Here is a 235,508-nt window from a genome sequence, read left to right as displayed (position 1 = left end):
ATGTTTATAGTTTGTCAGGACTGGAAAAAATGACGATCTAACCGGCAAAAATCAAGATAGATTGATTGACGTATATGTTGCGCATTGTTTCACCCAGCTTGGGCAGTGCTGGTCTCCAAAGCAAAACATTTGTCAGATTTGCAAGAATTCGAGTGTGTTCGCGACATAAGCTATACTCAGATTCATTGATCTGCCTAAAATACAAGGCTTCTTCTCTAAACTGATCTGACCGATCCAATGATGATAAACCCTCATTTAGCCTCAAGATAAGAGCCTCATTAGGAGCACTTGCACACAGATATAGACAAAATGTTCAAATATTGTACTCACTAGATAAAATACTTGCTAAAGTCAGTCACAGTATAATTCTGAATTTAGTTTCTAATATCATACGTGCAATATACATCCCTGAATTAGCAGAAAATGCTTGTTGGTTCGTCAAGATTTCATAAGGTTGATCATATGCGATATTACACTCAACTTAAAAACCTCAAACCGGTGTTCCAGAAGCGATAATTTTCACACATTTTGTTTTTTTTGTGCCATCTCGCTCACGCACCTGCAACCAGCTGGAACAAATTGCTTAAAGGCAAAGACAAAAGAAGAAATTCGTTTCGTGCGAAAAATTTCGGATGAACCATTATCTGTTTTCGAATACAACAATAGTGAATAAACTTTACTGCTGCCGAAACAGAAAAACTTTCTGACATTATTATTTACCCTGCGTAACAGCTAATAGTTGTATAATTGCAATGAAACATAAATAAATACAATTGAAACGCTAAACCTTAAAATACAATGTTAATGATTAAAATCAATAAAAAACGTTTCTTATATAATAATATAGCAAATTATTTTTAAATAATCAACCGAAGCTATTGTTACAGATATATTATATATATTATATTATTTATATAAACATGCATGTTGAAAAATTCCGTGACCGTACTGATATATTACGTACTTATCTTATATTATACCTCATCTTATATGACGTACACCATTTGCGTATGAAACGTGAACTATTTCACGGTTTTGTCATGTTTCAAACATAATAGATTTTTGCGAAAATGGACAACTTCTAAATTTGAAGTTATATGCATGGTCAAAATCCGTAATGGCGTTTAAAACGTAAACGACCGCCTGAGATAATTCATGCTTTGTAGGCCTATACTTGAACGCAAATGTATAGACAGTATAAGAATATATATATATATATATATATATATATATATATATATATATATACAGTATAATTAAATATAATTAAATATAATTATCTGACTAAGTCATGTCGGTTCGATATATATGCTCTTAAAACCTTCTTTTACGATAAACGTAGCACAATTAAAGTGTCTCCTGCCGTAGTAAATTATACACAATTACTGATACCATTTAAAACTCATACGAAATTATATAGCTCGTCAATTGAATCGTCGCTTAATTAGTTTCTGTTCATTTTTTTAATGTAAATATGTTTGAAAAAAATCATCGGCGGCAATATTTCAAAATCAGTTCAAGAATTTGTACGCCTTCGTTTTACCTCATAACTTATTAAAAGAACTTCTAGATGTCTATCAGCGTCATTGCATGTGGGTAGATTAACGGAACGACGGATGGAAAACTAATGACAAAGAAAACTCTTAACTTGGGATTTGATTGCGGTTCAATTATTTGGCTACATATATGACCATCTGTTGAAGTCAGCATGATTTACTGGGCTATATAAACAGGTCAAGTGCATGATACGTTCATTGTCACTTGCTGTATCTATATTCGTTTTGAGAAGATAAAAAGGTGAGCGGCATTCTCAAATATTTTGCAGTTAATTAGTTTAGTTTTCTGTTTTTAAAAATCATGATACAATTTTTTAAAACATATTTTTCAAGATTTCTGGAACAATATAAGTCTTTATAGCTACTTAAAAATCTAGGCTGAATGCATAAAAGAACATGCAATCATTATGTCAAGTTTATTGCTTATAATTGTGCTCATATAAAGACGATGAAACGTTTGTCAGTATATGCATGGTGCATGCATATGTTCCTACCAATAATAGTTTCGATCTTTCCAGTAAGTCTAATTGTGGCTACTTAGTGGTTTATAAGCTGATTTATTCGTTCGTACACTATAGAGTATAGTGCTTTATATATATTGTCGTACAAATTCGGATTTCCCGCGAACGAAAATTCATTGATCTATATAACTTCAATTTTTCTAGTACAATATGAAGGGTGTTCTGTTTTTATTCGTTGTCATCATTGCGTCAATTTCTGTGCAAGCCGCCCCAAGAACTAATTTGCTGTATAAGTTTTGTCCATTAAAGCTTTGTGATGGTAAGGAACGTCTTTGTATGACACTGAATAGTGCATGTAACCCTGGAATCCCATGCGTTCCCTATGACAGTTGAATTTCAGAAAAAGCTCTGACAAATAATTATTGAAAAGCCAGGATACTAAATATGCATGATCATTATTTTGAAATATTGAAGCTATATATATATACACGCAATATATAGTACACCTGCCTGCATGATCGCAACTTTGCTGTATTGAGTATACTTGATTTCATGGCGCATCATGCGAAAGACAACTTATTTTTCTTCCTTTTGGCAGCCAACGCATGCGTGCATGACTCAAAATATTTCTCTCTCTTCAAGATACTCTCAGAGCTTTGCGGTTATGACCAATATTAGGGTGGAATTAAAGAAGTTCTCTTTTAATAATTTATTCATGCACAATTTCATGAATTCAGCCTTTTAGTTTCGCCCTGCACTTCGCAAAGAATTAAATTCTTCAAGCGCACGATAGTAAAGATGTGTTAATAAATCTTTTCATTTTAGTGAATAACAACTGTTTTCTAAGTTGTGAGGAATGCAATGCTGCTCCAAAACTTTGTCTTGATCGTTACGTTCCTTCCTGTCGAAAATGCGAAAGTCATAACTTCCCGTTGGTCAGATATTAATCCTGATAAGACGCCGAAGAAGGGATATAGTGGCATAATTTATTTAACATGAATAGCGTCGGTGAAAAATGTATCTCTTCCGTATATAGTAAAAACCAATGTTATATTAATTAAATACGTAAAATTTCTTTTGTAGCTGTTATCAATGTTACCAATGTTAAATTAAATGTGTTTGTTCAAAATACAGTATTGTGTATACCTGACTTACAAGGCTCATTTTGAATAAGGGGAACTATATAGTGGACATGCAGTTATGCATTACGCTCTCTGAAAAATATCCTGCGACTTCGGTCCCTAAAATATATTTTTTCAAGGGCGACGATGTCGTATAGACTATAGCAGTATATATTTCATTATCATGGCGACGGACATACAATGCCTATAGTATACAGCATGCCATGGAATTAACGTGGAGACCAAATTGATAAACACGAAAGGGACGACGTATATTAAAAAGTCACTATACTAGAAGTCTAAAAGCACTTGTCACTGTCTCAGACAGTCCACTTAAGTCTCTCAAACACATGTTAACAAAGAAAGTTAGAAAGTTCTCCTTTTGTCGTCCTATTTGTCCAGAAAACTTTGACGCTGCCAACACGTTTACGTATATGTCTGTCCACTTAGACATGCGTGCATGCATGGAATAAATAAATAAATGTAGTAACGCTTTCGATGTTTCATCGTTTCAAATTGTGCGCGAATTATGAAATGAAGTTTCTCAATCATATATTGCATACAGCCTAGTTGAAAATAGTAGTTCTTAGTCCTCCTCTCACTCTTAGCACCTTTACATATCAGCTGTGCATAGACATACATATGACTCTTAAAGATGAACTGCATGTGCGTGTAAAGATCCGTGCGACGTATCCACTTCATATACACAAGTAAATACTTCAAGTAATGACGTTGTGATTCACTCCTCCGATTTGAAGAGGTGGAACGAGGCGTGAAAAAAACTTTCAATTTATTTTTTTCTTAGTCAAAACAACCCAAGGGCTTGGTGGTCCTTGAACCAAGTGGCCTTCAACTTGAAATTGTTTCCCAATGATAAGACTCCAGCCTTTTGCCCCACCCATTGCGGCAGCATGGCTTTTTCGCTTGCATTTTAAAAATACAAAACGGAAAATATATATTAAATGATTTTGTAGCATACCTGCCATTCCTATATAGAATAATTTCTCACAATCAGGTAAATGTCCAATGTCCAATATCGTTTTGAATGCTCTTATTCGCGGCTGCAACTTTTTATTTTTTGCCGTATGCAAATCAGAGCAAATCAACATTCCTAACATTAAATTTTTTTTGTATTTTCTAGGGTCTGTATAGGGAAGAAGCATTTTCGACATTTGTTCCGAGCGAAATTTTTCATTCATATAAAGTCCTGTGAATCACGAATCCTATGGCCATGTTAAATTGAATCTATTTTCCACATGCGTGCATATAAAAGGTGATTTTCAATGTTATATATATCAAAACATATTCACATGAAATTATTTGTACGAAAGACATTACTAAATGCAAGGCCCGATAGCCTATATATTGCAACTTTACCGTCAGGCTGTCTACATCCATCACATTATATATAGATAAAAACGGTTAACTGATAACGGTTTATGGATTCAGTTAGTAATAGTGAGAAAAACCCATCGATATATTGGCAATCAATTAGGTAAACATCGCCAAGTATAACTATAATGAAATGAATAATTGAAGACACAACAACACTGCCAACAGCTGTCAAAAACAAACTTGACATGGTGTATATATATAAGTGTGTTGCAAGACACACATGTTAACCACAAGTCTTTGATCGCGGGGTGCAAGTTATTATTTCCAACGAAGTGAATATAGTAAACGTCGATAGGGTATGTTCATTTTTATGTCTTATCGTATCTTTTTATACCACCGTCTTGTAGGTTCGCATATTTTTTGCTGCATGGTAGTGTTTAATACTTTTTCTTGTGATTAGAAATGTTGTCATGTTGTGCATCATGCATGCAAACACTGATGTTTCCTTCTTACAAGCATGCAATCATAATATTACTATTATATTTGTGCATGTACCACCATGCAGTTGTGTTTTTTACCTCATTTATCAAACATGCACGAGTTTCTTTTTAAATCGATTTCTCTGTATTTATTATACCTTAGTTTTACGAATATCTGCATGTATGTTTCAAGATTCAGCTTCTTTTATAGGTCAAAATTAGCAATCAGCAATTAAGAACTCGATCAAAGCTGCATGGATTTGATTCATGCAAAAGTTAAATGATTGTGCGCTCCATTTCTTGACCTCATTTTGTTAATTAACGACTTCAAAAGCCGTGTAATCGGTTTGTAGCCGAATAAGACAAGGTGCTACAAATCTTGGTCCGGGTCGCGAAACTGTATAAAAATTTAAAAAACTGCAAATAAAAATTTATGTACGCATCACGCGGCATATCAATTTAGATTTTTTTTATCGGCACCACAAATTACTGACTTTGTAAATGCATTGGATTATTATTTATTTAGGTAAGATGAAGACTGCTTTGTTTGTTTTGCTGATAATTCAACTGATTACAGTGCCAACGATGTCTCGCAATCTGTTTTCAAATGATTATCTTGCGGCACGGCGTTGTCCAACCAAAGCTTGCGATGGTTAGTACGGGTTTTATAGCTGCAAGGGGGGAATCGAGAAAAAAATCAGTGTTAAAGCAAGAACGATAAGTTGTTTGTTGTGTTTATTGGTGTTTCAACTTATTGAGAAGACAAATTAGCCTGTATGGCAGTTTGAGGGAAGCTATTTCGGCAGTAAATTGAATTTAATTCGATAAACAGAAAATATTCTTTTGGCAATTTTGCAAAAACTAGTTAGTATTTCGCTAGCTCGAACGACCTTTATACGGTTCATGACAAAAATGTGGAAAATTTTAGCAAAATTTTGCCCTCAATGCCCGGAATGTCCTCAGAACATGTTTATATCTTATGTAGTTGAAAAAAAGAACTGTTTCCTGGTATGCCATGATTGTGAAGAATATCCTACCATGTATAAAGATTGTTACGGATGCCAAAGGTGTAAAAACGAAAAGCAGCTAGCGATCAGACTCTAGTGTATGCATTAAGTGACCAAGAAGCAAGTGTCCGGAACTATATATCTTACTTATAAAACGTATGATGATGGTTACTTATAACCATGTAAACAAAGTATAATCAAGATAAAAATAAATAATGGTATTAAATCTGATTTGCAAGTAGTTTATCTTGAAAAAATGATCAGCCCTCTACCCACACCTCACACCCTAACCTGCCCCCGCCCGCGCTGAAATATCATTTTATCATATATTCAGTTTATTTGCGAGCAAATTGAGAAGGTAAAATCCAATATTTTGCTTGTTGAATCCCTACTGACAACTATACTGATTTTCCACAAAAAATTACGAACAGAGGAAAAGCAATGACAAGAACAGGATTCAAATGTAATGCAAATGTAATTAATTAGAGGGAAAATGATAATCCTCAATTAAGCTCATTACCAGATAATCTTCATAGGCATAGCCATGTATTGTTGAACAATTGAAGATGTAACAATTGACCTGTCTGCTAAAAAATCAACAAACGAGGACCGCGAGATTCTTATTTACTTATGTTTTTATACATACGAGATTGTTTTAGGCTTTGAATCGTTGGAACAGCATTTCCTGCAGCGTACTGGGCTATCAATATTTATGTCCACAATGTCCTACGCCAGCCTCGTTGCCAGGCGCTATTAATAAAATAAATATAGGAACACTACAGGCTTTTAAATAGATCAAAGGATCGGAGACCTTACGAGGCGCCACCATCGTTGTCGGTCGCACAAACCACGCAAACACTCTTGCCGGCACTCCCATAGCAATTCTCTTTGTCAGAGATTACATGCCTGTTAATTTTCATTATTCTTTGAGACCGACGTTTTGGACGTTTTGGGAGGTAGAGGCTGTCATACACCCAACAAAATCTTCAGTCAATCCTCATGTCATGTCTCTCAGCCCAAATCCATGAATGACATCTCACGAAGGTATATATATTCCCTGGATGCAAAATAGTTTATTTTTTAATTCGTTCGAAGACAAACGAACCAAGTGTAAACTGCGAATAACGGTCTTCATAGTCAAGATGTTTGAATACAATATTTTCTTTATCTTGTCCCAACGAATAAGCCAGACATGTCAAGCCGCGAGGGTAGACAATTTGCAAGTGTTGATGATCTTTAAAGCTGAGATAAACAAAAGGCGGGTAGCCAGGGTCTTGTTTCAGCATCAAGCGTCCAGTGAATGATTCAATCGAGATAATAGCTTTCACTTTATCACTCCAGCTATTTTTTAACATATAAAGACCAATGTATCGTCGTGATTTAGGTGGTGGTTTGATCTGCAAAAACAAATGCTCTGTTGTACAAATATCGCTTATAAACAAAATATTCAGCATGAAATATCACAGCTGTCAAAGTAAGCCATGACCCAAAACATAGCAAGAAGAAAGTCTTGTGAAAAAAAAGATGTGATGTTTACAAGAATTGTAACGTTGTATCAAAACAACCATTTACAAAAAAGTATTCTTGACAGGCCATTGATTCAGATGATTTATAAGATCCAAAGTAAATCACATGAATAAATCCGAAGAAAATCACATGAATTACCTCTAGAGAATTTAAAACTACGTTCATTGAGAAAGTCTTGGAAAGTTTCTTTGAAATTTCCTGAGCTAATTTTGGAACAATCTCTTGACCAGTAGCAAGTATGACCAAACCTTCATTTCACAAAATAATAAGCATAAGAATATATCAACGATCAAATTTTTAACATCAGTGGTTACGACGTTTCAAACTACTTGAGGGTTACTGTTGGGGTTTCTATTGGATCCTATCGAAGAGGGTCCTGATAGAGCTTCATAAAAACACATCCATGACTGGATGGTACCATCAGAGCTGATGATGGTGATTGATACGAACCATCGGTTATACGATACCGAATTATCAAGGCATTAAGTTTTGGTTAACTTAAATCTTACTTTTCACCTAAAATGGTAGTAAATACATATAGCATTGAGCAATGTATTTGCTGCACAGGTGAAGTTGTTTCAGCTCCGGTATACACGATACAGGATTTGAAAGTCTAACTTCTTCCTTACCGAACTTTTGTTCTGGCAATAAGATCATAGCCGATGAAGATCCTGGGACTGCCCCTGCATTCGTTATTGTGCGAATAGAATGATGGTATCGAATTTGCCATCCGGGAGAGAATATTTGCAGATCTGGGAATACGAATTCTGAAATAGCAAGAAGTAGAATGTAGATAAAATGCAGAAATATAACACAATGGTAATATTAAATAGAAATAGAAATAATTAAATGAAATGCCCAGATATATATGAGTATTTATGAGTGCCAAACAAAATTTCAAATATCAATTTCAAAATCTCAAGAACCATCAGTACTGATTACTATATTTTACTGAATTTAGCAAAGGGTAATACTTTACCAGGTTTAAACATATCTCTGATCATCATTTCATCAATGAAAGACGTTCCAGGGTTCAAAATGCCCAACATAAGCTTGAAACAACGTAACAACTCAATTAGCTCACTAACGTTCATTACGCAACACATAAATACTCAATATTGAGACCTAAAAATTAGGAAAATACTTTAGCTTGATCATTGGTTGATGTCAACATTTGAAACGAGGGTGAAGACCAGCCCCAGTTGAGTTGTGGTGATAAAACTCCGTTTGATTTGTAATTCTTAGCCACGTTATCAAAAAATCTAAAAATGTTTAATTGAATGAAAAATTCAAGCTCCATATCATGGAGGAGGTATCATGTTCTAAAAGGCAAAACTGCTTATTATTATTACCTGTCATTTTTCAAAACAGTTCTTTTCATACGAAGAGGATACAAAACTTCACTAAACATCCACTCTTGCCAGCTTTCATACTTTCCACCAAATTTTTCAAACAACGCATGTGCCAATATTGCATAACCGAGATTGCTATATTGAAAAAGAAAATACCAATGACTCATCTGACTGATCGCACGGCAGGTTCGCTGAATTTTAGACTGTCGATTAGGTATATATTGTCTTTTGTTCTGCGCATGAAAGTATATTATTCCACCCAGTAGCTTACCTATTTAGCTATACCGTAAAGTGGTAAGCTTTCTTTTAAACCATGCATGCATGGGTAGGAATGACATAGAGGAAACATTCATACCTGTAACCCACACTTGTTCCAGGTGTGAATTTTAATTTGAAACTCTTCAGTTTTTCAATAACGTATGTAGTATTAACAGGACAAATGTTTTGATGGTTTGATGAGAAGGACGGTCCACAAGGAACTTCTCTCTGTAAACCTGACGTGTGGCTGAGAATTTGCCTTCAAAAATTGAATTAAGTTCAGCAGTTGTCGTAGTCTGATTTCTAGCAGGGCTTTCATCCAAATATATAAAAACCTATACCTACCTGATAGTTACAGAATCCTTAATGTTCACACTTTTTACAGAAAATTCCGGTAAGTATTTCTTTAAGGGGTCATCTAAACAATCAAGTCTCTTATCTTGCAACAATTTAAAAGTCAGCAATACCTGTGATAGATAAACATTTATATTACCACCATTATATTAACAAAAAAATTATATTAATTAACACTATCAAAATTAGTCTAAAGGTGCTCGAATAATCAATTGTAATATGTTAATTACTGCTTTTGCAATCAATTATATATAGCAAATTCTAGAGGGAAATATTTGAAATAATTACCTAAAATAATTATTTGTCCATTTGCCCAAAAATAACGATTCTATATTCTAGTATTTTATCTCCGAGTAAAATGAGTATATAGATATAGGCGTGAAACTGCAGATCATACAAGCTGCTTCGGAGAGTTTTAAATTTGCATCGTTAAAATTTTTTCGGAATTATTACAAGCATTTTAGCATACCGTTAACAACTTGACAAGACTGCCTGTCCTATATAAAGTTTCTTTATCAGGAGACCTTCTAGGCACCACTGACTTATCTAAGACTCCATATGCGGCATTCCATAATACTCTATTTCTGAACACTGCAGTAGATGAGACTGACACCTGGAAAATAACATAAGAAAGAAATAAGAACAAAAAGCAAGAGAAGTATAGGCGGGAAAATTGAGATGGGAGGGAAAATTGGAAAGAAAATGAAGAAAACCGTGCGAAAAAAAAAATATTTTCGTTTCGGCGGGCACAACACAGTGGTATAACTGTGGTACTTACTAGTGTCTGTTTCTCGACCTCTTTTTTTAGACGTTGCTTTATCTCGTCGAATGTCTGTTGAAATGCACGGGGAAGGATATAAGGCAAGGAATTCAGGTTGCCAACAGGAGGACAATCCTTAGAAAAATAACGCAATATGAAAAGCCATGCATACGATATAACCACTAGATTATAACATTGGAACCATATTTCACTACAAAAGACTCAGTGTATATGCCGGGTCCACTATATTACCTGTCTCTGAGAATTAAGACTCTCATCCTTTTCCTCTTCATTGGGTATCTGTGAAAAATTTAAAACACCCATAAAAACAAAGTAGCTAGATAACATAGTTTTAAAATTCAACGCTTTAAGGGGACTTTATGGTTAAGATAAATCTTTGGTTAATTGTAAGACGGTGTCTTGATATATTTTAGAATTTCAGCTTTTCTTTTCACCATCCGAGCACTTACTCTAGATATATTAGTACAACTCAATTCTCGTATGAGGCGTCATCGTGGATTGCCGTATGTATAGCCCTTAACAATCTACAAATATACTCTCGAATCAATGAACCTATATTATAAATATATTTCCCTGTCTAAGCAAAGGTGATATAGCCACAGAATAGACATTATACCAGAAGCCTCACTCTTTGGATTTTGCTAATGTTTTCGTGTCCGAAATTTTTAAGAGGCTCACGCGTCATTCTACGCCATCCTGGTGAGTGCAGGAACTTTGTACCCCCATGAAAAAATTCCTGCACACACCAGGATGGCGTGAGCAAGAGTGCAAGACCCACTGAGGCAAGACCCAAATTGAATACTAAGCACCATTATGCTTGCGTGTGCTCGGTACTTGGCTTGCGTTATGCATGTGACGTCACCAGTGGGCGTCACACTTGAAAAAAATGTCGGACGCCAAATGCAAAGAGTGAGGCTTCTAGTATGTCTATTCTGTGACATAGCCTCACTCAGGGGGTCTTAACTTTAGGCTCTTGTTATTCAACGATGCATATGCATGGTTCGTTTAACGTGGTTCGTATCGCTAACCTAGCTCATGCATCAAATTATGTACGGTTCTGTTTTCCGAATTCACTTGTCACCACATAATGTTTTGCTATTTAGAAATTTCCTGAATACTTCACATTAGGAATATATAGTATAAAATAAAGTGGTAATGTGAAGACATCACGTTATACAAGAGGTAGAGCGGTGGGTATGGTGTCATGAACACTCAGTAGTGCACGTACATTAACGTGTATTATTTATATTCCCACATATATGAATGTATTTAATGCACGATTAAACAAATAACGAACTCACACAGTGCAACTATATGTACTGAGGACGTTTCAGAGGCTTTCAAAATTTTGGGAGAATGCGACCTGTGACAAAATTAGTTTCCACATGCAGTGGTCATGCATGCAGTCTGTGGACAGGATTAGTAATTTAGTAGAGAAACATGTCGTATATTGAAGTTTGGCATAGGTGCACAATTGCCACAGTTACATTTAATGTATGATTATGGCTCTATCTTGCACATGCACTTGTAATAGTTACACTTTTTTAGGCAACTGTTGGTTTCTTGGTCAAAACGACACAGAACTTGACACAGCAAGTCAACCGACAGTTTTCTGTACCGTAAATATATCTTATTTAAAACATTTAAAACATTTAGACAACACAATACTGACAAACACAAAGCCAGGGAATAATCTACTGGATATTGTATTATACGCTTTTGTGATTGTATCAGTGAAGACTCGATCTTCCTCGATATCGATCACAACGCTTAGTAGATCATATAATTATATGGCATGCACAAACTTCACGCGTAAATATGCGTATATAAAACGGACAGTTGTCGTGATAGTTGATCATGGTCGTCATGCATGATTATTTCAAACTATATACAGGATGCTGCGTTGGAAGTAGGGTTTCGTAACGTTGTTTAAGGTTTCAACAAAAGATTCGCGCGACTATCATATAAACAACTTAAATTTATATACAAAATGACAACATACGGTGTTTCTGCTCGTACATCCAGACCATGCTCGATCACGTTTAAATAAACAGACTCAAGATTCAAGAGCCGATGATGGAATCAGCAATATTGCTATGCATGAATTTTATATGAAGTCAACGAAAAATAAAAACACAAGATCTCCGCAGCTGGCTGAGTGGATACAACATTTCAACTGACCTGTGTGACGTCTTTAATACAATCTGTTTCGTGGTCAACTAAAAGCTTCCAAACTAAAATTGCAGAAACAGTTGCCAGAGCCAAAGTCAATATGGCAATCGTCGCTTTTAAATAAAATAATTTTATATCTTTTGGGATATCCTTTGCAATCGATTCTTTGGAATCATCATCTCGAGTAACGTACCGGACAACAGTTGAAGGCATTTGTAGGATATTAAGTTTTAGTGATGAGAATAAAAACTTTTATTAAGGCAATTGTCCTCTTTTAATATTCATGTCTTGGTGTTTGGGGAAGGCGCTAGAAATAATATAGAAGAAAATTAATATATTGTTGCTATGTGAAACAAGAAATGCGATGCAGCATTGCAGCTATATATAATATAAGAACCTGCATGCATGCAATTAGGTTTTTTATCAGTAAAATCAACGATAAGAATATCGTGATGTTATATAAAATATCGCGTGACTTGTGTTTTGCTGCGATTATCACTTGCAGGCACAGCTGTTATATTTATACTAAAGGCCATACAGCATACGATGTCGATGTGGTCAGTCGCGGCTATTCTTGCATGTGTTTACTTTGCGTATAGAACGTCTTCTCACTATAACCTTAATTTGCTTTTAGGCAGAAAGGCAAAAATCATAACATTTAAACTGACATACGTTCAAGGAAACAATATATCCGAAATATTTATGTCGTCCTTAATTGACTCCTTGACGACTTATGATTTCTATATAATACACGCTTAATAATAATAAATTAGTTTGAAGTAAACTTACCGATGATCATGCATGGGGCTATACAACAACTGTACTGCTCGACTGCGGTCGGTATAAAAACAGTGGTTTTAGATTCTATGAACATATGAACATGCAGTGAACACTAAGTCACAATGGATGTCATATCAGCAAACATATCAAATTACCGCAGAGCGATGTTTCAGGGTCTAAACTCTTGGCCTTGAATTGCCATGTTGCAGCACCACGATGTCGTTGGGGCAATGGCTCTAAATTTAATCAAAAAACTGTTGCGAAATAAAAAGTCTTAAATTTTGTGTAAAGCCAAGGTCGGATCTTATTTTCCGAAGCTTTTTTCTTATATTGGCATTAACTAATTAAATTGCCGGGCACGAAAAAGGAATATCGATTTATCGCCGGACATTTTTCATGACACTATATTGCATTGCATGGGTGTGTTATTGCATGGGTATTTAAAGATATATACTTTTGGGACACAATCTGCGTGTTTTTTAAGACAAGTATATATTAATTAGGTCGGCACAATTCTTCACGAAAAACATATTGTTTAGGTGTGAAAAAAGTACGTATATATACGCGAATATTAATACGTAGTGTTGTAAATTTTGTAAATACAAAAGGTACGAAAACATCGTTGAAAATTCACTTCCAAAAATCTGAAAATATCGATACCCGAAGACACGCAGGTACACAGCTTTTTAATCCCTCTATCATGCATAGACGACCTGCTAACGTAACAAATATTAATCTCATACACAAACTCTTAGACTTAGTTGAAGAATAATTTTACATCTTCTATATACGCTCTCTCGTCCATCCTTTTTAAAAGTTTTACTTTTTTATACCCCGGCCCTCTGAACAACAAATAAAGATCTCTTAAATGGGACTAAATAAGAATTGTTTATGCTAATAAATTACTAATAAGTTTACGTGCGGACAATTTTGATGCATTAAAATCAGTACACAGGTGATTTGAGATTATTTTCACTTTAGTCCCTGTTTGTGCAGATTAAATTCTTCAGAAGATGTTCTATAGTATTAGTAGGCCATAAAGGACATCAATTTTCACTCGCGTCTCATTTCATCATGTCTCCTTGTGGACAGTATCAGAGTGTTTTAGTATTTCTGATATTTTTCCTAAACGTCGCTACTTCAGTGATACAAACCGAAACTTTCGTTAAGATTGCATCAGGTACGTTCACGAAATGGCAGATTTATTTTATTGCTGTATGATTATTTTAGTAAACAACTGCGTGATGCAAATGATACAGGACATGAATTCCCCAATTATTCATAGCTATATATCTATATTAGTTTCCCTTCATTTCAACCCTTTCCGAGTTTTTCCATTTTCAATGTAGCGTTCCTTGTGGCTTATGGCCTTATGCAGAGCTTTTTTCGTGTTTCCTGTCACTATTGTGTGTACTTTTAACTAATATATATAGCTACATAGATATGTACTTATGATAAAATTCAGTATAATGAGTAAAAATTATTACAGCAGAATCCTCCTCTCGTAATAACAACAGATGAACATCTCTCATGCCATGGACCTGCAATCTAAATCACTCCTAACGCAGAGACTGAGTTTGAGTTCAATTATACGAAAATTACTTTTTCAAAAAGGAAACTCTTGTAGAAAATACATATAAATGCAAACGTAAACAAATATCTCGACAGTTTTACAGCGCCGTTTAAACAAACAATGTTTTGGCAAAATAAAATTAGAAATTTCTTTAAGGTAGTTTTTGTACCTTATCATAATTTTTAGGCCTAATTTTTTCACTTTTTCACTTCTAGGTAAAGTGTGTTATTATTTTTTCCTGGGGCGTAACTAGAACGATAATTCGGGTGTGATTGAATAACTGACAAGTTATTCCTGCACGACGGAAAAAAAACCGTCGGGCACAGCAAAACGAACATATGAATAAGCACCACGACGATTATTATCTCGCAGTAAGGCTAGGTCGCTCGACCAATCAGAGACCAGAATTTTCAATAATCATTTTTTTTGTAATTGTACTAAAATCATATAATTTATTTATAAATATAGGATAAATTACTCCGAACGCAGCGTTTATTGCTACGTACAGTCAGTATTTAAATGCAACGTAATGAGATTGTGTCACGTCTCATTCAAATGACAAAGTTTGTTAAATTGTTACATAAGAATTGCATGATGCTTCATCAGAAGATTACCCTTTAGATCGACTCAGCAGGAATGTGTGCCTTTTCTCTGTCACAAACCGCCCAACGTCTGAGACGGGCGGAGGCTCATAGTTATAGAATTCTAGCGTCCTTAATTTACCTAATTTTCCTTTTCTTATAAAGGGAATCGCCTGGATGGTCATGTACTCAGTCAACACAGAACAGAAAGCGTCATGGAATGTGCACAGTTGTGTTTGAGAAAAAGGTTTTCATGTAAATCCATCAATTATAAATCGCTGAATAGAAAAAATCAGAATTCTTCAAAAAACTGCGAACTAAATGACGCAACGAAAACTGGCCAGCTTCAGAATTTGAAGGTGGACATGGAGTACAACTATTATGAATCATTTGCCAAGCCCAAGGTATAGAAATGATACATATCTCTTTACTGAAAGAGAAAATTCATCCTGTTTTTTGATTAGAAAAATCATTCATGTGAATAACATCCATATACTACCAAAATACCAACGAAATATTTACAAAACTTTATCTCATGATAAATAGACCCAAATGTCTAATGTAGAAAGCAAGGGAAGGTCATCATCTCATAGGCTTACAGAAATTATAAATATATTCTTACGAAAAATAACCTGTTTGTTATTGCAGGATAAAGATAAACAGACAAATCAGAAAAATGGTGCCGTAAACTATGGTAAATTAGATGTAACTTCACATTTACCGTGCACAACATATACTGAATTAATGTAATATTTTTACTGTAATTTCACAGCACGGCGCTAAGCCCTTTCCCCCCCCCCCCGTGATCCGTCCTATAAAATGGCGTCCCCTATGGCCTATGTAATTGAACACTGTGTATCGATCCGTATTATTCAATTGTCGTTCGACAACATTTGATGCATGTTTTATTTTCCTAGCTAAAAGTTGTGATTCCGTATACCACTCGGGAAAAAGAACCACAGGGGTTTATACAATCGACCCAGATGGCCTTGGACCTTTTCAAGTAAGATGCGATATGACTTCAACTCCAGGGAGGGGGTGGACGATATTCCAGAGACGTGTTGATGGCTCAGAAAACTTCTTCAGAGAGTGGAAGGACTACAAAAATGGATTTGGAAACTTGAGTGGCGAATTCTGGTTGGGTTTAGAAAAGATTCACCGTTTGACAGAAAGTGGACAGAACGTGTTACGAGTTGATCTTGAAAGTTTTGAAGGACAGAAAAGATTTGCCAGATTCGGTACATTTACTGTGGGAAATGAAAATGAAGATTATATTTTAAAGATTTCTCAATACACTGGTAAATAAATGATATATACAAATCGGTTTTATCTACAACTGACACTGACACTGAAGCAAATAGAATCGTCCCTATGCCGCAAGTTATCGTTTAATTAAGCGCGTGTGGTTTTTTATTTTACAGGGGACGCTGGAGATTCATTAAGCCTTCATAATGGGATGAAATTTTCTACTAAGGACGTCGATAATGATCTAAGAGGTGATGGTGAATGTGCTAATATCTTTAAAGGAGCATGGTGGTATCAACATTGCCATGCCTCAAACTTAAATGGTCAATATCTTGCTGGCGCTCACACTTCCTATGCTGATGGAGTTAATTGGCATGCCTTTAAGGGACACCATTATTCTTTGAAAACGACGGAAATGAAAGTACAATCAACATGAACAGAATAGCAATTGTATGCACGGACGTACAGTAGTTTCTTGGCAAAATATTTGTCATGGTAATCATCGTCTGTCACAATAGTTTATATAACAGGCAGTAAAATACTATATATATACCATGCACGGTAAATTTGTAGACCAGGGGCACAGTAGAGTTGTTCGTGAGAATTGGAAAACACGGAGTATAAATGTTTGAAAACAACGTAAATTATACATATATGATTCATAAATGAAGGATCGCTCATAAGTCTATACTAATTTTTGATACCACAGTAATAGTATAAAAAAAAGAATACACAATAACAAAAGATTATAGCTATAATGCCTCTTGCTCAAAGTCATAGAATTATTGTTGTAGCTAACTACATTACGTGTCTTTATATCACCTTTAATCACACCAAAACTGCCGCATCCAATTTCCTCTTTGTCTACAATATCCTCCCATTTAAATTGAGGAATATTATTTATGTTTAAGGATAAGTTTTTTGGTCGTTTATTTACCATTTGTGGAATAGAAAAAACGTTACGCGAATTTGACGCAATGTTGTTTAAATCACGCTATCAAATTTGCATAATTCACGTTGAGTCATTGACAGAAGACATGTCTTCTGGATTGTTTATGGTCAGACTCCGTAATTGACATATTCCATAATTTGTGACTCTGGAACTCCAACTCCGAAACTCCGGCTCCGGAACTCCGACTCTGTGTTATATCCATGTTACCCTAAAAACAAACATTGAATGAGTGAGGTATTAAAGAAGATGTAACGAAGTACGAACTTACTCTGTTCATTTACTTCATTACCAAAAAGATGAGACGGACGGAATCTCGCATTAAAGTATTAGAAAACAATAACTTCGAATACTGAAGTATTGATAAATAATGATCGCACATCTGAAAATTGTCAGAAAGCTTTGTCATATAGTTAATAAAAAATCCTCATTATGTCGATAATGGTAATCTATATTCTATATCTACACTACAATGGCCACGGGGCTCGAGGCAGGCAAGACTTGAAACAGGAAATCAGATTACCTTTCGACTAAATGAAAAGGCATTTTTCATCATTTATTACTTTTTGACAAACTGTGGCTAACTCAAATTTTTTTGCTAAATTCATATCCTTGCATTATTTTTTACTAAATTCATGTCCATTATCAAAGTTTTTTAATTCAAGACAATGTACTTAACATCTACTGATTGGGGATTTCCAACAGGTTTTTTCACAGTTTATTTACAAAATCAAACGACATCCGTTTTTAGACTTTATAATCTGTGGGGCAACAGACAACAGTGCAACCACCTTGTTACGAGCTTCGAGGATCCGGTGTTACCATACGTAGTAGTGAATTAAACCTCGCTCTTTGATGGAGATTGACTTAAGTGAATTTATTACATTATTATAACATGAATGCCAATGGAGGAAGGGAAGTGTCAATCAAGAAAGCATGAGGTTGTACATTTTGGAGAGGAGAGAGAGAATTTGAGATTTTGTGTTGTGAATTGAGATTTGCGAGTGTTGTAAATACTGATTTGGAGGGGAGTTAACGACACCCTTATACTATGACCACAAACACTTCTCATGTCTCGAACTTATCTACACTAATAAAACACTGCATGTTGTGTTGAAAGGTCTGTGTTATTGTACCATGATATCCTAAACTCTTCAGAATTGACTTGGGCGGCATGACAGATTTCGTCCAGGAAGACTAGCATGGCAGCAACAGAGATCGTGAACATAAGAAAATAAGATGCCATATACCAGTACAAATATCAGTTTAAATAATCACAATTACCGTCCAGTTTTCCTGCGGTCATAGCTGACAACATAAATAAAGACAAAATTTAATAAAGTTAAAATGTAATCTCAGTGCATCAGGCGCTGGTTCCAGAAGGAAGCCCCTTCACAGTAGGTTCAGGAGGTAAGGTAAGGATTTAACAAGCTCGCATCATTTTGTCGCTAAGGAATCTTCAGCATCACTTTACAGCCAATCGGATTGTCTCTTCGTTCTCATTCAACTATCTCGTCTTAATCTTGAGAATTAGCCAAATGATACGGATGAGGTGGTGATTAAGAGAACATCTTGAAGTCTTGAAGAACACATATTCCACGTTTAAAGTCACGTATCTGGCGAATGTGGTCGTTCTTTTATAAGCACCAGGATGAGGAAGTATTGCATTTCAATTTGGCTGTTTCACGTCTTTCAAAATCAGTGAAGTGCTCAACTCGTCAAGTGAAATTATAGTCTAAAGACGAAGCTTTGCATGCTTTAATTGAAGAACATGAAGTTCATCGCGACAAAGAACAATGTTCCGGGAATTGAACCCAGTAACCGTGTGTACAAGTCAGCTTCCATTAGACCATTATGTTTTCTATTCTGAGGGCGTTTTACGTCAGACATTAAAGTCAACTGGGTTGCGAAAATATTCTAAACTTTTTATCGAGTATAACGAGACACACCAGTTATGCGGATATAAATTGTCAACAGAAATGTTTAGCTTTCATGCAATTTTACTCGTGAAAAGTTCAATTTTCGTATGGAAAACCAACCGTAAACACGGTTCCGAACACACGGACACTGTTTTTTTACGAGGGAAACCAGAGTGCCTGGAGAAAAACCCTCACCGAAAGCCGGAATTAAACACAAAGTACACAAGTTTGAGATTTTATTAAAACAAAGTCATGTATTACAACAAAGTGTGTGTGTTAAAGATATTGAAATCAAGAGAGAGGAGACGGACAATTTTGGTCCTATTTTTATTAATACTTCACTAAACATGTATTACAAAGCGTGTGTGTTTTCTTTACATAGTACATCATTAATATACGAAGACATTAAACTATTATATCTAAAACCGGTTACAAAGTAGGTGCGTTAAGATCTTGACATTTAAATTTATAGAACAGTGCAGGTTAAATGTTTTTGGCATACTTTAGTATAAATTGTTCATGTCTTTTTACAGTGTGCTATTGTGTTTGAGTAATGTTTAAGACTGATCAGTAAAACATGCATTAATGTGAGTAAGTGTTTCTAAGTTATCGTGTATTTTTTGTTCTATTATAGACTTAACCCACTAACTCTGGTAGAGAGCTGAATAAAGCTTATGAGATCGACGAACTAATATAGTAATACATAAAAATGCCTGAGTTCAGAGCGCTTAGATTCAAGTTACGTTCGTCCAAAAACTAAAATTATTCTGCTGACAAATCATAGGCAGTGTTCCTAATAGTTTCGTTTTAAGCTGTCGAACTGTGCACACATATTTCAAGGATCGAGTTAACTTGAAGATATTTCATGAGCCCTTATAGAAACAGCATGAAGGCATACACAATTGTCCTTGAAAACTTCATTGCACATTTCAGAGCTGAGGCATATAGCCAGAGCATGCTGCCCTTGTAGAAACAAGGTTTGGAAAAAAATACCACAAGAAATTGACTTTATATTTTTGAGGCTGAGGCATATAGCCAAAGCAACAAACTGTCGAAACCAAGTGCAGCATCAAGTGTAAATATTTTTTTTCAAAAAATTCAGTCAACATTTTTTGAACCATGCATGCAAGGGATATTCCTAAAGCAAGCTGCCCTTATAGAAACAGCACCAAGAGTACAATTTTTTTCAGAGAAACTGACTAATACTTTTAAAGCCAAGGCATATAGCCAAAGAAAGCTGCTCTTATAGAAACAGCCACAGGAGTACATTTTTTTCTTTGAAAATCTGGTTTAAAAACTTTTAGAGCTAAGGCATATAGCCAAAGCAAGCTGCTCTTATAGAAACAGCAATGAAAATAACACTGCAACGTTATTAGATATCCCAAGATACCTGCTAACACTTCGAACCACATAGCAAAGTCAAACAGTACAGACAAAAAGTGGCGCCTTACTTTTCATAAGCACTGCTCGACGAAGCTAAATGATTGGAAATCTCACAGAGACCTTGGAAAAATAATAAAGTTACAATGCCACTGCCAATGTTTGTCTCGTAATTGGTTTCTAACTATAGTAGAAATAAGGCATATATATCGTTTTAAGATAACAGCATGCACCCCCTCCCCACCCATTCCTTATTTTCTTTAAGTAAATTCAAATTCATTAAATGAGAGCATGTGTGTGTTAACTTTGATTGCATAGTCATGTATTTAAGAATGAGCAAGACAGTATAAGACATGCCGTAAAATCAATGTTTCTGGCTTGAATATTAACTGTAGCCTTAAGTGAATGCAAGAGATAAGAGAGATATAAACTAGAAGCCATTATATAGGCCATGGTTTGCATCAATGTATTTACTCGTGTGCGTGTCTATTTTATGTGCAGCTACAAGATCATGAGGTATAGTGCATGATGTTTTTTATCTGTTCATATTTTGATATAAATCATGTTTTTTCATAAATACATACACAATATTATATGTTCAATTACAAAATATAGTAAGGCAAGATATAATCGTATATTTACAATGTTTGCTGAGAAATCAAAAACGTATTTACATACAAATAATTTTACAACCGGACCGAATAGTGACCCTATAGTTATCATTTTACAATGTTAATTCCGAAAGCCGCAATTGACCGGATTTCAAGAGCCGAAGATGATTTCAATCAGGACAAGATAGAGAAAGAGGAAAGAACCTACGGGATTATGTCTGCCATTATTGGCTATGGTTTGTGTTAGTGTGCATGGCTTTTTAGCCATTTCTTAAGTGAAATATGGGTATATTAACAGTTTTGATATGTTTTCAGTTTTAACAGACAAATTATCAACCTAAACCTTAGCGCAGCCCTAAGCGCAGGCGAGCAGTCCTAAGCGCAAAACCGATTAAAATATTTAACCGAATTTAAGAAACGTTTGCTCACATGCATCATGCATTAGCTATGTTCCTGGTGGCCAGAACTTAGTTAACTGAATTTAAAACTTTATTTAACTTAAGTTCGTTAACTAAATTAGTTAACTTTGTTAAGTTAATCATGCACAGACTAACCCTGCATGCACATTTTTTGACCACCAGGCTACTCTAACCTGTAGGATGCTCGGGCATCGCTGATGCGTTGCTTTTTGGCGTCGATTTGGCGTAGTTTTGGCGTATATTAGGCGTCGAGTTGGCCTACATTAGGCGTAGAGTGCCGTCGAGGTTGCCTACATTAGGCGTAGAGTGCCGTCGAGGTTGCCTACATTAGGCGTAGAGTGCCGTCGAGGTTGCCTACATTAGGCGTAGAGTGCCGTCGAAGTTGCCTACATTAGGCGTAGATTTGCCGTCGAAGTTGCCTACATTAGGCGTAGATTTGCCGTCGAGGTTGCCTACATTAGGCGTAGATTTGCCGTCGAGTTGCCCTACATTAGGCGTAGATTTGCCGTCGAGGTTGCCTACATTAGGCGTAGATTTGCCGTCGAAGTTGCCTACATTAGGCGTAGATTTGCCATCGAGTTGCCTACATTAGGCGTAGATTTGCCGTCGAAGTTGCCTACATTAGGCGTAGATTTGCCGTCAAGATTGCCTACATTAGGCGTAGATTGGCCGTCGAGATTGCCTACTTTAGACGTAGATTTTGCCGTCGATTTGTCTTGTCGGTAATAGCTCAACAGAGCCCATCAACCTGAAATAAGATTAAAGAAATAAGCAAACTACATTTTTTATTGAGAAGAAACACGCGTAAAATCGGGATTGAAAACAACATCTATAAAACCCTTCTGGGATTTCAAGTATTTCCTAAATTGCCATAATTCATATCAAATTATCATGCGGCCGTTGTCGTTTTTGACCTGAATCATGCATAAACTTCCCAGCATTGTTCGGTTTATCTAAAAATGTTTAATTGCTTAATACTCACGTTTTATTATGAACAGGTTTTGTCGTTGTTTCAAATCGCTTGACCCGCTAGATCGCTACCTGCAATAAAACCAAAAGAATGCTTGTTATAGACAGCGATTTCAAGGATTTACCTTCGATGAAGGGAGCTTAAATATCGGGAGAAAACTTGCGGTGATTATTCAGTTGAGAGAAGTCAACGCATGATGCCTGATCAAGCGTTTCAAGTTTTCCCATCCTATTTTGAATAAAATAGACATAAAATTACCTGTTAATTTCGGCAACAAGTGTTGAAGAGCAGCTTTGGACTCGCCGTCTCTTTAAATGCGAGTCATCTCGGGGAATTTCAGCTATGGGTTTTCTTTTCCAGCTCATTTCTATATTCGGTTTGGTTTTAGCTTTTAAACTCAACCTGGAAGAACAAAAGGCAATGTTAGTTTACTGGTTTGGTCTTTATAACTCAATTCAAAGGTGATTGCTTGCGATTGGAGCAAAGGTTAAAGCGGCTCACATACGATTTAGCGTATATTACCTTTCTCATATCATCAACAAGTCCCAAGAAAATGCGTAGACGTGCTTTCTCTTCAAGATAACGCATCTAGAGTCAAATGCGAGTCGTCTCGGGCAATTTCAGCTACGGTAACGGACTTTTTGCCCACTTCACTTCATTCAGTTTGGTTTTAAGCTCTCAAACTCCACCTGGAAGAATAAAAGGCACCATTAGTTCACTGCTTAGGTCTTTAGAACTCAATTCAAACGTAATTTGCGTGTGGTGAGAGGGAAGGTTAGCGGCTCAACAGTAAGATTTGACGTATATTACCTTTCTCATATCATCAATAACCCCCAGAAAAAGCCAAGACTTGCTTTCTCTTCAAAGGCGAGTTATCTTGAGCCAGTTCAACCACAATTCACCGGTCGTCAATCTCTTGTTCACAAATTCCATCGTTAACTTCGCTTTAATACGTCAAAATTCTGCATGAAAAGAATAAAAGCTACGTTAGTGCTATACAAGTTTGTATTTGAAGCTGAACACAACACGAGAGAGGCATTACAAGACGTGAACTAAAGACACGTGGAACCTCAGCTCAAAAGCTCACGATGAAACAACCCGATAAAACACGCAAAGGGAAAGGCATATTACCTGGTTTTACACCAACAACAGTCTGTCAGAGATAGCAAACTTCTATTAAACTTCTCTTCTGCTGAAGACGATAGCAATCTGATAGCAATTTCTGTTGAAATTTTCTTGGCATGGAGGAGACTCATCTTTCTTCTTCGAAGACCAGCGTTGAAGTGATGTCTCAAACTGGAACAAGCAAATATTATTCATTTCACCCGCTCCTCGTGTCTGCAAAATAAAGTCATCCTATTGGATGAACACTCCCGACCTGACAGTTCAACAACGCTTTTGATTGAACGTTCATAGTAATTTAAATAATATAATTAATTCTCTTCTCCTGAGCCTGAACATCAGAAATGAAAGGGAAAAATTAATCATATTATTCAAATTACTATGCTCGTCCAATCAGAAGCAATGTTGAGCTGTCAGGCCGGGAGTGTTCAGCTAATAGGATGACTTTATTTTTCAACACGAGGAGCGGGGAAAATAAATATCTAGCTTTGATTCATCGTTGCCACATCACAACTTGGATAACACGGAGTCGAAGTTCCGGAGCCGAAGTTTCGGAGCCGGAGTCCCGGAGTCAAAATTACGGAGTCTGACGTAGTAATATTGGAAAACATGTTATCAAATTTGCATAATTCACGCGGAGTCATTGACCACTGAGCTTGGCAGACTTCCAAACATTTATACTCCGTGTTTTCCATATTTTTAACAGACTCCGTGTTTTTCATAATTTGTGACTCCGTGTTTTCCAATATTACTACGTCAGACTCCGTAATTTTGACTCCGGGACTCCAACTCCGAAACTCCGGCACCGGAACTCTGACTCCGTGTTATCCATGTTACCTGCACTCTCTTGAGAACCTTTGACCGCATATCCTTAGACGTCACAGGAGAGTACTTTAATTTGCAGATAACAAACAAGATATTCATAAAATACGTTAAAACTGTCCTTTCGTACACCATCATGACGCATTACATGTGTCGTTACAGCCTACAGGTGCTAAGTTTATGCCAAGAGCTCTTTTGATTTCTGCTATCACGTTTTTCATACCATGTATGCACGTAAACATTTATAATTCACCCTGGTTTTCGAAACCAACAGCATCTATAAGTATAGACTATACATATTTCGTTGGCTCGAATGTTGAAAACATAGATTGAGAAGCGTGATTTCGAAAGCAAAATCACTCTTTGTCTTTGAGCAAGCAAACAAACACTTTGTATAATACCAATCGACATAAGAATGTAATTTCTTCTTACCGTGAGACCATAATACTCATAAATGAAGTTAATGAACGGATATTGGGAATTTTGTTCTCATGAAGGTCGACGATCCATTCAATACAAAAATCTTTGAAACTTCCAACTTTTCGTAGTCTTACACTCATCTTCAGGCACTAAATCTTAGCAAATCCCAGAAACGATACTTCAATAAACTTCATTCATACTTCTATCCTCGATTTTAGTGTTGTGCTTGTATATTTTCCTCAGCTTGATCTCACAATACAGGGTATATCCGAAAACTGCCGAACTCTTTTGAAAGATATTTATGAACGTTGCATAACTTAGCACTAATTGAACCAAAGGGTGCGTAAAACACAATTCATCATTTTCGGGAACGTGGAAGCTCGTACTGTTAGAATTTATGTGGTCATTCGATAAAACGTATTTTCAAATCCCAGAAGTACAATTAGTTTCCATTGAAAATTGAAATACTGCAAATGCAGTATCTGCTATGCAAATTATTAGTGTTGCCACAAAAAATGGAAATTCGCTTTAATCGCTTTCTAGTCGATCACAAAAGATATATAAATATTGTTGTCAGTGCGTATTAACAAGACTAGGCATCTCTCTTTTTTACCCTTTGCACATGAGAAAGAGAATGTTTAAAGATGATTAAAAATTTCAACCAGTAAATAAAGGATTGCATGCATGGCAATGGTTCCTAACACTCCTGAAAAAATTCTCAGACGCCAACTGCTCAGGAATAAGAGCCCTCTTCGAGTCAACTGACGCAAGTACTCATTTGATTGACTTTGTATTTAAGTACAGTTCACAGTCCACTGCATTGACGTACAGCTGCCCCCAGTGGTTTCCTTACGATGTTCTATTAAAAAACAGTTGTTTTCAATAATGCGTAATGTGATTGGGCAGTTGACAAAAAACGTGAAAAGTTTCCGACTGTAAGTAGGTCTATTCTGTATGTTTTTCACACTGTTCTGAGGAACGTCGAAGACTCAAGTATTTGGCCTGAAGTCAGCGCATGACAAACACCAACAACTTTCTAAAATAAAGGAATACATTTTATTTGCTTCTAAAAATAACTTAACAATAATTCCTTAAAACTACTACAGTCTACAGAATGTCAACAAGAATAATTTGTTACTCTGTCTCTGGTTACGTCATTGATGCCGCCAATGACTTTGTTTTCAAAAATGCAGAAACCTGCTCTGCATCATTCATGATAAGTATTTACCATCCAAGCACATATGTAGTTTTAATTCTTACATTCGTCAAGAATATACTAATATTTCTACTATGTACAAGTCACATATTTTCCCACCACTACAATATATAGGCTACACCCTTTCTCTCATAGCAAGTCTTAACCACTGACTAAGTGGCTTGTCATTCAGTCATAACACATCTCCCCAAATAAGTTATATATTTAATACATATCAAGCAAACTATAGTATATATGTTTCTTAATTTGTAATTAAAATTGAAAAAAGAGGAAATTGGGATCACGGGTATATTCAAAAGGTGATCTTGGTTCTGGAGAGTAAGGCCCTAATGTGTGAGGTGGTTGAGCCAGCAGTGGGACAGGCAGATGGCCTGATGGGAAGAAATTACGATGTTGTAATGGAAATTTCACTTCTGGTTGGTTCATCTGGTAAGGAAAATTATGTGGAGCATGAAAGACTGGATGATGTTGCTGAGCACCAGATGACTCTTGTATCCTCATTTGAAAATCTTCATATAGTTGTTCTCCACCACTTGGTACTCTATAGACAAATCCATTTCTTGGTAGCATGCAAAGACCTTTACCATTCACTCTGAATTTATCAAAGTCTATATTTTTGATGTTGTAGATTTTTGATGCCCATTTTAACCATTCCATTACATCTCGAATTTCCCATGTCCGTGGATCTAAAAAAAATAATAGATTACTAAAGACAATATTAACAAGTATTTTATCTTAACGGTAAATCAATCTATTAGAAAACTTGTTTTCATTGCACGGAGTTTAGGAAAGAAGTTGAATAGCAAACATGTATGGATGCCTTTCCAAGCTACCGACTAAATATGTATAATTCTTAGATTTCTGCCTAATATTTCTGCCTATGCTGAAATATTACGCACTTAGGATGCTATATCCCTATGTAGTATGTATACCCTACCCTTGTGTAAATCAAAACTTTGTACTCAAAGTTTTTACCAAACATTGTGCATTTGGTCATACTTTCTCAGGACGTGTTACTTGCAACTAATGTCTTGTGTTTTGGTTAAAAAATACCTGTTGGAATGTTTGGTCGGTCAAACTTAAAGACATCATCTTCATCATCATCAATATCAGGTACAACACAGTCTTCATGTTGAGATGATACACTTCCTTTTTTACGGGTTGGCGATGGGATTTCTAAAAAAATTATTTAATTTTTTTTTACATATAACAGACAACACTAAATTTTTTGTTGACCTATTATAAATGCAGAGTGCAATAGCATGCAGCATTTCTAACATATCCCCACTAGATTTGCACTACAATTACAAATAGGCTAAAACCCCCCATCAAATATTCAATCCCCTTTTCAAATATTCAATTTCAACCCATGTACTTTTTAAAAAACTGAAAAGTGAAACATAATACCATACATAAAGAATTCTCAAATCTCAATAAAAATTGGTTCAAAAGACTTCTTATAAAGTGGAAGGTCTTTTAAATAAATGCTAATTGTTTGTGCAGGAAATAAAAGCAGATAATGGCATGTGGCAAAAACTAAACTTGGTGGGCAATATGCAAGTTTATTTATAATGCAAGAAGATTGAAAGACTTCTGTACCACAGTAAACAAAATAATTATGTGCAAATTTCAGTGAAATTTGTGGGATGTTCTGAATTACTATAAAATCGTTTATGGCTACTGCTTAATCAGGATAACACCAAGATATAAAGTACTTTCAGGAATGTTTGTTGTCTTAGCAACTAAAATTATTGTGGGCATATAATCCGGGAATGATATTGCATTTAATTTGCGAGCTTTGTTCAAGGACTTCTTCACATTGTGGCCACACAAAAGACGAACAAAAACATATGAAAGTCGCCGTACGATCAAAGTTCATGGCCTCATTCAATAAATACTTGAAATAATTGAGCCTGGCCGGGAATAAACAATGTTTATTCAATCGCTGCAGAGTCCAAGGGCAAGAATGTTCTTTTCAAACATAAACCACTTCCGGTCAACACAGCATTTTCCGGTCAGAAGTTAAAAACCGACGGCAATTTCAAGCGAAGAATGTGTGCAATATAATAGCAACAACACTTACCATCGAAATTGACTCGTAAATCTAGAAATGATTCATCGATTACATTTTGTTGACTCAAAGTTAGTCTGTCTTTAAGCTGCAATATAAACCATTATTATAAAATGAGAATGACTTCCTTCATAACTTATAAAATACGTCATTAAGGTCAAAATCGTCCCCTCGATGCGCAATGCTTTGCTTTACACGAAGGGAAAGAAAAGTATAAATGTTATACAAACAAAAAACACACACACATATGACGACCTAGTGATAATCTTTTCTACAATGTGAGCGTACCGCGGCGGTATGCGGCCTCTGCGGCAAGGCAAATATTTTTTTTGAACGCTTCAAAATTTTGCATGTTTACCACTTCAAAACACTTTGTGGTTAAATCGTTTTAACAACTAATAATAAAAATTTGAATTTCCCCAAGGCTTCGCTTTGCTGTATCAAAACAAAGCCAAGATGAGACTAAAATATTTAAAGTAAAAACAATTTGGTTGTGTGACAAATATAGAGTATCATTGTCCCGAAGCGTATCGCGTGTTATGGCAAATTGCCATATGGCCAGCACACACCAACAAGGCCCAACAAACTTGAATATTAGACTAGGTTTTAATCACACCTCAATTTCATCTAGTAATATCGTTTGTTCTGTTATTCCCAATCCTTCTTGACTTTCTATAATTTCTTTTAAACGCAGTACCGTACAAGACAGCGGAACACGAAATGTTAAAGGAAATCGTGGCGTTCCATCATCAACATTCACACTACATAACAAAGCGATTTCATGATTAAACTAACATTCAATACAACTGTAAATGTCTATTTATCACATACTTACTGGATATTTACTGTTTCCATATTGATTGATTCTTTATTCCAATTGCAAATCAAAAATAGATCGATCAGGCTTGATTTACACAAAGCAGATCACGGTCCACGCCAAGTGAACTGCAGGAGTCGGAGCTTTTAAAATGTTCTCTTGTCAAACTATTTGATTAAAATTGCCAAAACACTTAAGCGGTTTCCATCTATGCCCACGAAAGGCAAGTAGATAATATCGGCCACTGAACTTTCGTGTTTTTCACAAAGAAAGCTCAACGTCCTTTCGAAAATTTCGCACGTATTATTAGATGACGTCTTTCAATGTTTGGCGGTTGCTACTGTTAATCTTCGTAATTATTCCAGTCGCATCGGAAGGGCGAGGTTCACCTTATTTGGCAATATTTAAACATCGGAATTTTCCGTATAAAACCTTCGGAATGTGTACGCCGAATGAGTGATTAGATTTTTATATAATATATTTAAGTGGTTGGGGTAACTTGGTCTTGTGGTGTAATGGTTAGCACCTAGGACTCTGAATCCTAAGATCCGAGTTCAAGTCTCGGCAAGACCTGATTTTTTGAAGACATCTCGACGCTTTCTTCCATATTCATAATTCTTCTTCTGAAACGTTTTCACCGATCCAATATCTTTTCAATAATCCACTCCAATTCTAAAATAATACAATAAAGTTAATAAAAATATTTGGAGTAAATATTTAGCCTGCGTACAGGTTGGGCTATCTTCTACCCAGTATATACGTTTGTACTTTATAGTGATACATAACGAATGATTTTACACACTTCTTGAAGTTCCTAAATTCAAAATCTATTTTGTTTTCGAAATACGATGAAAATACTGAATTTTTTATACCGTAAAAATACCGTCCAAATTCAGAACAGTGCACCCCACTGTATATCCAAGACTTTCTCATCTAGCTTTCCCTTCTTCGTCACATCTTTTTCTTTCTTATTCTATCTTCTTATCACTTGGGTATTTAGATGCCTTGTAGCCCTTATACACATTTCATTTCGAAAATTCGCTTATTCGATTTGAAATAGTGCAATTAAAAAATGTCAGAAATCGTTGTCATGGTCGTTGAGACCTCTGAGCCTCGTTGATGAATGCGACAAAAATGCCGCTAGTGCAAACCATACTTGACGACAGTGCTCACATCCGCGTTCCATGTATTCAAGTTCCACGTGATTGTTTCCACAAAGACGAAACGTGTCCTTGTGAAAAACGCAGTTTATATTAATTATATACACTATTCAGTTCAGGCGATCAGTCAAAGTCTGTACGATCGGCAAGTGCCTTGATTAAAACAAGTATATTAGTGCTTTTGCGGTGTTGCCTTTTAAAACCTGGCCAAGCACGTGAATGAACAAGCTTTTCATGCCATATTGCAGGCCAAGTTGCTTATTACTTCTTTACAAACCAACGACAACGTACGGCGAAAAACAGTGTATTTATAGCACAACAACAAGGCCAGCGCTGAACATGCAGATTTAGAACATGCCTTTTAGAAGTCGGGGGAATCGAGGTTGTAAAGGGATGTGCATGAGATCAACCAATATTTCATCTGCATTTGGTGTGATATGGAGTTATTTCTCGCGTTCCCATAATTCAATAAAGGAGGCTTAAGTGGACGCTGCTTCACTTCACGAATGCTCGACAACAAAATTTTGTGGATATACTTTAAGTTCTCTTCCAAAGAGACCTTGCATCATTTTCGGTTATTACGAAATTTGTAAGTTTTATTGGAACCAGCCGACCATGCAAGAGATATTGATCTATAGTGCAAAAACTTAATATGTCATAACAAAGCCAGCAAGTCCCACTTAAGAACCGAGATAAGGTCTTATCTAAGCCAGTTATGACTATTATTTTCATCTACCTTATTTTCAAGCATCTTTTTCAACACAAAGTCCTCTTGGTCCATACTTAATTGCTTAGTTGGCTAAGGAATCGTGATTGAATACTGGTATTCAAATAAACTATAAAATCCAGATTAACACCTATGCTGTATTCCTCCGCATGTATTTACTCAATAGTACAAAATATAGTATGTATATATGCTCCCAATTAATCAAAACATTCTTTCACTATGCAGGTATATTACCTGTTTATTGGATAAATATCTTTCCTATCATCATTGCAAATCTCAAACATACTGGAGACTTTAATTTTGATATATTATAGAAAGAAGATTTCATATTTCAGAAACTGTACTCGCATGGAGATATTGTTGTCAATTTTAAACGCTAGGTTATATAGCCGTTTTCTGTTGACGATGTTCCTCAGCCCAGACCTATAACTGCGTTCGCCTGAAATACCAACCCGCAAAATCCTCAGGACGGTGGTGAATCAATGGATTCACCACTTCCCTAGAACTTGCCATTGTTCCTTTCACTCAGTCCTAGGGGATTACCCATCACGCACCTAGCTTCATACTCGCAACACATGCAGGCCCAACACAACTGTTGCTCTTATGCATTTGAAGCGACTAGAAGACGCAAGACACCTTGCGATAAGGTCTTCACCAAACACCTTTGAAGATCGCTTTACCCAAACAATCGTAGGCGTTGCAATTAACCTTTAAAACTTTGTTTTCCTTTTTTTCTTGAGAAGAGAATCACGTAGTGCAATCTAAACCGGGGAAAAGTGGTAAGAAGTCTGCGAAGTCTGTGTTCAAATAGGACAAAGCATTGTTTCTGATTGGCCATTGCAGACAGTTGGTTCCTACACGATTGTTTGCAAACAACATCACAGCAGATTTTTTATATAAAAGTGCATATAGGAACGATACAATTAACGATTACCATGCATTCGTACCTGTTTATCCCGAAAAGAACGTTTATTTTTCCCCTTCACTTTGTGCTTCACCATCATATACGCTTTCGTTTTCCTCTTTTCCTACAGGAGAATTACAATGACATGTAGAATTACGCATAAAGCTGCATGTAAACACGCAAGAGAGACAGACATACAGGTGCTTTGCTCATTCCATTCCATAACCATCCTATTTAGTAACCACTTGTTTTATAACGCAACAAAGCGATGTTGATCGTTAGTTAGTACCTTGTTAGTAGTGCTAGTAAATTCGTTGCATCTGTTTTTCTGAAATGTACGTTTTATGTCACCTCGACCAGCCTAGAAAGAGAGATACGGTAATATTAGATAATATCTGACAGGCTCGCCTTATCATAGTTCGTATTTGTCGGCCTGTCGTTAAGGTCTGGGATACAGTTTGAATAAATGGTATATCCCACCCAAGATGGCGGTGTACAATTTCACAACAAAATTACGCAATGATGTAAGACACAGCCGCTGCAGGTAAATGATATAAATACATTCATACAGTTATATTGCAACACCACCTTTGCTGACGCCAAACGTTCTTCTTTACTGCTTCTTCGTTTCTTGCCATAAATTTGTTCAATATCATCTACTGACAATAAATCTTTCCTACAGAATAGAAGAGACGGGGTTGATTCATCTGGTCTATATGTGCAGGCTCTCTTGAGGTCTGTTTCTTCCAGTTTTACCTCATACCATCAACTCATTCCAAGAAAACACACGAAGACATATGCTTCACGTGTTATTTCGGCATCCAGGCCTGGAAATCGTGACCTATCATAACGAATTTCTAGACCATAAACCAGCTACGGTATAGCTAAGCTGTGTTGGAATGATTGGAATATTACCTTTCCGATGGTTCTTTGTTTTCTTCTTCGCGTTTTCGTTTCTTCCCGGCCTTGGGATTGACTTGCTGAACTATCTTTGTCAGTCGTATTTTCTTAAAATCTTCATTGGTGAAGATCTAAATTAAACAAGGTATGCATGCATATATCACCTTCCTATGCCAATGTGCATACGATCTCCAATATATATAGTATTACGTACATACGACCACTATACAACAACGTGAAATACAGTAGTGTGTTTCATATGTGATTATAAACCACTGACTGGTATATTTGGTACATTAGTTCGTCTAATTTATCCACATAAACTAATACACATGTAGGTTTACAAGTGTTTAACCAAATCAATACTAACTTTGGTTTGACTAATTCTGGAAGCCTTAATTTCCACGTCTTCTTCACTCGGGTCTGATCCAGCGATATCTTCAGGAACCTATAAAAGAAAAAATCATTATTCATATTTTTAATATTCTATCAATAGAAATTTCAGACAATATGGCGGAATCGTCTTACTATTAAGGTAAAGAGAACGTTGTTTTTTATTAAAAATATTGGCTATTAGAGTTACACTTCTCAATATCCGTGGATATTGGATATTAATTGTAAAACGACATCACGAGAGAAGCGGAAAACTGCATAGTCTAACCAACACACACCTTATTTTCTTCTGGTTGGTCAATGACGTCATCATCCTCACTGTCAGTCATGTCATCGCTCCACTGTTCATCACTCTCTTCATTCTCATTATTCATCACTAGAACAACGTAGGGTTTTTTAGATACAATACAGTACATCTGATGATATGTGGTATTCACAGTGCATTTGATAGTTTACCAATCAGTCAGGAAAACTATGAGAAATTGGCAAAACATTAATCTATCATTTAATGCTAAGCTCTTTACATATTCATCATGGTCAAGATTTAGAAAATAGAACCTCTTTTATAGTTATAACAGAGATACTCATTCTCATGCAATGTCTCTTATGATCACCTTTCCCATCAGTTGTTTCACCGTTTTCTTTTTCTGTATTGACGTCCAGGAACTACGAATGCAACAAACACGCAGAAAATAAATTAAGCAAAAAATAGTGAAGTGAAGCAGAGAAAGGCTGTAAGTAATAATAAGATAGAGCAACAGTGGACGATTAGATAAAATGGATTATTAAGACCCAGGATTATATCAGACCAGTGGAGAGGAAATAAGTTAAGATTTAATAATCATTGGAGGGATTAAGTCCTATAGGAAAATAAGATAAACTACCTGTGCGCCTGGAACATAATCTTTAGACAACATTTCACCATATTCACTGGGCCGAACATTTTTCTCCTCAGCAGTCATTTGACCCTAATCAAAACAATAAATAGAAGGGAATTATGACTTTTTATTAAAAATAATTCGTTTACCACACACAGATATACATACAAGTTTCAATAAATAATATATAAATTAAACGAACCCTATCTTTCTTGTGAAGAAGAGCAGGATTAAGAGTACGAAATTGCTGAATCAACGACCTGGATGCATTGAAAACACCTAAAAAACGAAGAACATAATTCTTGCAATTAAACAGAATAGCATACGCGGTTGGGAGTTTGAACATAAAACCAGTATCTCATATAACGTGAGCGATCGAACTTTGTTACAAAAATAGGAAGCTCATTTCTTCTAAGAATTAAAATGTTTTCTCTTTTTGCTACTCACTTTTATTCTTTGATTTTTTGTACGCAGCCAGATCTCTAAGAAGTTCTTCAGACATAACAAGTGGACAGCGGTTACATACCTCCTTAACAGCGTTGATACTATATATAAGAATGATCAAAGTACAAATTAATCTTATGGTACAGTAATATCATATCTCATACACTGACTATAGCTTAGAAATTTTACTGCATGTAACTTCTTTTTATTACGATGGAGAATAAACCAAGTGACTCGCTTCTCTGACTGAATTATATTACACTGTCTGGGCCCTGGTGGTGATTCTAATTTCTGTTGCTATTAGATAATTTTCGATTTACTATCTTTGTAGATCAACTTAACAATAAAATTAAATATTCTACATACCCCACAGCAATAACCTCACTGGAATTTCGTTCTGTTACAAAATTATTAACAATCGCTCTTAACCCTGGTTCAACTACCTACAAACAGAAAATCTTGATCACGTTGTCACATTGTTGATCATACCAAGAAACTGACGTGTGGTTTAAAATCTACACAACTTCAAGATCTGCTGCTAAATCTTCTAAAATTAGCGAAAGTTCATTATTCACCTCAGGCGGAACCAATTCATGACAGGCTTGAGCATAAAACGTTAACATTTTCGTCACTTCTGCGAAATATTAATGACGAACTAATTAGTTGAGGGCGATGAATGTACGTACTAGTACACACGGGGAAATCGTTCACCAACATATGTAAACGTAAATATGAACCACCAGACACATGTCAATCTTTATTTATCTACACACACGAGGGGGGTTATTTACATGAAGTATTTTCAACGTCGTACTGAAAACAAACCACTGACCTTTTTGATGAGGTTGAAGGTATTTTTGAAGAAATGGATAAAAGTTGAAAAGAAACAACTAAAAAATATAACGAAATTTTAATGTTAATGGTTGTTGTGGTCACAGCAGAAATAACTATAAAGGCTAAAATAATAAAAATGTTTATTTTATACACAATGCACAATTTCTAATACCTGATGAACACCAATTAAACGAGCTAACACATCCATCATCATCAGACGAACTTCAAATCTTTCATTTGAAGATTCTAATTTCTTAAATAACTTTTCACTAAACCCTAAAATAAAGAAATGGAGGTTATATGAGATCTTTGAATAGCGACTACAGCGGTGCGCAAGTAAAGCAAGATAAAGCAAAATCTTAGCAAATTTATTCATCATTGGTACATAAGAATTTTAACAACAACCAGCAAGCGACCTTCGATATGTATTTAGCTACCTTGGGAATCATTTATAAGATATAACGCGGAGAACGTGGTCGACTTCAAATCTTTCTTCTTTTTCTAAAATAACATCAAGAAATTCATTAAAATATATTACCCAGGAAATAACGAACAGAAACATGCTAATCAAGGATTGTGTATTTCAAGAAAGAATTTTCACTCGGACGTATTCCGTTGTGTCTTATGTGCAATAAACTATACCTTGGCTTTGGTCAAAGCTTTCTTTAATTTATTTTCTCCTTTCTTTGTTTTCTTCCGCACACGATTAGCAAGTAAAAGTTGCTTTACTGTTGGGCCATCATCCTGAGAAATTTACATTATACATTATCACAACGCTGGATATATTTTATTAGAATACTATGTAGATGCAGTACTGCTGTCGTTTCGTCCTGACAAATATGATAGCAAGTCATAACTCATAACTGCTACTGCTAATATAGTCACATAATCCATTTGTGAACCAGGTGTTCGGGTTTATAATTGTAAACAATTCTAAAATATTTTCCTTCACGAAAATCAATGTACCGGTACCTCGCTTTCGCTATCTGAATCCCCGTCATTTTCATCTTTATCGAGCAAAAATTTCAAAGCTGTTACAGAAATCTAAAAAGCAAATAATTTGATAATAGTGCTTTGATAGTAAGTGGTGGTAACGTATACGCCTGACAGTATTGTACCCTGCATGACAGTAATGTACCCTGCATTTGACAGTAATGTACCCTGCATGACAGTAATGTACCCTGCATTTGACAGTAATGTACCCTGCATGACAGTAATGTACCCTGCATTTGACAGTAATGTACCCTGCATGACAGTAATGTACCCTGCATTTGACAGTAATGTACCCTGCATGACAGTAATGTACCCTGCATTTGACAGTATTGTACCCTGCATGACAGTAATGTACCCTGCATTTGACAGTAATGTACCCTGCATGACAGTAATGTACCCTGCATTTGACAGTAATGTACCCTGCATGACAGTAATGTACCCTGACAGTAATGTACCCTGCATTTGACAGTAATGTACCCTGCATGACAGTAATGTACCCTGCATGACAGTAATGTACCCTGCATTTGACAGTAATGTACCCTGCATGACAGTAATGTACCCTGCATTTGACAGTAATGTACCCTGCATTTGACAGTAATGTACCCTGCATTTGACAGTAATGTACCCTGCATTTGACAGTAATGTACCCTGCATTTGACAGTAATGTACCCTGCATGACAGTAATGTACCCTGACAGTAATGTACCCTGACAGTAATGTACTTGTACCTTGCTTAGATCAGACAAACAAGCAGATGCAACAACATTAACAGTTTTTGCGTCTTTCCAGATGTTCTTCTTGTAGAGTTCAACCATAACATCAAGAGACTTCTTTGCTGCCACTAAATTGCTATCGTTTAACATTGTGTACATGAAATTTTGTAGTGTCTAAAATCATGAAACAAAAAGTCTTTACTGCCAGCTCTCCTACTATGTTATCGCTAAAGCTAAACAATTTCTCCAAGAAATTTGTTCAGCAACCTAATGCCTGCGAAACGAACTTCTGCTTCCTGCATGTCCATGTTCCTTTCTTCTAAAAATCTTAACATTTGTTGTGTTCTTATTTTTTGTATACTTACACTGTTAACTTTGTTGTTCTTATGTTTTGCATTAACATTCCGAATGTCCGTGACAATATGAGAGTATAGTGTCTAAATAAATATAAAAATCAACCACTTTCAGGTTAAGTCCAAAGCAATGCAGCCTGCAATGTCGTTCATAGGAGAAATAAATACTTACCTTTCTTAATAATTTATCTTTACAACGAAAAAGCAAGAAAAATAGCTCTAATAAACTATAGAAATAAATTAGTTATTACCACAGAAAATATTTAAACATTGATATTGATATTTTTGTTTTCAACTATTATAAAAAATGCACTAAAAAATTCAATGAATGATACGATGAAAAACTATCAGCTGTAGAAACTAACCTTGTAGGTGAAAGCAGTCCTTTATTTCGGAGTAAAATTAAACTTCGACACAGAACCTAAAAGTGGATTCAAATAACACAAGTATAGCAACGCAATTAATAGCGAGTTGCTTCATTTCAAAATTTTCATTCCATAGACTGGAGGTTACTCAAACACAGAAAAATATTTGTTGTATGATCAGTGAAAAAGTCACATTAAAACTAAAATTTGGACTTTGCATTGCATTCACTTCATTTAAAAAAGGCCAAAATCTGCTAATATTACAACAACGTTTATGAGCTTTCTACTGTATCCTGCACATGATTACTACATAATAAATACACACCATACGTAGTTCTGGATTCATGACCATGTAGTGCCGTTGCAAAATATTTTTCAATTCTTGTGGAAATTGTTCCAGATGATTGGGATAACAGTGGGCAACCTGCAGTTAAACAGATTGGAAAAGTAATTTGCTAATAAAGAACAGACCCAGGCTTTTCAAAGTAAAATTCAATTATTGAATGAGGTTGAACATGATATGAAGAATTATCAAGCCGAAGTTTGTGGTTATGAACCAAAGCCGAAGGTTGAGGTTGATAATGACAAACTAAGGTTCGATAATTCTTCATATTATGTGATTACCGAACTCGATAATTGTTTTATTATATATTTAAAAGAATGAACATTATAATTTTGAATTGTTCGCTCAAATTTGTGTCGATTTCACATTCCTCCTCTGAGATGTTGATGTCTTCGCCATTGGTATGACGTAAAATGTGGGATATGACTATTTATCACATGTTTAAAAGTTGTATCACAGGTTAATGAGGTTATGACGTCACACATTGGACATGACAATACTGATTAATTTTAACTTATTTCCGTTTTCATCTCATGACACAGTTAAAGTGATCGCTATACCCCATGATAAGGGTAAAGTGTGATACAGGGAGAATGTGAGCACCATGATACGGGAAGAGTGTGTAGCTGTAACCCATGATACGGGGAGAGTGTGTAGCTATGCACCATGATATGTGAGAGTGTGTACAGCTATGCACCATGAATCCATGATACAAGGAGAGTGTGTAGCTATAACCTATGATATGGGGAGAGTGTGTAGCTATAACCCATGATATGGGGAGAGTGTGTAGCTATAACCCATGATATGGGGAGAGTGTGTAGCTATAACCCATGATATTTAGCTACACCCCAAATACCGGGAGAGTGTGTGTTGCAGATGATTTCTTGTTTGACAAAGTCATCTTTGAATATAAAGCAGCACAGCTGAGATTTCCTTAAAAAAAGTGAGATTCCTTTGCAATTTTGTAGATTAAGATCATGAATGCTTGACAATTTTCATCAGGAGCACTTATGGCTCAAAAAGGCTCATGTAACCACAATCTCTGGATCTCTAACTGTATGTCTGCATTGTTAAATGTTTAATATGTCTGACCTCAATGTGAGTATTTAACTGATAAACTGTTACTTTTATAATTCACACATGTTGATGTCTCACAAGAAGTGGTTCAGGCCACTCTTTGTTAATGACGCCCCAAGGGCTATATTGACTTATTCACACAATAGTGGAGAAATTCACAGATTTTTCTATTCATAGCTTTCTTTATACCAACAAACATAATTTTTTTCTACTTTGCCTGTGGCACAAAAAACAGCAAATGTCTTTGTCCATCTTCAAAACAAATATCTGGTTGATTACCTGACTTAAGAACATGACAAGGTCTTGAAATACTTCATTAGATAGCGATGGATTGATTTGGAATATTTCTAGGTTCGACTGATAATGCCGGTACTGTTGGAGAAACTAAAAGAAATGAAATAAAAGTATTAATCTCAAAACTACCAATCTAAGGGACTAATGTTCGTGTTACTATATGGTATATCTCTCACGAAAACCCTTATAGTTGAAAAATGAAAATGAAAAATAATTAATAGCAGTGTCATTTTTGCAAACATTTGTACTAAAAATGTGCACTAATCTAGTCAATGACCAGCAGTGAAGGCCATGCATACATAGCATAAATTGAACCATGATTGCTGTGGTAATAAAGTTCCAATCCACTTTAAGACTTGAAAATAATGATAATAAATCAAAAGGCAGATTTTCAATTACTATCGATTACAACAGCATCAGATTCCCAGGGGGCATAATGCATTGAGTAAAGTGAGTGAGGACTGCGAAGTGAATGAAGAAGACTGCGAAGTGAGTGAACTTACTTCTTCATGGTAGGACTCTGGATCTCTTTTGATAACATTTTGAAGCTGAGGAAGATTATTCGGCAGTTGATTTCTGTTTCGATTGCTCATAGCTTAACTGAGTGAAACTCGCTTCAATAGAGTGTAACGCGACTGAATAGAATCACATTTATAGAATTTGTTTCGTAAAATTGAAAACTAAAAATTATCCGCCATATTGATTCACACGCGCCGGAAACTGGATTCCACACACTGAGCTATAACCAATACTGGAGCCAGGCCCTGAAGAAAAAAAATGCTGCTAAAAAATTGGCCGAGAAATTACCTATATCTGTGTAACAAGTCACTCTTGCTTCCTTTATATCGGTTCGTGTTGTAAATTGCAAACATTTACTTTGTTACAACAATTCTTAATAAAAGACAATATTAAAAGGGCGGTTATGCGCCGTTAACATTGGAAAACATTTGGTGCTAGGCCTCTCGCGCGTGTTTCATCCGGTGACGTCACGGATTTTTAATACACGCAACTAGGCTGCAAATATTCATTCACCCTCGGGGAATAAACGTCAATAAAAATCAAGAGGAAAGAAATTTGTGAGCTGGGGTCATAATGACAATTTTTCAGGCCCAGTTTAACATGGGTTGCACCTTGGCAATGCTGAGCGATGTTTTCGACGATGGGGATGCTGAAACGATTTTATAGAGCTTATCAAAAACGTAATTATTTCAGAGCTCTTTTGAAGTCATAATTTATTTACACTAATTCTTCGCCAACAATTATGTCTTATGAGTGCGGGTCAAGCAGTAATGACTGTGACTGAGGATGCGAGGCAGACAGTTATTAAAAAAGTGAATAGGATTCAGGATGACAATCAGGAAGAAAAAGAAAAATGCTTTACACCCAGTATTTTTGTTTTTGCTGTTTTTGTGTATATGATTCTAAAGAAATTCTAAAGAAAACAGCCACAGTCTAATGATTTAAATTGAAAACACCCTCTGTATTCAGTATTCTCCTAATTTAGACTCCGTTGTTAAAATAAGCCCAGAGCCAGAGGGCAATACTCATTTACATCGACTCAATCACTTAATTTAAAGTTTCAGTATTTTCAAATTAAAGTTCATTTTAGCTCATTTGAGCTCAAATTAAAGTTCATTTTTTCGAACTGTTGGATTTAGATTTTTTGAATATCATAAAAACATGCTGTTTGCTGTTTGCTGTTTGTTGATGTTATTAACGCTATTTTCATCACATTATAATTTTATCATTGTTGATTCGATGCTTAAGCGTATATTTGCAGAGAAATATCAGCCTACATTACGAATAACTAATCAGTACACCTCCCTCTCTCAATAAAGACCCCCCTCACAGGCCTCTCTTATACTGATTCTCCTCAAAATGGCCTATGAAGAAAAAGCCCAGACGGCCTAAATAGATCGAGAGAATCACGGCAATTATATGACGAGAATTTCTCACGGTATATGCTTCAAGACTGGTTTAAATCAATCATCTGCATTGTATGTGAATGCAACAAAACATTAGCTCGAAAAATTCAAGATTACTGATGGAACAAAATTTTTGCTCCAAAAAATTTTTCGTAGTTCCGATAGTTTTAAGATTCTTAATCTATAAATCGCCATTCGGGTGTTCGATCTGTTTATACTGTTTGCTGATTAAAAATAACATATGACTTGCAAGAATCAGCTCAAGAACTCATCTCAAATCACACATGTTTGCGAGGAGAAAGATGTGACGCAAATTGGCTCATTTTTGACATGTGTGAGAAATATAGAATCTGATAAGAATATCATGGTTTTCAATTAGACATTCATCACTTTAAACTATGTAAACGTGGTTGGCATGTCACAAATTGAGTTTTGAAACCACAAATTCGTAGAACATAAAATTTCCGCTCTATTTTCCCATATTATTGTATCTGATCCCGCAGTGTACCGTGCAAGCATAACAAGTTACAAAGTTTTTAACCGTCGAAACATCCCGCGGCAAACTACACTTGAATTTGCAGTAAAACGTGGTAAAGTTGAATTATTTAAAAAAGAATCAGATACAGGCTTTAGGCTTATTAATAAAACGGTTAAAACCAATAAAGTTATCAGTTCTTTTATAAAAAGCGTATAATTAATACTTTCTCATATTTTAGCCACGCGTTTTGCCGTAGGAGTTGCCGGGTCGATATAAATTATTCTGTTTAGGAAAGTTCAAAAACAGATGGGGCTAAAGTTCTTCTTATCTATGAACACCTGTTTCAAGCACTATTTCGGACACAATAAAATATTAAAAGCAACTTTTGCTACTGTATATGACAGGAATAGCGTAAAAAAGCCACTGAACTTAATTATTTTCATACAACTTCGTATTTGTATGATATTCCAAGTTATAGACAGAGGTATACTAAAAGGCAGCAATTAATTCATGTAACTGAAAATCCACTAAGAAAAATTTACAAATAAACTTATAATTAAGAGCTGAAAATGCGAAAAAGATCAAGATACGCCTACACTATGCAGTTAATATTTAACATGCCAACGGCAACGTATAGTCTTATACTTAAAGATTTTACACTAATGATCCGCCTTGATATGACTTGATATTTTCATTCCTGTAAAGAATAGCATCGTTGACTTTGTATCTTAAAATGCAACAGTTTATGTATTAAATGTTGATATCACCTAAAAAAAAGTCATTTCACGCGTCATATTTAGCAGCTAATTGTATGTTTTAAACGTCCTTCTTAAACTATAGGGCTAGATAACATTCAAGAATGCTTTATCATCCTTGCTTGCTTGAATAAAACCACAAAGTCTCAATTATTAACAGCTGGTTTCTGTAGCGGATTATGATTAGCGGCTTGGTAAATACAATTACTCATTATTGTGGCTATAAAAATAGAAGGGTTTTGTTTGAATTTTTAGGGTCAGTTAGCTTGTTTAGAAAGACAAGAAAAGAACTAGTAATTCAAGTGGGAGTCAACGAGCAAAAGCCAGCAAGACCAAGGACAAGAATGTGAGTGTAATACATATCACATGATTTTATATAGTGTAATGTATGATCTGAAAAGTGAACTGGAAATCACATATATGCTGACGTTTTCTTCTCCATGAGGATTTGCCACAGCCGCAAGTAATTACTTGTCAATTTTTTTTTTCGAAAAAAATGAAAATGTCAATGAACCTCGATCGACCATCGACAAGGCATATAATAGCTAATAACTGAAGCAGACTACCTAATCTAATATATTTGTTTCCGACAGGTTGAACTATTATATATAGGTGTCCACCAGGCTCCATCAGGCATTGCATAGTTATATATCAATTAAAATCCTATTCATGTGCCCAATTATCTTGATTCTAAATTTAAGAATAATAATTCAACTTTTTCATTTAGAATGGCGACTTCAAAAGCCTCTCAAGTTGTTTTACTCATACTCGTGGTCGTATGCATGAACGCATGCGCAGTGGAACTGACAAAGAGAATGAGCTGTTGGCACCAATGCTACGCTGACTACGCACCTTGTTTTAATACATGTTCGAGCACTTCTCTATCTTGCAATAATTGTGTAGATGGCCGAAACTCTTGTTTCAATAGTTGCCCGTCAGGAAAAAGAAGTAAAATTATTTTTCAAGATAATTCTTTTGATTTGTACTGAGACAATGTTCAATGATCATTCATAAAAATAATTATTTTTTATGTTAGTGAGACAAGAATGAGTGACTTATAAGAGTGCATATCTTACTCTTATTATGAGAGTGCGTTACTTGTAGCTAGTTTTCAAACTCTCAATACGTTAAATAACTGTGATTAAATAAAATCTTCAATCTGACATAATTGTGTTTTAAGGTCTTGAAAGTTTTGAGAGACAAATAAATCGCCCATTTATTTTAATTTGCCTGAAAAATCATATTCACGTCTGCGAAAATAGTTTATGTCCGATCGCAAAGGGGACATTAACCTTTTGTCGGAATTAGAATGCATTATTTCTATGCTATTGTTTCGTTTTTTAATTCTATATACCTCAGAATTTATATTGCATCATAGTAAGAATGTTGGGGATAAAAGAATTTCAACAAAAGTTTTGGTTCATTTCAGTGTCCACAACATAGTGTGGTTCATTTCAGTGTCCCTTGCTCGAATATTTGTACCAAGTGATGGTAGATTATTCGTCATTTGCCATATTTACATTATCAAGGTCAGAGCCTGGCCTACAGGCCTAGATTTTCTTACCTACAACATACTTTTGCATGGCCAGGGCCTAGTCAAAATCAATCTCACACGAAAAGCAACGTGATTGACTTCTTCCCAATGTTTTCCATGGTAACGCTCTTAGGAGTACCTTTGAAACATTGATTCAAATTTCTGATTGATTTTTCGTTGCTGTTTTGCCCTGTCAATTAGCGAACTGTCGTCACCTGGCACTGGGTGCCACTATGCCATTCAGACCTTGGGATTTTTAGTTGCTAATAATTGAATAAGAAAAGATTACTGCTAATTCATCCACCATTTCGTTTATGCGCAATGTGTTTGACTAAATAAATTTTTTAACAGGAAATGGGCAATGGCTAAGCGTTAGCACGACGACTATGAATATAACATCTAGGCTTTAAGTGCTTTTAGGCTCATAATAAATTGATCGTCTTACTCGTTTTTGTAAATTTTGTGAATAAAATGACTGTTTTCACAACAATAAAGAAGACAATGTCTTTCTTATCGTTTGCGTGTTCGCAGATATTTTTGCTGAATATAATAATATGTGCGGCATATTGTGACGCATTCAACCCTCATAACTGAATATATATATATATATACATATGTGGTCGAGAGAACTGAATAATCCGTAAAGCATAAATTAAAACACGATAAAATCACGAAGCAACGTTAACTTATAGATTTTCATCCAATTTATACAAGGAGCTTATTTTTGCAAACCGTACATAGAAACGATTTTAAAATGAACCGTTAATATACTTGAAGTATTGTTGATATGTGGTAATTAGAAAAACATTAAGTAAGGTAATTGCATAAATTTTTAAACTTCTCCTAAACTCTGCAAGATAACATTCAAGCCTGCTTATTATCTCATCTAACACTTTGCCATAATGTAGCTAAAGATGACTCCATTAGCATGAACAGCTGGGCTCTGTAGTAAACTCTAATTAGTGTGTAAACAAGAGGCTTAGTGCGGGTATAAATACGAGTGGCACATTCAGTATGTTGCAGGAAACATATTGAGTAAGTTACAAGGTTTGTCTTAACTGTGAAAGAATTGTGAAAAAACAACGAATATAGGTAAGAATAAGCATACAAGTCATTCCAGAATTATTTATTTATAATTACAAATGCCGTTTAACAGTATGAACCTAAGGAGAACATGAACAAGAGAAAGATGTGATTTTATCTGAAAATTTTTGTCGCCGTATATTTATTGTTCGTTTTACTTTTTCATTTAGAATGTCAAACTCAAAGACCAACCAGATCGCGTTTCTAATACTCGTGATCCTTTGTATGAACGCATGCGCAGTGCAACTGAAGAAGAGAACTGGCTGTTTACTTAACTGCGTAGCACAGTGGGCTCCTTGCTTTCAAACCTGCATGAGCAATTCTTTCCCGTGCACGACATGTGTTGACGGTAGAAGTGCATGTTTTGACAATTGCATTACGGCCAAAAAGCGGGGAATTCCATCTGAGTATCGGCGCTTTTTTGATTACAACGAAGACGATATTACTCAATAAACATTAAAATATAAACTAGATTTAATATTGTGTTAAAATTACTTAAACAACTGAAGAATTGTTCCGCAAGAAATAGCAAATGTAAAATATAGTAAATAAATTATGTAATTCTATTTTTGTGACTGCGTTTCGCCGTGGAGAGTAAATAACAATATATTACTTATTTAAAAAAATTTGAACCTTCGATTGGCTTAGTTTGATACGGATGGTTATGACGTGTAGCGTGGTGTATGATTGTGGTTGATATCCTGATATCCTCTGCAAAGGAAATTAAGGAGGACAAAACGAAAGAATTTGTAATAAGAAGAATAATCAAGGTTTGTGTTATCTGCCTGAGCAAAGCCGAAAATTTCGAGGAGAATGATGCAAACCTCAATCGCGATGACTCAAAATTTTTTTATTTCATATCCAGTGTTATCCAATGTTGTAAACGGTGTCCTTCAGCTGTGAACTTCCATTTTCATATGGCATGTGAATTGTTGGGTCCGGGGGCATAATTTACAAAGCTAGCAGTATTTTGTGATTTCATGCAGATCGACCATAATTCCTTGGCAAAATTGGTTTCGAAACGTTCAAGTAAGCCAACTAAAATGACTTACTCGTTCTTGTGTATATCTTTTATAAACAATTGTTTGCATGTATCCTAGCGGTTGTATAATAATTGAAGTGAGAGAAAATGAAGATCTGGAAAAAATATATCATTCTTTCATTTCAGTCACAGACAATTATTGCTATTGTTTCATATATTATCGTTTATACATATTATTGTCCAGCACCCTTCAGTTGTTGGTGTATTATTGAGAATCGCACTCAAACTGGCTTGTTTAACAGGAAAGCTAAACGCATTTGCTAATCATTTGTTCTTCTGACTTGGGTCGGTATTTTGCACATATAAACAACCTATATCTTTGTTATCTAAATGCAATATTAATTTAGAAAGACTGCTACAGTTCCATGCAAGAAAAGCATTAAAGCACTTTTCCTTCTGAGTTGATTCTCTTCAATTCTATAGTCAACATCTTAACTTTTGCTGCTGGAAATTTTTGTTCACACCAGGAATGTGACGTCATAGTTGACTCGAGTGTAGCGCAGTAAAGCATCAATTGTAAGATTAGTAACATTTTCCTACTAGTTATTAAGACGTGCATGTTTTACTCAGCAGTTGCCTTAGGGATGACGATGTTCAGTCAGCGCACTCATCCAAAAGCGTACTACCATTTAAATGATTTATGTGAATGCATTACGTCATTGATTTCGCTAGGCAATGAGATGTTTGTATTGATGAATAACAATACGTCACTTTGGTTACCACTGCGCGTAATTTTCACCGTATTTTAAACTCTATCTTGAGAATTGTCTACAGCATCATCGGATAGATCAACTAATATTACTGATGAAGGTGACGGTGCAATTGTTCCATAACCATGTGTTTGATTTTTTACTGACGATACTATTTGACTCAAAGGACGTTTACGCAACACTCCCATTGATTTGGGGTTTCTTTCTAGTAACTACAAAAGAAAAGATTTCTATAAATATTCAGGAATGTTTTTCCTTCTGTAATTAAAATATTTTTATTAAATGTAAATAAAATAACGTCATGTTCGACTGTGTACATGTTCCTTATGTCTATCAGCCATGCATGCAGCTTGTCTACATGCCCGGAAGTACGTCCACCTGCTTGTTCGCTAGTCCGGCTGCTTGACTACCAAGTACCAACCAGCCTGTCTGTCTGTCAGGACAGTGTGACTTTCGAAAGCCTGCCTATCCCCCTGCCAGCCTGCTCATGACATCCCAATAGCCACCTGTCAGCCTGCCTGTCTAGTTCATCTATATTCTTGTCCGACTACCTGTTCTTCTGTATGTTTTTCGTCTGCATGGCTTGTGTACTGTTCGTTCCTCGACTTTATTGCCTGTGCGCATGTCCTCTATGCTCCGTGAGTGTCGTATTGTACTGTATTCTGTATTCAGACTACTTCTATATGTCCTTCGTTTTGGGTGCCGAAGTTCGTCCGCAGCCTTTACTGTCTGTCGTGTCGTGTCGTGTCGTATAGTATTCTGACTACTTGTCCTTCTGAATGTCAATTTGTATTGTTTCTGTAATGCATGTCTACTCGCATGTCATTCTGTTTTCGTTTGTCAGCATTTTCCCGTATCTTTTCCAGACACTTTTACACTCTCCCCTCCCCTTGCCGTTTGTATGTCACACTCCCCCCTCTCCTTGCCAACCTATAAGATAATTCAGTTATACAAGATATAGGTATTACTTAATCTTAAAAACATTGATTCTTAGCTATAAAATGATACTAAAAAATACCAATCTGTTATACCAATGCAGTGCTTTATTATTTTTCTAAAAAATCATTTACAAATTGTTTAAATCAATTTCTTGCTCAATATTAAACTATTTAGAATTAAAATCTTTAGAAACGTTCTTAAAAAACTTAACCATATTTACAATTAAGGTTTAACTTTTTAAAAATCGATTATATTTTTAAAGTTTCTTCAATTACTCGCACTTCACTGTTATTTAATCTTGACTCTTAAAATTGTTCGGTTGTCGAAAGAACTTCACTCGGCTAGTAATCTGCTTTCACACTTTGAGAATAAAAGAGAGGTTTTACACTTTGTGCAATAAATGCGAACTTGCTGTTGTTTGTTTGAACACGCATTATTTGTTCGTTGAACACGCATTATTTGTTCGTTGAACACGCATTATTTGTTCGTTGAACACGCATTATTTGTTCGTTGAACACGCATTATTTGTCCATCATCGCGTCATTGGTAGGCTTCCGTTAAAGTCCGCACCACCTCTAATTATACTCTGATATAAATCTGTAAATCTTTGTGACTTAGGGTATTTTTATATTTTGATAACATTGCTGTATATCGTAAATCGTCATGCGTATTTATGAACTTTGCTTGAATGAAGTTACTAGGTTTTAATTGGGCTAGGACTAACAGTTGCTCCTCGTCGTTTTTGTGCTTCCACTTTCATATCATCATCAACACTGTTGTATTCCTCAACTTCAACATCACCGTCGGTGACAGTTGTACTTCCTTCACTACGAGCACTCATCCAACTTCGTTTACTTTTATGTAATACGAACTCAAGCCCTTCACCATTTGTTTTATATGACTCCTATACAACGTAATGTTTCAATATTTTTTTCACTTTATTTATGCATGGCTATAAGCCGAATATAGCCTCTTCTTGCTGTTAGTGATAACCACGTCAATATTTTATTATTCCTTTTAGATTATTCAATATAAATCAATTAGTCGTTATCTTGATTTTATCATCAATGATGTTATATTGTCTAGTCTCTAGTATTTCAAAATCTTTAATTGAAAACGCGTTTCTGAACATTCACTAAAACTTCAATTGGCTTTAGTCTAAACAATGTTTCCACCTAGCAATCATCACACTGTTAATTGACCTAACTCTACAAAGGAGACACTACAGAATTGATGATTTGTTCATTCTATTGTATGTTTTCACGACCATCAGAGAGAAAAGTAATTTTTGTTCAATTGAAGAACGGAAGAAATTAAAAATAAAGACAAAATATCTAAAGAAATATTTTATATACAAGAGCTTAAAAACATCGTTTTCAATCAACTTTAATGGATTGGCTGCAGCAAAAAATCACGCAAGTCCATGTCAAGTTAGTTTGGTAAATATAGTGGCTACAGATGTTAGTATGAGCAGAAGTGGATGTAAAAAATTCAAATAAATTATATAAGCATGCACAAATTATCGAAATAAATACCCGAAGCCAACAAATCATTAATTATACAGATAATAAAGTTTGGCAGTTTGCAAAATAGATTAGGATTCGTTGCAAAATGATTGACAAGAAATCATATCACATATATATCATGTAATCTATAGCTGCCTACGCAATTAACAACATGAGAATACTAAACTCGTATACTCAACATGAGAATATTATGCACACTAGCTCATACACAACTCGAGCTCGTGGTATATTTGTTAAATATATATGTATCTTTTAAAAAATGAATCAGCAGACTTGAAAAAATGGAAAAACGCCCTTCCAGATTAGAGAGAGTTTTTGATAAGGAATATATTATGAAAAAACATATCTTACCTGAGCCAGTTGAGTTTTCGTTCTGTAGAAGTATCTTGCTATTGTCATTATTGCCATGTCTGGCGTGACAGCGACGATTGAAAGAAGAATAAATCCAAACCAAACAGAAGGCTCTTCAAGTAATTGTTCAAATGTCCAATATAAGTCATAACTGGCTTGGCCAAATTGAAATGGCTCCCTAAATTGAAGTTGAAATTATTAATTGGGTTTTTTATGTCTTGCTTGTCTTAGACATTGAAAGGAATAAAGAATGGTTAGATTATCGTACCATAAACTGCACGATGCTATCACGGCAAAAAGAATGTATGAAATGATTGATCCCCAAATCACGATATGAGTAAGGATTGTCCAGTAGAAGGAAAACAAACCAAGCTGAAACATAAGGAGATTCTTTACGGTCGAAAAATGAGGAAGCAAAGCATAAACATTCGCTTTTAATATAACTACACTTAAATATTTGGCACGGCGGGGCGGGGCTAAGATCGCGACCAAATTAATCCGTGCTCGGCCTTTGTATATACTATGGTATATACGTATAGCCTTAACATTATGCTATAGTTTGTATGATATATAAATATATATATATAGCTGTGTAACAATCGTTACAATTTACATTGTAGTTAATTAGTCTGTAAGGTAACTGCATGTCAACAAAGTTCACAACTCGAGCATCAGCAGTCTGGACATTAAAGACATGCAGTTCTCTAGAATACATGCATGGCCGGGTGTTCCTGCAGGCTAATTTACTTATACTGTGTGATAAGTAGCACCATGCACAATGACAAGAATATTATAAAAGACAGTTGTTTACAGAAAATATAATTGCTTTACCTTCAAATTACAAACTATAACGACGATAGTGTATACAAACTGACCAAACGACCAATTTCCGAATGCCTTGAGAAAGTTGACAGAATTGTTAAAGAACAAATATTTCATTGCATGAGATCTCCGAAGTCCTAATGAACAAAAACCAACCTTATCACTAAGTATCCCTTCATCAAAAAATAAAAATGATCCAAAATATATTATCAGACCATGCCACAGTGCTGAAAAATGAAAAAGATATATAACTATATGTTTTTATCATACATATTTTCCCCTGCACGGGCAATAAAATCACAACCATACCTGACAACATCCAGAAACTAAAATCATGCCACGATAGTCGTTTGTTTCCAGAAATATCTCTATATGAAGAAAACAAATGGATAAAGAATTTAATGGCGTGTCGCCTCGAGAGGGACAGAAAACGTTTCAGACTCTATATAAGATATCATGTTGGCAGTTTTGTTAACTTTGCTTTGTTAACTTGTTACTTTATTATACCCCAGACGTTCCCCCCTATATATAGGATGTTATTGCGAAACGAAATACTACCAGCTGCAAGCTGGACTTCTTGCATAGAAAGAATGAAATCATTCTTGCAACATACTAATTCTGCCAAGCAAAGATAGAATTTAAAGTCGTACCTGTAAAGAACTGGTTGGAACGTGAGTGTGTCAGCACGCAAATGTTGTTCAAATATACCATAAAGTAGAATAGGTAACGATGTCCAACATATATTAAACGTGGTTAGAAACACACTTTGATATAATGTCTGAAACCAAAATAAGAGTCATCAGTACAATGCAACTGCATGTGGTGACCTTATACAGTACATATAGGTGAAGAGTTTTATTATGCAGGCATAATGTATAGTTATAGGTATAAACTATTAAGGTGGTCTTAATACATTTGTGAAAATAATTACAAAAATAATTTTACCTGTTGTGAATACGCGTTGTAGAATGCATAAAGATATTGTGGAATTGTGAAAACAACATTCTAAAAAAGTCACGAACGTGTTCAATATTGTAAACGAGTAACCAAAGATACAAGTTTGGGTCGAGTCTGAGGGCATGTGTACGCGGTAGTTCTGAATATTTGTATTAAAAATTAATTTACTGTATTTCCGACTGTGAATGGATTTGTCCCACTTAAGATACACCAGGAAAACTATTTTTTATTATATTCTTTTGAAATTAATAAAACGTATTAAAGTTAATTAAAATAATCATGGTATTGTAAGGAATATGAAACATTACCTTGTAAAAGAAATACTGTACAACTGTTGCCAGTCTGATATAATATAAATGACCATGAACAAGCAAGACACGACGAAGAAACTTAAATCTTGAGATGGCGTAATCACTAGTTCTCACAGCTTGTCTTCCTTCTTTTCCCATCACTCCAATACCAACATGGGCTTCCTGTATCATACTGCAGTCATTTGCTCCATCACCAATAGCGAGGGTTATTGGTTTCTCACTTGAGTGTTTCATCAGATGAACAACCTGCAGGAGTATATTAAATACATAATTTTGTGAGTGTCCGTGACACTTAAGGTCAACAACAACCTGTACATAAGGAAGAAGTGTTTGGAAACGCGTGTGCAAAATGTTAACATACCTGTGCTTTTTGTAATGGTGACATTCTGCAGCAGAGAACTGCGACACAATATTGACACACGGAGATAAATAATTCTAAAAATACAACACCAACACAGTTTCACAATTCAGATGCTATAAGATAATTGCTCTAGGTTTTCAAAACAAGTAATCATTAAGAGCCATTCATGCAGGCTGTCATTTTAGGCCTGAATATTTATGCTCCGACAATTTATGTGTTTTATCTGAAAAATGACTTGTCCACATTTTATATATCTCTAAAGAGAAGACTCACGCGTCTATAAAATCGCAACAAAGTCACGCAAGCCAAGATTTAGTATATAAATAACAATAAATATACAGACGTTATACTGACTTCTATATCAGTTGCTGGTCTACGTCATGTAATACTGAACTTATGGACACAATGTACAATAGTTTTCATACCCTTGTTACCATCAAAGGCATGGCGTAAACTTGAACCATCGATAACCAAAGCGAACTTTTTGTCTGGAGAAGAAGTAGCTTGGAGTAATCTGTAAAACGTAGTTTAGTACGTGATTAGAATAATAAGCTAGTTGACTAAATTTTCAATTTTGATGCATTTACATACTTTTCTCTGAAACTGTATAAAGATTGTTCAACATCGTACACGTTGTCTTTTCTTACGATTTCCAACACATCCATGTTAGCCTTATAATCAAAGAAATTACTTTTGTTTAATTTTGTTATTTCCTGCAGCCTGGGAGCGTGCAAATGTCAACCAGACGTAAACACACGTAATGACTATAATTATCTAACTACGAAACGGGGTAACATTTGAGCGAAAATTTATAAAAAATTCTTTGCATTCAATGAGGCAGGTACAATGAGGAAGATGTCACTAAAGGTCTTCTGGTAAAAATCGCCGACCTTGCGACTCGAGCATTAATCAGCTGAAGTCTGGTTGTTGAGCTTTAACCACAAAACCATGTATTAATAATGGAGTGATGTCAAAATAAGTTCTTTCATTGTTAATTACTATATAAAGGGGTTTTGGCATTTAGAAGAATATTTTTTCTTACTTGGACGTGTCCACATGAGTGACTGATATTCACAGCAGTTTCGTGTTTATCTCCCGTCAGTACCCAGACCTTCAAGAAGTAAAACAAAACATAATATATCACCTTGAATAGAGAAGTGAAGTCTGGGAATGAAAACGCCAATATTTAATTCACCGACGAAAGTGCTGGTTAGAAAGAAATACCAATTTAGGAATAAGACATGCGATGTAAATAAGAAAGCTTACCTTCATCCCAGCTTCTCGTAAAGCAACGATTGTCTCCTTCACTTTATCTTGAAGTCTACGATGATAACAGTTTGAAAATGATCATGAATAAAAATTCTCCAGTAATCTCTAAATCGAAGATCTTTTACCAACCTGTCTTCGATGCCAGTCGCTCCTAATAACGTCAGTCCGGATTCCACGTCTTCATAAACCTTAGCAAGCTAAAAGATGATAAAATACAGTATCATCACAGAGTAAGTCTGAACACAGAGACTGTGTGTCTGTATCCCTGCAACCACTACTCATTATAACAGTCTAGAAAGTATATAACTACGCTAAATTTATTAACATTGCACAACAGAGCTAAGATTTCTACCCGTGCCTAACTCTATTCGTGCTCAGGCTACCAATACATAGCCCGAGCACGGATGAAATTGATACGGGTTGCCATTGATACGGATACCAATAAATTTATCGTAGTTTAAACGGGGCTTATATATATTACGATCGTATATGTACCTGTTCATCTCTCTCATTTATAGCTTCACTTGCTTCTTTTAACTAAGAAAAAAACAAAAAAAAATTTTTGAAATAGGCAATAAACTAAATATTTCATGATATTTTGCCCAACCTTCGCATTCATTTCTTCATATTTCTCTTTTGGTATAACTTTCTTAGCTATTGCCAAAGTACGCAATCCTTTCTGCAAGAAACAAACATTTCCATAACCATTCACGACCTGCAACTTTTAGGGCTTGTAGTTCATATACGTCATCATTCGCTTGTTATTCTCTTTGAGATTAGTTTTTTAAATAGCCGATGGGAAATAGTCGAAAAAATATTTTCTATCTTCATGGCTAATAATCGCGTATCACGCATGATTCAAAAAATACAACACGAGAATTTTTGCTTAAGACGGATTCCTCGTAAAAAATGTTCTGCTGTGTGGCCCAGACGTATTAACATTGATACAAAACCAGATGAATCTATAGGCTTTAAACAATTATGTACACAGAAAAATGCGCGAAATTGAATGTGAAAAATACCTCAGCGTAACTATTAATATGGGCGAGTGTGACGTCAGTTGGTCCGTCAATTGTTTTTTCCAAAATTGCTGTTTCAGCACCTTTACAATACATAACTATTGTCCCTGTAAAAATATTACAATCTTAGGATGATTTACCGGTAAAAATTATATCAACTATTTGTTCAAACCCGCAACATGTTTTTGCAGGCTCTGAAGAGCTCAATGCATCATCAAAGGTGCTTTAAAATAAAATTATGGAATGTAATGAAAGAAATCTATCTCACCATCCATTTCACTGATGATAACACTCATTCTTTTCCGAGTGGAGTCAAATTCCAGGACATGAAGCAATTTATAACTAAACAGTTCATGCAAAATAAAATAAAATAGAAACAATCAAAATTACAATCGGAACCAAGCAAGCAACCAGGGACACAATTGCATGGAACCAGTCAACCAGGGGTTAACACCAGAACCAGTCAACCAGAGTTCAGTAACACTAGAACCAGTCAGTTAATCAAGGTTACAACCGGAAGCAGCCAACCAGAAATAAAACAAAAATCAATCAACCAGAGTCGCCGCCAGAACCAGCCAACTAGGATGACTACCATGCAGAACCAGTGAATCATGATTATCACCAAACCTGCCAACCAGGGTTACCACCAGAATCAGTCAACCAGGGTTACAACCGGACGAAATTAACCTGGATTCTGACGAGGACAAAATGATATGATACAATGTTTCTTACCTTTGTACTTCGTTACCAATTTTAACCTGCATGTGTTCACCTGATGTACCTTGAAACGTCAGACCATATCTAAAACATTAATAACAAAATAAGGGGCAAAAATGCAGATCAATCTCTAAAACATTGAAGGAAAAATTTAAAGACATATAGAGCAATTACCTGTGCGATGCTTCTACAAACGCTTTCTCGTCTGGCGAGGACGCCTACAAAATGTTAACAAATTAACTGCCACTACGTCTACCAATCGCTGATCTATCGTGCTCGTGATTGGTTAATTTGATATCCTTATCGCATTTGATTGGTTCATGTTCTCTCGATGGTAGCGGTCAAATTAAGTCAAATCTGAACCTCGCTCTTATCACGCATGCACCGTTTCGGTTCATCAATAATTATTGATCTTCCTCATCCTCGTTTATTAATACATAAATATTAGTGGTCAAAACATTGATGAACATGAATACACGGTTGAAACGTTAGACAAGCTTATTCACGCTATGACTGATGGTTAAATACCTGGTAAAAATATGGATACGGGGCGTCTTTATCTTCCTCTTCAGTCGCATGGACTGTATGACATAATGACAACGTCAGAAAGAACTCACGCATCTCAGGCTGGAAATATGAGAAACCATTATTATTAATTTTATTGTTTCAAAGCTACACGTACAGATATGTCAAAAAAAGAAGTTTAACTACAGCAAAATCTTCAGAGTTCTTCCAGATCCACTGTGTGAAAATCCATTAAACTAATTAAGAAAACTACTGTGTAGAACTACACTACAGAGGAAACAGAGATATTTTCATAACGTAAACATGCAAACTAAACTGTTGCAAAAGGAAACAAAATTACCGTGAAATTTGAAGATTCAAAATTACGAGAGCGTAATCCATCTGCACAAAGCAAGCCATCGAGTTCCTAGATATTCAAAATAACAGCAGATAAAGTTGTTTATTTTGGCAAAACTAGTGACCTTGATGAAAGAAGACATTGCGTGTTATTAGTTATACACATACTTCATATTTCCTGCCGTTTATGGAGCATGTTCTGAATTGCATGTCGTTTTCTGTTAATGTTCCTGTTTTGTCTGTGAAAACATACTGAATCTAGAGAGAAAAAACAACAAGAATGAATTGTTGGTAGAGCTGACAATACCAAAACAAGGTGAAAACACATAAGACTGCGTTGCACTTTACAAAGGTGACTTATTTTAAATGACCAATCTACAATTTCATTCTGAAAACAAGAAGGCTTGCGAGTATAATCCTCACCTGACCCAACTCTTCATTCAGATCAGATGTATTCGCCTTAGCTGGTTCGTCTGTTTCCTAGAGTTTAGTTTAAAAGTCAACATGTCAGGGGCCGGTTGTTCAAAAGCCGGTTAGCTTAACCCAGGCCTGGGTTAAAGCAAATTTTTACATTAATTTTTTTAATCGCTTGTTTACATAGTTGAATATCTTTTTTCATAAATATTTTCTGGACCGATAAAAGTCATGTTTTCTAACGTTTTAAAACGAGCAGTGGTTCAGAAGCACATGCACAAACTAAAGCATTGGATTAAAATTTAACCCAGGTTTAGCGCTAACCTAGCTTTGAACAACTGGCCCAGGGATTAAGAAGTATTTGACTAGTCACCAGTTTTGTATCCGAGCGAGGAAGCAAGGTTAATCAGTTCAATCGCGTGGGTCAATTACCATAACCATACTAGGCAAAAGTTATAAATACACCAACCTCATTATACATCTCCACATCCCAGTTAAAAAATAACGCGCCAGTGAACTTTTGAAGTTCTATACAACAACGATAAAACATAGAAGATAAGATTCCATATATATAAATAACCAAAGAAAAGCGGTTAAATATAATCACGTGACGTCGTAACATACACTCACCTATAGTCACATACAGTGAGATTGGTATAACATAGTTGTACAATATCAAAAATGATAGAAAATCTTCAAAACTTTGTACAGTCTAAGAAACGAAAGAATTATAAGTTTGAAAGACAAAAAAAGACAATTGACCCTTTTTAGTAAATATTAAAAGATAATGTTTTTGTCAACTAAAATTAAACACCCCCAAGTTCACATGCAGAATGGAATAAGTGATGTTATTACCCCAGTGTCTGCTTTCTCAACGTACGGAGGACCACCTCTGTCAGTCCCCTGATACCAACTTTTCAAAACGGTATGTATGATACACAAGACTAATAGCACCACAAGGAACAATATTAAGAATGTATTCATTTTCCTATATTGAAATAAAAGAGAAGGTTAAAATATGATAACGAAATAAATTAGTCTGAACATGATAGAAATATACCTTTCAACCGATGAATATTTATGAGGATTTTGCCTTTGATTTAACGCCATCTGTTCAATAAAAATTATTATCTTTAGCGCCTAAAACAACAGAAATCCCTACAAGAATAATCATGGTGTACAAACTACCAAAGATTATATGTATACGATGTAATTACCAACACTTATCAATGACTGACCTTCGTATCCATTCCCGTATAAACAGCAACACCTGAGAAAATATTATATTATAAATATATTAACAACCCCATGAAACAAAAGCTACGACTTCAAAAATACCACTCACTGTCAGAGCAGAGTGAACGAGATTTCAACCGTGTATTATTCTGTATCGTTAATTTACAGTACTCTCCAAAAAGAGAAACACATATTCATATATACAGATGTTTAATTCGTAACTCACCGAAAACGTGGCTCGTATTTTTCAATCTTGCTCCTCTCAGAAGAACTTGAGTCGGGCCCAATGATCTTGTGGAAAATAAATATTTTTCATTAGGTGAGAAATTATTTCATTATATGAAACAACTTTATTGTACATGTATCTCGATTTAAACAAGTATACATGCGGTATATATGCCCTTTATTAATCCTGTTTATCAAATTAGTGGATGTTTATAGGGTTCCTCAACGCGATTCCTCAACGGAATTGGCGGAGATGAGGAGAGAATTAAATTGCTTTCCTGCCCTCATTTCCCGCCTCCAGTCATAATTTATGAATGTTTTCTTAAAACTTACTTTGTCTCACCATCATCAAAGATCATACGACCTTGGAACCTGAAAAATGGTTTGTTCATTCAGCGTAATAATTATGTGGTTATATGGGGTTATATTATGGTGGTTATATGTTGAACATACTTGTATAAGTCAGGCATGGGATGTTCGCATTCAATACGAGCTGGAAGCTGATAAAGTTTTTCTGAAGTTTGATAATCAGTTGTATCAGGTAACGAACTGTGAAGCTAAACATGACATATATAGGTATTGAATTAATAAATGACATCAATTTCAAAAATCTAGACATGGTTATCACAGTTATAACGGTCTCTATTAATAGTACAATTAATATAGCTACGTCTTTTAATCATCCCAAAGGGATTCCTGAGTAGGAACAACACTGTCTGTCATTTAGCTTCATAAAAGATTTAGCTTCATGAAGGATCTTTCGGTCAATACCTTCAAATTAGTTTCCCCATCTAAATTAGCAGTTGTTACATGGCATTTGCCTTCCGAATCTTCAGATGACAGTAGAATTAAATCACATGGAAACTCTTCCTCAGCCTTCACCATAACAATATCACCAACCTAAAATTGAAAAATCCTTGTTGTCTAAATGTTGCTCAATTTACTAGAAAAAAATACGTTGGCGAGCGCGTAAATCCAGGTTATTGATTTAAATTTGTGTTGTATAATGTACCTTGATATCTTTTGATATAACGCTGATTAAAGCTCCATTAACAGGACTAACTAACTCATATTTCCTATTGTTCACTTCCTTGTCTGCTTGATGTCGTTTCCAGTCCTCGTATCCCTTAAAAAAGCGAAGTACAATCGCAAACCTTCCAATATAACGATAAAGTCTTCTCACAAAGTAAATGACGCTAGCGAAGCGAGTAGTAATATTATCAGTAAGGATAAGATATGGATCTGAACACGTGCCGGCGCACTACCAGAATATTAGGCGTCAGCGTCTAGAACTTGATTTGATGTAAGACTTACTTGTTTTAAGGCAGTCACAGCCACAACAAAACACAAAGGAAATATACTTGTTAATGGACTAACAGGACTGTCTATAAAAAGCTATGAAAAATCCAAAAATCAATTTTAGTTTTATATACGAACATTTCAACGCTGCACAGATCTCCTTCCCGTAATTTTACGCCAGAAACCACTGATACAAGAGAATCTTTGTGAGACTGGTTGGAATTAGGCGCAAAAAAACGATAATTCTCTCATGTCATGTGTTACTCTCTACGTATCTATGATCAGGGGCTATCTCAGGCTGGTAGAAGGTGACAAGAAAAGGTAAAACACCACATTTGTTACGTACTCACCTGGACAACGCTAATACACAAGAAATAAAAATTTGCAATACGCCGGAATTGTTCGAAGAGATTTTTTGGTAAGAAATTCCAGACTGTATACTAGAAAATGTGGAAAAAAGTCAAACTGAGCATTAAAAGTTATTCTGCGTGGTTTACTAAAGTAGGGGAGTGGAGCAGTGTCCAAATATGTTGAGTGAAGTAACTTTTCAATTTTAGCAGGAAGGAGTCAATGATTATTTCCATAATTGTTACAATATCATGTACTGTATTGTTTATTCAGTAATAATTTTATTAAAGGATATTTTTACTATTAAGTTAACAGAAAGCTTTGAGTAGATCCATATTTCTTTGTTTTTTCTCACATAAGAAAAAGTGGTTGATACCTTTGATGATACAACAGCATTATCAGGAAACCTGTGATATTGTCTGGCTAAGTCAACATCATTCTCTGGTAAACGTCCAAGAAAGTACACAGTTCTAAACTCTCCTTCATAATTTCCTGACCAACAACCCTAAATAAAGAACAATCATCATCTCGCTGAATACAGAAGGATCATCAGCAAATTCAGGCAAACTGCTATATAATTATAGAAATGATTACTATGTGAAAGAAAAATGTTGAGTGGAATTCATACATAATTCAACTGGAAGTGTAGTATGATATTGCTAATTACTTAGACGGTTCTAGGATTTTCCGATCCCAGTCTAACTATGTGTTAACGCCGCAAAATCTTCAAATTAAATTTAACAGCATATCGTTTAGAGCTAGGGATGTTCGTTTATAAAAATTTTCCAGGAATTGAAGTTTCTAAGTTTGGCCAACGACCCTAGCTATCCCTAGTTGGATACCCAAGTTAACCCAGGGGTGTAATGGCAAATGTAAATGAGAGGGCCCCCTAATATGTATATTATTAACAAGGTCAAAATTAAAAAAGTAGCTTTCTATCCGCTGTGTGTAGAAATAGATGAAGAAAGGAGATGTATAATTTTTTATGTAAATATCAAGGGAATAATTTAGAATGATTCCACCAAAACACGTACACTCTGCCCTATCCTCTTTTGATGAAATTAATCAAATTGAAAATTATCATTTGGAATGGAACGTCATTTTACATTGTAAACTGCACAATAAACTGCATGTATAATTTTCAAATGTGTTTTAATAAAAAATGAGGAATGTAAAATGATTACATAACAGTCCTCTTTAGTGCATAAAATCAATATAATACATCTTCCGTACAACAAAATTGAGATGTGCCACTGAATTATTTAATATCTTGAAGATTAGAGTTGAGTTTTCTTTCCAAATAACTTTTATTATTTTCAAAGTGAGGGACTTTGCATCAATATATAGGTGCAGACCGTGCAGTACAATACTGGTCCTAAACGGCAGGACTTAATCATGCAAGTTTTCATCAAATGTGGTTTAGCATCTGCCTAGTTATTACCTCCTTTAACTATGGACTTAAAAGTCAAGGAGTTTGAATTTCAGATACCTTTGTTATCAAGGGATCGAGACTTATTAGAGTACGTAACCTGATTAACACTTTAAACGAAACAGAAAGAAACAGAATACTCTTGAATGCTACAAAATACTTTCATTATGTTTCTCCTCTAAATTAAACACCACTTAATTTAAAAACAGTCTTGTATTAATAACTTTTTGTCTTACTAATAATATCAAAAAAGTAAAACTAATATTTATCTTCCATTCAAAATAATGAAAATTGAAATATAGTGAACAATGTAAGAATAAATATAATAAAGCTAAATAAAACTTAATAGCACTGTATCAATGCTAGTACTGTACACATAAATATGCCTAGGGAAGCCGAATGACCTTAATTTTTTTCTCATCCATGCATACTAATTCAAATCACCCATATTTAATTTGTGAGAAACTTAGTTGCTATGAGGGTAGCTGGATTTATCAGTTTCATTTCTTTAAAATCTCGACTCCAAATGAATCCCAATGCAAAAATATAAAATACTATCCAAGATATGCTTACATTACATGAAAATTATGGCAGAAATGGGATAATAGAAGACAAAAAATTCATAATTCTAATTACCAAACATTTGTTTTATCTATATCTTCCATTATGGAATAAGCGGTACTTGTATTTATAGTCTGTTATAAAGCAATCTTATACTAGCGATCTAAAGTAACCTACAGCATGCTATACAGATCCTTTTATGGTTTTATCACGGTAACTAAAACGTCAAGCTAGCATAATGATGTAACACATAAACACGTTGTTGTATTCATATAAATACTACAGTACAGAGGTGCGACATGCTATGACTTTGTTTTGAAAGAACTATTACTTACCAACCAGTCTTTGATGCTGTCGAAAGCCATTGGATTTGTTCAACTTTTATTTTAATGTTCCAGAAGTATCCATGAAATGTTATAAATAGTTATATATAAGTTAGCTTCGATAAAATGATCGAAAAATCTTTGCTTCCGCGTTCCCGGATAAGATGAGCGTAGTCAACGGGAGTAAATATGTAAAATAGGTAGTGACACTAATGAATATTCACACATTCAGCACCTGCTCCAAGATGCAATAACAAGTTCACTTTGGCCATGGTTACTAGCCACAAAAACACCTGTCACCAAGAGGACAAGCAAACACGAAAATAATAGAAATTTGAAAGAAACTAATCGCTCTGCAGTGAATGCGATCGTGGATGTGAAATTCGTGTCAAATCAAATATAAATCAATCACTAAAAAGCTTAGACTTCATGTAAGAAGACAGTCAAGAGACTAGCTGTGCGCACGGGCGCAGGTTTAATTTACTGGTTTACCATTTAGCAAACATCCATGATATGCAATCCATTTGCCCAAATCTATTTTATTTCCCTATGCAAAGCTCGTATACCTTCTATACCCAGGTACCTGAGAGTAAATCATGCTGCATGTTTATACCGTGAAAATTTACTTTGCACCAATTTGACAACACGTTTTTTCTGCTTGCACGTCTGTCTGTTTTGCAACATTTCACTGTTCTTATGACAAGCGTACATTATTTCGTTATCATTTTGCATAATGCCAACCTGGCAGGTGTTATTATGAAACTTAGGCATTATTGTATTGCATTGTAAAAACTAAAACTATAAATAGCATAATGGTATAGTTGTGTGATTTTACTGAGAGTGAAACAGTGCCTTTTTTAACTATATATCTGGGGGGCAATTGTCCCCCCCCCCAGTAACTACATTTCTGCCCACGTTGTGCGACACAGTATTGCACATGATTGCTCTGAGAATTGCTGTTGATTTACTTGATAAAAAGATTATGCCCTTCCATACGGCCTTCTGCAGCCATCTTGCATGTAATGCATAATGTTCTTCGACAAATATTTCACAGTAGCGATAGATTTCATAAAATCAATCGAATAAAATGCTGGCCTTCTAAACCTCGCCACAAATCAGAAAACTTTAGATGATAGAATGATTATAGCCTGGAACGGTGTCCGTGTCCCTACTGCTTTATATGACCCAAGGCTAGCCGTTGTATCCTTCCCCCTCTTTTCCCCCGACTCCCCTTTTAAAGATAGCCGTGTGGGGATAAACACATAATATGGTTAGAATGATTCATAATTCATTGAAAATTGAAAATTGAGATATAGCTACTATATATGTTTTATGTAATTCCATAGAAAAAAGGCTTTCTTGTTGCCTAGACATGCATAAAGTTAATCGCTCATTTGAAATCGGCCTTTACGAATTACGAATTACGATAATTACTTCATTTATTACTTCATTTACTGCAGGCCTTGATTTGAGAATACGTCAACTGAGATGTAAGGCAGGGCAGGGGAAATATCGTATCGTATGCATTTGTGTTCAATCATTACATTGAAGTCGAAACTGTCTAATTCTTTAGAGATCCGTGTTCAACTTATGACGAAGATCGTTGCATGTAACATGAGATCCGCCTTTCTTATTGCAAAACGTACGAATGCGAATTGATATACTAAGATGAAAGTGAAGGTGACGTGTAATTCGTTCACGCAGTATTTCACTCATTTTAAATATTAAACATTTTTACAAAATTCGCAAAATGCGTTGAGTACCATGCAGTTCATATCCGTCTTACTTCTAAAATAAGAACGCTTCGTCGCTCGCCATTTCCTCAGTCCCGGAACACGCCACGAATCCAGTTCTCGAAGTCCTTTGATGATTCTAACCATTCCATTGACCTTTATCAACATTTTGAGCCACAAATATGAGAAGTGTTGTCACAGTATATTTGTAGTGAATTGAACTTTATTGAAACTCGAACGTGTAACATCATGCAAACAGGTATACTGTAAATATACTTTAAATGGATAATATTAGGACCGGGGTGCAGCATTCATATTGACTTACTGAGCGACTTGAATTAAATTTAGAGTTATTATAGAGTTATAGCATGCATAGAAATGCAGCATACGTGCAATGTAACATTTTTAAACGTCAGTGGATGGATATATGTCCGACGGTTGGAAAATCATTGGTAAATACCACTGCGTCCAGCAACGTTTGCCCGGATTTTCTTTTCCTCAGGTATCCACTGCATGCGAGAAGATGAGGGACTTTCAGACATGTCATCTTCGGCTAAGTCAGCAACAGGAATTTTACTTGGTCTTGCGGCATTCCGTGTCATAATGTAGGCTGGTTCTTCAAAATCATCCCTCAATGCAGGGCTATAAATGGGATACAAGATTTCTTGAATCTATAACTTGGGTCCATAGATCTTTCTTGATAAACAAGCTGCATGTAGCCTATTCGACTATTTCGAGTGTTTTTAATTCTAAGAAACTGTTCACGTGCAATCAAAAAAATAATTAAACAGCTGATTGTTTAACAGCTAGATCATTCGATCCCATTGGCATTGGGTTTTTCTCACGTAGGCAAATACATGCAGTTTATGGTCGTTCACGCATTTATCTTAGTTTATTCGCTTTTATGGAGATTCCTACTAGCTACATTAATGTTATCAATAGTATTTACCATATGTCAGCTTAATAATGAAACGGATATCAGAAAAGAGCAAATAAATTGGATATCAGAAAAGAGCAAAAAAAACTGATATCAATAAGCAATTACAATTTTTGAAATGTAAGAACAGGTCTTCTGATACATGCACGTTAGCCAGTATACTTAATAATTGTATACGTCTACGGTGCTTTTCTATTAAAAAACTGACCAATATTAGCTTCACATTCTTTACCGTTTAACATGGTATTGGCGGGCACTTTCAAATCCTGCATTATCTCGGATTCCTCCTTTCACGCTGTCTGTCTTTCTGTAAGGTTGCCTGTAGACCATGACTTTGGTTCTGTGACGACGTTTTGCTTTGCAAAGCAACGCGACAGCAAGTAAAATAACAGAAATACCAAGAATGAAGGCAACAACAGCCGCTCCGATTGCCATTGGAATGATTTTGTCATCTAAAAAAAATTGTCTTTTCAAAGTTGTCCTGGGACAAAAAATATCATGACAGTACTAGTAGATGTTAGCTGCGTCATTATTAAGTATGAACTCTTTTATTTTTACACGATTAAAAATGAAAACCCCCATTTTACCGGTATAAAATTCTGTTTTGTGTGACTAAAAGGTCACATGTATAAAACTTGAAGTTTTAGAGTACTTTTTTTTTTATACTTACCCCAACATTTTCCAGCAAGCTCGTCGTCAGAACAAAAAGCTAAAATGAAACATAATGATGAATACTGCGAACATTTAAATGGTGTAACCAGCTAGGCTGCAGTTTATATTTAAGATATATTAAACTTTGCATAATACTTGGAAAATATACATTGCATGTGCAGTTTAATATCACGACAATATTTTAATTTTTTTTTAGACCAAACCAAAAAGTGTGAATGATTAGTAACTATAGCTGATGATATTCGTTTGATCACGCAGTAGAATAACACGTCACAGTTTTTGGTTTAATTCAGATTGCATTCAAAACTATGCATTTTGCTGCAACCTAATTCATTCAATTTTCAGAAAGAAATATAAAATTAAAAAAGCTAATAGTTTTCCAGCTTCTACCACTGCATATTAGTTTTATCACTATGAAAATTGTAAATGCAGCTAATTTTACCTGCGTGACAAAGGCCACAGTACATTAGAACCAACACAAGAATCTGAATATTCGCCATCTCGAGCTAAAATGAAATATATGTTTGTTATGGTTTGTTAGCAATTGAAAAATTACACGCATCAATTCCCAAAACAATCATACTAAATTGAACAAGTGTTTTAATTTTTTCCTAAGACTAGTTAATAAAGCGATTAAAAGAGATATTAATTTATCAAACGTACTTCATGCAACGCCAACGGTATTAGATCAGTTCAGACAGTTCTTGTATGTCTAGGCCAGGTATAGTTGACACGATTAATAAAATTTGCCTCATATCAATAAAACACGGGGCAAAAAATAATCCATTGAATGTTCAAAAACATTCTAAATTCTAAATATTCTAAGTAAATATGTTTGATTGTTTTATTTTGCCTATATATGTATATCTTGGCAACCCTCTCACCCCCGCAGAGGCGAAAACATGGTAACTATGCACTTTTCTTTACTGTGCTTTGCTTTCTGTGAACTATACCCGCTGAGCTCTTTAACGTGCTGTGGGGGGGGAGAGGGAATTGTCGTGACGACATCACCAAAATCTGTCTTTTTGAAGCGATTTGAAAATTCCTAGGCGGCACAGAACTGGACAAAAGCACCAACAACTATACATAGAGTATATATAGTTTCCTACATAGAGTAGGAAATTAGATATTAAAATAATTTCCAGCTTTTTTATGCCAAATTGGCTTCTTGAACAGAATTCAACGTGAGTCAGTGAGTTCATTATGTCTATATTCATTTTTTAAAGAGAACAAAATCGCTATATGCGATTGTGATATTAGCCATCGACAGGTGACGAAAATAATTATTCGTTTTTTAAGTTTTACAAACTATTTTATGCGCGGCATTATTATATTTATAGACAATATATTACACCAAGAGCCTTAAACGTTTGTCGTTGCTCTATTGTGCCGACCAATTGTTTTGTATATATATGTCAATATGAACGTTTTCATACTGACGACCGTATATGAAGTATGGAGGCGAATGCTACATTTCTTTTTAAATTTCTTGGAACTGAGTATTGGGTATTTGAATGTAGATGTTCGTATAACTTTCGTCTCTTAAAAATGTTATTGACTTCGAGGTATGCGTTTTGGCCGTATGACTTCATTGAAATGACCGACATATTTGAAGCGTAGGTTTCTCACAAACACACAGAACCTAAACTAATGACATTTTCATTCATGTTTCTTTACAACAACGTTGTTAACTTACCTTCCCAATGCGATCACCTTTATTTTCTTATTTAGGTCGTCGAGGAATCGAACTTTCAATGTTATATTTATCGACTAACTTGTGAATAAATTTTGAGTCAAACTGTGAGCATTATTTTTCAAACAATACAATTTTCATCCAAATATGAAAATGATGAGGAACATTTTCAATAGCGGGTCATTCAAGCTTGTCCTCCGCAGATTCAAAACATCTGTGCATAGGAAAGCTGTCTGTTTAATAACATCAACTTTAGCTCGTTTTCTCACTTTTCTGTCTTCATAAATTTTCAAACTACATCATTGCCATGCATAGGGCTTTTTGGGGGGTTACGACGCATGCCAATCGTATCTGGCGAGTTATAATAGAAATACAGCAGCCAGAAAATGACGAATATTTGCAATCGACTACGAAACAAAACAGGATCATGCAGTGTACGAAATTGTCACGGCATGCAATAACTAATAAAAGAAAATCTAATAAAATCACGAATACTCCAGCCCTAATTCTAAATTCAGAACACAGATCGAGAGTTGATACTGCAAAAGTCAAAAATCTTAATTGTGCCTTGCGGTCATAAAAAGAAAGCATGCATGACTTCAAAAGCCAGATAAGGAAACAATGAGAAAATAAAAAGATTTAGTGTATAAAAACCAAACGAATTTTGTCAGTCGGACATTTAATGTTGCGTCGTGTTCCCTCGCCTCGGCTTGATGTTCGCGACATTACAAGAAAATTATTATATATACTTTACATGCAGTTTACTTTAATTTAATACAGTTGTATGCTATTTATTTCAAAAACAGGAAGACGAATAACTTTTATAAGGTAATAATTCCTGGTTATCTCATTGCAAAATGTAGCTCATAATTTGTAAATGTAGCTCTGTATTTCGGATTTAAAATTAGTAGTGTCAGGTTTCGGATACGATTTGTCGCGTGGAATACCTATCGGACATTGGAATTTGATTTGGTACATGTCTACATACATACGAATTACTTTAATACAGTATGTAAATACAGCTTATTTGGTGTCTTAGTAAAAAGATAAACCCAGCCAAAGCTCCATTTTCCAAGGGATTGACCATTGTCCATTTGTTGAATTGCCGGAGTTTCTTTAATCACATGATTTTCATTGAGAAACTGTTTTATAAGGTGAACCATATATGTACATATATACTATGAAAAATTATCAAAAGATGTAGTATAATTATATAATGCTGTATTCAGCATAGAATTTCCTTTTTTCGTTATCTTCACTTTTATTTAACGATAGGAAGAACGACGTGAAGGGTTTTCCATATTTTTCTTATGATGCAATATTTGAGCAGAGCGAACATTTTGTTGCGATGATGTTGTTTCGGCATATTCAGAGCCTTTTTCTTTCTCAAATAAAGCAAGATCTCGACCAACGAAGGTATCTGGAGCAGGAGGGTGCCGAGTAGCGCCACCAAAGCTAGTTACAGGGGGGTGATCGCCATTATAATTTGAACCTGGTGTTCGACCAACAATGGCGCCAGTGCCACCACTAGTATCCCAAAAATATCCCGTTGGTGATCGATATTCCTCGTCTTCGATCTCATCCATCGCAGAGACGATATCACTCGCATTGGATGAAGGATACGCACTTGTGGCACCACGTTCAGAATATAGAGATCTGTCTGAGACGAAATGACGAGGCATGGCAGGTGGTGGTTTGTCGTCACCTAATCCTTGTTTTCTATAGCAAGAAAAGTAGAGCATTGTTAGTAATGCAACAATGAGATATCAATACGCATTGAATGCTTTGTTAACCATAAAACACCAGACAATGGTTACTGACACTATAATATCATGAATGGCAGAGAAATACCTCTACCTAGGTGAATAATATGCACTCAGCAGGGTAGTTACCCTGAAGACCAATGTGAATTAAGTTCTTCCATGCATGCATCCAAGAACATTTTCTTGACTCGTTCTATATTCCTTCCATCCCGAAAACTAATCAGAGATACTAACAATGCATGCATGTACAAAGCAGAGATAACCAGATTCGCCACTGACCTAGGTTCAAACTGGTGTCCGTTATTTTCAGTACCCAAGTCTTGAACTCTTCTTACCCAATCGATTGGTTCCTTTGAATGAACCCAATCAATTGCTCCACTTTTTACTTTTGTTTTGCAGAAGAGACACAGTGAAAGGACGAGAAGAAAAATACCAAATACAAAACCAACTGTGGTGGCTCCTATGGCGTATGGAACTATTCTTTCTCCTACAAGTAAAATTATATATCGTATAGTTTTAATCTATGTATATGTTCACGTCATCTATAGTGTTATTCTTGAAACAAGAGGCCGTGCGTGCTGGCCTATATTCAATATTTCAATTGATGCTCTAAAGCTAAAGAAGACTGACAACATTTCCCGACATCGCCATATAGTTTTATAATGTACGAATTGAGACCATTCTAACCGATTGTGCCACGCATGTCATAATAATTTATTTAAAAAAATATAAAAATTCTTACTGAAGCACTCCCCAGCAATGACATTATCAGGACAATATTCTGTTAAATATAAATTTAGAGTTAGAATGTCTATTACTACACCTTAAGCTCTTTTCACACCGCACGGAATGACGTAGCCATCATGTTAACCGTCTGTTTTTAGCAAACCAGACCATACAATAACTTCAGTGACTTATTAATCAATTTATAACCCCCAAATACGCTATATACAATCGTAATAAGTTACTAAATTCGGATTACATTTAATATTTCTATATATCTAAAAGTGATATCAGTTGAAACTACGATACCATTTTTCTACACCATAGGCATGGTTATACAGTATATGCACCCACCATTATCGCAGAGGAAATAAGTAAGAAACTGACAGAGTACCACTGTAGACTGGTAAGATTAGTCAGGATTTCAAAAATAAAACCCCTTCATGCGACGTTGGAATGCAAACCGGCCATGAGAATGTTTTTTCATCAATCGCTGCTGTGTCGGCACGGTGCTGGCAACTTATTTCAATATCGAGCACAGTAATAATCGTTGTCATTGGTTATATTTGTTTGTTTTTTTAATAAACTGGCCCACCCCCCGTTGTTTCAAACAAGAAATCGTAGTTATCCTTTCTTAATTAGCTTCTTTTCACACGCGTAGGCGTAGCTCGTATAAGGATTTGAACTTCGCTGTAAGACGAAACTAATTTTAAGAGTTCTGGCTTTTGCCTAATCTAGGTCAATAATATTTGGCCATAAAAACGGCTATTATCAGATTGAAACAAGATGAAATTTGAGGTGAAAATGAGCATTACAAACCTGCGTTGACAAGATCTTGCAAACAAAATACTGCCACGACACTCAGGAAACTTGTGAATGAGTTCTTTGTCATATTTATACGTGATTCTTGAAAGATCTAGGGATTTGATTTAGAATTACAAGTGTAAAACAATGTTATGACTTATGTAGACTACGATTCTAAATGAACAAATCGTTCATTTGTAAGTTGATAGAGCTGAATCCTTTCAATACACTAGTACTATATGAATATATTATATATAATATCTACTAGAATGACTCGGGATTATAAAACATGATTCTACTATGTATAGTATTGTGAAACACATCACATCTGTATATTAACTATTAAAACGAGTATATAACACCAATACCTTAGACGTCTTGCCTCTCTGTAATACAGAATTCCTAACTTGCAAAATGCCACCAACACGTTTCTCATCAGTTTTTGTTGTGAATTACACCACTGGATGCCATGTTTAATCAACCAGAACAAAACAAAATTTTATTATTAATTGCATTATACATGCATATTTAGTTTTCTTTTTTTCATTTATAGGTTCGTTGATTTTCTGATGCGGAATTTTTCAATTCTTCGAAATGTAGATAGTTGAACGATTAAAAGCTTCAGCAGCTGTATTTGCTCCAGCTTATTGCTTCATTTCTCAAGTCATGTAATATAAAGTGGTGTTGTAATTTGGTCTGTCAGATGCTGCTGTAGTCGAAACTCTTTGGTTTCCATAGAACATATTTCGTCTTTGGAAATTACATGCTAAAACCGCACGCATGGAGACGTTTCGTTATAAATTAAATTCGATCATTTATAATTGTCAGTCCGCGGATCAGTGAAACCCTGGGTACGAGGTTGTGAGTATCATTGAGTTCATATTGTGAGTTCATTGTTGACTACCTAGTTCTACAGGCTGTTGTTGCCTAGCGACAACACGTGTACGTTTCAATCTTCTCCAATGTCCAGTATCATAGTTCATTTCAAACAACATTTCAACAAGTTGTGTTTGTGGGGGGTTCACTGAAGTACTTATTTCTGTATGTTCACTCAATTTCACTGTTATCACTGGACCCTGATCTGGAAATGGGTTTTCTAAATAATAAAAAAGAAAATTATCACGTTCAATGCACGCCAAAGTGAAATATCTGTCGTTGTGCATGTGATAAATGTGTTGAACATACGGGGAAGCTAAAAACGAATAAGAGATTCGTTCTTGTTCACTTTGTACTTTATTTATAATAAAGCAGCATTCGTCCAATAGCGATTAAGAAAGACCATTCTTCTGTATCATCTATTGTGTACATGTACTCAATTTTACATATACACATATAAACACCACTTTGAGTTTTGGTGAAGCTGATATACGGTACGTACTACCGTAAAGTGTTGGATATGAACCTGGATTGTTTTACAGCATAAAAACACACAGATTGCCGTAATTATATATAGTGTATACCTCTGGCCCCAGCCATGAACCCTAGAATCAATGCCTTTTCTGGTTTAGTGACTTTATTAGCATCACGGAACATCTCTTGAGCTGCTAACATTTGATCACGCTGTGGTCAAAAAGGAAAGATTCGACATAAACACGAAGCACGAGTGAAATCCTAAATTTGCGTTTGACCGAATATACTGTCAATCATTTTCCACAGGCATAGGGATTTTATCAGTTTGAAACTCAATTTGTAGTTTCCGAAGATTACGCACAAACACAGGCGAGGTTGAAACACAGGCATGCATAATCTTGTAAAAATAAGGTATTTCTCACCGTTAGTTTGAGGTCTCGTTTTGGCGGGTCAGAGGCAACAGGTTGATTTGGTAACGTCGGACGTCGAGGAGGAGCACTTGGTTGTGATGGTGGTTGCAGCGAAACTGATTTAAACGAAGTTGAAGTTTGGGCGGTGGTGTTTTGTTGTCCTCCAGTTGCATTCAAATGACGAAGCTTCTGCAGGTTCTGACGTTCTCTTTCAATGTGCATCTATAGTTAGAAAACAAATATTTTTATTTATCTCCGGACAATCTCATTTTAGCAAAAAAATCAACGGCACGAAAAAGACGCATGCCTTCATCCACCCACCTGAAGCTCCTGGCTAAAGTTTGCAGAACTTGCTGTCAAGGTGGTATCTTGTGAGGGTGTATCAGGTTTGCTCGTCGGAAGATGAGTATTAAGTCCAGCCATTGAAGCATACGATGGTGTAGTAGTTGTTGCTTGTGTTGAGCTTGCAGTTGATTGAGGTGTCTAATGTCAGACAGGAGTAAGACCATCAATAAACAGGGACAATTACAAACAGAATCTTCCCAATAGAAGACTAATAGTCGAGTACAGAATAAAAATTAAGCCCTTGTGGAATTGATATGTTTCAGATTCGTGAACTCTTTCATGCACGGTTATACTCTCTTCAATTCCTTTTTTAAAAGCAAGGTTTTTTCAGAATGGCTCATCATTATATCTCACCTCTGATGGATTGGTTAGTCCAATAGCGTATTCTGGTGTAGCGGTTTCCTGTGCTTTAGATAATTCTTTCTTCTTTCTGTCCTCTTCCAATAACTGCTCCATTTCAGCTTAACGTTTTGTAAAAAAAACAATGATGACGATGTAAACTACAATATCATCACACGCAATGAAAGGGCCGCACGAAACGTGTTCTCGTGTTTTTATGCAAAAATGTGCAGACTGCAAACACATCAATGGTCTCGACCCAACTAATCTTTCTCATTTTACAATCACCGGAATTTATTTCACGATAAAACGATCAAAATGAAGGGATCAGCGGGTATATTCTGTCTTGATACACTGTGTTTGTTGCATGATGTCGCTTCAGACAAAATCTTCATCTCACCTGTTATCAACTTCTTTCTGCGTTTCGCTTCTCTCACCCCACCTCCAATGGGCTGCTCATTAATGTCTAACAACTGCATGGAACATAAAAAATATCTTTGGTTGTCTGACGGGCACAATAATTGAGTGAAGTGATCATAGTTTGGGCTCTCTGTCACCAAACGAACAATTAATACCCTACCACAGAGTAAGTAATATATCTATTAGTTACTCTGTCCCTAAATGACAAAACTACGGGTACGTCGCAAAAGCTTGCACGTGCTGCTGTGATCTGACAAGATGATGAATATTGTTGTATAAATTAAATTATAAAAAAATATAGTTGAGGGTAAATCAGCTATGATTTTTGGCACTTCACTTGATGAAGGTAAATTCTCATTAAGACCTCATTAAGACCTTTTGAACCTCTAGCATTTATAAAATAATATAACCCATTACCTTTGCTGTTCTATTTTGCTGTTTAAGTGAAGCAGCTGAAAGACTACGTAGCGCTGACGTTCCTGCACTTGGTGCTGTTTTACTGTGCACTCGAGCAAGTGGAATATTCTGTTTCACTGGAGATTTACCTGACAGACATTTTAATGCAACATAAATTATAAATACTGATATTGTTATGACCAATTTTGTTAACAGAAAGAAATATCATCGGGATAAATCCAGATTTTACACTTAGAAAATGATGAAATCATAATGAAATCAAATGAGAATGAAGTTGTAAAATGAAATGAAGTCAATTAATGTAAATGAACTGAACACTTACCAATACTGTCAGATCTTTTCAAATTACCGGTTGAACCAGCGATTAAAGAATGAGAACGTTTCAGACCAGATGACGATTCTGTTGCTGTATAAAAATAGAATACGATGCAGAAAATCACACGCCACAATTTCTTGAGACAAATTGCCATGCATATTTAAAAAAATTAGATGTTTGCATGAAATGTAGAGGGTAATCGAAGCATTTAGATTTCCTAAAAGGTTTATTTCTCCCTCCCTACTGATGTTCTCTAATTCCATGCTACATATCATTATAATTATTATCTAGCAAGTTTTTTTCCATTTCACACAAGATCTGAATTTAAAGTAAGTGTCAACATGGATTTGTGATAAAAACCAACCTTTCTGAAATAGTTCAGCCTTCAAAGCAGCAGATTTAGGTTTTCTTCTCAATGTAAAATGTTTAGATGGTGCTGGTTGAGCTCCAATTGTTGCAAGTAAAGCTCCTCTGTTCAAATATGGACATTCCATTGGTAGTAAATTTGATTGATTTTTGCTGTTACTCACTAAAACAAATGAATAATACCTCAAGTTAATTGACTCATCTAACTCATCCTTTCTCAAAATTCAAAATTGAAATTACCCAATACTGTTATTTACAAGGGTTTTGCAATTATTTTTTAGTTTACAAAAATTCAATTGGGAACGTTTGTGTGAAAAACACATGTTCATTTTCTCTTAAAACTTTTTCTCTTTTTGTAGAATTCCTTAATATCCATTGCAGTATGGATTTATATTATAGCCAGGTATCTGGCTGCATAATTTTCTTTAATATGGGATAACTATTGTTTATGCAATTATGCATTTGTTACAGTAACTTACTTTATTATACTCACTATACTTGTATGTACTTACTCGTTTGTCTGATGTCTTGAACAATCGAGGCAAACACAGGACTAACATTTTCTAGATCAACGTTAAGGTTTCCTGTTTCTGGATAATTTCTTAATATCTCCGAAAGAATTCTCACCCAATCATCTGAATCACTTGAGCCTATTTCTAAAATATCATTTAATTCTGAACTCATCTCCTGTGCACTTCTTCTCGGGATATAGAGAAACGACATGAGCAGTTTAATTTTAACATGAGAGTTTAATGTATGGAAACAATCTTGTATATTTCTTAGTACATGAGTTGTTAACATTGACCAGATATTAGTTCCCGACCACATATCGTCGCTAGACAACTTATTATGGAGCCACATTGCTGTATCAACCTCTCGCATTGTCGCCATCTTCAATTTTTGAGATTTTTGAGCAAAACACTGATCTAAACACAATCGTTCGAATCTGGATTAATTAAACCCCGGCGCTTTACGCAAACCAGTATTGGAGGTATCAGAGGTATGAGATCATTTGGGACGTACTTTGTTATAATACATGGCATTACGATCCTACCATTTTCACAAACCAGTATTGGAGGTATCAGAGGTATGAGATCATTTGGGACGTACTTTGTTATAATACATGGCATTACGATCCTACCATTTTCACAACCTCTTTTACCAGACAAGCCGGGGAAAAACACGAGGGGGGAGGTCGATAACATATACTATATTATGCCAACATTGCAAAACATTGTCAGCGAAGATTATAGCACCAGCCGGGGTAGCTGTTCTTTTACCGGAAGAGACAGGTGGGTAAAGGTGTCGTTTTATGTTGAACGGTTACATCCTAATCTAGTCGCCTATAAGTTCCCAGCGGAGCTCGTTTTCTAACGGGGTGGCTCAATGAAATATGGCCCGCGAGACCAAATGTTTGTGGGGTGATAATATTTTCTATGATATCGCCCTGTGGAAGCCGGTATAGTGAACACCTTATCTAAATATTGAACTTGTACTTGCTAGAACTTTGCCATTTTCATCATCTACATCAAAACATCAGTTTATCTCTGTAAATTTTACATTTTTTAAGGGCCAAGGCCATCAATCACTGCACACTAATTTTAGGCATGTTCCTAAAAACTATTTTCCCTGGAATGCAGATATTTTTTGCTTGCCTAACTATTTTTGTATTCCCTGATTCTACACACCACCGGCCCACCCTTCCCCGCACATACACACCACCCCGCCCTTCCCTGCACATACACAACAGCCCACCCTCCCCCGCACATACAAAATAAGCAACAGTGAGTGCAACACTCAACAAATTAACATTCTATTTTATTACAGAGTTAATAAACTGTGCTTTTTTAACAGAAATGACACGGAAATTTCTCACGAATACTTATAATTAGAATCTCAATAACTTGGGACCTTTTAAAGTACTATTTCAGCTATCAATACCTCTACTTATTTGAAAACAATCACAAATTCAAACGCTAATTTTCCTAAAAATATGTTTGTAAAATTCATCTAAACTAGAAAAAATCCGAAAACAAAGAAAATTTTCTCTACAATCCATATCAGCATCCAAAAAAGTTTGCCTAATCGCATCATCAAGACAATAATAATCTTCATGCATTTTTTGAAAGGTAACGTCTTTAAAAAAACAGTTCAATTTTTCCAAAACGCAGTGTCTAGAAGGACAGTTCCGCAGAGAATATGGCCATTTTAAGTGATCTATATTGTAGCGTTCGCAGAGGTCCGACCTATAGCTATAAAATAAACGCGCTGATTTTGAAAACTAGGTTATCCTTTTTCATTCCCGAAGACGAAGACAAGCTATTCAATCGAAGTCAAAGCATTATCTGAGATTCAAGATGTCTCAAGCTCAAGTCGTAGCTCCTGTTGCAGCAAAACCTAAAAGACAACGTAAGGCAGTTCCAGCTCATCCAAAGTTCATTGATATGGTTAAAGATGCCATTGGAACATTAAAAGATCGCAATGGTTCATCTCGTCAAGCAATTTGCAAGGTGATCCTTGGCAAATATCCAAGTGTAAACCCAAGCACGATGAACAGCCATGTTCGTAAAGCTTTGAAAAGTGGCCTAGAATCTGGTACTCTAACACGACCAGCGCGTTCTTCTGCCACTGGTGCAACCGGACGATTTAAGTTGGGGGCATCAAAGTCAACAGAGCCTGCGAAGAAAAAAGCAGCAAAGCCAAAGAAACCAGCGTCGACCAAAAAAAGACCTGCAAAGAAAGCCGGAGCAAAGAAAACTGCAAAGCCAAAAGCCAAATCACCTCGTAAGAAGACAGTCACGAAGAAGAAATCGACTGTAAGCAAGAAATCGACAAGCACCAAAACGAAGAAAGCCAGCCCGAAGAAGAAAACAAAACCTGCAACAAAGAAGGTCGCGAAGAAAGCTAAAGCAAAGAAGGCTCCGAAAAGCCCAGCTAAAAAATAAACCTGTCCTTGTGACAGAAAAACAACGGCTCTTATAAGAGCCACCACAAATACAAAAGAAATAAACGAAATATTCTCAATTTTCGAGCGAATATTTGAAAGCTTGTCAAAAAATTCCGCTCTTATTCGCGGTTTAGTTGTCTCGCGGAATTTGCGAATTTTTAAATATTTAAATTACCTTCTTGTTTGTGAGTTACGCGTTATCAATGATGCGAAAATATACACGCCTTTCCTGTTGCCATTTAGACTGAGAAACAAAGACTACGAAGAACTTGGAATCTCAGGTTCCCATTATTTGGCTATATAGGCTTGATACAGTGCTTTGCATTTAACCTTAGAGTGATCTGTTGGGTACGTATTACATGTATTTTGGTAACAACGAAACTTTGCTTTTGTTCCTGACTAGAAGAGTCTATTCACACTGTAACAGCCTAGTTTGGTAACAGCTAGCAATCCAGCACGTCAATCATCTCAACTCTCAGGTTTACATTATATTATTTATATATAATTATTTATAACAAATGAGCGATATTTGGATTTATCAGCGAAATTTATCCAATACACCGAGATCTTCTACGAAAATGTTTTGTAAAAGGGCTCTTCTGTATTGACGGGTAATACAAGACAGTGTATTGAGTAAAATGTTGGTGCTTGAATTTCCATCTATATCTCAACATAGGCAACTTAAAGCTCAGAAATGTATAGTGGTATTCTAAAATCGCGTTCTCTGGTGGTGTTCGTGCCGACGTCGTCACGTCGATGCGTGTAGACGTAGGCACGACTCACATTATTTATATTCTTATTTTATCTTATGATATCATACATAATACTGCGAAACAACCCTTCATGCATGCAATGATGCAGTTTTGCCAATACCATAAGTTTATAACCCTTTGATCTCCAACCATCCATGTAAATTAAATCAAAAGACGAAGGAAATGCACCCTGTAGTTAAGTCAATTTTCGGTGCGATATTCTTCTTTTGGTAGTTGTGAACGGAGTGACTAGTTACGAATGCTTTGATGACTATGAGCGCTTTCCATTAAGCGGCCAAAATGGTCAGACCGGTCGTATTTTGAATTGAAATAGAGTATTTCGTTAAAAATATACTGGTGAAACTGTATTTTATTGTAAATAACATTAAATCTGAATGCAGATTTCTTAAAACACTCCAAAATACCAGTAATCCGTCTATACTGAAATACAACAGGACCATTCTGACCTGACAGTTTTTACGGTATATAAAGGAATGCGCCCGAGGAGCTTTTATTTGAACGTCCGTAACTAATTCACTCGTTCACATCTGTCAAAAGAAGAAAATCGCACATGAAATCACATTTATCGCAGCAAAAATGTTGATTCGAAAGGTTCGTCTACCGACCTGGGCGACCTAGGTTATAGTGGTTACGTCATTGTATCAGTGTGTTATGTCATTGTATCACCGTATAATGAGTCAATTCCTATGGCCATATGGCATTAATAGCAAAAATGATTATGTCCCCGAGTTTACCAGTGTTTATACCAATGACAGAAAGCAGAAAATGGCTCATGAATACTTCCTTTTTCAGGACATAGAGAAAGAGGAACTCAAATATGGGGGAAACTTTAAAAGCACTAGGTGCGTTGCGTTGAACCATATGAACATAAATATCAGTATAAGTCTGTATTCGGCTATTAAATGACATTGGACTCTGACAAATGACGTACATTATTCTCTACACTCTTGAGAACATGCCAATTAAATTCGTTATTCGTCTACGGTCTAATGTTATTGAATTTCCAAACCCTTATAGCTATGTCAAATTTGACCACTCTGCATGCCCTGGTTAAATACTGAATAGTGATTACTAGCATCAAATGTGGTATAACAACAGCCTAAGATAGACGTCAATATACCACATTTGATGCTAAGTTGTTTGAAGACGCTGCCAGCTTGCTCCCTGCTTATATTGGATTACTAGACATTTATAATTTTTAGGTCTTTCATGCTGTGTATTTTTACTGATAGCTGCATGTTTTGTGTTACCAATCTCAATGATTGTAATTGGTAAGTTCAGTTTTTTGCTATATACATGGTGTCACAAAATAATTATGCTGCCAGGCTTCACAAAATAGTAAATCTTACAAAACTTAGTAAGCCAGGATGTGGAACCCGAGTTGGTCTTCATTGGAATGCTACAGAAACTGGGGTTATATATATTCACCTTTTATTCCAAAAAAATTGCAACAAAGTTTGATACAGGGCATAATTTTTCGGGACACCTAGTAATGGACATAAGATTTGAAATAATATAAACTGAACCATTAAAACTTAGTTAAAAAATATTTTTCACTCTTGGAAAGGTGCCAAATACAAAGATGATTGTCCAATTGAGCACAAGATTCCAATCTGGTTAATTGTATCTGGTGTTGTAGCCTTGTTCCAAGGAATATTTGCTCCAGCTTTCCGTAGGAATGGAAAATCAGAACGAAACTCCGGTCAAGGTGTTTTTCAGGCAGTTGGTCTTATCATCAATATTTTTCAAATTGTTTGGCTAATTATTGGAAGTGTCTGGATTTATGGTAACTACAAACCAGATTATAACAAATCTGATGACCAATTTTTTTGCCACGAAACAGTGTATTTGTTTAGTTTTTGGATTCTGAATGTCACCTACATTGGTTTGTCTATCACCTTGTTTATCTCCATTGGATTGTTCCTGTACAATAGAGGTCTCGCTGGAGACACTCGAACACAGTAACTTTGTAAGAACATATTTATATTTTTTTCTGTATATGTATTTCTTTAATTTCTTTATCTTACTGTAAAATATCCAACTCCTCAAGACTTAGATGAGGGAGAGGGACTATATGGTAGATTATTTTAACAATGGGTATCAAAGCAATATGTCTCGGACACAAGCCTCTCGCACTGTAATTGTCTTCACTACTGTTTGCAACTAACAGATTTAGGTCATTCCATATGGCCTAACAACCCGAAATAGCAAGGCAGGGTCAACCTCTGCGGTTGTGTCTGGAGGGGGCGGAATAGGTTTGTTCCAAACCTTCAATTTCATATTTCCAGCTCCATCACTGCTCAAGTACAAGTCATCTGTTCCTTGTTTTTTATTGGATTGAAGTACACAAAAAGCACTGTTTGGTTGGAACAATTGCTTAACTTCAAATGATGTTGCATCATTAGCCTTTACACAAAAAATAAAGAAAATTTATTTATCAAGTCTTTGGCAAGTAGAACATGTGCCTTGCCTGGGTTAGATACTACCAAGTTGATTAGAGTAACTAAAAGATTTAAGTCTGGCTAGATAAAAGCAAGGTGTAATGAACAAATTTTCACACTCTTCAATATTGCAGTATTATATTTAATAGTCAAGGTAACAAGACAATATGAATGCTTTATTACCACTCATCTAAATTGGTGGGAATTACCTGACAAATACCATCTCACCTACTTAAAATCAACCAAAAATATAGTTACAGTAAAGGACCCAAAGTTCAAATCATTTGTTGGACATTTTCATGGGTGTTGTTTTAGCTTCAACAGCCCCTAGCTATCACTGTCAATCTTCCTCCATATAAATTATCTGAAGTTGTATTTGAATGTTGAAGAGCCAGCTAGCAAAGCTACACAAGTCTTATTAAATTCATAAACAATTACGGAATAAAATTTGAAGGCACACAAGGCTTAAAAGATACCATTTCTGATGATCTTAAGACTTGACCAATGAATCATCCAAAAAAATTCACAGCAACTATGATAGTCAAAGTTGGATAGTAGCCTTTGCGTATAGATGGGTATTTTTTTAGAGCCACCTTAAATGAAACAGATTTCAAGTTTTACTCACAGGACCTATGTGCAAAGGTGTAAAACATCCTTCTTCAACACATGTGTCAAAAAGAAATTTTAAGTTTGAACAATAAATAATGTGAAAATAAGCCATAACACGAGAATGAGGCTCAGGCCTCGGGGCCAAAACCCGAGCCTCGTTTTCGTGATATGGCGTGGTATGTCAAAACACTATCTCAAAATGAAAAATTCTTTCTGACGCATGTGTTGAAGAAAGATGTTTTACACCTTTGCACATAGCTCGTGAGAGTAAAACTTGAAATCTGTTTCATTTAAGGTGGTTCTAAACTAAAGCTGGAGATGGTAAAGTTGTGACGTAATTACCGGAAGGCTGTATTACTCCAATACTCCATTGTCTAAAATGCATCGCAGTTCGCACTAACCGGAACATATGTGGTATGTTTGAATATATGTCGAAAACAAATAATATAAAACCAGATTGTATAGATCTAGATAACCACAACATTCTGACTTACCCCATCAACTGCGACCACATCACGTTCTGAAGCAGTGAGGTAGTAATCCTGGTTATTTTTATTGAACTGCAGTTGAAACAGTTGTGGATCCGGCCTTCGTTGTATTTCGAGGAACGTGATGTCAGTTAGAGCTAGCGAAGTGTAAAAATAATGATTTAATCAATGTGTGATTATGATGATGATGATCACCATAACGATGATGATGATCACCATAACGATGATGATGATCACCATAACGTTGGTGCTGATGATCAGGATGATGATGATTCTGATAATGAAAATATCGGAAAACTGGTAAACTACACTATTAAAAAGGATTGTCTAGACTCACCACATCTACGAACACACTGGATTAGAATGTCGAGAGAAGAAAACTATTGAGTATTCCCGACTACAAGGCCAACTGCTGGACGCATGTAGAGTTGTTATTTAATAGACTTATTTACAACAAGGGTTGTCTATTAATTGTTGTGTCGTTACGATGAAATCTCGTAACAGCTTTGACGAGACTCTAGCTAATGACGCAGTATTCCCAGTAGAATTTAAAATTAAACGAGCTCTCAGTTGAAGTTTGATTTGAATTGAATAGCCAAATGCAGCCATTAGATTTTTAGATGGTCTTAAAAATGAGTGCATATTTGAGATATTATCTAGTATTATAATGAGATAACTCTCTTACCTAAAGTTGTCCCTTCAGCGTCACCAGTGGCCTTGACGAAATACGACTTAGAATCTATGACATCAAAATATGTCGTTTGAGTCGCTTTTAAGGACTTGTTAGTTGTTATCCGACATTTGTATTCAAGTTTTATAAAAGCAGTAATTTTGTCGCTTGGGAGTGTGTTGTGTTTCTTAAGAAATTATTCGTCCAAACTGTCTTTTGCTTTGAGAATACGAACCCTTGCATTGCAATTATCATTCAACTATCCTTAATCTGAATAAACATATAGTGCAGGAATAACGCCCAGTTTATACGTCGCACTTTGGTCGCGTCGAATGCAGTTCAAACAAAAGATAATTAGATGATAATGAAGCTTAATGAGGTTTATAGTCTCATTATACAGGGTGTCCCCAAAAAAACGAAAACTATTGAAATCACCCATAACAATGCCATTGATAGAGTTGGAATGACTAAGCACTCTGTTGGGACCCACAGGTGTAAAAATGTTTACCATACTCATTTTTATGCATGCATTTGATGCAGTAAAATTTGCTTGTTCGCAAAAATCATATTTATAAACAATATTTACAATTTACAATTACGGATAACAATATTTAAATGTGCATCTCAAGGACCATGACCTTCGACATGTCCCCTTTCTCTAGCAACACAAAGCATTTAGCATTTTATAAGTTGCATTAAATCCCGACGGGCTGAAATTCGTGAACACGGCATTCAAATTTTGACAATGACTGATTTCAATAGTTTTCGGTTTTTTTGGGACACCCTGTATATTGTTCGAATGACGTCACTGGGCCGACCTTACATGCAACGAGGCAGGCATAACTACAGAAATCGCATGAAAGCAATCTTGTATTTCACCAGTGTGAAGTAATAAAATGGGAGGCAACAATAATCCCACCTAGCCTCCTCCGCAGGCAACTCTTATGTATTTATATTAGGCATTTATATTTGGCTTAGGTTACTAAATCCCACCAAGATGGGCTTGCATGACCGAATAGTTCCTAGCCTGATCCAAATCGCCATTTAACAATTAAGGAACAGGAACACGCCATGCTAGCGCTATGGCTATTTGGCCGTGGCAGACTATTTGGAATTAGCCTGCAGCAGGGCCTAGCTCCGTTGCTCTCCACATAGGAGATGAGGATGAGTCCTCTTATGTAAAGTTTTGTCCTCAGTCCCCTCACACTGTCTTTGCTGAATTATCTTTTGCCTTTTGAACTTCATTTTATGCCCGGAAAAACATACTGAATCACCGACAGAACCCAACCTTATGAATCTATTCCATCGTTGATTTCATAAGTAGCTATCATTTCAGAGCTATCATTTAAATGATTTTAAACTTTTACGTGCGTACGTGCAAAAATCAGTGGAAAGAAACACTTAGTCTGAACTCTGAAGATGAAAAACTAGTTTGATCACGGTGGGAAGAGTAAAGACCCTGGGTACGAGGTTGAAGCTTGCCCAGTTTGGTAACTCAGAATATTATTCACCACCATCGTAATATCAACTCATATAGCTACCTGAGTCATAGGGATTATCACTTTTCTTAGCATATTCATTTGGAAGATGACCGAACTTAAATATTGTTAGATATTCAGACAGGACATCGCATTTCGTAATAATTTCATGTTCAGTAAATCCTAAATACACAAATTTAGCCCTAAATTGAGGTTAATTTAGGATTCGATTTAGGATTAAGATTTACCATATGGATTTACTGAGCATTAATTACAACCTCGTACCCAGGGTTTTCCCTCTTGGAAAACTCTGGGTAGGAGGTTGCACAATTATCCTACCTCCTCCGCAGGCGCTAGGAGACATTTCGGGCGATTTCGGAAAATCATTACCCTCGTTTGTTTACATACCGACTTGATTTTTAATTTACTATCTATTAAGTATTTTTTTTTCGAAAACGAATGCAGACTGTGCAGTAATCCGACAGTTCTGGGTGAAGATATGTTTTTCGGGGGAAATTCTTATGGTAAGACTTTTATAAACTCACAGTCATAACATAAAACTTTACCAGGTCCGTTGTCTGTAATAAACACGTATTTTCCAGTCCCAGACCCACTATTATAAGACCACAATCGACGTATTTCCTGATTGTCAATATTGGAGGCTAGAAAATTATGTAATAAATAATAATTTAATACAAATTATACAATTGCATTCGACTTCGAGTCTGAATACCGAATACGTGACTCTATATATAGGCTATATACCAGACATTCTCTTACCTACTGTCAGTACATTTGACTTTTTATAACCAGTCGTGTTATATGAGTATACATGACCTATGATATGAAATAAATACATGTCTGTGCTTAGCCTTGGGTTTTAATAGTTTACCACGCGGTCATAACCAAATGAGTGCTGCCTGTGTTGGGGAAAACAATTAGTAATTGGCTAATCTAGGTTTGAATTTCAGTGTAAAGCTGCCTCTTGCCTTTACTGATGGTTATACGATCCTTCAAACTACAACTAAGCTTGTAAGAGCATGCGTCCCTAACTTCAAAAAGGGCTTTAATACAGCTGAAGTATAAATATTTCTCCTCCTGGTGAAACCTGTGTCTATACATTCAGTCTTGGCTTATTATAGTACATTCTGATGGTCAATACGCCCAATACTGCTGCCGACTAGAAAATTGTATAATAATTTAATACAATTGCATTTAAATTCGAGTCTGAATACCGAATACGTGACTCTATATTATACGAGACATTCTCTTACCTGGAGTTGGCTTTTTAAGAGTCCTGTTATATGAATATATATGACCTATGATATGAAATAAATACATGTCTGTGCTTAGCCTTGGGTTTTAATAGTTTACCACGCGGTCATAACCAAACGAATGCTGCCTGTGTTGGGAAAACTAATTAGTAATTGTCTAATCTAGGTTTGACTTTCAGTGTAAAGCTGCCTCTTGCCTTTACTGATGGTTATACGATCCTTCACACTACAACTATTCTAAGACTAAGGTTGTAAGAGCATGCGTCCTTAACTTCGAAGGGCTTTAATACAGCTGGGGCCGGTTGTATAAAAACGTAGTTAGCCTTAACTGCAGTTAAAAAGTAGTTAAAGTTAACTATCCTTAAGGGCATCGCAGCATCGTTAACTTTCCAAATCGTAGTTAAAATCAACACATACCAAGGTTGTCAACCGTTATACACTCAGAAAAGGCCCCGTCGAAGCTTGTAAACTTCCGTCTTCCAATATGCTTATATTTTTTTCATTTGGGCAGCAACGGAGTATATTTTTGCTTCGGGACTCGGGAGACGCGTCGATGCCAAATTGCGATCCTAGCAAAGATTAGGCCATCTCCATTTTCAACTGCAACCGGTATTTTGACTCAAAGGGACCTTTTTATATTAAGAGCCCCATTTTCGTTGAATTATTTGGAATTTTTTTCCTTGTTTAATTGCATTTTTTCCAATATTTTAGATCAAAATACTGTCAATTTTTGTAAACACGAGTCCACAGTCTTGTTCAAAATCAATAATAGCGGTCAATGAGGCTCCACGCAAGTTAACTACGTGATTAGTTAATCATCCGACTAACTACGTTTTGTGCAACGCAGTTAAGTCGTGTAGTTAACTAATCATAGTTAAGGATTTAACTACAGTGATTAGCGCTAATCACAGTTAAAGTTAACGACGTTTAAATACAACCGGCCCCTGAAGTATAAATATTTCTCCTCCTGGTGAAACCTGTGTCTATACATTCAGTCTTGACTTATTATAGTACATTCTAATGGTCAATAGGCCCATGCAATACTGCTGCCGACTAGAAAAATATATAATAATTTAATACAATTGCGCACATTCGACTTCGAGTCTGAATACGTGACTCTATGTACGAGACATTCTTTTACCTGGAGTTAGCACTCCACGAACAGTCCTGATATATGAATATACATGACCTATGATAAGAAATAAATACATGTCTGTGCTTAGCCTTGGGTTTTAATAGTTTACCACGCGGTCATAACCAAATGAATGCTGCCTGTGTTGGGGAAAACAATTAGTAATTGGCTTATCTAGGTTTGACTTTCAGTGTAAAGCTGCCTCTTGCCTTTACTGATGGTGGTTATACGATCCTTCTGTTCACACTACAACTATTCTAAGACTAAGCTTGTAAGAGCATGCATCCTTAACTTCAAAAAGGGCTTTAATACAGCTGAAGTATAAATATATCTCCTCCTGGTGAAACCTGCGTCTATACATTCAGTCTTGCCTTCAATAAACAAACAAACAAACCTGGTAATCGACTGTTGTTTGCTCCCATGGTCTTATAAAAAAAAATTTTAATCAATTTTCTTTTGAAGAGTGTAATACTATTTGTTGCATGCAATGACCTGCTCAGTGCTGTTGCTAGTTGCCACATTTCATCGTTTACTCGCTAAATCCTGGTTCTCAAATGTCACCGGGAAGTGGGAACTCCGGTAGTCGATGCTATATGGCTATTATATAATAACTGAACAGCGCACATTTTCTTCCGACTATGAAACAAAACAGGTTCAGTGTACGTAGCAAATACATTATTTTTTGCAGGGCACTAGCGGAACTAATGTAGTAATGAAGAAATAAAGCCTGGTTTTCATATGTCGTGATTCATCGCTGATGTTCCACGTGATCTATTTCTATATACAGGGTGAGTAAAAAAAACTGACACCTTTGAAATTCAAATTAGCTGCGAACTTATGGCTGGAATATGACAATAACAATTCCCATGTACAATCAACAAAAACGATTTGATAAAACTGTTCTTTTGTATTTACAGAGCTTAGAATGCATTTTAAATCCCAATGGGAACAAACTTTATGCTTTAGGTCAATTAATATGATATGCTTCGTATACCAATGAAATATTTTAAGCAACTTCTGCCACATTACAGCGGCTATGCGGCTAATTTGAATTTCAAAGGTGTCAGTTTTTTTTCACCCACCCTGTATATATCGATATATGGATTTTAGGCATCAACGCAATCCCAGGGGAAGCCAAAAGAGAAAGCCAGCGCAACCCCAAGGGAAGCCCAAAGAAAGCTAGAAAGGCCTGTGGAGGAGGTTAGACAAGGAGGAGCCTTGTGCACCCCCCCCCTAACTATCGTGCTTCCTACGCCACTGTTACAAATCTCACTACAGAGTTTTTTTGTATACAAATTCAGCCAGCGACACGTTCCGCGGACTTCCGCCGCGAGTTCTGTACTGTATATCCTTTTAAACACATGTGACCACTATATCATACGGTAAGGAGTCATAACTGACCAAGCATTGCATGAACAACTTTTTACTACTTTCATAAAAACACAACAACTGTGGTTCCGAAAAAAGACAAATTCATATATGAGTCTATTTACGTAAATTAAATTTAGCACAGCAAACATGCAGTTAGCAATCTAATAAATGTATGTCAACTATTCTAATATCCGTTTATCTACTGACCTTGACTATGGCAATTCACGTGGTCTATGCTTAGAATATTAACTGAAAAAATAAACTAAATCTATTAAATTCTAGCATTCAGTACTTACATCTTTAATATTGACTGGCGTCGTCTTGAGGCGGAAGGCACTAGATAGGATCGACTGAAACCTAGAGCCCGCAATAAGTCAATATTTCATAATTATATGCATTCAAATCGGAAGACAGAGGAGGTTGACAAGCAATTAGCAAGTTGTCACGTGAGCTCTCGACCAATGAGATCGCTCTATTTTCTCATCGCGTTTCAGAAAAATTTTGGCTAAAATTTTTGCATTCGTCGCGAAATAAATAGAGAAAATTATAAATATTTAAATTTTCGAGTAAATTTTCAAGTGCACTTACAGAAGCACTTATTAAATATATTCATACCCCAATTCAATCTAAACTTAATCGAACAGCATGAAAAGAACGGTTTATTTGTTCCTCTTGGAGGAATTGCCGTATCATGCGAGCGAAATCGAATCGCGCATCGGAAAACTAACCAGAGCTGTGCACCACAACTCTTGGGAGACAAGACTGAGTAATCATATCTTATAGACCACTCTGCATGCCCTGGTTAAATACTGAGTGATGATTACTAGCATCAAATGTGGTATATAAGTAATATAACAACTGCCTAAAATAGACGTCTATTTACCACATTTGATGCTAAGTTGTTCGAAGACGCTGCCACGCTTCCTGCTTATATTGGATTACTAGACATGTATAATTTTTAGGTCTTTCATGCTGTGTATTTTTACTGATAGCTGCATGATTTGTGTTACCAATCTCAATGGTTGTAATTGGTAAGTTCAGTTTTTTGCTATAGACATGGTGTCACAAAATAATTATGCTGCTGAGCTTCACAAAATAGTAAATCTTACAAAACTTAGATAAGCCAGGAGCCCAGGATGTGGAACCTGAGTTGGTCTTCATTGAAATGCTACAGAAACTGGGGTACTTGAGCACAAGATTCCAATCTGGTTGATTGTATCTGGTGTTGTAGCCTTGTCCAAGGAATATTTGCACCAGCTTTTCGTAGGAATGGAAAATCAGAACGAAATTCCGGTCAAGGTGTTTTTCAGGCAGTTGGTCTTATCATCAATATTTTTCAAATTGTTTGGCTAATTATTGGAAGTGTCTGGATTTATGGTAACTACAAACCAGATTTTAACAAATCTGATGACCAATTTTTTTGCCACGAAACAGTGTATTTGTTTAGTTTTTGGATTCTGAATGTCACCTACATTGGTTTGTCTATCACCTTGTTTATCTCCATTGGATTGTTCCTGTACAATAGAGGTCTCACTGGAGACACTCGAACACAGTAACTTTGTAAGAACATATTTATATTTTTTTCTGTATATGTATTTCTTTAATTTCTTTATCTTACTGTAAAATATCCAACTCCTCAAGACTTAGATGAGGGAGAGGGACTATATGGTAGATTATTTTAACAATGGGTATCAAAGCAATAGGTCTCGGACACAAGCTTTGCACTGTAATTATTGTCTTTACTACAGTTTGCAACTAAGTTGTAACAGATTTAGCTCTTTCCATATGGCCTAACAACCCGAAATAGCAAGGCAGGGTCAACCTCTGCGGTTGTGTCTGGAGGGGGCGGAATAGGTTTGTTCCAAACCTTCAATTTCATATTTCCAGCTCCATCACTGCTCAGGTACAACTTATCTGTTCCTTGTTTTTTATTGGATTGAAGTACACAAAAAGCACTGTTTGGTTTGAACAATTGCATAACTTCAAATGATGTTGCATCATTAGCCTTTACACAAAAAATAAAAAAAATTTATTCATCAAAGTAGAACATGTGCCTTGCTTGGTGCCTTGCCTGGGTTAGGTACGACCAAGTTGATTAGAGTAACTAAAAGATTTAAGTCTGGCTAGATAAAAGAAAGTGTAATGAACAAATTTTCACACTCTTCAATATTGCGCAGTATTATATTTAATAGTCAAGGTAACAAGACAATATGAATGCTTTATTACCATTCATCTAAATTGGTGGGAATTACCTGACAAATACCATCTCACCTACTTAAAATCATCCAAAAATATAGTTACAGTAAAGGACCCAAAGTTCAAATCACTTGTTGGACATTTCGTGGGTGTTTATTTAGCTTCAACAACCCCTATCACTGTCAATTTTCCTCCCCATATAAATAATCTGAAGTTGTATTTAAATGTTAAAGCCAGCAAAGCTACACAAGTCTTATTAAAATCTTAAACAATTACGGAATAAAATTTGAAGGCACACAAGACTTAAAAGATACCATTTCTGATGATCTTAAGACTTGACCAATGAATCATTCAAAAAAATTGACACCAACTATGATAGCCAAAGTTGGATAGTAGCCTTTGCGTATAGACTGACAAGTTCAGAGTATTTTTCGCCAACTTGCAGCAGTTGCAAAAAATGAACATTAACGACGTGTGGTAATCATATTGGTAATCATGGATTCATGGTGGTAATACAGCCTTCCGGTAATTACGTCACAACTTTCCCGTTTCCAGTTTTGAACCACTTTGAATGAAACAGATTTCAAGTTTTACTCTCACGAGCTATGTGCAAAGGTGTAAAACATCCTTCTTCCACACTTGCGTCAGAAAGAATTTTTCATTTTGAACAATAAAGAATGTGGAAATAAGCAATAACACGAGAATGAGGCTCAGGGGCCAAAACAGGGGTCAAAATGAAAAATTCTTTCTGACGCATGTGTTGAAGAAGGATGTTTTACATCTTTGCACATAGCTCGTGAGAGTAAAACTTGAAATCTGTTTCATTTAAGGTGGTTCTAAACTAAAGCTGGAGATGGTAAAGTTGTGACGTAATTACCGGAAGGCTGTATTACTCCAATACCCCATTGTCTAAAATGCAGTTCGCAGTTTGCGCTAACCGGAACATATGTGGTATGTTTGAATATATGTCGAAAACAAATAATATAAAACCAGATTGTATAGATCTAGATAACCACAACATTCTGACTTACCCCATCAACTGCGACCACATTACTTTCTGAAGCAGCGAGGTAGTATTTCTTATTATTTTTATTGAATTGCAGTTGAAACAGTTGCTGATCCGGTTTTCGTTGTACTTCGTGGAACGTGATGTCGGTTAAAGCTAGCGAAGTGTAAAAATAATGATTGAATCATTGTGTGATTATGATGATGATGATCACCATAACGACGATCAGGATGATGATTATGATGAAGATGATCACGATGATGATTATGATGATGATGATTCTGAGAGTAAGAATTCGTGGACGAGAATGAGTATAATGACAATCTCCCTTGGAATATGCATTATTGCACAAAATTTATCATCCACACAGAACACTGGGTCTCCAATTTCAGGCCACCTTGCCAATATAATAAATGTAAAGTTACGAATTTGCCATTACAAAAAGACTGAAGGAAATTCTGAACTAACGGCAAAAAATGTAAGGAAAAATATATGCCGAAAGTTATTAAATGGCAGAAACTCAAGCCGTACGCAAAAATATAGGAAAACTTGTAAAACTACACTGTTGAAAAGCCGGATTGTCTAGATTCACCACATCTACGAACACGCTGGATTAGAATGTCGAGAGAAGAAAACTATTCCCGACTACAAGGCCATCGTTTCGCAACTGCTGGACGCATGTAGAGTTGTTATTAAATAGACTTATTTACAACAAGGGTTGTCTATTGATTGTTGTGTAGTTACGATGAAATCTCGTAACACCTTTGACGAGACTCTAGCTAATGACGCAGTACTCCCAGTAGAATTTAAAATTAAACAAGACGCCTGTTCTGGCGTTAACTCCGGCGCACGTGCCAGTCTTTAATATAGAGCTTCTGAACATAAACAATACAGTTCATATTCGCATTTAGATACCTTGCGAACCTATAAATGTTCGATCGCGAAATTCAGAAGCACATCGTACTTTAAAAAGTGTAGAAGTTCAATTGTTCAAAAATGTAAATAAACCGCATGATACATTCGCTTTGTCTTACACTTTGCCATTGGAATTCGCGCTTATATAGTTATATTAAATCTTCAATCCTGTGCAAACTACGACGTGTCAACGCGCCCATACACGACCACATCATCTTGTTAAACGGCGAAATAGCAGTGATATTATTAAAATAGGACCAGAATCAACATGTATTAGTATATTCTGACCCCAATTCAATCTAAACTTAATCGAACAGCATGAAAACAACGGTTTATTCGTTCCTCTTCATGGAGGAATTGCCGTATCATGCGAGCGAAATCGAATCGCGCATCGGAAAATTAGCCAAAGCTGTACACCACAACTCTTGGGTGATAAGACTAGGACATAATTGTTGACGCCGGCAACACAATTTATTATAGTACACAAGCTAGCCTTTTAAAACTATATAGTTTTTAAAATATTTGTTGAATTTATTGCTTTTTATAAACATTGAACTGTTAGTTTCTGTGGATATTTATCAAAATCGAAACTTTGCCGGTTTTTTTGTATTCAATAATTCAAATATTTTTAATGACGAGTAGGTGTACGGTAAAGTGCAAAATTTCCTATTTTTAATATCTGTGCGTATGTTTTTAGCATGCTCTGATTAGAAATAATAATATATATTTACGTATTATGGTAATAAAGTATTTGTACATTACTTATTTGACATTAGACTTGGATGGCAAGCAAGACCCTCGCCACAGGAGACAGGATGGAGTTTCCTCAACGTATTTGCAAACCAGTTTCCTCAAAAATATTTGCATATTTTTTAAAGTAACTGATTCCTGAAGCCATTGTATATTATACTTTATAGGAATTTGATTATCAAACTGGAGCTAAACTGAGGTATTGGCCGGAAAGTCGTATCAAACAAAGTGAATTATAGGAAAGAGGTGCAGCTAGCTGTTGATTCTTGGGATGACGAAGTCAATTCAACAAGTGACTGAAATACTGGTATTATACAAGAATATTCATGCACCAGTTAATTTTTACCATATGAATGCAAAGAAACTTTTCTTACGAACTGATTATTAGGCTATATACTCAGAAAGGAAAATACATATGTTCTTGTACTGAGCCTTTAGTAATCTTGGTACTTCAAATGTGAAGTTTGTATTTAATTGCTAACCTTTGAATTTGTTTTTAAAATAATATGATTTTTACATCAAACTTTGTGTTGTTTGTTCTTTGTTTCACAATCTCCGGGAAAACACGCGTGTTTTCAAGCGAGATTTAATGCGCGGCCATGTTTGCAGCAAGCTTGTCGCGACAAGCTTGTAACGGCCTTGTTATAACAAGCTTGGAACAGCTCAAGTTCAACAAGCTTGTAGCAAGTTGTTGTCAGACTTGTAGCAAGCTTGTTGGCAACAACCTTGGTACAGCATTGTCACAGCAACCTTGCTACAAGTCTGACAACAACTTGCTACAAGTCCGTCACAACAAGCTTGGGACAAGCGGTGCGAACACAACCTGATATCGGCTTGTTGGAACAAGCTTGCTACAAGTCTGCTGCAGGCTTGTTACAACTTGTGCGTTTTTACGTGTGTAGATAAATACGGTCACATACACGTTTCAAATACTAGAATGTTTCCCGCCATTTCAGACTTGCGACGACGAAAAATAAAAAAAAAAAAAAAACAAAAAAAAAAAAAAAAAAAACAACAAAACAAAACCGAGGCGAATTTTCAACTCCGTCGCTGACGCCGAAGTAACGAGCTCTCAGTTGAAGTTTGATTTGAATTGAATAGCCAAATGTAGCCATTAGATTTTTAGATGGTCTTAAAAATGAGTGCATATTTGAGATATTATCTAGTATTATAATGAGATAACTCTCTTACCTAAAGTTGTCCCTTCAGCATCACCAGTGGCCTTGACGAAATACGACTTAGAATCTATGACATCAAAATATGTCGTTTGAGTCGCTTTTAAGGACTTGTTAGTTGTTATCCGGCATTTGTATTCAAGTTTTATAAAAGCAGTAATTTTGTCGCTTGGGAGTGTGTTGTGTTTCTTAAGAAATTATTCGTCCAAACTGTCTTTTGCTTTGAGAATACGAACCCTTGCATTGCAATTATCATTCAACTATCCTTAATCTGAATAAACATAAAGTGCAGGAATAACGCCCAGTTTATACGTCGCACTTTGGTCGCGTCGAATGCAATTCAAACAATAGATAATTAGATGATATTGAAGCTTAATGAGGTTTCTGATCTCATTATATATTGTTCGAATGACGTCACTGGGCCGACCTTACATGCAACGAGGCAGGCATAACTACAGAAATCGCATGAAAGCAATCTTGTATTTCACCAGTGTGAAGTAATAAAATGGGAGGCAACAATAATCCCACCTAGCCTCCTCCGCAGGCATCTCTTATGTATTTATATTCGGCATTTATATTTGGCTTAGGTTACTAAATCCCACCAAGATGGGCTTGCATGACCGAATAGTTCCTAGCCTGATCCAAATCGCCATTTAACAAGGAACAGGAGCACGCTGTGCTAGCGCTATGGCTATTTGGCCGTGGCAGACTATTGGATAGCCTGCAGCACACATATTTATATATGTATACCCATGCAATACATTTTAAATGCCAAGCATGTTAGTTGTTAGCAGGACACTCGGCTAACACAAAACTCAAGGCTCCTCTTAACGTTCAAGGCAACTCTATTTCTCTCAATTTTTTCTAATCCTTCATTCTAAAGGTCAATCATGTCGTGACGTCGTCACTGTCCCTAGTCCTCTTATGTAAAGTTTTGTCCTCAGTCTCCTCACACTGTCTTTGCTGAATTATCCTTTGCCTTTGGAACTTCATTTTATGCCCGGAAAAACATACTGAATCACCAACAGAACCCAACCTTATGAATCTATTCCATCGTTGATTTCATAAGTAGCTATCATTTCAGAGCTATCATTTAAATTATTTTAAACTTTTACGTACGTACGTGCAAAAATCAGTGGGAAGAAACACTTAGTCTGAAGATGAAAAATTAGCTTGATCACGGTGGGAAGCTTGCCCAGTTGGTAACTCAGAATATTATTCACCACTATCGTAATGTCAACTCATATAGCTACCTGAGTCATAGGGATTATCACTTTTCTTAGCATATTCATTTGCGAACTTAAATATTGTTAGATATTCAGACAGAACATCGCATTTTAAACAGTATAGAAATATAGAAATAACAATCCGTTTGTTTGTAATAATTTCATGTTCAGTAAATCCCTAAATTGAGGTTAGCTTAGGATTAGATTTAGGATTATGATTAGCCGTATAAAGGCGCTAATTATACAAATTCGTGTACTTAGGATTTACCATATGGATTTACTGAGCATTAATTACAACCTCGTACCCAGAATTTTCTCTCTTTTATTTTCTTTCTTTCTGCACAATTGTTATCCTACCTCCTCCGCAGGCGCTAGGAGGCATTTCGGGCGATTTCGGAACATCAATACCCTCGTTTGTTTACATACCGACTTGATTTTTAATTTACTATCTATTAAGTAATTTTTTTTCGAAAACTAATGCAGACTGTGCAGTAATCCGACAGTTCTGCGTGAAGATATGTTTTTCGGGGGAAATTCTTTTGGTAAGACTTTTATAAACTCATTGTCATTTGTCATAACATAAAACTTTACCAGGTCCGTTGTCTGTAATAAACACGTATTTTCCAGTCCCAGACCCACTATTATAAGACCAGAATCGACGTATATCCTGATCGTCAATATTGCAGACTAGAAATTATATAATAAATAATAATTTAATACAAATTATACAATTGACCGTGACGAAAAAGATGGCGGCATGTACATTTTACCAGAATGCATTGCGGGCATAAGGAATGATTGACTGAAAAAAGATGGCTAGAAAAACTCCTAATGACGTGAAATTTTAACACAGCGAAGAAAATAACTTCCTGTTTTGTGCCTGTCCTTTAAAAGACGTCAGTTCGCTTTTTTAAATTATTTATGACCGCAATGCATTCTGGTAAAATGTACATCCGCCATCTTTTTTGTTATGGTCAATTGCATTCGACTTCGAGTCTGAATACCGAATACGTGACTCTATATACAGTATAGGCTATATACGAGACATTCTCTTACCTACATTTGGCTTTTCATAACCAGTCGTGATATATGAAAATATAGAACCTATGATATGAAATGAAATAAATACATGACTGTGCTTGGGTTTTAATAGTTTATCACTCGCGGTCATAACCAAACGAGTGCTGCCTGTGTTGGGAAAACTAATTAGTAATTGTCTAATCTAGGTTTGACTTTCAGTGTAAAGCTGCCTCTTGCCTTTACTGATGGTTATACTAATACGATCCTTCACACTACAACTATTCTGAGGCTAAGCTTGTAAGAGCATGCGTCCTTAACTTCAAAGGGCTTTAATACAGCTGAAGTATAAATATTTCTCCTCCTGGTGAAACCTGCGTCTATACATTGAGCCTTGACTTCAATAACCAAACAGACAAACCTGGTAATCGACTGTTGTTTGCCCCCATGGTCTTATAAAACAAAAAATATTAATCAATTTTCTTGTGAAGAGTATTAACGCTATATAAAAATTAGTTGCATGCAATGACCTGCTCAGTGCTGTTGCCAGTTGCCACATTTCATTGTTTACTCGCTAAAATCTGGTTCTCAAATGTCACCGGGAACTCCGGCAGTCGATGATTGCAATATCGCTATTAAATAATAACTGAACAGCGCACATTTTCTTCCGACTATGAAACAAAGTGTACGTAGCGTATACATTCTTTGCTGCAGGGCACTCGCGGAACTAATGTAGTATAATGAAGAAATAAAGCCTGGTTTTCATATGTCGTGATTTATCGCTGATGTTCCACGTGATCTATTTCTATATATATCAATATATGGATTTTGTGCATCAAAGACAATAGTAAGCGCCAAAGAATTACGGCTCATATCTATGTATTCAAGTTCTGCCTTGTGCCCCCCCCTAACTATCGTGCTTCCTACGCCACTGTTACAAATCCCACTATATCATACAGTAAGGAGTCATAACTGACCATGAGCATTGCATGAACAACTTTTTACTACTTTCATAAAAACACAACAACTGTGAGTCCGAAAAAAGACAGCTTTTATATTTATAATTTCGACTTAATTCATATATGAGTCAATTTACATAAATTAAATTTAGCACAGCAAACATGCAGTTAGCAATGTAATAAATGTATGTCAACTATTCTAATATCTTTATCTACTGACCGTGACCATGGCAATTCACGTGGTCTATGCTTAGAATATTAACTGAAAAAAGAAACTAAATATTAACTTCTAGCATTCAGTACTTACATCTTTAATATTGACTGGCGTCGTCTTGAGAATATGATGCAGCGCGGTGTGGTTCAGGCTGCTCAGTTTAGGCGGTTCAAGTGTCTATTTGTTTATGCGATATAGCTACATTCCTTACATTCCTCTCATAATTTGGGACCAGTTTGGGACACACTGTAGTTAGTGTAGTATGTTGGAATACCGTAATTACGAACCGCAGGAATATTCCTGGATGCAAGGAGCAACAGTGAGCAAGGGGCCTGGTCGGGGTATTTTTCAGGCAGTTGGTCTTACATCAATATTTTTAAAATTGTTTTACTGATTATTGGAAGTGTCTGGATTTATGGTGATTATGAACCAGATTATAACAAACTGATGACCAATTTTTTTGCCATGAAACAGTGTATTTGTTGAGTTTCTGGATCCTGAATGTCGTAAACATGTCGTTAAGCCCCGTACAGACGGGCAGGTTTTCCTTTACAAGTTTTCGTGACCAGTTTACTCAGTGCCTGTGTGTATGACGAACAAGATTTCTTTGACAAGTTTTTCTTGCAAAGTTTTATTTGCTCGTGCATGTGTAGGCGAAAAATTTAACAAATTTTTCTCCACAAGTCTTACGATGAATCGATAATATGAGTATATTTTACGATAATATGAGCCATGATGAAATAAAATGAGTATACGACCGAATCTCAAAACAAACAGAAATGATAAAACTTCAAAAAGCCGCTCGATTGGCTCGAAGATTGTTGCGTTGTTCCCTACAGCGATTCCTTGTCAAGTTTTCCTTAACGGTCGTACACACGAGCATTCTTCTCTGTTGAAAAGCTGTCATGACTAGCTTTTGAACAAGGCTCCTATATATGTTAAATTTGCTGAAGAAAAAATGCGCATAGAAACATATTATCAGGAACAAAAAAAATATTCTTGCACATGCATGCTGTAGTACAACCAGTAAGTCGATGGCGTTCGCTCAACCAAATGAAAAAGTATATTTGACACATACTTTTTTATGCGCTTTTTGTGTTTAATTTCTTTATTGTAAATGGCATTACTTGAAACTGCAGAACTATGGTAAATGTTTTTAAAATAATGGGAATCAATTCAAGTCCCACACTGTAATTATTGTTTTCACTAGTTTATATAGTCTTTAGGTTACATGGCCTAACCACCCGAAATAGCAAGGCAGGGTCAACATGTGCACTTGTGTGTGGAGGGTATGGAGCAGGCTCGTTCCAAATCTTCAATTTCAGATTCCCAACTCTATCACTGCTCAGGTACAAGTAAACTTTTTTCTTTTTCTTTTTTTTCTTCTCATCCGTACCCTCAACTTCAACTTCAGTTTTTTTATTGGATTGAAGTACACAAAATGCTTCATTTGGACTGAACAATTCGATAACTCTAAATAATGTTGCATCTTTAGCCTTTACGGAAAAATAAAATTTGAATAAGAAAATTTATTTTAATAAAATTATTATGAGATAAGAAATAACATAAAATAAGTATAATATAATTTTTTTTATATTATAGATTGCGTGTGTACAGTGTACTGTCACAGAATACCTATCAGAAGAATAACTCTATACTATTTTTGTGTCTAAAATCAGCGCATTTTTAGTATTGGCAGGAGGGTGACTACCTCAAAAAAATGCACTTGCTAAGTGACGAATCATGACGAATCACACTTACGAAAAAAGTACAGCAGTTCTACTTCTGATAGGTATTCTGTGGTACTGTCGTTCCTCATTGGTCAGAAAGCAACGGTTAATTCTCAATATTCGCAATTCACTACGTAATTTCAGCTGCTGACGTGCTTGTGACGTGCATAATTATACTAGCGCAGATACAAAAACAATTATTGGACTCCCTCGTGCCTAGACCTTCGCGCGCCAGTAACTTGAAGTGAAAAGAGCGCGAAAATATAAAACAAACATGACGACATATCGCCACAGAGGAGATATGAACAGAGCTTGAGTTTCACTCTTCCGAGTTTAATAGGGAGCATTAGATTTGCCTACGGCTCCCGCTACCGCTACGAGATTCGTCACATTGACGTGATATTCGTGACACTTCGTACTGACGCCATAGACTCATAGCCGTCGCTTATCTGACTACGGCCGCATTTTAAGGAAACTTCGAAGTCCTCACTACGTGATTTAAAAAGCAATAAAAGTTGAAATTTTCCCGTTTTTTCCAGAAAATAATTTGAGAGAACTGTTTTTCATGACCGTGGCCTTTGATTATGTGTATTTTTCGAAATAGTAGGCGTAAAATTTCCGAAATATTTGAAAGAATAAACATGCATTTTTTATTGTGTTTGCCGTGGTCACAGAGGAGAGATGGATCAATCTCTCCTCTGTGATATCGCACACAACTGCTAATGAAGCATTGCAGCGAAACCTGTGGTAAAACGTTGGTGCGATCACTGTAGCAAAATGTGGGCAATGGTATAGATTTATGCAAACCTATATCACACGTTCAATTAATCGGGAGCATATCCAAGGTTAAAATTCATTTTAATTCAGTGGTTCAAATGATGCTGTAGTTTGTAACTTTGTAAAGTGGTTAATTCTAATGATTGTTGTGATGATGCAAATATTTGTACATAACCTTAATTGGTTATCAATAGTTATGTTAATTTTGTGTATGAACCTTATATAAGAGCAAATGTTTGTTGATAAATGTTATTGAAAATTGTTGAGTGACAATTTATTTACATTTGTGTTATTGACTGGCTGCAAATGTTCATGCATATCATTTTGTTGTAATTGATTGTCTTTTGCGGAAAGAGGAAAGAAAATGTCGTGTAATGTTTTTGCAAGTATGTTTACTTTGTTGACTCAACATTTGACACAAATGGTTGACCGACTATTGTAAATGAAGAGCAGAAGGTGTAATCACTCCATCACTTGTGCCCTCAGGTTTATTGTCTTCAAGACTATATTGAATCAGCTGTACAGGGTGTATAAAAAACAACACTTAAAATTCAAGACTATATTGTATTGTGCTTAAGTGTTGCCTTTTTTATACACTGTATATATTAGGACTTACCCCAACAAATGCGACCACATCTTTTTCTGAAGCAGCAAGGTAGTATTTCTGGTCTTTTTTTTCCAACTGCAGTTGAAACCAATATGGTGGATACATATGCTTTTTTCCATCAGCTTTGAGGAACGTAATTTTAGTTAGATCTAGCAAAGTGCAAAAATAATGTTCAATCATTGCGTATGTTCCGGCATATGGTATGTTCATTGGTCAAGGCCTGTTTACATGAAGCGAGTTAAAGCGAGTAAAAAGCGCATCAGATTGAAGGCTTAACCTGATTAGTCTTTCATTATATGCAGTTTTTACCTCGCCTAGCCGGGATAACTCGCTCCATGTACTGAAACAGTACTGAACAGTACTAAACAATGTGACAATAAGGAAAACAAGGTCTAAATTTACAGTTAAGGGAAATACATTACTAAGATAATATCTCAACTTGAGTAATGTATTTCTCTTTATAAAGGAGATCATTCTCTTACCTTCATTTTCCCCTTCATCATCACCAGTGGCCTCGACGATATACGACGTGCTATTATGATCTATATATAGCATCAAAATATATCGTTATAGTCGTAAGTCGTTTGTTGCTGGGGTTGTTACTGATTGATAATCAAACAGTGGTAGCTTTGTTGTTCGTTTTAATGTGTTGTGTTTTACAGCATGAAACTACTTGATTAATTTAAATTTTAGCCCCTCGTACCCAGGGCTTTCCCTCTTGGAAAATTGTAACCCTGCCTCCTCCGCAGGCGCTAGGGGGCATTTCGGGCGATGTCGGAAATATATTTTGAACGTGAAGATATGTTTTTTTGGGGGAAATTCTTATGGTAAGACATTTATAAACTCATAGTCATCAGTAGCGTAGCCAGCCTGTCGATATGTTCCGTTATGCTAATATTTTAGTGTCACTAACTGGGAAAACAATAAATTTCTAGAGACATGACTAATTATGATAACTCAAAATTTACATAGCGGGACAAAATCGTCAGGCTGGCTACGCCACTACAGGGTGTTTCAAAAAAAAAGCAACCACTTAAATATGCAGGAACATTAATACAGCTCTAAAGCGCAATAGATAAGCACCTCTGGGAATTGAAAATGGCTCTTAATCCTTCATTTAAAATGCTAATAGTAATTTTAGCTGAACTATGGTGCAAACCCGAACAATATTAATATTCTTGCATATTTAAGTGGTTGCGTTTTTTTTTAAACATGAAACTTTATTACATGAAACTTTACCAGGTGGACTTTTGTCTGTAATAATCACGTATTTTCCAATCGCAGAGCCACTATTGTATTTTTCAATCGCAGAGCCACTATTATAAGCCCACAATCGATGTTTATCCTGATCGTCAATAGCGCCGTCTAGAAAATTATATAATAATTTAATACAATTGCATTTGACTTCCGAGTCTGAATACCGAATACGTGACTCTATGTACGAGACATTCTCTTACCAAAATTTCGCGTTTCATAACTAGTCATGATATGTGAACATATAGAACCTATGATATGAAATAAATACATGACTGTGCTTAGTCTTGGGTTTTAATAGTTTATCACTCGCGGTCGTAACCAAACGAGTGCTGGCTGTGTTGGGAAAACTCAACGGGCTTTAATACAGCTGCATGGGGCCGGTTGTATGAAAGCCGGATAGCGCTATCCACCGGATAGTGATTTTCTCAACCGTTCTAAAAATGCTTGAAAAGCGATAAAATTTCAGCTTGGAAGCAACAATTATTAAAGAGAATCCTCGATTTAAGATTTAATCAAAGTTGTAGCAAATAACGAGCGATTTTGAAGCGATTGAAAAAACATTATCCGGTGGATAGCGCTATCCGGCTTTCATACAACCGGAGTCAACCGGAGAATTATAACAACTGCCTAAAATAGACAAAACATTTCTCGACGTTTCGACCTGAGGGCCTTCCTCGGGAGAGTTAGTATGAACTCTCATACTAACTCTTCTGACGAAGGCCCTCAGATCGAAACGTCGAGAAATGTTTTGTCTATTTTAGGCAGTTGTTATACCACATTTGAGGCTATGTTGTTTGAAGATGCTTCCACGCTGCTTCCTGGTAATAATTTAATACAATTGCATTTGACTTCGAGTCTGAATACCGAGTACATGACTCTCTATACGAGACATTCTCTTACCTGGAGTTGGCTTTTCAAGAGTCCTGTTGTATGAATCAATACTGCTGCCGACTAGAAATTATATAATAATTTAATACAATTGCATTTGACTTCGAGTCTGAATACCGAATAACGCGGTGACTCTATATACGAGATATTCTCTTACCTGGAGTTGGCTTTTCAAGAGTCCTGTTATATGAATATACATGACCTATGATAGTGAAATAAATACATGTCTGTGCTTAGCCTTGGGTTTTAATAGTTTACCACGCGGTCATAACCAAACGAGTGCTGCCTGTTTTGGGAAAACTAATTAGTAATTGGCTAATCTATAGGTTTGACTTTCAGTGTAAAGCTGCCTCTTGCCTTTACTGATGGTTATACTAATACGATCCTTCACACTACAACTATTCTAAGACTAAGGTTGTAAGAGCATGCGTCCCTAACTTCAAAAAGGGCTTTAATACAGCTGAAGTATAAATATTTTTCCTCCTGCTGAAACCTGTGTCTATACATTCAGTCTTGACTTATTATAGTTCATTCTGATGGTCAATAGGCCCAATACTGCTGCCGACTAGAAAATTATATAATAATTTAATACAATTGCATTCGATTTCGAGTCTGAATACCGAAAAACGTGACTCTATAGTTTATATTATACGAGACATTCTTTTACCTGGAGTTGGCTTTTCAAGAGTCTTGTTGTATGAATCAATACTGCTGCCGACTAGAAAATTACATAATAATTTAATACAATTGCATTTGACTTCGAGTCTGAATACCGAAAAACGTGACTCTATATTATACGAGACATTCTCTTACCTGGAGTTAGCTTTTCAAGAGTCCTGATATATGAATATACACGACCTATAATATGAAATAAATACATGTCTGTGCTTAGCCTTGAGTTTTAATAGTTTACCACGCAGTCATAACTAAATGAGTGCTGCCTGATTAGTAATTGTCTAATCTAGGTATGACTTTCAGCTGTGTAAAGCTGCCTCTTGCCTTTACTGATGGTTATACGATCCTTCACACTAGAACTATTCTAAGACTAAGCTAGTAAGAGTATGCGTCCTTAACTTCAAAAAGAAGTTTAATACAGCTGAAGTATAAATATTTTTCCTCCTGGTGAAACCTGCGTCTATACATTCAGTCTTGACTTCAATAAACAAACAGACAAACCTGGTAATCGACTGTTGTTTGCTCCCATGGTCTTATAAAACAAAAAATATTAATCAATTTTCTTGTGAAAAGTATTAACGCTATATAAAAATTAGTTGCATGCAATGACCTGCTCAGCGCTGTTGCCAGTTGCCACATTTCATCGTTTACTCGCTAAAACCTGGTTCTCAAATGTCACCGAGAACTCCGGCAGTTGATGATTGCTATATCGCTATTATATAATAACTGATTAGCGCACATTTTCTTCCGACTATGAAACAAAGTGATGCTCCACGTGATCTATTTCTATACAAGGTGTCGAGCAGGGTGTCTCAAAAAAGCGGACGCTATTGAATTCACCTATTGTTAGAATTTGAATGGCATAGCACAATAAGTGCTTCAGAATTTCCCTGAAAAAGGGATGCTGTTGCATGAAATCATTTATTATTTGAAATTTGAATAAGCTGAACAGTGAACTCTGGAGCACTTATACTTGTACAGGGTGTCCCAAAAAAAGTCCCCTCTATTGAAATCAAGCCTTTGTTAGAATCTGATTGCCTTAATATTATGATAAACCCAATTGAAAGCAAGACGCTTTATTTGAATGCCTTAACCTAATAACTATGCTATTTACACACTACTGCGTTGATCATGCATTCAAATCAACAAAGGCTTCATTTCAATAGGGGGGACTTTTTTTTGGGACACCCTGTACTGTAGTGCTATGCCATTCAAATTCTAACAGTAGGTGAATTCAATAGCGTCCGCTTCTTTTGAGACACCCTGCATATGGATTTTATGCACCAAAGACCAACGACAATACAATGACAATAGCAAGCGCCAAATGAACAGACCTTTTTAGCTTGCATGCAAATTAACCATTTCAGATGTTGTGACCATGAAATAGCCAATAAAACTTAACCATTTCAGACCATGTGACTTGAAATGGTTAATTTGCATTCAAACTTAAGTCTGAAAAGGTCTATTACGACTCATATATATGTATTCAAGTTCTGCCTAATCAATTGTGCTCCCTCTTTAACTAGCGAGTTTAAGATGCGCCAAAAATCTTGGAAACTGCTACTTGTGTTAGGAAACCAGTATTACTTTGTTTTACATACGGCTCTGACTTTGTTTATCAAAAGGAGCCGGTCTATAATTTCTCTCACTGGTGCAAATTAGAACAAATTAGAGCAGTATTACTTCACGTTCGCGTGACAGCACTACCATCGTGCTTCCTACGCCACTGTTACAAATCCCACTATATCATACGGTAAAGAGTCAATCGCATGAACAACTTTTTAGAACTTTCATAAAAACACAACAAGGAGTCTATTAGTTTTAAATTAAATTTAGCACAACAAACTGGCAGTTAGCAATCTAATGTATGTCAACTATTCTAATATCCGTTTATCTACTGACCGTGACCATGGCAATTCACGTGGTCTATGCTTAGAATATTAACTGAAAAATAAACTAAATATTAAATTCTAGCATTCAGTACTTACATCTTTAATATTGACTGGCGTCGTCTTGAAATGAAAATGAAAATGCGGTGTGCGGGTGTGGCTAGTGAAATGAAAATAACTGGGACGCTACCTTCTGATCGGAAATTGAAACTAAGTCACCCGCAGTCTTTACAATAAATTAATCAATTGGTTTTAGTCTATAATTAACTTTTTTGTTTAATTAAATAAACATAAACTTATAATATTAAACAATGTCTATCAAGTGTATTTTGCGATGGAATTTTAGCTTTTAGGATAGCCGTTTCGTACAAACACTGTTGTCAAAATTGCACATCGTAATTCGTAAAACAGTTCACCTGGTTGAATTTAAGATTACTTCCATTATAATTCCATAAAAAAACATTTAAAACCAACATTTCCAACATTTCAAATGTTTTTTTCGCTATTAGAATATACTTATTTTTCATCAGTAAAGGCAAAAAAATAACCGCTCACAACTGAGAAGCCTAATGTGTTAGGGTCTCGTTTCTGCTAAGGTTTAAAAAGTACTTTTTTGGAATGGACATTTTCGGTAATTAGATTTACGTCACACTCACAACATTATCGCTTTAAATTTCGAACCACCTTAAATGAGATGGATTTCAAGTTATACTCTCACAAACTATGAGCAAAGATGAAAAACATACTTCTTCAACAAATGCATGAAAAAGAATTTTTCATTTTGACAAATAACTATGGAAATAAGACATAACGCGAGAACGAGGCTCGCGGTCTTGGCCCCTCAACCTTGTTCTCGTGTTATGGTATATTTCTACATTTATTGGTGAAAATAAAAAATCTTTTTCATGCATGTATCAAAAGAAGGATGTTTTGCATCTTTGCACGTGGCTCGTGAGAGTATAACTTGAAATCCGTTTCATTTAAGGTGGTTCTAAATTTAAAACGTTGAGACGTTAAATCTTGTAACGTAATTACCGAAAAGGTCTATATATAGGACCGCACGGATAAGAATATTTCTGGATGCAAGTAGCAACAGTGAGCAAAGGGTCCAAAATGGACTCTTCTTACAAACTGCACATTAGATTAGGCAAACAATCTCCACACCACAGACACCCTGTCATGGACATAAGATTTGATTTAATGCTAAAACTGAGCTATTAAAGGTCAGTAATAAAGTATGTTTAATAAAGTATGCAATTCTGGTCAAGGTGTTTTTCCGCAGGCAGTTGGTCTTATCATCGATATTTTTCAAATTTTCAAAGTGTCTGGATTCATGGTGATTATGAACCAAATTATAACAAATCTGATGATCAATCTTTTTGCCATGAAACAGTGTATTTGTTTAGTTTTTGGATTCTGAATGTCACCTACATTGGTTTGTCTATCACCTTGTTCATCTCATGCAATGGATTGTTCCTGTACAATAGAAGCAAGTAGCGAACGGTTAAATCATGGGGTGTATATAAGTGCAAAATGCGCCGACAAGAATGTTAAATTTGCTGAAGAAAAAATGCGTATAGGCTTAGCGCATTTGTATACGACTCGAACCGAGTGCAGTATTCCTGATTTTTCTAGAGTACAAAATTAATCTTCTCAGGCTTAGAAATTTCATGAGATTTGTCGTCGAAATACCCAGTATACAGTTTTAAAATTTTACATAATTATATGAAGTGGAATAACCACAATAACGAAGAGTCGAAGATCCAATCCTAGCTGCATTTAATGCATATTATGTAAATATAAAAAAATAAAGAAACATATTATCAGGAACAAAAAAAATATTCTTGCATGTGCATGCTGTAGTACAACCAGTAAATCGATGGCGTTCGTTCAACCAAATTGAAAAAGTTTTAAATAATGGGAATCAATTCAAGTCCCACGCTGTAATTATTGTTTTCACTAGTTTATAGTTTGGAACTAAGTTGTAACAGATTTAGCTCTTTCCAAATGGCCTAACAGCCCGAAATAGCAAGGCAGGGTCAACCTCTGCGGTTGTGTCTGGAGGGCCTGGAATAGGTTTGTTCCAAACCTTCAATTTCATATTTCCAGCTCCATCACTGCTCAAGTACAAGTCATCTGTTCCTTGTTTTTTATTGGATTGAAGTACACAAAAAGCACTGTTTGGTTGGAACAATTGCGTAACTTCAAATGATGTTGCATCATCAGTCTTCACACAAAAAATAAAATTTGAATAAGAAAATTTATTTTAATAAAATTAGAATAAGATAAGAAATAACATAAAATAAGAAAATTTATTTTAATTATTTAATTATTTCTGTATAGCCGGGACACAAGGTTGTATAAAAATGTGTTAAAAATAAATCTTGAAATCTTTATTTTGATACTAAGTATAATTTAACCAGGCGAAACATGTAGGTTAAATCCTTCCTTCAAAAAAGTAATGGCTATACCAAAGCTTATTTTGATCTGAACGGCACGACTATACATGGTATAACCGTTATCATTGCAACGCGAAATTCCCAGGTTTAAAATATGTCTAAGATATAATCACTTGTGCCCTCAGGTTTATTGTCTTCAAGACTATATTGAATCAGCTGTACAGGCCAGGGTGTATAAAAAACAACACTTAAGGCTGTTTTCCACTTACGCGTTTTTCATACGCACGTTCACGCACGTCAAAAGTCTAAATCCTTATACATGTTACCTTTGAAAAAACTAAGTGAATAAATCAAAGGAACTTAGTTTTCTTCACACTTTAGTACGAATTAGTTGACCTAGATGTTAAATAATAAAAATTTAAAAGCATTTAAAATTTTTCGTACGTGTACGTGCGTATTTATAAGAAACGCGTAAGTGGAAAGTAGCCGCTTTAATATTCAAGACTATTGTATTGTGCTTAATATAACAATATGATTATATGAATATTGAGTGTTGCCTTTTTTTATACATTCTGTATATATATTAGGACTTACCCCATCAACTGCGACCACATTACTTTCTGAAGCAGCGAGGTAGTATTTCTTATTATTTTTATTGAATTGCAGTTGAAACAGTTGCGGATCCGGTTTTCGTTGTACTTCGTGGAACGTGATGTCGGTTCGAGCTATAGCGAAGTGTAAAAATAGTTAATGATTTTTGTGTGTCTCACTGTCGTGCCATTTCGTTCCTGCATGGGTCAGCTTTAATTATTGTACATGCATTGCAATGATTTATTCACTACCCTGAAGGATTACAGAAGTCATCAGGATAAATTAAGACAATAAGGAAAACGACGTCTAAATTTAAGTCTTATATAGAATAGTTAGGGGAAATACATTACCAGGATAATATCTCAACTTGAGATATTATACCTATACTAATGTATTTCTCTTTATAAAGGAGATCATTCTCTTACGTATAGTTTCCCCTTCAGCATCAGCAGTGGCCGCGACGACATACGAATCAGTAGAATCTATGGCATCAAAATATATCGTTTCAGTCGTTTGCACTAGGGTTGTTACTTGTTACTGACTAATGATCAAACAGTGGTAGCTTTGTTGTTCGTTAATGTGTTGTGTTTTACTGCATGAAACTACTTGATTAATTTAAATTTTAGTGTAAAAAATAAAGCTGATTTTTTCCTGTAGAATACCGCATGCATTGATGCAGGCCTATACCCACACATGCATGCACACACTGAACACGATTACCCAACACGACGCGAATTATCAGTTTTAGAATTCAAATAAATTCAATTCTGTAAGGAAATTTTGAGAACTATGCACACTGGACATGTCCAAATGTGCTACCCTCCAGTAATTGTCAAGAATATCATAACAAGATGAAACAGTTGATTTTGAAAACTGAAGAATTTGCAAATATCACGTCCCGTTGCCGGATCGCGTCCAGTGTGTGACGGGCTTAAAGGCGATTTTCAAATTTCCATTACCGTCCGCTTCACCCGCGCGAGCGAAGCTAAGCGGCTATGAAATCCACTTGGTATAATAAAAAGAATAAAATATTTTTAACATCGCGTATAGCGCAAGCAGAAAGCAATGTATAAAGCTGTGAATGCATGTTATCACATTTTTCATGCTTAATGCATTCAAGTGTGCAGTAATCTGACAGTAATGCCATGCAGTTTGCAGGATCCTTCTCAAACTGAAGTTATTCAAAATTCCTAAGGGCTTGAAATTTTTCAATACAGGCGATAAAAAGAGAGTGGTTTGAAACTCAGGTTGATATTCATGACATAGAAAACCTTACCACGACTAGGCGACGTGTTTGTAATAAACACGTATTTCCCTTTCCCAGATGTACTATTATAAGACCACAATCGACGCACTCCCTTATCATCAATGTTTATACTAGTGTCTGAAACAATATGGTACACAAATTTAATAAAAATGCATTCGAGTCAGAATATGACACTTTATATACACTGGCGGTCAAAAATAACTGCTCAAATGTTGCTATTATCGCATGTATACAGGAATCGTGACAATCTATCTTTTATTGTACACTAGCGGTGGTCGTCACGAAACGTCAGGTTCTTACCGAAACATGTATTTCTTGACTTGTATTCCAAATCCAAAGTAATACTTCCATCTATAATTTATGCAAATATTGTCTGGGGTGGATGTAACAATAAGGAAATTTTTAAGTTATTGCAATATTGGAACGATTGCATTGTATACAGGGGTTTATACATGCAACCGACCCCTGGTTTTCATATGTTGTAATACATCAGCGATGCTCTACGATCTTTTGTCGGCGACCAATAAAATATATTTTCATCGATAAATTAGACAAATAATTATATGCGTAGATGACCACCAATACTAGACATCGCCGATGAATTATACAATAATATGAAGATCTGATATATGTATAGTGATTATAGTTAGTTTGGTCATGACTTGATTATAAAAGTGCACAAACCTCGGCTTTTTTTTCGAGAGGACTTTGCGCCCATGATCTACAAAAAATAAAAATATAGTATTAATTTTCTCGGTAAAAACATATTAACACGATAAAATTAGTCGAGGTTCTCATAATTATGCCTACATTTAAGGCCATGTTACAAGGTGCAATTTTTCTTGCAACTTGCAATGCAATTCTACTTTTGAGAGATGTTTGGGAACAACGAAACTTTTGTGTTTATTAGGTCCAGTCTTCTGTTAGGTTATACGATTGTTTTGTTCGTCTTCGAAGAATGGATTGATAATAATATAAGTTAGTACGACAGATAATTTTGGTATACGCTTCATAAAAATGTCTTTAAAATAGCTGATTCAGTTACTAAATTAGTAAATAAAGGTAAAGAGTTGACAGTTTCTTGTCAAAACATGCCTCTTGTGCGAAATATCTGTAAAATAACAGTTAAATTTCGATTGTTTTATGATAAAATAATTTACCCGCATTTTCTACCATTATCCGCAAGAATTTACCCGCATCCGCGTTTTCTACCATACCTGAAAATTGTTGACCGCATATTATCATAACAAAGTGTTTTTGTTGTCATATGTCAAAACACTTAATATGTACACTCCCTCAGGAAATAGTGAGTTTTGTTGTCCCTCGAGTCTCAGTGTTTACCTCGATATCGTCTCGGGAAACATTCAGACTCTTGGGAAAACAAAACTCACTATTTCCCTCGCGAGCATACATAAAGTGTATAATATTCACGTTCCGCTTGAAAATGATTTTTGTTACGTTCTCCTAACATGAATATATAAAATTCAAAGCTCTTCCGGCATCGTTTTTTGTGGTGAACGCATTAGCATGCAACAATAACTAATCAAATAAGTAATAAAGTACTGAATTCGCTTGTGGGTACACCACGTAATATTTTATACTGCAAAGGCTTTCGGTCCGTTAACCCGGGCCTTCATCAGTGCAATAAGCAAGTGCTATACAAGCTAATTTACTCAGTTATTTGATGTCACAATGCAAACTTACAAGAATATTATTAACAGATGATCAGCCATCATAAAATAGAATTTTTTGAGACAGTGACTAACCAAACTATAGGTCTATAGCCCAACCATAGCTCGCAGTAAAATACACTATTTTCGAGCGAGTGCATACTCAGTGGAGTAACGGACGTAAAGTAGGGTTGGGACAAGAACTAAAGGCCCCCGACCGTTGGGGGCCCATTGATTGCCGTCTATCACAAGGATTCTTAAAGAAAAATGGCGTGTCAGTGTATCGCATAAAACAAATTGTTATGCCAAAGATAGGCCTAGGGTATGAGGTTGATTGCAAAGGAAAATGCAGCAATTATGGCTGAATTTTCTATTCTATTATCCATGTTCTATTACTTCTATAACTAATGAAGTAATATACTAATGTAAATTTACAAGCTTCAGCTCTTAAATTATTTTTCAAGTGAAAACATAACAAACAGCTAGGGCCCTATCTTCGTCCGTTACGCCACTGGGCATACTGACTATATATGCATGTATCTATTTTGTATCTATATATTGATATATTTCTTTACGTATCTATTGATCCGTAGACCAATAACTGCTGAAGAAAAGAAATGAAATGTTAATATTTACTTACATCTGATTTGATTGCGTCCCCCTGAAGGAATGAGATCAACTTGTGAGTAACAAACAGATCAGGTCCGAGTGTCATTTATTTACGCGTCACAGGACGTACATACTTACCATACTTCCATATATAATTATATGACAATAATTATGACTTTATAGCCATATCCCTATTTCTGCTAAGGTTTATGCTTCTAGTTCTAGGAAAAATTACAGTTCTGTTAGATTGTTCTAAGGAAAAAAAATTAGTTGACTTAGTTTTCACCGAAAACCAACGTCCTGCTGACCATTTCAGGAATTCAGGAGATATAAGAAACATAAAAATTCCGAAAAATAAAGCCATCTTTCAGTTTCACTCATATTCGCAATAAATTTCAAGATGGCTTTGTTCTTTCGAATTTCAAAATATTCATGAGAATATTCGATCTTTGTAATCGAATAGAAAGCGGATATCATGCATTAATATTTGCATGGCGGTTGCGAGTTTTTTCATGCATCCTGTATGCTTCAGTTTTGCACTGCAGTTGCATGTATTTCACTCTGGGTATAACGTAAACGATAGACATTCGTTGCTCACTGACTCGCTTTTTTGTGAAATGAGCCATATCTAACCGTAGCGAGATAAGATGATAAATACTTGATAGATAGCGCTCAGGCATGCACCGGATAGTGTATTTTCAATCGTTTCAAATTTGCCCTGTTGTTAGATGTAACTATGATTAAAGCTTGGTATTGCTAAATTGCAGACCCTTTTACAAGCCAACCAGCTCCTACTAGCTGTAATTTGTTTTTTCTTGAGGCATTTATAGATTTCACGGCTATATTATGATAGTACAAATCACAGAGTCACCTTATAAGTGAAAGCGGGAAGTGCCTATATCACTGTGCACGTGGAAGTTCAGCTTAAACTTCCGCTCTATGACTATGTAATGTGACCATCCCTTGTCTACAAAACAGGATGTATAAAAAAGTTAGACACTTCGCAAATGTGGTTTTTCATTACGTTTGAAGCAATTCACGGCCGCATGAGCAGATTTTCAAAGGCTGTTTAGCCTGTTTTGCCCGCGATAGTTAAGCGAATGTAATGGAAAACACGCCGGCTAACATGCTTCTTAGGCGCACGAGTCGTTCGGATAATCTTCTAATAAAGAAGTATAGTTTGAGCTCTTATAGGACACATCATGCACATCGACTTGACATTGATTAATTTTTGTGTTGTTAGTTTTATAAGAAAATAGTAAACTTTAAGTCGTCAAAAAATCACGGATTAAAAGTTTAAAACGCATGTACCGAATTCTCTTGAACTTTGCCTTTGGATCAAAACATATTTCAAATTTTAGGCTTTTAGGCGGAGGTTTATTTCGTAAACTAGGCTGGCGTTTCAAGTTGCATGAAAAGACTGGGAATGACGTCAAGGCAATAATATTCTGGGAATAATATTCATGACATTATGAGAATGATTTCATACAAAATATCAATTCCAGTTAAAATAATTATTTATATCCACGGTTGCCATCCGGGGAATAACCGGCATAAATTTTTCGGGTCTTTTGCTTCTCGTATTAAATGATTCACCTGTCCTTTAACACTTAGTAATGTTCCATCTTCTTCTCCTTCAAGTTTTTGTCTCAACCTAACAAGAACTCGTTCCGCCATTTTGTTTACAGCGGTTTCATCTAAGTTGTTTCGTTGCTCGTTCCCATTATCTAGGACTGTATCTGCACTTGAGACGTTAGATGTGTCCATATCAGGTTTTCGTTGTAATGACATAGCTTTCAAAGGACTCAATGTCCACGCGTACAGAGGATCAAAAAGCAGCACCTTGAATTATGATATTTTTTATTGCCTTGAAATATTTTACTAAAATAATATAACGAGGGGCAGCGTGGCAGCGTCCTCAAACAAATTGACATCAAATGTGGTATAACAACTGCCTAAAATGCACAAAAAAATTCTCAACGCTTCGACATTTAAGGACCTTCGTCAGGAGAGTTAGCTAACATATCTCTCCTGACGAAGGCCTTCAGGTCGAAACTTTTTTTTGTCCATTTTAGGCAGTTGTTATACTACTATATTTGATGCGAAGATGTATCAAAATCTACCAGCTTTAAATATTGATTGATACTTTTAGTTAATTGCTAAATGCTTCTCACTATTTGATCAAATTTCTAACCTGTACTATCGTCAATATTTTCTCTTGTGAACGTCTCATAACGTTTAAGGTTTCTTCAGAGCATCTGCGAAAGACGCCCTCGACTCCAGAGATTCCCATCCCGTCCACCAAGTCGCGAGTCAACCTAAAAGGGACTGTTTCCGGAGTTGGCAACATCTTTCCTTGCTCAAAAGCGACACCTGGGGAGAAAGTGGGAGATCATGTTAAAATTTGATCTGTAAGGATATAAATACAACAGAATATATCAACTATATATAAGGCTATCTTTTGCATATTCTATTTCTTAGTCGACAATATACCTTTGGTGGCACCTTAAGAGCATCGTTCTACGTACCCCCCACCCCCCTGAATATATTTTATCTTCCGGCGCCTTTGACTCCATCAAGCGAAAGAGCCGGTCTTCCGAACTCTTATCCAAGCCCAAAACAGTTAAAAACAGTTTTACTCTTCACAAACCTAAGTCAATATGAATAAGTTCTGCAGTATTGCAATCAATCAGTATGTTTTGGACATGACGATCGCCAAGACCCACAATATAACCAACTAATAAAAATTAAGTAAAAATATTGTTATCAAAAAATAAATAACATAGAACTGATAGACAATCTATACGCAAAGATTTCTAAACAAGATTGTCATAACTTTACACTAGAAACATGAGCTAAAACGAGGAAGGTTCTCGTGGGTGTTCAGCAAATAAAACTATGGCAAGAGTATCGAATTGTAATAAACTGCAGAAATAGTCCTTTAAAGGGATATGTTTATATAACAGAGTAGTTGCTAGTAAATCAAATTAGCTAAAATTATTAGCCCCCTAGCTTGGACATGGCCACGTGAAACAAATATAACAGAAGGTGAAACCAAAATAAAATTAGGCGACTCATCCAATATCGCATATGCATTTTGTCATGTTCAAATATTATTAATACAATCGCTTTCCTATAGAAACAGTCCTATAGAAATATATAAATATGCACCATTCAATCATGCGCCTAGCCCCAACTTCGTGAGCAAAAAGGTGTATAGCCCTACCAAACGTAGGTTAAGACAGAAGATCAAGGTCTATGAAAGTTTAAATCATCACTGCTTAATGCGTTATAAAATATACCTATCGATGCGGTTGCTACACTTCTTGTGTAAGCAAGACGTTTTTCAAACCATAAAGATGGTTCCAAAAATTTTTCAAAGAAAAAATGTCTGAAGACAGGACTGAATCTTGCCATAATTTCCTGAAAGTAGAAATTTTCATTGTTTAGGCATGAATCAGTGTAATATGTATACTACACACTACTAATAATGCAAAGTAAAAGGACATCCTTTCTCCCTCTTTTCTCTACTGATAGAAGGTAAGAAAAGCAGTTACCCCTTTTGCTCCCTGCTGCCCCTCAGTTCCGTTTTCAGGGGGGGGGGGGTTGATATAGAAGGTTTAGTGAAATGCTGAAAGCATGCATGTACCTCTAGCACTAGTGCATATGATGAGCAATTATATCTCAGTTGAATTATCAACTTACCTTATATATCTTATATCGTTTATCGACATCGGTACGATCAACGCTCTACAATCATACGAGTTGTGTTCGTTGTTAAACTGCACGTTCGATGAAATAAAAGTGTAACTGTGTTTTGTAATAACAATATTCATCCTAATATCTCAGCTTCATCAAAGTAGGAAAATAATTTTCGATGCATTTGAAAAATGCGTGTTTATGCAATAGCTTCGAACAGAACAGGGAAAAGAAACCTTGGCAAAGTTGTTTTATAGTTTACAAAATGTTGAAAAGACAACTCAAAGGGTATCGTCCCCTCCATTGCATACATATAATACATAGTACTGCGTTGTTGAAGACCCTAGGCGTGTCTGCTGTTAGTTTATCAAGCTGACATGTCTGCCATACCTGCATTTTCTTTCTACAATCCAACGAAGATAAATCTCGAGGATTGTATCTTTGATGCGCACCAACAGGACTTTTCCCCTGAACTCCGATAAGATAATTTCCCAATGGCATTGTTTGCTCGCACCATTCAACCAAACCGCTACGTTGAGACAAAGGAACAACCTAAATAATAAAATAATAATAATAATCAAATAATTGGAAAGAATTGGCGATATATAAAGTGGGAAGGCTTAATTTGACCTAAGTCGGCCAGAATTAAATATTTATTACGCATTTTAACCTTGTATGTTCGCATTTTCAAATTACGTTTTCTTGTTTCAACGTTCTTCTGAAGCAACGTGTTGACCATTCTAAACACTTGCTGCATTACGGCATCCTGTCTTAAGTCATCTTTACCCTAGAGAATACACACATTTCTTACAGATAACATAATATTTTTTTAGATTTCCTTTAATTATTTTCCCGCGTAGATAAAGTGGGTTAATTTTGGTGTTTTTGAATTTAGGATTTTACTTTTATTAACTGCCTTCGCTTTACACCATCAGAGCCAACACAGAGTAGAATTTTTGGCAAATTTATTCCCCCACATAAACTGAACTTTGGTTCAAATCTTGCAATGGAAATGATATTTTCATAAGAACAACTTGGGTCAATCTGTAAAACCAAAAATCGTAAAGTTAGACGCAGTGTACAGGGAGCATGAGGACCTACTTCCGTTCACCTTTCGTTCAAATTAAATCAAGTGCCACAGGACGCGGAAGGGTTATATTCCTTCACAACATAGGAACTGGTATTTAATGTAGAATGTTTTGCCAAAATAATGTACTTTTTTCCACGTATACACACTTCCCCTACACAAGCGGGTATTTAAAATGCCCATGGTGGATAGTTTCGTGTACGCAAAATGACTTTTTTCTCTCTGTCAGATATTATCAATGACAACTTAAAAATGACCACATCATTACTTACCTGAAGATCAACTGTAGGTAAAGCGACGTTGTTAAGGCAGGCAATGCGTTTTAAGGTCAAATCTGGCAGAGGTATTGGACCTGGAAAAGCATTTGTATGTGTTTGTATGTATTAACTGTATTTGTTTTCTCTGTCTTTATAAATGCGCAGCGATTTTATTTCTGAAACCAGTGACTTGCCTTCCCTAATTTCTTTTGTTAGAGTATTCTAGAGCTTCGTCGTATATAAAATGTGGTTTTCGTAGACAAAAATCACTTGAAAAGTTCCAAAGGTGATAATTGAACTCTTACAAATATTTCTATCAGACAGTTTCATAACAATTTAACTACAGGATTTTACCTGTTTGACTTTTGTATTTAGCCACGTCGTAATACGCCAATTCAATGTAGGCTTCGCTCAGTTTTTCCATCGAGGTGACTGTGGCTTGCTGTGACTTACGTACGTCTTCAATTATCGCAGTAGCTGCCTTTAAACGATCCTGTATAAGGAGAGTTAAAAAGAAGATTTAATGAGTACACCAGGTCACTTCACTGCATGGCAATATTAGACAAGTCAAAATATCCCGGAATGTATCGCTATTTTGTCTATCATTTTCTCCCGACAACCATTCGCCTATTCCCAACCAGGTTTAACATTTAGTAATAATATTTAAAAAATCTTACCTCATCAACGTAACTTTCAGAAGATTGCTGATTGGATCGTTTAGATAATCTCCCGGCTTTCTTTCCTCCACCAGTCAAATATTTACTATCTTTATCGGCGTTAATCAACGCTAATATTATCCAAATCACGTGATGGGGATGGTCCACGGCTGCTTCAATTATCAACTAAAAAGAAATGAAATCATTTTAATATATTGTCAGCACCAATCTGTAATCACGTAATGTTATCGATTATTTAGCATTCATTATGTTTACCTTTCTTAAGACATTTTGAAACAACTCATTTTCCCGCGTCTTAGCGCCAAGTCGCGCTGCTAACTGATACATCAGAGGAAGAAACTTCCTTGATGCTACTGACATTTTCCCAGTGTCTAAAAATACTCCTTCCTATAGAGAGGAAAATAAGTAAAAGTGTAGGTTGGATCAGTCTCGACCCAGCTACTCGTCATAGTAATTAATGAAAGGTTGTCGTAAATGTGGATTTAATGTATCTCCTGAAAACGTTGATATACTATCGGTTACTGTGATATGGTCAGTGATTGAAGTTTAAAATGAGAAGATCGCTGAAGAAGAAAATATTGTGATTTATAGCACGCAACTTATACCTTAACAATCCTGTTTATCGAATCGTCTTCACAATTCTCCATCCACAACGAACAAATTCTGAAAATTTGTAGATCGTGCTTTTCCTAAATGACAAAATGTCTGTAATTTTGTGCGCAATCTCCCCGCCCTAGTCTGGAAAAAATGAGAATCTCTACGAGATGAATAACCAACCAGACGAATGCATGTACTCACCCCAACTTGGAGACATCTAATGTAATTTTTTAAAGCTTTTTGTAAATATTTAAGACGATCTTCTCTCATTTGTGTCAACTCTTGTTCATCAGATTGACTTTGCAAACTTAACTCACGCAAGTAACGACAATTGTCTACTCCGTGTTCTTTAAGATTTGCCACCTCAGACTATTGGTAAAAAAAATGAGTTGTCATAGTTTGAATTTATTAGCTGCATTAACGTCTTAATGAAGATGGTGATTGTCAGATGTCAGTCCAATAGTCAAATAAGTCAACGAACACAATTTTAAACGGAAAATTTCATTAAGCTAAAATTGCAGGTACAGCATATCCAAAACTATGAATTGTACCTTTAATTTATTCATTACTGAACGCTTGTTTTCAAATGCCCAGGACTTCATATAATCCTCAATATTCCTGTACTGACTGTCAGCAAATCGAGCGAGACACAAAAACGCCTATAGAAGAAACAAATAAAAAAAATCGTTTATACACTACTATTCACTGCAGTATTTAGTACGCAATTCCTGTCTTGTGGCAAAATACCAACAAAAATTTAGGGTATTCATTACCAAAGTAAGAATATTTTTACCCTAGAGAAAGTTAGGCTTCACAGCTTCACAGTAACCTCGAATTAACTTGCCTCACTTGAAGACTCCTGTTTTCCACTACACGACATCACAAGGTCAACAGCCTGCACACAAAACGTAGACATAAATTAATTCAGCACGAATACAAAATTTTGATATATTTTCAGGAATATATACGAACCACGGCCATAGGAATATGCATGTACATCGTAAATTAAACGAAATAACTTCATTAAATTACGTTTACCTTTTCTAAATATTTCTCCATAATTGTGTTTGGATTTTCCGAACGTGTCTCGGCCAGCCAACTACCGTAAAGACCTAGTGTTTCAGGGTTATTCTTAAAGTATACAAGAAGACTTTTTAACTGAAATTCTAGTTCATTATCCAAAAACAAAACATGTTAGTACGAAATGTACAGAAATGTACGGAAATGTACGAAGATGTACGGAAATGTACGAAGATGTAGATATCAGGACACCGTCGACAAGCATTAAACTCTTACTTTCACAGCTTTGTTGATTTGTTTCAACTGAAACATGGCCGTTTCATGCTCTCCCTGACACCAAAATACTTTGGCCTCCTCGATCTTCCAAGAGTAACTTGTTGTTATAAAATCTTCGCATGATCTCAGCTCCTTCAATGCCGCTATTGCCCTTTCTGAAAACTGGAAAAGTTGAAATATATTATATTATGATAAACGTCTACTACAAGCATTTTTTCTAAACTAGATATAAAATTTTAATATTCTGCTTCAGTGCCAGCGTTCTCAAAATAATAATTGTTTTAGGTTTAAAATATATATGCATGGCTATTTAATTCCTATTAGAATTCCATGGAAGACTTGGCGCTGTTACAATATGCAATTTTCCTTGCAACTTGCAATGCAATTCTACTCCTGAGGCATCTAAAGTTTCTTATAGCATCAAAATTATAATTGCATTGCGTCATAGTGTCAGCGCCTTTTGATTGAATTTCAGGTAGAGACATTTTGATGTGTTGCATGGATGCGTTTTGCACTTCAGTCTTCAGGGAAAACTTTGTACGTCAAAAAGCACCTGATAAGAACCAGCATGTCTTGCAAGTTTTGATACCATCTCACAATGCTTAACCAATGAAGATAAGAAACATTGTGTCATCCCTACAGCTGTTGAATCATCTCGAGAAAGTAAAAGAAGTTGTTGTAATAGGACAGTCCTAAGCGATAATATTGGCTCCAATAAATAAAATTCATAGAAACTTTCTGGAATATCCATAATCCACTGATCAAGCGAAATACGATAATCATCGTTGCTAAAATAAGTTGGAAAATATTAAAAAATTTAATATATTGGTTAAACAATATCTCGTCCAAATATTGAAGCAATCTTAGATACGTTTTCTTATACTAACTCTCCTGACGAAGGCCCTCAGATCGAAACGTCGAGAAGTGTTTTGTCAATTTTAGGCAGTTGTTATACCACATTTGATGCAATCCTTGATACGAGCTTTCTACAATTTAGTATGTTTCAGGTACATTGTGATTGTGCCTTGATTGAGATTACGACCATATCCACTTCTAATGTTTGGGTATTATTAGACAAATCAAGAACAGGTACTTTTTAAATCATTTAAACAATCATTTATTACGACCACCATATAGGGGATTCATGTAGGTGACAAACGACTTTCTCAGAGCTGTTAAACTATACACTGTCGACTGTCGTCAGCAGTTAACCATTGCAACTTACATAAATTCATCTGCCTGAAAAATTGTTTTACCTGTAACGAATATTTCTCGCTTGCTCGAGCTCTTCCAAACATTGTAACCGTATTATCTGAGGATAAACTTCGCAAAGACTTTCGGTATTTGTCCTACATAATTCTTCGGCAATTTTAAGTCTAGAACGAAAGTAATTACCAAGATATCATTACAGTTGTACGTGTCTTATTTCAACATTTCTTGTTTTTCGTTTTATATGTCATCCAGTTGTCTGCTGGTAGAGGATTTTCATCAAGACAAGAAATATAATTGCACAATTGCTCATATATATATTTATATATATTCATCGCATTAGGGATAACTTGTCTCTTCACTTAACTACCCACCTAAAACCAATCCAGGGATACGTTAAGCGGCAGAAACAAAAGCTAAATAGTGATCATTAATTGTCAACTAATTACCTGCATTCATCAAGTGAAAAATTAAACAACTTTAAATCTTTGTTTCTCAGGGACTGGATGTTATGGTAAACGCACTGATTAAAACCTTCGTTGACAGCTGCAAATCGATCACTAAATATTCGAAAAAATGCAGTTAAGTAAAGACAATTAGCTATTAATATTAAGTACGCGTAAATTGAGACACCAATATTATTATTTATTTTCTTTAATTTGTTAAGATATGGACGTTGCAATTTAAGTATAACAAATATTTTCTTCACCTGACATTCTGATCAATGTCCCAGATTCCATTTCGCCAGGCTGCTTCGTATTGAAGTTCCGCAAACTAAAATATCAAAAAAAACTATTTAAAGAATTCAAACTTCGTGTACAATAATTCTAGCTTTAAGGCAAATCTTCTTATATTTGTATTATGCAACATTGAAACACGTTTCACCTCGGTTTGGTTTTCATATTCCAACCCTTTCAGATATTGGAACGTTATGTGATCAAGCCCAAACGTCTTTAAAGCCTAGTACAAAAGAGATAAAAATATACAGCTGTTGGTGGCAATGAGTATAATAATAGCCGTAATTTTACTACGTAAAAAGCATGGTTAGAAATCAACCCCAGTCCCGACGCGAAATTTTCTCATCAAACAAAATATTCGCGCGATTTTCTTGTTGATTTAATTGTGACGGTCAAAAGGATTCTCCTTGATCGACTTTTCACATAAAAAGAGCCATTTCAGTAAAAATTTTGCTCGAACGTTGAGGCTACGACTTAAACCTAAATTCCGACTTGAATCTATGACGTCACATGAAACGATAGAATACCGAATGTCCGTTACATTGATTTTTTGGGGGAAACGTTACATTGATTTTTGCAGCAGTCTAGAATGAAGACATTTGCAATAAAATCTTGAAAATACCACTGGTTGATAGCTTACCTGAACAGTTCCAACACAAGGCTTGTTATCGGACTGACGACAATACAAGTCGTATGTTCCTATAGCGGAATTAGAACTGAAGTAGTTAGACATAGACAATCAAGTTGTGTGGCAAAAATGTGATAAACACAGATTTATTGAATTTTCCTACTCAGAGCTTTTCCCCAATGTTTCTCCTGTTCGTAAGAATATATTCTGGCTTTGAGATCAGTTGAAACTCCAGATCCATAAAATGCATCAGGTTCACCAATGGAAGAATAAGCTTCAAATAAAATTCTTTGATAATCTGCCTCAGAACCTCCCTCCGTACTTTCACTGCATATCTCCATAGCAACATCCTGGGAGTCTAAACTTGATTCAAGTGAGCGGGAGGACACAGACCTGCAAGTTTCATCATCACTGAATAAATTATGATTAAAGTAATTATACATAATTATTATGCCAGTAATACAACACTAACACACATTTTTTTCATCAAATGAGGTAAACGCCTGAAATTTATAATTCCCCACAAAGTTGTATAATAAACCGTTCTTCCATGAAAGCCCAGTTTGAGTACAACATTTTCTGTTAGGAAAAAAAAAATCTTACTTTTGCATATCTTTCCATATTTCGACATACAATATTGCAGTATAGTAGGCAGAACTTTTCAAAGCAGCCTCTGCTAGCTCTAAATAATTTAAATCTAGCCAAAAATTGCTGTCCCAAGACGTGCCAAATGTCCCAGTCTTGGCAGGTCGCGGTTGTTCCCGCAGATAATTGATCACGTTCAAAATTGAATGAACAGAATCGTCACTTGCTAAAATAGGAACAATTAATTTAAAGTTAACCCAATGACAGGAATTTCAAAGCAGCGCAGATATGTAACTCTGTAACTCAAGATAAAAAAGCTTGATGATTTCATGCAAGTATTTCCGAAAGGTAACTGTGCTTATGAAATGTATTATTAAGAAGGATCATCTTTTTAAATAGTAAAAACTCAGAATGGTTGTGGTCTTGAATAACATCAGTGGGGCCGATAAATCTTCGACTAGCACTAACCCTATGTTGAATTCCATTCATGGATTCATCAATATAAGGGAAGAAAAGTCTTTAGCCAGAAAGGTATTTTTTAATTTTCATATACCTGCATCTAAAGCACCATTTTCATTTTTAGTAATGAGTGGAGTACTGGCTCTACTCTGATTTTTAGACGAGGTCACGTGAGATCGAAACAATCTTTGGATTTGTTCTGACATAAGCTCGCGATATGTTTCATTATGACCGGAGTTCAACAGTATGTCGTGACAAAGATATGGAAAAACCAAGTCAGCAAACGGAGTCTGAAAACAAAAATGAAACAACCAATAATTTGCTTGACTTGTGTCAATAATGTGTGAATTAAGAAGTTTATTTAGACAGGCCAACAAGCTGTGTGACGCGTTTAATGTTAAGATAACTGACAGGTTTAATAGATACCTGATATATATGCATGGAAAACTTGAAAAAATTTTAATATCCTCTTTATACTTCACATCTTTCTTGATACTTTCAAGAATTCTCTGTCCCACCCTACTTCAACGGACTGTAAGCCAGTCTTTATAAACACACTTACATGTACTTGACAGATTGGCGACAAACAGCGAAGTACTTCATCTTTAATGACACCACTATCTATGATTGTTGAAGTTAATGATGATATCCAATCAGAATGGTTGTTGAACGTCTTGGGATTCCAAAGATCACAATCTTTTACGATCGCCAAGAAACTTGGAACTTCTGATTTCCCTTCTTCTTTTTCGGTTTTCTTAAAAGAACAAAATTGACATCACATCAAATTTTGGTTGTTCTTAATTTGCAGTGAATTTTTGAATGAATCATTACCACACATCATATATTTCCCTAGCCTCCTCCGCAGGCATCTCTTATGTATTTATATTAGGCATTTATATTTGGCTTGGGTTGGCTGTGTCGGGGAAGGCAAGGAAAAAAGTGGCAGGCATCTCCAGCAATTTTTTTTTCACTCCCCGATACAGCTAACCCAAGCCAAATATAAATGCCTAATATAAATACATAAGAGATGCCTGCGGAGAAGGCTAATATTTCCCATTTTTTTTTATTTTTAAAACAAACAAGACGCCGTTCTGGCGTTAACTCCGGCGCACGTGCCAGTCTTCAATATAGAGCTTCTGGACATAAACAATACAGTTCGCGTATTGTTTCGCATACATATTCGCATTTAGATGCCTTACGAACCTAAATGTTCGATCGCGAAATTCAGAAGCACATCGCAGTATAGAAGTTCAATTGTTCAAAAATGTAAATAAACCGCATGATACATTCGCTTCGTCTTACAGTTTGCCTTTGGAATTCGCGCTTATATAGTTGTATTAAATCTTCGATCCTGTGCAAACTACGCGACGTGTCAACGCGCCCATACACGACCACATCATCTTGTTAAACGGCGAAATAGCAGCGATATTATTAAAATAGGACCGGGTCTACATGTATTAAATATATTCTTATCCCAATTCAATCTAAACTTAATCGAACAGCATGAAAAGAACGGTCTATTTGTTCCTCTTGGAGGAATTGCCGTATCATGCGAGCGAAATCGAATCGCGCATTGGAAAATTAGCCAAAGCTGTGCACCACAAGTCTTGGGAGATAAGACTGGGACGTAGATAAATACGGTCACATACATGTTTTAAATACTAGTATATTTCGCGCCATTACAGACTTGCGACGACGAAAAATAAAAAAAAAAAACAAAAAAAAAAACAAAACAAAACCGGGGCGAATTTTCAACTCCGTCGCTGACGCCGGAGTAATTAGGAATTTATCATCACAATTGTACGAGATTGAAAATGACACGATCCATAAGGAAACATCTTTCAGTACCTTTTTTCGTTTCGTGGGTTTGAAAGGATCGAGATATCCAAAAAGATGGTCAATTTTTTTTTCTTCGTAACATTTCATCAACATGACAATGCTGGGTTTACTGAGAACGTTTTTTAAACACGAAGCTGCCACAGCGACCTTTTTTATGCTAGAATTTAACAAAGTGTTTCTTATGCAAACAGAATAAATGTATCGCAAAGTACAATGAGATAATGTGGCAAGTTTTTTTAGCATTGAACAAAATAGTCAGCAGAAGGCCACACCGTGATAAGTATATTATATTCTGAATATAACAGTTCAATTTCTGAGCTGTGGCTTAGGTACGACATTCAACTTACTCTCTATCGATAAGGCAATCATTGAGTACGTGAAGAATTCGGCAGTTTCGACAACTATCTTCATCTCCTTTAAAAGCTTGGCATGCTTTGCTATAGCTGTAGTTCTCTATAGCTAAAGAAAATTAATCAATTCTGTACTCTGGATAAAAACAGAGTGTTCTAATTAAGAAATGTTGCCTTTTCAAAAACGTTTTTGTTCAAATTTGAATGCCTGCATCGGCTGCATGGTTATTATACAAAAGTCTCGTTTTTCACTTCTTTTGCAAATCAGCATCAAGCAATTTTTGCACGAATATCATTATCACATAATGTGACATTGAAATTCTAACAGAAGCTAATTTCAAAGTCACTTGAAACACCTTGTGTATCAGCAACTTATTACGTGTAAATTAATATTCTTTTAACATAAAAAAGATCTTTTTTAGAGAAATAACAACTTACAGATTTATACTCAGAGATAATTTACTGAATATACTTGAAATATGTAAATATAATGATCGTACGAACCTTGAGATGTGGAAGGACTTAAAGACGATACGTATACAGTGGGTGACCCAATTTCGGCGACGAGTTTTCCTGCTTCAATTTTCACCTCGTTTGATGAGTTTTTACACAAAAGTAATAAGCGCTTCAATAGTTTTATAGGTAAACCACCAAGTAGTGAATCTGTAAAGAATAGAAATATGTTTCTTTCTCAGATCAGTTTTCTCTTATGCTTTACGCATTCAGAGATGAAACAATAACATTGCATAGCAGTCATGACTCATGACTAAGGTATTGAACTTTATAACGATGTGAAAGCCAAGGTGTATGACGCGTGTATTTATTACCATTGAGACCAGTTTTCATTGCTTCTTGAAGTTCATTTTCATGTCTAAATCTTGAACGTAGAAAACGAAGACCTTCTACACTTGACATGGAGCGACATCGGCCACTCACCGAAAGAAAATGTTCAATTTCCTACAAAAAATGAAAGTTTTTAAAAAAGAGGGTTCTACTTTTCATATGACAAAAGCGATAGTCATGCATAGAACACCATGATCAGTAGTAAAAGTAATGTAGGCCGTAACAAAGAGCTGGTCACTGAATGAACTATAGTTATTAATATATACTGCTTACTGCTGACAAGGTGTCGTTCTTTTTTCGTACAGACCAGTAAGTTTCGTTAAGCATCGCAAACTGAGGTTGATCAGGGAATGGATCAAGACAAGAGATAAAAGATTCCAAACATGATTGGTTATCGACAATCAGGAATTTCAGTAAAGCGATCGCCTTAAAAGAAAAAGAATGAGGTTAGTGCATCTGAAAAACGTTCATAGATATATAGAGGTCCGCATTGATATATATTGTCTTGGATAATCGAACTTTTTAAAAAATGTTTTATTCAAGAGCAACAAGTGGTTGCTTACACGCGGTGGGATCATTACCTTCTTTGATCGGCCATCTTTTGTCAATACAAATGGGATGATTTCATTCACGATGTCAAGAAGATGATGCCCAATTTCCTTGAAAAACCCAAACGTTCTTGGAATTATACAAAGATTGGTCATATCGTATTCAAAGGTCAACATTACGAAAACAAGAACGAGGGCATAACATCTTAACCGATATTTTGTTAGAAAAGAGATAAATTACAACGTATAAACAATATCCATTATTATTATATGGCAAGCGCTTGTTTTGGTTAATTCTGCAATTTGATTGGCTGCTGACAGGTCCGGATTTCCCCGTATTGCCCACGGTCAATACGCAATTCTTATTGCCCTGTGAAAACAAGGCAAAACTCACGGCAAAAACTAACTAATCATTACAATGTCTGCATGAAATATGCCATATAATAAAAAACTTACTAACTTCGACTGTTCGGTCTGTACGGTAAAATATCAAACCTCGGTCTTGGTGTATTGACCTCGCTGTCGCTCGGTCAATACGGCAAGACCTCGATTTGATATTTTACCGTACAGACCTCATTCTCAGTCAGTAAGTTCTTATTATTATCCGCATTCCAATATTTTACAGTTTGTCGTTTTGTTTGTCTTTTCCAGGTTATTTTACAGTGATCCTGGATTATGAGTTTCTACTTATAATTTGAGCACAAAAGAAAACATGCATATACAACAATAGTCTGGTAAAATAATTATTTCAACAAACCTGTGGACAGCAAGATAATGCAACTTTACAAACTTGATAAAGCAAATCACAACTTGCAGTGAATATATCACTGTCGAGTTCAATCTGTATTTCTTCATCACGTATCAAGCCAATAATTCTCAAGACATTTCTTGAATTATGACGTGATATAGTCCTTATTAAGGTGTAAACAATATCTCTGACTACGAATGCCCAGGATCCGGCTAAACCTTGATTTAATTCTTCAAGTAAGAGCAGAACAAACAAACGATACATAGATAGAAATGATCGCCTCTTGTGAAATACGTGAGTCCCTTCCAAATATTCAGACAAACGAAGCAGAATCTTCTGGATATTTTCCTAAGTTGATGTAATGTGAAAACGATAATGGGTGTTATAAATTTTGTCAAATGCTTGTATCTTTGCAGGGTTGCAGCACCTAATTAGCATGTTTCTGAAGAATACAAACATGCAGGAATAGGGCGTCTTTAGTCTCACGATTTTCCGGGATGGTGAATCTTGGAAAAATAACCCTTGTTGGTTAGGTCATTTCAAAGGATGAATGATCTATCATATATACCTTCCTTTTACACAAGATAGACACCAGTGTGTTAGAGCCATCGTGACAATTCGTTAGGTAATCTAATGTTGCATTGATTGCATGGGATGTGAAATGAGGTCTTTCTGTAGGAGGATCGTAATCTCTGCAAAGGAAGAACCTTCTTGGTAAAAATATAGCGTCAATCTGGGGGATGAAATCATGGTCAACATCCACACCAGATGAACCTTAAGTCCCACCTGGAAAAGGTGCTTAGTAAAACAGAACTAACATAAATAAATTACAGAATAAACTATAATTTCATAAATATGTATTTTAAAATCTACCTGATGAATTGAGAAACATCGGATAATTCGCTTGGCGAGTCATGCATTTTTAACAAAAGTTCAACAATCAGTTCATCAAACTTTGCCACCATCAGTTTGTCTGTAACCTGAAATTGTACAAACAAATCAAGTAAGCATACAACCAAATGATTTTCTTTTGTTATTAAATTAAGCATAGGAATTTCACATACATTTTTTTGAAGAATATTTTCAACAAAACTATGAGAATCATAAGCTCTTCGTTTGTCTAATTCCAGTTCTTGACTTGCAGGTTTCTGGCGACTTTGTTCAGCGAATGATGGCACAATGATTGACATTATTTTGCAGAAATCCTGAACAAGAAATTCTGTCCAATCTTCGTCATTCCCAATCTCTTTACCAATTGTTTTCAGTGATTCTGTCTCTTTGAAGCGCCAAATTAAGTGTGGCATAACCAAAGCATGATGCGTCCTGTGGTCGATAAAATCGCTTCTTTGTAATTATAAAAATTGATTGGGTAAAGCAAAAGGTTATATTTTTGCGAACAAAAATTAGCAAAAGTTACTTATATGATCTCAGTATCTGTCTTGTTTAAAACTGACAAAGTTACTACGTGAAATATAACTCTAATTTATGGCAAATAATTCTAAAGTCGTCACGCAATGAAGAAAACCCGCAAAAACAGTTTGACAGTTTTCATACCTTAGGAAATCAGCAAGTGACTTGAATTCTAAAGCTTGAAATGGAAAATCAGCCAATTTGAAACCATGACTTAACCAACTGTCAATAATACGACCAACGTGAGTCTTGATGAAATCACTGAGTGAATCATAGCCAAGAGTTGAACTGATTTGACGAAGAACCTTGAGGAATAAACCATTGACTTTGATTCGATAATTAAAAAAAAAAATTAAACCCTAAAACCATCTAAAATGAGACATTGCTATAACTCATTGCATTACTTTGGTATAATCCCTAATTACTATAAAGTTTGAAAAATATGAAATATGTACCCTGTGAACATCTCTTTATTTATTTAGAAACGAACCTTGGCAACAATTTTATGATCCAACTTCTGTTCCATGGTTGCGTGAAATATCAAACACATAACTTTCGGTTCACACCAGCAACTAACCGTTGCGATTGTTTTAAAAGCTGTTAGAAGACTGGCTGCTCTGTTAACTCTTTCATCTTTAAGCTCATCTTCAGTTAGTTTGGCCTGAAAAAATGATGAAAAAGATCGATGGATATATCTATACTCTAATTCCACTTTGACATGGAGGTCGATACTTTGTGGAAAAAATTTAGTTTCTCTTCAGTTTTCATGACACAATTCGTTTCAAAATATGCCTTCGCAAAACAACGTTTGGTAAGGAGAAAAAAGATTAGATAATTACATAAAAAATTTTAATTTTGGGGGATAAACGTTCATTTTTTTACGTACAATTAATTTCAAAAACCCAAATGACTGTCATCATTACTGCATGAATCCTACCTCTACAAGGGAAGATTTGGCTAAGGAACGGGGGAGAGATGATATCAAATAATTCATCCTGAATTGCAGGTTTCATTGGGACACTCAAGTTTGCGGATTTAAATTTGAGAAATAAAATTCCAATTGCTTCAGCCATGTACATCCTCACTGTATGACTTGGATCAAACAAAAGCTCAGGGAAGAGAAGTGATATATGCACAGACGAATCTAAAATGCAACGCAATATATAAGTTACAGACAAACTATTTTTCGCATTAAATGTCGTTAAAAACTAACCGTTATTGTTGTCTTTAATCTCAAAGAATGCCCAGTTTCTGTCAGGATCAAACTGAAATGTAATATGCACTTGTAACTGTGGGTAACTATATAGAACAAACGCGTCAGTATTCTAGTAAAACGTTCTATATGATTAATGGAGGGAAATATTTTGCGGTTTATAGGTTCGGTTATTTGAGCATATTATAATATGCTACAGAAAACAAGGTAGGACTGCATGTAGCCTGATTAATATTAATATTATTGTAAATTCATAAACAAAGCCATGCAGAGTTCTTACACGAATGAACATATCCATACACTTGGCAATTTGAAGACGTACTAAAAAACAATAGTTAGTCTCTCTGAGGCTCCTACGAAAGAAAAAAGTCTCAAACAATTATATCCTCTATGATTAGTTCAAAAATACGACCTCATATAAAATAATAACGCACCAAAACGCCTTCAAGAGATGCAACGAACGCGCTTGTGCATCCTTCATATCTGCCTCGTCTCTAACTTCTGATCTTCCAAATTGTGTCGCCAACAGAGTCAGTAGACTAAGACCTTCCTTGCAATATTCCTGATCTTTTCTGTGCTTTGAAATAAATGTTCTAAAAAATTTTTATATATAGAATATTATATATAAACTCTATAATGACACAACGCACAGTGTACCATATACAGCATTATAAGGGCGCAGGGTAAATTGTGGTGTTCGATGTGAAGATTAGTTTGGTCAAAATAAGGTCATTCATTCTCCCCAAAGCAGAACACAGCAGGAGTAGGTACATGTATATTCGTGCTACCTATAATTGCATAAGAATTGCATCATTTATAGCGTATAATTCACATTGTTCCTTTTCTTGTACCTACCTCAGATGATGAAGAACAACCAAAACATGTTTGCCTTTAATAGGGGCAGAGCACAGAATGAAAGACGCAGCAAAGAACTGGAGAGAAAAGAACGATGGAATTAAAAAAAATCGAGTTCTATTTACACACTTATAATTTGTTCTGCATGCATGTATATTTTAGAGAGAAAACTCACTAGTTTTGAATGAAATGGCTTTAGAATATCAAAGTCCTAAAAAACAAGATAAAAAGAACAAGATAAGAGAGGTTTAGTTTTTCAATCTATCCCAAGAGCAGAAGTCCATTCTAATTTACAAGAATAAAGTGTTTCGTCGACCTGAAGCATGCAGACGTGTGTATTACGGTTATCTAAAAATCTCCTGCCGAGAAACGTTGAGAGACTAAATAGTTTCATAAAAGAAGTGCTTACTGTAGATTCAAAATATTCAAAAATACGATTCCGCACATTATCTTGGAGATCATGTGATTTATCAACACAGGTACACCAAGAGCATACTATTTTCATGTACGAAACTTTTGATTTTTCATTTTCTGACAAATTTTCTGAAACACATAAAAATACCCGAGGTTAAATGTGGCTGGATAAAGACTTTTCAGTTCAACGAAATAAACATACAAACCTGAGTTCATCTTCTGATCTGCCATTGGAGGCTGGAAGGCTGGCTTTGGAATGCTGTTGTTTACTTCAAAACCATCTGAAGCTTCCTCGTTATCAATAAATGTCCCATCAAATTCATCAAGTACCATGTGTGTCTTGTTCGGTTGCACAGGCTGTAATAAGAATTATACATCACATAAATAGGGACTGAACAAGGTGTTTAACAAGCACAACTTGTTTCCTCGTCAATGATAAGATTTTCCTCTAGAGTTTAATTACATAATAATTGGATAAATTATGATAATCTATTGTAAATAACGATGTAAATCACCTCTCTAGTAATAATTTGCATCATAGATTCAATCATTTCTGTGGGCGTCATAGATCTCACAACTTCCAAAATGTCACGATTGAATTGCTAAATGAAACGAAAACCTTTAATACTTACTTCGTCGAAAAAGGGAAAGATTGAATCAAGCAAGCTTCCGTTCGACATATTTTGACACGTGTGTAAATAGCTGCAATCAAATGTCTTACGTTTGTAGAAGGGCCACACAAAAATAAATCATTTAAGGTGGCAATGAAGGACGCTCCTAAAACTGCTTTTCCTTTCAAGTCGTCTTTTTGACCTAATGACTCTGCCATTCTACTTGAAACAGCATTTAAAACTTTCTGGAAGAAGAAATACAACTATTTAAAACAAAGCTGGAGTGAACGAACTTGTCAGTTATTATAATATCACAATTATACTCCACTATCCCACCACAAGATAACTGCATGGAAACTGAGCATACCAATGCTACCATTCGGAATTAGAAAATGAAGAATATACATCTTAACAATTTTACCTTGGTGGCACGATAAAGAGGACATTCTGTAAGTTCGTTGAAGTTAAAAGCATTTATGTACAGAAATAGTCCTAAAACTTTCGTAGACAAACAGCTGAATCTTGGAAGCAACTCATGTCGTTTTTCAGCAGCTTGCGTTGAGCCATGTGGCGAAGATAATACACTGGACTACACAATAAGATACACATTGTTATACAGAAGAAATGAATATATATCACGAACTACCTTCAAAACAGGAAAAACTACCCTTTAAAATAGATATAAGTTGGCATACTTACTTCACCATCTAAATTTTCTGTTAATTTCTCGGAAATTTCAACCATTCTCTGAACCAAAAAACTCAACAACTCTTTCACAGTATTGTTGTCTGTAGTACTACAAAACGAAAAAACGACGACGTATGAATCGTTGTGATTTAATTTCCTTGTAGTCGAGAAGCACAGTAAAGAAATAAATGGTCGACCACACCCGTGAACAAATAAAGAACAGTAAATGAATAAGGAAGTTAACAAAGTAAAGTGTGGTGCAAAAAAAAGTTGTTGCAAAGAGTATTTTCATCGTGTGGTTGAATTCCTAGAGGAAAACAAACGTCTTCAGGTATATTGAAATCAGTTTTTGATCACCAGCCACTGTACCTTTCTTCAACCAACGTTAAAGGATCCACCAAATTAGTTTCCGTTCTCTATATATAGACACACATAAATTCAAATATCGTATTAAATATTCGAATGCTGATTAAAATATTCACACCTTATTAAACGAAGAAAGAAGGTAAATATTTTCCACTTCTTTAAAACCTTCAGCAAATTTCCCAACACATTTCCTAAAGAAAATATAATAAAATATGAGGATAGAAAACAATAATTCAATTTAAAAATAAAGATTGTGATGAGTGTACTGTGTGTCGAAAACACGAGAGCTTTGATAATAAGCTTCGTATAATGATTATTCACATGCTTGATGTTGACATAACCATAATCAACTCTTGAACCGATCTACTTCTATCATTGGTTCACTTGACGTTGTTTGAACCGAACAACGATAAAACGTACACCTACCTTTCGAAATCCAAAATGTGAGCAAGTCCGCTGGTAGTATGACACACTCGTTGTGTTAGCATGACAAGAACACGAGAGAGCAAACCCAGCGGTAATCTATTAAATAATGAGGGTTGACATTACTGCCAGCAAACGACGACTGACTGAAAACACACGAGCTGGACTAGACCTTGTCTACATGCATGTATACAGTGCATGCAGTTCACGTGATGCATTATGTGCATAATCTTGGTACAGTTGGTGATGCCGAACCTGGACAAAATCCTGGAGTAATGACCTTCCACACTATATCCTTGTTGTTCAATTTTACTGACAGAAGGCAGCAACCATTCAAAGAGTTGATGACGTAATGGGTAGTGAGATAATTCAGAGGCTTGATTGGTGTAATGAAAACGTTCAGGTAACGGCAATGTTACTAAATATCGCCATAGGAAAAGCAAGGAACATCTAAATGAAGAGGAAAATGACAATGTTTATAGGGGTTGACTAGAGTCCACACCGATAATAAGAGCAAAGAACAAACCTATATGCAAGGTGGTGTAAATTGCATTCACAGTAAAAGAAGAAAAAAGCCCTAACCCTAACCCTAATCCTAACCCATACAGACACTGAATTTTTAAACTTTCTCGTCCTACTGGAGCATCTGTCGTGAATAGTCAACGAATGTTACATACTCTGAACTACTACAACCAACATCCGTCAACAGCTTCCAAGGTTCTGTATCAGCATCAACAAGTTTCGTCTTTAAAGAAACAAAAAGGCAATCAATTAAACAAATTGTGCGCAATTGTTTTTTCTCCACACGTATGCGCTTATTCAACATTATTTCTTGGAAAATCGACTTTGGATGTCACAGTATATGCCGGAACTAAATTGATACGTTTCGATACGTTTTGTTGGTTTTATGTACGATTATATTATTATGTGGGTCTTACAACTGTCCCAAATCTCGCAACTGAACTATTGACTGAAATATATACCGACAACATGAAACGCTACTGTCGTTACGTACATACCTGAATAATGCTTTCCAAAAGTTGAAAACTTGCATTTTGTAACCCAGGTGAACTACACGTCCTTAAAGCAGCCAGCCAAACGTTTCTCCACGTTGTTTTTACAGAAATCTCTTCTACACTTGGCCTGGGTTCCAACAACTTAACACAACAAGCCGAAAGATGTTGTAAGCACTCCATGACACCTGATATTATTTCCTGCCTATAAAAAATCCTGATGTTTAAACTTTTATTAAATTTTCTGCTTGTAATTTTCAAAGTTGTTAGTCCCAGGTAAGGTTACAGGTAAAGACTGACGATACAACACGATAAAACACGATACAACACGATACAACACGATACAACACGATACAACGGACGTATAAAAATTAACATCGCCCCTCAAGCTAAAACAGGTATGAATGTTTGGATCCAAAAATTCCACTTTTAGGTTAAGTTTACATCGACTATAAACGACGTTAAATGCCCTACTTCTGTTGAGTATCACATGCAATATTTTTTGGAAAATATTCAAAGACTTAGGGTTCATTACTTCTTGCGTTCAATCTGTAGTTGATGCAACGACGTTAGCAGTGAAAGATATTCTCCATCTGGAAGACAGTTGGGGTATTTTGACAGAAGTTTAGCCGTTATTTGCAACCTGTAGGGAAAATACAAAAGCCATTGAGCATATACTGTAGATCTAACACGAGCCGGAAGAGAAGAGAAGTAAAGTTATCCATGACATGAGGACTGCATGACTTACATTTGTAAAGCAGAGTATCAAATGCCAAACCAGTTCTTCATAGCATATAAATCTTATATATCACAATCATGAAGGTATATTTCTAGCCTTTATTTCTAGCCTTATAGCGCTAATGTTTAAATGCAACACTAACCATCCCAATAAAGCCGACGTCTCTGGACTGTTTGTTAAAGTATCTCTTAAAACATTCCACCCAACTTCTACTTTACGTCGTTTGAACGAGCCAGGACCTGAACAACATCAGACATAACGAAGATACAGATTATGATTCAAGAAAAACAGTATAAACACAAATTTACCTGAAACTACTGGCACTGGTGATTTCTTGGAATGAAACCAAAACAGCTTAAAGAGAAGATATCCAATAAAAAAATAATCCACAAAACGACAGTATTTAGTTATACATGAATATATATACTCATTGGAAAGTGTAATATGCATAGTCTTACTTTAATACATTAACATTAAACTGCAGCATTGTCATACATCATACAGCTCTTGTTATGTTATTGTACCTGGTGCAAGACGTTTGCACTGAGCTCTATCACCGCTTCTGTAAGGCCAGTCAGCGGGCTATAGGAATAAAACAATTCATATTATGTGGAAATTTTATCATTGTTGGAGGTTGATTTGAGGAGGAAGATTTTTATACCCGAAGGTATTTATATCACGGTATAAGCGTTTACCTTTGTTTTATTCTCAGGCTTTCTTGCTTAAGGTCAGCACATATCGTCAAATAAATTTTTTGGAGAAGTTGCTATAGTGAAAAACGTGTATTACAGTTATTATATATTTTGCTGTGTTGTTAACCATAATTGCGTATACGTCTTAAAAACATCATTTATATGGTTCCGCTGACGTCCTTAGTGTGCTTAATACATTTTTCAAATTACCTAATATAAAACCACATAAAACATAGAAGTTTTAAGGAGTCTTAATTTCGAATCGAATGAAGTGCCAAAAATCATAATTGATTTACCCTCACATAAAACATGTTTTTAGTAAAAAATATTCAAACATCATCATTTTTTCAGCCTGCTATCATGCATTCTTTTGTAATTCTCATGAACAAGTGATTTTCACCGATTTTCCAGATGCTAGTTTGTCTTTAAAACATCAACCACCTTGACATGTTCACGACATTTACAATTACTGCATGGAAACGACGCTTATCGTTCAATTATATCGCTGAAAATTTGAAAATGCTTGAAATAAAGTAAAAATTGTAACGCTCCTTTGAATACTCGAGATTTTCAATAAATATGTATTCTTCATAATCTTTTTTTTCTAACATTCATCATGCAAGAACTGGAAATATTTCCATAAAGGAAGTTTACCCTCCATGGTCCATAGTCAACACACAATGCTCCAGCTTTCAGCTCTTCAACACGGGGATGGACCAAAATCACGACATTTATTAATTTTACCAACAAAGGTTTCTAAAAACAAATAATATTCCCACTTTCAAATCCTTTTTAAGCTTTAACGAAACGCAACAAAATTAAACATTCTCATAAAATGCACACCTTGACAGATATATATGGTTTGCCCCAAATCTGCAGAAGCGGTGGTAGAAGATCCTCACCAAGTTGACACAACTGTCCGCGACAATCGACAATCACAGCTTTTGAGAATGTAAGTAACGAGCTGAGAAGATACTCCAAAACTTGAGTATTTGTTTCATTTCTAGATTGTTCAATAAAATATACTCAGCTGAAATATATGCAACGTATTTTTACACTAAATACGTACATAGTACATAAATCTACTTGGCAGATGGCCAAATCGTCCTCTGTTGTAGAGATTACGAACAAGCCTGCTTATCTGTGATGAACGAACGGTCAAACAAGAAAAATCTCTCAACAAAATACAAAAGCAGTCCAAAGCAATGGTCGAGTTCACAGTAACGCACTAACGCTACGCACAAAGTCAGACTATAAACCTGTAGCTATAGATCTATACAAAAATCCGTGATACTAGCTAGGCAATACCTGATATCAGTAAAGGCATTTGTAAAGAACTTAAAAAGTCTATTGGACGACATATCCAGTTGAGTAACAGCAGATGAGATGATCTGGGAAAAAGTCTTGGTTGACAATGAACGTTCACTCGTAGGAGAATTTATGATTCCAGAAACAAGGATGATAAGATCTAAAAAAGGTGATAAATATGGTAAATTTGATTGAAATATTGTTTGTAAAACAACGGAATAACTGAACTTAGGAAGATCTCAGTATAATCCTAATTTACTACAGTATCTTTATTTACAGTACGCTATGGCGCGGGTAAAAAAAACGCTAATATTTCATCTCCACATTTCCTTTTCCGTGGCAAAATATCCGAAAAAAGTAAATAAACAACTTTAATATTGGATAAAACACCTTTCCACATTTCTGATGTAAGTTCACAACAATATGTCCTTGAAGTAAGAATATGTTTTCCAAGAATCTGGAGGTAGTCACCAGTCACGGCTTTATCTTGAGTTTTCAGCATTGTGATGACGTAATGGACAAGTTCTTTGCCATTTAAACGATATTTGTCACCTGGTATAAAACAGTGAAGTAGGACAACTAATATAGTAACAGATGATAAAATCAGACAGAATATATTATATACTCACGTTCATCTGCTGTCTTTATGATGAGCTTTAATAGTAACATCACCTCCTATATACAATATTTATTGATATGTATATACTTAACATAATTATTTTCTACAAAGACACAGAAGAAAATGTGAAGATATGCCTATGTGATGTTACTAAAGCAAGGGAAATGTATGATTGTGGTGAAAATAAAACCAGACCTCAACCGAATCAATTAACAGGGAAAAAAGAACTTATGGTGATCTAGAGTTTTTAGAATTTGAAAACAATTCTTGCCCAACTTTGAAAGGCATTTAATTCAAGCCCTGTTGTTACAATCTTGGGAGTGGAAACTTAGTACATATATACCTGTCGTTTCTTTTCTCTATTATTTGCCACATTTGAAGATGTACTTTGAGAATTTCTTGGCTTCTGGACAAGTAAAACTTCAAGCTCTCTTCTTACATATGTTTGAGTTGCTTTTAAAATGAAGTCCCAGCTAATTACATTTCTTTTCCTTCCATCAGAATTAGCATCAAGCAACTTTAAAATTTCTGTATCCCGTAGCAACAGTTTCAAATTGTCAGCATTTTTCTAAAAAAAGTTTGTTCCAGTCTACTTGACAATTTGTTCTGACTTTTAGAGGATTAATTATAAATAACCTATCCTCAATACAAAAGCCAAACATCCTCAGAAGAACTGAGTTACATTTCCTAGAATCTGCAACATGGCCCAGCTGATCTCCATGGGCCTCGCATATCTGCCCGCAACATAAATATTTATTTCATTTCCATCTAAGAACTGAGCATGCAAGTTTAGAGGGAATCACATCCAAGCAGCATAGGGCACTTGATTTGTTAACCCACTGTGATGAGAAGAAGTTAAAAACAGCTAACTCAAAAATTTGTCGTCAATTTTGTTGCCAGAAAACTGGGGGTATTATTATAGCAAATGGCAACTTGTGCTGAGAATGAAAGGACTACATCCATGTACAAAACCATGCATACAAAGGGACCTGTGTTTATTCCATAGTTTTGTTCTTCTATCTGTTCATGTATTAAACCAGGGTGCATTCCATGTGCAATCTATGCTGAACTTCTGTCAGTGGAATCCTAATCAGCAACCACACTGTCACACTGAGCATTTTCTCCTGCACTTAATACTCTGTATACCAGAAGTGCTGGTAACTGGGGAAAATGTCTACCCCAATAGGCAAACAATTGCAAAGAAAGGATAGCAAACAAATGCCAAGGATTTTCAGCTTTACTAGCCTAATAATATATGCATACTTTGTATACTACATACTACTAACAGGTTGTATAACTGCAACTCACATTTTAAATTATGTCTGATTATGAAAATGCTGTAGTTTAGTCACAGAAATGGCCAATGTGAATTGTCTATTTCCGAGTTAACAACGATTTAAAATTAACCAAAAATTAGTGGATGACTTTGAGGCCAAAGCTCCACCCACGTGAGCAGAATAATTTTATACAATTGCAAACATGAAAACATAATTCAGAGGAATCCGATGAAATAAAAGTAAGGCTCATGTCCTAGGTCGTTTTGGAATAAAAATTAAGTTACATATTGTGATTACCTTTCTTTCTGTTGCTTTATCTGATTCCATGTTCCTACAAACCTGTGCGATTTCAGCTTGAATGGTAGCCATTTTCAACCTTTAATAACTGCTATTCCAGTATATTGTAAAGTTAACAGACATTTATTTACGATCCTTAAAATGTTTTAAATGTTCATGTTTCATCCTTCGAAATATGCGATGTAACCACATTGATGTTTATTGAAAATACAAAGTATTTAAAAGTGAATACAAGAAAGATGAATAATAAAATTCAATGAAAGCAAAATATTCTCATTTCGCGCCATGTCGCGCGAAAATCAAAATTAAATGTTTTAAAATTTGAACTGTAAATAACTGGAGCGCTACCTCCGAATTTCAGGAGTTCAATGGGCGGGCCCAATAGCAGAGATAGCTCCATGGATAGCTAGCTCTCGTGAACAGTGGCTGAAAAGGTGAATTGAAAAAATTTTCGAAATAGTGGAACAATGTAATAAAACTTTATCGCACACAAAAGCTGTCTTCTTGCGCCATTAGGAATGCCTGACTTTGCTAAGGACATATAGCTCTAGTGTGTGCAAAGCCTATGGCTTATATTCACAAGAACGTTCATATTTTCCATCTACTATGTGAATTTTTTTATATGTACTTCATTATTACATTTCCTTATCCAATGAAAAGCCAGTACCTGTCCTGTTTATCTGTTTGTGCGCTTACAGAGGTCTGGCAACAGCCTGGTCAAACCGTATATAGATAGATAAAGCCTTCGGTAGCCGAGGTAAACTAGGCATAGGTAGCTAGCCAGTGTATAGTGTATTATAGATTCGGTAACCTGTGATTGGTGGAGTGTTATAGAGTTGGGCAAGGTAGACTGTCGTACCATTCTGGTAAGATCTGGCACATAATGTACGTACCATCGCCATCAACTATGAATCTGTGATATCCATTGACATCAACTATGAATCTATTATATCAGATATGCACGATCTTGAATACTATAAAACCTCTTTCAATGTCGCAACAAAAAGGTTTTTTCAAGGTGTTGAATGATGATTAAGGCTGAGTAAAACGTAGATTTTATGTTCAAGGCGTTCAGAGCCGATTTTCTTGAACTGTTGATGTAGTCTGTGGTTCAATTTTTCCAATATACTGTGCATTATAGACGAATTATTTGCAATTGAATAGCTTTAGCTAATGCCTTGCATATTGATTATACTCAATGGAGTCAATGCATACAATGTGGTACATAAAGCTGTACGTGGCTTGTTTATATTAAATCATTCATCTTATCAGCACACTCAACCTCGTTGACATCAATAACCATTGAATTATGGTGTCCACTCAAGAAATGTCTAGTGTTTTTTTATTCAATTATTTAACCATGATGTTTACAGTTTACCCCTGGCCCTCGCTGTATACACCAGTATCCAGGGCCTCCAGACTACACACAAATAACTTTTTTGTCTTTCATTTATGATTTATTTACTGTGTCGGTTGTTATTTAAAAAACACACAAACTGTGTCGTTGTTCTCAATTCACATGTGGTATGCAACATTCTTTATCTTCTCCCCATATATGGAACAGAAAAGTCAGAGTTCAAGAATGTCTAGCCTCCTTTTTATCCTCAACTCCATGTGTGCCATATAGTGTAGTAGAAAAGTGGCATTTAAAGCTAGCAATAAAAGAAGTACTGGTGAATATATGAGGAAGTTCCCAACGAGGGTTGACTTAAATAGCGCAAGAAACGGTAAAATAGGGAACGAAAACGTCAGAAATAAGAATAACATAAGAACAGACATGAGTATTATTTACATTCCATTATCAATCCATCAATCAAATCTTTATAAACATGTTGCATGATTATTTCAGTACAACAGAATAGAATTAGACTGCGCGAAGATATCTTGAAAATATTAGTAAAAAATTATTCTCTGTTGACTATTGTCATTTTGTGATTTTTGCCGTGTTCAAATTACACGACTTAAATTGTTTTTTAACGTTGTAATATGTCTTGCGAAGATGATACCACAGGCGGAATACTACGAAGAAACAAAGTAAAACAAACGCAAAGTGATCTCGACCCACTGGCACTAGCTTTAAATAACTTTTATGAAAACCGGGTTCGTTTAGGACTTGAACGAAAAGAAATATGCGAAGACATAGCACAAGCGGTTTCAAATAAGGTATTAAAAAAAATTGAAACTGCGGACAACAGATTTCGAGAAAAAAGTGTTCTTAGCCAAGGAATACCTCACGATGGTTTACAAGCTGAAGAATCAATCCATTTTGATATGTTAGTCCAGTTATCGTTTGGTAAAAGCAGTGCAGTGTTCTTTAGAAAAGATGACGATGGAGGTCTACATGTGCAACCAGAATCAAGTACAATATGGAAGGATTGTTTGTCAAGAAATGGTTTTCTTTCCGCAGACAAAGTAAATAAAATATTGCGTTACTACGTTGGCAAAGCTGTCAAAGTACTCCATCGTTATATCAGAAAAGGTGCAAAAGAAAAACTTCCTAAAAGATTGCGCAGTATTTCTATGAAAGAAGGGACGGAGATCGTGTTAATTGTCAATAAGGATATCACAATCAATTTATTGCCTGCATTTGTTTTGCCCGATTCTCGTGTTGATCCTGCAAGACAAGATTGTCCGAGTTCATCCCACGTCGTATGTCGACCCTTTCTTGACGATTCTTCAATGAAAATGAGGATGATGTGGAAATGGTGTTTCTTCGTTGCTGAAAAGAACCGCATTCGGGCGCTCGGTGGCCCAAGTTGCCGCGTTCAGTTGTTACGAATTCTTACTGAGATGCGTGACACCCACGAAGGACTGCGAGAGCTTTCTTCGTATCACTTGAAACATGTTTTATTTCACGAAACACAACGTTTGAACGATGTGAATCAGTGGGCAAGCAAACACATTTCTGAGCGTTTTAGAGATTTATTAAAACGTTTAGTCGGATTTCTAGAAGAAGGAAATTTGCCCCATTATTTTATGCAACCACCCGACTTTGAAGCAGTCAATTTACTTGAGGGTATTGATAGCGGAACTTTGAAGGAAATGTCCGGGGCTGTTTTGAGGATACTGCAGGACCCTTTAGAAAGTTTAAGTTGTGAAGGAACTGAGCAAAGACAGTCTTTGTGGCCCTGGGAATTGGAACTTTTATCTCCATAGATTTTTTATAGGTTCATGGACCTTAAATTTAAACTGTTAATGACAACCTTTGTATATGCATGGTTTGATATTCCAATACTAACTGAAGTTCTTGTTAAATCACAAAACCACTGTAGCTATAAATAAATAACACATGTTTATCTGACATATTTAGTGTTCTCAATGTATTCGGTAGTATATGGTAAGGACAATTGCAATTATTATAGAACGCTCTGAAGTCTGACGCTCTCAGTTACGGGTTAATTGCAAGAATCGTATAGTTCATTGAATAATATGGCACGGACATACTGCTGTGCAATATTCATATTAAAATATTGGTCAATTCATAGTTATGGTCAAATTCGCCTGTATCAAGCCATAGTCCCCAGGCCTGTTATTGCGCGCCACATAACGTTCACATGACTATCACGCGGATAGTGATTTTTTCAACCGTTCTAAAAATGCTGGGAGTGAAATAAAATTACATCTTTGGAGCTACAATTATCAAAGAGAATCCCCAATTTAAGAATACTATCTAAGTTCAAGTAAAGTTATTCTTTAAAACGGACTGAAAAAACAACTATCCCGTGGATAGCTCTATCCAGTTTTCGTACAACTGCCCCCATGATTATTATTTATACTTTAACAGGTCTTTGGGGCATGCAGAGATTATAGTGAGCCTGTTGATTCCAGAACATATGGTTTTTCCATCCACACCAACCCTATCGTGAATCAAGAAATAATAAGATATAGCACATAGCAAAAATAAATAATTCATTAGGGAATTGCATGTCTTGTAATTGGTCTTGTAAACCTATGCAGTGAACTGAAACAGACTAAGACTACCTAACTTCCAGAAAAGCGTGTGAAAATTCTTGTGTAACTCCGACGATAGAGTTGTCTGTTCTTATCGGCGTAGAAAACTTACCATCCTACCATCAATTTTTTGACTGCAGGTAGCTTTCCATCTATTTTAGTTCAATGCCAGGTTTACAGAACTATGTACATGAAAAAGATACAGTACGTTGCAAGATAACTATTGGAACAGCGTGTGTCATGCAGTCATCAAATTTGGTTTAGCAACTGCCGGAAATACTCAAGAAAACTCTCGACGTTTGACCTATTTATTGGCAGCGAACTACTTACTGGTCTTCGTTACGAGAGGTATTTGTACTGACCTTATCTAAAATAATTTTCAAATCTTCACCTCCGGTATAATGTGGATCAAGTATTAGGAATCTGGAAGGGAAATTTAAGCTTCGTCTTTACACTGCATTTATCAAACAGAACAGTATCAAATTATATCAGATCAGATCTGACTCACTTTATTTCACCGCTTCTGTCATTAAAACTAACACCAAGTATTGTGTGTGCTAAAACACCACCACCTATTATTGAAGCGAAATAAAATGATGTTAACACATTACAACGTTGTAAACGTAATTCATAGGTGCTTCTGCTTGAAGATGAATATAATACTTACTTATTAATGTGAAAATTGTGATTATTTACTTAGTAATGTGAAAATAAGTACAATACATGAAGTACATTCATGTATACTGACGTCATATCATGCTCGTCCTTGCGTATTGCCAGCCTTGACAGACGGGGGGGGGGGGTGGATAATACTTGCCTATCATAACCGGCGTTCCTTGTGTTTGAAAATGATGTATTAATTCTCTTCCTTTATTTTGCAGCTCGGCTCCACTGTTGACCGCCAATATTTTTGAACTTACATCAAGAAAATAGTCTAAACAAAGATGGACTTCAAATGACCCGATCCACTTCTTCGAGCCGATAAATGATGGCTGTTTATCTCCAAGAGCGACTAAGGCTTCCTGTATTGACCGATGGCCTGGTACTGTTTTGTCTGTGTAACCTTGGTAACGAAACCACGAGAAAATTGTTTGTAATGAACGATAAGCACAGCCCCATTTCTAAAAAACAATGAATAAATATGATTATGCACTTCTACAGATTTTCCTAATTACTAGCAATGACGAATCAAAAGTCAAAAGATCAGCCTCCCTGTTAAAATTGTTTTCTCTGTGTATGGACGCAGATGTGGGAGTTTAGGACATATTCTAAACTCAGGAAGTCTGCTGCAACTAACAGCAATTAGGCGTTTTCATTTCAGATGAAACATTTTCTATGAATATTTACGTACATTATCATCAAAGCCATCTTGCATGTAATGATGATAAGAGTAATATCCATCCACCACAGCCACGTGACTCCCATTGCCTAAAAGATAAAATATTAGATAATAAAACCTCTTTCTTATAAACGATCTTTACTGATCATGAAGTTCGTCAGGAGTTGTCTACAGAATATATACCTGCAGGTTTTAATAGGCATTCATGAGGGTTCACAAGATATGACGAATCTACACAAGAAACAATTAAATACAGTAGTTTCTCATAGAGTTAAACGTATACAATTGGATATAGTAAATATTTTTTACCTTTGGCACGATCGTCTTGAAATATGTAGGCATTGTTTGGATGAAGAGTTGGTCTTCGAGCCGGAAGAAGCAACTTCTTCAGAAGGCGAGATCTTTCGTTTTCTAAAAAAAAACACACCAGAGTTGTGAAAACCATTGGTTTCGTATAGACGAATGCATTGGCACACAAATCATATTGCCTTGGCTTGCATTTCAGTTGGCAAAATGTGGTATCAAATGTTTGAATATCAAATAAACTCATAAGATAACAGTGTTTCCCTCCCTCTGCTACCCTGCTTTGGTACTGTTTTACAGTGTGGGTATATAAACGTTGTTTGTTGCAAATGAAAATTGAGAAATAATCGCACACTTTCTACAAAAAATTAGTCCCGAGTGACAACCCAGATAACCACGGTAATTTATGCTTGAAAATATCAACAGAGTTGATTTTTTAACCCGGTTTATGTAAAACCCATGCTCTAGCCTGGGCTATTGTATTACTCTTTTGTTCATTCTAGCCCGCAAAATATACGTAATTTATGCGATAAAGTTATTACAATAGAATGTAGAACTATATATAGCTAAGAATATAAAAAGCAATAAATACCAAAGTGATTTTCATCAAAAATTTGATCGTTACTTTGTTTCCAAGGATAAATACAGCTCGTTATATATGGAAAATTCGGTGTTTTAAAATGAAAAACTTTTGGAATGCAAAATGTCGAATCCTATATATAGAAATAAGAGACAAATTAAAAAAAAAATACCTGAAAAGTACAAAAGCAAATGAATAGAACAATAAATGCACCAATAAAATATGTTGAGGTAACATATGGCAAAGCATATCTACATATACGAGCATTTTAGCGGCGGTGGGTATGATAAATGTGTTAGGCAGAAGTGAATGCCTTTTGCGTACAAAACGAGGTATTTTAAATGCTGCAGGCCAGCAATACATTTACATAATAATACGTAAATAGATTAACAAGTGCGTTTACCTCAGAGAAAGAGTCAAAGCAGGACACGATTCCCTGAAGTTGATCTTTGATTCCACGAACAAATAAACTTTTTAGACTTGAAATACTGGAGTTAATGGCAAGCATGAGGAGAACATCGACCGCTATCGTAAACTTGATGTAATTACATTCTTCTAAACATCATTAAGCAAAAACAGAAAAGTGAGTGTGTTGTACAACCTTGTCCTAGCAGGCAGTTAGTGAAGTCTTTATTGATGCAGATAATGTCAAATGAGACTGAGGGTGTGAGGAGTATAAATAACTACATACAATATTACAAGTGCAAGCCAGTTAAAATGATACAATTTCAATTATGTTCTTTCCCACTAACCATTTCATACAGTGTATATGTCACAGCAATAACCTAAATATGTTTGTTAAACACAGAACTTACATAATATTCTATTCGCTTTTGCAAATATGTTTGCCTAATTTAATGCAAAATCAATATTGGGTGACTTGACAAGATAATAATGTTTGTTGTCTGTAACTTGGCTATAAAGGGGATATATTAGGACCATGATTAAAATATGATATAGGGACTTACGTTTCTGATATAACATAACTGGAGCATGATTATGACATTTTAGAGTATCATCTTTTGATAATGATTTTACTAGTCGGACGTTCAGAACATCCTAAATGTATAAAAAACATTACTGGTATCTCCTCTCTACCACATCATATATATACAGCACTGGACCTGTTAAAATTGCATATTACCTTTAGTTGTGTTTTTAGACGTTGATTATATTTGGCCTTAGAGGCTTCTTCATTCATGATGATGTCATCAAGAATGTCTTGACATTTCTTGCCTGAACTTTGTGTCATTTCTCCACCAATTAATAATCTGCACTCAGGAAGGTAGAATATAGCATCATGTAATTTATTAACAGAATTGAGTGATTTTCTTGCATAAACCAGAAGAAATATCTAAAAGGCAATAAAATTGTCAGCTTTTTATTTAATTAATGTATTCATAAATCACAAAAAATATTGTTTCACAATGTCTATGTTATTTTAATCTAAAATATTTTCTTAATTGACTTACCTACATCACTTGATTTTTCCACTAAAATATCAAACTTATGATGCAATCTTAGTGTCATGTGTTTGGAAATAAACTCATCATTTATATTATTAAAATACACTTTTGATTCTTCAACGGACTTGGATAGCAGATTGTAAACAAATACACTGTCATCTTCCTCCTCTTTTGAGACTGGATCCAAAACCCATAATATCTGTGTGTTGTCAATCAGATCAGACTATAAAAGCACATCATTATCATAATATTGTTATGAAAACTTGTATTGTGGTGCATAGATAGAATCACATAGTCAAAGTTTAATTAAACTCCATGCATTTGAGATAAAATACCTTCATATCTGCCCCTGAAAATATTTCACTAATTGAAGATGAATCAAGAATTGGTTTACTTTGGGACACAAAGCACACACCACAGATCTTTAAACCTGTTTATGAAATATGTAAAAAAAACCAATTATATTTTCCAATTAGTTCCTCTCTCAATTACACCCCAGGTGCACTGGAACCAGTATTTAAACTTTAAAGATCAGTCAGTCTGGAACTGGAACTAAGTCAACACATATTAATGGTTAAACAACTAACTCACTCCAATTAGTACAATAACGGTGTATCGAATTCGAGGTGACCCCATCAGAAATCATGAACTTCCACAAGATCATCAAAGATTATTATTACCTGTAGGTATCAATGTACAAATTTCAGCAACTTCATGAATCCAGTGAGGAAGTCTATTACTAAAACTTTTCTCAGTATTTTTATCATATGTACATCTAATGCAGCCTACAATATCACAAGATCCATCTGTATTATCACCAATCAGAATACCATAGAATTCTTCACTGCTTTGAGCAGTTTCTGCGTAAAGACGCTGAGAAAACAACAAAATATTAAACATATAAGACATAATTTAGTTATAGTTAAAAGTATCTATTTTAACGAGATACCGACCTTTCGTACATTATAATCGATTTTAAAACTTGTTTTACATTCAACGTCAGCGTTTAAATCCGCCATGATTATTCTTTCCAGGGGGGGGAGTCATGATTAGGATACCATTTCATTTCATTGTAAAAAAATTATTTCAACCAAAGTTCATTGCTATCAAGTTAGTTGTATCACGAGGCTCACGATCTGGCAGTATTTGTTCCACTGTGACCAGATATTTTGATAGATTTTGCAGATTTTACATTCACAAACTTGGGGGTTTCGGTATGAATGTAAAGAATGTATCAAACACAGAAAAAAACATCAACCTGATACAGAACCTTGGTCATTCTGAGGCTCATTCATGCAACCTTGGTGAGAATGAATTAGGGCAACACAATATAAATCAGAAAAAATGTACCACTGTTGATAATCAATGTACAGATTTTGGTTTGAACAGAGATGAAGTTGGTGAAAAAGTGAAAAATAAAGCAAAGAAATTTGTAATAAACAGAAGGGTATAAGAAGTCAGGAGCAAAGAAATAGTGACAATTCTCACCAGTGCTCATCGAAGGTTAATAAATCTGACAGCGATAGCTCTTTTGGTCTCAAAACTTTATTTTCACAAAAGAAGAATGATCATAAAAGACAAAGAAGAGGCAAAAAGATTGTGAAACAAATAAAAGAAGATGGCTCATATGGTTTAGAATGGTTGTTTAGTGAAAAACATGTTAATGACAAGAGCAGGAAGCAAACCAGGAGAAAAAGGAGGAAGATGGATTATGATAAAAATAGGCACACAGTGTGCATATGGCCGCTAACTGGAGGGGAAGAGTGGATCGGAGTGGCTAGCTTAGCAGTTAGTTTTGACAGTTTTGAGCTGGGGCGCTACCGGATCAATGCTATCACACGCTTGACTGCATTTAATTTAGTAAGTTTTCCGAGATCGCTCATATGAATTTTTGTGTCCGCCTGCGTCAGGCGACACTATGGAATCGCCTGAGTCTGATTGATACACAAGCACGCAGTGCTTGAGTCTAGTTAAGCAGTACGTGTTCCTACACGTATTTGTGTCCGACCACAAACGAGTCAGCCCAGGCACAATGAAATGCTCGAGAAAGCAATTGAAAGCTTTCTGTGAGTATAATGGTAGTCTGTAGAAGAACACAAATAGCGAAGTCTATGCACTTTTCTCTTCGCAGTTCTTCGCTAATGGCAGCCCCCAACATGTGGCCGGCGTGGTTAAATCGAAATCACACGAGATAAGCGCGCGCGACGCGTGGTACCTCATGACACGCGTGGTGTAACAAACTTCCTCAATAGATATATAATAGCCAGCCAAGAGGTGACAACATCATGGCGGCTTCCATAGGAAGCGGCCATAAAAATGAATCAGAAGATGAGGACTGGAATAAGGTAGTAAAGAATAAAAAGAGAAGACCAAATCATTTTGTTGCCATCCGTGTATTAGATTCTAAGATTCATCTTGCCGCTAAAGAATTTCAAGAAACAGTTTTAAAAGAAAATGAAAAGTTGAAACCAGCATTAATTCCTTTAATCTCACTACACATAACAATGGCTGTGATGCATTTAGATGATCCTTTGATAGAAATTGCAAAAGATTCTTTAGAAATGTGCAAGGAAAAAATAAATGAAGCTCTTGCAGATGTTAATTTTAGATTAACATTTTGTGGGGTTGGAAACTTCAATAATCAAGTAGTTTTTGCAAAGATTCAAGAGAAGGAACAAATTGAATGCTTGAAGACCATTAATAGTGTGATTACTGAAACATTTCAGAAAAATGGGATTTGTCTTAGTAATAAGAGGGAATATAACCCACATTTGACATTGATGAAATTATCAGGAATGAGTTCACTTGGAAAAAGTGGAATAAGGAAAGTGGAAGAAAAAGTTTATGCATCCTCAGTTGATTCATACTTTGGCAATGAAATTGTAAGAAATGTTTATTTGTGTTGCATGCATGGGGATAAGGAAGATGATGGTTTTTATAAATGTCTATCAACAATAACATTTTCTAAAGCCTGAAATGAGTGAATCTAAGAGTGACAAATAATAAAACAATTAAGATTTAAAAAATAAATGTGAGAAATTTGAAAAATCAATGTTGTTGTTAATATGTTGTGAAAGGTAGTCTACAGTTGCATAAAAGTTGTCTGTAGTTGAGTAATTGTGTGGGTTAAGTTTGGTTTTATATGTCAAGTCATTGGTTGTTCCTCTGTGCACAAAAGAAATGAACAGTTGGAATACAAACTTATGTGTGTACTTTGCTTGTTGCCAAAGAAGAAAACGAGGCTAAAAATCCATAGTATTACCAGTGGCTCTTGCAACTATTAAAATTCATTTGTATTACTTTAAAACTGCATTGTTAAATTTAAGCGATATAAATTATTTAATGTACTCCCTTTTAGCAACAAAATATATTTTACAAACACAGAAAAATCTACAGTTGCATTCACGCCTATTACTACAGCAATACAGGTGTATTTTTAACATCCCTATTTTATTCTAAAAGCATGAAATGTTGAAAATTAAATTTTCTAATCGATCGCATCTCTTTATCTCTTTACATCAAATGACTTCCCATACATCTTTGCGGTACGGACAGTTTAGTTGCAATTTTTTCGACCCGAACCACCGACATGGGTTTTACATCCTCACATAAGACTTCCATGTCATGATCCATATTGCCGTTCATTTGTGAATCCACCTGTATTGCGGGTTTATCCTTTGGTGTTGGGAACCCATTTATTAACAACCCTGTTTCATAATCAATGCCGTTGGGCTTCCGTGAAGAACCTGCAATGCGAGCACAATTTAGAAGATATAACATAACAAAAGAGAAACGATTTAACATAACAAAAGACCCCTTGTACACACATGAACTATTTAGGGCGTGATTTATACTCCCTCCAACTTAGCTAGTCCCTTGTCACTTTATAAATTGTATGTCCCAAACTTCGCGTGTTGATAGGAGGCGGCCTGGCGGGCCCGCTTTTTAAAACTTTAATATTTGTTTTTTATTTTCTGTATGAAACTTTTTATACAATGAAAACTATACCACTGCACAATCTTTTCACTTCTCTATTAAAATCGTCCTCGTCATGACTTCTTTTCAGATTTTGTCCACCTGAAGTAAAATATGATTTGAGTACTAACTAGAAATGCACTCTGGTGATGAAAAGGCAGCCTTGGCCTAACATTCGTTATATTTTATAATAAACAAGGCTGAGTTTTAGATAATTGTAGAATGGCAGTAATTAGAAATAAAAAATCAAGATAAACTGTAATGTTACCTGGATAAAAGTTTGTTGTTTGGAATTGAGAGAGATACTGTACGCTGTGTTCAAAACCACACAAGGAAGCAACATCTAGTGGCGTTTGTCCATCTTTATTCATCAAACTAGAAACAGCAAGAAAAAGTAAACTTCACAAGCATGGTAAGTTTCACAAGCATGCTTCTTCAAAGTAGAAGCAAATTACATCAGTGGTAGCAAAATTATACGAATTATAAAGAAGTAAAAAGCATTCTATATCCCAGCCGACAATTTCAAAAAATACAAGACAAAAGTCAAAATCCGAAGATTAACATCTTAAAACCCAAAGTAAAGGTTAACACAAGACAAGGATGAGTTCATGATATTTCGCTTTTACTACAAAATCATCATCAGACTAATAAAATCGAAATATTAGGAACTCATCTGTGTCTTGCGTTAATGCGTTAACCTAAATTTTGGGTTTCAACTTGTTAATCTTCGAATTATAGGAAAGTAAGAATTATCATATTTTAGAAAGTTCATTTCGGGGATGTCATCATTACTATTGGTCATAATATCACAAACAGCTCTCTGCCTAGAAGCCTCGTTTTCGTCATAACGAAAGACGTATTGTGAGGCTGATAGGCTATTAAGCAAACGTTACTTGTCACAATTATTATAGAAGTATAGAGTAACTTGTCATGCACACAAGACATGCTAAAGGTGAGAAAGCCTATAAATAACCGAAAAATCTAATTAGGAATGTCAAATGTCAAAACAGCAAACCTCGACCTGAGGAAGAAACTATTTTCCTCTCGGAGAATTTTTGTAAATAGTACTTTTCACATTAAGAAACACCCCCCCCGCAATGTCCTAAACATTTCCCTCTTTGTTGCTCCGTATTAAATGCGAGTCAACCAGCAAAAAGTTTGGGGTTTTTTGAGGTTCTGCGGGTTTGACTTTTAATTCAATTGACTTATTGGTCTTATTAATTCATCTTTGACCAAACAGCCTAGTTTCTATTCTTAAGCACGGAACCTTAACTGCAAACAATTGACTCTACCGATGTCTACCGATGACTTTTTTACCCAATAACTTTGTTTCGATTTTATAGACAGATAAAGCGAGCCAATTGTCGGTAATCAACGGTATGGTCTATTACACTATTTGTAGTCCTGTTGAGCGCGAAATACGGGTATATAACACAAACACAAGGCTATTAGGTCAAAAATGAATAAACGGAGTTACTGTTTCTACAAGTCCTGGGACACCCACGCCCAATCCTTAGTCCACTTCACTCCAAAGGTAAGAATCCCAGGGAGAAACCCAAGGGCAAGAATCCCAGGGTGTAACATCAAAGGCAAGAGTCCCAGGGTGGACACCGAAGGCAAGAATCCCAGGGAGGACCTACAAGGGCAAGAATCCCAGGGAGGACCTACAAGGGCAAGAATCCCAGGGAGGACACCAAAGGCAAGAATCCCAGGGACCCCCAAGGGCAAAAATCTCTATTCGCTTTTGCAAATATGTTTGCCTAATTTAATGCAAAATCAATATTGGGTGACTTGACAAGATAATAATGTTTGTTGTCTGTAACTTGGCTATAAAGGGGATATATTAGGACCATGATTAAAATATGATATAGGGACTTACGTTTCTGATATAACATAACTGGAGCATGATTATGACATTTTAGAGTATCATCTTTTGATAATGATTTTACTAGTCGGACGTTCAGAACATCCTAAATGTATAAAAAACATTACTGGTATCTCCTCTCTACCACATCATATATATACAGCACTGGACCTGTTAAAATTGCATATTACCTTTAGTTGTGTTTTTAGACGTTGATTATATTTGGCCTTAGAGGCTTCTTCATTCATGATGATGTCATCAAGAATGTCTTGACATTTCTTGCCTGAACTTTGTGTCATTTCTCCACCAATTAATAATCTGCACTCAGGAAGGTAGAATATAGCATCATGTAATTTATTACAGAATTGAGTGATTTTCTTGCATAAACCAGAAGAAATATCTAAAAGGCAATAAAATTGTCAGCTTTTTATTTAATTAATGTATTCATAAATCACAAAAAATATTGTTTCACAATGTCTATGTTATTTTAATCTAAATATTTTCTTAATTGACTTACCTACATCACTTGATTTTTCCACTAAAATATCAAACTTATGATGCAATCTTAGTGTCATGTGTTTGGAAATAAACTCATCATTTATATTATTAAAATACACTTTTGATTCTTCAACGGACTTGGATAGCAGATTGTAAACAAATACACTGTCATCTTCCTCCTCTTTTGAGACTGGATCCAAAACCCATAATATCTGTGTGTTGTCAATCAGATCAGACTATAAAAGCACATCATTATCATAATATTGTTATGAAAACTTGTATTGTGGTGCATAGATAGAATCACATAGTCAAAGTTTAATTAAACTCCATGCATTTGAGATAAAATACCTTCATATCTGCCCCTGAAAATATTTCACTAATTGAAGATGAATCAAGAATTGGTTTACTTTGGGACACAAAGCACACACCACAGATCTTTAAACCTGTTTATGAAATATGTAAAAAAAACCAATTATATTTTCCAATTAGTTCCTCTCTCAATTACACCCCAGGTGCACTGGAACCAGTATTTAAACTTTAAAGATCAGTCAGTCTGGAACTGGAACTAAGTCAACACATATTAATGGTTAAACAACTAACTCACTCCAATTAGTACAATAACGGTGTATCGAATTCGAGGTGACCCCATCAGAAATCATGAACTTCCACAAGATCATCAAAGATTATTATTACCTGTAGGTATCAATGTACAAATTTCAGCAACTTCATGAATCCAGTGAGGAAGTCTATTACTAAAACTTTTCTCAGTATTTTTATCATATGTACATCTAATGCAGCCTACAATATCACAAGATCCATCTGTATTATCACCAATCAGAATACCATAGAATTCTTCACTGCTTTGAGCAGTTTCTGCGTAAAGACGCTGAGAAAACAACAAAATATTAAACATATAAGACATAATTTAGTTATAGTTAAAAGTATCTATTTTAACGAGATACCGACCTTTCGTACATTATAATCGATTTTAAAACTTGTTTTACATTCAACGTCAGCGTTTAAATCCGCCATGATTATTCTTTCCAGGGGGGGGAGTCATGATTAGGATACCATTTCATTTCATTGTAAAAAAATTATTTCAACCAAAGTTCATTGCTATCAAGTTAGTTGTATCACGAGGCTCACGATCTGGCAGTATTTGTTCCACTGTGACCAGATATTTTGATAGATTTTGCAGATTTTACATTCACAAACTTGGGGGTTTCGGTATGAATGTAAAGAATGTATCAAACACAGAAAAAAACATCAACCTGATACAGAACCTTGGTCATTCTGAGGCTCATTCATGCAACCTTGGTGAGAATGAATTAGGGCAACACAATATAAATCAGAAAAAATGTACCACTGTTGATAATCAATGTACAGATTTTGGTTTGAACAGAGATGAAGTTGGTGAAAAAGTGAAAAATAAAGCAAAGAAATTTGTAATAAACAGAAGGGTATAAGAAGTCAGGAGCAAAGAAATAGTGACAATTCTCACCAGTGCTCATCGAAGGTTAATAAATCTGACAGCGATAGCTCTTTTGGTCTCAAAACTTTATTTTCACAAAAGAAGAATGATCATAAAAGACAAAGAAGAGGCAAAAAGATTGTGAAACAAATAAAAGAAGATGGCTCATATGGTTTAGAATGGTTGTTTAGTGAAAAACATGTTAATGACAAGAGCAGGAAGCAAACCAGGAGAAAAAGGAGGAAGATGGATTATGATAAAAATAGGCACACAGTGTGCATATGGCCGCTAACTGGAGGGGAAGAGTGGATCGGAGTGGCTAGCTTAGCAGTTAGTTTTGACAGTTTTGAGCTGGGGCGCTACCGGATCAATGCTATCACACGCTTGACTGCATTTAATTTAGTAAGTTTTCCGAGATCGCTCATATGAATTTTTGTGTCCGCCTGCGTCAGGCGACACTATGGAATCGCCTGAGTCTGATTGATACACAAGCACGCAGTGCTTGAGTCTAGTTAAGCAGTACGTGTTCCTACACGTATTTGTGTCCGACCACAAACGAGTCAGCCCAGGCACAATGAAATGCTCGAGAAAGCAATTGAAAGCTTTCTGTGAGTATAATGGTAGTCTGTAGAAGAACACAAATAGCGAAGTCTATGCACTTTTCTCTTCGCAGTTCTTCGCTAATGGCAGCCCCCAACATGTGGCCGGCGTGGTTAAATCGAAATCACACGAGATAAGCGCGCGCGACGCGTGGTACCTCATGACACGCGTGGTGTAACAAACTTCCTCAATAGATATATATATAGCCAGCCAAGAGGTGACAACATCATGGCGGCTTCCATAGGAAGCGGCCATAAAAATGAATCAGAAGATGAGGACTGGAATAAGGTAGTAAAGAATAAAAAGAGAAGACCAAATCATTTTGTTGCCATCCGTGTATTAGATTCTAAGATTCATCTTGCCGCTAAAGAATTTCAAGAAACAGTTTTAAAAGAAAATGAAAAGTTGAAACCAGCATTAATTCCTTTAATCTCACTACACATAACAATGGCTGTGATGCATTTAGATGATCCTTTGATAGAAATTGCAAAAGATTCTTTAGAAATGTGCAAGGAAAAAATAAATGAAGCTCTTGCAGATGTTAATTTTAGATTAACATTTTGTGGGGTTGGAAACTTCAATAATCAAGTAGTTTTTGCAAAGATTCAAGAGAAGGAACAAATTGAATGCTTGAAGACCATTAATAGTGTGATTACTGAAACATTTCAGAAAAATGGGATTTGTCTTAGTAATAAGAGGGAATATAACCCACATTTGACATTGATGAAATTATCAGGAATGAGTTCACTTGGAAAAAGTGGAATAAGGAAAGTGGAAGAAAAAGTTTATGCATCCTCAGTTGATTCATACTTTGGCAATGAAATTGTAAGAAATGTTTATTTGTGTTGCATGCATGGGGATAAGGAAGATGATGGTTTTTATAAATGTCTATCAACAATAACATTTTCTAACAGCCCTGAAATGAGTGAATCTAAGAGTGACAAATAATAAAACAATTAAGATTTAAAAAATAAATGTGAGAAATTTGAAAAATCAATGTTGTTGTTAATATGTTGTGAAAGGTAGTCTACATTGCATAAAAGTTGTCTGTAGTTGAGTAATTGTGTGGGTTAAGTTTGGTTTTATATGTCAAGTCATTGGTTGTTCCTCTGTGCACAAAAGAAATGAACAGTTGGAATACAAACTTATGTGTGTACTTTGCTTGTTGCCAAAGAAGAAAACGAGGCTAAAAATCCATAGTATTACCAGTGGCTCTTGCAACTATTAAAATTCATTTGTATTACTTTAAAACTGCATTGTTAAATTTAAGCGATATAAATTATTTAATGTACTCCCTTTTAGCAACAAAATATTTTTACAAACACAGAAAAATCTACAGTTGCATTCACGCCTATTACTACAGCAATACAGGTGTATTTTTAACATCCCTATTTTATTCTAAAAGCATGAAATGTTGAAAATTAAATTTTCTAATCGATCGCATCTCTTTATCTCTTTACATCAAATGACTTCCCATACATCTTTGCGGTACGGACAGTTTAGTTGCAATTTTTTCGACCCGAACCACCGACATGGGTTTTACATCCTCACATAAGACTTCCATGTCATGATCCATATTGCCGTTCATTTGTGAATCCACCTGTATTGCGGGTTTATCCTTTGGTGTTGGGAACCCATTTATTAACAACCCTGTTTCATAATCAATGCCGTTGGGCTTCCGTGAAGAACCTGCAATGCGAGCACAATTTAGAAGATATAACATAACAAAAGAGAAACGATTTAACATAACAAAAGACCCCTTGTACACACATGAACTATTTAGGGCGTGATTTATACTCCCTCCAACTTAGCTAGTCCCTTGTCACTTTATAAATTGTATGTCCCAAACTTCGCGTGTTGATAGGAGGCGGCCTGGCGGGCCCGCTTTTTAAAACTTTAATATTTGTTTTTTATTTTCTGTATGAAACTTTTTATACAATGAAAACTATACCACTGCACAATCTTTTCACTTCTCTATTAAAATCGTCCTCGTCATGACTTCTTTTCAGATTTTGTCCACCTGAAGTAAAATATGATTTGAGTACTAACTAGAAATGCACTCTGGTGATGAAAAGGCAGCCTTGGCCTAACATTCGTTATATTTTATAATAAACAAGCTGAGTTTTAGATAATTGTAGAATGGCAGTAATTAGAAATAAAAAATCAAGATAAACTGTAATGTTACCTGGATAAAAGTTTGTTGTTTGGAATTGAGAGAGATACTGTACGCTGTGTTCAAAACCACACAAGGAAGCAACATCTAGTGGCGTTTGTCCATCTTTATTCATCAAACTAGAAACAGCAAGAAAAAAGTAAACTTCACAAGCATGGTAAGTTTCACAAGCATGCTTCTTCAAAGTAGAAGCAAATTACATCAGTGGTAGCAAAATTATACGAATTATAAAAGAAGTAAAAAGCATTCTATATCCCAGCCGACAATTTCAAAAAATACAAGACAAAAGTCAAAATCCGAAGATTAACATCTTAAAACCCAAAGTAAAGGTTAACACAAGACAAGGATGAGTTCATGATATTTCGCTTTTACTACAAAATCATCATCAGACTAATAAAATCGAAATATTAGGAACTCATCTGTGTCTTGCGTTAATGCGTTAACCTAAATTTTGGGTTTCAACTTGTTAATCTTCGAATTATAGGAAAGTAAGAATTATCATATTTTAGAAAGTTCATTTCGGGGATGTCATCATTACTATTGGTCATAATATCACAAACAGCTCTCTGCCTAGAAGCCTCGTTTTCGTCATAACGAAAGACGTATTGTGAGGCTGATAGGCTATTAAGCAAACGTTACTTGTCACAATTATTATAGAAGTATAGAGTAACTTGTCATGCACACAAGACATGCTAAAGGTGAGAAAGCCTATAAATAACCGAAAAATCTAATTAGGAATGTCAAATGTCAAAACAGCAAACCTCGACCTGAGGAAGAAACTATTTTCCTCTCGGAGAATTTTTGTAAATAGTACTTTTCACATTAAGAAACCCCCCCCCGCAATGTCCTAAACATTTCCCTCTTTGTTGCTCCGTATTAAATGCGAGTCAACCAGCAAAAAGTTTGGGGTTTTTTGAGGTTCTGCGGGTTTGACTTTTAATTCAATTGACTTATTGGTCTTATTAATTCATCTTTGACCAAACAGCCTAGTTTCTATTCTTAAGCACGGAACCTTAACTGCAAACAATTGACTCTACCGATGTCTACCGATGACTTTTTTACCCAATAACTTTGTTTCGATTTTATAGACAGATAAAGCGAGCCAATTGTCGGTAATCAACGGTATGGTCTATTACACTATTTGTAGTCCTGTTGAGCGCGAAATACGGGTATATAACACAAACACAAGGCTATTAGGTCAAAAATGAATAAACGGAGTTACTGTTTCTACAAGTCCTGGGACACCCACGCCCAATCCTTAGTCCACTTCACTCCAAAGGTAAGAATCCCAGGGAGAAACCCAAGGGCAAGAATCCCAGGGTGTAACATCAAAGGCAAGAGTCCCAGGGTGGACACCGAAGGCAAGAATCCCAGGGAGGACCTACAAGGGCAAGAATCCCAGGGAGGACCTACAAGGGCAAGAATCCCAGGGAGGACACCAAAGGCAAGAATCCCAGGGACCCCCAAGGGCAAAAATCTCTATTCGCTTTTGCAAATATGTTTGCCTAATTTAATGCAAAATCAATATTGGGTGACTTGACAAGATAATAATGTTTGTTGTCTGTAACTTGGCTATAAAGGGGATATATTAGGACCATGATTAAAATATGATATAGGGACTTACGTTTCTGATATAACATAACTGGAGCATGATTATGACATTTTAGAGTATCATCTTTTGATAATGATTTTACTAGTCGGACGTTCAGAACATCCTAAATGTATAAAAAACATTACTGGTATCTCCTCTCTACCACATCATATATATACAGCACTGGACCTGTTAAAATTGCATATTACCTTTAGTTGTGTTTTTAGACGTTGATTATATTTGGCCTTAGAGGCTTCTTCATTCATGATGATGTCATCAAGAATGTCTTGACATTTCTTGCCTGAACTTTGTGTCATTTCTCCACCAATTAATAATCTGCACTCAGGAAGGTAGAATATAGCATCATGTAATTTATTACAGAATTGAGTGATTTTCTTGCATAAACCAGAAGAAATATCTAAAAGGCAATAAAATTGTCAGCTTTTTATTTAATTAATGTATTCATAAATCACAAAAAATATTGTTTCACAATGTCTATGTTATTTTAATCTAAAATATTTTCTTAATTGACTTACCTACATCACTTGATTTTTCCACTAAAATATCAAACTTATGATGCAATCTTAGTGTCATGTGTTTGGAAATAAACTCATCATTTATATTATTAAAATACACTTTTGATTCTTCAACGGACTTGGATAGCAGATTGTAAACAAATACACTGTCATCTTCCTCCTCTTTTGAGACTGGATCCAAAACCCATAATATCTGTGTGTTGTCAATCAGATCAGACTATAAAAGCACATCATTATCATAATATTGTTATGAAAACTTGTATTGTGGTGCATAGATAGAATCACATAGTCAAAGTTTAATTAAACTCCATGCATTTGAGATAAAATACCTTCATATCTGCCCCTGAAAATATTTCACTAATTGAAGATGAATCAAGAATTGGTTTACTTTGGGACACAAAGCACACACCACAGATCTTTAAACCTGTTTATGAAATATGTAAAAAAAACCAATTATATTTTCCAATTAGTTCCTCTCTCAATTACACCCCAGGTGCACTGGAACCAGTATTTAAACTTTAAAGATCAGTCAGTCTGGAACTGGAACTAAGTCAACACATATTAATGGTTAAACAACTAACTCACTCCAATTAGTACAATAACGGTGTATCGAATTCGAGGTGACCCCATCAGAAATCATGAACTTCCACAAGATCATCAAAGATTATTATTACCTGTAGGTATCAATGTACAAATTTCAGCAACTTCATGAATCCAGTGAGGAAGTCTATTACTAAAACTTTTCTCAGTATTTTTATCATATGTACATCTAATGCAGCCTACAATATCACAAGATCCATCTGTATTATCACCAATCAGAATACCATAGAATTCTTCACTGCTTTGAGCAGTTTCTGCGTAAAGACGCTGAGAAAACAACAAAATATTAAACATATAAGACATAATTTAGTTATAGTTAAAAGTATCTATTTTAACGAGATACCGACCTTTCGTACATTATAATCGATTTTAAAACTTGTTTTACATTCAACGTCAGCGTTTAAATCCGCCATGATTATTCTTTCCAGGGGGGGGAGTCATGATTAGGATACCATTTCATTTCATTGTAAAAAAATTATTTCAACCAAAGTTCATTGCTATCAAGTTAGTTGTATCACGAGGCTCACGATCTGGCAGTATTTGTTCCACTGTGACCAGATATTTTGATAGATTTTGCAGATTTTACATTCACAAACTTGGGGGTTTCGGTATGAATGTAAAGAATGTATCAAACACAGAAAAAAACATCAACCTGATACAGAACCTTGGTCATTCTGAGGCTCATTCATGCAACCTTGGTGAGAATGAATTAGGGCAACACAATATAAATCAGAAAAAATGTACCACTGTTGATAATCAATGTACAGATTTTGGTTTGAACAGAGATGAAGTTGGTGAAAAAGTGAAAAATAAAGCAAAGAAAATTTGTAATAAACAGAAGGGTATAAGAAGTCAGGAGCAAAGAAATAGTGACAATTCTCACCAGTGCTCATCGAAGGTTAATAAATCTGACAGCGATAGCTCTTTTGGTCTCAAAACTTTATTTTCACAAAAGAAGAATGATCATAAAAGACAAAGAAGAGGCAAAAAGATTGTGAAACAAATAAAAGAAGATGGCTCATATGGTTTAGAATGGTTGTTTAGTGAAAAACATGTTAATGACAAGAGCAGGAAGCAAACCAGGAGAAAAAGGAGGAAGATGGATTATGATAAAAATAGGCACACAGTGTGCATATGGCCGCTAACTGGAGGGGAAGAGTGGATCGGAGTGGCTAGCTTAGCAGTTAGTTTTGACAGTTTTGAGCTGGGGCGCTACCGGATCAATGCTATCACACGCTTGACTGCATTTAATTTAGTAAGTTTTCCGAGATCGCTCATATGAATTTTTGTGTCCGCCTGCGTCAGGCGACACTATGGAATCGCCTGAGTCTGATTGATACACAAGCACGCAGTGCTTGAGTCTAGTTAAGCAGTACGTGTTCCTACACGTATTTGTGTCCGACCACAAACGAGTCAGCCCAGGCACAATGAAATGCTCGAGAAAGCAATTGAAAGCTTTCTGTGAGTATAATGGTAGTCTGTAGAAGAACACAAATAGCGAAGTCTATGCACTTTTCTCTTCGCAGTTCTTCGCTAATGGCAGCCCCCAACATGTGGCCGGCGTGGTTAAATCGAAATCACACGAGATAAGCGCGCGCGACGCGTGGTACCTCATGACACGCGTGGTGTAACAAACTTCCTCAATAGATATATATATAGCCAGCCAAGAGGTGACAACATCATGGCGGCTTCCATAGGAAGCGGCCATAAAAATGAATCAGAAGATGAGGACTGGAATAAGGTAGTAAAGAATAAAAAGAGAAGACCAAATCATTTTGTTGCCATCCGTGTATTAGATTCTAAGATTCATCTTGCCGCTAAAGAATTTCAAGAAACAGTTTTAAAAGAAAATGAAAAGTTGAAACCAGCATTAATTCCTTTAATCTCACTACACATAACAATGGCTGTGATGCATTTAGATGATCCTTTGATAGAAATTGCAAAAGATTCTTTAGAAATGTGCAAGGAAAAAATAAATGAAGCTCTTGCAGATGTTAATTTTAGATTAACATTTTGTGGGGTTGGAAACTTCAATAATCAAGTAGTTTTTGCAAAGATTCAAGAGAAGGAACAAATTGAATGCTTGAAGACCATTAATAGTGTGATTACTGAAACATTTCAGAAAAATGGGATTTGTCTTAGTAATAAGAGGGAATATAACCCACATTTGACATTGATGAAATTATCAGGAATGAGTTCACTTGGAAAAAGTGGAATAAGGAAAGTGGAAGAAAAAGTTTATGCATCCTCAGTTGATTCATACTTTGGCAATGAAATTGTAAGAAATGTTTATTTGTGTTGCATGCATGGGGATAAGGAAGATGATGGTTTTTATAAATGTCTATCAACAATAACATTTTCTAACAGCCCTGAAATGAGTGAATCTAAGAGTGACAAATAATAAAACAATTAAGATTTAAAAAATAAATGTGAGAAATTTGAAAAATCAATGTTGTTGTTAATATGTTGTGAAAGGTAGTCTACAGTTGCATAAAAGTTGTCTGTAGTTGAGTAATTGTGTGGGTTAAGTTTGGTTTTATATGTCAAGTCATTGGTTGTTCCTCTGTGCACAAAAGAAATGAACAGTTGGAATACAAACTTATGTGTGTACTTTGCTTGTTGCCAAAGAAGAAAACGAGGCTAAAAATCCATAGTATTACCAGTGGCTCTTGCAACTATTAAAATTCATTTGTATTACTTTAAAACTGCATTGTTAAATTTAAGCGATATAAATTATTTAATGTACTCCCTTTTAGCAACAAAATATATTTTACAAACACAGAAAAATCTACAGTTGCATTCACGCCTATTACTACAGCAATACAGGTGTATTTTTAACATCCCTATTTTATTCTAAAAGCATGAAATGTTGAAAATTAAATTTTCTAATCGATCGCATCTCTTTATCTCTTTACATCAAATGACTTCCCATACATCTTTGCGTACGGACAGTTTAGTTGCAATTTTTTCGACCCGAACCACCGACATGGGTTTTACATCCTCACATAAGACTTCCATGTCATGATCCATATTGCCGTTCATTTGTGAATCCACCTGTATTGCGGGTTTATCCTTTGGTGTTGGGAACCCATTTATTAACAACCCTGTTTCATAATCAATGCCGTTGGGCTTCCGTGAAGAACCTGCAATGCGAGCACAATTTAGAAGATATAACATAACAAAAGAGAAACGATTTAACATAACAAAAGACCCCTTGTACACACATGAACTATTTAGGGCGTGATTTATACTCCCTCCAACTTAGCTAGTCCCTTGTCACTTTATAAATTGTATGTCCCAAACTTCGCGTGTTGATAGGAGGCGGCCTGGCGGGCCCGCTTTTTAAAACTTTAATATTTGTTTTTTATTTTCTGTATGAAACTTTTTATACAATGAAAACTATACCACTGCACAATCTTTTCACTTCTCTATTAAAATCGTCCTCGTCATGACTTCTTTTCAGATTTTGTCCACCTGAAGTAAAATATGATTTGAGTACTAACTAGAAATGCACTCTGGTGATGAAAAGGCAGCCTTGGCCTAACATTCGTTATATTTTATAATAAACAAGCTGAGTTTTAGATAATTGTAGAATGGCAGTAATTAGAAATAAAAAATCAAGATAAACTGTAATGTTACCTGGATAAAAGTTTGTTGTTTGGAATTGAGAGAGATACTGTACGCTGTGTTCAAAACCAACCAAAGGAAGCAACATCTAGTGGCGTTTGTCCATCTTTATTCATCAAACTAGAAACAGCAAGAAAAAAGTAAACTTCACAAGCATGGTAAGTTTCACAAGCATGCTTCTTCAAAGTAGAAGCAAATTACATCAGTGGTAGCAAAATTATACGAATTATAAAAGAAGTAAAAAGCATTCTATATCCCAGCCGACAATTTCAAAAAATACAAGACAAAAGTCAAAATCCGAAGATTAACATCTTAAAACCCAAAGTAAAGGTTAACACAAGACAAGGATGAGTTCATGATATTTCGCTTTTACTACAAAATCATCATCAGACTAATAAAATCGAAATATTAGGAACTCATCTGTGTCTTGCGTTAATGCGTTAACCTAAATTTTGGGTTTCAACTTGTTAATCTTCGAATTATAGGAAAGTAAGAATTATCATATTTTAGAAAGTTCATTTCGGGGATGTCATCATTACTATTGGTCATAATATCACAAACAGCTCTCTGCCTAGAAGCCTCGTTTTCGTCATAACGAAAGACGTATTGTGAGGCTGATAGGCTATTAAGCAAACGTTACTTGTCACAATTATTATAGAAGTATAGAGTAACTTGTCATGCACACAAGACATGCTAAAGGTGAGAAAGCCTATAAATAACCGAAAAATCTAATTAGGAATGTCAAATGTCAAAACAGCAAACCTCGACCTGAGGAAGAAACTATTTTCCTCTCGGAGAATTTTTGTAAATAGTACTTTTCACATTAAGAAACACCCCCCCCCGCAATGTCCTAAACATTTCCCTCTTTGTTGCTCCGTATTAAATGCGAGTCAACCAGCAAAAAGTTTGGGGTTTTTTGAGGTTCTGCGGGTTTGACTTTTAATTCAATTGACTTATTGGTCTTATTAATTCATCTTTGACCAAACAGCCTAGTTTCTATTCTTAAGCACGGAACCTTAACTGCAAACAATGACTCTACCGATGTCTACCGATGACTTTTTTACCCAATAACTTTGTTTCGATTTTATAGACAGATAAAGCGAGCCAATTGTCGGTAATCAACGGTATGGTCTATTACACTATTTGTAGTCCTGTTGAGCGCGAAATACGGGTATATAACACAAACACAAGGCTATTAGGTCAAAAATGAATAAACGGAGTTACTGTTTCTACAAGTCCTGGGACACCCACGCCCAATCCTTAGTCCACTTCACTCCAAAGGTAAGAATCCCAGGGAGAAACCCAAGGGCAAGAATCCCAGGGTGTAACATCAAAGGCAAGAGTCCCAGGGTGGACACCGAAGGCAAGAATCCCAGGGAGGACCTACAAGGGCAAGAATCCCAGGGAGGACCTACAAGGGCAAGAATCCCAGGGAGGACACCAAAGGCAAGAATCCCAGGGACCCCCAAGGGCAAAAATCTCTATTCGCTTTTGCAAATATGTTTGCCTAATTTAATGCAAAATCAATATTGGGTGACTTGACAAGATAATAATGTTTGTTGTCTGTAACTTGGCTATAAAGGGGATATATTAGGACCATGATTAAAATATGATATAGGGACTTACGTTTCTGATATAACATAACTGGAGCATGATTATGACATTTTAGAGTATCATCTTTTGATAATGATTTTACTAGTCGGACGTTCAGAACATCCTAAATGTATAAAAAACATTACTGGTATCTCCTCTCTACCACATCATATATATACAGCACTGGACCTGTTAAAATTGCATATTACCTTTAGTTGTGTTTTTAGACGTTGATTATATTTGGCCTTAGAGGCTTCTTCATTCATGATGATGTCATCAAGAATGTCTTGACATTTCTTGCCTGAACTTTGTGTCATTTCTCCACCAATTAATAATCTGCACTCAGGAAGGTAGAATATAGCATCATGTAATTTATTACAGAATTGAGTGATTTTCTTGCATAAACCAGAAGAAATATCTAAAAGGCAATAAAATTGTCAGCTTTTTATTTAATTAATGTATTCATAAATCACAAAAAATATTGTTTCACAATGTCTATGTTATTTTAATCTAAAATATTTTCTTAATTGACTTACCTACATCACTTGATTTTTCCACTAAAATATCAAACTTATGATGCAATCTTAGTGTCATGTGTTTGGAAATAAACTCATCATTTATATTATTAAAATACACTTTTGATTCTTCAACGGACTTGGATAGCAGATTGTAAACAAATACACTGTCATCTTCCTCCTCTTTTGAGACTGGATCCAAAACCCATAATATCTGTGTGTTGTCAATCAGATCAGACTATAAAAGCACATCATTATCATAATATTGTTATGAAAACTTGTATTGTGGTGCATAGATAGAATCACATAGTCAAAGTTTAATTAAACTCCATGCATTTGAGATAAAATACCTTCATATCTGCCCCTGAAAATATTTCACTAATTGAAGATGAATCAAGAATTGGTTTACTTTGGGACACAAAGCACACACCACAGATCTTTAAACCTGTTTATGAAATATGTAAAAAAAACCAATTATATTTTCCAATTAGTTCCTCTCTCAATTACACCCCAGGTGCACTGGAACCAGTATTTAAACTTTAAAGATCAGTCAGTCTGGAACTGGAACTAAGTCAACACATATTAATGGTTAAACAACTAACTCACTCCAATTAGTACAATAACGGTGTATCGAATTCGAGGTGACCCCATCAGAAATCATGAACTTCCACAAGATCATCAAAGATTATTATTACCTGTAGGTATCAATGTACAAATTTCAGCAACTTCATGAATCCAGTGAGGAAGTCTATTACTAAAACTTTTCTCAGTATTTTTATCATATGTACATCTAATGCAGCCTACAATATCACAAGATCCATCTGTATTATCACCAATCAGAATACCATAGAATTCTTCACTGCTTTGAGCAGTTTCTGCGTAAAGACGCTGAGAAAACAACAAAATATTAAACATATAAGACATAATTTAGTTATAGTTAAAAGTATCTATTTTAACGAGATACCGACCTTTCGTACATTATAATCGATTTTAAAACTTGTTTTACATTCAACGTCAGCGTTTAAATCCGCCATGATTATTCTTTCCAGGGGGGGGAGTCATGATTAGGATACCATTTCATTTCATTGTAAAAAAATTATTTCAACCAAAGTTCATTGCTATCAAGTTAGTTGTATCACGAGGCTCACGATCTGGCAGTATTTGTTCCACTGTGACCAGATATTTTGATAGATTTTGCAGATTTTACATTCACAAACTTGGGGGTTTCGGTATGAATGTAAAGAATGTATCAAACACAGAAAAAAACATCAACCTGATACAGAACCTTGGTCATTCTGAGGCTCATTCATGCAACCTTGGTGAGAATGAATTAGGGCAACACAATATAAATCAGAAAAAATGTACCACTGTTGATAATCAATGTACAGATTTTGGTTTGAACAGAGATGAAGTTGGTGAAAAAGTGAAAAATAAAGCAAAGAAAATTTGTAATAAACAGAAGGGTATAAGAAGTCAGGAGCAAAGAAATAGTGACAATTCTCACCAGTGCTCATCGAAGGTTAATAAATCTGACAGCGATAGCTCTTTTGGTCTCAAAACTTTATTTTCACAAAAGAAGAATGATCATAAAAGACAAAGAAGAGGCAAAAAGATTGTGAAACAAATAAAAGAAGATGGCTCATATGGTTTAGAATGGTTGTTTAGTGAAAAACATGTTAATGACAAGAGCAGGAAGCAAACCAGGAGAAAAAGGAGGAAGATGGATTATGATAAAAATAGGCACACAGTGTGCATATGGCCGCTAACTGGAGGGGAAGAGTGGATCGGAGTGGCTAGCTTAGCAGTTAGTTTTGACAGTTTTGAGCTGGGGCGCTACCGGATCAATGCTATCACACGCTTGACTGCATTTAATTTAGTAAGTTTTCCGAGATCGCTCATATGAATTTTTGTGTCCGCCTGCGTCAGGCGACACTATGGAATCGCCTGAGTCTGATTGATACACAAGCACGCAGTGCTTGAGTCTAGTTAAGCAGTACGTGTTCCTACACGTATTTGTGTCCGACCACAAACGAGTCAGCCCAGGCACAATGAAATGCTCGAGAAAGCAATTGAAAGCTTTCTGTGAGTATAATGGTAGTCTGTAGAAGAACACAAATAGCGAAGTCTATGCACTTTTCTCTTCGCAGTTCTTCGCTAATGGCAGCCCCCAACATGTGGCCGGCGTGGTTAAATCGAAATCACACGAGATAAGCGCGCGCGACGCGTGGTACCTCATGACACGCGTGGTGTAACAAACTTCCTCAATAGATATATATATAGCCAGCCAAGAGGTGACAACATCATGGCGGCTTCCATAGGAAGCGGCCATAAAAATGAATCAGAAGATGAGGACTGGAATAAGGTAGTAAAGAATAAAAAGAGAAGACCAAATCATTTTGTTGCCATCCGTGTATTAGATTCTAAGATTCATCTTGCCGCTAAAGAATTTCAAGAAACAGTTTTAAAAGAAAATGAAAAGTTGAAACCAGCATTAATTCCTTTAATCTCACTACACATAACAATGGCTGTGATGCATTTAGATGATCCTTTGATAGAAATTGCAAAAGATTCTTTAGAAATGTGCAAGGAAAAAATAAATGAAGCTCTTGCAGATGTTAATTTTAGATTAACATTTTGTGGGGTTGGAAACTTCAATAATCAAGTAGTTTTTGCAAAGATTCAAGAGAAGGAACAAATTGAATGCTTGAAGACCATTAATAGTGTGATTACTGAAACATTTCAGAAAAATGGGATTTGTCTTAGTAATAAGAGGGAATATAACCCACATTTGACATTGATGAAATTATCAGGAATGAGTTCACTTGGAAAAAGTGGAATAAGGAAAGTGGAAGAAAAAGTTTATGCATCCTCAGTTGATTCATACTTTGGCAATGAAATTGTAAGAAATGTTTATTTGTGTTGCATGCATGGGGATAAGGAAGATGATGGTTTTTATAAATGTCTATCAACAATAACATTTTCTAACAGCCCTGAAATGAGTGAATCTAAGAGTGACAAATAATAAAACAATTAAGATTTAAAAAATAAATGTGAGAAATTTGAAAAATCAATGTTGTTGTTAATATGTTGTGAAAGGTAGTCTACAGTTGCATAAAAGTTGTCTGTAGTTGAGTAATTGTGTGGGTTAAGTTTGGTTTTATATGTCAAGTCATTGGTTGTTCCTCTGTGCACAAAAGAAATGAACAGTTGGAATACAAACTTATGTGTGTACTTTGCTTGTTGCCAAAGAAGAAAACGAGGCTAAAAATCCATAGTATTACCAGTGGCTCTTGCAACTATTAAAATTCATTTGTATTACTTTAAAACTGCATTGTTAAATTTAAGCGATATAAATTATTTAATGTACTCCCTTTTAGCAACAAAATATATTTTACAAACACAGAAAAATCTACAGTTGCATTCACGCCTATTACTACAGCAATACAGGTGTATTTTTAACATCCCTATTTTATTCTAAAAGCATGAAATGTTGAAAATTAAATTTTCTAATCGATCGCATCTCTTTATCTCTTTACATCAAATGACTTCCCATACATCTTTGCGGTACGGACAGTTTAGTTGCAATTTTTTCGACCCGAACCACCGACATGGGTTTTACATCCTCACATAAGACTTCCATGTCATGATCCATATTGCCGTTCATTTGTGAATCCACCTGTATTGCGGGTTTATCCTTTGGTGTTGGGAACCCATTTATTAACAACCCTGTTGCATAATCAATGCCGTTGGCTCCGTGAAGAACCTGCAATGCGAGCACAATTTAGAAGATATAACATAACAAAAGACAAACGATTTAACATAACAAAAGACCCCTTGTACACACATGAACTATTTAGGGCGTGATTTATACTCCCTCCAACTTAGCTAGTCCCTTGTCACTTATAATTGTATGTCCCAAACTTCGCGTGTTGATAGGAGGCGGCCTGGCGGGCCCGCTTTTTAAAACTTAATATTTGTTTTTTATTTTCTGTATGAACTTTTATACAATGAAAACTATACCATTACACAATCTTTTCACTTCTCTATTAAAACGTCCTCGTCATGACTTCTTCAGATTTTGTCCACCTGAAGTAAAATATGATTTGAGTACTAACTAGAAATGCACTCTGGTGATGAAAAGGCAGCCTTGGCCTAACATTCGTTATATTTTATAATAAACAAGTGAGTTTTAGATAATTGTAGAATGGCAGTAATTAGAAATAAAAAATCAAGATAAATTGTAATGTTACCTGGATAAAAGTTTGTTGTTTGGAATTGAGAGAGATACTGTACGCTGTGTTCAAAACCACACAAGGAAGCAACATCTAGTGGCGTTTGTCCATCTTTATTCATCAAACTAGAAACAGCAAGAAAAAAGTAAACTTCACAAGCATGGTAAGTTTCACAAGCATGCTTCTTCAAAGTAGAAGCAAATTACATCAGTGGTAGCAAAATTATACGAATTATAAAAGAAGTAAAAAGCATTCTATATCCCAGCCGACAATTTCAAAAAATACAAGACAAAAGTCGAAATCCGAAGATTAACATCTTAAAACCCAAAGTAAAGGTTAACACAAGACAAGGATGAGTTCATGATATTTCGCTTTTACTACTACAAAATCATCATCAGACTAATGAAATCGAAATTTTAGGAACTCATCTGTGTCTTGCGTTAACCTAAATTTTGGGTTTCAACTTGTTAATCTTCGAATTATAGGAAAAGTAAGAATTATCATATTTTAGAAAGTTCATTTCGGGGATGTCATCATTACTATTGGTCATAATATCACAAACAGCTCTCTGCCTAGAAGCCTCGTTTTCGTCATAACGAAAGACGTATTGTGAGGCTGATAGGCTATTAAGCAAACGTTACTTGTCACAATTATTATAGAAGTATAGAGTAACTTGTCATGCACACAAGACATGCTAAAGGTGAGAAAGCCTATAAATAACCGAAAAATCTAATTAGGAATGTCAAAACAGCAAACCTCGACCTGAGGAAGAAACTATTTTCCTCTCGGAGAATTTTTGTAAATAGTACTTTTCACATTAAGAAACACCCACCCCCCCCCCCCGCAATTCTGCCTAAACATTTCCTCTTTGTTGCTCCGTATTAAATGCGAGTCAACCAGCAAAAAGTTTGGGGTTTTTTGAGGTTCTGCGGGTTTGACTTTTAATTCAATTGACTTATTGGTCTTATTAATTCATCTTTGACCAAACAGCCTAGTTTCTATTCTTAAGCACGGAACCTTAACTGCAAACAATTGACACTACCGATGTCTACCGATGACTTTTTTACCCAATAACTTTGTTTCGATTTTATAGACAGATAAAGCGAGCCAATTGTCGGTAATCAACGGTATGGTCTATTACACTATTTGTAGTCCTGTTGAGCGCGAAATACGGGTATATAACACAAGGCTATTAGGTCAAAAATGAATAAACGGAGTTACTGTTTCTACAAGTGCTGGGACACCCACGCCCAATCCTTAGTCCACTTCACTCCAAAGGTAAGAATCCCAGGGAGAAACCCAAGGGCAAGAATCCCAGGGTGTAACATCAAAGGCAAGAGTCCCAGGGTGGACACCGAAGGCAAGAATCCCAGGGAGGACCTACAAGGGCAAGAATCCCAGGGAGGACCTACAAGGGCAAGAATCCCAGGGAGGACACCAAAGGCAAGAATCCCAGGGACCCCCAAGGGCAAAAATCTCAGGGAGGACAGCAAAGGCAAGAATCCTAGCGTGGACCCCAAGGGCAAAAATCCCAGGGAGGACAGCAAGGGCAAGAATCCTGGGGAGGACCTACAAGGGCAAGAATCTCAGGGAGGACAGCAAAGGCAAGAATCCTAGGGTGGACCCCAAGGGCAAGAATCTCAGGAAGGACAGCAAAGGCAAGAATCCCAGGGGGATCACCAAGGGCAATAATCCCAGGGAGGACACCAAAGGCAAAAATCCCATTAAGGAATCCAGATTCAATGAATAAGGCTATATTATCGCAAAGCTTAGCATCCTGTAACGGAGTTCCAATAAAAAAAATTCATAAATCACTTGTCGTGTTCAGGGTGGAGCCTAATTTTGGTAAGGTTGGGGTGCATTTGAAAAATACGTATTACCAAATGACGAACATTTGAAAACACAAGGACGAAAAGCCGAACAAGGTTCAAACTATAATTTGGCGCATTTTTGCTTCCTAAGACCTAAGCCAAAGTAGCGTGTCTAAAATATAATATCAGTACAACCAGAATTGAAAAAATGTACTAAAAAATCAAACTTGTTCAACTCCGAAAGTGATATACGAACATTTAAACAACTAATATATGAAAACCATTACTATCGTAATATGTAAGATCTGTAATAGTAAAAACTTGAGACGTAGGGCATTTGATTATGTACTTACCTGGACAGTCCTGCAATCTTGCAGTGATAATGAACCGTGACAGACGCAAACACCGTCTATTTCCACGCAAATTTAAGCGTAATGCATGTGATGGCCAAAGAAAATTAAACTCCCCCACGCCATTTTTCGTGACGACGATTTGCTTGGAAATAAACAGTGTCAGTGACCGTTCATTTTCAGTGCAAGAGAGAATACATATTATACCACATGCAATGCCGTATCTTATTTTATATCTTTTTAAATCCTATTAAGTATTAAACATGCACAAACATCGAGAATTAGTTGAGTTTCCTCAGTATCTTTAGCTGTTATTACGCTTATTAGAAGCGCGGTTTTTGAAACAGGCCGGAACACTAAAAGTCGTGTTAAGATTTATACATTGGTAATCGTGATAATTACTTGGTTATTTTGTACAAAATTATATATCCCATGTAAAATTATAAAATTAATAAAGAACATAACATTTCTATTAAAGCTAGAATCCAGCATTCGCAAAGACGCAAACGTCAAGCACCTCTGCTTTGGTTAGCTTTTCTGCGTGTAATCCAAGCACAATGATATGTATTTAGGTATAGTAGGATATAAGGGACATTCGTAATGCCTAACAACAGTTTTAGGCAAGAATATGAAGTAAAACTACACTTTTATTGTAAGTGCTTTCAGATGATATTTGATCAAAACCAAGCTAGCATTAACAATCCATAAAGCAAGTTTTATAAAGGTTCAAACGGGATTCAGTATCCAGCTTAGTATGACATGTATTAGAAGTAAGAGGGGAATAAAATAAATAAACATCTCAAATCATGTACAATAGGCATAAGGTTATCATGAAATATGCCATCAGAATTCAGAAGAGAATTGATATATAATGAAGTTAGAACATGGTAGTTCCTGAATCATGATGCAAACACAGACTCTATACGAGTCTTATTACTGACTACCTTCTTTCCATCGAATTGCCTTGAATGAACTCCCATTTTCTAATACAAGTTGTTCATGTTAGTCTGCAAGTCACACCAAACAAAGCTCCAACATAGCTAATCACCGCAATTCACAAACAAAATGATCCTGTATATTATAACAGTTTATATTCATAATATATGGTAAAAAACAATAAACACCAAAATGATAAGGACATAAATCGAAAATTAAAGGAATATTTAGAGAAGTGGTCTTGTCAATTTTAATTTAATCTATGTGAGCTGTCATTGGTCTCTGTATTGATAAATGGATTGAGGTTTTGCATAATCACTTGACTAAAAATCAAAATTCTTCAATGGAGAACAAATAAAACTGGCTGCTTAATCTTTCTTGAAAGTCTTCAATCTCTTCAATGACAAGTATTCGAAAAAAATATCAAAAAAAAAGGACTGAAAGTTTGGTTTGGAAATGTTTCGTTTTGGGAACAGGTATATTTTTCATTACTTTTCAACTTAGAATACCTAATGCTATGTTTGACCATGCACACAGTAGGGTTGCTTTTTGCATGGATAACTTGTCTTTTAAAGGACATTGGCAACGAAAATTTTTATTCCCTATTACGACAAAGTTTGGTCAGTTAACACTGGATATGAAATTATTTTTTTACAGAACTCCTTTGCTCAGGAGTTATTTGCAGCTAAACATGTAACAATTTATCACTTATTCCGCCATCTTTGATGAAATCCGTAAAAAATTATCTATGGGTCACATGACTTGTTGTGACGTCATTGGCTGGGTTAAAACAAACAGCAATATATCTTTATACGGCGCTTGGCTGGCTTTTTAGAAATTTTAGTATTGTGATGGAAAAAATTCACGAAAACCAAGTAGACGAAGTCTTGCCTTACCAATTTGAGCCAGAAACGGGGGCAGAAACAAGTGATTTGAGTGATGAAAGCGATTCGGAACGAGGTAGTGTTTTGTCTTCGTCTGAGGATGAAGTCGATAACAATTTCGAAATAGCGAACGCGTGGCGTCTGGAAACTTTAAGTTGGTGCAAATGTGGTCGATGTGCATTGTCAGCGAAAACTATTGAGTGTTTTTGTTGCCATGAAAAAGCAGTTGAGTATGGCGAGTATGAAGTTTTACTTGATGAAACAGAAGCACAGGGCGAAAAGTGTTTGACGTTACATCCGGACTTTCGAGACAACATGTTGTCCAAAGGCGTGCTGAAGATAGATGTTTGTCGCTATCTCGAAGAAAATTGGCCTTTAGACGATGGGGATTTGGAAAAGATTCACAAGCTCTACCGTCTAGTCTCATACCAACGATGCTCACGCTGGATTTTCCAGATATTGGGGAAAAAGAGGCGCAGACCGTTTCCTGCCTGTGTATATGCAAGCATACGAGACTGCTTTGCTTCGCCGGATGGTCTCTATACGCATTTTAAATATGCCAAAACATCAAAGAGGTAATATTTTAATTTGCTATATTCAAGTTAAATGGAACTAACTAACCCCTGTGAAATAATCCTCTCTGCCTATGTGCATTCTGTGCATGTATTTATATTCACATAAATTTATAGAGCATGTAAACTCCATAATGTGAACAAACACTTTGATTTCATTTGGAATTGCTTTATTTGCAAATATAGCAGTAAAACATATAGCTGTGGCACCCAAAGCAGACCTGGTGTGTAGAACAGACTTTACATGGTCTAAAATTTGTTTCATTCTCGATTTATACATTTTGCTACTTTACATTTACATTTGCTGTCACAGATCACTTCCAATGCCCGGCAATCACACTTTCTAGTAGCACATTTTCCTTTACAAGCACAAGGCTTATTATTTCTTCTCTTCACTTATAGGTAAAGCTGGTGTGCTAAACCTTGATTTTCTGCTGGCCACAACATGCTCCTTTGATGGTCTCTCCCTTTCTGCCAAATACTTTTCAACTAGAGATTGTGGTTCAGCAGGTAGCATATCATTTGCATAAACTCTAGCTTTCTTCAGTGAAGGATACTGGCTTCTCATCTCAATGACTTTGTTTAATATCAAGTGTATATATTCTGTTAAATCAGATGTTAAAAGTTTCTTAATTTATATATTGGATTGGATAATGGTATGTTAGGTGAACCTAAAAATATGGTGTCAATACTTACTATAGGTTGGCTTTTCCTTTAAAGGTTTTGGAACTGCTTTCTCCCCTTTGAAGGCTTTTGGATAAGAAATTGCCCATCTTAACTTTCCATCAGCAGTTGTTGCTTGCTTCCTATTGCTGTTCTCATTGTAGTGCAAGTTTGAGCAGTACAATCTAAATATTATAAGAAAATGATGAGCAGCTACATATAATATTATGCAATACTTGGGTAAAATATACAAAGTTTAAAAAAATTAACCTTGCACTCAGGGAATGATAAGAGTGATAGGTATTCTTTGAAGCAAACAAGTTATCTAAAGCATGTTTGGCCTCCAAGCCTGATGTTTGGTGATACTTAGATAACTTGCGGATTGCAGCAATAAGTCGAGGCCTAGTTACCATTTCTTCTAACTTTTTGTAAGCTGCTGAGCCTGTAATGAATAAAATATTATATAATATACATTGCCAACATGGATTTAATTATATTTTTTATTTAGCCTTACTAACCTTTTTTAAGCCAATCTCTTTCAACTGGTCCATGAAGACATTCAACAAAGATGCTGTGCTCAGCATGTTGATGAATGTTGACAATGTGATTGAGAATGCTGAGCCATTTCTCTACTCTTTCATCTTCGGTTTCACTCGAGTCAGCAACCCAGTAAATATGATTAATAATTGACTGAAAAGTATAAAATAAAGAGTGAATGAGATTGGCAATAATATTTTAAAATTGTACACTTACACAAATCAATATATTTTTTATCCAATATTATGTATGTTTAAAATCTGTTTGATTTATTACTAACCCCAATCCAAGGCTTAATCTTCTTAAATTTTTCTTCTTCGCAACTTTAGTCAGTTTCTTTTTTTCACCTTCAAATGATAAAAAAATAATTGTAAATAAAAACTACTTATAGTATATAATTAATTACACTGTATATAATAATATAATAAAGTATATAATTAATTGCAAGATATAGTCTGAATATTGTTGGTTTGGGGGATCACATAAAGTGGATCACATGAATTACTTTTGAAAGTGAATCATATACATATATATATATATATATATATATATATATATATAATATATATATATATATATATATATATATAATATATATATATATATATATTTATATATATATATATATATATATATAAATATATTATATATATATATAATATATAATATTATACCTTTTGCCACATGCCATACATCATAGGAGTGTTCCACCTCTGGTTTCTCGTTAGCCATATACGTAGATACTTGAACGTGCCGATCTGTTACTAGTTTTTCTACTTCAATTCTGTTATCCTCCAGGTATTTCAGCTGTCGTTTTAGTGATTCAAGTTCCATTGCATTGGAGTTTTTTACTTCTGTAGACTGTCAAATATAAAGAATTGTTAAATACAATAATTGTCAAATGTCAATAGAATTTCTGTATTTGAAAATGCCCTATTTTAGTACAATTACTGCAAGTTTAGGACTACCTTGATTACTTGGGTATCCAATACAACATTTTTTCCTACGTCAAGCGTACTTCCTGAACCAAATAGGCCACTGTGACCTGGACTGTCAACACGCATATCAGATGCTACCACAATTTTTTGACCTTCAATTTCACGCAACCTTGCAGACTGTTCCTCTTGCCAAACTTTATAAACCGCGGGAATTACATAATTCTTTAATATATTTGACAACTCCCGTTGCTGCAAGTTAGGAATATTTAACGCATTGAAAAGTCGAAGAACTTTCGACGATTCCATGCCTGTTGCAAGAATGCCAGATGCCAACAGCAAATGGAATGCTGGCATCTTGGACAGGGATGGAGCAGTTGACCACTCAAAGGAATGTTCAGACTGAATGGAACACGTGATGCCAATTCTGCATGATGAGCCAATTTTACTTTCTATGGTCAAAACACATTTTTCACCACATTGAATACATTTACCGAAAACATCCAGAATTGCTTCTTCGAAGACGATAAATTTCATTTGTTCTTGGGGGGGTTTTCCATCTGTTAGTACTTTGCGTTTTTCAAAATCCATGTCCTCTTCGCTGCTTTCTTCGCTTTCAGTTGGTGATGTGTCAGTTGGAATTGCCAAGTCACTGTGCAATGTGACTGCTTCTTCACTCGAACTGCCACTCTTGACGCTCTCAAGGTCAACCTCTGTTACTAAATTTCTCGTCGAATCTACTGTGATAGCCGTAACACTGTCTACCGGTTGCGCATCCGAACTGTGTAAAGGCAAAGTTGTCGAATACCCCTGTAGGCAAGTCATGTCTGATATCATTACTGTCTGTGTCCCGGCCGATCTTGTCGCTCTTGGTGTTTGAAAAAAATTGAAGCTGATGTCATTTGTGTTTGCGTTTTAACTGATCTTGTTGCTGTTTTCCTTTTTGACGTCTGTGTATACTTTTCTTTTGAGTTTGTGAACAGTATTTCAGTCTCGAACATCTCACTCGTTTTGCTTGTCCCAGGCTGATTTGGCAATTCCTCATATGGCTCCAAACTTGGCACGCTTTGACTTTCTAGTCCTTCAAATTCGTTTTCACTTGAAGATTCTTTTCTTTCTACTTCGCCGGTATTTATAAGATCATCGATTGCCTTCAGATATTGAAAAGTAATGGTTGTTTAGAATAAAAATTTTTATGAATGTTTGTACGCCACCTATATATTGCTTACACTACAAGGCCCACGTGTAAAATATATACATACGCTTTGAAGCGAAAATTGTTACCTTTTTTCGTCGTCTTTTCTCCGTATGCGTCCTTGTTTTGCTGGAGCTTGTCGTAGTTTCGGGCAATGCTTTATTTAGTGTTGGCACGGCATCGCTCTTCAAACGTATTCGAAACGCTTCCTTGCACTCTATTCGCTCCAGAAATTGCGGCGAATGCCCTGCTTCGTAGGCGTCTTCGGCAAAATGAAGCGAACAGATTCTACTGTTGGCTAATGGATTGAAATTTTTGCGTTTGCAAAATTCAACCCAAACCTTTCTCCTCCTTTGCTGCGGTCCTGATTTCCCACTTGGAAACCGAAAAAAATGTACACCGCTCGTGTTTTTTTTAAAGTCACTTTTACAACCGTATACCGGACAATACATGTTGGCCCCTTCGCATTGCCAGCAAGAATGAGCATACGCTTGCATTGCACGGCTATTGTTGGAAAAAATGCTGTTTTACTACCTTTCAACGCCTGTGCAGATAATTATCGTTTCTTTATCAGACCACGCCAAAGCGGAAGAACGTTAAAAAATATCAAAGGTGTATCCGGATGAATTGATATTAAATTTACTCATTTCCCGCCACTAAAGGCCCACACAAGACCGCAAACGATTTGGCAACGAAGCTAATAAATTTTATCCTTTCATGATATTCTTGCAGATTACTCAATGATAGTAAATTTTGACTGCTCTGGCATACATACCTTCCAAAATTTGCGTTCGGAATTCAATTTAGCTGCCACAGAAAAGTGAAAACTAAAAATTCGCGGTGCCTTGGTGCATCGCGCCCGGTGTAAGGCTCACACAAACAGGATGCGATTTGGCAAGGCGACGATAATGCATTGCTTTGATGTCTATAGATTCCACGTTTTGCTGCCAGAATTTTATTTATTTGCTTCTAAAAACTGAAAATTCGCGCCGTGATGCCGTTGCATCGATGCCGTTCGGTCTGTTTTGACCTGTATGCTTCTATACTATTGACATGGTGTGATTTTCAAAATTAGTGGCCAAAGAAACCCGGTCCACAAATATGTTATACGTCTGGCTTGACTTTCCGTATAATCGCGCTCTATAATAGTATGGGAGCAGCACAAATAGACAAGTTTATTGCAACAATTGTTGAAAACATATCCGCATATTTACTTTTTGTATTATTAGTTAATTGTATTTGCTAGGTACCGCGAACAACTACCGTAAAGACAGTGTTGTGTTGTATATATGCTAGGTATATATGTGTATATGTTGGCCTTAACCCAGCCAATGACGTCAGAAATGTAATCATGCATAAATTAGCATACGCGTTTATTTTCAAGATGGCGGACAAAACATAAATAGGCTTCAACTTTATTGTAACATTTCTCAACAACTAAATGCGATAGGCAAGTAAAAATACGAAATTAAGTATTCCTTAGGTATGGTTAACACAGACTAGCAATAAAAATTTTCGTTGCCAATGTCCTTTAATGCAGAATAAAAAAACTACATCGCAGCTACATCACAGCTACAAGCAGGTTGCTACTAGTCTGCAGAATGCAGACTTACCATTCTAATAAAATCAAAATATCACAAACTCAAACTTGTTATGCTTTGAACAATACTTTAGTTTCAAAATGCAAATCTTCAGATCATATGCATATTTTTTGAAATGGCTATAGAACCAACTTCTTTTTCAAGGCTGTTGAAAAAAATAACTAACTTTTAAAGCAAAGAAAGCATTGTTTATATTGGACAATTAATATAAGCAGCCAGACTAATGCTGTTATTGTCAATTTTTTCACAAATTGAAGATTTGAGATTTAGTCGCGATGATGAAAAACCCCAAAATTGTTTTGAGGGTGCATTTAACCACACCACCATCAATTATTCTTCCTTTTATTTTCAAAAAAAAAAATATTGCACAATAAGATAGATTTATTTATTCTCCTATACTTTGATAGGCTGAGAAACATCAATTCCACTGACTATCACCAGTTGAGCAATAAAAACACTGAAAAATAGTGAAGTTTTCAAATGAAGAATGTACATGAACCTTGGTAAATATTTCTCTAGCATATAGTTGGTAGAAAAATTTCTGCTCAAGAGTTTCATTCAAAATAGAATTTTTTTTAAAAATCATATACTAAGATCCGAGTATAATAAGATAACAGCACTAGCATATTGCCTCACGAAATGAAGAGCACTGACATAAAATGATAAAAATATGAAATAATTCAGTTTGAACAATTTTAGGAAATGTGTTTGAGTAAGATAATCACCTTTCAATGCTATTAACAGTCAAAAATATTTTTTAAGAACTCTTAGAAATTACAAGAGGACTTTTTATCAGACATGTCAGTCAAGAAACTACACATTTCTAATTTAATTTTTGAATAAATGGTACAAAATGGCTAATTATTCAATTCACTACCTGTGTTAGTTTGAAAAGATCAACATAGCACGAAAATGCAGCAATGCATTTAAAAGAATATTTTTGTTCAATCTTTGTTCAAAATAAGGTGTTTAATTCCTCAGAAAACATGCACACAAGTTCAGTTTTCCAAGGTTTTCAACTGATATTTGAAGATTTTTTAAAGACCTTTCAAGATGTTTTAGCATCCAATCATATTGATATTATTGAATTTTTAATATAATTCAGTCCAAAAGGCTACAGTACACTTACTTCAGTGAAAAGCTATTGCCATTTTTCTTGTGTTTTTATTGGGAAAACCTGATGACTTACAACTTCTTAATGTGTAATGAATAAGAACCAGGAGCTTTTAAAAATTAAGCATATAATCCTGCGAAAGCAACCATAATCTTGTAAAATTTTGATATAATAAAAAGTAAGAAGACATACCACATGTATGCATTGTGTGAATGCAATATTGCCAGACAGTCATTGCTACCACTACGAGCAGCATGGTGGACAACAGTATCACCATTATCATCCTAAAATGTACACTTTGTTTGTTACAAGAAACCCCTATCAAAAGCCACATTTATTTTCAAATAAAAAAAATTCAATCATTTCAAAAAATTAAGAAATCTTTTGTAATAGATGTGTGCATGTGAAAGAAGGATGATCAGCCTTCTATCTGCAGACTGCAGCCTTAGTGGGAGAGAAAACAAAGTATAGTGCTTCAAAGCATGAATATGTTGTGGCTGCCATATTGATGAAAACATTTACAATAATACAATATATATACAATTAGATAAGATTTATATAAAACAGCTTATGTACTAGAGTTCTTTTCACTTATAGGCATAGGATTAATAAAGTTATGCTGAACACAAACCTGTTTATTTGGATCAGCACCTGCTTGCAATAACCACAATAACATGTGGGGATGACCAGCAAACGCAGCAACGTGGGCTGGTGATCTTTTATAACGACACTCACATTGGTCCACATTCAAACCACAACTTAACAATCGACGCAAACACTCAACCTAAACGTTTTAAAGGACTGGTTTGTAAGGTCCATACTGATAAATTTATACCGAAGCGTGCAAGGACATAATAATGACTTCGCGTGTTAGGTCATTTAATACAGTTATTATGAAATTATGTAAATACAAATGGGAAAATCCTATAATACTGATTGTTGAATATCCTGTAATATTATTGTAATTTTGTTTATTATATTTAAACAAGTTTTTATTTTAATAACCGAACAACGCCTCATATAGCAAGATGCTTCTATACCAGGAATCTTATAGTACAGAAGCGCATTTTTCCAAGAAGTCATAAAGTCAGGAAGACTTATACAAGAATTGTACACTAAACTAACACTTTCTGCAACAAAAAGAGAACGCTTACTTTTCCATGGTATGCCGCCCAATGTGCAGGAGTCCAACCCAGGTACGTATCACATTCGCAAATACGATGAAATAATTCAAGTCTATCAGCGAGACTTGTGTTTATCAAAACACCTAAAGCAGAGCTATCTCCGTCACGACATGCTTGATGTAAGGCGGGAAGTGAAAAAACGCCAAAAGATCCCATTTCTTGCCGAGAAAACAGAACTTACACTTGATAAATCACTGTATCAAGCAGTCATAGACACATGAGGTATAATTTTTAACGTTGAACACGAACATGAGCAGAACAGTTGAATAAAAAGGAAGAGCAACTATACTGAAGATAGAAGCGAGTCAAAAGCAAAGTGAAATGAACAAACAACATAAATTACATAATGAACATGTAATGTTCTTGCAATCTCAACCAATAGGAATCCTGTACGATGACAATTACGAACAATATCACGAGCGATTTCGACCAATCAAATCTCACAATGAACCGTTTCATACGGGATCTTTGTGTGGGCGCTTTAAAATTTTCAAATAAATAATTGATTGTTTCTTACAGTAAGAGCGACTAGCCGTCTACTTGAAAGTATACAAGGTTGTGTGGTTTTTTTGAGATTTGCCTTCGCTATCTTCAAGAATAAAAAGCTTAAAATGACTAGTGTCCGAAATTTCTGTGGTGCTGAAGGTGTTGAACGTAATACATCGAGGTAAATATGAGATTTCATGCTGGATGGAACGCTTTGTCGGCAGTTGACTTTTGATCCATTTGAGCGGGAATTTAATATCTGTACTTGTCTCTATCGATCGAAAATACTTTAGTGACATTCAAAAGTTGTCTAAATGTTTGAAAACGTGTTTGTGATATTTCTCCTATTACTTTCATGAGTGTATTGAAATAACAGGGATGTTATTTTGGTTTCGTTTTCTGATTAGAAATGCATTTCACGAAACCGGTGTTACAGAACAGCAAGCACTAAACGAACCTAAACATGTAACAAACTCATCAACTGACAGTACTTGTATAAACAGCTACATTATTTTTTGAGTATCAAATCAAAAAAGCTTTTTGTATAAAAAACGTTGAAACTTGTATGATCTAGTGTTTACGATGGGGAAAATGTTTTACAGAAACAAATTGTCATAAATTAATAAGTTTTACATTATTCATATTCAGGGTTGTAATAAAGATATGTACGAATATTAAACTATTTTTTACATCATCTGTCGAATAAATTCGTTGATAAAAAGCTCATTGCAAAATAATTAAATTTATGCTCCTATTTACCATATAAAGATATTTATATAGTCTTTGTTAAATTTTTCATCCACAACATGAATGATGAATCTTCCTAGATGCAAACTGTGTGTAGTTGCAGTAGCCTAAAATCCTTCATAAAATTTTTAGTTCAATTAAAAAACTACATTTTAGTTAAATTGTTCCTGTGCACAGATTGTCTTGTCAGACTCTTGTGACATAATCATTCCTGATATTGATGATTGTCTGCAATCATTGTAATTATCATAAATGTTACTTTTTCCTAAATCAAATATTGTGAAACCAATTGACAAAAGCAATAGCTTCAATTTTAATACTGTTGATGAAGAAACCATGTTTCGCTCACAATTAATACATAACATATCATTGGGCGAAATCCAAGTTCGAATTTTGACCCATGTGAGAAAGGTTCTCAACCAAAATTGATTGTATTTAGAGTACTGGCTCCTCCTGGTGGAAAAAGCAATATCAACCTGTTTGGCGATGACCAGTCAAGCCACACAGCCGCACGACAACAGTCACATGTTTTTGAAAGTGCTGAAGCAAACGTGAAGGTTAACCCTTGTCAAGCTAAGCGTCAGGAATCTCATATTTTTGACAAACCAACTAATGAGCCAGCAATGGTGCACACTAGTTCAAAAGTACTGAAAGCCCCAGGTGGTGGTTCTTCAATCACATTTGGCTAACTTATTAGGCTAAATCAGTACTAATTATATATTTATTTATCTTAACATTTTATGGCCTTATTAGCACAGAATTCTGCATGCTTTTTAAAAATAGACTGAATTGAATGGTATGAAGCAACTTTCAATGTTGAGCATATGAGATGAACAAATGTTGCCATATATTTTACCTATGTATAAAGTTTCAATTCGGTATTGAGGTAGAAGCTTGTACCGTAGTAGTAGAGTAGCAAGTGTAAAAGTAATCAAAGTATCGCAGTTTATGTCAATAGTAAACAACATTTTAAAGTGTTTCTTGTATATATAGTAGATTTAAGTGTGATCAACACTTATGTACTGATCATGATAATTTGCTTGTTAATTGTAGTTCTGTGTCAGTATCTTACACTTAAGCCCAAAGCATTTCTTAACACTGGATAGGCCTTTAAACACTGTTTGTGTCGAGGGCCATCCCATTGATTTATGTTTCTCCTTCCTCTGCCTCATGACTAAAAAATAATTTGTCAGACCACATGGCCAAACCTAAAAGCAAGGCTTTAGTGTAAATTCATCAATGCCATCACACTTGTCACATTGACAAAATACTGAAATAGGACAAAAAGCAAAACAAATGTCTGATAACAGTGAAGAGGTTGTCAACAATCAATAGCATGGTTGACCTGAACCCAGATTCAAACTTCACATGTAGATACAAATAGTTAAATCACATGTAAATTGAAGGGATGATGACATCTATTCAATGATTTACAAGCAAATGATACTGGAAATGAGGGACTTGCAAGTGTTATTCTCAAATGTAATAATGCAGAGATTTATCCTTGTCATGGAGAATGCAAAATTTCTGCAGCGGAGCCAAGTCAGAACAAACGGATATAGAAAGTTTCTTAGTTCAATCCAATGCCCCTCTGAAAGTTATCAATTTTATATACATTTTGTAAGATTTTTAGTCTCTTCTGAATCAAGTAAAAAAAATCTAGATGGTTTTTTTGCTTTTATATAGCTTTGGCAAGTTAAATAAAACTTTTTTCAATAATTTTCATCCAACTGGTCTGACAGATTATCCATGTTAGGTAACTGCTGAAACATATTCCAGTTATGCAGTAAATGTACAACTAAGAATATCCTCACTTGAAATCTCTTTATAGCATCAGTAAACAGCAAGGGACAGCAATCTATAAACCAGGCCATTCTTGCAACCATCTCTGAATGTTATCCAAGTTTCTTTCCATTTCCTCTGGTGTATTACTAACACACTCGTGAACAATGTCTGTTGAATAACTTTCTCTTGCTTCCTCAAGAATACTTTGAAAAATCTCACATTCAACATTTTCTTGAATTTTTTTCTCTGAATACTCCCTAAGAGAAAGATATGCCTCTTAGTAACTGTGCATAATGAGGTAACTATGGCAATAAGAATTTGCAATTGTATTTAATAAATGTTGCTGCACACCTTTTCTCTAATCTGTTGTACAGAACAGTATTATCTGTCCTTAAAACAAACACTATATCAAACCATCGTTCAGGAAAGAACTCACAAGCATGATAATCAATTATGTTTCCACCTTCACCCATTATATCTTCTAGCTCATCCAAAACCTAATAGAGAGTAGGATGAAATACTGTTTACCATTTGATTCAACTGGGTGCAGTAGTAAGGAACATTGGTAAAAAAATGCTCCACTAACTCATAATAGCAACCTATCGCTATCAATAAGAAGCAAAATGTACCATTGAACACAGTGACAGTCACATGTAGCATTATTCTATAGAATGATGCATCTGTTGAATTGTCAGCTATTAAATAGGAAAATGAAGAGCATGAGATTAAAGGTTCAAGGGCATCTTACTTAGCTAATGTGATACAACTTAAATCCTTTTCATATAAGGGGCACTGATGTCAAATAAATTATAAACCTTACACGATCTTCATCAATCACATGGCAATCTCTTTCCTCGTCCCAACCCTCATAAAAATTGTTTTCTTTCGCTAAGTCTCCAACATTCACATAATTCATTTCTGTTCTTTTCGATAATTCCATTCCCAGAACCGTTTTTCCTGTCCCTGGTGTTCCAGTGATTAAAATATTAGGTTTTCTCCATCCCCTAGCAGCCGCCATGTTGGTCGAATTTTTTTATTAGCTATTTAGCCTGCGAATAGGTCCAATTATTAGTTATTACCGTATTCTCTCTATTTAACGCCCTCCCCCTCCAAAAAACCGCCAAAACACTCCTACTTCTTTCCCAGTTCTGTCAGTTACACAAGACATCTTCATCCTTCCGAGTCCGACCTTCCCCGTCCGACCTTCCCCGTCCGACCTTCCCCGTCGACTTCGTTATAATAAATGAACTCAGACACTCGCGTTTTTAACAGTTCATGTTATAATGTACAGTGCAAATAGAAAAATACACCCTGTGTATAAAAAACGTGACCTTATAACTCCCAGAGGCCTGCGATCTTTAGTTATTGAATAGAAGCGAACATATATGAATAGTAAGTGTGGTAGGGGGTTTTCTTATTCAATGTATTACATCAAATAACAGCAAAGCTTGTTCGTATATAGGTAGGTACCAACACGTTCCTACCCAAAATTTACCACAAACTTTACCACGGATCCAATCCTAAGGCAACGACATTCCTGCATGCCTTCAATTACAAAGCAACCATAAAACTCTTATGCATAATGCGTTGCCATTCAACGAAAGAAATAAAATACTAAAGGCAATAATAAAATAACTATGGCTAGCGAAATAATAAGCCCCAATATGAGCTGATGAATTTGCTTCTTTATATCTGCAAGAGGGTTCTGAAAGTTGTTTATCTAAAAAATATGAAAATAAAAATGACGTGTCTATATCCTTCAAATTCAACTGTTTGTTTGATTGGGGTATCTTTATTAGACCTTTTAAAATCCGTTAATAATCTTGTCAACATTCTTCACAAACTTTTCCTTTTAGGGCTATCCCCAGGATCCTCTCGCGCTTATTCTAATCCTGGGACCAGTTGTTCAAAAGACGTTTAACTTAACCCAGGGTTAACGCAAATCTTTAATTACATCTTTTTCATCGCTTGTTTAAAAAAGTTGAATATCTTTTCCATTAGTATTTTCTGGTTCAATAGAAGTGATATTTTCTAAAGTTTTAAAACGAACAGTGGTTCAGAAGCACATAAACTAAAACACTGGATTAAAATTTAACCCAGTTAACGATAACCTAGCTTTGAACAACTGGCCCCTGGGCACTATAAAATCATTAAAAGAACAAACCTTTGTTTGTAGTTCAATAATTTGTTTTTGTAACTTTAAGTTCATTTCTACCGCGTCATCAATTGTTTTTGGCCTCTTTTCTAAACCGTCTACATCCAATACCCGACAGTTTAACCTAAACAGAAGATCATAATTAGTATGACAAACGCAGGTGTTCAAAAGTTAGACATGCATTATATCTGTGATTATATTCACCTGTATTCCCTCATAGATGATCTTGGAATGGCTTTCCATAGCTCAGAAATATCAGTCTCACTCGTAATTTCGTCAGGAGGATGCTCAGCGTATAAAATAAGAAATTTATCTTTGTTCCATTGATGCTTTTCTTGACTTCCCTCAGCTAAAATAACACATTATATATAATTATACCAGAACTAAATGAGATGCACACAGTCTTATCGACGTTTTTCCTCGGGTCCCAGTTAATTCTGTATTATTTCTTCGACACTACATGCGGTTCTATACAACGTGTATTTGCTGACGGAGTAAATTGCGCTTGGATTAAAACGTCTAAAAGCTTACCAACAATTCAGCATTCATTTACATGCATTTATTATGCGTTTTAGGCATGGAAGGAATTTGAAATGATTCTCATGCCAGACCTAACTATCCAGCTGCAAAGAAAGTACCTTTAATGTCACACAACGCCATATTAATTACGAATCAATATACAATGCATCACTGGGAAGCTGCGAAGAAGATATTGAGAAATTAAATTACCTCTCTTAAGAAGAAGCAAGACTGTTATTACTTCTTGTGCACCAGGCTTAACTGCTCCAAGACGTGGTTTAACACGAAAGTTTGCAGCAGAGTTAGTTTTGATCTTTTTACATAAAAGTTATGAATAAAATTATTATGTTAATTCGTAAGCACAATCGTTCATAAATATCACATAGTATACATGCACGTGCGAAGGGCCGCTGAAAATTTAGATTTCTTTTCTTAGAATATTGAACTAATCTCTTACCTTAAATATAATTCCGTTCTGAGAATTATTCTCGAGCTTTATTGCTCCTTGAATCTCACTTGAACCTACGATTTCTTGGAATAAGATTTCTTCTTTCGGGCTAGACAAGAGATTATCGACATGAAATCACTTTATTTTATAAAATAACATGTATATAACGCGTGTTCTGATTGGTTGAAGTCCGTGTTTGGATCAGGCCATCCAAACACGGAAATTTCGCGGGAATTTAAAAACAAGTTTATTACGGTATGTTATTTTATAAAACAATTACTTAATGGTTTCCGTGTTTGGATGATCTGATCCAAACACTTGGGAATGTTGCTCGAGTTAAGAAAAATTCGCAAAACACTGAACACTCGCTTTCGGCTCGTGTTTCGCGCGCTTTTCTTAACTCTCGCAACATTCCCGGAAACCATTAAGTAATTGTTACTGTAATTCCAAGGTTTGAGGGTGAAAGTCTGAGGTCGAATGTCTGAGTATGAATGTCTGAGTATGAATGTCTGAGTATGAATGTCTGAATGTCTGACCTTGATTATATGACCTTGATTAACTCGTTGACTCAAATAATGTGCAAATCCTACTGAGCGGCCCCTAACGTATAACATCATTTCTTTAACCAGCATGCATGAGGAATGAAAGAGGACATTTTTTACGTCATATATCATCATGCTAATCACCTGACAGTGAGTTCACCCGGGATTTCCTCGTCCATTGGAGGAATATCTTCACTGGATGAATCCTGTTCAAGGTTTTGATCGTGACGACGACGCTAAAAGAGAAACGTTTTTGCATGAGTTTACACGAAAAAGGACGCCGTTGCATTCATACTTTATAAAGTTGTATCAAAACGCATGCATAAAAGAATGTATACATGATAAATATATGAAAACCAGTATGAGATGAAGAATTATAAAGATATTGTTTTCGTAACATATCCTACATTTCTGAGTTGAGATCCCTTTGCTCCCATGCTCTAGAAACAAGAATGAAACATAAGGCGCTGGAATCCAGTGCAAATCATAACAGGGTCTGAACTAATGATATGAAAATCACAACTCTATATAAACTACCTGCTTCACACATTTAAACAAAGTCACATAATGCATCATAATCCACCCAGGAAAATAAAAAACACATGTACGAAATCCATAAACACAGCCACAGGATTATCAAACAGAAATAAAAATATATCTCAATATCCAAGGATAGATATTTTTATAAACAGTGGGTCAAACCTAACTATAAACGCCGTCTTGTGGTTGCCACGTTACAAGGTCAACCACCTGTTACATGAAGCGAAACTTCACGCAAAATTGAGGAATTTCATATATATATACATCACTATTTAACGGAAATGTTATTATATAATTATTTCACACAGACAAATTTATTTTGAATGGAAACATTTAAAAGGAAACTACATGCCCATGCAAGAACATTCCCAATATAATTAATGCTAATAAACGCCTATATTTTAAGCCGTTTTTCTATAGCTACCACGCAAATACCACTCTTAAAAACCCAAGTTTATAATTTATCATAAATTATTTCTAATTTTGCATGGCAGAACAAAACAATAATGTTTTCAAAGTGGAGACTCGAGTTTAGTCGTTCATTAAATGAATCAAAGTCATTCATTTTTAAAATGTGTTATAAACTAAAAATCCATTCATGGCGTACTGATTATAAACGCCCTTTTCAACGTTCTATCGGCTCGAAGAGCTAAGATCATAAAACTGAAAAGATCGCGTGCATGTTCCTATGAAGCTGCATGAGAATTCTTTAAAAGTTTAACCTTTGTTTGAGTATATTCGATATTTCATCTAAAATTAAATCTTGTTTATAATGATAATAATCAGATCTCGTAAATAAATTATTTAATTCTTACTTCTGAAGTTAAACGTGTAATTTCTTGCGATGATTCCTCGGGACTAATTGATCCAATTCTCTCTTCATGGTCGATAGCGTCTTGGAAGGGACCGTGGCTGTCCATATCTCCACCAACTTCACCAACCCTGCGGAAAATATCGAACGTTTTGGAACAGAATTTTTGCATACCAACTCAGTAGTGGGGGGACAACTTCAATATTTTTCAAGAGCAGAACATTATAAGTTTGACTGGAACTTACGATGGATCAAAAGGATTTTGAGTTCCATTTTCCGGAGGGTATTTGTAGGTATAGTTATCCTATATGAGAGCGAAATGAAATACACAATAGTTTATTCAGATTACTTGCAGAGAGGAGGAAAAACTTTTTTATCTTCAATTTTTCTTTCAAATGGGAGCAAGAATTTCCAGACTAAGATGCTCTTCGCCTGGGCTCCCACACGGTTGAATACTGAAATAGTCAAAACGTTTAGAAATATTGCTTTCTTACTGCCATAAATATACCCTGGCACACACCTCCACTCAAAAAATTGTTGATAAGGTGGGTTTATTTTCGGTGAACCATGCATTATAAATGAAGTAAGACTGTAAAGGGGAGGAGGGGACGTTAATATTTATTACCTTTTGAAAAATATGTGGCAAGACAGCAAAGATAAAACTGAGTTCAGATCATGTGGATTGTAGTTTTTACAATTAAATTACTCTCCCTCGAATTCTTTGATATGATAGTTGATTCAAACTCCATGACCTTGTTCATTATTTAAACGTTTATCATTATAACTTAGCATCAAATGTGGTATAACAACTTCCTAAAATAGACAAAAACTTCTCGACGTCTCGACCTGAGGGCCTTTATCAGGTGAGTTAGTATGACTAACTCTCCCTCCTGACGAAGGCCCTCAGGTCGAAACGTCGAGAGGTGTTTTGTCTATTTTAGGCAGTTGTTATACCACATTTGATGCTAAGTTGTTTGAAGACGCTGCCACGCTGCTCCCTGGTTTTATCGTTTATCATTATGCATGCATATTGGTCTCCATGGCAGCCCAATTGAAACAATATGTTTAGCAGATCTCATGATAGCAGAAGTGATAATTCGAAAAATATTTGTCCTTTCAAACGCAGAGAGATCACATATTGTAAATACATACCGTTCCTCCTAGTGAAGTAAGAAGTTTCGACTTATCAACATAAGTAAGGAGTTGAGCCTTGTCGACAAATCTATAAATATCAATTAAAAAATTAAATATTTGCAGTAGAAGAATTTAATATTGAAGAAAGAAATAATAATATTTCCTGCATACTTTGAAGGTAAAACTGAAATCATGTTATAAACACAACACGAGTTATGTAAGATGAAGTATACAATGCCAAGAACTAAGAACTCACTTAAACTTAGGTGACGTAGCCGGCCCAAGCCACTGCTGTATATTCCTCCAAGCAGCTAAAAAACAGCAACGAACAAGATTGATAATATCATGACTGGATCATTTAAACTACATAATGCTAAGAGCCTATTTTAAGTGCTTCAACTGGTTGAAATTAATAAATGAAGGGAGGAAAACTTTTGTTCTAGGCTCGCGAGCCAGCATGCATGTATATACGTACAAGAAACACGCCATGAAACATCCACGACCAGAAATGAGTCTAAATTTAAACAAATACAATTAAAACAATTTTAATCGAAAAATGCAAAAGCAATTGTGCGCATACTCGCGGTCTATCGAAATTTTTTCATAATGCTTACCGAGTAAATTAGGGTAGTAAATGTTGAATAAATCAACGACAAACTTGAAGAAGTTCAAATCCTGCGTGAAATGAAATATTTTGTTAGCAGATGGGACATTTTTTCAAATATTCAAATTATAGCGAGAATTTTTCATCCAGTTTTTAAGATAGGTATTTCAGTTCGACCCATTTTTTCTGGCCGTCTAGAACATTTCTAGAACATTTCTAGAACATTTCTAGAACATTTCTAGAACATTTGTATTTTGTAGGATGGTTTTTAGGATGGCATAAAATCATGTCCAACTCAGTTTTAATCTCTGCAAGTGCATGAACCATCTCCAATCAATGCTTCTTCCTGTGTCTTTAAGTATTATATGTTCAACTATTCTAGGGTCTGCGGTAGTCTCGATTACTTTAGATGAAATAAAATAAATAAAAATCATACTATATGGTCCAATTTCGCATCGTGATGATCACAAATAACCAAAATTTGCTTTCCAAAATTTTTTTGGTTCTGAATAAATTAAAAAAATAATGGCGTCAGCTTCCATACACACATATCCAGGTAATATTTCATTCATATTTTAGCCAATCAGCACTCAGGAAGTTTGTCGAAATCAATCCTGCAGTATTTAATCGATTATATAATCTGTTATTCTTAATACCTTTGTGATATGTTTATTTCTATAAACTATTTCCCAGACAAAATTTGAAACCGAAATAAAGTGTATTGCATTTTAACCAAGAAATGGATTTCTATTTTACAACTAGCTACAGCCATTTCCCGCCATTTTAGACCATGTATAGATAACTACTATATATAAAAATCAAAAGTCTCAAACCTGTTTTTCCAAAAGATACGCAAACAGTTTTTCCAGCACTTCTTCCTTCTTTTTATCTTTTTTATACTTATAATTATTACCCTGAAATATCACTAAAAGAAAGTTTATTTATTTTAGTATTATCTTAATGCCCACGAACGCATAACCACACCACTTCCTCCCTATACTTCTTTCTCCCCATGCATGCATCATTTCATTTATTTCTGCATGGGCGAGGAGTAAGATGATAGCAGTTTAAAATCATCTAATAAAGCATGCATGTAACTGTCATGTAATGCCAACAAAGAAGTCGGAATAAAATTCGCGTACACCTAGCTACGAGATATGCACTTACATATAGGATTTTTTCTTTTATCAACATTGTGATAGAATAAGATTCCTTCTGCCAGAACTTCTTTCACAGTGTTTTCTTCGAACCAATCTTCTTGAATGTCTTAAACGATTCAATAATCAACAATTCACGGCCAACTGCAACTCGTTAAGCTAAACAGTGAATAAAGTCTATAATGTGCACGTTCCATCTCAATTAGAAGAAACGATAGAAGAAAAAGATATTACGTTTTACTAGGACACTACCATACCACTATAGGACAATTATACACATTGCAACTGATTAAAACGTTGTTATTTACTAACGTATTCTCGTCAGCCAATCACAATATCTAATACCTTTTCCAGGCAAATAAATTCGCCCATAATAACGCCCACATTTGTGAATACTAGTAAGGCCCGTTTAATACTGTCAATAACTAATTTGAAAGTTTTTAAAAATTTGCCGGAAAAATCTAAGAAACTACAACAACGATTAACAATGAGCTACTGTATTTCTTTCCTTGCTTTCTACCTCGGATTCCATACGTTTTTCGCCATTCCAAGGATTCTTTCTAAAGAAAATTAAAACCAACAACTTTCAATACCTTTCAAATTTTTACACTCAATAAACAACGTACAGGTATTTTGCCATTCAGATTACTACCATAGCTTTATAAGCTTTCTCCAGATCTCCTTGTCTTGACTGTATAAATAAGCGAAGATAAGTCTCTCCTTCCGAATCATTTCTCCTCAATATTTGCAAATCTCGATCATCAAATTTCGTCAAATCACGATCACTTGCTGAAACGAAATGATAGACTAAATAAATGACAGAGGTTTTGAACACACGCCTTGGAAAGCGGCGACAGTTGAAGATTAATTTTCAATTCCTATCCAGGTGGTAAGGGGGGGGGGGGTTAGGGTCGGCCTCGTTTAAAAGGGGAAAAGGCTCTAATTGTCATTCTGAAATCAGTGTTGACGCATCTGGCAACAGATCGTTTACCATCATCTTTAATAACATAACGATGACCATCACCAAACCTTGTTTTTAAACATTTTCAAGTTGTTTCACGCTATTCTGGGTTTTTAATGAAAAAACCGGGTTAGAAATTCTACGTGATAGTAGATGACATTGAGTCCTATAATCCGAGTCGATAAAATTTTACAAATGTCCTAAACAGGACGAAAAAAGACGACACAGAAATCTTCATTTCCGCTGCAAATCCCAATGAAAAACGCCCTGGTTTCCACCAGTCAAACGACCCATCTTTGCATGTGATGTTAGTCAAAACACACGTGTTTACAGATAATTTCATAAAATTTTTTGAACGTTGCAACGTTGCATTTTTATTGATGTTTGGAAAACACAAACCGGAAGATTGAAAAATTCAGAGCTGACAAAGACATTGTAAAGAATTGCTAACTTAATTGAGAAGATTGTGCTTAAATATGAGAATTTGCTTTGGAAGATTCATACAATTTATCATGGAGTTTTCCAGAAGGTTGCAGGGGCATAAAGACAATGGTTAATCACTTTGCATGCTACGGTACATTTAATTTTCTGTCTTAGCTTATCTATTCTCCTTGACAGGCCAGTACGAGCTGTGCAAGAGGGCTGACTATGAAACTCAGATGTATAATAATTTTTTGTTAGCTAAAATTCTCTTAGCCCTGATTTAATATGAATAAGAGGACCAGGCTAAGCAAACACAAGTGAACAACATGAAAGTCTAGTTTTGATAAATCCTTGGTGATGTAACTGCCCTAATAATTCCTGCTGGAACATTATGTTAAGAGAAAAAAACTCCTTTTATATAAAATACAGATATGCATACACAATCTCCAACTTTTTTATTTAGAACAAGAACACAGAGTAAAATGGTGTTGACTCAGTATTGAGTAGTATGTGTTTATTATAGAACTATTAAAGGTGTATATTAAAGGTGACTGGCTAGCTACAGTAATATTGCTTGGTAGTATCTTTGTATTAAAAAATACATTTATTGAAATCTAATCAGAGTTCTCAGAGGTGTGACATATGTGTTACCCTGGGATTGACAAACCTGACCAACTCAGTAATTTAATTGTAACATGTTGTAATCAACATATAAATACAACCTTTCAATAAATACTTCATTTGGCCCATTTTTGCTTCTATGACTCAAGAACCAATTGCATTGCCAAAAATTTACTTGTGATGTAATTATAGTTTTGCCTGGTTGAGGGAATGCCTGTGTTTTAATTGTTCATATCTGTTGTTGCATAAAATTATCCATACCGACAACCCCCATCTGAACCAGGCTTTATACAGAAGTTTATAGTATATAGTCTAGAGAGGATGAATTGCATTTAAACTCTTTCTAAACTCCTAAACTAAACTTTAGTCAGAAAAAAAAATTTCCTTCGACTGATCGACGATGGTTACATGTCCGGGAAGTTGGGAAGTGGGAACCATGTACAAATATTCAATTATTATTGTTCCTGCCCTACCATTATTATCAAATCGTCCTTTCAGCGATGCTGCTAACGCTTTCTCGATCTCTTCTTGCACTGTTTTCAAATTGGACATCTTTCTATACGACCAAAACCAATTGGACAAACGTATAACTGCTCACATGATTTCCGCATGTTCATTTACTTGGAAACCAGGTTTTCCATCTCGAGTCGATGATTCTTGAGTGTCGAATTATAGTAAAATTTAATAATTTTATAAAACCAAGTAACCAATATCAATAACCGCTGTCCGGTTATAACTTTTGAATGGAAGATCATTACCGCTCATTACGAATTCATTACGGTGGTGATTAGGGTTGTGATTAGAGTGATTGGAAGCTAATCATTCAATTAGATATTTTTAAGAAAAAATTAAGATGAAAAGAAAAAGACCAGAGGAAGGACAAAACATTCTTATTCAATTTTGGAACTGTCAGCTACTTAAAGATCACAAGATAATAAAAGATGATCTTTGGGTACGAGATGGTTGCATTCTAGACCCTCATGCCCTCTTTTTTGATGAAAATGTTGCTGCTGATGTTAAGGTTGATTGCAAAGGATTGTTGATTGCCCCAGGATATATTGATGTTCAGATTAATGGTAATATATATTGGGATATATAATAATGGTAAAATAGGTGTGGAGGGGCCCCTAACTAGCAGAGTAGCAGTCTGGCTGAATCCCTGGACTCTGGTAGTTATTTGATAAATCCAAATGTGCAAACACTGGTGTTTATTATATTTATGGAGGTAAATAATAATAAAAAGATTTGATATTTTTTAGGTGGGTTTGGTGTAGATTTTTCATCAGATATAGAAAGCATAGAGACAGGCATAAAATCAGTGTGTAATAAATTACTTCAGTATGGTGTCACATCATTCTGTCCAACTATTGTTACTTCTTCCAAGGAAACATACCATCAGGTTTGATTGAATTTTATTACTGCAGTTGTGACCATGGTTTCACTGAATATTATACAAATAATGAATTTAATATTCTTGTCTCTTAGCTTCTTCCTAGAATTTCAAAAATCTCAAAAAACACACATGCAGGTGCAACAATTCTCGGCAAGTAATTTTAAACACACTTCCTTTAATTTCTACATGTAGCACATATTATCCCTTGATCCCTGTCAAACATGGAGTTAAGCTATGACACTTCCTAAACTTGCTCCTTCCACCTAATGGAAACTGCTCAGTATTACATTTCATTCAAAAGACTTTGTTTTGCCTTGGTACCTGCTCTGGTAAACCTATGCCAATCACCTTTTTAGTGTTTCGCCACGTTAAGCTTTCACCACGTATTCATCAAAAGGGTTATTTTTTTCAATACAGGTTTACATTTAGAAGGTCCTTTTATCAGCAAAGAAAAAAAAGGAGCGCACAAAGAAGTGTTTATTGAAGCCCTTGGTCCTCAAGGAATAAACAAAATGAATGAGCATTATGGTAGTTTAGATTCTGTCAGAATTGTAACTCTTGCACCTGAGCAACCATATGCTATGGAGGCGATTAAAGATTTATCCAAGAAAGGGATTGCTGTATCTATAGGTTAGACTGGAATATACGCTACGGTATTATTACGTAATTTATCGATACTTGTTATTGACTGGATCGTCTTGTATTGTGTGTGTCAGTTAGAGAGCTCGCGTCGGAATATCGTCGGAACGTCGTCGGACGGTATTTAACAATCAGGCACTTTTGACTTTTATTTTTCAGGTCATACCTTAGCTAGTTTGGATACCGCAGAAGAAGCCGCCAGATGTGGAGCGAGGTTTATTACACATTTATTTAATGCAATGTTACCGGTAATGTAATAATGATTCAAATATTTATGTAAATAATCTAATGTGGATCCACTAGTGATAAATTGCTGGTTACACTAGAAAATAAACACTGAACTTCATTAGTGTTTCAGTTCTACTTTCAGTAGTAAATTATCAGTCGACCAGCGCAACGATTACCACTGCTAGCGTGAAATTGTTTCTACCTGGTCTGATGCACCGCAATTGCGTTGCTAAATTTTGTTCAAATATTGTCTTTACGTGATGTTTAGTTTCACCACCGTGACCCCGGTATTGTTGGTTTATTGACAAGTGATAATATTCCAGAACCGATTTATTTTGGTATTATTGCTGACGGCATTCATACGCACCCAACTGCTTTACGCATTGCTCACAGAAGTCATCCAAACGGTACAAGTTCTCGTTTCGTTGTTGAATTACATAAACAAATAACATGGTCATGGTCATGGACAATGGACAGTAGTACTATAAAAATTTAGGAATCTCTCTGAGAAAAAAATTGTCATACAAGTCACAATTGACTTTATCGAAGGATAAATTATATTTACTTATGCTTAACACTAATGCCTGCATATAGACACTTTACAGCGTTTAGATATTTCCTATGGAGAATATGTTTGGTTGGTCGTTAGCACAGAACAAAGTCAGACTTTACGGAGAGAGTGTCCACTAAGCAGTGCCCCCGTCATGTTCTGGCAAAAAAGCCTGCTATTGCATGTAATGATAGATTGGCCGGCGATGATTTGAGAATTGAATATTCACTTGTTTTTTAAGGTTTAGTTCTGGTGTCTGATGCTATTGCTGCATTAGGATTGCCTTCTGGTAAACATTGTTTGGGCACAGTTGAAGTGGAGATACATGATAACATGGCGACTGTAGCAGGATTAAAAACTTTAGCGGGAAGGTAAGAAGCATGAATATGAATGTTAGTTTTTTTTTCACCGATGTTAATAGCATTCGTTTGAAAATCCCTCGTTTTATACTAGAACTTCAGTCAAACAGGTGCATATTAAATTTCAGGTAATTTTCCAGGTAAAATATTTCGTTTAATCATATTATATTTGGTCTTTTTTCACAAAGCATTGCGTCATTGGATTATTGTGTCCGTCAGTTCAAAAAGTTTGCAGGTAATTCCTAGTCCTAATTTTACAGTTTTTTTTAAGAACTTCATTCGTTGCAAACGTTGTTTGCGTTGTAAGAACTGACAGTATACGCGTCGTAAAATTTCTAAAAAATTCAATTTAAAGACATTTATTTTATTAATACATATATTTACTCTGAACAATATATTTTTGCAGGTTGCAGTTGTGTCGAAGCTTTGGAGGCCGCTTCTTTACATCCAGCGCAACTTCTCAAAATATCAGATCACAAAGGAACATTAAATTACGGGGCAGATGCCGATATTATAATTTTAAACGATGACTTAGAAATACAAGCAACTTTAATTGCTGGCAATTTAGTTTGGCTGAACAATTCAAGTACAGTTGCCCAAGAAATATTCGCAGATTACGATCAAAAAATGACGTGAAGTTTATTTTTGCACTGCATGTGTAAGCCTCACTTGCACAGTTACACTCAATTTATCGGCACGGCTAAAATGAGTACCTGTACGGCTGTACTGGGCCAACTGGTAACCAAGCTGAATGCTAAACAAAATGGGCATGATGCAGGTAACAATTTCAGCCCTGCCAATCAATCGAGTGCGACGTATTCCTTATTTTCCTGCTGCACAAGACAGCATTATTAAAGTATTTTATATTTCATAATTATTTAATAATAATACTACCAATTATCCTACTTATACTGCTTTATCCTAGAGCAGCTTACTATCAAAGTTTATTATCTGGCTAAATGTTTGTAGACCAATTAAATTACCGCATTTAGTAAAACCCGAGCCAACGTTCGTATTATTTTTAGCAAAATTTAAATGAACTGTCAGCAAGGGTCTCGCTGTGGGAGAGATAATTTTAATAAACAATGCAGATATCAAGCTGCTTGTATTGTTCCATTTGAAGTTAGCCAGCATTAACAGATCCATTGCATTCTTGACATAAAACATAAAATAATTGTATACCGTATATAATCATCTTATAGTTCTAGAATTTATAAAAAGAATTTATAAAATAATGCATTGTTAAATGATGTTATCGCAGTTGTCATTATTCAAAGTATCTGAATACATTATTCTGCAATTGACTTTTTGTTCAGTGACTTTTATATTGAAACATTACGCACTTTCACTTACCGGTTAACTAACTTTTAAATAGTGTTAACCATTATTATTAATTTTACCCTACAAAAGTCATGGTGCATACAAATTCTTCGATTATCTGTTTTCCCTTTCGTTTTCAAATTGCTCCTAAGACCTCATGTGTCTATTTGATGGATGCTTTGGACAACATCCTTTGTTCAGTTAATGGTGATTCTTTTGTCAAGTCACAATGGTCCCCCAACTGTCAAAAGTGTAGCAATATTATGAATGGATTTTTAGCTATATACTCAATCGTACAGTGCCTCCGCAATGGCGTGTTCAAGTTTATCACGAAAAGTGATTTTTTTTCTTCCCCTATCTTCTATCACTAGTTACTTTGACAGAAGCGAGTACCACCGTTTATTTTGCTGGTATGTTTCCATCTTGGCCAAACAAAGCCAGAGTTCCTGGGTTTGTGTTGGATGCTGGTACAAGACTCGCCTTAGATCACATCAATAATGACTCCTCAATTCTGTCAGGGTACACCCTCGATATGGTCACAGGAGACAGCAAGGTCAGATTACATTTTAGTAAATATGTTACTGTTGTGATTATTGGCAATTCAGTAATTTTGTACGAAATTTATCGAAGTTTATATTACACATAATGGTTGAGCCTGGTGTTTAGATATTATAATCTAATGCATGATTGCGGGTTGTCCGTTAGTAAAGTTAGTAATTTTCTTGTGTGCACGAGTTCTGATTTTTTATACCCCAGGCATATTGTTCCATAACTGCATTGATAAGTGAGCAAAAGGATCAATTATCACTTAAACTAGATTAGTCGCTTATTTTAGGAAAGAACTTAACAGAGACTAGAATCTTCAATAAACAGAAATAGCACATTAGTATAACTAGTTTGGAATGTTAGAAATGTGAACGGAATGTATACAATATGGATTTCGAGCTTTGTAACAGCATGAAATGCACGTTCCTGACCTTTACGAATCTATGCCCCAAAGAAAGTTTCCCACAGAGATAATAAACCCATAATGTTTTATCTACAACAGTAAGGGCACTTTTGCTCAATCATGCAATTTATTACTTCGTCAATTAGTGAAAGGATAAAATATATATACTCGATATATTTTCATCTTGATTAAATGACGCGGCTAACATATTAACAATTACCATCGTATATCCTTGTAAGTCACGAAGCAGCTTCTTCAAGTATAAGAATTGTTTCGGCCCTGACAGGGAGTCACTCAACTTTGCATGAATGTGCATAATAGTTTCATAGTGATAGTTCAAACACTCTGTACAACGTACCAGGTTTGGTATTTATGAGCTTGTTTAAGATTTTAATTACCAGACACACAAACAAGATAATTCGTGATGAAGAGGTTATAATAATTAATTTCTATCGATGTAGTGTGATCCTAAAGTAGCCTTCAACTCTTTGGTGAAACTTCTTGCAAACCCTCCCAACATCTTGGCACTGTATGGTGCTGCATGTTCTGATGCAACTCAAACATTGGCTGAGATGACAGCCTTCGCTAACGTTGCTCAGGTGAGAACAACTTCATCTACTGGTTTACCAAACTATCCTCATTTGCAGAGGCCAATATCACAGCTCTCAGTGCAAAGAAAAACGAAATTCTCGTTCATTTCTTTCTTCAGGTATCTCATACATCCACCAGCCTGAGTTTATCCACTGCCAACGAATTTCCCTCATTATACAGAGTTATTCCAACTGACTTTCCTGCAATCCAAGCAAGTATAGCATTGGTAAAAATGTTTAAGTGGTCAAGAGTGGCCATAATTGGAGAAAAGACTGCATCTGGATTGGTATGTAAATTAAACTGATGATTGAACACAAAATTCAGAGACACAACATGAACTGCGACGAAGCATGCTATACAATGGCATCAGTTAAGACTGAGGAAGAATTCACAATGAGTTTAACTAATCATTAGACTATTTTACATGATGTAAGTCTATTGGTTGATATTTATTGATCCTCTATCATATGTTATCTTTGAACGTAATAAATATCAAATGCTTTCTGTTCAGTTGGAATCAGCTTACGAAGTAGTTGTCAGAGATATGGTAAGAAATGGAGTTGATGTTGAATGGAGTAGAATCATCAACACTGACGACGTTGAGAAGAGTATTATTGAAATCAAGGTCTGTCTTCAAAATTTTTTTTGCTGAGACTAAGTATTAGGTATAGATGGTGACGCTAGCACTGGGGTATAAAGAAAGTTATGGCAATATTTACTGAGTGAAGAGAAAGCATTGAATGTGATTCCATGATTTGTCTTTGTTGTGTACATAGTTTGATAAATTGTCGCATGCTCAATCAACTGAATGAAATAATTTCTTAATTCAATTATTTTCTTTATTTCACAGAAAAAAAAAATACATCAAACACAATAAACTTGTACATTTTCAGTGTATTTTTCACCTGTGGACATTTCCCTCTCTCCTTTATTTTTAGAAAAAAGATATTCGTATTATTATCGCTGCCGTTAGTGCAACATTTGGTAAAAAATTAATGTCTCAGGTAATGAAAAGGCAATTAAGTAGTTCACTTTTTAGTTTTTCACAAGATTGAACTATATATCCGTGACTTGAAGCCCAAATTAAAGTTTGCAGTTTTATGCTACGGACCCCGTTTTCATGCACGAGTCGAAGTTTATTATTGATGTTCATGATCGTAGCGTATAAAGAAAACTACGAAAATCTGAAAACTTCTCCGTTGTGAAAATCTCAACAGGGCAACTAACGTACCCGTCAAAATATATCAACGTTTTATAATGTTTCTTTAAGGCCTACGTATCTGGTTTGTACAGTCCTGAATATGTCTGGATTTGGTTAGAAACTTATCCAGCAACATGGTGGCACGATACTAACACAACTCAAAATGAAACTGTGAAAACTGTTGTGCAATACTCGTTTAGTTTTGGTGATAACATAAATATTCAAGACAGAACAACTAATACTATTTCAGGACGAGTGAGTATGATATTTATTCAATACAACGTTTTGAGGGTTACCCCGTCGAAAAGAGATAAAGATGCGTTAATGATTTTAATCCAATTACTATTAAAATTTTTTTTTTCTCAATAGACTCCGAATGAAGTCTGGACAGAATATCTTCAAAGACTGGGAATGTCTTTTGTTCCTCCGTTAGCGGCGTATTCTTACGATGGAGCATGGTTTCTTGCAAAAGCTCTTGATAATGTCGTTAGAAGTCATGGAATAAAACTGGAAGATATTACAACTGGAAATGAAACATTTTATGAACTTCTCATCTCCAGTTTAAGTTCTGTCACTTTCACTGGAATAACGGTACGTCATTCAGTATATACTAAAATTAATATGAAATCGTTTGAACCCATCTCAAGCTTATTGATGCCGCAGGTGTTGTTGTTTAAATGCATTTTTTGCTTGAATAATTCCCTTGCTCCATTGTGCTGGATTATTGATGCAGGTATTATACCTTTTAAACAAGAAAATATAATTATATCTGCAATTACACGTAAAATATGTTTGTTAAAACCTTTCATTTTAGGGTTCAATTCAAGTATATAGCAAAGATTATAGAGAAAGACTGGACGGCCCTGCTCATATTTTTCAATATGATCAAGGTATGTAATTTGTCCGGATTTTAGATTATGCTCAATGCTGCATGTCGTAAAATTCCCCTATGTGTATTGATTTGTATATATATCTCTATTGAAAAATTAAGCAGCAAGTTGGTATAAAATACTTTTCTAAATAATTTTCTGTATATTTGACGCTAAAATAGTTGTGGCCTGAATAGATTGTACGCAATTTTTTGCCATAGTTATACAGGCAGCATGTATGCATGCCATGGTCGGTAACTGTAGATACTGTGCATGCATACAGGGCCGCCCAGAGAAATTGTGGGGCCCGCGGCTAAATTTTTTTCTGACGTCATGGTTTTAAATATATGCGAGGCATAAAGTACTTCAAAGCGTTCTGCAAAAGTTTTACAAAAAAATTTTTTTTGTCCTTGCGTATTCGATCATTGTCGAGCCTGCCGGAAGATGGCGTATTTGACAATGGTCGGGTGTACCGGAAAACGGCGTATTCGACCATGGTCGAGTGTACCGGAAAATGGCCTATTTTACCATGGTCAAGTCTACCCGAAAAATGGCGTATTCGCGATCATGCTTGAGTCGGCCGGAAAATGGCGTATTCGACCATGGTCGAGTTCCCCGGAAAATGGCGTATTCGACCACGGTCGAGTTCGCCGGAAATACGACCATGGGGATATTCGTCGGAAAATGGCAAATACGACCATGGTCATATTCGCCGGAAAATGGCAAATACGACCATGGTCATATTTGTCGGAAAATGGCAAATACGACCATAGTCATATTCGCCACCAAACGGCAAATATACGACTATGGTTATATTCGCCGGGAAATGGCAAATATACGACCACAGTCGAGTTTGCCGGAAAATGACGAATTCGACCATGGTCAAGTCGGCCGAAAAATGGCGAATTCGACCAAGGTCGAGTTTGCCGTTTTCGGGTACACTCGAAACAGAAAACGCGCCCAACATTTTTTAAGGTGCTTTAATTTTAGGATCTCTATCAATGATCTCGACAGGTCAAAGGCATTTCGCTGTTCTATAACCATCTGTATGCATGCATGCATGGTCCAAAATTAGTTGAAATACGTCTCAGTGCGTAGGTTGATAATTGGGTGTCAATATTACTTATATTACTTATATTCTAGATGGAAATGCTATTGAAGTGATGATGTACGACGTCTTTAATAATGTTACAACTAAAGTTGGAAAAGGACATTTATGGACAAGTGCGTGCGTTTTTACATGTAGGCTGTCTAAACAGAAATGTCCATATCCAAACTAATAGCTCTTTGCAAATAAGTTCTAAATTTAAAGGTCATGATTATAGAAAAGGGAAACATAGAACATGCATATACGATTGTTCAAAACATTTAGAATTTTTTTTACTTTCTATATATAGACGATCAAGCTATACCGAAGGACCGAAAACCTACAACTATATATTTTGCTGGTATGTTTCCATCTTTGCCAAACAAAGCAAGAGTTCCTGGGTTTGTGTTGGATGCTGGTACAAGACTCGCCTTAGATCACATCAATAATGACTCCTCAATTCTGTCAGGCTACACTCTCGATATTGTCACAGGAGACAGTAAGGTCAGACCTTTGCCAATACTCCAGTTTAAGAATACTGTATACATGCAGTGTCGGTAGTCTAAATATATATGGTGACAGTGACAGTCAAATCTGAAACTCACATTGAACACTTCAGAAGATCTTTCTATAATTCGAAATGTCGAGAACCGTTTTTGTAAATTTTCATACGCCCTTCAAAAACTTTTCTCATAAGCGGATATTTCACAAACTGTTTGTTTGCTATACTTGGTTGTCAACTGTGTTTTCTCATGCTGCATGTTAAGGCTTTTTTGCATCTACCAAGTTAAACACGTTAGCTGACTAATGCTTGATACTCAGTCTTTTCAATTATTTGTTCAAACATTTACTTGTAGTGTGATCCTAAAGTAGCCTTCAACTCTTTGGTAAAACTTCTTGCAAACCCTCCCAACATCTTGGCACTGTATGGTGCTGCATGTTCTGATGCAACTCAAACATTGGCTGGGATGACAGCCTTCGCTAACGTTGCTCAGGTGAGAACAACTTCATCTACTATCAATATCACAGGCCAATATCACAGCTTACAGTGCAAAGAAAAACACAATTCTCGTCCATTTCTTTCTTCAGGTATCTCATACATCCACCAGCCTGAGTTTATCCAATGCCAACGAATTTCCCTCATTATACAGAGTTATTCCAACTGACTTTCCTGCAATCCAAGCAAGTATAGCATTGGTAAAAATGTTTAATTGGTCAAGAGTGGCCATAATTGGAGAGAAGACCGCAACTGGATTGGTATGTGTGCGTAGCAGATAAAATCATTCTTTTTCTGACGTTGGTAAGGCAATTGTCGTGAGACAACCTGCAATCATTACATGGATGTGTAGAAGATCTGATCTGTAACTTTGATGTTTACTAATAAGCCATGTTTATCTTGAATATCATCAGCAGGAAATCCTTAAATAGATCAATATAAATAACTAGCGAATGTTTACATCGAAGGCGTTTAGACATGTCTTTGAAATATTAAATGCTTTCCGTTCAGTTGGAATCAGCTTACGAAGTAGTTGTCAGAGATATGGCAAGAAATGAAATTGATGTTGAATGGAATAAAGTCATTAATGCTGAACAAATTGAACAGAGTATTACTGAAATTAAGGTTTGTAAGTTTGAGTTGAACTCGAAATCGAACGGTGCGGTTCTACATGCCTTTGATGTATGTTTGCCATTTCATTTTTCAGAAACACTTACCGTGTCTAAAGGCTAGTTTCCACTCAGGAAAATTCTCCTTTGGATCGGGTAGGACAGGACCTTTGTATAAACGCCGCCTGAGAACTCACCGACAAAGGAAATTTTCCTGTCCGTTCAGATCCAAAGGAGATTTTCCCTGAGGGGAAACTAGCCTTAACAGCGTAACTAGAGGTGGTTTAACTAGGTTTTTAATAAAACTTCTGCGTTTTTAGAAGAAAAATATTCGCATCGTTATAACAGCTGTGAGTTCAGACTTTGGAAAAAAGTTAATGTCCCAGGTAGATAACAATAACTGCAGTGATGACAGATATTGCATGGAGTGGCAATGATTTTTCATCATTTTCATGAGTTAAATTAAAGCTTAATTAACCCTCAGCTATGACCATATAATCGTTTTAGGCGTATGTTTCAAGATTATACAGTCCTGAATATGTTTGGATTTGGTTAGAAACGTATCCAGCAACATGGTGGCACGATACCAACACAACTCAAAATGAAACTATGAAAACTGTTGTGCAATACTCGTTTAGTTTTGGTGATAACATAAATATTCAAGACAGAACAACTAATACTATTTCAGGACGAGTAAGTATGATATTTATTCCTTATTTTACGGTTGCATGAGAGAAGAAAAGGCAATGACTTGCCTCCAATGAAGACGCCTTCAATAAAACATCCTGCACGTTTCAATTTCTATTTAATAGACTCCGAATGAAGTCTGGACAGAATATCTTCAAAGACTGGGAATGTCTTTTGTTCCTCCATTAGCGGCGTATTCTTACGATGGAGCATGGTTTCTTGCAAAAGCTCTTGATAATGTCGTAAGAAATCATGGAATAAAACTGGAAGATATTACAACTGGGAATGAAACATTTTATGAACTTCTCATCTCCAGTTTAAGTTCTGTCACTTTCACTGGAATAACGGTACGTATACTGGTATTATATAATTTCATGGTATTTTGTAATTAGATGTTTGAGTAAATTTATATCAAAGGTTTTATACACACTGCTGCCTTATATTGACCACTTGGTATGCAAAACGTCCGTATGCAGACAGAGTATACTTGCAAGTTAATAACTCATACGTTAAAAATTTTCCTTTTCTAGGGTTCAATTCAAGTATACAGCAAAGATTATAGAGAAAGACTGGACGGTCCTGCTCATATCTTTCAATATGATCAAGGTAAGCGGGAAAATTTTACATTATTCTTTCCTCATTCATCCTATATAGAATATAGAATATAGAATATCGAAAACAATTTTTTTATTTTAGATGGAAATGCTATTGAAGTGATGATGTATGATGTTATAAATAATGTCACTACACTGAAATTTGGGCATGGCCATTTATGGAAAGGTTATTGAAATTTTGAAATATTCTTATCAGATATTATAACCAATAGTTCGTAGAGATGCAGCCATTCTCAAAGACGAAGAGAATGTCGCCATGTTGGATGATATCAGGGTAGTCCTAAGTCTTGATCCATTATGTTTGCAATATTATTTCGCAATTTACCATAACATTTATACTGGCAAAGTATCCAACCTGGCGACGATCACGTGGCTTGCAGATGCACAGGCTAATAGAATACTTCTTTCGAACCTGTTTTTCAAACAGATTATAAAAATTATCATAATATTTCATTCTTAAATTGTATAGGCAATGATACCATACCGAGTGATCGAGAACCTGGGATAACGATTATTTATGAAGCTCAGGAAATGAAGGAGTGGATTTTCATTCTTCTAACAGCTCTTTGTGTTCTTAGCATTTTCTTTTCGTTCGTTTTTATTTCATCTCAGTGTTGGAGGTCAGTCCAAAATGATTGTTTACGATATTTGTGATAGTCTAACAGTCAAACACATGCAGAAAGGTGCCCGCGTATTAAAACTAACTAACCAGCTCGCTCTGAGCTCTATTGAACCTTCTAATGTGATGAAAATGCTTTCAATTTTATTTTATTTGGATCAGTAGTACTCGAAGCTTTTTGTGATGACTGAAATTTAGATGAGTTAAGAGACTTTAGCGAAGTGCACTGTTATTCATGTGTTTGAATCACAATAGTAAATAATATGATAGAAGATGAAGATACCAAAATTGAAGTGAGGCAGGATAATAACAAGAACCAGGCTGGTGAGATGCAATACAGGTAATTCCAATAATAAATTTTGTTGCTGAAAATAGGAATTTTGGAAAGCATGCCGCTAGTTTGAACATCGTCATTGCAACGGGCAGCATATGCCTTTGTATTTCTGGCATCCTTTATGGACTTCGTGTCATGGATAAGCTGGACGATTACGATGAAACAAAAAAGACATGTTTGGTAAATATACTGTATATAAATTCCAAAATGACTGATTTCTATGATTTTAAAATTTTACTGGAGTGGAACGCTTTATTTTTCTAAACGGACGTTCGATAAAGCGCTTGATAATTGGTTAGAGCACGACCCTGAATTCATTGAAGGCTGCTTTGAATCCTCTCGTAGGATTGATGACCTGGCACACTTGCTTTTTGTGATAACGAGACAACAGGAAAGTTACATCATTAATTTGTAAATATTATTTTAGGGTCAACTAGGACTGACGTCTGTTGGTCTTTCTCTTCTTCTTGGTGCAATCATCTCAAAATTACTTTTGATCCGTTGCAAAGACGTATCTGTGGTAAAATATGTCTTCGTTGGCAAATTTTGTTTTAATCCTTAACTAAGAACTAATAAGTAAATATTTTCCTAGAAACGTACTTCTTGCTGTGGTGTGGTTCTCCTGTGCATAGCAATCGACGTTGTTTTGATTATTTTATGGTTTCAAAAGAATTCTCCAAAACCAATCAAGATTTTTTATCAAGAAGAAAAGTCTGTAAGTCCATGTCTTTAGTATATTTTGCCAAACAGATATACGGCGAGAGAAACATTCAGTAATCATTTGGTAAGTTCATTTTGACGTGGTTGTCATACGTGAGATTTCTATTGAAGTGAAACTGTCGAAAACTAATACCAGACTTGTGGAGAGGTATCTGTTAGACATTGCACGGGTTATATGAATTATGAATGAAAAGCAATAACTTATAGTCGACGACGTATTATTTTCACTCCTGGTTTTCATATTTTCATCATAGTATTTTCTAATTTGCTAGGTTACGTCAGGTGGTTTGGTTGAAACAGTTCCTTACAATGAATTTTGTTCTGAGACCAAATATCCTGATTGGGAAATAACTGTGTATATATTTCACAGTGTTCAAGCTTTTCTTCTAATTATAGTTGCTATAGCAACTACAGGGAAATCTGATGATGGTAGTTTTACTAGGTAACGTTATAGCTATTTGTTTTTTAGAATGTATATCACACTCTGTCAACCATACTCAAGGTGACAGGAACGCACTGATTGATTTTTTAACTTCGACTGCAGGCTGAGTGCTTCGTTCAGTTCTCTATTGGTTCTTGGTGTTATTTTATCTGATGTTCCTGATCGAGATTACGTTTCCAGTTTACGTAATAGCTACATCATCTTTACCTCCGTCGTTTGCGCCTGCACGTTAATCATCATCTTCTGCTCGTTTTTGGAGGTCAGTTTACTAGTCTGTTGTGTATTTTAAACCTTTAAAAACCATTAAAAATCATATCCCCAAGATAAAAATATAATCCTTCCAGGAGAAGTATACTTAACGAAATTTTAATTACTGTATGTACAGAAACGCCGTGATTCATCAAACTCCTCCACATCTCCACAAAACCGCGTGGAATTGACGAAAATGAGCTCAAGAGGCTAGTCATATAAACCTGCTGATCTGAAAGGTATATAATGTAATGAATCCTATAAACATATGCATATGGCATCTGCTTTAAAATAAAACGTAATATTGCATTATTGCATGGTTAATAAATTGACAACATCTAACTTTAAGTCTATTATATAGGCTGGAATGTGAATATATAGCAAATGGTATGGTAATAACACTGGATAAAGTTTGGAACTAATCCTCCACTGGTAGTGAAAGCTATACCATGGGACATTTTATATGTTATATAAACTCTGTACCTGTATCTTATAACAGATAACAACATTGTTTCAATGGTGTGTCGAATTAATTTCACAATTAAGCACAAATTGTAGTTAGGGTTAGGGTTAGTGTGTGCAACTGGGATTTTGTAAAGTAAATCAATATGAGTATTTATCACCAAATTGACCAGACTACTGCATCACTAGTTTTCATGAATTAAGTCTCTAAATGACATAATCTTTCCCACAAATAAAAGGTTATTATTGATGTTTACAAGATCCTGCTCAGCAGAGATTCCATGAAACGCAAGACTCTGAGACTCTGGCATGATGACATATTTCAACACCTCACAATCATCTCACGCTTTGTTGAATCTCGGCTAAGCGGGATCATCTAAACAGCCCCTTAGTAATTATACTAAAATAATTTTTTAATTAATTATAATAATTATTGATAAATAATTATTCGTTTATCAAGCAATATCACCTCGTCTTTGGGGGGTAATTGCTGAATAATAAATTTCTTAAGAATTCTTAGCTCTGATATCATTGTATATTGTTTTCATGAAACATTCGTCATGGTATCGTTTTCCATTGTGCCACCGCCACTTTCCTGAATATCCTTGTTGGAGTTTTTCAACAATCACATTACAACATAAACTACATCTTGGCCCAGCTTCACGCTCATAACATTCTTCATGGTATCGTCTGCCTTCATAAGTAACCCATCTTCCTGACAGACGCTTGTTTGGCCAAGGAATAAGAGCAAAACAGCAGTGATCACATTTTGGACCTCGAGATTTGACGTAACATTCATAATGATAGCTCTGGAATTTCAAAATTAACTTTTAAGTTTTGATTAAACAAATCTTTCTCAATTGATCACAAAACAGCAAGGGATTTCATTAAAACATTTTTAATTTAAAAATCATCACCATCGTTTTTTATTTTTGGCAGTAAAGAAAATTATTGCATTGAGAAAATTAAGTACAGTAACGTTGAAGCATGCGTTATTTCACTTATTTGCGTACGTTGGTATTTAATTATTAAATTTATGCATAGCATAGCGTAGTTTTCAAACAGTGGCCGTCCTAGTTTTATGTATCGTAACTTAACTCTAACCTTAATTCCATCTTTAACTAGATCACCAGATCTTTTCTTCTCTGAATCTTCTTTTATCGGATCAAAACATGTAGAGCAACGTATCTCCTCACGAAATTGTGAGGATGAAACAACATTTTGACTGTCCGGCAGTAGAATCTTGTCAAATATTTCGTGCTTTTCATACAGCAAAGGATAAGGTGGAGGAAGATCATTTGAGGGAAATATCTCGTCGTAGCTTGGCGGAGGTATATTCTCTGTTAAATGAATATCTTTTTCGCTCACTGATTTCGCCATTTTAATTCTTCTGCTGCAGCTGCAAATTCGCACTTCCTGTCATTTTAATTCAGAATTCCACAAATTCAACAAAAGTCCACAAATTCCTCACAATTCCGAGCGATACAAATTACGATTAGAAATTTTAGTAAATGTGTTTTTGGTTTGGTATTCATACCAATTTATTTTTTAGGTATAATAGCCAAATTTCGTCTGTTCATTTAATCATTTTTGTATTATTTTATTTTGTGAGTGATTAAGACATAGATGGAAATATGAATTCCTTACAAATGCTCATCGATTTCCATGTTTAAAAAGTTAAAATATGACTAATGTAAGTGAACTCAAATATCCCTTTACGCAATTCATTCTCTTCCTTTAGTGGAGAAGTTGCGCGATGGCGGCAGATCAGATTTTATCAAGCAGCTATTTTAAATACAGCGATGAACGTCAACTCATAGACGAAGACGAAGATATTTGGTTAGAAGATGTGGATGATGATAGAGCCGAGATTTCTCTGAAGCATGTTCATTTCGTTACCGATGCCACTTTGAGTTCATGGAAGGAGCAAGATGCTGCAGCGTACTATTCCAACACTAGTATGGGGTAAATATTGAGTATCCCAATCTTGTACCAGGAAACTGTAAGCTTCGGGTAATTCGGGGTTGTATTTCACTGCTAGTAAGCAGGATGAATCAATGTCATGACTAAACAAATATTGATCGCAGACTTAAATCAATCAAACAAACGAACTCTTCGAGACCAGGGTTTTTACCACATTTCCATGGGTCGAATGCTATCAGAACCGTGGGTAATGAGATGATAAGCCTTGACAATCCTCTTATCCTCATTATCAACTCGTTATCTCTTGTTTAATTGCATTTGCTGCAGTTATAAATCTGAACTAGGCCTTTTATAAAACGTAAACAAATTCAAAATCAGTAATGGCATAGCATTACAATTATTGCATCATCGGCTTATATAAAAACCAATAAAGACAGATTTAGATCGAGGACGCGGTCGTCAAACATCGCAGACGTTAAAATAGCTACCTCCTCCGCAGGTCCTTTTCCGGGCAAATATGGCAGGCGCACCGCGCCATAAAATAGCGCCGCACACCGCGCACATCTCGCAATTTTCACATCAGTCTTGACGTCCGCGTTCTTTGACCCAAGACCCAGGGACTCTAGAACCTAGAACCTGGAGCTGCATGGGCTTGGGCCTAGGGGTGTAGGCGTTGCCTACACATTTTCAAAGAACTTTGAAACTAAAGAGTGTCGACCAAACGAAAGATTCTTTGAAATTTGCTTTTTAGATTAGTAAACACATTACACATTAACCCATGTTCCACGGCAACTTTTCGACGATGAAAAGCTAGTGGTGTCGGACCAAATGTGCGACCTGAAGCCCGCATGTTGTGTTTCTTGGGGTTTACGGTTATTGACATTTCAAAAAAACGTAGTAATCGCTATGTTTCATGCGCAATTGACTTTGTTCTCCAGAGGCAGAGGGTAAAACGTGTGTGTATGATCCGTGTTGACGAGGCGATCAAACAACTTTAAATTTTGTCCGGCACAGTTTTGTCTTCACAACACTCAGGATTACTTAAGCCCTGGATGACGGCACGGTTGAAATTGTTACCCGTACCCAATTTTACCCGTGATTTTAACTGTGTTCGTTGAAAATTTCTTAAATAGAGCAAAAGTAAATTAACTTCTTCCACTTCAAAAGACTAATTTTTCTCGCTAATTTTGTGGCGTTGCGCTCTCTTAATTGGTGAATAGGAAAAAGTGAAAAAGAATTTTATGAAGTATTATTCACAAAGGGCCGGATAGTCAGGGCTTGTTCTTCAGACACAAGGAAATATTATCCTATCTACTCTAGCTATTGCGGGTATCTTGTTCATGAAGTCGCTTTCCTCAATAACAATACGACGAGTAATCTGTATTTTATAGGAAACTTAAACTGCAAGTAAAACGTTTCGTGGAAAACTTTGCTGTTAGGTTAGTATTTTCCCGAATTTCTAAGTACTTGCCTTACTGAAATGGTAAAGAAACTCTTCCTTTTCTGCCCAACAATGTAAATAATCTTGCATGCAGCGCATGATTTTTTTTAAATTTTTTACGTACAGAATGTTCTTTCACCGGAATGCCTGCCTACTCTGTATATAGTCAATGATCATGCACACACTCAAGTTTCGTATTTGATTCTTTGTTTTAGAATAATCAGTTTATTATTGGTATTTGTTGACTTGGTTCTGGTCATTGCCGACCTCGCCACTCCAAACAAGTCAAATCAGGTTTAGTGAAACAAATGATAATTTTAGATTTGCAAGTGTCAGTTTTCTAACATCATTCATGCCATGTAAAGAACAGTTAATAAAAGCTACAATATTAATTAATAGCGGCACTTTTTGCTCGATTATAATGCGAAATCCAAACAAATGCGATCTTGAAAATAAATACCTAGGCAGGGTTAACGGACAGAAGCCTTAGCTTCGCTATAGCTACTGTCGTGGAATATATACAAATAAACTGTTAACAGTTGATTTGAGTAGGGCGTGATCATGAGTCTTTCTAATGTATTCAAGGAGTTTAAATTGTAATGTTGAGGGTAGTGATCACTCATTGACTCTCTACACTAACTCACGTTAAATTTAAGTGGACGTTTTGTCACAGTTCATGATAGTTGTATTCAGATGTTTAGAGATCAGACAACATAAATAAAAACAATCTATCTTCTTTAGGCTCATATAGCAGTCCAAGCAATGACAATGATGATTGTTTCACTATTTTTGCTAGAAATTTCTTTAAGGATATTTTCCTCTGGGTACGAATTATAATAAGTCTTATACAACTTTTTTACGATTGTTATCATCATTTGCTAACCCGTGTACGAAATACTCGCTGACGAGGAATATGCGACTTATTTCATATACTATGCACTTCTATATGATTTTTAGAAAATTATTTTTTAAAAAGTGGCTGGAGGTTTTTGATCTTGTCATAATTTTGATCTCATTTGTTGTAACAATCGTTTACCTGTCGATAACATTTCAACATAACAGTTATGCCAAGTAAGTATAGAATCAAACTGACGTATATGTAATGATATTTCTGTATAGAAATAATAATAAGTAAAGTAACCCAAAACTAGCTGAGAGCCTGAGATAGAGGTGGATCATTTCATTTTCAGACTTATCATTATTGGTCGTCTTGTGAGAGTTCTCTTATTTTTCCGTATTGTTGCTGATAAACAACAGTTTGAAAGAGCGTCCCGGAGGATGGTAAGAGACCTTCCATTCTGCATGCGTATGCATGGTGACACGTGGGTGTGTTAAACACGATATGTGCATGACAACTATATACTGCAATTTCTGTAAAAAGTCTAATATAAATCTAATATGCAACATGCTCTATTTAATCTATTGTTTTTGTGTTCATATCGATCTATTCGTCAATTTGCAGGTTTCTCAGAATAAGAGGAGGTACAGAAAAGACGGCTTCGATCTAGACTTAACATACGTCACAGGTATAGTAAATATGAATGTAACTTAATGACAATTGCAGGATAAGGAAAGGTTACAAGTTACAACCCTAGCAATAGTTGATAGTTTCCATTTTGCAATTGCTTCCTACATTTCTAGAAAATGTTATAGCGATGTCGTTTCCATCGTCCGGAAAATATAAGTTGTACAGAAATCCTATTTCAGTAAGATTTGTTTTATTATCTACGTGCATGCATGTGCTAGTCTTACAATGGTATTTTGTGCTCATTGATCGTTGAACTTAGAAGTTGACAAGTTGTGTTTCCATGACTGATTCGAAGGAGTCAATGTCTTTGTGATCCTCAATGAGGGGATTTGCTAGATTTCGAAGACATGTACATCTGTATTTATGACAATCATGCGATTATCTTAGCTGAAGTTTTGTAATGTTGTTGAACCATACAGTATGTCGTGGTTGAACTAATTAAATGATATTTCAAACCTAGGAGGTGTCGCGATTTTTTGAGACAAAACATCCTGGTCACTATAAAATCTATAATTTGTGCAGTAAGTCCTAATTGTTCTAACTTGTCTAAACGACCATGTTTTGCAACCAGTAAGAATGATACCAAATTTCGTTGGCTCGTTGCCTGTCTTTTGTTTATAGGTGAAAGAGGATATGATCATTCCATGTTCAAAGATCAAGTGTATCGCTTGAAAATTGATGATCATAATGTTCCAAAATTAAGGTTAATCTTCTTCTATTACTTATTTCTGTGAAATGTTCTTGTATGAATTTTACTGAATTGGATGAAGTGCACTAGCTTGATTGCAAGCTTGCATCCCGTTTTAGACAATTAGTGGAATTTTGCAACGACGTTAGACAATGGTTAAATTCTGATCCCGAAAATATTGTGGCTATGCATTGCAAAGGTGGAAAAGGTGCATTGCATTGTTTTTTTAAATTGATTTATACACTAAGAAGAAGAAACAGAATGACTGTATTTTTTTGCATGCATTCTGACATTGTAATTTTTTGTTCCGCAATAGGACGAACTGGAACTGCAATTTGTACTTGGCTTCTGGCCTGTGGAAAATTTAGAGTGTCCCAGGTACTTATAACGGAATATATTACAGATATACACACAATTATGACTGACTTATTGAAGAAATGTATGACATAATTTTCAGGAAAGTTTAGAATACTTTGGTAAACGTCGTACTGATCTAACTGTGGGGAAAACATTCCAAGGTGTTGAAACTCCAAGCCAGGTACGTTACACATGGCATGGTTGTTGGCGACATTTTTCTGCATGCCCATATGAGAGATCGCATGCATTGTATATTCTGACTGTTCATGTGTTATAGAGTCGTTTTGTTGGATATATGGAGAAAATAATATACGATTTGAACTGGAATGTACCAGAAGCTATTCCAAGAAAAATTTCTCACATAATAATTGAAGGCATTAAGAGTACGTTTGTTATTATAGAAATATTTTTATATAAAAAGACATATATGAAATTCGGAATTGCCAATTTTCATAACGCAACATTATATTGAACAAGTCTTGTACATTCATAGGTGTTGGAAATGGTAACGGCAGTGACTTACGTTTACAAATAATAATTGATGGCCAAGTTACTTTGGAAAGACCGGTAAACGACAAGTTGGGGCAAAAGGTATCAACGGTATAATATTGGAGATTTTTAAATTTTGCATTGAGCTAGTGTATTAACTTTATTTCACCTTCACACCCAGTTCGTTTCCTGTAGGCAGTGTAGGGCCTCGATCTTTCATAAAAGTCGCGCGACTTCAATACAACATAAACCAGTTTTACCTTTTGCAAGTTGGAACATCATTCATAGTTTTGTGTTTTCATTTAGGAGGACTTGAATGATGCATTGGACAAACTAACAATATCTTTGGGAGAAGAATCACCTGTCATTACAGGGGAGACAAAGATAATGTTCTTTTCATCAAATAAGGTTTGTCCTCGTGATTTAGTAAATGAACAGTGGTTTAGTTTTCCTACAATTTCGAGATACTTTAAATAGTCTTATTTGAATATAAATACCATCATTATGGCTAGTAAAGAGTGCATAAATTGCTATTGTTGCGCTGTCTGGATTATTTATAAAGAAAACCCTTTGGAATTATATAAAAAAAATGAAAAAAGAAAAAGTCGTAAAAGGCGAACTAACCAGCGAGTTAAGTTAGGAATAATGAATGACTCTAACGAGAATTTGGGGACAATTAAATACTTTTTAAAGGCAATGCACTGGTGCGTGGTGGCGTGTCAAAGTGACATTAGATAATGCCACGTATACGAGGTTTATGAAAATGAAAAACCAAGTCTGTTTTTAAGCGAAATATCTCATGCATGTAAATAAGAGAGTGTTATAGGTCTCATGTCTGTGCTGGCGGAATACATCAAGAAGAATACACTCAATTCTTTTACTGTTTCAGAATGTTCCTGTTGGCTATGACAATTGTGCTTTTTACTTCTGGTTCCACACAGGATTTATACAGGAAGACAGGTAAACCAATAATAAAAGTAATTGTGTGAGATAGGATTTACATCCATCTCAAAGTGTTTTCGTTTCTTTTCAGTTTACTGCTGACAAGAAACGAGTTGGATAATCCCCACAAAAAGAAAACCTGGAAATCTTTCCTCTCCAATTTTTCTGTCAAATTGAAATTTTCACATTAACAAATCACTCCGAATAATTTCACATTCACAATTTAAATTTTGATAATGTGTAAATAATTGTTGTAAAACTCTATATAAACAAAAATAAGTGTAAATAAATAAATTATTATTATGATTCAAACTGTTGATTAATAAAACAATTTAATGAATATTAAATAGGGTAAACAGTTCTTTTTTCCTAACAATGATGAACAATGTTTAAAAGCTCAGTAATGGCTATGGCAATGATGGCACCCACTGAAACCATAGGGACGGGGGGGGGTAAAATGCCTGGGTCTTTGTGTGCATAATTTGGTTAGGGTTGTGATAAAGCTAGCGCATGTCAAATTATTGATGTAAGAAAATACTTCGAATTTTTCCTGCTATATTTCTTGAATTATGAAATACTAACATAAATTAATAATTAAATCAGTTGATGTTAAATCTATCCACTGATCTGGATAAAAACACTGCAGTGGGATGATGTGAGTTCGAGTACTTTTCCCAGCTGTTTTGAATAAATATGCAGGTCAAAGGTCAGATTTTCACTATTAGAACATGTATAGTAATTGAACAAACTACAAGAAATTGGAAACACCATTTATTTTGTGTTTTATAAAATGTTTGTCTTGAATTTCAAAATTTTAGGATATTAGTAGTAACTCCTAAGCTTGAATACAGGTATGCCATTATTTTTTACTTAAAAAAATTATTTACACATAATTTATTTATATCTCTCCCAAACAAGCATAAACACAATTTTTTTTTCACCAGGTGCATGAAAAAATCATGCAATTGTAAAATCTATTTCTTCGGAGACAATTTTTTTGTTACGAATGCTAATTACCCCTCCTGGCCAACCCAGAGTTCCCGAGAGTGTACTTGTAATAGTTATATATCTGTTTTATTTGTTGCTGGCTAAAGAGCAACAATGTCCATGCAAATCCTTTTCTGCTTCAATAAGTAGCAACAATAGCTTGAAGAAAACAGGAGTTGGATTGCACCTATACTGTGTATATTCAACTGCTATTTTGCTTATTTTCCACTATATGATTTGATTTGAATTGCTTCAAGCCCAACTTGTTTAGCTCGTTCAGATGATGCCTTCACTGCTTCCATAAGTGCACCTCGGAATCTGGCCCTTTCTAATGCAAATATACCTGCAATTGTTGATCCACCTGCTGAACAGACATTGTCTTTTAGTTCGCCAGGATGTTGTTTTGTTTCTAAAACCATCTTAGCAGCACCAGAGACTGCTCTTGCAGCAAGCTGAATAGCATCTTGTCGATTCACGCCAGCCTCTACAGCACCATCAGCAAGTGCTTCAATAGCCAAATACATATATGCAGGTCCACCTCCAACCAATCCTGTCATAACGTCCATCAACCCTTCCGGAGTTTCAAAACAATATCCTACTGATGAAAATAAGTACATCATCGTTTCATAATCTTCTTCTTCCATAAACCGACCCTGACAAAATGCTGTGGCTCCTTCACGATATTCAACAGCAAGGTTTGTCATCATTCTCGCAACTCGGGATCGACCTGGTAGTTCATTTTGTATTGAACGTAAAGTTACCCCAGCCGCTGGAGAAATAATTAAATGATCTCGTGTTACCAATGGAGCTATTTCTCGTACAACGGAGTGTAGAGTTTGCGGTTTAACAGCGAGAATAATGACAGAGTTATCTTTAACAACGGCTTTATTGTCTGTGGTAACAGGGCAACCAATGTCTCGAAAGGCTTCGATATCACGTTCTGTGGGTGCGCTAGCTATAACATCTTTGGCTGTCACAATCCCTGCTCGTATAAACCCCATAGTTAATACACGAGCGAGCTTTCCTGCGCCAACAAAACCGACTTTATTTACGCTCATCACGATAGAAGTTTTAATACGACCCTCTGAACCTAAATCTCTAACCGATAGAATGACGAAATAATGATACACGTGTACTTATAGAGGAACTTCATATTATCATAACAAAATATCTTTGTGTTTATTAGCCAATCACCGTCGAGTTTATAAATAGCAAGGTTTTCTCGGTCACACCAGGTCACGACTGCTGTTACAATTATTGTATGCATAGAACGTAAAGAATTCAAAGCGATACCATAAATTTGCCAGCGTGCCACTGCAATAACAAATGTACGTATCACGTTCTCTTATGCAAATGTTGATGAGGATTGTGTGAAGAGACACCGCGGTAATTGGTGAAATTGAAAAATACTTAGCCGCAATTCTCAATACTTAGGCTTCAAACTTGATGAGAAAAAGATTTATAAATATTCAAGAAAATATGTCTTTTGGATAGCGCTATCTGGCTTTCCGGTGTACCTGGTCATTTATGAGAAAGACAAGAAAGTATTGCACGAAATGTAGCGATCATTGTTTGCAAATTATTTTTTCGATCACGTTCTTTTCTTCCCTGCCGTGGCGGCCTTTCAAAATCTCCCCATAAGGTAGTGGTGGGTTTAATTAAAGAACGTGATGGAAAATGTACCTTTGTACGTTGCACGAAATTACTGCTCATAAATGTATGGCTTTCCGAGACAACACATTAAGTATTGGAAAACAAGGTTTTACCGTTAACATCAAATAGGGTGTAACAAAAACACTTCTTAACCTACCGCCTTCGCTATATACAGGACTGAAAATCGAGATTATACCTATTCCCGACTCGAATTTTTCGGTAATTTGCAAATCGTACTTAAAAACACGACATATCTCGCCTAAATATTGATCACGGTGCCGTATGATACAGTTAAATTGAAGTTAGTACCAAATAATTTATTTGAAAGCAAGACCAAATTATATGGAAAATCTTTCGTTACACCTTATTCCCTCTCTCTAAGCATACCGAAATATAATTCAATTTGCATAATTTGACTAAAGTATAGACTTGTTAGTTGTCAGCGAAGCATAATTTGACTAAATATAGACTTGTTAGTTGTCAACGAAACACAGGGTTACTCACGTATACCATACTCCTGATCACGTTTGTTTTATGGTGTATCTGCATGATTTTATTTCTCTATTGTTTTATTATACTCTCTTCGAATACCATAAACCTGTACCACCGAACTTTGCTATAACATGTTCGAATATACCATATAACAATACCAACGACCTTTACTATGATAGTAGCGACGTTTGCCTGAATGATCATAGGCTCGAGATACTCATCGAATAGGATTGTCGAATTTTACGGGTTGCAATTCGGAATAAAAAGTGAACTTATAAGCAGTGGCGTAGCCAGCCTGACGATTTAGTCAAGCTATGCAAATTTTATCTATTATCACTATTCATTTCTTTAGAAATTCATGTTTTCACAGTCAATGAACACCAAAATATTAGCATAGCAGGACTAAATTGTCGGGCTGGTAACGCAACTGGACATTGGTTACTCACAGTCACAGACGAGACTAAATAAAATATATAAAACGGAAACAAAGACAGACCGTGTTTATACCAAAGTGTGTTTCGTAGCGCCGGTGTCCCAGGAAATTTGGCCCCCCCAAAATTTGGCCCCCCCGGGCCATATTTCCTAGGAAATTTGGCCCCCCTGGGGGTCATATTTCCTAGGAAATATGGCCCCCCTTTCGGAAATTTGGCCCCCTCGAAAACATATACTTTATTACCATGAGTTCGAGAATCGCGAAACTTCTAAAAGCAAGATCGTAAATGTTTGTTTGTATTCATACTTGCTTCATTTATTTGTGTAAAAGCTTTTCATCTCGGCGAAGAGCTAAGACGAATATTGTTAATATGCACGTGGCTAACTTCTAGGATTATCATAACATTACTTGGGGCTTTAATCGAGAAATGAATAAATAAGTGGTAATTTCCTAAAACAACCTTTCCTATGTATGTATAACCGCTAAGCCTATAAATTTATAGCCTTTATAAGGTCGCCAAATTAAGAATTTCTGGGAAGGACAAATCACGTATTTCACAGTTCGGAAATTTGGTCCCCCTCGATAACATACTTTATACTCTCAATATATATATATAAAATATATATAGTTTTGAAAATCGCGAACTTTTGACTCAATATTCAACAAGTTTCTGAACCTAATATGAAATTCGTCAGAATAACAACCACACTTTAGCAAGCGATGACATCATGCGTTGGCGAAAGTGTTAATGTGCATGCGGCTAACATTTAGGGAGTAATTAATACAAACTTGCATAAAAACGTTTAAAAACAATCGGCAAACACAAAAACAAGGTTACATGCACCATACAAAATCCGTCAATGCTGTTTGTAAGTTGTAACTCAAACAAGAGTACAGCTAGATAGACTTCTAGATAGACAATCGGCAAACACAAAAACAAGGTTACATGCACCATACAAAATCCGTCAATGCTGTTTGTAAGTTGTAACTCAAACAAGAGTACAGCTAGATAGACTTTTATACACTTAAAACTTTTATACACTTAACGGTTCTCTAGCTCTAAAATGGTAAGCTAAACTATGTTTTTTAGAGGGGGGCCAAATTTCCGAAGGGGGGGCCAAGTTTCCTAGGATATTTGGCCCGGGGGGGCCATATTTTCTAGGAAATTTGGCCCGGGGGGGCCAAATTTTCGGGGGGCCAAATTTCCTGTGACACCGGATAAATATGAACCTCCTTGTCAAATTCATCAAACTGAAATTGAAAATATAAGTTACATAAGTCACACAAATCAATTAAGGAATGGGCACACGCATGAAGAGCAGACGAAGCGATAGACAACAACTTAAAGACAAGAGTTTAACACGCCACGTTGGATGTTAACATCTTTTAACAACCCATCATTTCAATCTAAACCAGCTAATACATTTAAACATTTACTAACTTTTACTTCAGGTTGGTAAAGCATTTTTAAAGAGTTCAAACACAGCTTTCTCCGTCCTTTTCTAACGATACTTCGGCATCGTAGCCACATGGAATTTGGCGAAGTAAAGAACTGGGGTTTCGAATTTGCCTCCCAAATTTCTCCTGAACTCCTTAGATTCCTATTGGTCAAATCTTTCCAACCGCGATTAACTGATTGATCATGCACAATTTTAAAATGATGCCGGCGACTCCTTCACAGGGGAAAGATTGAGAGATCCAAGCCCGTTTTTTACACACTTAATTATCCGAAACACCCGCCCGCCGTAATACAGGGTTTTTAAAAAAAAACGCCACCACTTAAATATGCAAGACATCAATACAGCTCTAAAGCACAATAGATAAGCACCTCTGAAAATTGAAAATGGCTCTTAATCCTTCATTTAAAATGCTAAAAGTCATTTTAGCTGAACTGTGGTGCAAACCCGAACAATATTAATATTTTTGCATATTTAAGTGGCTGCGTTTTTCAGTTTTAGACACCCTGTACATGCTTGCTACGGCGTTGATTTCTTGTTTATACATATATGTAAATAGCACTGAATGATCGCATTTTAATGATAGCAAAGTGTAAAAAACGATTTACCCGATTGTAAATGTTATTTGTTAGTACTGGTTTGCCCAGCAACTTTGCATGGGGACCACCTTCGACAGCACAAAAAACCATAAAATTGCAAATAATAGTATAAAAACAATCCATACAGTGAGACTATGTACCAACAGGAACCAGCAACTATATATTTACCATTTCAATGGTTCAACAAAGTGGGATTAATAAACTATTTGATTAGTATACATTAACTTATGACATGAAGTTTACAAAAATCTGGAGCGCCGCTGTGCAAGTGCATTGCGTGTGCAAGTCAAAGTCATATTAGAGAGATTAAGATACCCTGGATTACTTACACTTGTATATATATATAAAATACTTTTTCCAATATTTTTTTTCAGGATATTTATCAACTTCTTTCCTGTCAGCCTAGAGTATTTTCGTCAGTTGCTAGTTACTTAAAATTACTAGTGCCGGACTGTAGGTATATCACCGTTTACCACGCTAGCTTAAGATCTCTAATATGAGAAAATATTCCAGTAATCTTCACATGTGCAAGTTCAGATACTTGAACAACTATTAATTTTAGTTAATTAATCTGTTAAACTTTACAGATATCTCAGTGGAGGTTAATATTATTGATATATATAATAGCAGTATGCCCACTCTACTTTACTATTCATTGTGAATACATTTAAAATACTTTACATTTACTTGTACTTTTGTGGTAACAAATCATTTGCCGCGCTTAATGCAGCCTAATATCGCTACATTCGCGCACAAATGTTGTGGTTAGTTATGTGCCTGACTAATTATGTTAAATTATTAGACGAATGTGTAATGTTTAGCAGGCTACGTACGGAATTATATAAAAGGTATATATATTATGTCTTTCATAAGTACAAGCGATTTTTAATCTTTTTTCACTTGCAGTTCGGATGCAGAATTGTCAGTTTCGTCAAAAATTTTTTAGCCGGAAAAATTAATTGAAACGCCAAACAACATTTCGACAATCTACTTTGCTATCAATTTTCTATACAGTACGACGAAGTTTTAAAAACCTCTAACAGTAATTCTCAATCCATCATCACTACTTCGCCAAATCAATCAAAGTATTTTTCTACTCAGAATAAATTAATCCCAGGTTTTTCCAGGATCTATGTTTGGCAAAACTGACATTCTTGACGGTATAGTTCTTGCTAATGCTCCTGTTGAAAGATTATAATTTTAATCTAACATAATCGATCAAGAATCCTCGTTTTTCTTCCCTTCCATTTGTTTGAAATTCTAACCACATGTTATTCCCAGTGCTCTGTATTTTTCTTCCAGTCTGTGTACCGCACAATCGCGCAATCTCTGGCGCTGTTTCATCAGATCCGTCGGTAACTCTCAGGAAATCAAAAAGACAACCATTGTCTTCTAACTCGAACGTTTCGAGCTTTATTTCAATTACATACCCTTTCTTAGCAGCCAAATGCCATTTACAACTTGCGTTAGCGGGATAAGGTTTATTGAGATTGTAGTCAGCATGGGAGTATATTAATTGTTCACCTTTATCAGCATGTAGACGTCCTCCACACACTAAGTAAATTTTAGAAATTCATAATTGTTGAGTTGATCAAGTTATCCATAATGGACCGATTGCATATTAGACAAAAGTGTTTTAATTAAACAGCAAAATTTATCAGTACAGCTGAAATGAAAATATATAGTAGAATTGTAAGGAACGTATGAAAGATCGTCTCTCGTCGTCAGAATGTCGGATAAGCTCAAACATCTTGATGATGAACGAGAAAGCTTGGCTGCATGCCAAAACAAAGAGTTGTGAAACCTCTGCTATAGTCACCTGTTTGCAGGGATGTAGGTTTGTCATCAATTACGACGAGGTTCTCAAATCACGCTGCATGAAACACATTATTACGTTATATAGATATTTTACTGAATGCTTACCAGTTTCATAGACAGCTTTGAATCCCTTCTCAACATGAGTCTTGTCAGTTTGGAAGTGTATTTCCATCTTATTTAACCTAGAAATTTGCACTTTTCTTTCCTCTCTTGTGATTGTACCGCAGAGTCTGTTCTCCCTTTCTTCATATCCCGTATCAACAAGCACATAGTCATATTCACATTTCCGATCTTTCTCTAGACTGAATGCCTGATAAAGAAATGAAATTTTGTAGCATAACTGTGCATGTCAAAGAAAATGACGGTTCAATTTGGTCAACACTGTCCATTATCAAACATGCTTAAGATATAACTTGTTTGATATATAACTCACTTTAAACGTTAATTTGACTCGATGTCCAGGAGTGACAACAATATTCCATCTTATATTTAGCGAAGAATTATAAAAGTTTGGATAGTTGGGTGACATTATTGTTCCAGTTGAACTATCGAGCACTGGATTCTTCCCATCTGAAGCAAACGAAAACATGTCAGGAATAAAAACGATAGGAACAATAGAGGTTTATTTTTCAAAACTCGACGTTTAATTGGGTGTCACAATTTCATATCGTATTTTATAGCTGCCAGAAAGTGTAAGTGATACCTTTATGAACTTCGACACACTGAAGTTTATCCTCATGCAAGATAAAACCGGAGCGACATGTGCACATATATCCACCGATAAAATTGAGACAATCATGTTGACATCCTCCATTTTGCTCTTGACACTCATCCTTATCTAAAAAAAACAAATGCTTGTGACGTTACAAATACTTTTTGCCGTGTGCAATAAAATAAATCTTCATTTCTTCAGAGTAAGAAGTGAGTCATGACGCTATATAAATACAACTAATCACAACTAAAAACAACTAAACACAAGGCAAGTAATCAAATTAATAAGGAGGGTTTTAAAGAAAGATTGGAAAAGCAGGTAAAGAAGTGTGCCGTGAAAAGGCCGTCATTCATCCAGTATGAAGAAGCTTCAAAGTCTTGAACCGAAGCTGTATCATGCATAGTCCTTTTCTCGATTTAATGCTACAAAATTGTTATCTAATCTTTGGTTATCTAATTTTCCTCTAACTAATCATATACTGGCATATAATTATCGCTAGACTAAAATGACATAGTGATTCTGTACCTGTATAATATTCGGCTTCAAAACCTTTCTTAGACCTGGAATTGTCAGAGACAAATTCAATATCCATTTCATTAGTAGTTGACACCATCACTCCTGGATTTTTGTCACCACATAACCTTGTCGTGTTCTTCTTGTTTTTCACCACAAGATAATCATATTCACAACCCTATACACGAAACAATTGATACGTAATTCGAATAAACAGACAAGAAGCGAACAAAATTGCAAGCAAGTTACCCCTTCACTTTCTTCCAACTCAAATTCTTTAAAACTTAGTTTTATTTGATGTAAAGGGGGCGCTCTAATGGACCAAATACATTTCTTGTTGTCCGGATAACTGTCTGGATAACTTGGACTCGTTATTGTTCCATTACTATCTTTTAATTCACCACCACATTTAGCTACAAACAAAAAGATTACATAAAAAAGAGAACATAAAAGCTTTTGATACCTAGTGGCAATTAGCATCGTGTATAAATTGTCCCTAATTATAATTGGACCCAGTCCTTGGTTTTTCCACGTGCCGATTGCTCAAAGTATCGATTGAGTTCATATTTATATCATATACAAATATATTCTTTCATCAAGCAATTAAACTGCAATATTTCAACTCGGTAGAAAAGTCATGTCTTCCACAACACATTTACTACACATTTATCCCCCGTGAAAAAATACGAAGAATACTTTACGTTCACAATTCTTTGCATCAGAGTGAAGCTCGTAACCTTCCATACAATAACATTCATAACTTCCTATGGTGTTGCGACAATTATGCTCACAACCACCATTATTTTCTTCACATTCGTCAACCTCTACATAAGAATAACAAATATAAAATAATTACAGTAGAAAATTTATGTAAACTGGATTGATTATTACCATGCATGAAGCCTAAAATAGAATAGAGTAGAATGTCAATTCCAGGTTCAGGCATTTGCACATTTCTCATGATCATTAAAGAAAGAGATCCGTGTCTTGCTTAGTGGTCCTGCACTGCTTTTTAGAATTTAGATCATGATATAAATTATTTTCCAGCTGCTTATTATAGCTATGTAAATTATTTTATGGTGACCTACCACTAAAGAAATTCAATACAAATCCCCCGCTATCCACGGAATTATCAGATTCGAACCTAATAAGTGCCGTGTTGCTTGATGTATTCATGTCTTTCGGGAGAATATTTCCACAAAGTCTTGTCAATAACTTAGATTCATCAAGGCCATCATAAATTGATAAAGCATCGAAACTGCACCCTGTCGCTTCTTCAACCTCAAAACTACCGAAAGTTATTCCAACTCTTGTACCCTACAAATTGACATATTGCATGTAAAAATTTATGGAAATAAACACATTTATTATTTATTTAAAAGAATTCACAGCCAGTGATTGGGTAATAGCCATGTGTGAAATCGTCATGTCCAACGTGTGACGTCATAACGTGTGATACGACTTTTTTCTTGCACGCTATTACGTCATAACGTGTGATAAATACTCGTATCCCCCCCCCGTTATGACGCTACGACGTCACACCAATGGCGAAGACAACGTCCCAAAGGAACGGGAATGTGAAATCAACACACACTTCAAATGAAATTATACACACTTCAAATTCAAGCCGGATAGAATAAGAGATTCAAGATAGATTTTTCATAGAAAAATGAGTCAACTATAGGTCCTCCGGCAGGAATCGAACCTACGCTTTTGCGATGCAGGTGCAATGTCTATTGCCACTGAGTTTGAAGTGTGTATAATGCCACTCCAAATTAAGATCCTTTAAAACCTTAGTTTGTCGTTATCCACGATAACCACAAACTTCGCGTTGATAATTCTTCATATCATGTTCAACCTCATTCAATAAGTGTTAAATATATAGGTGTTCGTAAAGACATCAAATTTTCTCTGTTGAAATTCCTTTTTCAGTGTGCTTTCTTATAAGTCAACGACAAAATTGAAAGCAGAAACAGCTTAAAATTGTTACAAGAAGCACGTGGAACGCTTCCGGTGGGTGAGAATTCCTGTGAGTGTTCGAATAGACCTTAAGCATAATGACGTATCAAAACGTCACGCCTGCAGGGAATTCTGGTTTTCGTAGTAACGGCGAAAAATTTAAACTTCAAAATTTTCCGCCGTGACTACTAAGACCAGAATTCCCTGCAGGTGTCACGGCTTATTACGTCATTATGCATAAGGTCTATTATCGTTAACTTATTAAATATGACCTGGATGAGTAGAATGAAACAACAGATAATTTCAGATGATAATTATAAACCTCTTAGAATTTATTCAGATCAAATATAGCTTTAACGTAAATTTAGTAACGAAATAATACCAAAAAATAAACGAAAATAAACTCTACTCACCTCTTTAACAATAACCTTCCAGTTACATTTTTTATTGTATTTGTACGACGAAGGGTAATTTGGTGACTGGATTTCGCCTTTGTCAAGTTTCATAACACCACCACAAGCAGCTGGAAATGACAGAAATACAATTATATCATGATTCTGCTTTTGTCTCAACTGCTTCATAATGGTCTGCAGTTGCTGTTTCTAGACTTTGTTACCTTTATAGCTGAATAAAAATCCTTTTCCAGGTAGTCCTTGTGATATCCTCTTTTTTATCATTTTCACCAACAATCTGTTTCCAGTTGATCTTATTTTCATCGGTGGTCTATTGCTTCCGCAGTATTTACCAATTAATGTAGAGTTAGGCCCATAACCATCTCGTATTTCAACATAATCATTTTCGCAATTTCTGCTTGATCTTAAATCAAATTCTTTAATAGTCAACTCAATCACTTCTCCAGGATTGGTTGAAACTCTCCATTCACATGTATACGGTTTTAGATCTATAAATGGATAGCCGGGGCTGTAAATTGTTCCTTTAGCTTTCTGCAATGTTCCACCACATTCTAAACAACAGGAAAAGGGAAATTGTGAAAAAGTGAAAAACAATGGACGACTTGCTTTAAACTAAATTTTGATTGAAATAACTCCTTTTCTGCCATTTTTCTTTCTTAAAAAAATATTTGAAAAATATTAACTCTACAGGTTTCTGATTCACTCACTTGGACAATGGTACATTTTATTAACTTGGACCACATCTCCTTCGCTCAACTGTCTGCGTTGGCCAATATTAGCCAGCAAACTCTTCGAAATATTAACTTTTGGAATTATAACATTTGATGAGGACTTGGAAAATAGATTAAGAGAATAATGCATTATACTCCCAAAATCATATTTCTCCCCAAGAGAATCCACTTCGTTTTCTCCCAAGATAGCATAATTCTTCTTTTTATCTGCAATATTAAGTGATTTCAGGTAAGGTTGGATTTCCACTGGCAGAGAAATAGTTCGCTAGCGAAATATTTGCACATTTCCCTTTGTATTCAAATATAGTAAGCCAGTATATTTGGCTTTTTTACCTTCCAGAATATTTTTTTCAACAATTTTCACATATTTATCCCGATCTGGGCGTGTATGTTCATGCCAAAAACCAACAACATGTCCAAGTTCGTGAACTACAACTCCAAAATTGTCACAATCTCTACCAATTGAAACACCTTGTTTACCCATGCCTTTTCTGCCCACAAACGAACAGCAACTAGACAAATATTCGTCAAGAAAATACAATATTCGTTGTGAAATAGAACGTGGATAAAACTATGAATTATTTACTATTTGCCATGTCATAATCACCGTTGCAATCTTCTCATAATCTTATGTATTGTTCAAGCTTTTGGTAATTGTATGCTTATATTTAGGGATTTTCGAAAGGTAATAACATATGATAGTTTCGTTATTAAGGAAATTAAAAATAGTCTGAATGAAGAAGGACAGTCTATCGTCACTAAGAGGCAAGACTTACCCACAATGTCCTTTTTCTATGAAGATATAATCTTTCTCTGTGGTATGTTCGACAAACGTTAAACAAGATTTGTTTTCCCAATGTCTCATTGCTTTTAACATCACCGCCTTTTGATCAGCTAAAACAACAATGATATTTTACCAGTAAATTGATAATAAACATAGTCCATAATTACATAATTATACATCATGATTAACACAATGTTAGGAAACAGAGAAGGCCTCCTATAGATCTCTTTTCTCAAAACGAGAATGAGATTTACTGCGGCATTTTTTATTTTAGATGTGTAGATACGTTGAGGGTAAGTTTCAGATATATTTCTTTGCTATTTTGAGTTTTCTGCCCATTCGTTTGAGAGCGGTTGATATTCCAATATGCAAACAGACCTGTTGTATGTATACATTAGGAAAAATCTGCTTCACTCGTTTCTCTTCGGAAAACAGTTCCCAGTATATGCTTAAACAAATTTTGATAACTGAGCCTATCATTATTTGGAGTTAAGATAAAGGAGAAAAGTATATTGTATGCCTTATACATAGAGTGGCGCTGTGCCATGCCATGCTGATGTATTTTTATAACCAATGTAGGTCAATAAATCAGATTACCCATGAACCACTCCATATATTGGCTATCAGACATACATGCACGAAATATAATTTTTTTGCAGAATCAATTTCCAAGAAAGGAAGAAACTATGCAGGTGTAGAGCACGTGCTGCATACATATGTATCTATTACCTTGGGATGGTTTTATAGCTAAATTTGATTCGGAAAATATAACACAATAATCTTTATTTACACTAGAAATATAAATGGATGACTCTGAAGTGGAGGTACTTCAAAACTATATGTGAAATGTTTGAATTGTATGCAGTTTTAAATACCATACATAAGCCCCGTTTACACTACACTCAATTTATTGGCACGATACGGTTAAAATTGGTAGCCATACCAACTTTTATTCGCGTGCTTAGAACGGGTGTAGGGCTATAATATAGCTGCATTTCAACCAATTACTCCAAGTATATAAGATCAAAGTTGCAAGGTTTAAAAGATGTTGGTATGGAATTAAAGTGAAACGATAACTTTATAAAGTTTACTGTTTACAAATTTAAGCCATCGAAAATTCGAGAGTATATCTCATGGCATTTAACAAAGACGCTTTTGAATCTACAGAGCGTGAAGGACATGGACGTTTTATCGTGATTGACATGTATATTTTAATAATTTTATATGTGCAGTCAAATTTTGTTGCGATATTTGCAACAAAAGAATTAGAGGGCATGCAGTGTGTCCCTCTCATTGAAAATCGCATCTTCTGATCTTTATAACGTTGAGAAACGTAATGTTCTTTGACCATGCAAACATTGTCATCTTTGACATCAATGTTTTAGCAGATTTAATCTTGGAATTGATGTTTTCGTATAAAAAAATCCTGTAAGCTAGTTTTCATTGAAGAATGGGTCATTGTTAATTTTGGAACATTGCATGATTCATTGTTCCTATTCAACTTAAAACGAAAGGCTAAAATTCCTCTGGCTATAAACATAAAACATCTTGAAGTTTGAGAGCCATTATGTTTCATTTGTAATAGCTATAAATACAACTGAAAGATTATAATTATATGACTTCGATTTTGGCGAGTATAATATGTGCAAAAATGAGAACATAAAACGTATTATAGAGCTAATTGACTCAAAGTAATCTTATTTACATGACGTAGGTAATAATGATTAAAGCTTTGACCTATCAGAAAAGAATATGGTACCCTGTTAAGTTTTTTTAAAAAGCACGACATAATCAATGCCAAAATGCAAAACAAAATAAGCCAAACGTTTTTTCCTATATTTGAAAAGAATAACTGCTGAAAAAACAATTTGACGATGGTTGAAAAAGTTGACACTGGATGGATAATATAAACTTACACCAGTTGTAAGAAATAAAATGTTGTATATTTATTAGAGAGTTGCATAGCCCTGGGCATGACATAGTCAAACCAATGAGGAAGTTTTATAGTTACTTAGAAATTTTATAGCAATGCTAAGAAACATTTTTGGCGAACTGTCAACAACTTGATCTCTGATCCAGCTGCCGCAAGACAGCGAAAATTCATCGTTTGAAACAAAAAAATTATTTGTAATTGTATAGTTTTGCAACTAAAATTATAGTAATTAGCACTTATACATAAAACGCATGTCTTTTAACGCTTCAATAACATCGACTATCTGATTGTCCTTGCCCTTGGTAATCATTCACACAAACATCCTGCGATAAAAATAACATTTATAAACGTAATGTGTTATTTCACGTGTATTCTCTCCACATAACTTGCACTTCATCATGTTCAATATTAGTACCGATGCGAAGTATGAAGTATAAAAGACTTAAACTTGGTATTTCTTTGGCTTTTAAAGTCGTGTGATGCAAGTTGAAAAAGACAGATTCTTGGATCTTTAAGACTCCAGTGTCAAACAGAAATTCTTAAGATGCTATATCTTTAAGCTGCATATTTATAAAATTATGAAGATTTCGCAAGTATTTCGCAATTGCTTCGTGAAGAAATGTTACCTTGGTTGGTGGTTGCCAGGGAAGTTGCCCACCTTCCGTAAACACACCGCAGTTTTGATTTGCCTAACATTATTTTCTCTCTCCTCAGGTAGATATGAACGTGAAAGTTAGTAATTGATATGCTTGTTTTTCCTACTCTGTTTTGGAAGATTTTCCTTGCCAATACTTTGTATTTGTATATTGCTATATGGCAAGAATGTTTCCATGTTTATTGGCACGATTTCAATGTTTGAAATATTAGTTACCTGCATGCGTGCATGCATGAAACATAAACTCTATCTTATAGACAAAAACTTTTATAAAAAAGATCGGATGTAAAAGGATATAGCATTCATTCCTATCAATTGAACTAATGTTCATATAACCTTCATAGTTTTTTTCTTAACCCCCTCTCTATAAATCACGATTAAATTTACTTCAGTCACGACGTAGGTACAAAAATGAAGAACAACATATATAGAATTTCAAACAACAAAAGTGTTATAGCTTTTGAGGAGGTTAAATTTCATTCCAGAGGATATTTCGAACCAAATTTACTTCCTTCAATATATATTGCAAATATTAATAAACGATTATGTTTCATTAAAGTGTTCAGATCTAGTATAGTTGCATTTCATTAAAACCAAGTAGATTATTTACTATGATATAAAATCCATATAGCTACTGCCATTAAATGAATACAGTAAAATTCAAAATATCTGATTTTGTGATTAAGATGTGCTCAACAAACAATTGAGAATAGCCAAGAAAAGGACAGATATTTTTTCTTGCGTTAAAACAACGCCACATTATATGTGCACAACATGGGCTGTGCATACATTACGAAAGTGGATCATTAGTAATTCACTTAATAAGTAGTGAAGTGCGAGAGATGATGTATACAACTGCGTGATGTTCACCTGTCATCGGTTAAATTTGCAATAATGTATGTCTTTCAAAGATCTTTGGAATATGAGACTGCACAAGTGCCAGATTATCTCCTCTTAAAGAGGGATAAATCCTCTACAGTAGAAATGTTTTACCATTCACATCACACACTAAAAACATTCACACTTTCTACATATACACGAGTATAGCTGTCGGAAGATCACAAAAAAACTCCGAATTATCCAAAGCTTAGGAAAACCTAGAACCTAAAAATATGACTGAGCCAATTATACACTTTCGAACCTTGTCCCCTTGTCCTATATATGTTTTACATAGAAATATATTATTTACAGCCTCTCTTTCATCACTGCCGTCTTAAATATAAAAGAATACGCGATATATATAAACACATGTTTGCTAGTCAACATAATATAGGCAGTTCTAGTATAACAACTTTCGCAGTTAAAATATTTGTAATCTTTCAGGTTTTTGCTACTAATATTTATAAAGAAAATCAATTTTAGGTGATCGAAATATCGGATGTCGTTGATTCGTGTATATTTGCATAAATTGCGGCACCCTATTCAATTACCACAATGATATTGCCTTCGTAAGTAGATAATGATAACAGACTATTTACCCATCCATAATTGATTGTAATATGCAAAGATTTCTGGATTTATCTGAAACATAAGCGCATCGCATGTTGTGAGTATAATTACGACTTAATACGTTAACGCGGCAGCATTGTACTTTAACCTAATACATATGAAACAAAACTTTAGCTTATCAATTAACGTCAAAGCAAGGAAGATATCATACAATAAGGAAAGATTACTTGTCGATAAGGGTAGACAAAAATTTAATCAGAACTATCAGAAATGCGATAAGAAATCAAACGACATAAACATTCTCCCACGGTCAAATCACAGCTTTGTGAAACGGCAGAAAATCAGGCTCAGCTTGCAAGCTGTTTGTAATATAGAACGATATTCTACACTAGTGGTAAGATTATAATACATAGTAGAAACATACTGTAGAAACATACCCCAGACTATGGAATTTAATCATTTATATACAGAATTGACATACAATACATTGCGCGCAAATTCTGCGTTTTCAAGCAAGAAGACTAACATAGCATATCTTCCCTGACCTCTTGTCATGTTATTTCCTATATTTTGGCACAAGATATCGTTAGCACGCGCCGAAATACAAAGCAAAAAGCGCAGAAAATGTAAATCCAACTTGAAGCGTATATGACATGTTGCGCTGCGGAGTAATCTTTGAAAACACAAACAATATTTGCGCATTTACTCCGTTTATAATTTCATAACGTTATAATTTAGAAGCTTTAGCGCAAATTATTCATGTCAGTGTAACATTGTAAACAACGTATTTAAAGAAAGAACGTGTGCAGACATTGTTTCAGAAGTATACTTGACTTGTCGCAGATTCAGTCTGGCCAGCTTTTCAGCGACTGTTTACCTTAAACAAATTCGCAAAGTCTTTTATGCACGTTCACGCTTGATGGACGCTTTTTTGTGTAAAACAACACGTGCAATCGTTTGTCGAAGGTTTAGTTAAAGTGTATCCGCCTCTTTGTTTTTCCAGACACTAATCAAGCAATCACAACTTTATTTCATCTATTAACTTGTAGACACGAATTCCTTTGTTATATACAGGAAAAGCATCTCACGTTATATTTCATACAGTGCGTTTACCGTCTGCGTTGATTTTTCTTCGTGGTGATGGTTGTATAGCGAGGATATCAAGCAATATACAGTAAATTATATAAAAGACGACCATGATACAATATTGATTATAGTGAATTACGTCCAGACGTTAATGATATACGTGCAGACACGATTTAGGCTTTTTGACGATTCATTATTATATCGTGTGTTGTGGACACAGAGATCTTACTATAAATAAATGTGAACCATCCTACCTCTGAAGACGTTATCAATCTCATACGGAATAATACCATGAATCCAACGACGAGATTGCAGCGACGTGGCCGCTCTTCTTGTTCTTTTCAAACGCAATAATTCGTACTTTGTTATGGCTATGTCGCCATTGATAAAAGCAGCTGAAAGAAATGAAAATAAAGTGAATGGTGTTAGAAGAAGCAATGTTCGAGACATGTATCTTGCTGTGAAATGACGGAGTAGCCTGGAGAAAAAGTTGAGATAAAATTTTGAAAAAACTCCCAGAGTTTACAAGAAACCAACCTGCTTTGCAAGGGTCGTAATCATCTTCCCCCGATAATGCTGGACTTGTCATAGAAATAAGCGCAAGTAATGCGCAATTAATGAATATTACAAAGTTCATAGTTATTGTTGTCTGTATTGTCTACGTTCAAACGAAGGATGATAGCAGGACGTGGCGCGGTGTAAATGTAAACCTTCAAACTCAACGGGCGTGTTCGACACAACTTTAACCCTGACGATCGTCTTCTGGTGTAATGTTACGCTCTGTTATTACTCCGAGCTTTAAATACGATACCACATGTTATTACAAGCAACGTCAATGATTTTATATTTTGATCACGTGCACGGAAAGAACTTTTTAAAACCACAATTATATCCACTTCAGTCGAGCGCTTAATTGGTTTGAAGAGAGAAATATGTCATATTATCCTTACCACGTTCGAAGAACATGCATACCAACCC

At 35.5% G+C, this 235,508-nt stretch overlaps 38 protein-coding genes, 2 long non-coding RNA genes and 1 other non-coding gene across 60 annotated transcripts; 16 read left to right on the top strand and 25 right to left on the bottom strand.

Moving 5' to 3' along the window:
- Window positions 1-1,600: 1,600 nt before the first annotated feature.
- On the top strand, window positions 1,601-3,094 carry LOC114521654. Its single transcript, XR_003686826.1, has 3 exons — window positions 1,601-1,797; window positions 2,222-2,336; window positions 2,843-3,094. It is a non-coding gene; the product is annotated as an uncharacterized LOC114521654 (long non-coding RNA).
- A 1,666-nt stretch (window positions 3,095-4,760) lies between these two features.
- LOC114521619 lies at window positions 4,761-6,180 on the top strand. Its single transcript, XR_003686813.1, has 3 exons — window positions 4,761-4,829; window positions 5,479-5,604; window positions 5,938-6,180. It is a non-coding gene; the product is annotated as an uncharacterized LOC114521619 (long non-coding RNA).
- A 295-nt stretch (window positions 6,181-6,475) lies between these two features.
- Window positions 6,476-13,269, bottom strand: LOC114521462 (beta-lactamase-like protein 2). Its single transcript, XM_028541923.1, has 13 exons — window positions 13,193-13,269; window positions 12,413-12,710; window positions 10,463-10,510; window positions 10,229-10,345; window positions 9,920-10,063; window positions 9,442-9,563; window positions 9,194-9,355; window positions 8,839-8,973; window positions 8,631-8,748; window positions 8,466-8,538; window positions 8,116-8,253; window positions 7,625-7,734; window positions 6,476-7,356 (listed from the first exon to the last, which is right to left on the bottom strand). The coding sequence occupies exons 2-13, from the start codon at window positions 12,614-12,616 to the stop codon at window positions 7,033-7,035; spliced, it is 1,695 nt and encodes a 564-aa protein (XP_028397724.1). The 5' UTR covers window positions 12,617-12,710; window positions 13,193-13,269; the 3' UTR covers window positions 6,476-7,032.
- A 988-nt stretch (window positions 13,270-14,257) lies between these two features.
- On the top strand, window positions 14,258-17,018 carry LOC114521525 (ficolin-2-like). Its single transcript, XM_028541994.1, has 5 exons — window positions 14,258-14,363; window positions 15,503-15,741; window positions 15,986-16,031; window positions 16,255-16,635; window positions 16,759-17,018. Exons 1-5 carry the CDS (start codon window positions 14,258-14,260, stop codon window positions 17,016-17,018), a joined length of 1,032 nt encoding a protein of 343 aa, XP_028397795.1.
- Window positions 17,019-26,233: 9,215 nt separating this feature from the next.
- On the bottom strand, window positions 26,234-29,629 carry LOC114521588 (ets DNA-binding protein pokkuri-like). The gene is made up of 5 exons (XM_028542073.1): window positions 29,317-29,629; window positions 29,098-29,242; window positions 28,494-28,569; window positions 27,464-27,586; window positions 26,234-27,096 (listed from the first exon to the last, which is right to left on the bottom strand). Exons 1-5 carry the CDS (start codon window positions 29,334-29,336, stop codon window positions 26,663-26,665), a joined length of 798 nt encoding a protein of 265 aa, XP_028397874.1. The 5' UTR covers window positions 29,337-29,629; the 3' UTR covers window positions 26,234-26,662.
- A 170-nt stretch (window positions 29,630-29,799) lies between these two features.
- Window positions 29,800-29,871, top strand: Trnaq-cug. Its single transcript has one exon. It is a non-coding gene; the product is annotated as a tRNA-Gln (tRNA).
- Window positions 29,872-31,072: 1,201 nt separating this feature from the next.
- Window positions 31,073-40,420, bottom strand: LOC114521477 (protein SDA1 homolog). Of its 2 annotated transcripts, XM_028541941.1 has the most exons (25): window positions 40,179-40,420; window positions 39,661-39,765; window positions 38,287-38,385; window positions 37,962-38,017; window positions 37,769-37,823; window positions 37,609-37,680; window positions 37,259-37,417; window positions 36,511-36,582; window positions 36,181-36,282; window positions 35,976-36,039; window positions 35,711-35,814; window positions 35,537-35,594; window positions 35,280-35,338; window positions 35,071-35,147; window positions 34,708-34,805; window positions 34,463-34,539; window positions 34,267-34,350; window positions 33,997-34,048; window positions 33,661-33,758; window positions 33,360-33,437; window positions 33,005-33,120; window positions 32,678-32,765; window positions 32,379-32,450; window positions 32,133-32,213; window positions 31,073-31,946 (listed from the first exon to the last, which is right to left on the bottom strand). In XM_028541941.1, exons 1-25 carry the CDS (start codon window positions 40,266-40,268, stop codon window positions 31,896-31,898), a joined length of 2,067 nt encoding a protein of 688 aa, XP_028397742.1. In that variant the 5' UTR covers window positions 40,269-40,420; the 3' UTR covers window positions 31,073-31,895. The 2 variants fall into 2 exon arrangements, with proteins under 2 accessions (XP_028397742.1, XP_028397743.1); XM_028541942.1 differs by lacking the exons at window positions 39,661-39,765; window positions 40,179-40,420 and adding an exon at window positions 39,161-39,645.
- A 351-nt stretch (window positions 40,421-40,771) lies between these two features.
- Window positions 40,772-43,984, top strand: LOC114521647. The gene is made up of 3 exons (XM_028542146.1): window positions 40,772-40,874; window positions 43,089-43,179; window positions 43,561-43,984. The coding sequence occupies exons 1-3, from the start codon at window positions 40,823-40,825 to the stop codon at window positions 43,820-43,822; spliced, it is 405 nt and encodes a 134-aa protein (XP_028397947.1). The 5' UTR covers window positions 40,772-40,822; the 3' UTR covers window positions 43,823-43,984.
- Window positions 43,985-46,028: 2,044 nt separating this feature from the next.
- On the bottom strand, window positions 46,029-62,837 carry LOC114521362 (probable phospholipid-transporting ATPase IF). 3 transcript variants are annotated; one of them, XM_028541779.1, is made up of 39 exons: window positions 62,183-62,836; window positions 60,234-60,362; window positions 59,860-59,949; window positions 59,525-59,605; window positions 59,223-59,336; window positions 58,982-59,110; window positions 58,664-58,767; window positions 58,544-58,582; window positions 58,212-58,276; window positions 57,988-58,019; window positions 57,810-57,859; window positions 57,605-57,737; window positions 57,380-57,461; window positions 57,219-57,277; window positions 56,759-56,815; window positions 56,504-56,593; window positions 56,340-56,405; window positions 56,003-56,101; window positions 55,649-55,692; window positions 55,490-55,558; window positions 55,026-55,099; window positions 54,761-54,864; window positions 54,346-54,417; window positions 54,234-54,275; window positions 53,868-53,935; window positions 53,736-53,790; window positions 53,512-53,580; window positions 53,061-53,140; window positions 52,895-52,983; window positions 52,470-52,543; window positions 52,106-52,354; window positions 51,786-51,845; window positions 51,491-51,618; window positions 51,150-51,208; window positions 50,997-51,067; window positions 50,850-50,915; window positions 50,287-50,390; window positions 50,019-50,196; window positions 46,029-47,414 (listed from the first exon to the last, which is right to left on the bottom strand). In XM_028541779.1, exons 1-39 carry the CDS (start codon window positions 62,210-62,212, stop codon window positions 47,238-47,240), a joined length of 3,381 nt encoding a protein of 1,126 aa, XP_028397580.1. In that variant the 5' UTR covers window positions 62,213-62,836; the 3' UTR covers window positions 46,029-47,237. The 3 variants fall into 3 exon arrangements, with proteins under 3 accessions (XP_028397580.1, XP_028397581.1, XP_028397579.1); XM_028541780.1 differs by lacking the exon at window positions 46,029-47,414 and adding an exon at window positions 47,482-48,132 and having other exon boundaries at window positions 62,183-62,837; XM_028541778.1 differs by lacking the exon at window positions 46,029-47,414 and adding an exon at window positions 48,211-49,045.
- A 1,094-nt stretch (window positions 62,838-63,931) lies between these two features.
- LOC114521473 lies at window positions 63,932-67,311 on the bottom strand. Of its 2 annotated transcripts, XM_028541938.1 has the most exons (6): window positions 67,209-67,311; window positions 66,176-66,224; window positions 65,955-66,018; window positions 65,511-65,549; window positions 65,073-65,292; window positions 63,932-64,545 (listed from the first exon to the last, which is right to left on the bottom strand). In XM_028541938.1, the coding sequence occupies exons 3-6, from the start codon at window positions 66,010-66,012 to the stop codon at window positions 64,350-64,352; spliced, it is 513 nt and encodes a 170-aa protein (XP_028397739.1). In that variant the 5' UTR covers window positions 66,013-66,018; window positions 66,176-66,224; window positions 67,209-67,311; the 3' UTR covers window positions 63,932-64,349. The 2 variants fall into 2 exon arrangements, with proteins under 2 accessions (XP_028397739.1, XP_028397738.1); XM_028541937.1 differs by lacking the exon at window positions 66,176-66,224 and having other exon boundaries at window positions 63,933-64,545.
- A 764-nt stretch (window positions 67,312-68,075) lies between these two features.
- Window positions 68,076-70,933, bottom strand: LOC114521591. The gene is made up of 5 exons (XM_028542075.1): window positions 70,864-70,933; window positions 70,511-70,607; window positions 69,711-69,749; window positions 69,248-69,455; window positions 68,076-68,924 (listed from the first exon to the last, which is right to left on the bottom strand). The coding sequence occupies exons 2-5, from the start codon at window positions 70,581-70,583 to the stop codon at window positions 68,471-68,473; spliced, it is 774 nt and encodes a 257-aa protein (XP_028397876.1). The 5' UTR covers window positions 70,584-70,607; window positions 70,864-70,933; the 3' UTR covers window positions 68,076-68,470.
- A 251-nt stretch (window positions 70,934-71,184) lies between these two features.
- On the bottom strand, window positions 71,185-75,353 carry LOC114521590 (negative elongation factor A-like). Its single transcript, XM_028542074.1, has 10 exons — window positions 74,971-75,353; window positions 74,457-74,621; window positions 74,099-74,182; window positions 73,777-73,904; window positions 73,340-73,412; window positions 72,955-73,061; window positions 72,577-72,738; window positions 72,268-72,477; window positions 71,956-72,055; window positions 71,185-71,591 (listed from the first exon to the last, which is right to left on the bottom strand). The coding sequence occupies exons 1-10, from the start codon at window positions 75,347-75,349 to the stop codon at window positions 71,386-71,388; spliced, it is 1,614 nt and encodes a 537-aa protein (XP_028397875.1). The 5' UTR covers window positions 75,350-75,353; the 3' UTR covers window positions 71,185-71,385.
- A 1,389-nt stretch (window positions 75,354-76,742) lies between these two features.
- Window positions 76,743-77,571, top strand: LOC114521556 (sperm-specific H1/protamine-like protein type 2). The gene has a single exon (XM_028542022.1). It carries the CDS (start codon window positions 76,816-76,818, stop codon window positions 77,401-77,403), a length of 588 nt encoding a protein of 195 aa, XP_028397823.1. The 5' UTR covers window positions 76,743-76,815; the 3' UTR covers window positions 77,404-77,571.
- Window positions 77,572-77,652: 81 nt separating this feature from the next.
- Window positions 77,653-80,619, top strand: LOC114521313. 4 transcript variants are annotated; one of them, XM_028541713.1, is made up of 4 exons: window positions 77,653-77,753; window positions 78,971-79,020; window positions 79,381-79,449; window positions 79,746-80,619. In XM_028541713.1, exons 2-4 carry the CDS (start codon window positions 78,996-78,998, stop codon window positions 80,141-80,143), a joined length of 492 nt encoding a protein of 163 aa, XP_028397514.1. In that variant the 5' UTR covers window positions 77,653-77,753; window positions 78,971-78,995; the 3' UTR covers window positions 80,144-80,619. The 4 variants fall into 4 exon arrangements, with proteins under 4 accessions (XP_028397514.1, XP_028397513.1, XP_028397515.1 ...); XM_028541712.1 differs by lacking the exon at window positions 77,653-77,753 and adding an exon at window positions 77,760-77,884; XM_028541714.1 differs by lacking the exon at window positions 77,653-77,753 and adding an exon at window positions 78,584-78,769.
- LOC114521312 lies at window positions 80,163-96,947 on the bottom strand. 7 transcript variants are annotated; one of them, XM_028541707.1, is made up of 10 exons: window positions 87,938-88,285; window positions 87,849-87,890; window positions 86,665-86,695; window positions 86,280-86,327; window positions 85,139-85,183; window positions 84,645-84,701; window positions 84,410-84,526; window positions 82,402-82,455; window positions 81,723-81,853; window positions 80,163-80,584 (listed from the first exon to the last, which is right to left on the bottom strand). In XM_028541707.1, the coding sequence occupies exons 3-10, from the start codon at window positions 86,690-86,692 to the stop codon at window positions 80,351-80,353; spliced, it is 714 nt and encodes a 237-aa protein (XP_028397508.1). In that variant the 5' UTR covers window positions 86,693-86,695; window positions 87,849-87,890; window positions 87,938-88,285; the 3' UTR covers window positions 80,163-80,350. The 7 variants fall into 7 exon arrangements, with proteins under 7 accessions (XP_028397508.1, XP_028397507.1, XP_028397509.1 ...); XM_028541706.1 differs by lacking the exon at window positions 87,849-87,890; XM_028541708.1 differs by lacking the exons at window positions 86,665-86,695; window positions 87,849-87,890; window positions 87,938-88,285 and adding an exon at window positions 96,348-96,947.
- A 596-nt stretch (window positions 96,948-97,543) lies between these two features.
- LOC114521479 lies at window positions 97,544-105,105 on the bottom strand. The gene is made up of 11 exons (XM_028541945.1): window positions 105,022-105,105; window positions 103,535-103,565; window positions 103,172-103,216; window positions 103,026-103,076; window positions 102,516-102,560; window positions 102,371-102,421; window positions 101,671-101,718; window positions 101,453-101,578; window positions 100,696-100,755; window positions 100,223-100,362; window positions 97,544-98,595 (listed from the first exon to the last, which is right to left on the bottom strand). Exons 2-11 carry the CDS (start codon window positions 103,560-103,562, stop codon window positions 98,311-98,313), a joined length of 879 nt encoding a protein of 292 aa, XP_028397746.1. The 5' UTR covers window positions 103,563-103,565; window positions 105,022-105,105; the 3' UTR covers window positions 97,544-98,310.
- Window positions 105,106-106,830: 1,725 nt separating this feature from the next.
- LOC114521430 lies at window positions 106,831-111,657 on the bottom strand. Of its 2 annotated transcripts, XM_028541884.1 has the most exons (8): window positions 111,490-111,524; window positions 110,340-110,396; window positions 109,864-109,900; window positions 109,480-109,530; window positions 109,189-109,296; window positions 108,338-108,394; window positions 107,916-108,046; window positions 106,831-107,149 (listed from the first exon to the last, which is right to left on the bottom strand). In XM_028541884.1, exons 2-8 carry the CDS (start codon window positions 110,343-110,345, stop codon window positions 106,916-106,918), a joined length of 624 nt encoding a protein of 207 aa, XP_028397685.1. In that variant the 5' UTR covers window positions 110,346-110,396; window positions 111,490-111,524; the 3' UTR covers window positions 106,831-106,915. The 2 variants fall into 2 exon arrangements, with proteins under 2 accessions (XP_028397685.1, XP_028397684.1); XM_028541883.1 differs by lacking the exon at window positions 110,340-110,396 and having other exon boundaries at window positions 111,490-111,657.
- A 995-nt stretch (window positions 111,658-112,652) lies between these two features.
- Window positions 112,653-129,506, bottom strand: LOC114521310 (serine-protein kinase ATM-like). Its single transcript, XM_028541701.1, has 41 exons — window positions 129,365-129,506; window positions 128,918-129,088; window positions 128,572-128,732; window positions 128,082-128,340; window positions 127,891-127,997; window positions 127,586-127,709; window positions 127,027-127,365; window positions 126,303-126,380; window positions 125,995-126,147; window positions 125,706-125,835; window positions 125,383-125,541; window positions 124,876-124,987; window positions 124,538-124,685; window positions 123,252-123,443; window positions 122,784-122,979; window positions 122,249-122,456; window positions 121,809-122,038; window positions 121,658-121,716; window positions 121,166-121,240; window positions 120,990-121,054; window positions 120,730-120,840; window positions 120,328-120,447; window positions 119,625-119,859; window positions 119,072-119,233; window positions 118,814-118,906; window positions 118,620-118,670; window positions 118,327-118,434; window positions 117,977-118,144; window positions 117,784-117,867; window positions 117,434-117,565; window positions 117,179-117,343; window positions 116,856-116,994; window positions 116,517-116,596; window positions 116,061-116,201; window positions 115,828-115,944; window positions 115,548-115,709; window positions 115,164-115,208; window positions 114,761-114,881; window positions 114,109-114,195; window positions 113,653-113,831; window positions 112,653-113,300 (listed from the first exon to the last, which is right to left on the bottom strand). The coding sequence occupies exons 1-41, from the start codon at window positions 129,419-129,421 to the stop codon at window positions 112,977-112,979; spliced, it is 5,847 nt and encodes a 1,948-aa protein (XP_028397502.1). The 5' UTR covers window positions 129,422-129,506; the 3' UTR covers window positions 112,653-112,976.
- Window positions 129,507-129,531: 25 nt separating this feature from the next.
- Window positions 129,532-139,223, bottom strand: LOC114521311 (serine-protein kinase ATM-like). The gene is made up of 30 exons (XM_028541703.1): window positions 138,942-139,223; window positions 137,711-137,935; window positions 137,378-137,423; window positions 137,139-137,300; window positions 136,749-136,908; window positions 136,284-136,443; window positions 136,095-136,196; window positions 135,444-135,514; window positions 135,273-135,330; window positions 135,057-135,102; window positions 134,891-134,987; window positions 134,545-134,652; window positions 134,016-134,214; window positions 133,674-133,741; window positions 133,252-133,446; window positions 133,000-133,095; window positions 132,692-132,764; window positions 132,577-132,623; window positions 132,220-132,316; window positions 131,942-132,109; window positions 131,631-131,765; window positions 131,425-131,511; window positions 131,116-131,266; window positions 130,905-131,038; window positions 130,671-130,706; window positions 130,496-130,572; window positions 130,075-130,233; window positions 129,921-129,961; window positions 129,641-129,692; window positions 129,532-129,571 (listed from the first exon to the last, which is right to left on the bottom strand). The coding sequence occupies exons 1-29, from the start codon at window positions 139,011-139,013 to the stop codon at window positions 129,688-129,690; spliced, it is 3,075 nt and encodes a 1,024-aa protein (XP_028397504.1). The 5' UTR covers window positions 139,014-139,223; the 3' UTR covers window positions 129,532-129,571; window positions 129,641-129,687.
- A 1,586-nt stretch (window positions 139,224-140,809) lies between these two features.
- LOC114521292 lies at window positions 140,810-142,130 on the top strand. Its single transcript, XM_028541669.1, has one exon. The coding sequence runs from the start codon at window positions 140,928-140,930 to the stop codon at window positions 142,095-142,097; it is 1,170 nt and encodes a 389-aa protein (XP_028397470.1). The 5' UTR covers window positions 140,810-140,927; the 3' UTR covers window positions 142,098-142,130.
- Window positions 142,131-142,381: 251 nt separating this feature from the next.
- On the bottom strand, window positions 142,382-146,419 carry LOC114521291 (ufm1-specific protease 2-like). The gene is made up of 11 exons (XM_028541668.1): window positions 146,259-146,419; window positions 146,083-146,173; window positions 145,518-145,669; window positions 145,127-145,247; window positions 144,541-144,642; window positions 144,415-144,462; window positions 144,244-144,320; window positions 143,710-144,013; window positions 143,401-143,464; window positions 143,255-143,315; window positions 142,382-142,798 (listed from the first exon to the last, which is right to left on the bottom strand). Exons 1-11 carry the CDS (start codon window positions 146,364-146,366, stop codon window positions 142,712-142,714), a joined length of 1,215 nt encoding a protein of 404 aa, XP_028397469.1. The 5' UTR covers window positions 146,367-146,419; the 3' UTR covers window positions 142,382-142,711.
- Window positions 146,420-146,424: 5 nt separating this feature from the next.
- On the bottom strand, window positions 146,425-147,776 carry LOC114521524. Its single transcript, XM_028541993.1, has 5 exons — window positions 147,534-147,776; window positions 147,261-147,453; window positions 146,916-147,010; window positions 146,587-146,803; window positions 146,425-146,468 (listed from the first exon to the last, which is right to left on the bottom strand). Exons 1-5 carry the CDS (start codon window positions 147,597-147,599, stop codon window positions 146,425-146,427), a joined length of 615 nt encoding a protein of 204 aa, XP_028397794.1. The 5' UTR covers window positions 147,600-147,776.
- Window positions 147,777-148,848: 1,072 nt separating this feature from the next.
- LOC114521523 (A-kinase anchor protein 7-like) lies at window positions 148,849-149,555 on the top strand. The gene has a single exon (XM_028541992.1). It carries the CDS (start codon window positions 148,866-148,868, stop codon window positions 149,553-149,555), a length of 690 nt encoding a protein of 229 aa, XP_028397793.1. The 5' UTR covers window positions 148,849-148,865.
- A 320-nt stretch (window positions 149,556-149,875) lies between these two features.
- LOC114521290 lies at window positions 149,876-154,125 on the bottom strand. The gene is made up of 9 exons (XM_028541667.1): window positions 153,884-154,125; window positions 153,611-153,803; window positions 153,266-153,360; window positions 152,937-153,153; window positions 152,611-152,819; window positions 152,435-152,525; window positions 150,824-150,930; window positions 150,589-150,657; window positions 149,876-150,326 (listed from the first exon to the last, which is right to left on the bottom strand). The coding sequence occupies exons 1-7, from the start codon at window positions 153,947-153,949 to the stop codon at window positions 150,926-150,928; spliced, it is 876 nt and encodes a 291-aa protein (XP_028397468.1). The 5' UTR covers window positions 153,950-154,125; the 3' UTR covers window positions 149,876-150,326; window positions 150,589-150,657; window positions 150,824-150,925.
- A 1,091-nt stretch (window positions 154,126-155,216) lies between these two features.
- On the top strand, window positions 155,217-155,936 carry LOC114521522 (A-kinase anchor protein 7-like). The gene has a single exon (XM_028541990.1). It carries the CDS (start codon window positions 155,217-155,219, stop codon window positions 155,934-155,936), a length of 720 nt encoding a protein of 239 aa, XP_028397791.1.
- Window positions 155,937-156,314: 378 nt separating this feature from the next.
- LOC114521283 lies at window positions 156,315-160,317 on the bottom strand. Its single transcript, XM_028541658.1, has 9 exons — window positions 160,236-160,317; window positions 159,963-160,155; window positions 159,618-159,712; window positions 159,289-159,505; window positions 158,962-159,170; window positions 158,786-158,876; window positions 157,174-157,280; window positions 156,940-157,008; window positions 156,315-156,677 (listed from the first exon to the last, which is right to left on the bottom strand). The coding sequence occupies exons 1-7, from the start codon at window positions 160,299-160,301 to the stop codon at window positions 157,276-157,278; spliced, it is 876 nt and encodes a 291-aa protein (XP_028397459.1). The 5' UTR covers window positions 160,302-160,317; the 3' UTR covers window positions 156,315-156,677; window positions 156,940-157,008; window positions 157,174-157,275.
- Window positions 160,318-160,366: 49 nt separating this feature from the next.
- LOC114521285 (A-kinase anchor protein 7-like) lies at window positions 160,367-162,665 on the top strand. The gene has a single exon (XM_028541660.1). The coding sequence runs from the start codon at window positions 161,570-161,572 to the stop codon at window positions 162,287-162,289; it is 720 nt and encodes a 239-aa protein (XP_028397461.1). The 5' UTR covers window positions 160,367-161,569; the 3' UTR covers window positions 162,290-162,665.
- Window positions 162,666-162,804: 139 nt separating this feature from the next.
- On the bottom strand, window positions 162,805-181,961 carry LOC114521521 (ankyrin repeat domain-containing protein 10-like). The gene is made up of 6 exons (XM_028541989.1): window positions 181,608-181,961; window positions 181,085-181,237; window positions 180,646-180,737; window positions 169,874-169,980; window positions 163,294-163,362; window positions 162,805-163,031 (listed from the first exon to the last, which is right to left on the bottom strand). Exons 1-6 carry the CDS (start codon window positions 181,791-181,793, stop codon window positions 162,805-162,807), a joined length of 834 nt encoding a protein of 277 aa, XP_028397790.1. The 5' UTR covers window positions 181,794-181,961.
- Window positions 163,591-166,834, bottom strand: LOC114521282. Of its 3 annotated transcripts, XM_028541656.1 has the most exons (7): window positions 166,592-166,834; window positions 166,319-166,511; window positions 165,974-166,068; window positions 165,645-165,861; window positions 165,318-165,526; window positions 165,142-165,232; window positions 163,591-163,635 (listed from the first exon to the last, which is right to left on the bottom strand). In XM_028541656.1, exons 1-7 carry the CDS (start codon window positions 166,655-166,657, stop codon window positions 163,631-163,633), a joined length of 876 nt encoding a protein of 291 aa, XP_028397457.1. In that variant the 5' UTR covers window positions 166,658-166,834; the 3' UTR covers window positions 163,591-163,630. The 3 variants fall into 3 exon arrangements, with proteins under 3 accessions (XP_028397457.1, XP_028397456.1, XP_028397458.1); XM_028541655.1 differs by lacking the exon at window positions 163,591-163,635 and having other exon boundaries at window positions 165,002-165,232; XM_028541657.1 differs by lacking the exons at window positions 163,591-163,635; window positions 166,319-166,511; window positions 166,592-166,834 and adding an exon at window positions 166,230-166,316 and having other exon boundaries at window positions 165,002-165,232.
- On the top strand, window positions 167,531-169,021 carry LOC114521287 (A-kinase anchor protein 7-like). The gene has a single exon (XM_028541661.1). The coding sequence runs from the start codon at window positions 167,926-167,928 to the stop codon at window positions 168,643-168,645; it is 720 nt and encodes a 239-aa protein (XP_028397462.1). The 5' UTR covers window positions 167,531-167,925; the 3' UTR covers window positions 168,646-169,021.
- Window positions 173,558-175,683, top strand: LOC114521288. Its single transcript, XM_028541662.1, has 2 exons — window positions 173,558-174,411; window positions 174,811-175,683. Exons 1-2 carry the CDS (start codon window positions 173,804-173,806, stop codon window positions 174,812-174,814), a joined length of 612 nt encoding a protein of 203 aa, XP_028397463.1. The 5' UTR covers window positions 173,558-173,803; the 3' UTR covers window positions 174,815-175,683.
- LOC114521281 lies at window positions 175,672-177,376 on the bottom strand. The gene is made up of 4 exons (XM_028541654.1): window positions 176,577-177,376; window positions 176,283-176,469; window positions 175,889-175,955; window positions 175,672-175,761 (listed from the first exon to the last, which is right to left on the bottom strand). Exons 1-4 carry the CDS (start codon window positions 177,366-177,368, stop codon window positions 175,701-175,703), a joined length of 1,107 nt encoding a protein of 368 aa, XP_028397455.1. The 5' UTR covers window positions 177,369-177,376; the 3' UTR covers window positions 175,672-175,700.
- Window positions 177,376-179,257, bottom strand: LOC114521284. The gene is made up of 2 exons (XM_028541659.1): window positions 177,828-179,257; window positions 177,376-177,694 (listed from the first exon to the last, which is right to left on the bottom strand). Exons 1-2 carry the CDS (start codon window positions 178,233-178,235, stop codon window positions 177,380-177,382), a joined length of 723 nt encoding a protein of 240 aa, XP_028397460.1. The 5' UTR covers window positions 178,236-179,257; the 3' UTR covers window positions 177,376-177,379.
- A 1,420-nt stretch (window positions 181,962-183,381) lies between the features above and the next one.
- Window positions 183,382-185,683, bottom strand: LOC114521289 (adenylate kinase isoenzyme 6-like). Of its 3 annotated transcripts, none has more exons than XM_028541664.1 (4): window positions 185,476-185,683; window positions 185,007-185,152; window positions 184,685-184,912; window positions 183,382-184,078 (listed from the first exon to the last, which is right to left on the bottom strand). In XM_028541664.1, exons 1-3 carry the CDS (start codon window positions 185,671-185,673, stop codon window positions 184,729-184,731), a joined length of 528 nt encoding a protein of 175 aa, XP_028397465.1. In that variant the 5' UTR covers window positions 185,674-185,683; the 3' UTR covers window positions 183,382-184,078; window positions 184,685-184,728. The 3 variants fall into 3 exon arrangements, with proteins under 3 accessions (XP_028397465.1, XP_028397467.1, XP_028397464.1); XM_028541666.1 differs by lacking the exon at window positions 183,382-184,078 and having other exon boundaries at window positions 184,094-184,912; window positions 185,007-185,040; window positions 185,119-185,152; XM_028541663.1 differs by lacking the exon at window positions 183,382-184,078 and having other exon boundaries at window positions 184,094-184,912.
- A 237-nt stretch (window positions 185,684-185,920) lies between these two features.
- Window positions 185,921-195,231, bottom strand: LOC114521419 (motile sperm domain-containing protein 2-like). The gene is made up of 19 exons (XM_028541869.1): window positions 195,044-195,231; window positions 193,218-193,354; window positions 193,086-193,125; window positions 192,576-192,674; window positions 192,242-192,333; window positions 191,845-191,913; window positions 191,419-191,479; window positions 191,280-191,318; window positions 191,061-191,115; window positions 190,823-190,892; window positions 189,916-189,974; window positions 189,675-189,801; window positions 188,727-188,759; window positions 188,464-188,555; window positions 187,787-187,886; window positions 187,540-187,642; window positions 187,015-187,159; window positions 186,820-186,934; window positions 185,921-186,375 (listed from the first exon to the last, which is right to left on the bottom strand). Exons 1-19 carry the CDS (start codon window positions 195,120-195,122, stop codon window positions 186,250-186,252), a joined length of 1,641 nt encoding a protein of 546 aa, XP_028397670.1. The 5' UTR covers window positions 195,123-195,231; the 3' UTR covers window positions 185,921-186,249.
- Window positions 195,232-195,313: 82 nt separating this feature from the next.
- Window positions 195,314-198,941, top strand: LOC114521395 (N-acetylglucosamine-6-phosphate deacetylase-like). The gene is made up of 9 exons (XM_028541827.1): window positions 195,314-195,646; window positions 195,830-195,969; window positions 196,056-196,113; window positions 196,381-196,593; window positions 196,762-196,850; window positions 197,099-197,237; window positions 197,622-197,751; window positions 197,928-197,974; window positions 198,146-198,941. The coding sequence occupies exons 1-9, from the start codon at window positions 195,424-195,426 to the stop codon at window positions 198,373-198,375; spliced, it is 1,269 nt and encodes a 422-aa protein (XP_028397628.1). The 5' UTR covers window positions 195,314-195,423; the 3' UTR covers window positions 198,376-198,941.
- Window positions 198,445-209,479, top strand: LOC114521520 (gamma-aminobutyric acid type B receptor subunit 2-like). Its single transcript, XM_028541988.1, has 27 exons — window positions 198,445-198,517; window positions 199,431-199,612; window positions 200,470-200,607; window positions 200,718-200,885; window positions 201,111-201,224; window positions 201,538-201,603; window positions 201,870-202,055; window positions 202,170-202,391; window positions 202,615-202,690; window positions 203,813-203,893; window positions 204,067-204,260; window positions 204,614-204,751; window positions 204,846-205,013; window positions 205,264-205,377; window positions 205,682-205,747; window positions 205,869-206,054; window positions 206,174-206,395; window positions 206,579-206,654; window positions 206,745-206,828; window positions 207,132-207,282; window positions 207,657-207,795; window positions 208,043-208,135; window positions 208,208-208,330; window positions 208,608-208,777; window positions 208,880-209,036; window positions 209,163-209,265; window positions 209,388-209,479. The coding sequence occupies exons 1-26, from the start codon at window positions 198,445-198,447 to the stop codon at window positions 209,238-209,240; spliced, it is 3,465 nt and encodes a 1,154-aa protein (XP_028397789.1). The 3' UTR covers window positions 209,241-209,265; window positions 209,388-209,479.
- On the bottom strand, window positions 209,253-210,873 carry LOC114521631. Its single transcript, XM_028542130.1, has 2 exons — window positions 210,593-210,873; window positions 209,253-210,297 (listed from the first exon to the last, which is right to left on the bottom strand). Exons 1-2 carry the CDS (start codon window positions 210,866-210,868, stop codon window positions 209,995-209,997), a joined length of 579 nt encoding a protein of 192 aa, XP_028397931.1. The 5' UTR covers window positions 210,869-210,873; the 3' UTR covers window positions 209,253-209,994.
- Window positions 210,874-211,196: 323 nt separating this feature from the next.
- Window positions 211,197-217,106, top strand: LOC114521612 (phosphatidylinositol 3,4,5-trisphosphate 3-phosphatase TPTE2-like). 2 transcript variants are annotated; one of them, XM_028542103.1, is made up of 18 exons: window positions 211,197-211,453; window positions 212,803-212,850; window positions 213,068-213,146; window positions 213,594-213,676; window positions 213,810-213,923; window positions 214,043-214,133; window positions 214,315-214,378; window positions 214,494-214,558; window positions 214,841-214,901; window positions 215,002-215,083; window positions 215,188-215,276; window positions 215,385-215,446; window positions 215,526-215,606; window positions 215,703-215,808; window positions 215,919-216,025; window positions 216,221-216,322; window positions 216,804-216,874; window positions 216,948-217,106. In XM_028542103.1, the coding sequence occupies exons 1-18, from the start codon at window positions 211,245-211,247 to the stop codon at window positions 217,045-217,047; spliced, it is 1,614 nt and encodes a 537-aa protein (XP_028397904.1). In that variant the 5' UTR covers window positions 211,197-211,244; the 3' UTR covers window positions 217,048-217,106. The 2 variants fall into 2 exon arrangements, with proteins under 2 accessions (XP_028397904.1, XP_028397905.1); XM_028542104.1 differs by having other exon boundaries at window positions 215,919-216,016; window positions 216,948-217,103.
- Window positions 217,107-217,786: 680 nt separating this feature from the next.
- On the bottom strand, window positions 217,787-218,942 carry LOC114521463 (pyrroline-5-carboxylate reductase 1, mitochondrial-like). The gene has a single exon (XM_028541924.1). It carries the CDS (start codon window positions 218,899-218,901, stop codon window positions 218,062-218,064), a length of 840 nt encoding a protein of 279 aa, XP_028397725.1. The 5' UTR covers window positions 218,902-218,942; the 3' UTR covers window positions 217,787-218,061.
- Window positions 218,943-222,611: 3,669 nt separating this feature from the next.
- On the bottom strand, window positions 222,612-235,285 carry LOC114521449 (dorsal-ventral patterning tolloid-like protein 1). The gene is made up of 15 exons (XM_028541905.1): window positions 235,068-235,285; window positions 234,785-234,925; window positions 229,400-229,517; window positions 228,957-229,135; window positions 228,600-228,830; window positions 228,096-228,443; window positions 227,893-228,002; window positions 226,609-226,837; window positions 226,222-226,344; window positions 225,770-225,933; window positions 225,533-225,698; window positions 224,999-225,133; window positions 224,729-224,865; window positions 224,401-224,605; window positions 222,612-224,031 (listed from the first exon to the last, which is right to left on the bottom strand). Exons 1-15 carry the CDS (start codon window positions 235,165-235,167, stop codon window positions 223,670-223,672), a joined length of 2,748 nt encoding a protein of 915 aa, XP_028397706.1. The 5' UTR covers window positions 235,168-235,285; the 3' UTR covers window positions 222,612-223,669.
- Between the last annotated feature and the right edge of the window lie 223 nt (window positions 235,286-235,508).

Source organism: Dendronephthya gigantea, unplaced genomic scaffold (genome assembly GCF_004324835.1).
Source record: "Dendronephthya gigantea isolate DGI-Jeju-01 unplaced genomic scaffold, DenGig_1.0 000020F, whole genome shotgun sequence".
NCBI lineage: Eukaryota > Metazoa > Cnidaria > Anthozoa > Malacalcyonacea > Nephtheidae > Dendronephthya > Dendronephthya gigantea.
The sequence above is the reverse complement of the archived record's forward strand: the minus strand, read 5'-3'. Positions and strand labels throughout refer to the sequence as shown.

Coding starts and splice junctions, on each gene's coding strand:
- LOC114521449 (XM_028541905.1), bottom strand. CDS start 235,167: ATGAACTTTGTAATATTCATTAATTGCGCATTACTTGCGCTTATTTCT. Junction 226,838..227,892: donor GGAAGGTTATTGTTAAAGAG/GTGAGTAGAGTT, acceptor GTCAATTTGTAG/GGTACAAGAGTTGGAATAAC. Junction 224,032..224,400: donor CAAAGCTGTCTATGAAACTG/GTAAGCATTCAG, acceptor AAATTTACTTAG/TGTGTGGAGGACGTCTACAT.
- LOC114521395 (XM_028541827.1), top strand. CDS start 195,424: ATGAAAAGAAAAAGACCAGAGGAAGGACAAAACATTCTTATTCAATTT. Junction 196,594..196,761: donor AGGGATTGCTGTATCTATAG/GTTAGACTGGAA, acceptor TTTATTTTTCAG/GTCATACCTTAGCTAGTTTG. Junction 196,851..197,098: donor TATTTAATGCAATGTTACCG/GTAATGTAATAA, acceptor CGTGATGTTTAG/TTTCACCACCGTGACCCCGG.
- LOC114521523 (XM_028541992.1), top strand. CDS start 148,866: ATGGCGGCTTCCATAGGAAGCGGCCATAAAAATGAATCAGAAGATGAG.
- LOC114521292 (XM_028541669.1), top strand. CDS start 140,928: ATGTCTTGCGAAGATGATACCACAGGCGGAATACTACGAAGAAACAAA.
- LOC114521556 (XM_028542022.1), top strand. CDS start 76,816: ATGTCTCAAGCTCAAGTCGTAGCTCCTGTTGCAGCAAAACCTAAAAGA.
- LOC114521288 (XM_028541662.1), top strand. CDS start 173,804: ATGGAAAAAATTCACGAAAACCAAGTAGACGAAGTCTTGCCTTACCAA.
- LOC114521524 (XM_028541993.1), bottom strand. CDS start 147,599: ATGGCGGATTTAAACGCTGACGTTGAATGTAAAACAAGTTTTAAAATC. Junction 147,454..147,533: donor TCGATTATAATGTACGAAAG/GTCGGTATCTCG, acceptor TTGTTTTCTCAG/CGTCTTTACGCAGAAACTGC. Junction 146,469..146,586: donor GGAAAAATCAAGTGATGTAG/GTAAGTCAATTA, acceptor ATTGCCTTTTAG/ATATTTCTTCTGGTTTATGC.
- LOC114521362 (XM_028541778.1), bottom strand. CDS start 62,212: ATGGCTTTCGACAGCATCAAAGACTGGTTG. Junction 55,559..55,648: donor TTTGTAGAAGCATCGCACAG/GTAATTGCTCTA, acceptor TTAATGTTTTAG/ATATGGTCTGACGTTTCAAG. Junction 53,581..53,735: donor TACGAGAAGCTGGGATGAAG/GTAAGCTTTCTT, acceptor TACTTCTTGAAG/GTCTGGGTACTGACGGGAGA.
- LOC114521590 (XM_028542074.1), bottom strand. CDS start 75,349: ATGGCGACAATGCGAGAGGTTGATACAGCAATGTGGCTCCATAATAAG. Junction 73,062..73,339: donor CAGAAAGAAGTTGATAACAG/GTGAGATGAAGA, acceptor CAAAACGTTAAG/CTGAAATGGAGCAGTTATTG. Junction 72,478..72,576: donor ACTTTAGCCAGGAGCTTCAG/GTGGGTGGATGA, acceptor TTCTAACTATAG/ATGCACATTGAAAGAGAACG.
- LOC114521283 (XM_028541658.1), bottom strand. CDS start 160,301: ATGGCGGATTTAAACGCTGACGTTGAATGTAAAACAAGTTTTAAAATC. Junction 160,156..160,235: donor TCGATTATAATGTACGAAAG/GTCGGTATCTCG, acceptor TTGTTTTCTCAG/CGTCTTTACGCAGAAACTGC. Junction 159,506..159,617: donor TTTCAGGGGCAGATATGAAG/GTATTTTATCTC, acceptor GTGCTTTTATAG/TCTGATCTGATTGACAACAC.
- LOC114521290 (XM_028541667.1), bottom strand. CDS start 153,949: ATGGCGGATTTAAACGCTGACGTTGAATGTAAAACAAGTTTTAAAATC. Junction 153,154..153,265: donor TTTCAGGGGCAGATATGAAG/GTATTTTATCTC, acceptor GTGCTTTTATAG/TCTGATCTGATTGACAACAC. Junction 152,526..152,610: donor GTCTAAAAACACAACTAAAG/GTAATATGCAAT, acceptor TTATACATTTAG/GATGTTCTGAACGTCCGACT.
- LOC114521588 (XM_028542073.1), bottom strand. CDS start 29,336: ATGGAAACAGTAAATATCCA. Junction 28,570..29,097: donor TATTACTAGATGAAATTGAG/GTGTGATTAAAA, acceptor TTTATATTGCAG/CTTAAAGACAGACTAACTTT. Junction 27,587..28,493: donor TTTACGAGTCAATTTCGATG/GTAAGTGTTGTT, acceptor TAATTTTTTTAG/AAATCCCATCGCCAACCCGT.
- LOC114521291 (XM_028541668.1), bottom strand. CDS start 146,366: ATGACACAAAGTTCAGGCAAGAAATGTCAAGACATTCTTGATGACATC. Junction 146,174..146,258: donor GTCTAAAAACACAACTAAAG/GTAATATGCAAT, acceptor TTATACATTTAG/GATGTTCTGAACGTCCGACT. Junction 143,316..143,400: donor GACAGAAGCGGTGAAATAAA/GTGAGTCAGATC, acceptor TTTCCCTTCCAG/ATTCCTAATACTTGATCCAC.
- LOC114521473 (XM_028541938.1), bottom strand. CDS start 66,012: ATGGCGAATATTCAGATTCTTGTGTTGGTTCTAATGTACTGTGGCCTT. Junction 65,550..65,954: donor CTGTGGCCTTTGTCACGCAG/GTAAAATTAGCT, acceptor GTTTCATTTTAG/CTTTTTGTTCTGACGACGAG. Junction 65,293..65,510: donor GCTTGCTGGAAAATGTTGGG/GTAAGTATAAAA, acceptor AATTTTTTTTAG/ATGACAAAATCATTCCAATG.
- LOC114521631 (XM_028542130.1), bottom strand. CDS start 210,868: ATGGCGAAATCAGTGAGCGAAAAAGATATTCATTTAACAGAGAATATA. Junction 210,298..210,592: donor TAGTTAAAGATGGAATTAAG/GTTAGAGTTAAG, acceptor TTGAAATTCCAG/AGCTATCATTATGAATGTTA.
- LOC114521281 (XM_028541654.1), bottom strand. CDS start 177,368: ATGACTTGCCTACAGGGGTATTCGACAACTTTGCCTTTACACAGTTCG. Junction 176,470..176,576: donor TGGATACCCAAGTAATCAAG/GTAGTCCTAAAC, acceptor TATATTTGACAG/TCTACAGAAGTAAAAAACTC. Junction 175,956..176,282: donor TGTATGGCATGTGGCAAAAG/GTATAATATTAT, acceptor TATCATTTGAAG/GTGAAAAAAAGAAACTGACT.
- LOC114521282 (XM_028541655.1), bottom strand. CDS start 166,657: ATGGCGGATTTAAACGCTGACGTTGAATGTAAAACAAGTTTTAAAATC. Junction 166,512..166,591: donor TCGATTATAATGTACGAAAG/GTCGGTATCTCG, acceptor TTGTTTTCTCAG/CGTCTTTACGCAGAAACTGC. Junction 165,862..165,973: donor TTTCAGGGGCAGATATGAAG/GTATTTTATCTC, acceptor GTGCTTTTATAG/TCTGATCTGATTGACAACAC.
- LOC114521313 (XM_028541713.1), top strand. CDS start 78,996: ATGGGGGAAACTTTAAAAGCACTAG. Junction 79,021..79,380: donor GGAAACTTTAAAAGCACTAG/GTGCGTTGCGTT, acceptor TATAATTTTTAG/GTCTTTCATGCTGTGTATTT. Junction 79,450..79,745: donor AATCTCAATGATTGTAATTG/GTAAGTTCAGTT, acceptor ACTCTTGGAAAG/GTGCCAAATACAAAGATGAT.
- LOC114521419 (XM_028541869.1), bottom strand. CDS start 195,122: ATGTCCAATTTGAAAACAGTGCAAGAAGAGATCGAGAAAGCGTTAGCA. Junction 187,643..187,786: donor AGAACGGAATTATATTTAAG/GTAAGAGATTAG, acceptor TTATGTAAAAAG/ATCAAAACTAACTCTGCTGC. Junction 186,376..186,819: donor TTATTGAACTACAAACAAAG/GTTTGTTCTTTT, acceptor CATATTTTTTAG/ATAAACAACTTTCAGAACCC.
- LOC114521522 (XM_028541990.1), top strand. CDS start 155,217: ATGGCGGCTTCCATAGGAAGCGGCCATAAAAATGAATCAGAAGATGAG.
- LOC114521479 (XM_028541945.1), bottom strand. CDS start 103,562: ATGGGAGCAAACAACAGTCGATTACCAG. Junction 103,217..103,534: donor AAACAACAGTCGATTACCAG/GTTTGTCTGTTT, acceptor TTCATATTATAG/GTCGTGTATATTCATATATC. Junction 100,756..101,452: donor TACAGACAAAAGTCCACCTG/GTAAAGTTTCAT, acceptor TGCTATATATAG/ATCATAATAGCACGTCGTAT.
- LOC114521520 (XM_028541988.1), top strand. CDS start 198,445: ATGAGTACCTGTACGGCTGTACTGGGCCAACTGGTAACCAAGCTGAAT. Junction 199,613..200,469: donor TGGTCACAGGAGACAGCAAG/GTCAGATTACAT, acceptor CTATCGATGTAG/TGTGATCCTAAAGTAGCCTT. Junction 201,604..201,869: donor GTAAAAAATTAATGTCTCAG/GTAATGAAAAGG, acceptor TGTTTCTTTAAG/GCCTACGTATCTGGTTTGTA.
- LOC114521312 (XM_028541704.1), bottom strand. CDS start 86,791: ATGTGGCAACTAGCAACAGCACTGAGCAGGTCATTGCATGCAACAAAT. Junction 82,456..84,409: donor TAAAGTTTTATGTTATGACT/GTGAGTTTATAA, acceptor TTGATGTCATAG/ATTCTAAGTCGTATTTCGTC. Junction 80,585..81,722: donor ATGTGGTCGCAGTTGATGGG/GTAAGTCAGAAT, acceptor TTTTGTGTAAAG/GCTAATGATGCAACATCATT.
- LOC114521463 (XM_028541924.1), bottom strand. CDS start 218,901: ATGAGCGTAAATAAAGTCGGTTTTGTTGGCGCAGGAAAGCTCGCTCGT.
- LOC114521612 (XM_028542103.1), top strand. CDS start 211,245: ATGGCGGCAGATCAGATTTTATCAAGCAGCTATTTTAAATACAGCGAT. Junction 214,379..214,493: donor AGACTTAACATACGTCACAG/GTATAGTAAATA, acceptor CTACATTTCTAG/AAAATGTTATAGCGATGTCG. Junction 215,084..215,187: donor CATAATGTTCCAAAATTAAG/GTTAATCTTCTT, acceptor ATCCCGTTTTAG/ACAATTAGTGGAATTTTGCA.
- LOC114521284 (XM_028541659.1), bottom strand. CDS start 178,235: ATGCAAGCGTATGCTCATTCTTGCTGGCAATGCGAAGGGGCCAACATG. Junction 177,695..177,827: donor AGAAAAGACGACGAAAAAAG/GTAACAATTTTC, acceptor CAATATCTGAAG/GCAATCGATGATCTTATAAA.
- LOC114521525 (XM_028541994.1), top strand. CDS start 14,258: ATGTCTCCTTGTGGACAGTATCAGAGTGTTTTAGTATTTCTGATATTT. Junction 15,742..15,985: donor AATCATTTGCCAAGCCCAAG/GTATAGAAATGA, acceptor TTGTTATTGCAG/GATAAAGATAAACAGACAAA. Junction 16,636..16,758: donor AAAGATTTCTCAATACACTG/GTAAATAAATGA, acceptor TTTATTTTACAG/GGGACGCTGGAGATTCATTA.
- LOC114521591 (XM_028542075.1), bottom strand. CDS start 70,583: ATGACAAAGAACTCATTCACAAGTTTCCTGAGTGTCGTGGCAGTATTT. Junction 69,456..69,710: donor CATTGCTGGGGAGTGCTTCA/GTAAGAATTTTT, acceptor TTTTACTTGTAG/GAGAAAGAATAGTTCCATAC. Junction 68,925..69,247: donor GGACACCAGTTTGAACCTAG/GTCAGTGGCGAA, acceptor TTCTTGCTATAG/AAAACAAGGATTAGGTGACG.
- LOC114521310 (XM_028541701.1), bottom strand. CDS start 129,421: ATGAATTATTTGATATCATCTCTCCCCCGTTCCTTAGCCAAATCTTCC. Junction 124,988..125,382: donor AAGTCCTTCCACATCTCAAG/GTTCGTACGATC, acceptor AATTTTCTTTAG/CTATAGAGAACTACAGCTAT. Junction 116,597..116,855: donor TAAATACAAAAGTCAAACAG/GTAAAATCCTGT, acceptor ATGCTTTTCCAG/GTCCAATACCTCTGCCAGAT.
- LOC114521462 (XM_028541923.1), bottom strand. CDS start 12,616: ATGCCTTCAACTGTTGTCCGGTACGTTACTCGAGATGATGATTCCAAA. Junction 10,064..10,228: donor AGGTCGAGAAACAGACACTA/GTAAGTACCACA, acceptor GTTATTTTCCAG/GTGTCAGTCTCATCTACTGC. Junction 9,564..9,919: donor GTCTTGTCAAGTTGTTAACG/GTATGCTAAAAT, acceptor TATCTATCACAG/GTATTGCTGACTTTTAAATT.
- LOC114521287 (XM_028541661.1), top strand. CDS start 167,926: ATGGCGGCTTCCATAGGAAGCGGCCATAAAAATGAATCAGAAGATGAG.
- LOC114521430 (XM_028541883.1), bottom strand. CDS start 111,564: ATGACACTCGGACCTGATCTGTTTGTTACTCACAAGTTGATCTCATTC. Junction 109,297..109,479: donor GTCAAGAAATACATGTTTCG/GTAAGAACCTGA, acceptor ATATTGTTTCAG/ACACTAGTATAAACATTGAT. Junction 107,150..107,915: donor ATGTGGTCGCAGTTGATGGG/GTAAGTCCTAAT, acceptor TTTTGTGTGAAG/ACTGATGATGCAACATCATT.
- LOC114521311 (XM_028541703.1), bottom strand. CDS start 139,013: ATGGCTACCATTCAAGCTGAAATCGCACAGGTTTGTAGGAACATGGAA. Junction 134,653..134,890: donor ACGTCGGCTTTATTGGGATG/GTTAGTGTTGCA, acceptor TTTTCCCTACAG/GTTGCAAATAACGGCTAAAC. Junction 131,766..131,941: donor CTCTTTATCGTGCCACCAAG/GTAAAATTGTTA, acceptor TTCTTCTTCCAG/AAAGTTTTAAATGCTGTTTC.
- LOC114521285 (XM_028541660.1), top strand. CDS start 161,570: ATGGCGGCTTCCATAGGAAGCGGCCATAAAAATGAATCAGAAGATGAG.
- LOC114521647 (XM_028542146.1), top strand. CDS start 40,823: ATGTTTTCGACGATGGGGATGCTGAAACGATTTTATAGAGCTTATCAA. Junction 40,875..43,088: donor TTATAGAGCTTATCAAAAAC/GTAATTATTTCA, acceptor TTGAATTTTTAG/GGTCAGTTAGCTTGTTTAGA. Junction 43,180..43,560: donor GCAAGACCAAGGACAAGAAT/GTGAGTGTAATA, acceptor TTTTTCATTTAG/AATGGCGACTTCAAAAGCCT.
- LOC114521289 (XM_028541664.1), bottom strand. CDS start 185,673: ATGGCGGCTGCTAGGGGATGGAGAAAACCTAATATTTTAATCACTGGA. Junction 185,153..185,475: donor ATGTGATTGATGAAGATCGT/GTAAGGTTTATA, acceptor ACTCTCTATTAG/GTTTTGGATGAGCTAGAAGA. Junction 184,913..185,006: donor TACAACAGATTAGAGAAAAG/GTGTGCAGCAAC, acceptor TCTTTCTCTTAG/GGAGTATTCAGAGAAAAAAA.
- LOC114521521 (XM_028541989.1), bottom strand. CDS start 181,793: ATGGGATCTTTTGGCGTTTTTTCACTTCCCGCCTTACATCAAGCATGT. Junction 181,238..181,607: donor GGGCGGCATACCATGGAAAA/GTAAGCGTTCTC, acceptor TAAAACGTTTAG/GTTGAGTGTTTGCGTCGATT. Junction 163,363..169,873: donor AACAACAAACTTTTATCCAG/GTAACATTACAA, acceptor ATTTTACTTCAG/GTGGACAAAATCTGAAAAGA.
- LOC114521477 (XM_028541941.1), bottom strand. CDS start 40,268: ATGAGCAATCGAAACAGAAATCAACTGCCGAATAATCTTCCTCAGCTT. Junction 36,583..37,258: donor GTTTGTCTGATCTAAGCAAG/GTACAAGTACAT, acceptor TTTGCTTTTTAG/ATTTCTGTAACAGCTTTGAA. Junction 33,121..33,359: donor CCAGAATTAGTCAAACCAAA/GTTAGTATTGAT, acceptor TGTTTAATTTAG/ATCTTCACCAATGAAGATTT.